The sequence below is a fragment of the Poeciliopsis prolifica genome, unplaced genomic scaffold (genome assembly GCF_027474105.1).
Source record: "Poeciliopsis prolifica strain line A6 unplaced genomic scaffold, Auburn_PproV2 SCAFFOLD013, whole genome shotgun sequence".
NCBI classification, from domain to species: domain Eukaryota; kingdom Metazoa; phylum Chordata; class Actinopteri; order Cyprinodontiformes; family Poeciliidae; genus Poeciliopsis; species Poeciliopsis prolifica.
Genome location: NW_026562388.1, coordinates 3,537,128 through 3,751,846, shown reverse-complemented (window position 1 = coordinate 3,751,846; position 214,719 = coordinate 3,537,128). Strand labels below are relative to the sequence as shown.

The 214,719-nt window shown below is 41.0% G+C and overlaps 8 protein-coding genes across 14 annotated transcripts; 3 read left to right on the top strand and 5 right to left on the bottom strand.

The window, feature by feature from the left end:
- Positions 1-19,262: 19,262 nt before the first annotated feature.
- keap1a (kelch-like ECH-associated protein 1a) lies at positions 19,263-35,556 on the bottom strand. Its single transcript, XM_055038426.1, has 12 exons — positions 35,321-35,556; positions 30,041-30,814; positions 28,794-28,993; positions 28,538-28,694; positions 27,281-27,373; positions 26,980-27,126; positions 26,745-26,851; positions 25,311-25,440; positions 24,965-25,161; positions 22,285-22,469; positions 22,006-22,182; positions 19,263-20,551 (listed from the first exon to the last, which is right to left on the bottom strand). Exons 2-12 carry the CDS (start codon positions 30,251-30,253, stop codon positions 20,376-20,378), a joined length of 1,782 nt encoding a protein of 593 aa, XP_054894401.1. The 5' UTR covers positions 30,254-30,814; positions 35,321-35,556; the 3' UTR covers positions 19,263-20,375.
- Positions 35,557-35,699: 143 nt separating this feature from the next.
- Positions 35,700-70,103, top strand: crlf1a (cytokine receptor-like factor 1a). Of its 3 annotated transcripts, none has more exons than XM_055038430.1 (9): positions 35,700-35,738; positions 56,301-56,579; positions 58,624-58,753; positions 58,912-59,081; positions 62,898-63,055; positions 65,018-65,092; positions 66,758-66,851; positions 68,637-68,815; positions 68,973-70,103. In XM_055038430.1, exons 2-9 carry the CDS (start codon positions 56,339-56,341, stop codon positions 68,994-68,996), a joined length of 1,071 nt encoding a protein of 356 aa, XP_054894405.1. In that variant the 5' UTR covers positions 35,700-35,738; positions 56,301-56,338; the 3' UTR covers positions 68,997-70,103. The 3 variants fall into 3 exon arrangements, with proteins under 3 accessions (XP_054894405.1, XP_054894402.1, XP_054894404.1); XM_055038427.1 differs by lacking the exon at positions 35,700-35,738 and adding an exon at positions 47,754-48,248; XM_055038429.1 differs by lacking the exon at positions 35,700-35,738 and adding an exon at positions 47,754-48,248 and having other exon boundaries at positions 68,637-68,819.
- A 267-nt stretch (positions 70,104-70,370) lies between these two features.
- On the top strand, positions 70,371-76,137 carry odf3l2a (outer dense fiber of sperm tails 3-like 2a). 2 transcript variants are annotated; one of them, XM_055038668.1, is made up of 6 exons: positions 70,371-70,406; positions 72,999-73,256; positions 73,672-73,782; positions 73,949-74,071; positions 75,118-75,259; positions 75,785-76,137. In XM_055038668.1, the coding sequence occupies exons 2-6, from the start codon at positions 73,208-73,210 to the stop codon at positions 76,116-76,118; spliced, it is 759 nt and encodes a 252-aa protein (XP_054894643.1). In that variant the 5' UTR covers positions 70,371-70,406; positions 72,999-73,207; the 3' UTR covers positions 76,119-76,137. The 2 variants fall into 2 exon arrangements, with proteins under 2 accessions (XP_054894643.1, XP_054894642.1); XM_055038667.1 differs by lacking the exons at positions 70,371-70,406; positions 72,999-73,256 and having other exon boundaries at positions 73,512-73,782.
- A 119-nt stretch (positions 76,138-76,256) lies between these two features.
- On the bottom strand, positions 76,257-80,239 carry ebi3 (Epstein-Barr virus induced 3). The gene is made up of 6 exons (XM_055038669.1): positions 80,128-80,239; positions 78,994-79,102; positions 78,820-78,907; positions 78,191-78,308; positions 77,872-78,035; positions 76,257-76,551 (listed from the first exon to the last, which is right to left on the bottom strand). The coding sequence occupies exons 1-6, from the start codon at positions 80,225-80,227 to the stop codon at positions 76,396-76,398; spliced, it is 735 nt and encodes a 244-aa protein (XP_054894644.1). The 5' UTR covers positions 80,228-80,239; the 3' UTR covers positions 76,257-76,395.
- Positions 80,240-80,522: 283 nt separating this feature from the next.
- On the bottom strand, positions 80,523-87,799 carry LOC129365456 (rab GTPase-activating protein 1-like). Its single transcript, XM_055038666.1, has 9 exons — positions 86,945-87,799; positions 86,666-86,841; positions 84,790-84,864; positions 84,561-84,671; positions 83,924-84,028; positions 83,650-83,733; positions 83,453-83,524; positions 83,085-83,330; positions 80,523-80,986 (listed from the first exon to the last, which is right to left on the bottom strand). Exons 2-9 carry the CDS (start codon positions 86,774-86,776, stop codon positions 80,756-80,758), a joined length of 1,035 nt encoding a protein of 344 aa, XP_054894641.1. The 5' UTR covers positions 86,777-86,841; positions 86,945-87,799; the 3' UTR covers positions 80,523-80,755.
- A 166-nt stretch (positions 87,800-87,965) lies between these two features.
- On the bottom strand, positions 87,966-105,192 carry LOC129365454 (protein FAM163A-like). The gene is made up of 5 exons (XM_055038665.1): positions 104,865-105,192; positions 104,251-104,303; positions 92,904-93,018; positions 90,580-91,257; positions 87,966-90,464 (listed from the first exon to the last, which is right to left on the bottom strand). Exons 3-4 carry the CDS (start codon positions 92,994-92,996, stop codon positions 90,886-90,888), a joined length of 465 nt encoding a protein of 154 aa, XP_054894640.1. The 5' UTR covers positions 92,997-93,018; positions 104,251-104,303; positions 104,865-105,192; the 3' UTR covers positions 87,966-90,464; positions 90,580-90,885.
- An 8,034-nt stretch (positions 105,193-113,226) lies between these two features.
- Positions 113,227-147,502, bottom strand: LOC129365391 (nardilysin-like). 3 transcript variants are annotated; one of them, XM_055038571.1, is made up of 32 exons: positions 147,453-147,502; positions 146,713-147,051; positions 144,538-144,781; positions 141,499-141,580; positions 138,374-138,527; positions 137,389-137,462; positions 137,110-137,205; positions 136,807-136,929; positions 135,318-135,375; positions 133,741-133,814; positions 133,557-133,626; positions 133,243-133,320; positions 130,943-131,063; positions 124,359-124,417; positions 124,161-124,215; positions 123,965-124,069; positions 122,057-122,180; positions 121,729-121,815; positions 120,163-120,282; positions 119,997-120,048; positions 119,569-119,719; positions 118,090-118,217; positions 117,787-117,949; positions 117,600-117,631; positions 117,293-117,431; positions 116,805-116,852; positions 116,684-116,736; positions 115,939-116,022; positions 115,630-115,720; positions 115,312-115,428; positions 114,008-114,097; positions 113,227-113,913 (listed from the first exon to the last, which is right to left on the bottom strand). In XM_055038571.1, the coding sequence occupies exons 2-32, from the start codon at positions 146,904-146,906 to the stop codon at positions 113,680-113,682; spliced, it is 3,300 nt and encodes a 1,099-aa protein (XP_054894546.1). In that variant the 5' UTR covers positions 146,907-147,051; positions 147,453-147,502; the 3' UTR covers positions 113,227-113,679. The 3 variants fall into 3 exon arrangements, with proteins under 3 accessions (XP_054894546.1, XP_054894544.1, XP_054894545.1); XM_055038569.1 differs by having other exon boundaries at positions 147,277-147,491; XM_055038570.1 differs by having other exon boundaries at positions 147,284-147,491.
- An 11,199-nt stretch (positions 147,503-158,701) lies between these two features.
- Positions 158,702-184,078, top strand: LOC129365388 (SLIT and NTRK-like protein 3). 2 transcript variants are annotated; one of them, XM_055038564.1, is made up of 7 exons: positions 158,702-158,889; positions 164,094-164,375; positions 164,537-164,788; positions 165,018-165,133; positions 166,967-167,899; positions 170,040-170,259; positions 181,421-184,078. In XM_055038564.1, the coding sequence occupies exons 2-7, from the start codon at positions 164,160-164,162 to the stop codon at positions 182,594-182,596; spliced, it is 2,913 nt and encodes a 970-aa protein (XP_054894539.1). In that variant the 5' UTR covers positions 158,702-158,889; positions 164,094-164,159; the 3' UTR covers positions 182,597-184,078. The 2 variants fall into 2 exon arrangements, with proteins under 2 accessions (XP_054894539.1, XP_054894538.1); XM_055038563.1 differs by having other exon boundaries at positions 158,702-159,066.
- Positions 184,079-214,719: the final 30,641 nt, after the last annotated feature.

The following is a 214,719-nucleotide window of genomic DNA, read 5'->3' as shown; positions in this document are numbered from 1 at the left end:
ACACAAAAGGGAAAGAAAACATGAATAACTTCCATAAAGTATTTAGAAGATTGCCAACTACTTATCAGGAATTAAATACAAAGCAAACATATCACATGCACATACACAACATCTGAGTTATTTGATGCCTCTGAAATTAAAAGCATAACCATCGTCTGTACTTCACTGCAACGACATATGGGCCTAGAATTACAACCTGAAGCCTGTTCTGGACTGAACACCGTCACCCTGCAGAATCTGCCGAGTCGTTCGGATGAAAGTGCAGAGGGACTGAGAATGAGCAGCCAGCTGTCTCGCAAATGGTGAAATTAATCAATTAGTCTCTTTCTGTTTGCAAATTGTTCCTGCCAATTTCAAAGCCTCCCTGAGAAATTGTGAACGAGTGTCTCACAAACAAAATGGCGAGCCGTTCCCAGTCAGATTGTCTGAACACATAACCTTGACTGAAGGTGTGTATTCATCCGTGCCAAGCTGGCTGTTACCTTTTCAGTGGAGTCCTTTGAGGTGGGACTAAACTTTAAAAAACTTGTTTTCTTTTGTTTGTTTGCTACCAGATGTTTCACTATTAGTCATTCTGACAGGATGAAGCTACCATTTGTCTGCTATTTTTACTGCAAGTCTCCATTAGCCTTACTGTTCCTCTACACAAAATAGCAGATTAACTGCAAAATAAAAGCAGAAGTACGTCATAATACAAGCTTTACACTGTTTGAAGATTCTTTTATAGCCCAGTTCTGCTTTGAATTTCTCCTCAACTTTCTCCCTGACTTGTCTGCTGTGTTCGTTGGTCTCCATGATGCTGTTTGTTCACAAATGTTCTCTGAGAACAAGCCTCTAACTTGAGCAGCAATAGTGAACGAAGGTGGTACCGAACTTTGTGCTAAATGTCACACAAACTGCGCAGTCAGAGGCTGAAATAAAGTTTATTACAACCTACAACTCTGACAATGTTTCACATAATGAGAGGATGAACTCCGACTCCAAATTATCTGCCTTGCCCTCTCATCTCATCTCTTCTTGAACACCTTCTTCTTGCTCAGCATGATGCGGTCTGATGCAATTGCCTGGTTTAGGCAGTTGCAAGATAACTTATTTACCAATTGGTCTGAGTCTGGTTTTTAAAAAAATTCATTACAGTTTGATCAAACTGGATTGTTGGTGTGATTATCACCATTCTTGTGACTGAGATGAAAGCATTTGGATATAAATAAAAGTTGGCTGTTTTAGTGTAATTTTCTTCTGGACAACATTTGTTGAACTGGATGGGATGTAATGACTCGAGAGCTCGTAACGTGAGAAATCAGAGAGCTGAACTTGGGGAAAAATAATTGTTTAAATTTGTATTAAAAGTTCATTCTGCCATCAGAAACGCGAGACAGCTGCTCAATCATTGCTGTAAAGTTCTCCAGTCCAAGTATAGAGTAAAAATACATCGTATGAACATTTTAAAGGATTTCATCCAAAATGAAAGTTTTTTTTTAAAAAAAAAAAAGAAGTTTAAAGAAGATCAATGATTGAGGTTTTTAAGAGCAAAACTACAGGAGCAAACTCAATAGTTTTGGCGAACCATCTAACTTTCTTTTCTTACACTTGAAGGCTAACACTTCATTCCATACCCTTCATAAACATATGTCATACATTTGGTATGGACTTAGCTGTATGCCAAGTCTCTTTTTTCTTTTCCTTTTGTGTGAAGAATCCACTACATGAAGGGCTCTCTCTCTTTTATTTACATTTGACCTGAAACCTTGCGACAGAAACATGTGTTACCCTGGATGTCAAATTGGAACCAGATTGTACGTCCTCCCAAAAGCGTTTGAACAGTTACAAGACCCCCTCTTTTTTTTTTTCTTTTTTTTGTATTTTATCGGAGACACAAACTGTGTGTGGTGGTATAATTGGCCGCTCAGACTGTCTACAGATGTTATTTCCTTTCAACTCGCAGAGTAATTTCAGATGCTGTTTTCCTGTCACCTTCGTAGGTTGAGAACGCAAGTTTACAGTGTAGCAACATTTAATTTCAGGCACCTCTCTAACAAGCTTTAATATTTTAGCAACTATCTTAAAAATGAGCTAATTTTGAGCTAATTTGAATAATTTACTTGTTGGATTGTCATAGCTGGAGACTCTGTTTGTTCACAGAAACAAAGAAAGCCATTAGCCGGAAATCTCAGTTTCTGATTTTTCTTTATCGCGTCTTCACAGCCAACGATTAGTTTACCCTCCATTTTGTGACACCACTTAGCTATTTTCTGCTTTCCAAAGGAAGCAGCTCAGAGGCAAGACGCTGATTATTCTTGTGTTGGGCAAAGTGTTTAAGTGTCTTATGTGGAGTTAACAGCAGTCAGAACAATTAGACGGAGAATTAGCAAGAACTCTGTGAATTAAGACAAAGCTAACAGCTGAAATCGAAACAAGCATTTTGACAGAAAACAAGACATTGAAAACGTCACTTTTATGTGATAAATTGTCGCTTCTTAATTCATAAAAACGTAAGCCATTCTTAACCAGAGAACAGTTGTGATTTTATGCTCTTGTCAACCAAATTACCTGCAGGTTGAAAATGCTTATTCGAGTGTTCTGCAACAAATCTGATCAAACAAACCAAAAGAATAACCTGCAACTATTCACGTGAAAATTCAACACATCTACAGAAGAGGTAGACTATAAAAAGAAAGGTGTGTTGGTTAACAAGGAAGCTCTTAGTTAATAAACTCTTAGTTAACTCTTAGTAAATGCAGCAGCAAGAACTTTGTGAAAATTGCAAAAATAAAAATAAAAAGAATTTTTTTTTAAATTACCTTTTCCATTGGAAATGCTTTTTTATTATTTGCAACTGGTTGCCTTGCTTTTCTAAACTGGACAATCATACCATCGAACGATTACACTAAATCTTGTAGCGTCCAGAAAAAGTGCTCACACTGACTGACCTTCACATTTTGTGACATTACGACTGCAGACTCTGTGGCTCTATTGCGTTCAGTCACCTACTGTTACAGCCAAGTTAAATAAAATCCAGTGCAGCCAACAGCCTTCCAAAGTCACCCAGTGAGTGAACGGAGGTCACATGACTGTCATTTCACATAAATCCAGCTGTTCTCTGAAGGCCTCAGACGTTTGCCTGAGAACGTCGAGTGAACAAGCAGCACCACGGAGACAAAGGAACACAGGCGACGTGTCAAGCAAGGTTACATTATTAAACATTACTTTCCATAACTTATAATTATATCACAGTGCAGTCGTTCTAAATTATGGCACATTTGTGTAAATCTTCTTCCCGTCGTGTCAGAGGTTCTGGCGAACAACTGCTGATATGTCTAAAAATCCTTTACATCGTCTCCAATTTGGCTTCAGAAACAATCATTTCCACATGCTTATTGCCGGAACAGGTTCAGCAATCTCTTGACAGAGGACTAATAGTTGGTAAAGTGTTCCTCAACTTCAAAAAGCTTTTGAACCATAATTCACTAATTTCAAAGATTTCATCCTTTGATTTACTAGAACAATCAGTGTCTCGGTTTCTGGTTGTACATGAAAGACTGTGAACAATGTGTCTTTGTCAATAGTAGTAAATCTTTTGTCAAAATTGAAACAGGAATCCTTAAAATCTCTGTTTCAGCCTGCATATTCCTAATCTGTACATGTCTGGGGAAAGCCGTTTAGCCGTCAGTGAAACACTGAGAACATCAGCATGGCTAAACGACTCCTGCTTGACCCTTCATGCAAAGAGAACCAAGTGTATTGGTTGTAGGTTCGATTATTAACCCTTGTCTATTTTCTTCTAAAAGTTGTATTTAAGACGCAGGACAAAATACGTAGCCACACAAAAAGTGCTGCAGCTTCTCAGGTTCTCTTCCAGCTGCACTGCATTCCACAAATTAGTCCTACCTGGATCTCATATCCCTCATTCACCCTCCCAGTACTTTAGGCCACCCTGCCTCTTTACCTCCCCGTCAGATTCTTAGGTCCAGTCCGTTTCTTGTGTCCCATTATTTGGCTTGTCCTGCCCAGTTCTCCCCCAGTTTATCGATTCCACCTTCTGCGTGAGTTCGCCATCCTCGCTTTTTCGTTTGGATCGTTCTCCAGCAGTTATGACACATACCAGTGGTCAGTTTAGACATGGTGAAAAGTTCTTGGTTGTCCGAGTCGTTCTGCTTTTTGGAGAAAAAATTAAAAAAAAAAAAAAAAGTTGCCACAGTCAGCATAACTTCATTTGGAAAGAATTCTGCTCTACTTTGTATTAGCCCATTACATAAAGTCAAAATGAAACACACTGAAAATGTTTAGAGAGGACTGTGTCCGACGCAAAGATGATGCTGCGTGAAACTCTTTCAAGTAGCGTTGCTTAAAAATTACTTTCTGGTATCAACTGAAGTGAAGATGTTGGTTGATCTCTCTCAATGAACCAGCTCTCTAACTATAACTTCAGCACTTTTTATTTAGAAACTCGTGCCAGATTCACGCAAATGAGAAACGTCCCAGCAACATCGTCCATCGTTTCTTCATTGTCCTGCGCTTGCTTTAATGGTAGGAATATTAACGTAGATTTGAGCAGAAGAATGTCACACTAGATGCTTTCCAATGAGCCAAAGCTTCATTAATAGTTGGGTTTTATCTTATTCTTGCTTCAGCCGTTTTCAAGTGAGCAACAAACAGTATTGGTTTGAATTTTCAGAGATCGCCTAAAAGGACCCAGGATGAAGCTCACGCCAACTGTCCTTGAGGGAGAAATATTCTGAAGGTTTTAGATAAACGTGTTGTTGACTATCTTGCCCCTCGGCCAAAACTAGAGGGCCTCCTGTCCCCCGCTGATCCCCCACCCGCCCTGCTGGGGCCCCTCAACCTCCCCGTCTTTCCTCTCCTTCTCTTTTTCTCAAACATTCTCCCTATCCTCCCTGTTGATCCTCAGCTTTCTCTCCCTTTCCTTCACTCTCCACTCACACACACCCGCACACACACACACACGCCGCTATTCCATCCCTTTTGCCTTAGCTCACTGCCCATATCTTTTTCCTTTCTCTCTTAGGCCCCTTCTTCTCGATCCTTCCCCTCCCTCCTGGTCCCCCCCCCAACCCCACTATGCAGCCCCCACCTTCACTCCTCCACCCCACCATCCCCCATCTTTCTGAAACAGAGTGTGTGTTCTGCCACACACACACTCACACACACACACAGAAACTGGTGCTTTACCTCCCCTAGGAGTTGTTCTTAACTCGCTGACTGAGGCACGCTCAGTCAGCGAGCGTGCCTCGCACACACACAGCTCTGCCTGTGTGTGCGCATGCCCATAAGTGCGTGTGCGCGCGCACGCGTTCACACGTGTGTCCGAGCAGAGCGCGCACGGTGGTGCTGGTGGTGGGGGGCCTCGGGTGGAGGGGTTGGGTTAGCATGTTTTTTGTGTGTCTGCAGTGCTGACTCCACACATGATCCCCATTAGAGGCTGGCTGGGACTGGGAGTAGACACAAACTCACACAGCACACACGCTTTTATCTTCACACACACACTCGCACGCATTCCTGCTCACACACACACACACACACATCAGGTATACAGGTATACATTCATCTGGCACCGTGGGATTCTGTGAGGCCCGATTCCACTGCATCTCTTAGGATTTTTTTTCAGTCATATATATATATATCTATATATATATATATATATATTAAATACAAAAAAAGACATAAAAAAACAGGAAGTGTTTTAATTTGTTCTTGTTGCTCGGACTTGCTTTCCTTGAGGCGCGGCAACACTTTGGATTTGGGAGGTAAGGAGCGCTGGAGGTGACGTCACCGCCAAGTGAAATATTATTCCTAGGCAACCAAAAGTGTCCAAGGAAACCAGATGTATCATGAGCATGAATGAGAGTTTTGGTGGCTTGGTTTACTAAATCGAATGGGGTGAATACTAAAAGCGTCGTTCACCAGGCGCCTGAAAAGGCCGACGCTTGAGTAGAAAAATCACAGTCACTCAAAGTTTTGCAAAAGGCGAGCTTTAAGTACAATGCAGGTTTATGGAGGGATAATTCCATGTTCCCTAAAGCGCTGACGATCTGTCGTATTGCACACAGTTGCATCAAGTGATCACGACAGAAATAAATCTGTTCTCAGAACAGTCAGTGTATACAGCACCTTGCAAAAGTGTTCATACCCGTTTAATGTTCTTATTTGTTCATGTTACAGCCACAAACGTCTGTGTGTTTCCTTGGGATTTTGTCTGATGTACAAACACAAATCTAAGCATGGAGAAAAGGCTTATTACAAAAGTAAATCTGAAAATTGTTTTGGTCATTTGGATTCAGTCCTGCCGAGTTAATTCTTCATAAAAAAAATTTTTTTCGGTCCATTCTACTTTGCAAAAGTGCTCTAGATCTGGATGAAGAGTGTCTGTGAACATTTCACTGCTCGCTGCATCCATGCCCTTTATTTTTCATAAATGTTGAGTTTGTGGTTCAAGAAAATATGTTGTATTTTTGCGTTTCATCATTCTTGTTTTTCTTAAACCTAAAAATAAAATGAATGTTTGCTTAAAAGCACAAATACATGTCTGTGAACCTTGGTAAGAAATCTTTTTGAGTGAGTTTTGAGGCTCGAGACAAGTTTGTTTGCTGTGAAAATGAGTCTAGAAGTAGATGACCTAAATCCTACTCAAACCTCAGCACAAAGCTAGAGATCCCAGTCTGCCGGAGCCAACAGAACCAGATCAGTTGCAGAAAACAGAGACCAGATCCCGAGGTCACCAAAACGGATCCCCTCAACACTTTGGCTGAGAAGCAAGCAAATTCATCAGAAATGGACAAGTTTTTTCCCAGAAAATTTCTCAGATTAGTCCCAAATTTTCAAAGAATTTTTCTAAAACTTTTCAACTCAGAAATTTCTGAATTTTTACTAGAAAAAAATCACAACATTTCTGAGTTTTCTGGTGGCACTTTATTCCTCCTTTCCTGTCATCTACAGCAGCCCTAACACAGTCTATAGTGCAAATACATCACCAAGTTACTGAAAAGTGGCAACATCAGAAAACATTTGAAATTTTCTGCAGAGATCCTGCTTTGTGTTTATTCAAGAGAAATCTATTTACCAATTTCACACTGAAAAACTAGTGATGAGTCGCAGGTTGGCAGCCAAATTAAATCGACTTGTCCTTTTTTCCAAAATTAAAGAAAATATATGAATGAATCATTCAATTGTCCACGTGTCAGATTTGTTCCTGCTTCTCAGTGGGGAAGCGGTAACTCTGCTTCCAGAAGGCCTTCGGGTCAAATCTCAGCCGTGAAACAACCCCACAGCTGGAGGAAACTGAAGCGGCGACGTTAGTTCGAGGCTTGTTGTCGTCACGTAACAGCAAAAACACGCCGTTGCTATCTTGAATCAAAACGGCGAAATCCACCGTGAAATGCAAAGTCTGAAGCAACAGCCTCCTAATTTGTGAGAGAAAGCTGCAGGGGAACCGGAACGAATGGCTGGGAGTGTCTGCCAAGTAACTTGGGTTTGTTACTGGATGTGCGGCAAATCAAGTATTAACATGTTTGTTTCATTCAAAGGAGAGGATGATAAAGGGCCACCCTGAGAAAGAGCAACAAGGCTCCTTCTGACCTAATCAGATGCGAGCCTCAACAGAGCAACGTAGACATTTTTTTTTTGTTTTGGCTGTCGATCCGAGATTAGCTCAGTGTAAATCATCTTTGACCACAGACACATTTAGATTAGTCACAAACATAGCTGTCAGTACAGAAAATCTAAACACACAGGCTTACTTTAATATAACATATTGAGCATGTTATAGCTTAGAGACATTCAGCCTCTCGGTTAGCAAAGCTCCCCAAATCTGTGTGGTTGTGAGGACATCTCTTGGCCCCAGGCTTGTGAAGGTGAACGCAGATTATCTGTCAGATTTCATTTTGCCTCTCCAAACCTGCCCGTCAAAGGCCTTCTGCTGACTGGAGCTGTTATTTTCTTGATTTGAGCCCAATATGACGCTGCAAAGGAAATCCTGAAATGCACTGAAATGTTTTGCGTCGTCACTGGTTCTTGTGCAACGCTGCTCCAAATTTCAGCTCAATCCATGATGCTGCCGCCGCCATTTTTTTTTTTTTGCTGACAGTATTTTCTTCTTCTGTTAAAGCTTAGTGTTGTTTTTTGCTGTTGTTTGCGGTTTGGTTTAATTAGGCAATAAAAATGTTTAGTGTTTTCTTTGAAAGAAAGTGCAAAGAGATGGAAATGATCAATTTTTTTGCTCTGACTGTCTGAGGTTATTTAGGTCCACTAGACCTAATGACAGGTTTGAACTCCAGAATGATTTATGTATAATTGAGCCTTTCAGACAGTAGTAAATGAACAGGTTTTGTTTCTTTCCCCTTCACCCTCCCAAATAAATAAAAAAAAAAATCTCCTCTCGCAAATTTCTAAAGATTCCATGTCAGGAAAAAGTTTTGAAATGATTCGTTACTGTCTCATTCCATTACCTGGCGTTTTAGCAGGGGTGTGTGCACACTTTACTGGTTATGACAGCTCAGCGTGTAATGAAGTGCTACAGTTTGTAATTTTTTCTATCTCAGCGCTCTTATTGGCTCGCCGCTTACTGCTTACTCTTCGCCCTGCACTTCAGTGCAACTGTGAAGGGTTCCTGTACAGAAACCGCCATCATTTCCAACTTTTACTGCGTCGTCATAAAAAAATAAAAACAGAAAATGCTGCTAGTTAGGTTTGCGCTCACTGCAACCAGTGAGATTTATAGTGTGAAAGATAAAAATGACTCTTCCAGTTAGGAGCTACACAGACGTCTATGGTCATCATGCTGCATATTTGTTAAAGCTGGTGGCACCAGCTGAAAAGGTCTTCACGCCGACAGACTTTGATTTTAAAGCTACAATCCCCCTTTTCCTGAAATTCTTCTTACGCCCTCACAGATAAAAGCTGCAACATCAGAACTGATGTTTAGCTTGTTTACTGACAGATTTAATTTCCATCAGCAACTCCATAATCTGGGAGAAAGACAATCTGGTGTTTTAAATAACGATCAATGACAATGTTTGTAAAGCACAAAACCTTTATGAGGCCAATCAGCTGTAATCATACAGAACGGAGTCAGGTGAACGCATTTTCCTGAGGTGCAGAGGACGCTTAAATTTTAATCTGTTTTTCAGAAAGACAGATACTTTATAGCTCCCAGTGTCGTATCTTTGCCTGTGCCTTCATATTCAAAGTTGGGGAGTTTACATTTATGTGCAACAGGTTGCTTTAGGAGCAGCTGCAGACTGTAATGACTGACAGTAATTCTCCAGGTCAGTGTAGTTTCGTCAGTCACTGTAGCAGGCAGCTGTTATTTATGAAGCTTAGCCGAAGGGCTCAGCCTTGCTTTTGTCTCTCTCCCTTAAGTTATTCCACAAAACTTTATACTGAAGATTCTGAGGAAGTTTTAAGGTGTCCGTTTTACTTGGAGCTGCTTCGGTTTTGAATGAGAATAAAGCAAAGTCTTACAACTCGTCCTCACCTGCACACTGTAAGTCGTTGTTTGTGTGACGCAGAACAGAAATGCTCATAGCTCCAATGTTTTGCAAGATGAACATGAACAAGCAAACTGTGAATCGGGATCAACTACAGGCGGTGACTGCGTTTCCGTTTACATTACAAAGACAAAACTTGGTGTGGGGAGGATTTCAGACTTGGTTGGCTTATATTGTAAATACAGTATTGTTTACAAAGGGACAAATGCTGCTGCACAGCAGTTTATAAAGTTTCACACCAGTTTATTATTAGAACAAAACCTGAAGGTTAGTAGTCGGTGAAGACGCCCAGTCTTTTCTTTCCCTCCTGATGAATAAAGCTGAGAACTATTTTCCGAGTCCAAAATGTGTGTTTAATTTTGAAACATGCCCTGTGGTGAACCGGTGACTCGTCCAGGATGTGCTCAAACTCTCACCGGATGACCGCGCGAGACGCGCACCGGCCCCCGTTTGAGTAAGCGTTTTTGTCTCCCTCCCATAGTAAACCAACGCGTCTCGAGCCGCAGAGCTCACATGATGCATTTGAGAAACAGAGCTTTCCCAGGTTCACGTTGTGCTCGGTTGGGTGGCTGGACCGCGGGACCTTCTTATTAATCAGCTTTTAGAAGGAGAAGAGAGACGATTAAAATACAGAAAAGGATACATTTTCTTCAATTACAAGTTCAAATTAAGGGAAATTAAAGGAAAACAGGCAGTCAAATAATAAACAAAATATTTTTGTAACATGTCAGTCTCTTGAAATTATATACAGACATGTTACAAAAATGGAAAAACAACTGTTTTCTATATTATTTAAGTCATTAAGAGATTATATGGAGAACTCCAAGCGGCACGGGGTCACAGGGTGCAAACCTGTTCGTTAGCCATTGAAAAAATATGAATGATAAAGCATAACATCAGCCTTTCTTCATAAGAATGAGCAAACTTAATGTCTTCATTTTGCTGCAGACATTAGAGACATCAGATTTTTTTTAATTTTTTTTTTAAAAATCCTGAACAAATTATGAGCTTGATTATAGCATGCCAATAAACCTGATGTTGAAACTTTTTTTCTTTAGAAAGAGGTGCTGTAATGTTGTTAAAGTGGGTGGATTGTGTCACAGTCACTCAAGAGATTCCAGCAGAGCATTTCTTTGTAACAAGGTAATTTCATTTTTTCAGTGAATTTACCATTGTGGCCGTTTTGGCTTCGGCGCAAAGCTCTGGGGGCGCATCGCAGACGAATTCTGCAACAAGTTTTCAGCGTTGGCAGGTAAGCAGAGTAGATTGCCCAATGAATCTTGAAAATGATATTATATTGTTGGCTCGGAGTGCGCTATTTAACAGCCATTAACTCTTTAACTGTAATTTTACAGCTTTTCTGCATCACTGTGTTGTGTATTGAGAACATCAGCAACTTAAAGAGCCAAATCCACTTTTATTTACAGCTGTAATTTTGTTGTTGTCTTACTTTTTGTCTTTTAATTTCAAGAAACAGCTTCTTTTCAAGCACATGCAAGTCATAAATTAGCGTATCAATCAAATCCATTTGTTGGCTAAGCTACTGAAATATTTGTAGTTTTTTTTTTTTTCCGGTGAAGTCATTCTGTAGTCGAATGTGATGGTGGAAAATATGAACCTTTCTTGCTGAAACTTTATGTGAAACTCTTTATGTTCCATATAAAGAACAGGGACCACAGATCATGATGCTTCCACCACAATATTTAAATGTCAACAAGCTTTGGTGAGTCATGTAAATTCTGCTTTTGTAAAATGTCCACAGGTGCCATCAAGTGTAGAGATCAGGGGCCCTCTATTAAGTATGCACTTGTTAGGAAATGTCAATATATTAATGTCTAATTTATTCTTTTTTGGTATTCAGCTTTAAAGAAAGAGCTGGATTTATTGCATTTCAGCAACAAAAGTAATCTTGCTTTAATCAATAAGCAAATTGTATAAATAAAAAAGGAAATTAACTAAGAAAATGTTTAATTCTAAATCCAGTAGCTGGACTTTCCATTTGGACAACGTAGATAAAATCAGCCTTTTTTCATGACAAAAAGAAAAAGTAGAAGGTCCTGGTGTGAAGCAGTAGACCAAACATGAAATATTCAAACCTAAAACAAAACAAAACAAAACAAAAAAAAAACCCTGTCCAATACAACATAAAGAAATGGTCCTCAGAAGTTTTAAGAAACTCAACATTGGGAGAAATACCAAATTAAATGATCATAAATTTAAACAGAAAGTTGAAAGAACAAGTTTAAACTTTTAAAAACAAGATCGGGGGATTTAATTTGCCATGCAAGTTCAATATGGACTGTAAGCTGCATAATGCTATCACCAATAGCTACTGGCTGGGGGAGCCAGAACAACACCAGAGTTGATTTAAACCAGTTTTCTGTCAGTATTCAAGACAGTCTGGAAACTTCAATAGGGTTGAAGTCGAGGCCAAGGAGTAAACTTAATGTGAAACAGCTTTATTAATATTTAATTCAGTTTTGATGTAGGTTTTGCATCATTATACACGCAATGAAGTAGTTTCCGCCATTACTGTTGGGTGAAATGGAAACTGGGTGGGATGTTTAAGATCACTGCGATGGAGAGGCGATCTGTCCAGACCGCGGCCCGCCTCTCACCCGTTGACCACTACAGATAAACACCGGCACCGCTCGCGACCCCACCAGTGATCAGCATGGAAGATGATGGATGGATGTTTAAGATCAGCCCGAGAACCACAAAGGCTGGACTAAAAGACTGAACTAAAATCTGCATCGACACTGACATCACAACCCGCAGTCAACCCACCGTAACATTAACCGTGACCAAAAAGCAAACGCTTGCTCTAAAATGAGTTGACGAAAACCATGTGGACAAATCAAATGTCTTCTAAAGAGACGCTTTAGGGTTAGGAGACAAAAACTGGGATTTCTCCACAATGACCTGCGCTAGCTGTCCAGTTAGACGTTGCTGCCGGGACGTTTTGCTATACAAGACTAGTTCTGATGCAACCAGTGACTCCACCAACTAGCCTGTCAGTGACATATGATATATATATATATATGACCTTGTTTGAATGCGTGCGCATATAATCCTAACCAGCACTGCAGGAATCTGAACCACATATCAAATATCTTCTTCACATTCGATATCATAAACATGGAGATTTAAACACAGAACACCATTAACCATTTCTCCAACAGAACAGCAAAAAAAAAAAAAGCAAACAAAAGAAAAAAAAAACAAAGACAGCATGAGAGATAATCAGTCTTAAGTCCTCATCTAAACTACACCCCAGTCTGTCCAATGCCTGCCGGCTTTGGGGATTGTGCTGGAGTTTTAATCCACTTAAAAGCAGAGGACCTCTGCTGCTGTTTCCAAGGGGCTTGACCCATGCTGAACGTGTGCGCATGCACAAAAAACAATGCATGTGCACAAATCCGGCCTGGCCTCATGCACGCAACGCTCTCCAATGCCCTCGGTGTGAAGCTGCATGCACGAGCGTGACAATGTGTTGTAATTAATAAATGAGGTGCAAATCAGAGGGGAGGAAGAAAGACAGTTGTCTGAAGCGGCTAAGTTGATTCAGATGGTGGTCCGCGCGCGCGCAGAGGCCAAACTGGCAAACTGAATGAACTAACCTTAACTGGATTTATTGAAGAGAGGTCAATAGGTGTTTTCCATCTGTTACAGAGGAGCAGATTTTAAATATCACCACAATTGTGAAGGGAAATTGATTTAATTGTTTTGCCCACAATGTTTCATTTCAAGGAGATACCAACAACAAAAAAACAAAAAAGCAATAATGTTAAGAGATATTATAAATCAGCCATAAAAAAAAACAAACAAACTAGGTTTTAATTTAGAAATAGACTAAAAATAAATCCCCCTCAAGTTTAAACGTGTTGTTCTGCTCTGCGGACATATTGTCATACTTTTGCCTCCTCTTGCTCCGCCGTTTGTCGTTATCTAATTTGAAATGTACTAATTCCTTATTCTTGCGGAGGGAGGGCGAACCACTGACTTGAACAGCTGCTTCATGACCCAAAAAACTGTCAGTCTTTCCCTGGAATAAATTGTGGAATATACCATGCCTGGGTACAGGGGGGGAGCCGAGGACGTGCGCGGTCGGGGGAACGCGGTTCGACCGGCAGCGCTCCCGGTTCGGCGATATGTTGCATTTTACCGTCAGCGTATGGAAGAATCGGGGGACGGTTTACCGGTTTCGGCGGGGAAACGATGGGAGCGAAACGCTGGCCTGGAGCCGTCCGCCCCTGCGCTTCAGCGCCGTGTTTCTTGGAGACCCATAGTAGAATCAATTCAGCGAGAGGGGAGCTTGAAACCGGCCACTCATGCTTTCCTCCGAGTCTGAGAGAAACGCAGTTGAAGGGAAGGCACAGAGCCGTCCGCCGCTCCACAAGCTCGCAACAGGCCGGCTCCCCTTCAGCGACGGGAAACAGCAGCTGAATCTGCTCAGAAATGTTAATAATACTGACAAAAACCACACTGTGAAGATGCCCAGTTGCCAGCATTGCTCAGTGGGTTTTGTTGCTGTTGTTTAGTGACGTTGAGATGAGATTTGAGAGGGCTCAGTCACTGCAGAGCAAACTTCTCAGATTGGGAGTTTGAGAATATTTGTCCAAGTCGACCTGGGGCTCCTCAGCTCACTTCACTGTATTTTTTTTTTTTTTAAAGTAGCATATTAGACCTTCGGATTGAGATAACCAAAGAAAATGATTGATTTTCTCATGCGTCTTTTTTTTTTTTCCCGCTATCTCATTATCCTCTCAAAACAACATGTCACCACAGTTTACGTTTATGATTTATATTTACTTGAAATGTCCTTCTTTCAAAAAGCTCATCATTTCATGCACTCTTGCAAGGTTTCCGGGCTCTTTGAAAGGGAAACAAGCCCCCAGCATCACAGATCCTCCAATGTACTTAACAATGAGCTGTGAGTTGCATTGTCACGCACATCCTTATATCATCAAAGCAGGGGTGTCAGACTCCAGTCCTGGAGGGCCGGCGTCCTGCAGCTTTTAGATGCATCTCTGATACACCACACCTGAATAGAATAATTAGGTCATTGGCAAGGCTATGGAGAACTGATCTACACAAGGAGGAGGTAATTAAGCCATTTCATTCCAGCGTTTTGTACCTGTGGCACATCTAAACACTGCAGGACAGTGGCCCTTGAGGACTTGGGTCTTTTCATGACGTAAAAAGACCTTCTCTTCTGCTCTTCTCTTTATTTCTTCTCCGAGGGTTTTCAACTGGACTTAGGTCTGGGACTCGTTCAGCCTGGGAAGAAAGCCGATTTTGGATTTGGTGAACCATTTTTGTGCTGCTAAGGCAGTATATGTTAGATCTTTACCCTGGCAGAAGACTGAGTGACAGCCAAATTAAGAGTGTCATGCACTCTGACTTGGTTCCCATGCTCTTTGAAGGAGAAACACATGGCGTTGCAGATTGCTCACCGTACTTAACAATGGGCATGAGGTGCTTTGCCATGCAGTCTCCCAACATCATTGAGATCCTTGCGTCCTGTTACAGCCTCTTCTCTTTGACTCACTCCTCAAGTTTCCAATATGGCTTTTACATTTGGGATCTACATTATTTATAACATTATACATGTATAATAACACATATTAAAAGTTCTAAAGTGTGGGACAATGTAGAAACAAGTTAACGACAACATACGAAACCAGGAAACTATCACCAGTTTATATATATATATAGAACATGTAAACAGATTTAAAGAGATGTGTTTTTTTATTTAGGCCGTTTTTAAGAATGTGACGCCATGATTACGATGTAATTCAGCAATTTGATTGGACTGGAGTTTGAGAACCCTGATCTAGAGCCATGGGTCGGTGTCGCCACACTTTCTTCCCTCCGGTTTACCACAAAAGCTTCCTGTAGGAGGCCTGTGGCATGAACCTACTACCACTGATGTTGGTTCACTTTATGTTTTGCGAACCATTCTGTGCCAATCTAGTTAGGGATCATTATCCTGATGAAAGTCCCAGTGACTACACAGTTTTCAGTTTTCTGACAAATCTCTCAGGTTTTTTATTTTTGAATTATTTTACATTGGGGTGCCCTCCACGACCCTCCCAGGGCCTATAGAGGAGAAATGAGCCCACAGTAATACAGACCCTCCACCGTACTTAACCGCGAGCTGGAGGTGCTTCCACATATTCATATCCCAGAAAACTCAATACCAATCCCGTCTGGCATGTTTCTGTTTTGACAGGACAGTAAAAGAAGGCATTTTTCTCTCACTCCTCCCGAACAGCCATTAGGCATGTACGTAACTCCTAATGTCTGTTATGGAAAGTCGGTGACCACAAGATGGCATTCTTTCCAACAGTCCTCTAATTTTTAGCGTGATAAATGTGGGTCCTCATCAAGCCAGTGCCTATTCCACCATACATTCGAAACAAAACGTCATGGACTACTAAACAAAAAAATGATGGATACTCCAAACAATTTAAAAAGGAAAGTACAGATGAAAGGAAATGCTAAAGCCAGGGACACATTTGGCACTAATGATTTTGTAAACAAGCTATTATTTGCCAAAGGGTTACTCTCCCCCCCTCCCAATAAATAATTGGTAAGTAAATAGTAACTATTATGTACTATTATGTACTATTATGTATTAGGAATGAGTCCTGCAGTTTTCCTTTAGAAATACTTGAAGAAATCCAAAGTTTCCCATCAATAAGTGATGTGTTCATCTTGCTTTCTGCAAACTGCAATGGTACAATTAAAATTTCAGCCGACGAATCTTGAATATTTTTATGTTACGTTGCAGCATTTTGGTAAGGACTAAAAAAACAAACCTCAGCCTCGTCAGCCTTACGCATTGATCCCCTCCATGAGAACGCTCTGCGTCTCGCTCGCATGCAATCAGCTTTGCTGTCTCATATCTCTTTACCCATCAGCTCCACCATATCAGCAAAAAGGTGCCTTGCTTAAGGGCATGTGTTTAGAGTGAAGAGGGTGAAGATGCATGCAGTGTAAGATGACACTATCAGGAAAAAAAAAAAAAAAAAGTGGTGTCAAAGTTCCTCCAGTACAGGAACTCAGCCCTGAGGTTAGAAAATCTCTCAAGCTTTATTTTCATTTACACCTGCTGGGTGCTGTTTTTTTTTTAATTTTTTTATTTATTTTTTTAATCTGGGGGCTTGCCGAAGATTAGCTACTGAATTGCACATAGATGCAGAAATGTTTGTTGAGTCCAAACTTATGCACAAAAACACAAACAACCGGGTTGCCCTGAGAGCAGAAATCTGCAGCATTTTGATCTGTTCTCCAGCGTCGCGCGGCGGCGGGGCTTCTGGCCCTGAGCAGACGCAAACTGAGGGGATTTATTTCGCAGTTGCAGTGGTTTGTTAACGTGAGCGTACGCTATTACTATTTTCCTCCACGATTCCTATCCCATTTGCAGCACACTCGCCTACTTGCCTGCGCCGTGCCTGTGATCCGTATTTCAACGTGCTTGTGTGTGCGGCCCAGAGAGCGAGAGAGAAAGAGAGAGGGGTGTGTATCCACGCCACCAGCAGCCCCACTCACCAATGTCACCTTCATGAGTGGCTCCATTGCGAGAGCATCCTTCAGAATGAAACAGATTAGCTTTGCAGGCAGGGATGTTGATGAGGTCATCACTTCCCAAGGTCACACTTACACACGTGTACCTAAGGGCCCACCCCGTCCCCCCACTCTTACACACACACACACACACACACACACACACCTCTTCAGGTTCTGGAGAGCCTCAATTCAACCCAGATCTAAATGAGACCAAACATACCACATCCAACAGAATAAAGCTCATTGTAACACTTAGTAAATCTACCAGTGTCATTACGTTATATGTCAGTGATAGATTTTAAAGACCCTTCTCGGTTTTTCCACATGCTAAGAGCCAAGATCCGATGACCTGAACCAGATTGTGAGTTTAGTTTCATCTGTTTTAATGGTCAAGCGACACACCAGATTAAAAAAAACAAACAAAAAAACGGGCCTTTTCGCATCTTGTCTCAGTACAGCTAAAACACAGCTGATTGTGTTTTATTGAGAGTTTATGCGTTCGAAAAACCATTAAAAAAAAACAATCTAAAAGTGTTTTGTGAATTTCAGTCTAAAATGATGCTTTTAAGGGCTGATGTGAGCCTCATGAGGTTCCAGCTGCATGACTTCAGGGTCGGTCTCCACTGGCTTTTCGCATCTAGAGGCGGAAATTCTTCTGCATTCTTTTTTGCCAAATAGCTCAGACTGAGTTCAATTCCACGGGGAGCATCGGTGAGAGTCAATGTTTAAGTCTTGCCAAAGAGTTGGAGTTAGGACAAGGACTTTGACTGGGCCATTTAGACATCAGATTCTCCCTTGACCTAAACCATGCCATTGCATCTCTGGGTGCATGATTTGGGTCGTTGCCTTGCTGGACGATGAATATACATATATTGTCACGTTGCGTTGACTTAGGTCCGGACTTTAACTGGACCAGACTGCCCACAATTAGCTCTGGCCTCATCTTCCCACAGCATGATGCTGCCACCACCCATGTTTCATCGTGGTGTTGGTCCTACTTGACAAGAGCACCTTCTACCCCGTTTGATTTTCTTTCAGCAACTCAACTCAACCATGACTTTGGCCTCAGTAATAAATGGGCTAAGCAGCTCCTCGCAATGAATATCAGTCACTGCATCTTGTGTGTGGGAGCGTCGGATCCTCTCTTGGGGTTGTGCAACTGTTCGGCGAACACGCGAAAGATGTACGACAGCCGCGTCTGCGTGCGCACCGATGTTTCTCCAGTGACTCTCGGCAAAAAGGCGAAATCTCCCTGCCGTACAGTGCGACATCTCCCGTCTTTATTCCCCTCCCCTCGTGAGACAATGAACACATTGAGTCAAATCTGTCTCCACAGCCTGTGAATAAGAGACAAGCAGCTTTGTTTTTGCACCAGTGCGCGCACGCATGCACACACACAGAGATAAAGAACAAATGTGTTTGCGCCTGTATTTGTGTAACCAAGTGCAAATGTGTACGAGATGCCTGCGTCATGCGTTCGCCATGTGAGTCACTCGTTCTTATGTAGGACTGCAAGTGGTGAGTAAGAGCCCTTTACTTTCTCCATCGTCTCTGCACGCGCCCTCCGGGGCCCCGCTCGCGGATCGGCCCCCCCTACTCCTCCTCTTCCTCCTCTTCCTCCAGGCTCATCGCCCAACAGGTTGCACCGTCAGCGCCGCACGCAGACGCACTCGGAACTGGACAGGTCACCACGTCCCAACTTATTACCCCAGACGACGAGTGAAACATTTCCCTCTCATCTGTTCATCTCGCACACCTGGCGAGGTGGCCGAGGCCAGAACAGGACCTTCCTATCTGACGTCCTGCAGGTGAGGCATGGAGGAGGCATGGAGGAGACGGAGAGCAGCAGCGCGGAAGAGGAGGACTCAAACGCACCGCGTGACGTCTGTGTCTGATGACTAACTCCGTTCGCAAGTCCAGTGGCCCGTTGTCTTTGCGTCGGGACCTGCGAGAACGGGAAGCTTCTCGGAGGGTCTCGGTCGCTGCGGGCATGAATAAAACACGAGCCGAACGCGTCCCAGCTCATCATGCCCGCGTTGCATTGTTAACATATTTCAGTCTGATTGTTTTGTCAGGACGTGAACACATGTAGGCCTCCTTCCGTCTCGATTCTTAGCCCTATTCCGCCATCTAGTGGTGACAGGAAGGCTGCTGCAGAATCTATTGAAACCGCGCGGTTTGCTCAAGAAACACAAGATTATTACATGAACACTGACAGAGATATGTTTATAATTAACTTATACACTTACATTTATCGCCACAGTCAACAACAATAAAAAAGAAATGATTACACAGGAATATTGGTACACAAAAACCAGGGGACTGAATTAACAGCAAAACATTTTTTTTAAAGTGCTTCTTCTGAACAGGAAACAGTGGCTCTCAAAACTTTACAAAACCCAGTAAAATACCAAGAAATGAGACCATGATGAATATTTACATTTGTATAGCAAAACTGAACTGGAAACAAAATAAGTAGAATCAGAATAATGTCACTATGTGGCGGCATCAGCTAAGGAGAATGTATGCTACGATGGCAATGACCCAACATGTCGATAATTGATATGCAATGAGGTTTATTGCATATCAGAGATTGGTAAACAGGGTCAACGTTTGTTTGCATTGGGATCATTAAAAACGTAGATCCCAGGTAGTGATTACTCCATGCAGCTGCTGGAAAATAACTATAATATTTGCTACACAGCACATTGATTTTTAAAAATAGTAAATAGTAAAGGATATAGATTAACTTAAAAGTGAAAATTATGAGAAACGTATTCATCGTGGTCTCACTGGTGCAAGTCTAAACACATTGATGTTGAACTGGGGGTGAACCTTTGAGAATCACTGTCAAAGGTGCTAACAGAAAAGACAGAAAAAAGTAGAAGTAAAAACAATCAAATTGATTTAAATGGACTTTTTAGAAATTTAATACTGTTCTGACAACCTGAAGGGGACAAAGAAAGGGTCAATAACAACATGAGAGTCCTTCACCAAGGCCAAATAAAGCCTTATCTGTCTTTTCCTTTTTTTTAAAGAAAAAGTCTCAATAAACTTTCCTTTCAGTCAGGTAGTTTCTTTTTTTGTGCGTGATTGTGCTTGAAACAGTGACTACCCTTCGGCCCACATCAAGGAGGGCAATTAAACTCCTGCGATGCATTCTCTGCGAAATCCATGAAGGAGGCGACATAAAAAAAAAGTTTTTCTTTTTGCACAGATTTTGGAACGCCTTTTGATTTCACGAACCCTCTTTGCCCGTTTTTGCCTTTTAATTACAACACCTCTTCGTCCTTTGGCCTACATGGATTCATCCTCGTCCTCTTGGTCGGGCAGGGCGCCGGGGCAGGGCTCCATGGTGACGGTGACGCCCATGCCGCTGAGTCCAGCGGGCATGTCGGTGACGAGCGCCCACTCGTTTTGGTCCGGACAGTAGCGCTCGACGCTGCACAGGAAGCCGTGCTGGTTAAACCCCCCTGAAACAGAGCAGCGTTGAAGAAGGAATCAGCTTAAAGTCATTTGGACCTTATCCAGTTTATTAGCCCATTTCAGGATTAGCAAACATAGACGTTACGTATGGGAACTCAATGTCCATAGTGCATGTTTTCACTGTTAATACCTATTAATGTTAAAGTCAAAGCTAAAGCAGAGTCCATCCTTCTGTGTAAAAACAAAGCGTCGCCTACTTATCGACCTGCGTGCTAAACAATCAGAATGACCCAATTAGTTTATTGTATTATTGTTCTGCTCAAGCTTCAAATTAAACCAGAAGAAGCCTACTGGAAACACATAAACACAGAGAGATTTTATGACCTGGGCATAACATCAGAATGACGGCCATTAAAACAATTTCATTCGGCTTCACGTTTTGTCCATTAGATCACAAACTCCAAAGTATTTTATAAGGCTCTTTGGTGGTAGACCAGTAGTGTGTCAACGATAAAGCATTACCACAGATTCCTAATGGTGTGGACTTTGACTAGGCCACTCTAAGACATGAACGTGCTTTAATCTAATCTATCTGCACATCCAAAGAATGTTGCATGTAGGTAAAAAAAAAAAGTTTCTTTTGCACCTTCTGAGCTAATTAGTAACAAACGTTACTAATTAGCTCAGAGTAAATGGTTGTACTGGAGTCTCCAATTTCAATACGCCTTAATCAAACCATTTACCTGATTTACCACTTCTATAGCTTGTCATCAAGATATAATTAAAATGAAATTCTTATTCCAATTTATGTATTTACCAGTAGAAAAGGCCAAATATGACAACTGACAAATATAAATGCAGACTTGATTGCTGTTTTATGGAAAAATAATTTGTTTCTACTGCATCACTTTCTTAACTTATAAAAATGGAGACAACATCCAATCAATGAAAGTGCTGTTATGTGTCTGTTTGCCTTAATTTGGATGTATTTAGAACATATTTCAATTATGGACTTGCACATTTATGCATAAACTGCAAAAACGTCATTTCCATAAACAGCTGTTGAGGAGGAATGTGGCAGGCAGACATTTCTCAAGTTGCATTTAGCAACTTGAGAAGATTTTCACACTTTTTGTCCTTTACATCTCATCAGTAAATGTTTTGTCTCCAACTGCTCATCACGCCTGCAGGCTGCAGACGCTGCACGCCATCAAAGCGCCACCTTTGCTGTCGTTTAACTTGAATTCCTCCACATTTTTACATCAGTTCAGACAATTGGAAAAAACTTTGACGAACTGAATCATCTGACAGTGAAGCAGATGCTTTATCCATCGTGTTTGTTTGGAACCTGCATTTCAGACGGAGCTGAACTCTGCTGAAACGTCTGGGGCGTAACTTTGTGTTCGTTTATCAAATAAAATCCCGATGAGAACCGGTTAAAGTACGCTCGTACGTTTTCTGACTTGTGTGTTATGCAACCGACATCAGCGCTGAGACTGACCGAAGACGTAGATGCGTCCCTGGTGGGCTGTGACTCCCAGCGCGCTGCGGCAGTGATTCATGGAGGCCCTGGGCTCCCAGATGTTCCTGGTGGTGTTGTAGCGTTCCACTGTGCACAGCTGGTTCTGCCCATCATAGCCTCCTATGGCGTACAGGTAAGAGTTCATGCTAACCAATCCTGCAAAAAAAGTAGAAGCAAAATCAGTTGGAGGTTGTCAATGTTTATGTTTTTAGAAATATACTTCTGAGATGAACGTAAGCGTGGTCAAATCCAGCTCACCCAGTCCGCTGCGTCTCGTGTTCATTGGAGCTAGAGGGTGCCAGGTGTTCGAGTCATAGAGGCCGGGTGGCCCCGCCCCCCCCCCCACCACGTACAGAGCCCCCCCGCAGGCCGCCACGCCCGCTCCGAGTCGAGCCACGGACATCGGACACACAAAAGACCAGCGGTTACATTCTGGATCCCACCTGCAGGGAGCAAATGGCGGTCAGTCAGTCGGCCGATCACCCTTTATCTACCTTTAATGACTTTACTTTAAAGGTAGATGAAGTTCCAATAAATCACCGCAGCACTTCTGCAGACTTCAAACGAATGCAGAGGGAGGCGCGGCCGAGTGCAATGACCTCCTTGGTCTGCGAGAGCCAGTCAACTTTGAGTGGATTAGGTTAAGCCTGCAACCGTGCTCGGCAAATATTAACAAGCTTTATAGCGAAGCCAAAGATGTTGAAACAGCAGAGGAGGGAGGCTGGAGGCAAACATGTTGACCTGGAGACACTTTAAAAGTTACCGGCTCAAGACGACTCCCAAGATTTTGCACAAAAAAATGACTTGTTGAACCGACTATAAATACACACTTCTGCATATCTAAGAATTCCTAAAAAAGTTTAATTTGCAAAGCTCGAGAATGTCAGGCATGGGGGCCGAGCGGAAAATCAGGTTAAAGATCTCCATGACTGGATACACAGGTTGAAATTACAAGCAAATTAAAATTTGTTCTTAAGATTAATTTACTTTGAATTTATTGTATTTTTGCAACGTGTCAAATCTTTTCTCTGTAAACCTCATTATTTTAATTGCATGCGTTGGATTCTTTTTTTCTCTCTCTCTATCTTTGCCCCCCGGGGACTTTCTTCAGAAACTCGTTTCTTGAATGAATTATACATAACACCCACCGAGCTGCACTTGCACAAAGTAAAACAAACGTGAATCTTTAAAGAGTCAAGAAGGAGGGGAAGCTCAGCGAGCGCCAACAAACTTGGTTTCAATTTGAGACATCTGTCAGCGGCCCCGAAAACTTCTCCGTAATGTGGAACGAACGCTTAAAATGCTCAGCACTGACACGGCTTTAGAGGTAACAGGTGTCCGTTACCTTCATTTGGGTCAGACGAGTCAGGCGTAAATGCTGAAATATGTCTCTATTAGCCAACATAGTGTGAGTTTGATTTTAGCGTCCAAGCTCCAATCCCATCGCTCCGTGTCCGTACTGTTCGACACGTCAGGGAGTGATTGATGCGTCTCTGTTCTTTGAGCGTGTGAGGAAGGAAGGAGCCTCTGACCTTTGAGTCTGGGGGATGGAGGGAGCTGATGGGGTTTGAGGTCAGAGCAAAGCTAAAGAGAACCAAGCAGGAACAGCAGCAGCAGCAGCAGCAGCAGCAGCAGACAATCATGCAGGAACAGCACATTTAAATTTCCATTGGTGGAAAGCTGAGAGGAAGAGGAAGGGAAAAAAACAAAAACAACAACAAAAAAAGCAGAACAAGCAGCAGAAATCAAAGAAATGTGGAGAAAGTCTAAATGCTCTCCAGTTTGACAAGATGCACCTGTATAAAGCCAATTAGTTGGTACTATTTTGCAAATTCAGTACATCAAGAAAGTTAAAATGCTCGTTTAGAAGCTAACTGTTGCTGCGCTAAATGTCACTTTACGTTCATGCGTTTCAGACGAACAAGATAACCAAACCCAGAGACGACTTTGATGCAGAACCGTAAAGTCAGGAGGAAGGAAACAGACAAAGTCCCGCAGACTTAGATAGTCATTCGCTGTACAGTAAATCAAATCAGAGTGCAGCAAGTGTCTCTGCCCAATATGACAGGAAATGACGTCACATCTTCTCAGATTTCATTCTCACTGCTGTTGTGGTTGCTTTCGAGACTGATGATGTCTTGCAAACAGATTTTCATCAATAAAAAAATATATATAAGACAGAAAAAAGTAAACAGTTTGGTTCACAGTTTTTTTGTGCCATGCATTTTATTCTTTGATTTGGAGTTACAAATTGATCTGCGCAGCAGTCACCTTGACCGGGCGTCCTTGAGAATTTTATTTGCTTTAAACCTTTGACCAGTTAATCCGTCCTCTGTACTCGTGGTATTTTATCAGCAGCAGAGTAAGCATGTAATGACATCATCTCCGCATCTCAGTTTAGCCTCATTAACGCCGAGGCATTAGGTTGTTCCACTAATTTCTTGCCTTGTTTTTTTCCCCCCCAACTAACATTAATAACAAGCTTAACATTTATTCTTTACATCACTAAAATCTCAATAAAAATTTTATAAATGCTTTTGAAAAGCATTTATAAAATTTATCTTCTCCTCATGAGGCCGGTGCTGATGAGTGCTATTGATTCTCCTCTTAGAAGAAATCCATTCTTTTTTTTTTTTGAAAAAGGCCAAAACGGAAAGAAAATCATTTCTTTGTTGCAGAATGACGTCGATGCAGCTACTTCAGATAACATGAAGATGCAAAGCATTCCCATCAAGACTGACATTCCAGAAAGGTTTGCCCCAACATGTTTTGTCTGCTTTGGCTACAAGCAGTGATCTGCTTTGCCACTTCTGCAGATTTCACTGAGAAATACCCACAGGGAGGCTCAGTGGAAAGGAATGAAACTCTCAAGACCATTCAGCCTGTCATCTATTATGAATTATTTCTGGAAAGTCAGAAATAACATATAGAGTCTCACCTCTCCACTGTGTTGTGATGCACGGAGCCCTGGGAGCCGCCCACGGCGTAGATGCAGCCGTCCACCACAGCCACGCCGACCCGGTTCCTGGGGATGTTGAGAGAGGCTCGCTGGCTCCACTGGTTGGTCATTGGGTTGTAGCAGCACAGAGAGCTGGAGTCTGAGTTGGTCTGAAGTGACAGGTTCCTGCCTCCCACCTGGATATCACAAAATAATAATGAAACTCATCTCATTTCTGGTACAGCAACCTAAACTTAAAGTAAAAAAAAAAAAAACACATAGTTATCCATGCATTCTTTCGATCAATTTATAAAGGAAACTCGACAATGTAAGCGATTTGACCTACAGCGTAAATGAGTCCAAACAGCGTACAGGCTCCCAGGCCACTGCATGGAGTTCCCATGTCGGCCAGTTTCATCCAGATGTTCCTCCTGGGATCGTACGCCTGCATGGTGGTCAGGGAATGCTGCCGGTATCTGAAGAGAAAAAAGACATAAAGAGTGAGGAAGTTCTCCGAGTGACAAAAGGCTGTTTTTATTCATGTATAAGTATTAGCATGATTAGCATGGTAATGGTGGCAGCATATTGGAGAAGCTCTGTTATGTATTTTTCACTATTTTGTTCGTTTTTACTTTCGGACAGTTGTTTTGATGCGTAGCTGTGGCAACAAGGTGTGGTTTTTACAACTGGGCGCAGCTGATTAGCATCTCAAAAGCCCATTCAATATCTAAACTACAACTCCAAATCCTTCAGGAGTTGGTTCAGACCATCTCTTTCATTTATCATAACAGATATGGATAGGAACGGCTTTCCAACCATTGCACAACAGCAGTGTCTTCAGTCAGAGGCCTCTCTGGATACGTTCCAAGACAGACTGCTACAGGAAATAACTCCTGGCCACAGCATCGCCATTCACAACAACTCTTTGAAGATACTTAAATGATATTAATTTAGGCAACATTTAATTTTTCTTTGGCATAAATGAGGTATTTTAAATTGAACTGAAATGAATTCGGGATAATAATCGTCTTCACTTCCTTCTGAAAAATGAGGTAGAGTTAATAAAATACACATATAAAGATGTTTATATCTTTATGTGTAGATGTCTACATATTAAATATCAACATAGTTTTTGTCCGTACTCTGATCTGTGTTGACTTTAGACATTTACTGATTCCTAATATCAAGGTATTTTTAATGTTTCAAAGAGGCATAGTTTCAAAACCCTTAAGTTTTTACAAACCAATTGAAAATATTTTTATTGAGAAAATGTCTCCTGCATTGGAAATGCATGTTAAGTTTACTTGGTGTTTATTTTATGTTTGGTTAAGTCTTTGTATAAATATTTCTCTAACAATACGTAATTTTCCAAAGATAAAATTACGTAAACTTAATTTTCCGTAGATAATTTTTGGAAAATTAATTAGTTATAACTATACTGTTATTCTAACTGTGATGGTTAATGTCCAGCAACCATAGGAGTAATTGTTACTGTGTTAGATTCAAGCAGATGAATGTGATTTCATATATAGTGAAAGTCCTAAAAAATAAATATTTATTTATCAGCTACTGAATGGAAACCTACAAATAGAAAAGTTGGAAAGGAAAAATGCCTCCTCTTTGAGAAGCTTGGCTGTGTTTCCTAGAATAATCCACTGGGTGGCAGACTAAAGCTCTTTCTGGAGGCAAACATCATCTATTAATATGAAACCAAAAAAAAAAAAGATTCAAGGGTCTGAAAAACAATGAAGTTGCTGTTGAGGATGCACGGAGTGCGTACCCTCCGGCCACATAGATGAGCTGGGTTCCACGAATGGGTGCAGGAGGAACTTTCATCAGCGTCATTTCCTGGAATATTTTGGACAGGAAGTCCTTGCAGGAATTGGCCTGGAGATAAAACAAATGAACAACAATTTAAAAAGACAAATAGTTTGAAACTGATTAAAGATCTAAATGCTTGAATGTGCGGTTTCTAGCAGAAAATCTCATTTAGATTTCCGAGCTTCGGCCTTTACCTTGCTGAGGATGGGGCAGGACAGCAGCTGGTCCTTTAGAAACTTAGGAGGCAGCGCATAAATATGAACAGCATTCAACAGAGCATGTAGGTATTGGGCTCTGCCTTCCATGTCCGAGCTCACCCAGTCTGTGCACGCCTTATACACCTGTAAGGATATTATTTTAACATGCAAATTATGGGTGAGAAAAAGGGTGAAAGCAGTGTCGTCATTTAATAAAAAACAATCTAGGAAGCAACATGCAGATAGGTGTCGTGGGAAGAAACTAAATAGATGCAACCATTTATTTCTAGTGCTGTACCTCAGACTCACAGAGCACCTTCAGGCTGTCCTGACTGATGAGCTCCAGCAGCTGGCAGTGAGACAAACTGAAGAACTCGTCTACTTTGGTCACCTGGAGTTAGGAAGACAAAAGCAGCTACTTTAGAAACCGTTCAGCATGTTTTATGTTGAATAATTTTGCTGCATTCACAAATCTAAAACAAAATTATTACGCATGTGCCAAAGTTTGGTAGTTTGTCCCTGATACCAATCGGTCGGGTTTTAGATATGACACACTGCAGCTGAACTTTTCGCTGACTTATCAGATTGTGCAAGGTCAGCATGCTGTGTGACACATTTCATATTGCATAAGTGAAATGCAGCAACCGACAACTTTGCTGTGAGCTTCTTTGATAACCAGCATTTTGCTTTGAGGAGTTTCAAATGGCACCAGTTTATGCATAGATACCCACAAAGCAGGGCTCCAACACGCGTGGGGGGACGATGTGAAGTCAGTGGAGAACAGGAAAAAGAAAGTGAAAAATTACCGGAAATTGATTGAGGAACTGAAAGCGCAGCCAGGAAAAGTTCAAGGATGAGTTACTTCAGGCAAAGGACATGTAAAAGACTAGAATGAAAATGTAGATCATATATCCTGATCAAAGCGTTTCTTAAATGATCATGATCAAAGGTCTATCGCAAACTCGTGATACATGTTGATGAGGATACTGTCAGACTCAGAACCATTTTTGTGCTCAAAGTTTGTAAAAAGCTCATTTTCAGAACGTGAGCATTTTAAAATTTTTACTATGATGATAACTGTTAAAAAAACAAAACAAAAAACATACTGGCTGGCTCTCAGTCCATCTTAGCAATGTCCTCAGCTTTGTTCTGAGTAACGATATCTGAGACCAGATCTCAAAGTAGCAGAGCTGCACAGAAAGCAGCTGAAATACCAATCATTGCATTTGAAGATGCTAAAAGAAACGTGCTAAGTTTCTGAAAAAGAGCACTTTTAAAACCAGATGGTACCACTAACCTACCATGTTAGCAAACAACTGAAATGAAATCATTGTAAGGTGGAACAGAATTTGAGTTCATTAAACCTGGTAGCTGTGTGTACCCACTCAGATTTACTTTTAGAAACAATATCGTCAATATTTTCAGTGGTCTCCTTCTTTGTGCAGCGTTTGGACCAAATTCACTGGAGATGCAGCTGTTTTTCATGGTATATGTTTCACCTGAGTGAAGTTTTAAGCAAACCGCGTGAAGCGACTCAACGGTTTGAGCACCTCACCTCCCTGAAGTGCGAGTTGATGTACTTTCGGCACGTCTTGTGCAGCTCCGTGCAGCCGATCTCCTCGGCAAAGCGGGAGATCCCGATGACGTTGGCCGGCTCCAGGTGCTTTGTGAGGAAATCGCAACACGCCTTGGCCACGTCCTCCATCTGATATCTTCCCAGGAATGAGATAAAAGCAAAGCGTGAGGAGAGAGTCGACCTTCGAATTCACCCCTTTCCCTCGAAGCCGCGCTGCCGTTTAGGAAGCGTTTACCTCATGGCGGCCAAAAGCAGATGCAGCACACATTTCTCTCCCACCGTGATGCGGGACGTGTAGGCGAAGTCGATGAGTCTGCCCACCACCTCAGGGCACACGTCGCGCAGGGTGACCTCCGAAGCACTGCACTCCTTGAAGCCTCTGGTGAACATGGCTCTGAAGAAGGCGCTGCAGGAGGCCAGCACCACTTTGTGAACCTGAAAACACACAAGTAGTTATTATTAATAAAATACAATAAAAGATTTGTACCTCAGATTATCTTAAAGGGAACAAAATCCTGTTATTAATTTATAACCACGCAAGAAATTTAAATTAAACAAGGGTACAATAAAACCATAAATACATCAAGTTTAATAACATACACTGTTTAACTCAGACGACATTTTTATTGTAAACATTTGTCAACATTTAATATTAAAATACATAAAATTCGCAAACGCACAATGTTGTGACAACTCAGCCACACGTTTTGACAGATTTCTTTTTTTTCATAATTACTCAACTTATAGCTAGCTGGGATGGATACGTTGCTTTAAAAAAACAGAATAAAATGATTAGTTCTTGGCATAAAGCGTAAGGTGAAGGTGGGACTAAATGCAATCGATCAGATTTAGATTTTTTTTATTATAATTAGATTTTAAAAAAGCGTAAACAGTAAGTTAAAGAAGAAAAATCATATTTAAACTTTTCTATTTTTAATAAATGATATAAATGGAGGACTCGAGCTCGAGGCACAAAAACAACACCAAAAATAAATTTGATAATTGCAATGAGAAGTACATAAATTATTCCAAACCTCCTGGATTAACTACATTGTCTTGCAAGAGTTAATCTCCCCCTTCTCATGATAATTTACATTCTTTTCAGTCAAGTTTGGATTTTATGACACAGATTCAACAGGTCAAAGGTAAAGCAAAGTCTGGTTGGTGGTTGCAACAAGCCATATAGTAGACAGTGCAAACACGTCAACGATCTAATCATTTTGTGCAACAATGGCCCAGTTAAAGGTCATCCCTACATATAATTGACAATCTGGAGTTTCTAGACATGCAGAGCCGGTAGAGGCGTACCCCTAACACAGCAAGGACTCAGGTGTACAGAATAACTACGAGACTACAAGACTCAAGAGTTTGATAAGTGATTTCACCTCAAAAAATATGCATCACTTTGTGTTAACCTGTTTGTAATCTGAAAAATAAAATGAGAAAATATTAAAAGTGCTGTTCATCTGGGATTGACTTTACCTTGAAGTCCATCGTCCGGTCCTTGTACGTGACGTGTAACACCAGATCGCACAGCATCTCTTGCCGTCTAAACTCATCAATGGCCAAAAAGGATCTGGAAGCGTGGTTCTCGACAGTGTAATCGAGGTAGCCAGACCCGTGCATGGAGGGAACAACGATAGCCGAGAAATCAGAGTCACGCGTGGGACGTTTCTTCCTGACAGGGCAATGCATGCTGGAGCCGGTGGAAGAAACACTCCAGATTAAAGGTTTGTGTTTTGTGATGATGCCCGAGTCATACAGTCTCTATCGGTTTAAATTCTTCTTATGTCACTGGCGTCAGGCGTTGAACAGGAGCACGTTTCCTCATGTGCTCCATCTCGCAAAGAACCTTACACAAAAATCTTTTCAGTCAAGTTTGGATTTCCTGAGAGATGAGGGACGTAAACGGGATGAAAACCCAGTCCGAGCAGCTCAGAGGAAATCCCAGCAAGTCCAGGTCATGTCTTTTAGGCAAACCATGTCGAACCCCACAATGTGTCCTTATCCAGGCATCTCATCTCCATCGTGGCTGACAGCGTGTGTGTTTAGACAGCTCTCCAATCAAACCATGGCGATCAGATTCTTCCTGGTCTGGATTTTGCAGGTTTCAGGGACTCGTCGGTAATCCATTATGACCTTTAAGGGCGTTGCTGTTATCTACTGCTCCAGATAAGATTCGGATCTGCTTTGAAGAGCACAATCAGAGGAGGCTTCAGCAGGGATTCCTTTCAACCACTCTTTTGGATGCTCAGCCTGTAAGAGAAGAGGAACGAGAACAGAGATGCTGTTAACTGAATGAGTAACAAGCAAGGAGATTCAGATCTCTTAAGGATGTACTTTTGTAACGCGCTTGAAGTTTCACTTCCTTTTAGCTGAAACCATAAAACTGCTGCTGCCGTCTGCTCTAATTTTCACCTCATGAAAATGTCATTTTCTATTGAAATTCAGACTTTTTTTTTCATAATTTATAATAACTAAAACACTACCAAGCAAAAGCTAATGACTAGTATAGTGATGATTATTTATTTGAGCTTATACTTTTATTTATTCACAGTGCAACAGTAGCGCACAAACCACAGTCTCACATTCCTGAAAACTGCTTCAAGTGCTATAAAAGCGTCACAGAAAGTGCGACACTGTGACCTGAAACCACTTGGTGAGGTGAAATCAAAATTCTCACTATTGCTTTTGTCTCACTCAACTGTGGATCGGGGTGTGGGACTGGGCCTGACTCAACAACCCTGTTAAATCTTGGCCACAATAAAAAAAAAAAACTTTGATACAGTGACAATTTTAAGAAAACGGCAGTTTCGATATCGCTCGAAACTACTGTTCCCGCCGTTCAGTGTTATTTTATTTAGATTTATCAATGATACATATTTTTTGTGGTATTTTCACAGAAGCTCGTCATACCAAATGCCAGCCCGCAGCTGGAGGTGACGCTTGCTGTTTTGACTGGCTTGAATTACGTAACTTAGAAGAGTTCTGTGTTCGCAGGTATTTAAAAGTCATTTTATAATGTCATAAAGTACTTAGACGTCACAACAATGCTATAATTCTTGACAACCATGGCAAGCTAATCTTATCTATTCCAATATTCTGTTAAAATAATTATTGCAACCATAATGATTTGCTTCTCTGCTTGATTAGATTGACATTGCACGAGTACGCAAGGTTAGCTTGAAAACGTTTTGTCCGCCGGTAAAGCGCTAACAGAGTGTGAGTCACGAAGAAATGACCCCTGAACCTTCGCGACACAGTAGCTCGATGATAAACACAAAAAAGTGGCCAATCATTTGAGGCAAAGGAGAAAAAGGGTCACGGTGTCGTTACTAAATCCTTGCTCAGAATGTAAAAGAGACTGTAGGAAAAATGAAGCGAAACCAGTCCACGCAGGCAAAGCAAGCAGGTGTTCTCATCCAGCTCATCTCTGAGCTGACTGGACCAGTTGGACTTGTATACTAAATATGTCAGTGTCAATGGAGCCTTAGTACACACAAGTCAATTGTCTCTTCCTGAAAGTTGAAAGCTGTGGGTTGAAACTTGTTTTTGAAACATCTGCTACTGAAGATGCAGCAGATGTTTTCAAAGCAATCTGCCTTTTCTATGATGTTATGGGGCGTTAATACCGGACTGTGAAGCTGGGGGTCAGTCCACAATGAGGCGGCTTCCTGTAGCTTCTTTAGGCTGAGCGATGCCACAAAACAGGAAAAAAACAAACAAAAAAACGGAGCCAAGAAAATATCCCCTATCCGTATCCCACTACGAGGTCTCCCCCAGAAAACTTGTTAAACCCGGTGGTCATCCAGCAGCCCATCGTCTTTTCAAATTAAAAAAGGTTTAAAGTTGACAGGAAATTTGAAAATATCACTTGATAATTATGTGTTATTAACAGATTGGAAGATTAATACCTGAACACCAACTATAAGGTCTTAAAAAAATGCAAACATTAAAAAAAAATGAGCAATGCTTATCCTGGTGGGGGCACAAATAAAGCCTGGTGGCCCGCCAGGCTTAGAATACACTGCAGTAAACCCTGAATTATACCACCACCTGACTGAACCAGCCTATGCTTGCATTATGTTTAGACCAAATTCCACTTCTGCACACCTTTCACTGTTATCACCTTGCAACACTCTGCACCGCTCTTTGGAAACCTGAGAGACGGTTCTGAGTGAAAATCCCAGCAAATCAGCAGCTTCTGAAAAACTCTGCAAAACCCATCTGACAACAAGCAACAAGACACATTCAAAAATCTACTTTCTGATGCTTTGTTTGTGTTAATTCAGCAAGTCATCGTCCCCACATCTAAATGCCAAAATGAATAGAGTTACTGCCATGTGATTGGCTTCTGGACTTGCTATTTGCCTTACCATGGAACTGAAAAATTGTTTTAAATAATGTGGCCAGTGAACACATAGTATTATACTTCTTCAGTAGTATTGGCATATCAGAAGGACAATTGTAATTAGTATATCTCTGAATGAAAAATAAGTAAATAAAATATAGATTTTTTTAAAAATTAGACACAATGAAACTAATTTCTGCATTTTTCAATACATGAATCAGCCCAAACACTGATACACCTCAGATAAAGATGAGGGACATATGCTTTGATGCAGAAATGAAGATAATCTTCAAAACTATAAACATGCAGCACATTTTTTAAAATGCACTTTTTTTATTGTACAAAATCTAATTCAGAATGATATGGAAACCGGGCAGCTGTACCGAGCCGGAAAACTCGACCACAAACGCGCTTTTGCTGCTCGAAACAGAAAAAAAATACTGAACGTTACTTTTTTGCGGAGGAAAAAAACCTTCTGTTACTAACAAATTGGTACATTCCTTTGAGTAATATTTTACATATCAACAGATTTCCACACGTAGTGAACGTTTCACTGAGCAAAGCCAAAGGACACAACGGAAGCAGTTGCATAATCAATTTTGTGTAACCTCCAAATTTCACTTGGGCTATTTGTTTTTATTGAAATTAAAGACTTGATTTTGCTCTTACTTGAGCATTTTGTAGGTCATATGAACATGTGGAGCATGCATACACATGTACTACAGCTGAGTGAATGGCAGCAGGGATGTACCACTCCCTGCTGCCTGCTTTGTGTAGGTTGCAAAACATGCAGAGGTCAGAACATTATAATATCATTATGACCAAATCAGTGATTTCAGGACCATATGTGTAAAGAGCTTTCTCAGTCAGCTGATTATAGTGATTCAATGCATCAAAAATGCACTTGAAATTAGTAGCAGTGAAAAATGGAACAAAAACAAATTCAAAACAAAGACTTTCAAACACCCTTTGGCTTTAATCACTGTTTGTTCGGTGAGTCAGGACAGAATTCAACACGTAGCGATGGCAGCTCAGAGAAGAGGAGTTAACCATTTACAGATTGGTTGTGCTGGCAGCACCAAGCAGAACAGCGATCAGCTGACTCGAACTTGTGCCGTCAGCTTTGAGCTGAAGTTGCTGCAACACATGGAACGTGACAAGCAGCAAGACTTTGCACAAGGAAGCTCCTGGAGTGAAACTCCGTGCTCCCAAAATGCATTTAGAAACTGCAGAGTTGCAGTGACTAGACATTTTTCCCTGTTGGTCATTTAACTTACATATCTTCTTTTCAAAAGAAACAATGCTAATCTCATGTGTTACTTCAGCCCTGAGGCTTTTCCATCATGCTCTCACCTGAGATACTATTTAGTATATGGATCAGGCCACTGGAGCGCTGATATGTCTAATTTTACTGCAAAGACTGCTTCAGGTGAATCAACTTCAAATATTACCATCTTCAATTGTTGTGGATGATTTTAAATGACTTCCAAAAAATAACTTTAAAGCCCTAATTTATTTTAGAAGAGAAAGAGTCCCATCAAATGACCATTCACTGTGGAAAACTTTTTTGAAGTCAGCAATTAGGTTAAAGTTGCTTCTTAGCTGAGGACTACACATTCATTTTCAAAGTTGATCTGAGATTTAAGGTATCCAATCAGTCATCAATCAGGCCCATTTCTGTCAGCGAGCGATTACCAACCAGGCTGGATGAGGAGCAACATTTATCCTGTCATCCTCCACAGTGAGCAGGATGATGAGGAAGATAAAACAAAAAGACAACAACAACAACAACAACAAAAACTCCAAGCCTCTCACCTAAAAAGAGTGACATGTTGAGGTTAACGTAGCAACTATGAGACACTGTTTGCGTCCCAACTAGATGGAGTTGTGCTCACAAAAATACATAAAAACATATATATATATATATATATATATATATATATATATATATATATATATATATATATATATATATATATATATATATATATGGCTTTCACATGTTTCCACTAGGGGCGCCATTGTGCCATTGTCTAAGCAGAAAAAATTAACATGCTAGTAGTTTCACTGACTACACATTAAAACTGAAAGATATTAATTCAAAATTAGTGGGAGTGGCATAAGTCATAATGGAGCGTTTGCTCTATTGTTTTCTAATTAAACAACATCATTTATCTAATCATTCATTTATCGGAGCCACTTATGTGACTGCAAATAGTGAGTGAAAAGTTTCACTTTCTTTTTATTAGGACTCTGCGGCCGTTCAGGAGAACAAAATCATAAACTAACACGGTTTTAAATATCCAGTGTGGGATAAGGGTCGTGTCTCGAGCGCTAGCAGTTGTACAACACTGATTTCTGGTTTTCTCCCGAGCGTCAACGCGGCGCGTGAAGCAGCTGTCGTAACTCACCAGCTGTCAAATGAAGCCACAACAACAGAGCGCGGCGGTCCGCGGTCACCGCGACGCAGGGTCCGGGTGTCTGTCCGAGCGAAGGACCAGCTCTCCCGTGGCAGGCAGGTCGCAGCTTTCCGTCCCCCCGCTTTTTTCTCCCTTGGAGGAAACTGTCCGTCCCGTGCTACGTCAAAATAGCAGAACTGCGCTCAGTTCAAAGTGCAGCAGCAGCAGCAGCAGCAGCAGCCGACGGGATGCGTTAGAGGGCGGGAGGACATTTCTACACCTCCATGACTGTGCAACTTTTCACAGCCAGCAGCAGGTAAACAGAGCGGGGCAGCGGCCCTCAAACTGAAACTGAACTCCGCACACTGAAGACTTGGCCACTGGTAACAGCTCCACGGCTGGCAAAAGCGGATCACGCAAAGGGGGGAGGGTACGTCCATATTACACTCATTTTCCCACGTTTTATCCAGCAGGAAATTCAAAACAGGAAGATTAAGCTTTGGATACGACTGTTTGAGATATTCATTCTCCTCCAGTGATGCATCATGACTTACTTTTCCAGACAGGGAACTCTTTTGGAAACATAAAATGCAACAGAATATTAAGATGAATAACTACAAACATTACAATACTCATGTAAATTAAACGCACCCTGTTGCTTCGCACTAATATGGTCCAATAAACTGCAGTGAAATTTGTTGCAACGTGATAAAAGTGGAATAGTTAACACATAAATTGGGAAAACAGGAATAGTTGATAGTGATGAATCAAGCTTAAAAAGTAAAAACATAGTGCTTCCTGTGTAATCATAGTTTTTTTTTTTAATGATGGATTTAATCAATGATTTAAGGGGACATAACAAACTTTGAAGTACCAGTGAAACTTGCCAGGGCAAGTCTAAATTGTTTGGCTGTACATTCAGACACCTAGGTTCAAACAAACCCGACCTGCAAAATGCAAATTACAGACGAGGCTTGAGCATCTTCTTAGATATAGTGCATAAAGGAGTTTGCAAAAAGGCTCAAGAAAAAGAAAAAAAAGAAGAAACTATTAGCAGCTGGGAACATATTTTGTTTGGCATCATTAAATTTTCTATTGCAACGAACTTACAGTCAGTTGCAATTAATCGTCACTGTGATGGACTATTTAAGCGCCAGTGAAGATGTTTACTTCAACAACTTTTTGAGCTTCATCTGTATAGAAATGTTGATTTTCAAGCTGTCGGCGGTAACTCATTCAAATGTCTTAACATACTTCTTGGAGGAAAGAAGTAAGAACTGTTGTGTAAACTGCACAGCAGCAATGGCCCATTGATTGCCGCTTCTCCAGAGTGATTTTCTTGTATGAATGTATGAATGACCTTGCATGACATAGTAAGAAATGTAGGAATTTTGTGAGTTGCAGAAGTAACAAACTAAATGCTTTCAGCACCAGACGCACTTTCCCTAAGGCTGAGAAAAATCTTGCTCATCCTTTTTCCTGAGTTGCACAAGATCAGTCGGGTTTGAAGGAACAACATTCAAGGCTCACCATAAATTCCCAATTGGATTTACTTTGACTTGTCCGTTTTAACACATGAACATGCTTATTGTCGCTCTTTGGAGTTATTGCTCTGGTAAAAAAGCAAATCCTTGCTCCACTCTCAAAGATCTTAATGGTATAAACACTGTGTTCAAGGTAATGTTTCATTGGTTCTACTAGAGAGCGGTTTTATGCAAAATAATGGATTTGATCAAAACTGACTTTTAATCTCTTATGATTGGGATGAGCTGACTGCATATTTCTACATATAAATTTGACTACATTTTTCATATAGTGCCTCTAGATGATATTTGTCGTAACACTGTGCTACAGAAATAGACTGAAATGAACTAAAATGGAAAAAAAAGGTGTCTATTGCAGAAGACTTGTATTGCAATTGCTAACCAGCTCCTTCATGTTTGCTTTGAACACGCGTGACACACGTTCCTCTCCCTCCCGCTTATTCTCATCTCACCCTCAGCACAACGGGTGAAATTTTGTGGATATGAAGCATTTGTTGTAATATTTAGCAGTCGTGTTTGGTCAATGCAATGTGATTTGAACGCAATTTAGAACATTTATCGATTTGAGGCAACTGGGTAGAGATGGCTTGTGGTCAGAAGGTTGTAAGTTCGAGTTCAGCTTCCTCATGTCAATGTGGCCCAGGGCAAGAAACGTAACCCCAAACCTACTGACCTGTGTATGAGCGGTTAAATGTGTGTCTGAATGGTCGACATGATTGGAAAAATACTAGATAAGTTTAGTCCATTTACCATTAAATTCGTAAATGCCTAATTTCAGTACAGGCAAACTGCATAGTCGTGCAACTTTAGAAGTGGGTCTTGCTTCGTGTCTCAGAATGGAAAAAAAATAAACATACAGGTTCAATCAGATTTTGCTCCCACGAACAATCATAAGACCAGAAAATATTTACTTCCCACCAAAGTATCAGGATGTTTTTAAAGTTAAATGTATGTAATCCAGAGACAACCAAGAGGATCTCCTAATCTAATGTTGTTTTTTTGCCAGTTCAGATGATCATCTGTAAAAATAGTTCTCTTTTAAAACACTCTTAAACAGAAGTACCTGCCCTGCATATTAACTTGTGATAAGAAGTACTCTGATTTCCAGTAAAACTATTCTAAAACGGTAATCAGCTGAGATGCTCAGCATTTATTATGCTAAAAATAAAACTGTTTTGAACTGAGCCCTGTCTGCAAATTAAAAATATCTCCACTTATTGTCAACACATAGAGGCTTCGTTATTTAATGTTTTATCCTGAAGAGAACAACGCATGTCGAGCTGAATTTAAATTTCGCAAGTTGGTCCTTTCTCACAGCAACTCATCCTTTTAACAGCTGTTTGTGGAGGAAGTGGGGAAAAAAGACGCATGTTGATGATATTCAGAAGGATTACAGCTGAACAAATAGAAACACACATTATTACTCAGAACAAACTTACCGGCTAATTGGTTTCGCCTTTAACAAAGCCCGGGATCTTCCTCCTCACCGAGCCCCACCATATGAGTCAGGCAGGCAGACAGAAATAAAATCCTTTCCAGATAAGATAGCAGGATAAGTTGTAACTTATCTGTGCGTTGAGATAGAAAGCTTTTCATCTTATCGTGTCCTCTTTAATGCAGCTTACAAGGCTGTGTGTTCCTACTGAAGTGATCCACCATTATCGCAGTTTGGACTGTTCTTTGGCGTGTAGTGGGACAAGGTCTTCTCTTGTTGTTTATATATGTAACTATTCCATGTTGATTTAACTTGTGACAGCTCCCTGACAGTAACTCTGGTGCTTTCCTATAAACACCTCAGTTATGATCCACCTCTCACAAATCAGCCTGGCTGCAGTCACCAAACAACTGAAGGTGTGGTGCAGGGAATGTATCGGTGTCCTCCTAAATATCTTTGGTGCATATTTTCCTGGGCCTGGCAGACTTGAACGGTCAGACATCTTGCTGACTTGGCAGGTTTCAGATTTACAGAGCAAGGAGAGAAATACAACACGTGAATAAGGCCAACAACAAAACACACATGCAACAATGTGACTGATGAGCTGATGGGGTGTTGTTCAACAGTGACACAGCAACTGTGCTCTTTATTATTATCGAGGAAGCATGCGAGTGCAAAACGAACCCAATAGAAATGTGTTGACGTTCACAATTTCAAGGACAGATAAGGGAGTAAGAGAGTCGGCACAAACAAAAACAGACACACTCTCAGTTTTATGCAACTCTCTCAACTACTTTTCAAACCAACAAGTGTTTCCTGTTTTGTTTTTTTATTTTTTTGTTGTGCATGTACTTTCTTCTCAATTTGTTGACTATTTGTGTCTAATTTACACCAGGAAATCGTATCAAATTTGTTCTACTGCAGGAAAGGAAGGGCAAAGTGCAACTGCACAGTGACACAGCACTATTCACTTCTGTCAAGTACGCAAAGAAAGGGACAGAGATCAGATCTGGTCTTCCTGCTTCCACTCCAGCGTGCCTCACACACGAGCAGCACAATCCTCTCATTCTGTGGGAATGTGCTGCCCTCTGCTGGCCCAAGAGGGAGTCACGAGGAAACGTGGGAACGATCACGTAAAAACAGACAAATCTCACAACTCTATGATGAAACAGGATCACAAGAGCTCGAATCACTCGTAATAAATATATTTAATCGATTACTTATCTATAGTATACGTATTTTCAACAGTTTTGGCATAATTACTGCTCTGACTGTATATTGTTCTTCTTTAGTGTCTGTATTCTCCAGTTCACGATTAATCAGTTACTAAATTAGTTAACAAATAGTTCAGAAAATGAATTTTCAGCTCTAATTTACGTATTTATTTTCTCCACTGTTTCATGAATCATTTATTTTATATTATTTTTTGTGAGTAGAAGGTCGTTGCATTGTCACCGTGATGACACAAAGGCCACCATGCCTGTTAGAGATTAACAGGCTGGAGCATGTATTGATGAAGATCACAATCTTCATTTGGTGATTTATTTTATTTATTTTTCTTAATTCTACTGATCCATTGATGCTCATCACAGAAAAAAAAAAACGAAAACAAAAAAAAACAGGACATTGGGTCCAGATGAGACGGGGCTGAAAACAAAGGATAGAGGGAGAAACGCAGACTAAAAGATAGATAGAGTAAGAGCATGGTTGATGTACATCTGTCATGCATTATTGCAGCAAATGCCAGCGCAGCTATCCTGGCTTTAGAAAGTATGTGAGGAGGGGGTCGATGGGTCCATCAAAAAAAAAAAAAAAACCCCGTCTAATTCCTCCTCCTGTCTGCAGCTTCTTTTTAATGATTGGAGGCGCGCAAGCAAGCCATGCGCCTTCTCTCTCTCTCTCTCTCTCTCACACACACACTGAAAAAAACCTCAGTGCTTTCTCTTGCACATAGGACAAACTCGCACATATACACACTATCTATCCCCCTATGAATTCCTCAGGAAGGAGTCGGCCCTCTTCATTCCTCTGGACACGACTTTCCCTTAACAAGGTACTGATGGTCTTGACCTCCTCTTCAAACAAACCCTTCCCTTCAATCAGCGAGGATTGTGGAGCTGGGGCTCAGCTGAGGCCTGTGGGTACTGCAGAGGAAACGTCTTGATTCTCCTTGATTACTCCCTCCCTCTTTCTTTCGCTCTTTCTGTCTGTCTCTCCTTAGTCTCTCGCTTTCTGCCCCTAGTCTCTCGGCTCAAACGTCTGAGCCTCGGGGACTGCCTGCTTTAGCGTTCGCCTGTCTAATAACCTTTCACTGCTTTCTCCCACGTTTCTGCCTCTCCACCCTTTTCCACATCCAGGCCTCTTCAAAGTCTCCCATTTGTCTTGGTACCTTTCGTAGCGCGAACCAACTTTAAATTGAAACTTTTTAACTTTACAAACCCAGAACATTTTTGCAAGTCAGCTGGGCTTTTTATTATTATTATTATTATTTAGATTCAGTTTCCCATAAAATTTTTCAGTCGAATAGTTTGACACATTTGAAATTGTCTGCCATAAGCAGGTTGGAAAAGGCAACTTCGATGGAACATTACAAAAGTTGCATCCTAATTCAAAACTGCATCCCATTTTTAATGACTTCTGCAAACTCAAAATTACTTTATAATGGGATAATGTTTCACTGCACGTCAAGAGAACCGTCCAAAAAGTTAAGAGAAGATGTCACTGCTTTGGACAAACGAGTAAATACAAATAGCAAAAGTCCTTAACTGCTCTTGAGCTGCAGTTTGAAGAATAGTTTGCAAATGTAAAGTTAAATGAACAGTGGTTACGCTGAAAGAAGAAGCTCTCAGTGCCTTCACCAAATTCCCCAGGAAGCAGGTGGTCAAAAATAATCAAATGACTGCAAAAAAAGTTCAGAAACACTTGGTTTCAGTTTCCACATGCAATGCAGATGGACTCAATGCCTAAACTCCAAGGTATCCATCACTGCTCATCTTGAAGCATTGGAGCAGTAAGCTGCAATAAAGAATACGTGCTGAAAGGAACGCCATGTGTACAGTGAAGCATGGCGGTGGCTCGGTGACGCTCTGGACCTACTTGGCTTCCTCTGACACTGGAAACCCGCAGCAGCAGGACAGAATAACCCACTGGATCTTCTCTTTGAGTCCGAGGGGCGTTTCAGCCCCAGGCTGGTACCGGACTCCGGACAGTCTGACTAGCTTCAGCCAGCAGTTTCATCAGATCTTTCATATTTGTTCTAAACCTGACACCCATGTTATCCTTGTGGATGTGTGAGGAGAGCAGCTACTCCAGGGTCCTCCAACAATCCCAAACGCATGATTGTGAGGTTAGTCGGGTTCTCTCAATAGTAAGAGTCCAGCCAGGGCTGTTTGATCTGTGCGATTGTTAGTAGCTCTGAGATCGACTGGTGACCAAAAACAAATATTGTGTTTATTTACAGAAGGAATAAGAGTTATGTCTTTTTTGATTGGCAAAAATGTGATTTATCCCTTCTGCGTCATTTTATACAAATCTTTCAGTCAATGTTATTCTTTTTGAATGTTATATTTAAGCACTCTCAGGAAGGTATAATGTATGTTTTGGGTGTGAGCGAAATTTTATAACCAGTGAGACTGGTCTGTCTGTAAATAACATCACCTTTGTGAAAATGGACATTAACATTGAATTAACTGCTTAAACATGTTGAATTTCATGTACTTTAACATGTTTTTTTAATATTTTTTTAGTAATTTGTAGCTTAAGACAATCGCGTCATGTTCCACAGTGGATTTTCTTATGAGAAGAACAAAAACCCAAACTGATCTGCCTTCAGCGGCCGCTAGGGCTGGTGAAACTGTCACAAACTTCCTTCCAACATCGTCCAGGCCATCTGTCCCCGCAGAGCTGGGTGGCAAAGAGACGAAGGAGTAATGAAAACGTAAAGCTTACAGAAAACCAGAGGAAGCTGCTTTCATTTCTGTCAAGCCGCCGCTTCTCTCCGCTACATCTAGTCTCGCTCGGGGCCGTCTGTAAACATAGATCAAAACACTCCATCATTGCTTCATCAAGTGATGACGATAGCTAATGAGAAGCTCCTCATTTGTTTCTCTCGTTGTGTCTTTAATGTTTCTCATATGTGGATGAAGAGAGAAGCTTCGTGTGTTTTGGACTTTATGTGCTAAAGTCGTATTTACTAATATTTACGCTTTTGTGTGTGTGTGTTTTTTTTAAAGTCATATATTCTGGAACCTTTTTTAAAAAAACAAAAAAGAAACGCACTCTTGACTGCAACATGTCTTCTATTTCGGTGGGATACCTTACAAAAGAATTTGTGCTTGTCTAAGTTTTGTTGCAATTAAAACAATTTTAATGCATTTTATAAGAATTTCATGTGACAAACCAACACAAAATGTGAATCGTGAACCAGACGGAAGAGTTACATTAGTTTCAAAGTCTTTTATCGATCAAAACCTGAAATATGTGCTGTGCCTTTGGACTCAGATAGTTCATTGAGATGGGATGTAGCACTGGACTGGGCAAAATGCAGCCCTAGAAATAGTTTCTGACAATTGTACAGATTTAGTCTGCTATAGGGCATGCTTGTATTTTTTGTGGTGAGACTTTCACTGACAAGTTCAAATCTCCAAATCTTCTTGACCTGTAAAATGTTAGGTGCAACATATTTGTCTTTTACGTACCACTAAGATTTTTCTTTGCCAGTGTGCATTTAAAAAAAAACATTCATGGTCCTTTAGCTCCAAAGCGCAGACATTTACGTTTAATTCTTACGTTTAATTTCTTGAATGAACACTCACTCACAGACAAGTTTCATATAAACGTCTGATCGCTTTGTTTGTTTTAAATATTGTATTTTTTTTTTTTTTTTGTAGATTATGCAATTATTTTTCACTTGAGGACTTGAACTCACCGTTGTGTTCAAGTTTTGTCTCTGGATTTTTCCTTGACCTGTCTGCTGTGTTTCCCCAGTTTGCATGTTATTGTAAAAAAAAAAAAAAAAAAAAAAAAGACAACAAACTTTATATTTTTATCAGAAATAAGTGAATTAATGACTATTTTGTGTTTCCGCTTAATCAAATTGAAATACATTGAGTTTGTTTTTATAACGTGATATTGTTATATGAGTGCTTTTGTAAGGCTCTTTAAAGAAATCAGTTCACCTCTGAACTGACAAATCTGGGGTCCAGAAAAAGATTTTCTAATTTGAAATAAGGTTACAAATTTCCACAGAAGGGTGCCGATTTTGTGTTTATTTCATAAAAACGCCGCCTTACGTTTGTATCGTCAGCAGGTGGCTTTAGAAGAAGCCTCTTCTCAGAAGCAGCATCTCCCATGATGCCATACTTCTGCAGCAAACGGCCAAATAGAGAGAAATACACACATTTTCCCTTCGGTGACAGGCGTAGAGAACAAACCGCAAAGAGCAGGGATTGAGCAGAGGACTCATCAGCTCTCCGCAGGGCGCCTGCATCTCAGACACGTGGTTTGCAGCCAGGCTGCGCTCGACATGCCGTCTATCCAGAGAACTGACTGAGAGATTCACTGTCCTCACATGACTTTCATTACACCAGAGAAGGCTTCATCATCGAGATTCAGCTCTCGCTGTCTGACTCCACCACTTATTCCTCTCAACACTTTGTCCACCGCTCCCCGTGTGATGTTTTGAATTAAGGACTTCCTGCCGTGGTATTTAATGTAGCACTCTGCCGGTTATTTTTGAACATTTCAATGCGTTTGAAACATCGGATAGGTTTTTTTTTGTTTGTTTTTATTTATTCATTTTTCCATCTGCAATGCGAATGTGAAAAAAGTATTCACACCCCTTTGATATTTCTGCTGTCACGAAGCAACCGCACGGCTACGTTTCTCAGCACTCGACGTCGCAGAACAACACAAAGTAGGAAAAAGAAAGTATTGCATGGCATGCAACTGAGACAACACCTCACAGCACAATGCTGCCACTACCATGTTTCACAGTGTTAGCGTCCCACAACACACACTCTTCACAAACGTCACTCTGAGTTTTTGCCTTATTTTACCAACAAACATTTTTCCACACACACACCATAATGCTGCCACCACCAGGCCTCACACATGCCACTGTGGCGATAGCATGTGAGGATAAAAATCTGCATTTCTGCCACACACGATGTGAGCCGCATCAGAAATTAAAACTTGATTTCATTCGACAAGAAAACTTGTCCAAATATGAACTTTCAATGGCTTCTTTCGACTGTTATAACATTCTTCTTGGCCCGTTTTTTTATTAATTTTGTCTTTTTGTGCTTTTAACCCAGTTTGTCAGCTTTGATCTCCAGATATAACCTCCAAATTAAATTAAAGCAAAAGGAGGTCAGATGCCAATGTTGGGGTTTCAAAATAAGCAAATGTATACCTCAGTTGTATGCAACTTGTCTTAGGTGTGTAAATGCTTTTAAGTGATACTGTTTCCGAACCAAAAAGTGGGATTTTCTTTTTTGGAGAGATGTTTTTTTTTTTTTTTTTCAATTTGAGGCATAAACGAGCACAGGGACACACTGGCCTGAGATGGGAACAAATGCTCATCATGAGTCCTCTGTTCTTTGTATGGCATCAGGAACCGGAAGAAAGAGGGAAATTACGGGAAAGCGACAAAAGAGCCATAGCGGCGTCTCATAAATCCTTTCACATTTACTGTAAAGCAACAGCCGGACGCGAGTGGGAACTGCTCCCCCGACAAGAGCGTCCATTGAGCGAGGAGAAACGGGGACATTGTGGTCAGGGACCTAAAGGTCACCACGACTGTGAGTCCGAACACATTGCCCTGGACTCCCGCTGAGTCACGGCTGCCTTTCTCCGACAGACGATGACCAGGACTAATTAGAGTTTGTCCAAACTTGTACATTAGTCAAATATTAGTCACAGCATTCCAACCGGACGAAGAACATGAAGGGAGCTTCTGTTGTCCAGACTCAGTCTGGGGCAGAAACGTGGATTTCTCAATGGTAGTGTGACGTGACATGACTGTGCTTCCTCTCCCCTGCTGTGCTGGCTGGTCGGCCCAGGACTCCCACAGCGATCCAGACAGGTTTCCTTTGACCTAACATAAAAAAAAACAACCAAAAAACATTCTGATGTGGAAAACAAAGTTTCCTCTGTGAAAACAAAAGTTGTCTGGTTTTGTTAAGATTTTTATCACCAAGTATTATCTGATGGAAAAACAAGGATGCTTCTCTCCGCATTGCTCTTCCCCCTGAGCAAAAGTCCAATATTTCACATCACAGTCAAACCGAGGAATTTACCAGCTTGGCTAAAAGTTTCAAAGGGAATTGTCCAAAACTGACATAGTTATAAGTGACTCTGAAACCTGAATGAAGTGCTTTGCAGAAGTATTTCAAAGCTTAAAATTTTCTTTTAAAGTTCTCAGGTTATGACCACTTTCCAATTGATTTTGATTTTGAAAAAACAAAATGAAAAGTAGTGTAAATGTAGAGATAAGGTTGCAAAATTCTTGTACGTTAACATGAATGTGCAACCACTGATTTTTTTATTTTTATTTTTTTTGCTCTGTTGCAGTCAAACTCACTCCACTACTTATTTACCTATTGATATAAATAGGTAAACATAAAAAAGTACAGCTCTTCTATTTCAAGAAGTGAAACATATTGCATAGATTAAACTGATGTTTTCAAGCCTTTATTTCTGTTAATAAAGGCTGATTAAAGATTAGAATATTACATCAGACCAACAAAAAGATTTTAAGATAACACAAAAGTGGGATTAGTGAAAAGCATGTTTAATTATTATTATTTTTGTTACTTTGAAGAGGTACTTTTGATTTGACAAAACGTCCCACTGGAACGAGTATTCTGGTTTATTGAAAAAAAGTGAGTGATTGTAAAAGAGGAAGCGGCAAACCAAACCAATCTGGCCCTTCAGTGTAAAAGTGATTCCTCCATATGGATGACTTTTTGAAAATCACCACTGAGTTTTTTTTTCGAATCGCTGTGGAGAAGTCGATCTCTTCTTTGTAGAATTATTGAGTCGCTTCGGAGGTGGAGGATTTGCTGATGTGCTGCGGATCCTCATCCTGCTGCACGGCCCAAGTGTGTTTGAACTTCAGGTCTCACACAGACTGAACATTCTTCTACGTCAGTATTTTCTGGTAGAGAGCAGATTTATGGTGCTGCGGTCTACCGACTCCCACTGCCTTAAAATGGCTTCATAATCCTTTCCAGAGTGGTAGATGTCAGTGTTTCTCATTTGTTCCCACAATTTTTTTTTTTTTGTAGATCGGCGCCTGATGTGTTGATTTTGAAGACCTTTTGACCTACTTTGTGTTGCCAGAGAGGATATATTTAAGTTTCCTGAATGTAATCATAATTGGTTTGATGGTTTCAATCGCATCAGGGGATGAAGAAGCAGAAAGAGGAACAATCTGATTGGCAGCACATATTATTCTCAAATCACTCTACGCCCGGCGTGCAAGGAGAAACTTTCTGAGGGGTATGCATATACATTAGCCCTAACTCTAAACCTCTGTTATTGATCATATTTTCACTTGCAAGTTGCAATAAACACATAAATAATTCTGGCACCCACTCCTTGTGCGCATATGCACATTTCTTGTTGCATGTGATCATACAGAACAACCCAGTTCAGTCATTTAGAGACTGAATTTGTTAGAAACTTGAGTTTTAAGTGATTTGAGTTTCAGACCAAATGTAATCAAAGGCGACTCTTTAATTAGGCAATTTTCCTGTTAAACGTGACTCAACAGAACTCCTATTGTGAAAACGTGTGGAGCAGAGAGAGAGAGAAAGAGAGAGAGAGAATAGAATAGAATAGAATAGCATTTTTATTGTCATTGAACAGGATTCAACGAAATTTCTATTGCAACTCCCGTGCAAAAAGTCAAATATATACAATATTAAATAAACAAACACACAAATAATAATAATATATACCACTAAAATTAACTAAAGGCACTCAACCACACCAAAGAAGAAGAAGCAGCAGGTCCAATTATGGTAAAATGCAGATGATGTGACAGTGCAAGTGCAGAACAATATGGGTGTGTGGTGGTGGGGGGTGTATGTGAGGTTATGATATGTGTGGGAGAGGGCGGCAGGGAGTAATGGCTCTGACGGCTGTGGGGAAGAAACTGTTTCTCAGAGAGAGAGAGAGAGAGAGAGAGAGAGAGAGAGAGAGAGAGAGAGAGAGAGACCAGTGGCTGGGAAACTATCACAAAGCGATTCAGTGAAAGTGAATGGTTCTGACTCCTACCCATCACTGAACTGCTGGGGGGAGAGGAAGAGGAAGAGGAGGAGGAGGAGGAGAGGCTGGAAAAAAAAGGGCAGGGAGAGGGACGGGAAGAGCGAGGGAATGACTGATGACCGTGAGAGAGAGAGAGAGAGAGAGAGAGAGAGAGAGAGAGAGAGAGAGAGAGAGAGAAAGGGGAGGGCGGTGTGATGTAGCTGCAGGAAGCATTAAGAAGGAAAAACACTGCAAACGGGACGTGCAGCTTTCACTCTTTCCAGCGCAGGGTCGGGTTCGGTTCTGGCTCCTCGGAGAACTTTCCCCACCGGGTCACGCTTCGTTTCAGCTGAAGCGCTGAAGACTCTCCCTCACGCCGGAGGCTTGACTCCTTAATACAGTCCGGATTTGATTTTTCATTGCTGCGTTTCCCCTCCGACTCCCTGCGCTGGGTGGAATCTGTGTGGAGGCTCGGGAAAGAAAAGAGAGAGAGAAAAAAAGCAGAAGAAGTAGACGAAGAAGAAGAAGAAGAAGCAGAAGGCGACACCACAACAACAGGAGGAGACGGGATCGCTTCGGGAATACCGCTTGGAGTTCTGGAGAGGCGGGGGGACAGGAAAAACACAACCCCGCATAATGAAAGCCGCCTTGGGATTCTGCTTGATTTTCCTCACGCTGCGCTCTCCCGGCGTGCTGTCCCTGTCCACACGTAAGTTGCGCACAGATGTCCACCGATGCGCAAAGTTCCGCTCCTGCAGCAGGGGAGGGGAGGCGGGTGGGCTTTCGGCTTGGGCTCTCTCTCTCTGTCGGGGCCGCTTCACCCGGATCCGCTCGGGTCCAAAGTGCGGGCAGCAGATCTGGGCTCGAAAGCGGCACCGCGGGGGAGACTGTGGGTCCCGAGAGCCAAACCTGTTGCAGAACTGGATCACGGCGCTATTACATCACATGTTGAAGCCAGTAAACATTGGGATTTCAGCTGCATTGAACTGACGTGGAAAAGTCAAATGTATATATGTGATCGTACAAGAGGCGCGCTTTCAGATAAGACTCCACATTTTAGCGATAATAAACTGTTTCTCTTCACAAGTTATTATAATAATAACAGTGATTCTTGTATGATATATAAGCATGATTGATAAAAGACAGTAAGCAAAAAAAAAAAAACCCAAAAAAACAACAACAGTGGGACAAAATATCAGCAATTTTTAATGGCAAATGAGGAATCTCAGTTTTTTTTCAACATTAATAAACGTTTTTTAAAAAATCCAAAGTTTTTTTTTCCTTTCTTTTTTTTCTCTTAAAAAAAATTCTAATTTGCTTTATTAGTACATATATTGCAGATCTAAGGTATTCTGAACACAAGAAAAGTATTAGGACACTCTACCAGTTTATGTTCTGACAAATAAGATGAAGATGAATCCCTATTGGGAATCTATAGATTTTAAAGTTTGGAACTAATTGCAGGCCTTTCTCAATAAAAGATGTGCAGCAGATGAAAACTTACCCATCTTCCAGTGAGGATGTCGGGCATCTCTGACATCCCGCAGGCAGAGATGCAGACGTTTTAATTGAATTCACGGCGGTTTATCACTGGACCAAAACATAACATGTCATCTCAAGGCGTTTTTCAAGAAAAGGTCAATTCAGTCGAATGACACGTACAATCTGAAGTCACTGCATCAAGTTCAGTTCAGTGTTTGTTCAAGTTGAAAACGTTTTCTGTGTAAGGAAACCCGGCCAGCCGACTGCATCGGGTCATCGACTTGCAGCATTCGCTCCTCCTGGATGGACGCGTAGCGCCAGCCGAAAATGGCTCCCATTGTGTAGTTGGCTTTCCTGCAATCCCAGCAAACACCCGAGCGCCTGGATGCAATGCTGGAACCTTACCAACCTGTTCCTTCTGCCTGGAAATGATATTAGTATTTTGGTGTGTCTCAGCCGGGGTTTCGATTTGAAGGTGATGGAGAGGCAAAGACAAGGGTGATCAGGACAAGGCCTTCTGACCTGAAATGTATCTTATTTCAAGTGGAGGCATGCAAAAAGCTGCAGCTATAAGACGAGTTCAACTGGTGTGATAGTGAATAAGAAGGGTATAAATGATTGTTGAAGTCCTTTTTTTTTTTTTACAAAATGTAAATAGAAACAGATTATTATATATATATTTTAAAACCGATCTTCCTTTTACACTTTTTTTTCCAGAAATGTTTATCTCATTTACTATTAGAAATTAACTTCTTGGTTGAATGAAAATGATAATAAATGCATAAATAACGCTCTCCTAAGTCATAAAAATACATCTGTAGACTAATTGCTGGAAAGCTTCAAAGTGATTTTTTTTTCATATCAAAATAGATCAGAATTGTTTTTAAACAACTTTTTTTTTTTTTTTTACTATTTTGTCCAAAACTATTAAGTTGTATCTACTTATCATTGACGCATTCGGATTATTTCAATGAGTTTTACATTGACAGAACTAAATTGACCTGAGGGAAAAACAGTAAAGATTCAATACTGACCCGGTAGATAAAATAACTCATAGTGACATATCAAGGCAGCAGGTCCATCTCCAAATATTCATCATAACCTACAGTAAATCAGTCATATTTGACGTTCATTAGAATTTTGATTTTGATGCACGTTCAGCTGCCACACCACAACACTTTGCGCTTTTTTCTCCATAAAGCCAGGATGTCACAGCATCCTCCTTTCAGCCAGCTGACCAACAGTTTGCAGCAACAGGCTGCTCTAGGCTCGAGGCTCCAACGATATGGAGAAAACTCTCCTCACCCAGGCAGTTTCTCTTAATGTCCCATTCAAAAAAAAAATGCTTTAAACCATTCAGCTGAACACTTTAGAGCTGTAGAGGTCGCAACTTTCGAAACGACTTCTTAAATTAATCCTCCCAGGCCTACTTGGGACCCTTCTTGACTGCGCTCCGTTTGATTTGTGGATACATTTGGGAGGTGAGGTATGGGGACAAATGCCATTTTGTCTGTCTGACAGCCCAGATTATTGATGTTCTCCTGCTGCAGTTGCGTTGCTTGTATCCCAGGCGGGGAGAGGGCCTCCCCTCCAGGGAGGCCGGATTTCAACAAGTCAGGCCATAATTCGTTTAGCACATGGCCAGCATGGGGGCTTTACGGACCGCAACAAAGCGGTGACATCACTTGCTCGGGGTTTTGGAGAATGCGGGAGCGCCGGCTTAATGCACAATAATGTAAATAAATCATAGTTATGTCCGGCTCAGCCGCTAAGAGGCTGGATTAGCTTTAATGGTGAGCTCACTAGCAAACAGCAGCTCTTCAGCCCCTCATCCTTTTTTTAAAAGGCACAATAAAACGAAGGATTCGGGGCTTTAAAGGGAATAGAGAGCAATGAATGTAACCTTTCCTTCTGCTTATTCCACAACATAAATGGTCGTTAGCGTTTAACACTGTTATAAAGGGCAGTGAAGCCCCTTCACACAATCTGCCACTAGAATTAAGTTGTTTAAATGTTTTATTGCATCCCAGGGCCGACGAACAAATATCGCAATTATCACAGTGCCTTGCAAAAGTAATCACTCTGCCTAAGCCTTGAAAGCACCAGCTTCAGTGGATTTTATTGGGATCTAAACCAACGCAAAGTTTTCCTTGTTCAATAAAAAGAAATGGTTATTTAGCTCCCTGAATCAACACTTTGCAGATCGTCACTTTCTTCCAATGCTCATAGAGAATAAATAAAAATAAAATAAAAAATGGTGAAAAGTAATTAAGTCCAACCGAAAAATTCCCAATTGTATACAAGCTTGAACTTTGACTAGGCCATTCTAAAGCTGAAATGCGCTTGGTCTTAAGTTACCTGCAGCATCAAACTGGGTTTCTGTCACCGTGTTCCTCATTCTTCAGCATTATGTGGACTCTACTCACTGATCAGGTCACTAAAGACAGCCGGGTGCACTGCATTTTATTTAGAGGCATCAGAGTAAAAGAACTCATATGCAAATGCAAGCTGCACCTTTCTGAGTCCAACAGACTGAAGCTATTTGTTACTTTTCTTCCATTTTAGGCATTATTTAGGTCTACCTTATGAGATTCTCAGAAAGGGGAAAAAATGTTCTCAAAGCAATTATGTAACCGAAATACGTCATATTTTGTAAATTTCTTTCGCCTCAGGTTAGAAATAAACACGGTCATATGATTCTGTAAATCAAGAAGAAATCAGCTCTGCTGCTCCTTCCTCAGCCTCTTCGCAGACAATGCTGTATGGCTCATTGTTACCAAATGTTGCGTGACTTCCTCAAAAATCTCCAAACGCCTCATGTGCATCGGCTGTCAAAGAGCCCAGAAGAAAGCTCCCTTTCAGCTGTTGGATAGACGAGTGCAGAATTGTTGCTTTATTGGTGGGAACAGCGAATGTGACGTACCTTTGAAGACCACCGCAGACTAGAATCGAGCCACTTGGGACTTGTAATGCAGTTGGCAGTCGTGGAACAAAAGCAAAGGCCTTTTCTCATTTCTCAGCCTGAATTCCATCACCCATTATCACGATGTTGGACTCATCCTCGGGCGTGATGAGAGCTTCCGTCTCTCCAAACAAATCATTTCTTACAAGCCATTTCCTCCACTGAATGTGTCAGGGAGAGACAATAAACAGCAGTAATTGTGTCTCGTTTTGCAGTGTTTGAACTGTGAAGGAAAGGGGCGTTAGAGGGCTTCACGCCTCGCTCCGGGGCAATGTCCCGTCCTCAGCGCCTGGAATACATAAACACCGATTGTTATTCAGCCGGAGCGGGGTATTACTGGCTAATCATGGTCCGCCTTTGGTCCACTGTATCCAGTGACAAAGACAAACAGCCCGTGTGCGAGCGCGCATGTATGAAAGTGTCGTGTCGAAGGCCTCGAGAGGCGGCACTGATATTGACAGAGGAGCGGAGTTACAGATGAGCTGGTGTCTTCAAAGGCGGCTCCGCCATAAAAGACCACACAATGTCTGTCAGCGTAAGGTGGCTGGCTGCTGAATAGACGTGGCCTCGGGCACAGATTTTGTAGAGGTCTGACACAGTGTTGACACTCTCGCTTGCAAGCTGCTCAGTCATTTCCTCATTGAAACCCTCTCAGATGCACTCGTATTGGTTTCTACATTGTTTAGGAACTTTTTTTTGTTGTTTGAATCTTGCTGCTTTAGAAAATAAAATCCTTTCTCTTCTCATCTTTTCTCCTTGATCCTTCCTTTTATCAGGTGGCTCATCAAAAGCTGTTTTATTTTAAGTGCGATTAGAATGTGGGATCACCAGTTTTAAACTTCAAATGTGAACCTAATAATAATTTTTAAAAATGAACTCATGTTTTGGCACAAAATAGTTAACTTCTTGTGCTTAGTGTGTCAGAAACTGCTGATTTGAAGTATTAGAATTCCTTCAGAAGCAGTTTTTTGAACAGTTTTGTACAAAGAGTAATTTGACGTTAAATGTTAAAATGCTATGTGTAAAGCTTTAAAAAGCAAGATTCAGGGTGGCCTTACTCCTTGATGTGGCTGTCGCAGGTTCGATTCCCAGCCTGCTGACCTTTGCTGCATGTCTTTCTCTTTACCTACTTTCCTGTCTTAGCACTTTGAAAAAACGAAAAAGCCACTAGAGGTAAGAAGCTAGATTCAGAATATGCTAAAATAAGACTAAGACTCATAACTTTACACCAGGGTGTACCCAAGTGTATCATAAGCCTGGCGGGCCACCAGGCTTTACTTGTGCCCCCACCAGGCTGAGCATTGCTTATTTTTTAAAGTTTTTTTTAAATGATTGAATTTTTTTAGGACCTTATAGTTGGTGTTCAGGTGTTAACCTTCCAATGTTTTAATAGCACATAATTATCAAGGCATATTTTCAAAATTTCCTGTCAACTTTAAACATTTTTAACTCAAAAAGAAGATCGGCCGAAGGATGAATGTTTTTCCTAGCACCCAACCACCGGATTTAACAAGATTTTTGGGGGAACCTTGTTTACACTTTCTTATTAAGGATAAGAAAGTGTCTGATGCGTTCTCTGCTATCTGCCATTTTTGACAGATATTTTGTCCTGTGACTGTAGTTTTTGCAAGGCAGTCTCAAAATGATCCTCCAATATGGAATAATTTTTCTCAGTACATGCCATCTATGCATACTTTGTTTCTGAACATATGGTATATCTAGGCTAACATTTCCATATTTACTCTGCTTTGATAGGACTTGTTGATATATAGACTCGTAGCATATTCCAGTATCTTTTCAGGTCATTGTAAGTCAACAAAACTTACAGAGAAATGTGCTCTCTTTCTCCAGAAAATTAGCACATTGTTAGATGAAATACATGGTTTATAATAAAGTGCATTTGGTGCTCAGGGTTCTAGAAATCATCTCTACTGTGTAGGAATGCACTGTGCAATTAGGGGGCGTCTGATTGAGGATTTGCATGGTTGCACCTAAATGTACAGTCAAAAAAACTGGACGTTTTACACTAGTTTATGCTAAAATATACTTTTCCCAGCTATTTTTAAAATTTCTGTTAGGGACCAAGCCTTTCATATTTTAAATTTTCTGGATTTTCTTTCACCATTTTTTCCCATTAATTTATGTGTATTCCCATAAACACTCATTGATTATCTCTGAGTTTAGAAAGCATTTAACTTTATCAATCACCTTAAATTTGCAAGTGTTCAGACTGAAGCTCTAAAAAGTCGAGTTAGGTCATGGACTCCTATGTTACTTATTTTAAAAACCTAGTTCTGCATTAAAAACTCATGTTTTAATTTTTGATGTCAGCGGTCTTGACAAAATGTTGACGCTTGAATGAAATAATCCAAATCAAAGGTGCTTTAATTTTTTTCTTCAACATATAAGTCATATATTACTTTCTTGTAAGACCAAAGTTTGAATAAGGTTTACATGTTCATTTCTATATATGTTTTTTCTCCTTCATATCTGTCTGAAGAAAAGATGTTCATCAAGAACAATAGAATGGTGATTTCAGGGTTTGTTATTGAAAAAAAAAAAAAAAATTCTGCAGGCAATTTCCAGTGGATAGTAAGACCATTTTTAATTGCCTTTCAGCTGGAAGTTAGTCTGAAAGTGACACACACAGCAGGTGTGGACAAAGTGTTACTGGTATTAGAGGCAACTGTGCAAACTTTCTCTGCAGGCCAAGATAATCTGCAGTCAATAAGAGGAGCAAAAATCACTAGCAGAACCGTAAAACAGATGATCAGGACTTGTCCGTGTGTCTGCGACAGCAGAGCCTGAAAGGTCCTGGGTTGCATTAGATAAGCGCGTTCCCACCACAGTTAAACTTCTGCTAGTAAGTTTAACGCCGCTGTCTCGATCTTTTAGTGTTTTAGGGACTGGACTCCCGCTAGTTTTTGTAACCAAACCTTGAGTGCGAAAGTAGAAGCAACTTGTAAAGACATTGCTAGGCTTGGTAAAGCGCCCAAGTGTTTCCCAGCATTGCCTTTACTACGTCATTTGGTGTAAATGGCCTGAAGACGAGTGAGTCTGAAATTTACAATTTACTGTAAATTGGTTTATTTTAATAGACACTGAGAAGCGTGGTGAGCAAAGATGGAATCTTGCTTTAATGAACAGCAGCAGTCGAGTTTTGAGTTGTTTAAAGGTTTGGGATTTAGTCACTTCCCTCCTGACGAGGTATGCGTTAGCCTAATGAGACAAAACCAAGACTGAAAATGAAATGAGTCATGGACTTACTTAAGAGGAAGATGGTGTCATTATGTCCATTATAACACCATTTCCTCTATGCCTTAAACACCATTAATAGTAGATGAGTGATATAGTAAGCCTACTTAAAAAATCATAACATGCTGGATTATGGGTGTCCTCACCAGAAGAAAAAAATACAGCGCAAGTAAGAAGTAATTTATTTACTGGAAGCAAACTACGTATTAGACGACTTCAAGACTGGCAAAGAAATCAGTGTGGCCACTACTGGATCCATGTTGATTGTCCCCACCATTTCACAAAAGGTCTTAGCTCAGTTGATTCACAGATCCAAGATACAATGTGTGCAAATCAGAGTCACTTTTTTGTCACATAAGTGGAAATGTATTGGCAGAAAATCCAGTTGAATTCAGAGACGTTGCAGTCGAAAACACAGCAGTCTCTCAATTCCCTGTTTACCTGCCTCACGTTTACTCACATCTTTAAAAGTCAAGTCTTGTTGCAGCTGTGCTGCCTGGCCTCGGTCTCTGCACGCCACATCGTGTTCATTATGTCTAAAGTCTAAAAAGCTGTGATTTAAAACTGGACTCCCTCTAAGCTGTGCCACATAGATGCTGATGGCATCAAACTACTCAAGTAATTCAAGCTGGGGGAAAACTACTACTTCTTCTACTTTTAACAATAACAACTCCAAGGCTCATTACTGCCACCACCTGGGCATCAAGAGATTCCCATAGTGCGGTGTTTCTGGAGTCCAATTAGCTTTTTTTGTGTTCACGTTGCTGAAAAGTTGGGAGGAAAATTCAAATGTCGGTTTATGTAAAATTTGGCCTGCTTTAAATAGCAAAAAATATATATATAAAGGTTTCCAAGGACATTCTTTGAGTGAAGGTTTATTATAACAAATTGGCTCCACAGAGATAATGCTAAGTAGAGCCAGAGTGTCATAGGATTTTTCAAAATCTTTAGCTCTGTATTATTCCATATTAAGTCCAAAGCCTGTTCTTTTATCTCTCCAACACAATCACCTGTTTTCCTCCTAACATACACTAATACCATCAACTGGCTTCTCTCTTGCAGATGTAGCAATCGTTTACCCCCAGGACCCTGTGCTTCGCATGGGGTCCAACCTGACCGCCAGCTGCTGGGTCCACCCTGAACTCGGGGTCCACGCCAACTCTCTTTTCTGGACGCTGAATGGTCATCAGCTTCCCAGCTCCCTCTATCGAGTGCTGAGCCCGACCAACCTGAGCGTGACCCTGGCCGGGCTCAACGCCTCCAGGCAAACCTCTGGCGACAACCTCGTCTGCCACAATCACAAGGGCCACATATTAGCCGGCTCCTGTCTCTATGTTGGGAGTAAGTCGAAGTTTAACACGTGTCACATTTGAACAGTTGTGTCTACATCTGTTTTTTTTTTCTTTTTTTAAAAAAATGCTTGGTCGTATCTACAGCAGATTTCTGAGGAAATGCACAGATGAGTGAAATGAAGAGGAAATGGGAGTAAAAGGGAGAGTGAGGAAGTAGTGGGTAGATCTTTAAGTGTCCCTGCACAGTTGAAGTTAAATTTTATGCTTTTTATGACTACCTTTAGACCCAGTGAGAGGCCTCAGTGATGCTTTGGCCATCTGTGTGGTCCACTGCCGCTACAAAGGCTCGACAATTTACAGACGAAGAAAACCACTTGTAGTTTTGCACTTGTATGAGCAAGCATCTATCAACCTGTCCTGCGCTTGACCTCATTTTCTCATAAATATAACCTGGCCTCTTAGGAGGTCTAATGTACAAGCAACATTTTAGCTCAAAGTATCAGGAAGTGCAGTAGTTGGTGGTGAGGATGAATGCAGAGGACCCAGGTAGTTGAGTGATGATGATTTTAATGGTATAAGAAAATCCAGGGAGCACAGGGAGGGAGTAAAGGAATGGGGAGACCATCAGGGGAAACAAGGGACAGATGTAAACAATCAAGGGACAGACAGGGCAACACAGAAAAACCAAAACCTTACACAAAGAGACTCACTCTGTGACTGAGGGGCAAAGCTTTTGGGTCAGTTAAAGAGAAAAAATAAGTTCCTGTTTGTGTGTGTCCTGTAGTGACCGAGGTAAACGGCATCGTCGGTCTGGATGTCTTTGCTCTACAAAAAATGGGAAAATGAGAAATTTCTCCCGTTGACTTTAAGACAAGTAGCCGCTACTGTTTTGAAATCACTTAGTAATTCTAGACTCATTACTTGTTGAGGTGCAGATCACTTACAAAACCCGTCTGATATTTTGGCCACATATGTAACTTTGCACTTGAGGAACAAGAATTTAGTTTAATACTTTATAATGCACTACTACTGGTAATGCACGATATGAATGACGTTAAATTAATTCCTACCAATACAAAGTTTGGTTTAGTCATTGATCATAATCCCTCATATTTCCCCCTCAAGTGAGGTGCAGCATAAAGTCTTAGTGAAATATTATAAATCTAGTTTCAGTTAAATTATATATGTCATTTTGGCAGTTTTATGAATATTTATCTCTATAATTCAGCTAAATATGTCACTTGTAAGAGAAACGTTGATACACATGCTTAAAATACATATTTATGGATGAGAAAAGGCAAATTTACTCAGAAGTTTTGTTTCATTGTCATTAACATGCATGTATTTAAACATTTTTTGAATAGTTTCTAATGTCTTCAGAAATCCCTAATTTGTAAGCGATCGTGTGACTTCTCTCTTTGCCGATTGCCATTTCTTCCTCTTTAAAATAACCTTTTTTAATGTCCGGTGTTTTGAAGGACACACCTTTTTAGGGAAAGAAAACTTGCTTTTATTGTGTTTCATTGTAAGTAAAAAATAAATCACCAAATGATCAAAGCAGCAAAAATTCAGAATATCAAACTGAGCGGAATCTGTGCTGAATAAGTCAAATTAGACATACCTTTTCAGTCACTACAGCTGGTGGTTATTTTTGCTGCATGATCTGTGGATGTAGTAAACTGTGGTCTACATCGTCCTTCCTTTGTTCACGGTTTTCACTGAGGAGGAGATGAAGAGCGATGTTGGACTCACACAGCTCAGACCACAGAGAGATATCCACCGGATTTTTCTCAAACACATTAACAGAGATGAAGCTGATATCATAATTTCTGAGTGGCACTGTATCCTCTGTGTTCTTCGGAGAAGGTGACCATAAACCTGATTTGGACAGTGTGCACACATCCACACACACACTAATTAAGAAAGACGATAAAATGTCCAACAATAACTTTGGAAAATGCATTAAAGACAGGGAGTTAACGTTACCTCTTCGCTGACTTGTTTATCCTCTGTTTCATCTCCTTTTCTCACCTACATGTTCGCCGCTTCCTGTCTTCAACCCGCCGCTCTCGCCACACCTCGTTCTGCCCCAGTGCCTCCAGAGAAACCAGTCAATCTGACCTGCTGGTCCCGGAACACCAAAGACCTGACGTGCAGCTGGGCCCCCGGGGGAAAAGGAGAGACAAATATCAGCACGGTGTACAAGCTAAAGTACAAACTCAGGTAAAGAGACACACTCAAACCACACTAATGATGGAAAAAGTCACATGGCGTCATGCCTGAAAACTGCAAACTACATTCAAAGAAAAGTCTCAAATCAACTTCTTAAAGTCTCAGCTGACAGAAAAAAGAAAAAGCCTGTATCGTTACTCCCCACTTAGATGGTACGGCACCGAGAAGGAGTGTGAGGATTACAGCCACACGCAGCCGTACTCCTGCAGCATCACGCAGGACCTGCATCTCTTCACGCCGTATGAGATCTGGGTGGAGGCCTCCAACCGGCTGGGCCGAGCGACCTCCGATGTCATCATCCTTGACATCCTAGATGTGGGTGAGTGAGAGAAGCGGCACACATTGACCCTCTTGCTTTGTCTGGTGTTGTCTTTGTGCTGTCTCGCCTTACACCCTGGATAGTAGACAAGCTTTTTAAAGTGAACAGTATCTTGCTGCCTGTCCTCTCTACAGATGATATATGTACTCAAATAAATCCTTGGTGGAATAGCATATTTTTTCCTCTGGGTGAATTTAATCACTCATCTTAATTACCTGGTAAATCTTAATTAAATTAGGTGAATGATTAAAGCTGATTGTCTAAGTGGGAGTACCTTGTTGTTCCTTAGCCATAAGATTGTAAACGGTGCTAAATAGCGTCAGGGATCCAAGCAATCTAAAACCTCCTCATGTTTAAAACCGTTACAAAATCTGAGGTGCAAATACGTTGTAATGTTATTTTCTTGTTTGTTAATATGACTGCAGCGATTTGATTTGAGCCAGGTTAGCTCCTTGTCAGTTTTCACCCTTTAACCTCGTCTCGCCTAAGCGGTTAACTTGACAAACCTGAGAGCAAAACGTTGTTTTAACTTAATGTAGCTCTTAACATAATTGTACAAATGAAAGATGTGGAATAATGTAGTTTGCCTAAAGGGCTTTTTTTCCCTTTTCTTTCGGCAGACATTCAGAGGAATGTGAATGAGTGTTCTCATTTGTCTTTTAACTGCCAGGAAACCTCACGGCTCCGCGTTATGCAAGGCTCTTAAGAGCACCTTCTTGATGTGTTTCATCAACTTATGCAATATCAAAAAACGCTAAGTGGCGGTGCCACTGGGGGGGGATGCTTGTGTACAGCTTTTACTTGTTGTATAAACGATGTCTGATCCTGATGGCGTATCGAACAGCAGTGGTTCAAAATGGTCGGAACGATTCCAGCTTTGGAAATTAAAATGAAACAAAAAACTAAATGAACCTGCAGAATTTATTCTTTTGATGTTTATAATTAATTTACATATTTTTACATTTAGTGTGAAAGGTAGGGAGTTTACGACACACCTGAAGAAATCCACAAAAAAAAATTAAGTAGCATAAGTGATGTTGGGTTGATACTTTTACACGACGGTAGATTCATGGATTTAACATGCAGGGGGCAAAAAAATTAATCCAGCTTTAAACCTGCTGATCAGTGATCAAACATCTCTAATTGATTGGTGATTCACTATGATATTTTAATTTTTGCTCTAACAATAGCAATAATGTGGGACATTTTAGGTGAGTGGCCATTTCCTGATTTCCAAAGATCAACACATGCTTGACTCAGTTGAACTTCATTTTCTTCTGTCTTTCTAATTATAGACAGAATGGCCATATTTATACCAAAGGGGAGCAAAAAAAAAAACATACTATTTAATATTCTGGACATCCTGTTCAACTAAAAAAAATATATATAGGGAAATGTGCCATTGTGGTATTTTTGTAAAACATTTTTTTAACACAGGATTAAATAGATGTAATTAACTTAAAGGATGGATTTTTAAAAAATGTCTTCAGTGTTAGATTATGCTTCTGTAATTTGCTTATTTTTATGTAACTTTATGAAGGGTGAACAATTCACCAGTGCTGTTTTGCTTTAAAAAAAATTTTTTAATAAGAACTAACTAAAATATTTTAAACATAAATATGACCAGGTTTCCATAAAATTATCTTTTAGAATTCGATACCAAAATAATACCCTTAAGTTTATACGAGTGGTAAGAAAGGCAAACAAATCTAACCGCTCCGATTTTCCAATATATGTTGGATCACATCACATTACATCACATTGTAATCTGATTTCCTGCTAGCATAAAGCGGAGCGTTAAACGGGTCTCCATGGCTGCAGTGTCACAGCAAAGCTTTCCTCTGACTTCATGCTGATGGGAAGTGAGTTGCATTCCCTTTTAAAGCTATGTTCTGTGGTCAGTTGCCGGGCTTAAAGGAGCTAAAGAGCATGTAACAGGATCAAATGCTCTCACCCTGCCAGGCGTTCACTCTGACCTGGACATTCATGCTTTTTGTTTTGACTCTCGGGCTCGACTGGTTGTAAAGCGCCCGAAGATGACTTTTGTTTCGCGCCCGCTTTGAACTCGATTCAGAGCCGGCGTCTCGTCTGACGAGCTCATTTTCTCTTTACTCATGCTTGTTGGACATAAACACAGAGAAACACTCGCGTGCGCACACACACGCCTGCACACACACGCACACACACACACACACACACGCACGCACACGCACGCACACACACACACACGCACGCACACACACACACACACGCAGACTGATGGAATGTTCCATGCTGATCCTCGAACCTAATCCTGTCTCCAAGGCAGCTGCAGACCCCGAGGCCTGAGTAACCCGGGCTTTGAGGCTTTAAGTCTTGGACCTGAAATAATACAACCTGATAAGCTTGGAATTCCTCACTTTGTTCGCTGCTGGCACATTCTGAACTTTTCTGGGAAAACGTCCTGAAAGAATACAAAGTTTCTGGGCCGGACTTGCCAGAGGCAGGGAAACGAGCGTCCATCAAACGTTAATCCTGTTGTTCTTATTAATGTATGCAAGCACACACCTGTTTACACGCCTCGAGGGCTGGGCCGGGCCCCGCATAGAAACAGAGGGGCATCCTGGGAGTGGGCGTTTTCTCGATTCGTGTGAGTGAGCGCTGTGTTTGGGTTTTCTCTCATGTCTCGTTTACCCAGCCTTTGCTTTCATTCAAGCGTCTTCCACGGCAAAAGCAGGTCATTAGGAAACCACACCTGAGCCGAGCTGGTGTGAGTCACTCACACCTACAGTCGGGTCCAATCAGTCCTGAAGGCGAGGTGGAAACTCCTACGGGTTTCCCGCATTCCTCAGTCGTTGGGAGATAGAGAGCTAGAGGAAACTTGTACACGCATCACTTGGATATGATGACGTGTTGCGGGGTGACACAACATATACAAACACTGATTCATCTCCAGTGTGTCATGTCTCAAGTATCTGCAAATACACTTACACGAAATTTGCAAGGTTTAGGCAATATCTTTCCTGCAGTAGATGCCTCTCTTATCTACTTCAATTGCTGTCTCATTTTCTGGAGGTTGTAGCTCACGGCTCTGACGAGAGAAACCAAGGCGAGAATCAACTCCAATCTCAGACAAACCATGTAAACACTCGTTTTTTAATTTTTGAACCTTTGTCACATTCGCATTGAGAAGTTATTTACATGGAAACCAATAAATAGTTACACAGGAAATTGAGGTTGGAGGCAGTGTCCCCTCAATGATTAAAAGTCATTCTTTATAATATTCCAGGTTTCAGGGGGAGAAGAATGAGAATCATTTTTATGAGACAAAACATTTTTGGGTCTCATTAATCTTCAGAAAAAGAGTAAATCTTTCTTGGATACCTTGAAAATGTACCACCAACATATTCATTGAACACAATACAAAATTGTTTTGTTGTCAGATTAACTCATACTTTGAGCTTTGTATTATAATAACCTTTTAATTTCTCAATTCACAGACAAAGTCCTGCTGGTTTTGTGAGCTTCCAACTCCACAATATACACACACAGCCACACACACACACACACACACACACACCACACACACACACACACACACACACACACACACACACACACACACACACACACACACCCCCACACACACACACACACACACACACACACACACACACACACACACACACTTTAAGGCCTGTTTCTGCAGCAGCGGTAACCAGATCCTGTTCAGATCATAGGGATTCTCCAATGGCCTTCTCAGCTCTCTTCACGATCATTTTTCTTTTCAGATGCTGAAAGAATATTTATGTTATTCTCCATTTTCTCTCCTGGCAGTGACCACAGACCCTCCGTCAGGTGTGACCGTCAGCCGCTTGGGCCAGCTGGAGGACCAGCTCAGCGTTCGCTGGGAGGCGCCGCCGGCTCTCAAAGACTTTCTGTTTAAGGCTAAATACCAGATCCGCTACCGGCTGGAGGAGAGTCAAGACTGGAAGGTAGAGAATATCTCACATTTTTATATACGTATATATAAAAAGATAGTTGCATTCAAAAGGCACCAAATTACATTCTGTTTTGTCTTATTTTACCAACAGAGCAGTGAGTATTATTAGTATAGGCCTGTATTTGTATTGTCTTAAAATTATTCTTGTTAATTTAAAATTTTACACACTATAGATAAAGATTCCTTTTGGGTGCATAAACATAAGACTTATTTATGTCTTATAAGACTTATTATCTTATATAGTTTTGTAACATGCTTTCATGTTAGCAATTAAAGACTCTAATTAATGTCTTTAATGTAAACCCTGGCAGATGTATTGGAGTGAATTCAAAACTCACTACAAATCTCATGTAGTTTAATTGAACGCATGTGAAATATGACAGATTGTGAAAACTGTTGAAACCAGAATAACTCTCAGTGATGTCGTGTTTAAATTTACAACATAAAAAGGTAAAATTAACGTAAAAAGTTGTCAAGGCAGATGCAAAGCATCCCCAAATGATAGTCAGTTTTAAACTCCTTACAGTGTTTTGTACCTGGTAGAATAGAATAGAATAGAAATATCTGTGTACATTTTTTAAATGCAGGTGAGCAAACAGAAATTTACAGGCACACAGAAAAAAAAAGAAAGATTGTACAATAAGGCAAGTTGATCAAAGTAAATGTAATATATTTTTATATGAATTATCTCCAGCTAATCCTAAACTTCTGGCAATCTCTGCTGTATTATGGAAATTACATATTTGCTGCTGACCTGTCCAGGGTGACCCCGCCTCCCACCTGGACCGTTAGCTGGAGATGGGCACCAGCACCTCCTGACCCCACGAGGGACAATGGCATTAGAAAATAATTGGATTGATAAAAAAATTTCCCCAGGTTGATTTTCAATTAAAAAACATATTTCTTTATGCCTTCATTCCAAAAAAATCAAAGGGCATCCTTTTCACATACACTGCACGAGCTAAAGCACTTGAGGCCTCTTTTGTAGAAATAGCAGCATTGTTGTTTTAAAAATGCTGTAAAATGTGCGTAAACAGGCCCAAACGGAGACGCAGCGGCGCACTCTTTTTGATGCAGACAGTTTTGTAGAGAAATCATTTTCCCCAGGATAGGAGGGAAGATTCTCCTGTAATTAGGGAGGAATTACACTCCTGTAATATAAGCAAGTCAGTACCTGTAAAGTGGAAATGTTAAGAAGCAAAAAAAAAAAAAAAAAAAAGGAGGCGGAGGAGTGGAGAGGCGCGGTGCGGCGGTGGGTGACACTGATACGAAGGAGGAGGGAGAGGAGGCCCGGATCCAAGTGGCTTGAAGGGCTGATGGTGGAAACAAAGCGCCTCTGAAGCGGCCCTAATCATGAGGTCATGCTGGGGAACGGAGGGGATACGTCTCAGCTGTTAATGTCTTCAATATGGCTGCAAAGACGCTCAGCTGTAACGTCTGCCTCAGTTGGCCGCCTGTGCATCACATCATTAGCTCTCCAATGCCTGTAATTTACATGTTCTGCTTTCTGTTGGAGTCCTCCTTAACAAGTGTTTACAGACAGGATGTCAGAGAGAAAGAGGGGGATTATTAGGCCAGATTATTAACTGCAGCATGTGTGTGTGCCTCCTTCTCCTCCCATTTCAAGTATTTCCCTGTCTTCAGTTCTTGTTTGTGTGAGTACCTGTGTGTGTGTGCGTGCGTGTGTGTGTGTCGGAGTATCCGACTTTGTAATAAATAATAGGGAACAGATTTTAGCCAGCAGGCACGGTTACGTTAAAATACTTTCATAAACATGCTGATCAGGAGCCACTAAACAATGTGGTGCACATGCATGTTTTGGTCTGTGCATGGTTTGCGGTTGTGTTTTCTGCATCTTGATTCTGCCTCATGCTTTAGTTTTTTGCCCATTGGTATTTAATACTGTGGTCGGACCTCCAGCGCTCAGCTCCTCTGTGTTTCCTCCGCTGCCCAGGTGATGAATGATGTCGGGAATCAGACGTCATGCAGGCTGGCTGGGCTGAGACCCGGAACCGTGTATTTTGTGCAGGTATGGAGAGTTTGGAGCAATGTGCTTGTGGCCAAGTGTGAACGAAACTCTACACATCCCTGGTAAAGCTCCTGGTTTTGACGACTAAACCAATTGATAAATGCGATAAATAATTTCCCCAACTTTCCACAGCTTGTGTCACTTATATCCTGAACAATTCAACTTAAAAACTAACAAATATATTTCAGGGGGAGGATTTGAAGATATTAAATAGCTGCAGTAGCACATCAGTATTATTATTATGCACACTGCTAAATGTCACGAATTAAGTTAGCACTTGATTGAAACCCCTTTTGATTTCATTTCAGCGTGTCACACCACGATGAGGTAAAACTTTCCCACTCCAGTTTGCAAAAGTTCTTCAAATCCGTCCGTTTCTCTCTTCAATCCCACACATGTCCCGTCAGACTTATTTCTAGACTCTGGGTCACAGTCACAAAATTGTAATTTCCTCCTGGTGAAGTTGTTTCCTTGCTGATGTGGACGAGCGATTGGACTCACTGCGATGCTAAATAAATAAATCCCTTTCTTTTACACCAAGCATTTATCAATTTGAGTCAAATCGTTGCTGTTTTATGTAGCTGCTCATAATTTTGTGCACTTTGACAAAAACATGCATACTTGATGCTCTCACCCCCACGTTTCTTACGGCGTATGCAATTATTTTAGACCATGTCAGTCCTGTTTCTGTCTTTTGGAAACGTTTGGATTTGGTTTCTTGGTGTGGAAAAGGTATTAAAATTTTAGTTTGCTTTTTTATTGTTCTAACAATAATGGTTTTTGGCATTAAATCTTACACTGTAGGAAAAGCCTGTTTGCTTCCCTTTAAAATTTGCAACATGTGATTGGAAGTTGCCAAACAAAATTCTCTCTGCTTTTGGCGAAACGCATTTAAAGCGTGGCGAAGGCAGTATGATGCTGTGGGACGGCATCTTTCTCTCTCGAAAAACAAGGCTTGTCATCTTTGAGGCAGTCTCAAGATGGAGCAAGAGGCCCATATTCATTTTTAGGGAGTCAACTTTATCCTCTAAGAGGTCAAAGTTCACCCTCAAAGTGTAACAGAGAATTTGTGGAGTGAAGTCTGCAGTCCTGACTTCACTCCGCTGCTGAAGAAACGATCTCCTTCTGAAACCGCCATGTTACCTGTAATTAAAATGTTAAATTGCCAATATGTCTTGTTTTTCAAACATCAGTCATCCAATAAAAAACCCCAAGAAAAAGTCATGGTCAGAATAATGTGACTAGACAGATTATACCCAATTTGTTTCCAAGAAGGATTTTTTTCCAACAAAGAATAAGCCCTATATTTTTACTGGAGCTGAACTTTTATTTCAGCTTTGTCAGATTCTCCATGACCGAAAGGAGAACTAAATTGTGAAATTAATTCAAAAGATCTGATTTATGTTTTTTTTCCCTTTCGCTGGTTTGTTTGTTTTCCGTTACAGAAAATACAAACCAGTGAAACTTTAGTTGCACGCGAAAGCGCATCTACGTAACATCAACGATGGAAAAAAAAAAAAAAAGGATATATAAAGATCTCAGCTTTTGACGTAGGGGAAAAAAAAGAAAACAAAAAAATGGATTTTAACAGGGGTGTGTAGACTTACGAGAGTCATTAAAGGTTTAGCGATCGGCCGTTGTTAATTTGCGTCGTATTTTCCACAGGTTCGGTGTAACCCTGTGGGAATCTACGGCTCTCGCAAAGCTGGGATCTGGAGCGAGTGGAGCCACCCCACAGCTGCTTCCACACCCCACAGTGGTGAGAAAAAAAAATCACACATAGACGCACACACACGGGCGCCCTGTCAGGGGTCTCCTCACAAGAGCTTTTTTTTTTTTTTCCATTCTGGATCTCCGAGTTTGGGATCATTTTGGTCCATATAGAAGCAATTTTTGATATCACAGTGTACTGAGCGCCCAGCAGCTCTCGGCGGCAGAGAAGCAGATAGATAATTGTACTTTCAGTCTTCCAGTCTGTTTTCCTTTTGATTATTTTGTCATATTTATTTATCCAATATAGTTTGAGCTAGTCAGGAAATGACAAGAAACAGACCTACTTACTACATTTTGACAAAAGAATCATTTTCTGGCAAAGAAGAGATGAAAACTGTCAGAAATCCTTGAGCACTTGTGCTGTTTGGCATCCTGGATCCAGTTAGGTCGCTCCAGACTCAGGAATACAGTAACTGCTGTATAAAATGTTATCATAAACTGGCCACAAAAACGGCCACAGTTATGAAAACAAAACCCTGATCATAAAAACTCACATTTTTCTGCAAGGGTTTCTTCGGGGGGAAGACTCAGAATGTATTTATTATGGCGCGAGGAGACAAAAAGGTCCTCTGTTAGTGGGAGAAATACGTTCTTGTTGTTTTCATCTTTAGTTGTTGCTCCCGTTGGACCTGCTGCCCTTCCCATGCAACTCTTTACAACGCAGTGAAATCTTTTTACATCTAGGCCTGCACTTTACTTCACTTACTTCATGACAGACACAGTTTAAAAGCTTCAATGACAAAAACTTTTAACTTTTTGGATAATTTACCTCAAGTAAAGCCTGTGGGATCCGGGACGTTTTCACCAACTTGGTGCAGACTGGTGGAATTGTCACGGCAATGAAACAAACAATCACATTCCGATTGCAAGCTTTTGCAAAATATATTCTAAATTAAATATATTTCCCAGTTTTGATTTATAGTATGAGAAGAGTAACTGGTTGGACAGATTTAAATTGTCCCTTGGTGACATTAGAGAGTTGACAGGACAACAAGCCTGCAGGAGGCTCTGACAAGAAGTGGATGAAATTCTGGAGTATATAATCCAGAGATGGAGCTGACAGGACATGATCATCACTGGTAGTCACCGCTCGATTGTTACCAATGAGGGATTTTATTAGCGTTACCTTGTTGCTGGTAACTCTACGAACTCATGAAATCACTTCAGCTAAGATACAAACAATGCATAAAATAAAAACCCTGTGGCGTTATTCTTGATAAAGCGTGATTTGTACCCAGTTTCAACATGTTTGGTTATATATGAGCTTTGGAGGGACAGCTGCTGTACTCTACTAAACAACTAGGCAACATGCAAAGAAATGCCTTTGTTTACTTTGAGGCTAAAATAAGTTTCTCACTGTGTCTGTCATTAGCAGAAGGTAGTATGAACAATATCCTGTGGTAATGTTGGCTTGGTGTGAGATTGTTGTCGGCGGATAATTTTACATAAAAATAGCGCCATAGACCAGTATTACCCAAGAATGTAAATTCGTAGAACATTGTACAAACAATGTACATCTGGAGAAAACTCTCCATTTAGTGTTTTAAAAACCTCTTCATCCCTGTGACCATCTCGTGCCGAGTGTAGTGTTAAAATTTCCCCATAACAGCAGCACATTTAAGATCACTCTTTTTTTCGATTTGCTTTAAAAAAATAAACGGAAAAATGACTCAGTATGGGCAAATAAATAAAAAAATGAAGATGTTTCTCAACATTTAATCTCCAAATCCTTTCTCGATCTCCTCTCCTACCCCGATTCCCCGGTCCTCAGAGCGACTGATGTCCTGTGACTCAAAGTCCAGCGGCGACTCCAACTCCACCCTGCGGCGGGAGCTGAAGCAGTTCCTCGGCTGGGTGAAGAAGCACGCCTACGGCTGCAGCAGTATGTCCATGAAGCTGTACGACCAGTGGAGGGTGGACATGCAGAAATCGCCAAAAACTCGCAACCAGGTAGGTAAGCATCGCTAATGCCGAGAAGAGAGCAAACACACACGTCTTCCACGTAACCGCGAGCGGGCGCGCACACATGTCCCGCGTACACAAACACAAACAAACTGGAAATGGTTTTCTAAAAGCTGATTTGTAACAGACTGTGTCTTTAATTCAGGTTCTCCAAGGGGATAAGTCGTAGCACATGCCGGCCCTGCGAGCAGAGACGAACTGAACGAATGCAGTTTGTATTTCTTTTGGGGCTTTTTTGTTGTTGTCTGTATGTGTGAATGAGGGGGGTAGGGGGAACGAGAAAGAACAAAGCGACTGCATTCTCATATTGGAAATGTAAGACAATTTGCCCCAGAAGAAATCCAGAGGGGACTAAAAATAAAGAGGGAGACGCTTCGTTTCTCCATCCTTTCCGGTCGATTTGAGCACGTCTAAAACGGTGGAGATGTTTTTACTCGTCACGGACATCGCCAGAAAGAAACTACATGGGCGCAAACGACATTGTAGCATGAAGATGTCGGTCAGCGGTAAAGACACTTGACATGCATTTTGACCTGAATGTGCACCGAAGAGATGAAAACTAATCCGATTCCCGCTGAAGTGGTGGCTAAAACGTGTTGTTAGTGGCATTTGGAGCGCCATCTAGTGGCTAGTCGTCATCCACAAATTCTCTAAACAATCCCTTCTCTCTCATCCCGATGTAAAAAGAAACACAACAGATTATGATCCAGTATTTTAACGAGTGCTTCGCTGTGTTAGGTTGAAAGTGTGCCAGACTGGTGCACCCAGGTTCTGTCTGTTTCTGAGAGCCAGTATGTGACTGATGGTGTCTGTGTCGGCTGCGGAAAGCCTTTATTTTTGTATTTTGTACTAAATTGTACCAGCATATTTAAAGTATAAAGCTATGTTTTATAATTCTTAAGTTAAATTTTGTCAGTAAAGACTGTACAATGACTGAAGTTGTTATCAATCTCTAACTGTGTTCTATAAAAATGTTGACAGAAAAACATGTGATGGGATTTTTGTGAGTGACTGCAAGCGTGTGTGTGTGGGTGTGTGTGTGTGTGTGGGGGGTGTGTGTGTGTGTGGGTGTGTGTGCGCGTGTATTGAACGCTTGAAATATACACAGTTCAACACAGATCAATGCAATTCATCACATTCTAAATTAAATTTCTTCCTGCTTTAACTAACATAAAGCTGCTTTTAAACTATTACATTTAGTACATCTTCATTATTTATTGTTATTTCTATGTATGAAATTGAAATATTTGCAAATAAAATATATATTTAACTTTAATGATTAATTTGTTGAATTGCTTTAGGAGCAGCATGAGTCGCTGTTCTTAATAAAATGCATTTGATCATGTTGTGTTTTTTATTTTGTTTTATTTTAGTAAGTGATGCTCAGCTCATCGCCTTGAGAGTAAACATTAACTAAAAGTTCAAGATGATATTGTGATGTTGCCAAAAACACATAATTGTCATCTGTTTCCATACAACTGATCTGAGGTAATGTGTCTCATCTTTGAATCCCTAATGTCACTAAATGATGCAGCTCTGCCACCTGCTGACTGTTAGCAGTACCTGCAGCGTGTCAAAGGTAATTAAATATTTTATTCTTTAATTGAAAACTAAAACTACATGGACATGATGGATTGGTTTTCTGCTTTTAGAGGCTATGATGGGACTATGACTCGTTTTTTTCTGATGAGAACACACGGAGACTTTCACTGACTGATCATTTTGATTTGGCAGCACCATTTATGTCAAACCCAATTTGACCCAGGCGACATGACTGTTCCTGCTGGTTACTGCAGACTTGGGAGAGAGCAATAACAATAATCCTCCTAATGAATCAAATCTGCTTCGCATCCCAGTCCACTGATTTGGGTCGACGGACGGGGAGTCTTTGAACACATCTCAGTGTGCCGTGTCGTTGTCAGTCTGGGAAACCCGAGACGCCGCTTGTGTTTTTCCTGCCAGTGCCCGACCGTGCAGCAGATTCATCTCCCTCTGCTGACACATTAGAGTCGTGTTACTGCCTCTGTGACCACTCGGTTACTGCTGCCTGCAACTTTAACCTGGATGAAGCGCTGTCTTGACGCCAGCCTCGCTCTCAGGGCATTACTTACCTCTCTGTCTTTGCCAAAACCTCCTCCGTTTTGTTGCTCCTCTGCTATCGTTGACAAATGATTCATTTGTAAGACCATGTGGAACCTTCTTTGTTATTATTACTATTATTTTTCATCTGATCGGTTATTTTCCCACGGATATTTCTGTATATGTAAGATGTTTGTATTCACCTGGAAATTATGACAAAAATCAAAAGGAGCTATTAATTACTGTAAGAAACGATACATTTTACAATTCATACAACGAAGAATTTTCACTATTAAATCGATGCTAAAAACAAGCCTTAAATAAAACACTATTTTTCAATATAATTTTATTGAATAAAAAGACGAGTTGACATTCAAGATTTTAAAATATAAATCAACCTAGGTTATAACTTCTAACCAAATATGTACTATTTACAAACTTCTGAATTTATAAATATGCAAAATAAGATAATTTTACTTACTGGGAGGTAATCTCACATAACTCTTTTGTATGTGTTGGAAATCCTTGAATGCCACCTGCTGTGATAAGTTGTTTTTAAACTTCCAGGATATTTTGAAGTGAAAAAATGTTCCAGCAGGTGAAAGGTCGATTCTTAGCGATTTATCTGTGCTGCAAATTGAACATTCAGTACAATATTTACAGTTAAATGAAAGTATTAAACAAAAGCAGGTTACAAGAACAAAACATGTTAAAATTTTAGTAGGAATAACCTTTCAGTGACGTCCGTCCATCCATTCATCCATCCAGACCAGACCAGACCAGACCAGACCAGACCAGACCAGACCAGACCAGACCAGACCAGAAGGTCTCTATAGTCCCTCTTGCACACTCTTGGTGTGACCAGGGATTTTCTTCCACTGGGAAATGGTGGGTAATCCTCTCAAAGGGAACATCCAGAAGGCGTCCTGACCATGAGCCCACACCACTTCACCTGCTCAAAGGAGGATAAGCAGCTCTCCTCCTGTATGACGAAGTGTCTTAACCTTTCTCAAACGCCGAGTCCCCACCGCGGAATCTAATTTCTTCATGTCCTGAAGCTCATTTTTCAATCCCCTTTGCATATCTCCTGTCAGGCGGCGATTCGCTAAGTGGCCGTGCGAGGCCCCATTCTCCACCTAAACAAGACGCCAAGTCAATTGAATGCTTCAGCTTCAGACAGACGGTGACTCCTGACCTCTAGGAAGAAAACTTTTGCTAATCTAGTCCTGCCACTTGCAAAAAAGAAATAAATTCTGTCTGGGTAGTAGTGTCTGGGTAGTAGTGTTAAATCAAATAGTTGATCTGTATTTCTGAGCCTTAGGAAGGGTTTGCCGAGCTTCTCTCTCCCTCTGAAATTTGTCCTGAAATTCCAGACCTGGACGGGAAGCTGGAGGTATTCATTACAGTTTAAGTCCTTTACTCTAATAGGGCGAATTGAAAACATAATTCATTATGGGTTGCAATGCATATTTGTGACTGGCATGATTCTTTTTTCAGTTTGATTTGACAAACCTGCTTCCCATGTTTTCTCTACAAGCCTCTGCGTCTGCCGTGCTTTTTGTTTACGTCTTGCAAAAATATACACAGACTTTGGATCTGCTTTAATGTGATTTTATGAGGCAGAAAAGAAAAGATATCATACATGACAGTAAAGAAGAAGCAAAATGATACATGAAAAAAAAGACAAAAAAGCTGACAGTTATGTTTTATTACTCTGACACCGCTAAATAAAATCCGGAACAACCAATGTCCTTTAAATGTAACTTAGTTAATAATAACTAAATAATGATTTAAGTAAAAAAAATGACTATCACAAGCAGAGTCATGCAGTGGGGATAGTTTTTCTTCAGCAGGGAGGATGAAGCTTGACAACAGAAAATGGGTTAAACTTGCTCCCATTTTGGGAATAATTTGCAGATAGGAGGGCATCTGGAATGCAATATTTTTCCTTATTAACTAATATTAATGTCATTTTTCTCCTCCTCTACTGTATAAAATCACTCATCTAACCTGGATGTCAGGTGTCAAAATGCAGAAAATCTCTTTTTCTTTCATTTCTTTGGATATTAACCTCATATTTCTCTCGGTGGAGGCGACCATTTGTTCTGTGAGAGCCTTGGAGAAAAGAAGGTGTGGAGAGCAAGTTGCGGACGCTTACGAGCCTGCGGTCAAGATAGGATTTCCTCCGCTCCAGGTCATGAATAATTCAACATGGGAGGCCGCGACTCGCCTCGAAAGAGAGCAAAAGGAAAGGATGTGTCTTTCTAGCGCCAGAAATAAAGAGGACGAGGCTGGAGGAGCATGGAGGAGGTGGTGAGGAAACGACCAATAATCTCCGCTAGGGAAAGAGGTCAGTTGGAGAGATCTATATGCCTGTGTGTGTGCATGTGTGTGTGTGTGTGTGTGTGTGTGTGTGTGTGTGTGTGTGTGTGTGTGTGTGGGTGTGTGGATGTGTGTGTTTGTATCCACATGGGTTGTATTAGGGCCGAACTGGGTTTTGCCGTGAAATCTTTCACAGCATCACGATGTCACTGCTCCTTTTCTGATTTGAGATTCTGACGTTGTTTGGAATCCATTTCCAAAACAACAGAGGAAGAATGTTAAAATGCATAACCATAGAAAAAAAAGTCAAAGGGCCCCAGATGGGAACGATCAGCAGCAATGCAGCCGGGGCCACAGCGTGCCGGGCGTGGAGGCGGCAGTCGCATCATTTTCACCTCTCTCGTCTTTTCTCTTCCACCTTTACTCCCGACCCCACCTGTCAGGACCGGGCCCCGCGCGCTACGCTCTGCCCCCTACAGTCGGATACATTAACCATGACTTCACCAAGCCCAGCAGCCCTGCATACTCCTTCCACGGCCGCATGAGCGCTGCCAGTAAGTTTGGGCCTTAAATCTGACTGCACATCTATCTGGAAGCAAAATTTAACAACATATTTAATGATAAAATTAGTAATTTAATGCCCCAGTGTTTTAAAAGCATCTATTACAGTGACACCCACTGCAGCAAAATGAGAGAAAGGAGCGCTTTTATATTTTCCAGTGATCTCTGTGGACTCCAGCCCTGGACCGAGGTACTACATCGGGGGCAAGCTCACCCGGTTTGGTCGGACAGAGACACCGTCCTACTCCATGTCAGGAAGAGGCAGACGAACCGGGAAGAGAGGTGAAAACAAATCAAGGAAGGCTGCGACTCGGGAAAGCATCAGACAAATCACTCTTTTTCCTCAAGAAACAGAAAGAGGAAGTGGCTTTTAGCAGCTGAGCAATAGGAAGTTGTGTCATTCAAGTGACCTGATAAAGTGTAAACTAGAGAAGGAGACAGGAGACTTCTGGTAACTTTGGATCGGCTGCAGAGATAATTCAAGACATAAAACCGTCAGGCTGTACAACAAATCTGTCCTTTGTGACTGAAAAGGAAAGTGGTAAGGAGAAAGCTGTTATTTAAAATCGAACGAAAGAAGAAGTCCCAGTTCAAGTCCACCACCAGACAGGAAGGCGAGTCTAAAATGAAAGTTTTTGGCCTACATGCAAAACACTTTGTGTGATGAGACACAAACACTGCAGATCAAGCCTGAGGACGTTATCTAAGCTGCGAAATGTGGCGGTGGCAGCATCATGCTGTGGGGATGAGAGGACAGACCTAAATACAGAGAAATCCTCACAAAATACCCGATGCTGTGCTAGAGGTTCACCGAACCAGCAAACCCCCTAGATCTTGTAATGGTTTAGATTAAAGCATATCAGTGTATGAGAGTCGCCCCAGTCAAAGGTCTGGCCTTTGACTGGGCCACTCAAGCCCAAGACTTGACAACTGATGTTGAGTGACACCCTAAAGATGTTCTGACAGAGATCCTGCTGTTTTGTAAAGACTAGATGCACACAGCTGGTGTAGAAAAACTGAAAAGTCAAATCAGCTTTAATAGCAGCAAAAGGCGATTTTACTAATGAAGTAGAATGTCAGTCCATGCTACACTTTTCAGGAATAAGTTTGCAAAAAACAAAGAAAAGAAAACTATGTATAACTTGTCTTCCACTTCACAAACATCCCCACATAATTTGATCCTAGTGAAATACAATGACATCAGAGGCAAAATGTGAAATACTTTAAGAGGTGTGAATATTTTCTTTTAAAATCCTTTAGCTTCTGAGTCGGTTTTTGTTTTTTCTCTCTGTTGAGTGACTCATCTAAACACAGCTTTCCCGTCACAGATGAGCCGTTCCAGACTCCGGGTCCGGGGGCCTACAGCCCAGAGCGGGCCCCTCCTCTGAACGCTCACCGCAGGCCCCCGTCCTACACGATCGCCGAGCGGACCCGGTACCGCTCTGCGGATCCTGTTCCAGGGCCAAACAGGTGAGAGCAGCATGCAGAAAACACAGAGGCAGCTATGAGGTAACAAAAGCTCACTCCTCTGTCTTCCCTTAGCTGGATTATTATCAGGTTTCTTTTCTTTCTGGTTTGGTCACAAGTGACTTTTAAGTTATTCCATTGAGACCAAGCAGCTGGCATAAATCATTATTCATTTCAAACATGGTTTCATTCCAATAAATGCACAATTGATGACGATGTAAGCACATTGTTTTGGGAAAAGTTTTTATATCCAACTATAACACAGCTGCTTTGCATTTAACATCAGTTTGAACTGATTAGAGGAGGATTGTGGTTTTGATATTAATGAGAAAATAGTCACCAAACCAAGAAATTCATCTTGGACTCAAACCAAAAGTGTTAAATGTAATCTCCTGACAAATATTAGGAAACACTTTGGAATATTTTTCCAAACAACAAAGTGTTAATAGTTTCCCTCGACAACCTTATCATTCAAAATCAAGCGTCGTGTTTCTCTCAACCTGAATAACTTTGTTTCAAATCCACCAGCTACACTCTTCCTGGACTGCTGGGTCCGCAAGTCCCCCACAAACCTGCCAGCGCCAGCTACAGCTTCTCAGGCCGGAGGACAGCCGAGGATCTCTCCAAAACACCGGGACCGGGGCAGTACGGAAGCACCGACCCGGACGTCTACAGGCAGCGACAGCCTTCCTTCACCATGCAGCGCCGGACCAAGAGGCTCAGCTACTCCTCTGCTGCTCCGGGTCCGGGAACGTACAGCCCAGAGAAGACCTACGGGCATCTCCACAAGTCCCCGTCCTTCAGCATGGGCATCAGGCACTCTGAGTTTGTTACCCCGCTGGTGGTGCATGTGGCCGATTGACTGAAAATACTTTGTGACATCTTGTTTTTATTCAAACGTTCCCTTCTCAGTTCAAGCAATGAAACAGCTGTAAAAAGATACAAAAATAAATGGGGTTTCTGCACTGTACAAATATTATTAATATTATTAATACATTTTAGCATAAATAAAACGGAACATCAACAACTCTCAGTTGCGTTGTTTCTACAGCTCTGGTCATAAATAAAGAACAGAATATTTTCTTGCATGTCAGTTTGCAGCAATCTGCCTGCATGAAAATGAAAGCCAGGGAAAGTTCCTATAGTTTTGTTGTCGGTGTTGTGATTTTTATAGGGGAACTCCAGTCGCTGCACTGCCCCAGGCCCAGGATTTCCTTAGCGCACACCTGGAACTGGTAGGTCCTGCCTGGGATCAGCCCCTTCAGCTCGGCCTTGGTGTTCTCAAACGGACCCAGCTGAGGAAAAAGAACAAGTCAGTCAAAAAGTGTCAGATAAACTCAAGCTATTGCTCTGCAGTACTACATGTGGTCTTGTTATGTTGCTCAAACAAACACGTCTTACACGGATCTGCATGTCTGTGTATGTGCACAATCACGCTTCAAGAATACGAAACTGAAACTGCTTTTGTACAGGAGAAGCATGACTCTGCGGCAACACTGATGTTTCTGTCTGCAGAAAAATTGGGACTTTCTCACTGAGGCAGACTCAACTTAGTGCTTCAGTCTTTTTATTTTTTATATGTGATGATTTGACTAGACCACTCCCCTGTCGAAATACGCAAGTGTTCGCTTTTTCTTTGATTCGTTCTAACTCTGAAGAATTAGTCTTGGATGGTTTAATGCCGATCTAGTGCATTAAGATGGGTTTTATTATTCCTTCAAGGACTTATGAATGTCTGATTTAGGTTTGTTATGATTCTACGACATTATTTTATGAAATGAAGACAATGTAGCTGAGCAGCAATAGTCTTCATTCCAGATCCATACTGCCGGAAGACGAACTGTTTATGGCAAAACGGGGAAAAAAAAGAAATCAACAAATTGTCTGGAATGGGATTTCCAGAAAATGTGAAAAATCACACTAAATAACTCATAAAATCACCAGTGACACAATTGTGGGCAATCATTTTGGTCTTTTTCTTCATATAATAAACTAAATAAACTAAAAACTAAAAGTCACCAAGTTAGTTAATAACCGAATTATTAGATGTCTGTTGCTATAAGCTAATGGAGTTCAGTCCACATCCTTCCCCTTTTCTTGTTTATTTATGTTTTCTGGTAAATAAATTTGTTGTGCCGCATTGTGTTAACTTTTAAGAGTTGAGGACATAACTGAACTGATTAGTAATTTGTTTTAAACGTAGCGGAATCAGCTTTATAAGCCAAAAATGTATTTAACTTCTGTCCCAAGCCGTTTTTAATGTGCTGACATTTTACATAAGTATCTATTTGGTGGGGTTTTCAAAACGTAAATAAGTGTGTGCATTCAGTGGTTGAGAAAAGAGGAAAAGTAGAGTAGTTATTCACAAAATACAGACAAAACTACAACTTCCTATTTTTATCTCCTCAAGATGGCTGTGAAACTATTCCAGCCACAGGTTTTTATGTTGAAACGATTACAAAACCGAGCAAGTCTGCGGATTTTGGAAACGAAGGGAAATTTAGAAGCTCTGTGGAACTTCACCTTCCACAGAAGACATGCGTCTACATGTTGCTGTCTTTTACCCAGCATGTGGTGATGATGATGTGTCACTCCCCCCTCTACCCTCCCCTTACGTTGATAAACTTTGGGCTGCCCCTGATTTCCCACTGGTACAGTATCTGGTACTTCAGAGGGAAGATGTCCGTGCTCGTCCAGGTGGGAGGAGGAGACCACTCCACCAGCAGGTTTTTGGTAGTGAGAGGGGAAACCCGGACATCGACAGGAGGATCTGGTTTCACTGTGGAGAGAGACGAGTCTTGAAATCTCGTGGATGATAGATAACGATGTCCTGTTTCACGGTCTGACCCAAATACGGCGGAAAGTTTTCTGCTTCATCTTTCTCTTCAGAAAGAACATAAACTTGTCACACCCTGCGAAAATGTTCCCCCTCACCAATGTCCTCCAGCATGAAACTTGTGAGATGAAAGCTGCTTCCCCCGGAATGAACCGCTGTGATGTTGAGAATGTATTCAGTGAGAAGTTTCAGGTTGGGCAAGTGACAGTGCCAGAGCTGCAAAAGAAGAAAAAGAAAGAAAGGAATATATTTAGGAACTGTGACGATTTGATGCAGACATATATATACATATATGCATTTGTCAGAATTGCTTTTTAAACTACATAAGCTGGGTAAAACATTTTTGGGAATCGGTCAAAATCATCCTCCACGCAGTTTTCTGTGATTTTGGCCCATTCCTCCTGACAGAGCTAACGACTGTTAGCAGCCTTGATCCACAAACCTTTTCAACTCTTTTCTTATCTGACTTTTAAACTGAATCGTAGTTTTATGCTGGTCACTCTAACACTGGCTTCCATTTGTTTTATGGACCCTCAGAATTTCCAAAACTTTTAATCAAAAATCTGATGAGGGATTATTTTTATTTTTTATTTTTTGACTCTGGAACTTTTTGGACAATTATTTTAACTCTGTGATCCTGTGGTAGGATGTAATGCTTTCTGCAGATGAACAAGTCTGTTTGGGTTTCATTTAGTCTGTCGTGGAAACCCCCCCTATCTGCTCCTACCTGCAGAGGTTCTGTGGTCAGAGCGGAGGGTGAAGAGCCGGGTGGGTCCAGGTGGCACGTCTTTGGGTCAGAGTCACCGTCTCGCTCGCTGTCAGGAGGAAACATCGATATACCTGAGGATTTGTGCTATTTTTTATTTTTATTTTTCAGAGCCAAAACATGCTTGCTGTCTACCTGTAGGTGGCGATGTACTGCGTTGGACGTTTTGCTTCCGGCCAGGAGCAAAACGTCATGTTGGGGTAGCTGGAACACCAGCAGTGCACTTCGGGAGTGAAGGGAGAATCTGAACCAGTTAAAAAAGAAAAGGTTTTAGTCTTTGTCATCAGCAAACCCCCTGATATGGTTTCTGTTTTTCTTTCTCCTTCTGTTTGTCTGATGTTGCCACATGAAAGGGTTTTTGTTTGACTCAAAGCCACTTTGCAGAAAATCCACAACAAGACGACAAAGAACATTTTCAATGATTTGATGAGGTGCAAACTAGAAAACTGCAGATCATTCCTCTCATCCAGATGCTGGGCAGGTTTTACACTGCGGGCAGAGAAATTTGGTGGTTTTTTGCAAACGATGGGTCACAAATTAGGACCTAATTTTGTGGTCAACCGATTGAAGTTCATTAAAAATTACAACATAGGAAGTGATAGAATGGAGAGCTTCCCTGAATAATAATAATGACAGAAGAAATCCTTAATCATTTTAGTTCACACTAAAGAACATTTTTTTAATATTAACCCTTTAGCCACTACATAGTTAGCACTTGCTAACTCTATATCTGCTGAACATTAAGAATTGGTCATAAAGCAAAGTGGAGGTACATTTACTTTGATTTGTCTTGTGATTGTGTGGTAATACATTTCTTTTAGCTGCACTGGTTTAATTGTTAATATAACTTCTCAGCTTGTATTAAAATACATAGAGTGACATATTGATCATAAATTTTGGCACACAATCTACATCGCTAATACAATCTGTTTTTAGGTTTTTGTCTTTATGAGATATCTGATCTAAAAAAAAAACAGTTCTTACTGAAATACTTGCTTTTCAGTAGTTAAGATCATAGTGATTTTTTTTTTACTCTTGTATTGTAGGAAGACAAGGTGCCATGGGAGATTAAAGCTGTGGCATTGTGAGTGCCACATACGCTGTTAAAAACATAAACGGTTCAAATACTTAAACAGCATAATCACAGTATCAAAACAATATCAACACAAAGACCCATGAGACATTTCTTAATCCTAACCCACAGAGAAATAACAATGTTTCTAGGGTGACCCTTTGTGACAACATTTTATCCGTCAAATCCAGACTCACCTCCTGAAACGGAAGATGCTTTGAGGAGATCCAGAGCTTGACTCCCAGCACCAAAAATGAGGATGATAGTTGCGACACACACAGTCCCAGCCATCAACATATCCACAGTTTTTGTCTAAATAGTTGAATAAATATGAATTACTGCCTTTATGCTGGTAGTTTTATGTTCTGCTGTTCTCCTCAGCCCAATGTGGAGAAAACAGAGATAATTCTGCCTCGCCAGTGAATTTTCTTTCTCTCTCTCTCTGCTGAAGCAGGAGCTTGTCTTTGTTCTGCTTCAGCTTGTCGCCGCTTTTAATATGACTGAGGAAAGGAAAGCGGAACCAGCTCAAAGACTGCGGCTTATCTCAGGAAAGAACCACTAAAGACGTAATGTTTCATTACGTCACAAACAGTAAGAAGCTCACAAGAATTTTATTGAATGTTTTTTTTTTCTTACAGTTCAAGATGTATTTGACATTAGATGAAGAAAATATGCAAATATTCACAAGTTATGGCAGATTTAAAATGATGGAAAGTCTCTGTGACATCATCGCCTGTACTCCCAGGTACCTCTCTGTCCGTGTTTGTGCGTTTGTCATCTCGACTCCTGATGAATGTCGCCGGCACACACACGCGGTCCAGCCATTCAGACGTTTTCTGTGTTGTCTTTGTGAGACCATGACATCTTCTTAGGAATCCATCCTGAGAGGGAGGAGCTGTGGAGGTTCCAGTTCAGGGTGGGGAGGCCCTCTCTGTGCACGCCGACGCTGTGGTGTCCCCCCGCGGAGGTCCGCAGCGACGTCAAGGCCTTGCTGATCCAGTTGTGTTTTGCTTCCTGGAGATCGTTGGCCAGGACTCCCTGCTGATGCTCCAGCTCCTAACGAGAGAAGATGGGTACAAAGCACAATGGAAATGCAGGTGACTGTTCAGAAAAAAGAAGTTGGTCAAAACCAAATTTACAAATCTGCAGCTCTGGAGAAAAATTAAGATCTCACTTCAAATGGGGAAAAAGTCTCTGATTTGACTTTTTATAGGGTATATGTTTGAGTAAAATGAACGTTGTTTTTCTATTCCATGAACCACTGACAACACGTCTCTGAAATTCCAAGCAAAAATCTTTTGTGTATTTGCAGAAAATGAGAAATGGTCAAAGTAATGAAAAAGATGCAGACCCCAAAATAATGGAAAGAAAACAACAATAATGTTTTAACATCAGTATTGTTAAAACACTTCTAACATATACTGTATATTATTCACAAAGTGTTCAACTTTGTACTAGTTTTTAGCTAATTGACACTTGTGACAACAACACAGGATATGCTTTCTGTAAAAAGCATACTTTGATTCCTGGAAATGAAATAATTTCCTGGAAAATTGTGAAAATTATTCCTGGAAATTAGACACAGTTACTGTACTTCAACTTTGGCAATGTCAGGATTTCTGGCTCAAACCCTGACCAAGGTGAAACTGCCTCAACTTCCTCTCTTGGTTTTCTTGCTGCAACACCATCAAAAGACTAAACCTCTATTTCAGATTATACAGTCACTTTTCTTTGTGTTTGCATCTAAAGGCTTTCTTTCATTATGTTTGCTTACATTACAGGTCGTAGTTTTGACCCTGACTGTTTATTTTGCTGTGTAAAGTGATTGTGTGACCTTTTGTGACTTTATGAGACTGTTATGGTACATTAACCCTCTGACAAGCTGTTAGCCTCCCGCTTCTCTGCACTTTGTCATCTTCCTACAGCAGATAAGGTGAATATCACTGACAAGAATCCAAACTAGGCGTCCGCCTTCCAGCATGAGTTCTCTATCAGCAGAAACTTTTGTGTTTCTATCGGCGGAGTGGAAATGTGGAAGAAGTGTCAGTGTGGAAACACAGGAATGCCCAAATGTCACCGTCTCATGGCCAACATGACGAAACAAGAGCAGTTTTGAGACAGAGGAACTGGACAGGATTTCAAGAAATTTCCACTTCTTCCAGTTGCATTTCAGAAACCCTGTTGGGGTTTTGTACTGTGATCGGTGTAAAAATCTCTGTAATTGGCATTAAAAGAGGCTTTTAATGCATTTGACAAAAGAGCAAAGAACTGAAATGATACTGATGGCTGGGTCGGGAAGCGGTCGCATGGTTTAACGAAGCTTTAACGGAAAACATGGAACGAGCATCACACACGATACTGTGGCGGAACTTATTTGCAAGTTTCAGAAAACTGGAAATGCTGCAGATCAAACAAGAAATAATCCAAGATGTGCAGCGATTACACAGAATCCCCCAAACATAAAAACAATATAAAATGTTTATTTTTTCTATGTATAGAAACTTATGTTTGATATATATATCAAACATGAAATAAGAGAAATCTAAGGTTTCCCCAAGGAAACCTGCCCAGGCTGGTGGTTGGTCACTAGGACGGTCATTCATCCAGCAGCCCGTTGAGTCTTTGAGTTAAAAAATATTTAAAGTGGACAAGAAATTTGAAAACATCACTTGATAATTATGTGTTATTGAAATATTGGAAGATTAATACCTGAACACTAATTATAAAGTCTTAAAAAATGCAAACCTTTTTAAAGAGACTTAAAAAAACATGAGCAATGTTAGGCCTGGTGGGGGAACAGGTAAAGCCTGGTGGCCCGCCAGGCTTAAGGTATGCTGGGGGGAATCCCTGAAATCTAACATTGGAGGTGCTGAGTGGGGGAGGGTACACTCTGTGAGAGAAGAAACATTATAACTTGATTATAAAGCTAAAAGAAAATCTGCTTTACGTAACACTGTCCCCTCGTTAATGTAAATCGAGAATTATGTTTCAGCAGGCTGAAACTACAAATGGGGAAGGGTGATACTCCATGTTTTGAACAACCTCAATATGTGTACTAATGGCAGATAACGCCTTAAAGTTTTAATCCTTATTAAAATCTTGACGTCTCTTGGCCGGTCTGCACATGTCCAGACACTCAGACCGTCAGATTTACCTGGATCTTGCAGTTGGCCTCCACCACCTGCAGCTTGGTCTGGGCCAGCTCCTTCTCCAGCTCTCTGATCTGGGCCTTCAGACACTCCTTCTCCTGGTCCTTCCTGTTCCCGTCTTCCTGTCGGGGGCTTTCGTCGGACTCCTGCCCGCCCGGTTGGGTCTCCACTCGCACCGGCGTGTCTGCGCTGTGACCTGCGGGGATGGATTCTGCAACGTGTCGACACTGGGAGCAAGTCTCTACTTTGCTCTAGAAGATTGACAATTAGAAAGAAAAAGATTGTACACCAAAAAATATAAATAAATAAAGTATGAGTGTAACATGAAAATAACATAAAAAGCAGACATCTGCAGCAAGAGTGGAGCACTCACCTTGAGTGCATCCAACTCCTCTCTGTGGGCGGCTTCCTGCCTCTCCAGACGAGACGTCAGCTGAGAGCAGATCTGAGAGACAAAGCATCTCGTTTCGACTTCATCAAACGAAACCTCTTCCCATCACACCTACGTACATCTGTGAGAACGCTGAAGGACACTCTGGTTGCACAAACAGCGTCATCAATTGCCGGTACCTGTTTGTAGTCGGAGATGATACCGGACGACTTTTTAATCTCCTGCTCGGCCCTCTCCAGCTCTCTCCGAAACACTTCCTTCAGCTACACACACACACACACACACACACACACGCACACACACACGCACACCCCCACGCACACGCACACACACACACACACACACACAAAATATATATATAAAAATATATATATATACTTTTCTTTCTTACAACAGCCTGCAATAATTTTAGACTTTCTTCAAAAAAAAACAACAAAAAAAAAATCGTATCACCATGGCAGCTTCTTCCTCTTTGCCTCTTTTCTCATCTTCAGTTGCCTGCAGTCGATGTTGGATCTTAAGAAGGTCTTTGGTTAGCTCATCTACTCTGTCTTCTGCCTGGAAAACATGAAAACACACTCAGATCCTCACTGTTACAAGCTTGTGTCATTATGTTTGCGATGCCTTGTAAAAGTATCCCCTTTACTCCTTCACACTTTGCAGGCATTCATTCCCCTTCAAAATGCAGTTTTGACACATGTGGAAGAAGGTGCTCTGTGTTTGTACCCTGACCCAAAACGTCAGGGTACAAACCCAGCATTAAGACGCACTGCTTTCCACTGAGCAACATGGTGGTGGTAGAATCATGCTGAGAAAGGAAAAGTGGTGAAAAGGTTGATGAAGCTCGATACAGGAAAGTTGTGTAAGAAAACCCAGTTTGCTATAAGTTGATCTATCTTGTAGAAACAAAATACACGGAAAGCTGTGGCTGTTCCTGGACAAACCTCAATCTTCTGACTGCTATTGTAAATACGGTCGGGCTGCATTTCAGACAGCTGGCAGAATCCACTGTGTCCCACTAAGATGTGACGTAAATGAGGTCCTGAAATGCAAAACCTTTGCCTTTCTTGGTTTGATCTTGCAATAGTACCTCGTTTAGACAATTCCTCAAAGCAACCTTGCTGGTGATTAGTCTGTGGGCCAAGCTATCGTTTTCCTGCTCCAGGCGAAGGCTGGCCTGCTGGAGCCGCCGGTTTTCTTTCTGCAAATTGCAGGGAAGAAAAAAAAAACTAAACATTGAGTTTCTGCAGCTGAAGAGAGAAAATTATATAATTTCAGAAAAAAATAAAATAAAATAGAGGACAGGAGTCGGTTCTGACCAAGTATTTGTCCACAGGGTCATCGTCCATGATCTGAAGCCGACTTTCCCCGAGTTTCACTTTCTTCGTGGGGACCTTGGAAGAAGAAGAAGGGGGAAAAAAGAGACACGTCTTGTTAATGTGGAAAACCTGCCACGTTTGGATGAGATGGAGAAATCCATCTCTCCCATAAAGAGCTTCGTAGGATGTAGGATGAGCTTGACAAATCAAGAACAGGCCTCAGAACGAGATCCAAACAAGGACAAATCAAAGATAAGATAAAGCCGAGTACATGGGGGACATGGTAATCTACAGCGCATCTGGGGAATTATGGAGGACGGAAGGGGCTTAAGGCAAAGCATGAAATAGATTTTCACATCTTAAATACCTAAAACAGCGAATCCAAGATCTTTTCGGGGTGTCGCGAATCAGAAATCTTACTTGTGCAAGAATTATGTTTGGCGTCGGGCTTTGTGCTTTGTCATGGGCAGTCAGCAGCGGCTCACGTGAGGAATGCACAGAGACAAAGTAAACTGAAGCGCTCTGCATAAACGTGATCTGTCCTCTTCAAAGTGAAACAGTGGATCAGAGGCATTGCCTGTCATCCAAAACGAAACAACAGGTTCAAAACAGAAAAGCAGGACTTTGTTTAGGAACTTAATAGCTAAAAAATATCTGTGCTTAACTTATCTTAACTCTTACAATCAGGAGTCTAAGTAGTAAAAGCAGATATGAAAAAAAAAGTTAAAAAAATAGCAGGTTACGTATTACATGAGTGTTAATGCTAGTTTCTCCAAAGATGCTGGAGCAGAGAAAGCCACTGCAAGCTTGTTTGTTTTTATGTTTGATTTAAGCATAATGTGGTTGGTATTTATCAAACTGTTAGTTTGGTTTGCATATTAAAACCTCAAGATGCAAAATAGGTAGAAGTGCTTGGATCAGCCTCAGCAGTTTTGAGGATGTGGACCTCAAGGGGAGACGCAAATGCAGAAAGAAATGGATGAAGATCCAAACAGATCGAAAGAAAAATGGCAAGAGATTTAGCCAATGGCAGGTCAGAGAGGGTCCGGAGTGATCAGACAGGTTCCTCAGTTACTGTGAGAATCCAACACAGTAACTCGCACGGCGGCTCATGTATGATGGTATGGAGATTTTTTTTCCTGTGTTGCAGAATAATGCCTATCGATCACATGCCAGGACTGATTGAATCAGATGGAATAAATCGTTACACGTAAAGATGCCATATTGCCTTTTAGGAAAATGCACTGAAGTGGCTGACACAACAAAACCAGACGTCCAAACCCGGCAGGAACCCGGTCCAAGGATTTTAATAGGTTGCAGACTTGGGTCGACATGTAACACAGGTGTAACATAAAAGTGGTCATGTAACTTAATATTAGTTAAATAATTCACGGGAAAGCTTCATCTACGAATGTTTTTCAGTTTATGCATAAATGTTTGAGCAGGTCAAGGAAACAATGTCATTTCTGTGGGCTGACGTCACATTCAGTCAAATCGGTAGGCAGAGCTCCCAAATGCAGTTGTGTGTATAAAAATAGAGACAGAACAAAAGTTTCATTAAAACCACCATTGTTAACTCTTATTGTGTTTGGGTGATGTAATCCCCAGGCCTGTGACGTGAACAATGCAGATGTTGGATTGAGAAACATATCAATAAATACTTGATATTAAATGACTCAGAGAGACAGAAATCTTGATTAGTCACGTCAGAAAGCGATCAAGTCCAGGCAAAATAAAAACCCCGGGAGAGTGAAAATATTCCAGTGAATGAAACTATTTAAAACCTGCAAGAGAGGAACAACCTGTCCTGTTAACCAACGTGCATTTTCATGCATTAACACCACAATAAAAATAATCCGGAGTGAATTAATCTTACGTTGAACGTAGGCCCCGTGTCAGCAACCAGACAGGCGAGGATCTCCTCTTCACTCATCTGCTCTATGGCGTTGGCATCGCAGGCCGTCACCATGGACACCTCCTGCATCATCGCGCCCGGATTTCCGTCGGCCCGGCCGTCTCCCGCCCAAACTGACCCCAACAGTCACAACGCTTCTGCGAAAAGCCCCCCCCGGTTCAAAACCCTAAAAGCCAAGAACGTCCACCTGCGGACGCAGGAGAGACTCGAGATGTGAAGCAAGTTCAGAACAATTCTCACCCCGTAGTTTTTATTTTGCTCTGAAGACTCACCTCTGGCCTCTTAATAGGCCAGAGGTGAGGTTGAAGTCCACGATTCCCGGAAGGAAAGAAACTTTGTTTGCAGTCCAAATGTGAGAAATCTTCACACAGCAACACCAGACAGGTCAAGTGCGCAGGTGTGTCACAGTGTGTGTGGGCAGCACCAAGTTCAGCAGGGTTTATATATGACCTGAGAGTGTGTGAAAGGAAAGACAGCCTTGGACACACCCACCATTGTGTTTACATTTCTTATCTCATCTGTCCTCTTCTCTGACGCACAAATCCCAGCTGTTTACGACCTGCAAATGTCCATTTAGCCCAGTTAAATGGTTTAAAAAGCATTCATATAGGGATAAGGAGGAAAAAAAATAATAGTTTTTTTTCACATGCACTTAGTTTCCCCTCCTTCCCCTTTTATTCACACTCTGACATGATGCCGTGTGAACCTGCTAGACTTGTCAAGTCAAACCCGCCGTGCGTGTAAGAAGTAAATGATGTGGCATCTGTGATATTTTTCCCAGGGGGTGTTGGTGCGGTGGCTCTATTATTGTCATGGGCTGAGCAACCAGACCGGAGAGCAAACAGGCCCGGCAGGTGAGGCGACGCATACCAACGCAGAACAACAGGGAAGTCTCTGCTGCGCCGCTCCACCTGCACGCAGCCCCCACTTTGATCCTGCATGCTCCAAAGTCCCACCTTAACGTGAGTTTCTCTTAATCTCGCCATTTGACTGTGAAGTCTGTCATTTCTCTCCAGGAGAAAGCCACTGTTTCTGTCCCCCAAGTCTCACTTCTCTTGTTGATTTTCACTTCTGTGTTTGAGTTTACTGAGGGGGGGGGGGGGGTTTCACATGTTTATCCCTTTGTGGTCAATTTGTTGTGCATGTAAATATATATCTGTGTTTCAGTGTGTCTTGTCCCTCTGAGTCACAGTAGGAAAAGATGCACATACATGCGCACACAAAAAGCCAAGGGAGACATATAAACATTTATTTTCTCCTCGAAATAACAATGATAATAATAATAGAAAGGTGTGAACAGGTGATGCATTTTCTCACTCTAACAGGGTGCGCCGAAAGATAACCCTTCAATACCGCTGAAAAGAAATCAGAGAAATCTGAAAATAAGAGCAAAACGATGAACAAAAGCACACAGCTGCATCTGCCAGAGAAAGGGAATGACATTGTGCTTCATCGTGGAAACACAAAAGCGCATTTGAAACAGCAAATTGATGAGGCAAAGCTCTGCGTCGACAACCTTAAAGAGAAAAACGCATTTTCACATGGAAATTCTTCGCATTTGCAGTTTGTTGAGGTTTTGTGCAGCAGACAAACGCAAGTGTTTTACAAAGACAAATGCATTCATTCCCCTTTACTCTGCTACTCTGACGTGGAGTCTGTGTGGAAGAAACCCAGCAGAGAAACATGGTGGCGGCAGCATCATGCTGGGGGGTGGTGCCTGCTCAGAGTCGATCAGGAAATGAATGGCGCTAAACAGGAGGCGACCCTCCAAAACACTTGAAACTGGAGAAGAGGTTTCACCTTCCGCCTGGATAAAGGCCCTGAACACAGTCAGAGCTAAATGGATGAAAGAAAAATCACGTGTTAGAATGACCTAGTCAAAGTCTGAAACCTAAATCCAAATGAGAATCTTTGGGTGTGACTGATGTCATCGACCTAATTTGACAGAACTGGATTTATTTTGCAATTTAAAAAGATGGCCAGGAAAAACCCTGAAAAAGCTTGGAAGAATAAAACTGGTAGATATTTTCTTTAAAGGAACAATTGAAGTGGCTCGGGGTGGATATGAAAAATGCATGTGACGTTTCTCACATTTTTAATTGTTTTTTTCGCCCCCCTTTCGTTCACTTCACAACTCGGATGTTCTTTGTGTTGGTCTACGGCATGAAACCCCAAAACTGACAGGAAAGTTGTAACAAAAAGTGAAGATGTTGACGGACTGCGAACACTTGTGCAAATCACTCGTTTGTGACAAAATACCGTTTCTTAAATCGAAGTCTCAGCAGTAGTATATTTGTTTATCTGAGCACAACTTTTAGCATAATTTTCTCTAAATATTCATTTCCTGTTCCTACTTAAAGTGCCGCATTTTTCTGACAGGAACAAAATACAAAGAGAACATTAAATAGAAGAGTAGGAAATAATAAACCAACAATGACATTCACCAGAAGTTTCACAAAAATATGTATCAATTCAGGCTTATATTGTGAAATAACACTGCATCTTGTTACTGTACCGTGGCAGACAGGATGGCTTTTTTTTTTTAAATCACTAAAATATAGTACACAATCTTACTTTCTGTTGGATTTTTTTAAATCACGTTTTCACTTTGAAAAATAAAATAAAATAATGGACTGTCGGTTATCTTTCGTCTGACTCACAGCACCACCAGCTTTTACACCACGAAACAAACCATTTTCATTTTAATAGTCCGGCCTCTTTACATTTACCAGAATAGAGATCACAACTAAAACACATGTGAGATTGAAAAAAACAAAAAACAAAAAAAACTGCAAGATGCACAAAATTGCATAAAAAGTCCCCTTCCCGTTCCCTGTTTCACCTCTGGACAAAACTCCACGGTGAGTTTCTATTACTGGCAAACGACTACGCCTCGTAGAAAACTGTTAGCCCTCATGTACAGTCGGCTGAAAGGCTGAGGGGGCGTTAACTCAGACACTCTGAGTGTCTGAGTTAACATCCGGAAAGAGAAAGAGAAACAGAAACTGAGCCGATGTGGAGGAAACTCCTTTATATGGTGAAGCAACATGAACACAGATCCATCATGTGCCTTCATTGCTAATCAGATTTTAACTCTCGGTTCCCATGTGACTTCCTGCTGATGTGAGAGGTTAAAAAAAAAAAAAATCCATCAGTCACTTAAGCTTGAACTGAGAGTCAGGAATTTCCTTGACTCTTCATGCTTTCAGTTTGAGAGAAGAAGAGTGACGCATCAGATCTAACGACGATCTTAAGCAACCTTATTTACACAAATTTGGTGCAACGTCATTCATAAACCACAAATATGGCTCCCGTGCAGAAGGTTTCTGCAAACGGCGCAATGATGATGATGCACATACACCTCTAGTAGCAGGGGAAGCCCATGTTTTTCAGCTCTAAGCAGAGATTACTGGTCATGTAGAATATTTTCTAAAAAGTGACTTTAATCTAGACTGAGAGAGGTTTGGCAAGCCATGTTGTTTTATTTTAAAAGGTGGCTATTATGTAAAATTGGCTTCTTTTTTTGAGCTTTGCCATCATGTTATAATGTTATTCCCTCAAAGTGTTGCTTTGATTGTTTCATGCATGTTTGAGGAATCCTTTAATCTGCAGTGGAAACCATTCAGAGGAGCTGGAGCGAACGCTCTCGCCGAGCGCCACCTTTTCCACGCCGCTCCTCCTCGAGGCTGCAGTCTCCAAGCCAAACTTCTGCCTCCCCCATTGCTCCACCACTCAGCTCCTTCAGACTAGCAGCAGCACACTAAAAGGAAACAATAAACCTTCAAACAAATGATGTATATGTTGGTTGAATTTTTACTGTATATGCAGATTACGAATCCTTGGATTTCGTAATCTGGAAACGTGTTTATCCTTACTGGTGCAGTGGTCTTGCCTCTGATCCAGTCACCGGTGATATAGCCTCATAGCTGTGGAAGAACAGTCTGATTTTTATAGGAGAGGAAAATAAATTCTTGCTGGAGCGTTTGTGAGCTGCCCACACGGGAGCTCTGTCAGTGGGCTGAGTCTGTGGGTGACTGTGACTAAAGTCAGAATGTGCAATAATCTAGGTGTAATTGTGCCGTGTTTTAATAAATTTACATTTTTGTTCTAAATGGCTTGTGCAAGTGAAGTTAAGTGTGTTGATGTAAATGTGTGTGAAGAAGAGTCCAGTGAGGAGAGAGTCAGACGTCGGTGCTGTAGGGGCGCGGCGGGGGAGGGAATGCGTCCATGGGGTCGTAGTAGCTCAGAGGGGACGAAGCCTGGGGGTTGACGGGCAAAAGAAGAGACGCTGACGGGTTTTCGTAGTAGAAGCCCAGCCGCTCCCCTCCGTTACGCATGTCGTCTGTGAGTCCAGAGCGGACGGGGTACGGCGAACACGAGGGGCAGGGGCTGTGGTGCGAACCCGAGTCCAGCTGGTCCAGGGAGACGGGCGTGATGTCGGTCCCGTCCATGGCCAGGGCGTTGCAGGCGTTGCAGGGGAAGTGAGACAGAGGATCTGCTCCCGCCACCGAGCCCATGTCCGCCTCAGACTCATTCTTCTTACAGCAGTAATACTGGCACAGGTAAACAGAGCGAGGGAGAGAACAGGAGAGAGAAAGAGGGAGAGAGAGAGACAACATGCTGGTCAGACATTTTCCTCGTTGTTTTATGCAACGAGGCTCAGCTGTATTGAAGAAAAAGCGGCACAGAAATGAGCTCATTGATGTTCATTCAGAGATTATCTTCGAGAAGATAAGCTTGTGCGTTGAAGAAAACATGAATGTAATCATTTAAGATTTTTAGTAAAGGCATTTATTGTAATAATCCCACTTTTTCCACTTTTCCTCATTTAGTGTTGAATGCAAATCACGACGCACAAACACATCAAAAGGCTCGTGTAAAATTAAAAAATACATTTCTGTGCCGGGTTTACTGTTGATACATCTGGTTAGGACACCAAAAAAGCTTAAAAAAACAAAACAAAGAAAAACCTAATCTTTTACTGTAGTAACAATCGCACACTGAAAAATAGTGAAAAATTCACCTTGTACATTTATTCACTGAGAAAATAAAACTAACAAATTCACCCCTAGCAACTTTGCACATGACATATAGATAATAATCTATATGATAGATAATAATCTAAGGTTTATTTTTAGGGAACAAGAAAACCAAGCAAGTAAACCAGTGTATGTTATTTAAAATATGTTGGGCCTGTCATAGTAATTAAAATGTCTAAATCATTGATTATAAGGGATTTCAGGTCACTTTCACCTTCCCACAAAACTTGGCATCTTACCTGGAGATTGGAAAAGAAAACAGTGAGTTGGTGCTGGAAGACTAGACTCTTGTTGTAAAGTGGCAAGTTTGTGTGAAAACACGCCGTCTCTTTGAGACAACCAGGAAAGGCAGACGGACGTTGACGAGCTCCAGAGCTGGTCGCCCTCGCGTTTGCTAGCGGCGGCTGGGAAGCCGATTCGCTCCACAAACATGTTGGAGCCTCTGAGAGACCGGCAGTGATATTTATGAGGAGCATAAAACTGTCAGCAAAGCTCCTGTTTCCACAACAGCAAAGTACTAAACATGCCAAACAACACGAGGGCTGATAGCCGTTTAACTATTAACAGCTTATCGCCAGCCCCATTAAGGCTTAAATCTCCTGCAGGTATAAATTTATGAATCGTGGGCATGACGAACGCATGAAACAACACAACTACAAACAATGTGGAATAATAATAAATGGGCAGAACAAAAAGCATGTTGTCCCTCAGCAGAGCATCTGTTAGGAACCTTGTTTGGGAGCAACAAGGTTATTATAGGTTGTTCAAAATGCCAGAAAATGTAAAATATGTCTTTGTTGAGTCTTAGCCCAAAATTGAATACAGGTATTTAAATCAAAAGTTGTCCTTCATCTTATATTTTCAATGTTACGTTACGTCGCTGCAACAAAACAAGGTTTTATTTTCAGAGTTTTTACATAACTATGCAAATTTATCTATATGTTGCTCAAGGTGACTTTTAACTGTTTGCTTTTGAACAAGGAAGAAAAAATATTTCCTGACATTCACAGTTTTTTTTTTATCAGTGCAAACATTTTACAGGTACAAAAGACTCCCCAAGAAGTTTTATTTAATAAAAAACAACAACTTAAGAATAGTTTAAATATTTTCTTTGTTTTTAAAAAGTGAGAGAGATGAATTTCTGTGCAACTCTTAGATACCTGGAGTCTACAGTAACAGAGAACTGCTACGATGCACAGCAGTATCACCCCAGCAAGAATTCCTCCGGTTATCACGACAGTTCCCGCTGACATTCGACCAGCTCTCCATCCAACCCTTTGAAGAGACAGAGAGAAACGGAGCTTGTCAGAGAATAAAGGAGAAAAAAGCAGCAACCAACGGCAGAAACCATTGCTGTATCTGTACAGATACTCTGCTGAATTCCCAGTAAATGATGGAGCATGCATGCTGTAAATATCAGGTTATATAACTGAAAAAATATGATTTTTTCCCCCCCCTCGCTTTATGAGTATATATGAGCGATGATGTCTGACCGAGCCCCTCAGCTAATCTGCAGAAAAGTGCTGATAATGCACGAGGATCATTTCTATAGCCTGGTGGCTGAGACGAACAGAACTCAGGCAAAATGTTTACTGTGTCTTAATATACTTTGAGGTTATCGCTGTGACATGCTGCTGTCTGAATGAACTGAACTGAACGGAAACAATCCACTCACTGGAGTTTGAGCTGGTGACGAGAAGCTAAAACTCTCACTATGGAGTGAGAAAATGTTTGCTTCTTTTGATATGAATCCTATTTTCATGTCAGAATTATAAAGTTTTCCAAACTTGCAAATTACATTCAATCATGTTGAACAGATTAATTCGACAGGAATTAATCTGATCTAAACATGGATGGATGATTTTAGATGTGCTGCAAAATTTGAAGAGACTGTAATGTTTTTTTTTTTGTCTTTGTGCAAAGACAGCGCAATAAAATATATAGGTCAACAAAAGCGCACACACACACATCTGTGGTGAGCTCTTCAGATTTTTTGGTGTGTTATGTATTCACATGAAAAATCTTCCTGCTTAGCTGCCTGAAAAAATACAACGAAAAGTCTGGAACAAGTGTCGCAGATTTCTGTGATCCCACCTGCAGATCCTCCCTGGAAATTTTCAGAGCTGTAGTTAAAACTAGCTCAGCTCTCTACAGCTCACTTCCCCCGCGGCTGTCACCCCGGCTATGCAATCAGCGCTAATGGTAACTCTTCCGACGTGAACTTTTCCATTCCAGTTGTTCTTCGTGGTGTTGCCTTAACAGATCGGAAAAAGGTGAGATTTTTCCTGTAGGTCAGGGGCGACCGAGCTCCTCAAAGTGATGCAAACAAAGAGGTGAAAAGGACAAACATTTCTAAACAACAAATCCTAAAGAAAAAAAAAACATTAGGTGTCTTTGCAAAGTGCTTCGTTTGCACGTGATTAGTTTTTGTGGCCACTGAAGTTTGAAACTTTCTAATGTTATTACTTTTCATTATGGACTAAAACCTTATAAACATAATCTGCAAGCTGTGGAGGTATTGAAAGTAGATGAGCTATAGTTCCTCGGTTCTGCTAGGACTGAAATGATTCCTCGAATGATTCGAAAACCGCCATTCTTAAAATTTCTCGAGGAAAATGTATCTGCCTCGAAGCTTCGTAAAATTATGTTCTGTGATTTAGTGCACCATGTTCCGGTCAGATCATTATTTGTGTCGGACGTCATCATGAAACATTAATAAATAATCTATTAATGTGTACTCCGATGTCTAATGTAATGTTGACTGTGTGTCCTATGACTTTGTATTTTTGTGTTTTTAAGATGCAAAGCACTTCGAAATGCTTTGTTGCTGAAAGGTGCTAAACAATTGGAACTTGATTGATTGATTGAAAGAAATTACAAATGCAAATGTTTTTCAAGAGCACTATTCATATTTGTGGGGTTATTATTGTGTTGCAATAGTTAACTGAAAATAAATCATAAATAGTTCTTATCGTCATTTTTACTGTTATCACAAAATATCGTGATTTTTACTGCCACCTCTATTTCAAATTACAACGGACACGGAGAGGCTTTGTAGCTGAAATACACGCTTTCTTCAATGAGCGCGTGCTGTACTGTTTTACAGGTAAACACATAAAACATGACATCTGTTTGCTCTTCACACTTTTTTTCCACTCATTTTATTAACAGGTTCTCTCAAAAGCCTGCAGACTTGCAGCATGCCGCCGCTGCTCTGCATTCATCAGTTTTGGTTCATCCCCCATAAAACTATGTTTGCAGGAGCGGTTCAAAAATTATGCAGTTTATCGTCAGCATTTAAGCTACACTCCCTCTGAGTTCATAGTAAGGAAAAGTACTTCATTATGCTTAAGGTTGTAAAAATAACGTCACTCAAGCAAGACGCCGCAAAGATCACTGCAGGCCTGAACACAAGTGAAAAGAAAATCTTTTTTTAAAAAAAGATTAAATATGGCCTTAAGGTATGTGCTTTTAATGAAATTCAAAAGTAGAGAGATGCCCTGCGGCTAATTACCTTCGCCTAGGAATATTTAAAAGCCTCAATTACAATATGTGCTTAGTCTTAATAGAATAGCTTTTGCTGAGATTAACATGCTGGATGCATCCGCACCAACTGTGCTCATGACCCACAAAGCACAACGTTATGGGTGCATGGCGAAGTGCAGCTCCAGCACGCTAACCCTGACAAGGCCAAACTATTGAATTTAACGGAAACTGATTCTGAAATTTCTGTTCCTGAAAGAGACAAAATCAGAGCAGGTTTGGCTTCTGGCGCCATTCAAAACTGAGCTTTTTTCTTTTAATGACTTTGAGAAAAGCAGGTTGCACTAAATCAAAAGGTGGAATCTCTTAATGCTGATAAATATATCAAGCAAACCAAACCTTGTGTTACATTGCAGTGAAAACGTCATATGTATGATGAGTCATGGAAACAGTCGACGCAAATACAATAAAATGGATTAAAAGTGTCCTTTAAGTTGGTATTAAACATACTTTTCATTTATGTTGTATAATGTTGCTTTTATTGGTGTGATGTAATATTTTCAATTTAAATGTCATGTTTTCATCACCTGTAAGCTGTGATGGCACAGTTACTTTGAAAAAGTAACTTTAATCGGATTACAGATTACTCCTTGAAAAAGTAACTTGGTTAGATTACTGATTACTTGATTTAGAAAGTAACTAAGGGGAGATTTTGTAATGGTTACAACAGTACAAAAAAAAAAACAAAAAGCTAGTAATTTGTGCGTGTTTTTGTGTGTTCCTCTATTGTCTGAAAAACTATAAATAAATCCAGTGTCATGGACGGATCATCTGAGAAATGATGGACAGGAAAAATTAGATTAAAACTAACTGGATGTCAGACAAATTCTGGGGTTTATGTTCGCTTATTTCCGTGCCCAAAAACCGCAACACACGACTCATTAAACCTGCAAGCATCTTTGGAACAAACACAAGCCCAAAGCCTCTTATTACAATCAAACTTCCTGAAATAAGTGACATTTTGGCAATATTCTCCTTTTTTTATCTCAATGGGTCTGTACAGTTCCACAGCTCGAAGCAATACTTTTTTATTTATATGTACTTTCAAGACTATTGACGTTGGTGCTCAGCTGCATTTATCCATGCGGCCTGGTGAATTGCATTGCAATATTAGCGCTTCAGAAAAACAAAACACTTTGCCAAGGTTGGCATCACTTTGCCTTCCATCCCAAATGTGAAACCTTGAAGTTGTTTACCACCAACCTAGATTATGTTTCTAGGAAAGATATTTGCAATCAACTACATTTTTTATCTTTTACCCATGCATCTTTTGAGTGCAGTCCACTCATCCTTAGCTTCCCGGAGATGGCTTTCTATTTGCATAAATACATAGACCCAGATTGACTTGAATTAAAAATAACCTCTAAAAGTTGTGCAGAGAGTTCCCATCATGACATTTTCTGAAAAGAAAATGCCAGATTCATAAACGAGACAAATTTAGTCACAAACCTCTCAAAATAGTCGAGCTTGAATGTTGAACACCTGTTTTTTTTCCTCTCCGTATTCCAGGCAAGTCTTAAACAAAAAGCTCTGATTGGCAGAAACATGAGGAAAAAACGAGTTTGAAAAAAGACCAAAAAAAAAGCAAAATAAAGTCATCCAAACTGTAATCACATCCAACAGAAAAAGCAAGTACTCTCAGAATATTATCCAACAGTTTGTCTATCTAATCTTTATCGGGTTCCAAAGTTTCCAGTGTGCAAGAAATGCACAGTGCAAAAGTAATCATAATGTTTTTACTTCTACACATTTCATCATATTACAGCCACAAACCTCAGCATGAACAATTTTTTCCCTCAACCACATACAGCAAACTTCAAATGTCCCTTCACTAATGTTCTCTAACAAAACTGTGACGTTAAGTTACATTACACACTTTACAGATTTTTATTTGCAAAGAACAATTTATTTCTATATATAATTTTCCTTCAATTCTCATTTTGGCAGCACTTTGTGTTGGTCTAAACCTCAAAATCCCAGTGAAACATGTAGACGTTGAGAGCTGTGATGTGAAATAATTTTAGAAATGCTCATAGTGAACCCAGACTTCTGCGAGTGGCTTCTGTGAATTCCTCTATTTTCTAGAAATGAGAGAATCATCAAATACCCATCACATTCAGAAAACCATCACAAAAGAGGGCAACCTGTTAAAGAGGGCAACCTGTTAAATCACCATGTAAAACAAATGATTTTGACTCTAATTTGGAATGATTTATGTGGCTCACCTCATGCACAATGATTAATTTTAAACACTCCCATTATAGTAATTACAACACCAGGCGATTTTGTTTGTCTACTGTTCAACTTGATTAACTAAAACACGCGGAGATTTCTCAGCTGAGGAGCAACATTTAATTATATTTTGATTATATAAAATCTCCCTCTCTGAGTGCTACTTATGCCGTTTTTATGCCCTAAGTAATCTCCACAAAGCATTAATTTGTAGTGAAATTAAATTATTTGTTGATGTGCTAAAAATTAAACCTTCAGACTCTTGATTGATAAACTGTATTAGCATTTCTTTTTTTTTTTTTTTGATAAATCAAAGTGTTTGGGTGACTTAATGAACTGATGGGCTCTAAGAGACACGTCTTTCCCAGCTTGAGAACCGGGTAAAAAGGTGTTATAATAATAATGTCTGCCTTCCTTTTGAGAAGTCAAAACAATGTGACTCAGATGCATCTATTAAAACACTTAAGGTTTATGATTTTATTTGCATCTTAATAGATGCGGGTATCATTCAAATGTAATTCATCCAAGTGAATCAATTTTTAAAAAATGAAAAAGTGCAAAAAGGGAATCTATTGGAGTGATATACTGATTTCTGCTTTTTCCGATTACAGTTTTGCTTTGTAGCTGTGGCGCATTTCCTGGAACAAAAGTGAAATTCTCAAAAAACAACTTGTTCAATCTTCGCATCGTTCCGTCACTATTGGAGACGTCTACCTGAGAAATGAGTCTGAGAAAATGGTGTTATGGCCTTAGGTGATGAAAACAAAAGTCTAGTCGTTCGTTCGTTTGCTTGCTGTGACGTTAAGTTACAATACACGCACACTGTGTCAGTGTGCATGTGACTGACTGACACACACACACACACACACACAGCGTGGAATTAAGGCATCTAAAATTATAGCATTACATCGGAACAATAAAAAAAAAAGACTACTGATCTACTGGGAAGATGTTCCAGAGATAAAGTCTGTTAATCAAGGCACGTGTGTGTGGCTAACAGTATCAAAGGTTGCTGAAGGCCTAACAAGACTGAAACAATAAATTCCCCAGAGTCTGCAGACATGCCAATGTGACTGGACAAATTCCAACTTATTACATAATCAGAGAAAGAAAAAAATGAAGCTATGCATGACTCCCCCATGCGGTACTCTCCACTGTGTCACCGTGCTAAATTATACACACTATTGCCACAGTGATGATGTCAGAACTGTAGTGAGGTCATTCTTGCAAAACATTTTTCTCTCTTTTCTCCCTCCTCCCTAATTTTATTTAGTCCTTATTCCCTTTAAACTCTTTTTCAGCACATCTTTCCCTTCTTGGCCCATCGGTTTGAACCTGAGTGAAAAAAATTCAAGTGACACAGTTTTACAAAAGATGCGGTCCTCCTTGACATTCATCAACGCAGACAGAGCGCTGAAACCATTTCAGAAACAAAAACAAGCAACTTTGACGAACACCACACTCAAACAAAGGAATTTCCGACAGAATGGAGAGACGAAGACGCCAAATGACACAAAATCCATCTGCAGTCAGCGTCTCTGAGCCAAAGTTAGTGTGTGGCTTTAAGTGGCTCCCATGCCAACAGACGAAATATAAGAAAATACTTCATAAGACAAATGATCTGGAAGAATCTGAGGGTTTCACTGGAAATCTCACCAACTACTAAACTGTGACAGAAGCATGAGTGTACATTTTGAAAACAAAGTTATCAAGTGCACTGGACAATAAACTGTAAAGTACATACAGACATCAAGCTTTCTTCTTCACTCAAAACAGATCAGTTTAAATCACGAATGATAATGTTCTCCTCCAGGAGTCAACTATTCTCATGTACTGTATATTCACTCCTAATGAGTGATGATTTGATCATGCATGAATCCTTTTGGTCTAATGGGAGAAAGCCGGAGATTCCCAAGGGAACCCAGACATGCACAGGGGGGAACGTGGATGTGAGTCGGGCCGGTTACACAATATTGTGGGCCCCAGTATTGGTGCCCTGTTCACTGTGGGAAAAGTATTTTACCAATTCAGATTACACCATATTAACAGGTAGTCCTACATGCATGGTAGGTTTAATGTGTGCTCTTACCAACACCATTCAATCAACAGATCTGTTTCCAAAGAGATCGACTGTAAATGTCATTTTTATTCAAATACTTGAATATTTCTATTTTCATAAAAACCCTAAAATAATACAATGCAAACATTTTGGGCATATGAGTTTGATAGAACGTGGAATATTTTCAAAACACACATTCATAAAAATATAGTAATAATATATAAAAAATAGAAAAATCATTGCCCCCTCCCTCGCCCCTCTGAGGTACTGACCCTTAAACTCTTCGTTCGACCCAAGTCAGTTTTTTTTTTGTTTGTTTGTTCACTATTAAAAATATGTAACCTGTGCAAATCCAAAAAGCAAATTTCAAATTATGGTTGATTAATTAAAGGAAAGAAGCTAACCAAACCAACCTGGCCCTGTGTCAACAAAGTGACCGTGATTAACTTTTGATTCATTCAAATCGCTTCAGCACAGGCTGTCAGACAACATGAAGAAGGATGAAATATCTCAAACAACAGTGCAACAAATTTCACTAAAAAGACATTCGAAAGCAGACGAGAAAGATGACTATCTGTCTAGAAAAATGGATGCCATGTCATTTCTAGGCTTTTGCACTCCAGCAAACCACAGTAGGAACTATTATCTGTACATGGAGAAACATAGAACTATTGTTAACTTTCGTAGTAGCTGCCAGCGTAACAAAATGACTCTAGGAGGGAGGAAACAGAACGGCACAAAAAAACTAAAACACAGAACACCTAAACCCTCCATTCCCCTAGTAAAGTATTGTTCAACAATAATAAAGAGGCTGGAAAAATGGTTTCCATGGGTGGGGGGTTTCAAGGCCACTGCTGGTCAAAGAGAACACAAAGTCCCACATCACACTTGGCAGAAACGTCTCGATTTTCTCCAAGAGTTTTCCAAAAAATATTTGAAGTTTGGTGGGGAAAAAAGTGAAACTTTTTCCACATACGACCAAATTAATTTTGAAAGCTTTTTACCCCCTCCATCAACTCAGGCTTGGTTGCTGAGCTGAAACATTAAAGCATAAGAAGAAAAATCTATAATGGAGCAGAATACTTTTTCATTCAAGTATTTAATTATCTTTTCCTCAAAAAAATAACTACGGTACATGAATTGTCTGTGTTAAGACCTAAATACGTTGGATCTATTGCCCTTTGAAATCTAATTAAGTTCTTAATAATTAAAAAAATTACTAAATTGAACAAATATTAACACTCTCCGAAATAATTAAAGGAGCTTTGAGTGAAAGGTTAGTGTTACAGCAGATGAATTGAATCCATTCAATGTGTAATTTGGGGATAATTACTATTTGACATGACAACAAAATCAACTTTTTTCTGTATCATTACTGCAGCTGACGCAAAGGGCTATGCTTTTTTTTCCCCGAGTCACCAAAGAGACTTGATGTTTCTGCCATCATTTTTAACGCAATTGTGCTCCTCCTGCTGGGACATCAGTTGGTAAATGTATTTAAAACGGCCCCTTTTTACTCTTTTCTCTCCTCGACTGCGAAAAACGCACACGTCGCTTTGTTTTGTGAGACGATTAAAACCTTTGTTCGGGTTGCCACGACAGCCTTTTGTTTTGGGCTGCCATATAACCCACACGAACGCAGAGCGAGGTGGAGAGGTTTCACACTCCACTTGTGGACCTATATTTAGCGGCTTTGTCATCCCTCGACAGAGTGAAAAGCAGCAGATGAGAGGCAGCACAGAAAGGTGTCATAATTTAATTCGTTTTCTCTGTGGGAAATGAAACAATCCTTGCAGCAGTCAGCTGCATGCGCAAGGCCTCGCATGTAGCTCACACACTCGCATGCACACAGCCACAAATGAATCAAACAGTGAGGGGGTAGAAGTGAAAAAAAATAATAAAAAATTAAATAAAAAATATCTTCTCTGATACATTTTATGTGGGATGCTGATTTGTGTTCTGAAATTAGACGCTTCTTCTCCCAGACGATCCCTGAGTGAGCCACGGAAATTACAGAAGCTTTGAAATGAAAATGTAATTAGGAAACTTAGAGATGCATGGGAATTTTCTGACATTTAGGTACAAAGTTTGTTCAAACTCCTGCTGAGAGAAAAAGTAGGAAGAGATACTGCATTTGCTTATTAAATATGGAAAGTGTCATCTCTATTAGCCTTGCGAAAGTACAGAAATTTTGCAAGCATATTATAACACAATATTATTCCATGAATAATATGACAGAAAATTAAGAAGGATCTGGTTCTGTGTCTCTGATAAAAGACAGAATAAAAAAAAAAAAATAGAGAAGATACTGGCTGAAATTGGTAAGAAAATGTCATCATTCGCAATGAAATACCAACATGTCGCTAAAGACCAACAATTTTATTGATCGAATAATAGAAAAGAAATTGACCCCCAAACAAAACAGGACAAAAAAATAAAAAAAAATAAATAAATGAAAACCTTACAGATCCCATTTCAACAAAAGCCTATTTGGTGATTTCACTGAAATATTACAAGCTTAGTTTGTAGTTGGGATCAAAAAAGTTAAATATATACAACTTTTTTTGACCCAGCAGGTATGAGTGGGTGCACGAAGCATGTTGATGCAGACAACTCTCCTCAACCACAAAGATTCGAAATGAGCAAAATAAGCAATAAGAGTCGTGACAGTACTTAGAGGAAGCAATATGTAATCTCCAAAACAAGAATAATACATCAGCCAAGCGGGCGTTTTCTACACACTGCTTTTCAGCCTGTGACAGTTTTTCAGTCACGGATGAGTTGCTGTTCATGTTAGCAGCTGGAAAGGAGATTATTTTTGAAAGATGCAGGTCTGTATGTGAGCTACAGCTCTGAAAAGACATATGGAGATATACAGTGCAGCTGAAATGTGAACGAAGAAGCCAACCTACGTCAGAGTAAAATGTGCAAAGAGACAAAAGATGCTTTACAGAACAAAAAGCTAATCCATTTGCATTATGAAGTAACTATATAGGTGACAATAGAAATGAAAGTGTTTGTGATGACGCTCTTGGTGACTCGGAGGAAAGAAGAGATCTGATCCTAAGCAGCTTTAAACTTCAATCTCTCTCAAGCAATTATCTTAAATAGATGTTAATTGTGTGCAGAAATAAGGAACTGACCTTCCCCCACATGTTGCTGCATGTTGACAGTCAGCTGAATGAACGAATGCTACTAAATTTACACATATAAGAGACATTTTGCCACTCAGAAACATTAAAAACATTAGAGGACACTAAAAAACAAGCACAGGATGAATAAAGATGTCATATCCAGCAAAATAAGCACCTGAAAAATACAATTAAGTTCACCAGGTATTAAAACTTATCCCCCTAATTGATCAGAAACCCAACCAGGAAAGACAAACAAATAATTGTGTACAAAGTTCCTTTACGTTTTTCATTTAAAGATTCCGGACTTTTCCAAAGATTTCCAATTCTTTCAATTCTTCTCACTTTTCAGTAAAAAAAAAAAAAAAATAATAAAAGACTTTAAGGAACTTTAAGGAATGAAGGATGCAAGGAAAGAAACAAAGAAGAGCGCAAAGAAAGAGGAAAGAAAGCAAAGAGAAGAACAAAGGAGAGAATGACATACGACAGGAAGAAAGGCAGGACAAAATAAAGAGAAGTAAGGAAACAAGGGAATAAAGAAGAAAAGGGAAAAGAATAGGATAGAGCAAAGAGCTCAACATTTGGACAATGTGATAGGAGATGAAGTCTGAAAAAAAAGACTTTTTGCATCTTTTGTTCTCCACACCTTCCCAGATTTTAGAGGAACCCTGTAGGTATAAAATGATTTGTTTATGTGCATGAAAATGGAGGAAAAAGTGCGTAAAGTGGCAGGAATGATAGACTAAATGTTCTGTTTTTAAGAAGGGCAAAACACATTTGTAAGACATTTTCGAAAAAACACCCCCCAAAATCGAGCTTTTTTTCTTTTTTTTTTACCTCTAAAAGTTATTGATGAAAGCTGAGTTTGTTCCTTTCAGGAAAAGGACACGACGAGATGATTTTACAACCAATGACAGCTGGCACACAGAGGACACACAGGCGGAGAGAGAGCGCAAGAGACGACAGCACTGCCTGATATATCCATTCTGAAATAATACTATGAATATTTTGTTGAGGTGGCCAACTTTGCGCTGGAAATCACAGCGAGTTCCTTCCCTGCAAAATTTAAAGCCTGCGGCTTCAATTATTCAAGTATTGTCCCTCGAACAATATTTTTCCATCACAGGGGCAATTTAGCCAAGCAGTAAAATCTGGACTTTTTCCGCCTCGTCCGCCGCTGAGAGCACTAAGCTGGGCGTGTGAGGAGAGGAGCAGATCCAGCTCCACTAGGATTCGGGACAGAGACACCTGCTGCCAGAGCATAGGAGGCCAAATCCAACAGGAAAGAGAAAAAGGCGTAATGATGACCTGCTGGGTCTGGCCAGGAACCCATCATGACTGCTTACAAAAGGTTTGGTTTGCTTTTGCGCCAAGAAAAAAACCTAAATCAACTGTTTAGACCTCGGCTGACGCAGGAGCGAAGAAGAAGAAGAAGCACCTTCCCTTTCAAAAAACAACATGGATTCATCTGTCCATTTTGCACCTGCAACTTTGTCAACGCATTCGACAGAGACATCACTCATGCCACCGACAAAATTCTACCTTTCGAAGTCACCATCCGGCGGATAGCATCCTCGGCCGTGCCCTGAAGACCCCTGTGGGGGTGGAAAGGAAGAGGGATGAGCTCACGTTCAGCAGTGATGTCAGGAGACACCTCCGCCCCCAGCAGCCGGAGCAGAGCCGGGCTGAGCCAAGGTGAGGCCAGAGAGTCACAAACACAGATCCGTCTTCTAGGATGGGGACTGCAGCCCTTCATTTATCACTTTCATCTCATTTAACAGGCTCTGCATTTCTCTTACACATTTACTATGTCAGTTCATATCATAATGATGATATATTTGATTCCATCTACTCATTAAGAGTGTTTGTAACTCACTAATACATTCATTACTAGTGTGTGCTTTAATTAAAGAAGGATTTTCCACTTTTATTTTCGTTTTTTAAACATATAAAATATTAAAATGAACTGTAATAATTCCGCTGACCTCACAGTCTTATAATTACAGCAAAAGCCACTTCAAATGATAGTTTTTCTGAATTAATCGCATTTGAAAGTACTGCTTGAACAGGTTGCCAGGTCAGTTACGCAGCCCCCATTAAGCCCATTTTAACCTAATTAAAAGGTTAAATCCATTCAGATCGATTGGAAGCCTTACCTTTCAGAGTGAGGACCAGCCCGACAACCTGTCTGAGTGACGGGTTCGGGGTTCAGAGACCTCGACCCCCAGCACCGGTCAGCGCAATTAGAGATGCCCGGAGCCCGTTTGTTTTTGAACCGGAGACCTATGAAGTCATGACCCCGCGGCTGGTCAGTCCCGCTTCCCGCTTCACGCGCGTCTTCTCGCAGCCGGGTGCCGGTGAGCAGGAGCGCGAGGAGATCTCGTGGCAGCTCCGCTGAGCGCGAGGAGCTGGAGACGGTCGAGGCGACGCGCGAGCAGCAGCAGCAGCAGCAGCAGCCCGGCTGCGGAGCGTCACAGCTCGGCATGGCTGCGTCCTCCGTGGAGAGGGGGAGGTTCGACACCCGCTGCCGCCGAGTTGGTCCCGGCGGGGCGGGATTAACGGAAACACTGTCACTTCTGAGTGATCCCAATGTAGCCGAGTACATTTTTTAAAAAATGTACAAACTAGGATTTCATCTACACACTGATCAGTATATTTAGTGTTTATTTACCTGCTGGTTTTCATAATGACAAAATGCAATATTTATCAAAATTTCATGTCTATTGCTTTCTTCATTGATTGCTGATGACGTGAAGCACTTTGAACTACATAGAGTTGCAGAAATTGAGTTCATTGTTGGAGTATTATATTATCAAACCAGTCCGACCCAGTGTAAAACTATATTTACCCCAACGTTTCATGCTAAACTTGAACAATATTTATTTGCTTACTGTAGTTGATTTCCCTTGCCACACCCTGCAGGACCGTCCAGACCTGTATAACCTTCATGTCAAGGTGAGGGAGGCTAATCTTGAAAACCATCACACTCCAATATAAATAAACATAGGGGAAGGTAAAAAAACAAACATACAAACAAACAAAAAGTCCCTGACATCTCTCCATATGAAAGGGGTTCTGCAGTCCTTTCTTAAGCATTTGGACTCCATTGAATAGAGAAAACGTGGATCTTGTTCAGGAAGTACAGTATTTTTTGTGAGGAAAATCTCTGGTGAGTATTTTGGAAAACATATCTTACCCAAAGTCAAACATGATGGCGGGTGGTGTGATGGTCTGGGGATGCATTGCTGTTTCAGGCCCCGGATGGCGTCACTAAATTAATGAAAACATGAATCCGATCCAGCGAGTCCATTTGAGTGGCTCGGAAACGAGGATCTTTTGCAAAAGTCTGAATCTGGATTTGATCCCAGCTGTGATGGTGAGGTGGGACCTCAAATTGTTGTTCATGGAAGAAAACTCTCGAGTGTCGCTGAAGTAAAAATAATGATCCAGAAGGGAGTGGGTTCAATTTCTCCACAGTGATGCTTGATGGATGGCACAAAACAAACATTTGATCTTGAAAAATACTTTATTGATATCCTCTTATGGTAATGTATACTACTTAGTCTTTAGGCTCTTCTGGAAATCACTGAAGAAGCTGTTTTTGGGTTCATTAACTTATTTTACTGTCATCTCTGAAGTCTGATCCAAAATAATTCACCCTCTGAATGTTTGTAATGTTTCAAATACAACTCTATTCAGGTGGGTTTTTAGTCTAGATTTAAAGGAAGTAAGTGTTTGTCAGTGATGTTAAGAGCTGCAGCTCACTTTAGTAGAGCTGCTTTCTTTAAATCTCTCGATCTTTAGGTGCCATTGTTTGCCCCCATTATCCAATTACTTTCTGCTGCGGTTTGTATTTCAGATCGAGCAGCATCATCATAATAAAGGAGTTGTATTCGCTCCAAGGTTGAAGTAAGTGAAACCACACAGCACACCAGAGCCAGTCAAAAAAAAAAGAAAGAAAAAGCATCACTTTTTCCCACACACTTGGTTGCTAAATGCTCAAGTCGCTCAATCCTGTGCAGCTTTTTCTATTTATTTTAATAACACATAGGTTGTTGGCCTATTCACACTGCAGTCCACTCAGAAAATCCCCTGGTATTTCTAAAGGCCGGTCTGCTCCAGAGCTGATGTAGCCTGACACAATTTGTCAATTCAATGTCATGCAAATGTGATATTTTTATTAAAAGGGTTTCCAAATCCCTTCTGGCCGGGGAAGGCCTCACAATCATTTAGCAAAGTGCTGCCGAGTCGAGGGATGTCTGGCTTTAAGAGATATATACCCTGGATATCTCACTCGGTGGAAAGTCCAAGAGGAAGTGGCAACCTATGTTTTACTTTCAATGCAAAGGGCAGAAAAAGAACCAGGTCTGCATAAAACAACAAGATGCAAGGAGTCCTGAAAAGAGTTTCAAAACTATTTTTGCCGTTCGGTCCCGGTGGAAAGATTTGAACATTTTGCAATTAATGGAGCAGGAACAGGCCTCGAGTCAATTCTCACAGCTTTGTTTTGGAACTGGATGAAACGGTGAGGTGTTATTGCTGTTCAGTATGCAGCACGCTGTTTATCCAGAGCTCAATTTTAATTAGATAATTGACGAGAAAGCCATTTTATGCTCTGGCGTGGGCCATTCCTCCATTATCTCCCCATCGATTAAGCCAATATGGTAAACGGTCTAACGTATGACATTTGCAATCAGAGGATGTTGCTGTGAATAAACGTCATGCAGTCGTCCTCATTACATTACCGGAAAGTTAAACAAATATAGCATTCAAAAATGTTTAGGGAGCTGCGACAATAAACTGCAAGGCCTTACAAATTGGCATTAAATACAATTTTATGTTAAGATCATAATTTCTTGGTTAATGTCAAGAAATTGACATTAACCAAGAAATTATGATCTGACATAAATTCGTTAGAAAAGTATTTCTGATTAAACTTCAGCTTTAATAACAGAAAGCTACATAATTTTTTAAGTATAATCAGTAATACTTTGATAACAAATTTATGTCAGATTATGATTTCTTGGTTCATGTCAAGTTGTCATAACAAAGACATTTTGAATAATGTCAATTTTATATCAAAGGTGCCATGATTTACCAAATGACACTTTGTGACAATCATAAATATTCGTGAAGACTCACTCATGTTCATGGCAGGTGTTATGACGATCTTATTCACAACCCGTCAAAGTGTTACCCAACTTCTCTTTCTGTGCCACTTTGAAGAAATGTATTTGTGTAAAGCCTCCTGATGAGAAAAGGGCAAATTACACAAGAACCCAACCCAAATTGAGAAGCGCCCACACCTCCAAATTGTGCACATGGCTGCTGTGTGATGGAGGGAAGTTGTGAGTCCTGTGGGTTGCTGTTAAAATGCAGAAATTATCTGTGAAGCTGTGAAAGAGAATCTTAGGCATTATCTTTAGGAGGAGGGAGAGACAGAAGCAGTGTCCCTATTGGGTTAAGAAATATGATTTTGGAATTATCACATCACGAGTCAAAAAAACTGAACCCTGGTTTGATCACCTGCATAAAAAAAAAAAGGCTGTGAATTTATTCATGTGCTCTTTTGTTGTTCAAAGAAAACACTTTTCCACAGTAACATTAATTTGGAAAAATGGAAATTCCACTGCTTCTGCTGAACAACAAAACATTCTCTCCTGCGTATAAGCAGCTAAAAATATTCATGGTGTGACCTTGTCAGAAAGCACTGAACTCTTACTGTAATGTTCAATTCTATTAGCTACTTGAATGTTGTAAAATAAATCCTCAATACTCCATAGTGCATAACAAACTGTACGCAGTTTAGTTTTCTGAGAATAGTTTGATCGTTGTCTTACAGCCACTCGCGCCACACATTTCCAAGGAATTTTGTTCTCGTCTCGATGCTAAAGAGGAACCCTGTAATGAGCCCAACTCTTTCACAGAATAGCTGGCAGGAGCAGGAATAGGATTGGTCAACAACATGCAGACTCAGACTCTCAGTAATTAAGATCAGTGCGGATGGGCTTCTGCTTTGCCAAATCAAGTCAGAGTAATGTCTTGTCTTTTCCAAAATAAATTATCAAGTGACAGCTCTCCTTTACAAGGAAGGCTGAATCCGACGGTGGACGTGCAGAAACCTCACATTGCATTTACGGAAAAAAATGGCAGAACGATGTGAAACGCCCCCGTTCAATGTGAAGCCCATAGTGACATTGTCGTCGGATGGTCAAGAAAATAGCAAGAAATAGCAGGGAGTTACCAATGACCCGAGTAGCAGGGACGCATTTGGATGTTAATTGATTGAAAATAAGGTTTTCCAAATCTGCTATGATGATCTATGCAGGGTAGTGTGAAAGAGGCCTAATGGAGTGCTTCAGTCGTAGGTTAGAATTTAAAAAGGGGCAAAAAAAAAAAAAATCACATTAGCAGTAATACTTGTAATCCTGGTTAACGGCCCTTACAATAAAAGATAGTAGCACTGTCCCCATCTACTTAACTCCAAATAGAGCTCAAACTGCTCATGCAAACAAAGTCCTTCTTGACCATAATAATATAATATAATGAGGAGATTAGTCTGCATGGCTTCCCTTATTTAAGTATTACCCACATCCTGTTAATGACTCATCCTCTGTCTGGCCGTGGCTAAGCGAAGCTAGTTTTATAGCGGGGGGCTGATGAAGGCAGCGCCAGTGGGGAGTGCTAAGATTACTGCTCAAATTGAATAAAGCAGTCGACACATTACACCAGCTTAGATGATCCGCCCCGCCGCACTGATTAATTTAGAAACCTGGACAACATTACGCACGGCTCACGGAGAGACACAAACACAAGTCGCAGAAACGAGTCGCGTTAACCTGGCTTGCCCTCTTTCTCTTTAACACCGTCTGCGCCTTCCCTCCCTGTTCCTTTTCTTCTTCCCTGCTGCACATCACAGCCTTCCACGGCGGCCTCTCATGACTCCAGTTCATTACAGCCTTGGCAGGGTTCCTCAGATGAAATTAGAAAGACAACAGGAATGACAGTGTAGCAGTAGGAAGTTTACAAGGGGCGAAAAAAAGAGCAAGTATGCATGTGAGTTTGTTTTGTAATTCCTTGTGGGGACCATTTTCCTGACATGCCACGTTGTGGAAACCCACTGCTCCTTGAGGGGACCGAAGCCTGGTCCCCAAAAGGGGAAACGTTGTTTTTGGGTCAGAGGTCAGATTCAGGACTAAGGTGTGAATTGAGTTTTGGTTAGGGTTAGGTATGCAATGGATAGGGTGAGGATAAGGGTAAGGTTTGGGCTTGTAGAAATGAATGGAAGTCAATGGAAAGTCCTCACAAAGACAGCCACGAAAACATGTGTGCAAGTGTGTGTGTGTGTGTGTGTGTGTGTGTGTGTGTGTGTGTGTGTGTGTGTGTGTGTGTCCGGTGAACAAATCTAATCTTCGCTGATTCACGGGCAAGCTTGTCCGCATGCGTTTGCGATAGGCTTCCTTCTAGCATACGAGGAGACCGGATAGCTTCTGACGGGAAACACAGCTTGAAAACAACACTGTGGGACAAAGTCACCAGGGCTCTTTGAGCAGGACCAGCTACTGCGGACAGCTCCGCCCGAGTTCATTTTTAGGCGCTCAACAACTAGTGACACGGCTGCATGCCTCAAAGACCACGATCATGACTGTTCTCATCCGGTGGGCTCCGTCTCTGCCTCGCTGCTGACTGCGTAGGCGCACGAGTGAGGCGCAGCAGCAGGAGCAGCTGCATATTTCAGCTTCGCTAATAAACCGAACCAAGACAACAAAAACAAAAATAACTCGCCGACGTACAGACATGTGAAAATGCGGTTGTTTCCTTTTGAAGATTTACAGTTGATTTCTCACCAGGCCCCCCCGTTATTTATTCTGCTCTTTTAAACGAAATGTTTAAATGAACATTTAAGGTGATTTATCTCTTGAAAAAGAAGGTTTTTGAATACATTTAGCTCATTAAACCAAAAGTTATCGACAACACGCTTCAAAGGGTTTTTGCTTGTTTTGCTCTCACATCATGTCAATGAGATCCAGATCTGGGACTTTCCATTTCTTAATTCTCAGCCAGTCCTTGCTGGGTTTACTGGTAGATTTGGGGGCCGCTCTCATACACGTATCTTTCTTTTTCTTTCCAGATGGTCTACCGTTTCCTTAAGCACCCTCCGATACTTTGTAGAAAACATGAGGGCGATCAGGCCAGACCGACACGTCCTGTTCCGCCACAGCTAGTCCTTTAACTGGACTCGTTTTCGCCCTTAAAAGTTAAACTTGTGAAGTCTCTTTCTAACTTTACATTCCAACACCCTCTTATAAACAGTGGGGAGCACCTGCCGCTGTGTTATGGAGGCATTTCAGGGCGTTTGGACATTCCTATTAGCATCTTGCGGTCATTTCAGGTGAACTTGACGATGTTGTGAAAGCTCTCCGCACATAAACTTACTCTCCAAACGACGAAAGGGTGATTTCAAGTCATTTCGAGAGCTCGTTTAATCCCTTCCCAGACGATCAAGCTGCAGTCTTTCTCAGACTCCATCAAACTCACAATGGGGTTCACTCTGATACCGTCAGACTGAATTTTAAGGTTGAAACCTTCAAAATGTACGCTATTACTCCGGATTTTGAAAGGGGTTTGTCCTGATGTAACCTGCCTTTGGTATTATAGGGTTTTCTTTCCAGGAATTTAATTTTTTTAAGTTAAATAAAAATAAAAACAAATAAAAAAAGGGTTTTAATTTAGTTTGTTTACATTACTTGAATATCAATTAACATTTCTACTTAATGTCCACATCCAAATATCATCCATAAAAGACTAATAAGCTAATAGATGTTATTATTCTGGGACTATTAAGGAAAACCTTATAAGCCACAGTTCAGATCAAGCACTGCAGATAAAACATGGTTTGCAACCCTGTATCTAAATCAGACATTCCTAAGAAGCCTCATCATTGATCACAGATGGAAATTTTAAATATTTGTTGTAATATTTTTCTTCTGATGGGATTTTTATATAAACCGATAAAGTCGAGTACTTTATCTACAGGACCAGAAACAGCAGAATTTTCTTTGTTAAAATCGACGGCGGTTTCTACGTTTCGGTCCTTGAGGACAAAGCGGCAATGGTGAGAGTCAAGAACCAGAGAGAGCTGCTTTTCTTGAGCTACAAAAGCTGCCGTTTCATAATTCGCTCCACCATCAAAGCCGCAGTATCTCAGGTCTGCGCGGTGCAATGTAGGACAAGTATCCCATGCTTAATATCCTGTAGTCTCCAGAGGATATGACCGTGGCCGATCCATCAGGGAGGCGCAGCTCAGATCACAATAACCTGAGAGCTAATTAGATCTGTTTGTCATCAGCAAGAAAGCTCATTGGGGGCTTTGCTGTACAGCATGTTGCGAGCATATGCCCAGAACCCGTCAAAAGATTTCCACGCCGAGTCAGTGGGAAGACGAGCCGCAGCGTCAATCCCACAGGTACATCTGGCTGCGTTTTTTTTTTTTTTTTTCCAGCACCTTTTATTTCCGGCCTATTTTGCATCGTTATTACCACGGGAGATTTTCCCGTGGGCATATTAGTCAGTTGTGTTCACACGCTCTGCTGGGCTCTTGATCAGATTTTAATTACATCCTGTAGAGCAAAGTGCCACTGTCTTTTTCCAGTGTTGGAACATATAGAGTGTGTGTGTGTGTATATATATATATATATATATATATATATATATATATATATATAAATAAAGCTGGGCACAGAAGCTTAAGGTTGGCCACCTTGCACAGCTGGTGGTAACAGCACCCCAGTTTTGGCATAGATCACGTCTAGTTTAAGCTGTGTTTAAGCTCATTAGCAGGCTTTTTCTTCATTCTGTGAAAGTCATTTTCTGCCAGCTCAGCAAATCCTCTTTTATGCCTTCAATTTTCTTGGGGAAAAAAAAAAAAAAAAAAGATTCCCCCGGTCTATTAAGATTAAGGGACATTACCAAAAACCCTGCAAATTCCCTCTTAATTAAGAAGTTTGGCTCTGAGCTTACTTTATACATTTTCCTGGTTCTTTAAAAATCAGATTTTTTTTAAACCCCTAATTTCTGAATCTTAACACACATTAGTTAAGATAAATGTCACTTAAAGGGTGAATTTAATGTGGACCAGGCATCGTTCAATATTTGGACAAACACTGGACCAGATTTTCTAACATTGGTGCAATATTTCAAGTACGTAAATATATATATATATATATATATATATATATATACAAATATATATATATTATATATATATTGTATAATTATAATAATTATTTTTAAAAATCTAAATATATATATACATATTTAGATTAAAAAAACATTTTGATTCTTTAAACATTGTAAAATTAAATTAAATGTTAATTTATTTTAAAATGAACATTTAAAAATAAATTGTTGCAAAACCATTTGAGTTACAAAATTTGAGAAATTTTGCAACCTCTCAAAATCTCAAGATTCTTCCGGTTTTAGCAGAATTGTTTAATCAATTTACTTTAAATCATGGCGTTCCTTCAATCGTTTATTCGCTTTTTTCCTCCATTATGACAATGCCACATCATGACAGGAGGACACGGCTCCTCAAATTAAAACATCTACATTTCAAGGTACTTGAAATGATCGTTGATCAGTTGATCAGTTTTTACATTTAAGTTAAAGATGCATTAAACTGAGAATCTGAGAGGAGAACAGAAGCTGAAAAGAATTTAATTCTTTTTTTTTTTCCAGACATTGTTTTTATGTTTCTCCATTCTGCTACGTCAGCATGCAACACAATCAGTTAAAAGAAAACCCAGCCATCACTCCCAGTCTTCTTTCTTAAGAACACTGTGTTTAAAACCTGCAACTCGAGAGCAACTGATGTTGACATTTAGCGGCTGCGTCTCTAACAGGACAGAGTCCATGAGCGCGGCTCAGCGAGAGGCGGAGTTCAGCCGTCGGTCTCTCAGCTTCAGCTCACGCTCATTCGAGAATCTTGTGGTAAGGGAAGAGCGGCAGGCCTTTGATAAAATCTGGTATGTCCATTATGGAGATGGCGCCCTCTATCTTCGAGGAGGCGGGCAGCAAGGTGAGCTTTGACACCTCACCGTACGCAGACTCGCTCACTTCCTCCTCCTTATCCGCTTCTGCTTTTCTCTTCTGTTTCTTCTTACCCTCACCGTCCCCGTCGTTCTCCTCAGCACCGAATCCCACCACCTTTACAAAGAAGGAAAAGAGGTGCAGACGTGTGAGCCGCGCAATAAAACTGTCTCGCCTCCGCGTCGAAGCCGGACGTGACGACGTCGCTTACGTGGACGCTGAGTTTGCGGCTGGTTTCGTCCCGATGTTTTAGGAACCAGGAGAGGAGCTCGTCTCTGGTCATCAGCTTCAGAGCAGCGATCTGAAAAAAGACCAGAAATTACTCTCAACTGGTTACATTGAATTCCAAACCAAATTATATGGGTATTTAATATGCGACTTACAGACATACAGCGTCTTCCTAACGTATTCATACCCATGTGTAGTCAGTTTAGGTGGCAGCCATGTTTTGGTCAAATTACAGTTTTACCAGACGCTTTAAACTTCTTCACAACAGGATACACACACGGCACACACACAGAAAAACTACAGTAGATATGGACTTAAAGTTTTTTATGATATTTTGTACTGCTACTGTGAGAAAGTTAAACATGACAATAAGAAGTATTTGTTCCTCCTTTCTGTAGGTGGCTGGCATCGCTGTGGCCCAGCAATCACAGCTACACAAACACAAACACGGCTCTTAAAAAACAAAAAATTTGTAACATGCCTCTTCAGGACACCAGTCACAAAGTGTGATTTGTATCACTAAACTGCACACGTTCACTGTATTTAATCATATTTTCACATTTATTGATGTTCTCATTGATAAACTGTGGAGAAAATTGTAAAAAAAATAATCCCAACAAAATACAGATTGTTTTAAATGTCAAGGATAAATCAACATTCTTATGACAATACATTTATCACGACAAATTATATCAATATGATAAATACCTTACATAAACCGATGGAAAGCATTTGGCTGAACTGGATTTTATTTAGGAGTATCAGAGTGAAGGGGGCTAAATGCCTGCAATATTTTTCATAAAAATGAAAGAAAAATCATTTTATTTCATAGTTAAGCAACACTTTGTGCTGTTGTATCAAAGATAATCCAAACAATGAACACTAAAACATAAAATCAGGAAATGTGCAATACTTTTGCAAAGGATGAGAAGTATGTGTCTATCTTTTTTATTACTTTTAAATTTTCAAGAGAAAATCATGCTAAATGACAGAAGAAAAGACGATTCCCCGCTAAAACCAGAACACGGACACTACATGTCTTGTCATGGCTCGGAAACGGCGCACAAAGACTGTTGATGTGAGCTTAATAATAACCTGCCTATGAACTGGGAGAGATGGAAACTGGTTCACTAGGTGGCACCAAAGGTTCAGAAATCCTGAACGGAGCAGAATCGGTGGGTGCAGACTGGAGACATTTTATCAACAGACATGATAATTGTCGATGACAGAGCAGATGAAGACCTCAGAGAAAATAACAGCATGTTAAAGGATTAGCTTCCTCCTCACCTCCTTGTTCAGCCGGTCAAACACGTAATGCTGCGTCAACACCTCTTCCCAGTTCCTGTTCACCTCCTCCCCGAGGTGTGTGTCCTCACACTCTTTCAGCTGCACTAAAGCGGTCACCTGCACGGAGAACACACACACACCGCACGCTGGCACATATAACATCCAGATGAAGAAGACGTGCAGCCACCGTGCCAGAAAAGTTACTCCAGTCAAACTTTTGGTAACTTTTAACTTCATGTTGCTTCTTTATGAGCAGCAGAAGCTCCAATAATATGTGCACACACACACACACACACACACACACACACAAACACAGACCTGGGTGCTGAAGGCCTCCTCAGTCAAATCACCGAGCTCCTTCCCGTACGAAGCCAAGAACTCCTCAATCTTTAACTCCACCAACTCGGAGCTGGGGGAGAGATGAGAGCGGGGAGATATTAGAGGCTGTGGGTTGAATTTGATCCCGTTAGTCATTTATCAGCTCCACTCCCTCCATTTCCAGCGCCACGCAGATAAATTGTAGCTGGGGAATGGGTGAACAGTCAGATATATCATATCCCGGATCCGGGGGAAAGTGGTTAAGATAGATCGGATCTTTAAAGGGTAAAAATTGTGCTGTGGACTCACTTGAATTTAGTCGCCTGTGTTTCCACGGTGATAGAGAAACCCAGAACACCAGAGGTGTTTCTGCAGGTAGGGGAGACGTGGTAACTGCAGAGGGAGAAACAAAAGACAGCGGGGAGGATTTGCAGAGAGAAACGGTTTGGGGGGTGAGGGGGAGAGTGAAATTCGATTGCTTCAAAGTCTCGCACAAATCCAGGCATGAAAAGTCTTTAAATTTATGAAAAACATCATTCTGGCGTTAAGCAGCACTTAGTGCAGGTATAAACACATTATTGGCTTCTTTTGTATCCAAGAGGAAAACACAAAAGAAATGAGATGTGCAGATGCAGACAGATTTGCTGGTTCCTAACAGCTCCCCAAAGCCAGGCTTCATTTCTTCATGCAAAGGTTCATCCCAATAAAGAAGAATGTCCTTGAAAAGATTATTAAATTCAGCAACTGAATAAAAAATTGTTAAAAAACCGTGAGACTCGTTTATGAAACCTTTTCATCACACGCATGTATTTTTAGTTTTATTTCAGGAAACTTGGATGATTATGACCTAAACGTAATGACATCTTTAAGTGCAATTCTTTACCATTTTGCATTAGATTTTTTTTTCCTCACATATATAACCATTTGAAAAACCACCGACTTGACAGATGTCCAGCAGTGACAAGTTGTCAAAGTCACAAATGAGTAATGTTAAACATAATAATAATAATAATGATGATAATGCAAGTGTTTTTCGGCTACAGCTGAAACTCACCCCAGAGTCTCTTTTGTCCTGAGGAAATCAAAACAGGGCTCCTCCATGTGCATCTGAAAAACAACAACTCAGTCAGTACCAGAGGGGGCGAGCACCAGGGCTGATGAGATTAAACACGTACCACCAGCAGCTCCATCAGAGTGTGCTCCCTTAAAGCCTTGGGCCCAGACTGGATGAAAAGTGCAATAAAAAGATAATGAATGAAAAGAAAGAATCAAATGCTAGATGTTTTAGAGAAGTTGCTGATCCAGGTTTCCTGGAGGAAGTCCTATATCATGACATAAATGCACAGAAGAAAGGCATTTCTTCCAGGGAGGGACTCAAAACCTCTATGGACTTTTTGTTGGCAAGCTTTTCTTGCCTTTTTTGGATGATAGGAGCAAAAACGCTAGCTAAATAGCGGCTATTAGCAGCTTGTCACTGACAACTTTAACCGTCTTGAAACACAGAGTGCAGCGAGTGATGAAGTCTGCACACATCTCAAACGTTTTCTTGATACAAGAGTCCCATTAGAAAAATCTACATTGTATTTAAGGCATTTTTAAAAGACATTTTAAAGCCTTAATTGTATGAATTCAATCATTTTTACTCTGTGATTTGACTCGTTACCTGGTAGTAAACGGTGACCTCAGAGTTGGCATCCCCTTTGTTTAAGGACTTGACTTTGCAGATGTGATGGTTTTGAGGAAGCTCCACCACTCTGAACGTCACCGGCACCTCTGCTGGCAGCTTGGAGAACTGCAGCTTGCTGCCAGGAGAATAACAACGGGTAAAAGGCGGTCAGCCAGGAAAATGCAAAGCAAGTGAAATAGATAAAGAGGTGAGGCACAGAGAGGCTGCGATCAAATCTATCTGATTTCACGCTATTGGTGTTTTGCTTAGGAGGCCAATTAAGAAGAGCAGAAGCTGAACTTACTCGGTGACGTACTTCAGGAACTGCACCGATTCCTGTGGAGGAAACGCAATAAGAAGCAATGATAAGACGGACTCAGCAAAACAAAGGCGGAGACGTCCAATACAATTTAAATTCAACTTTAGTGAACATCAGCAGATTCATTTCAGTCAGTCAATAGCAGAGTCAAGCGGTTTCTCTGTGGACTCACAGTACTGCTGACGTTCCCCTGCACCAGCCCCTCGGCGAACAGCTCGGCCTTGAAGCTCCGGCTGAACTCCAGCAGCTCTTCGCAGGTCAGACCGGCTGTCAGAGCCTGGTACTTCTCCACCATGGACCAGCGAGCGTGCTCCAAGATCAGCAAACGCACATCCCTGGGAGGAGCAGAGAGGAAGCACTGTCAAGTCAGAGAATATAAAAGGGTGAGACAGATGTGGAGGGCTTTACTATTCAGGGCTGTCACACGTTTCACCACTAGAAGGCAACACAGACTTTGCAATGATATATAACGTACTTGCAGAGTTTCTCGGGTTTAATGAGGATGTTGAAGTAGGTTTTTTTCAGCTGCTCGGCGAACATGCTGAAGACATCATCGGAGGCAGAAAAATCAGCCAAGTGGTCGACAATCAGGTGAAATAGCAACTGCAGAGAGACACGTGGTCAGAGAGAGTGAGGCTGAGAGATTCTCCCACAATCCACCTGGGTTCTCAGGGATGCACACTGTGCAAACTGTAATGTATTTACTGGGTTTGTAAGTGAAATTAAGTAGGGGTGGGCATTTTTCATGATATATTTATTATAAGGGTTTGATTTATTGCTGTGATAAATTCGATTTGATGTTTTGGAAAAATGTCTATATTGTCGGGATTACCATTTTTTCATTATTCGTTCAATGAGAGGATCAATAAACACCAATACATTTCAAACCATTGCTAAATGCAGTAACTGTGTGCATTTTATTGATACAAATCACATGTTTTTATATGTCTGGTGTCCTAAAGAAGCACATTGCAAACCACTATTTTGTGTTTCTGGGGTCATTATTACTGCGTCATGCAGTCAGTCAAACAGTTGCCTAAAAAAGTCAAAGTTTTTATCGTCACCTTTTCATTGTGATCACGCAGGTCAGACCAGCTGTTACTAAATATCAAAATAAAACTTTACATCCAAATCACCCACCCCTGATTAAGTAATAAAACACCAACACAAAGCAACACATATTTGAAAAATAACACCTTGTTATCTGAAACATGTGACAAGCGTTAGTATTCAGCCCCTTTTACTCTGCTGCCTCTAAATAAAGTCCAGTGCAACAGTCAGCCTGCAGGGGGTCACTTGATTATTAGTAAATGGTGACCCAAACTTAAAGGGAGTCCATTAATTAGAGATTCAGGAGAGAGGCCTATGATAACTTTGGAGGAGCTGCAAGGATCCACAGCTCAGGTGGATGTATCTGTTGATGTGATTTACTGAAGGGTTTCAAGAAGGAAAACATTTGAAGAGTTCTGTGGAATAAAATGTTTCACTCCTATGAGATCAAAATGAAAACATTTTGGTGGTGGCAGCATGATGCTGTGGGGATGCTATTCTTCAGCAGGGACAGGGGAGTTGACAGGAACTTTTGGGAAGAAGGACAGAGCCTGGTAGAGGCTTAAAAAAAAGATTTAAAAGAATGTGAGTTCTGGTTTTAGAAAAGCCCAGTCAAAGTCACAAATTGGGTGAAACTGGAAATCTGTAGCTAAACTAAAAAACTGCTGTTTATTGATCCCTTTTGACCAATCGGTGAACGTTAGTGCTTTATCAAAAGCCATTTCAGGTTCTAAATGTGCAAAGCTGGTAGTTATGCTCCAACAGAGTTAAAAATGTTGCTACGCCGCCTCAGGGGAGCTGAACAAAAAGGCACACCGCACTTATCATATTTCTTTTCCTTTTTTTTCCCAACCTTCATCTTAAAAGTACATTGAAGTTTGTACTGATGGATGAGTTCACTCACAGGCAGCTTGTGGTTGAATCCCTTAACTTTGATGATCAGGCCGTGCTCGCCCGCCACCAGCTTGTGATCCAGCTGCGCCACTTCAGCCTCGTAGGCCGGCTCGGCCAAGTTGTGGCCCAGGATGTTGACCATCAGATCAAACAAGACTACGCTGGAGGTCGACAGGATGGAGAAAGGGAGAAAATTTAAAAAAATCTATGTACATCAAAAGGTGAAAAGAACCTGAACAAGAAAGAAAAAAAGATGAGTACAAAGCAAGGATAAGAACAAAGCTTTAGCAAGGAAAAGGCCAGGAGGATAAACAAAATTGAATCTGTGGAGGGGTTAAGGTAAATATTAAGAGTAACTAGAGGCTGACAGGTAATAAAGTAGGTTAAAGCAGGATTCATATGTCACTGTTCCAAACTCATCTCTAAGCCTGAACTTACTTCTTTGCGGACTGTTGGATTATGGGGGAGATTAGGTGGAATCTGATGTAGGCTGCAGGAGGAGAGAGGATAAACAAGTCTCAGCGCGCCTCTGCCGATATTAAATGTATCTATGGAAACATCTGGCATGATGCCACAAAAAGAAACAGTGCAGGTTTGCACACACCTTTGGGGATTTTGAATTTGTTGTCCTTCTTGTACCAGAGGCAGCCCTCATCACTGGCGGCTATCCGCACGGGGAAATCTGTGTCCGGGCAGTCAGAGGGCTTCAAGTTGAAGTCGGTGGCTAAATGAAGGCACACAACAGAGAGTTCACCCACCTTCCCACTCAGAACCAATTCAAATCACGAGCAAGGTGAAACAAGTCAGTTCATGAGTTGAGCAAAATGAGAAAAAACAAGTTTCTCTCCAGTAGTTGAAATTTTGACCCAGTAGTAGAAGCAGGCTGACAGATCTTCATGTTTTGGATAATAAAATAAATCATGTTGACATCTCCTCGGCTCGGTCAGTGCAGTCTCTCAAATTAAGCGAATATGTGAAAAACCTTTGTGTGTGTGTTTTATCAGTCAATTTTAGGCTTGCGTAGCACCTGAGCTGCTTTTATTATCACACGCCGGGAGTAAAAATCAGGTGAGCTTCACCTCCAGCAGCTTTCATGTCGAGACTAAGGAGGTAAAGTACCACTCTTACCTGTCAAAGAGTGGTGACAGCATGCGGTGCAAATTCTCAAATGCAATAAAGTCCCTCTGGCCCCAATGGGAGCTGCTGGAAATCTTCAACTAACGCAGCGTAAACTAGCACCACCTGGGTCTCAAGATTGAAACTTTTGTTGAAAGTAACTCTCAAAAGGCCTGTGTCTGTATGAGATCCTTAGCGTGGTTATGCATTCAGTGTGTCAGAGTTAAGAAAATGTGATGTACAGTGCAGAGAAAGAGTTTTTGCCCCAATTTCACCCACTGGAAGTCCCACTAAAATCTTTTATTTCATGCTAATTGTATCATAGAAGTTAGAGGAAAAAAAAACTATTCCAAATCAGAGAAATTACTGAATTAAACAACTCTGCAAAGTTAATTTTGGAAATGTTTGCCTCCTTTCGGAGATCCAAGTTGTTTAGGGACAATGATTTTTACAGGAAAGAAACGCCTAAATAAAAAGATATCAAAACAAAGTTAAGAAAATGTTAAAAAAATAATACAAATTTTGATTTCTCCATCGCATTTTTCCCCAGAATTTACTAAGTTTGGGTCCTTGAAAGTTTCTCCTCCTCTACAGGGGTCTGGACCTAAAAATCATTCAGACATGGAGGGCGATAAGTCCAATCACATCCAACAGCAGAGCACATTTTTACCTTCCCCTGTTTTCAACAAAGGACAGCCGAAACACACATCATTCCACCATTCAAATACAGAACAATCAAACAACTTCACAGCAAAGAGCTCAAAAAAAAAAAAAAAAAAAGGAAAGGGAAGCGAACTTTCTGCATCCACTGAAGAGCTACAAAGATCAATTGTTCTGCTTTGGGAGCTCACGACTTTTAGCCTGAATTCCAACTCTTCTAACAATTGAGTCACACATGAAAAAGCCTCCTGACAAACTGCAGTAATGACTGTATTTACTGGATGGGTGAATAAAGAGCAAAAGCACAATCTTGTTTACTCCTGACCCTTTGCTATGTTGCACGCAACTGGGCACTTTCTCACTCTGTTGGGTTTAGAGGCGCTTATTTACCCACCAATAAACTCGTTCTCTGCAGGAAGGTGGAGGTCACTGTTTGGCTCCATGTTTCCACTCCATCGCTCCATCCACTTCTTCTCGATGTCTGCAGAGTTCACATGCTCATCAGCCAGCAAGAAAACTTCGCCGTAAATGCATAAAACTAATCTATTTAATCGCTTTATAGTAGAAAACCTGAGGCGTTGACGCCTACATCTGCACACTTTTTAATCAAAATGTTCTGACTTCGTTGTGCTGGCTTTTGCCACCTCTATATGGGCTACAGGTCACACTGTGTAGCATCAGTTTGCTTTTTTTCACTATTAAAATGTAAACAACACACATACCCTCCACACTGTACTGTGTGCCAAACCACTTCTCCCGGAGGGGACACTGGCCTTCGTGTTCTGGTGACAGCAGCATCAGGTTAGCGTTCTCTGGGGTTAGCAGAGAAAGAGCTGCACCGATCACCTGAACACACAAGGAAAACAAGCTCAGTTTGTAGCACATGTCACAGCAGTTCCCTAAACTACTTATTTTCAGTGTGTAGCAAACACTACCTACCCTTTTGAACTTTGAAACACTGTCAGGTAATGTCTATCTACACTGATGGGTCAGGCATGAAACTTTATTAGAGGAAAGGAGAAAAGGAACAACCAAGAAGTCTATTGTAACTCTGGATGAGCAGAAAAGATTAAAAGTACAGAAGAGAATATGTTACATGAATATGAATATTAATTGCATTATGATAGAGCGATAATTGAAATAAACATCAACTCATTTAATAATTGGTTAATTGTTAATGGGAGTAAAGACACAAACACAAGCTACTAGCTAAAAGAGAGCACTCAGGGCCGTAACTAAGCTAAAACTGTAGAAAACATGTACAATTTGCAATTAATACAAAAAACTTGGAAATCTGTAAATGACATAGGTTTAGCTTCATGTGGTTAAAATTTTCAAAAGAAAAAAAAACTTCTATTAAGCACCTTTTGTTGTCCAGTTAATTGTGTAATTGAAAAAATATTGACAGATCAGCTCTGTACTGTATTGATGTTAATTCAAGCAGAATGGTAGAAATAGTTTTTAACTGCAGATTCACCCTTTGCTAAAAATGATCTCGCTTATACTGAAGGAATGCTATGTTATTGAATTTTAGTCAAAGAATTATTTTTATTTAAAAAAAAACAAACAATTATTTGGGCTTTGTACATATTTCACATATTGTATGAAAGGGGTTAAGTGGTTAAATACAAAATCCGCAGTTTGATAATTTTTTAAAAATCAGATTAATCGTCAGAATGATCAACAATATAAAACATTACTGAAAAATGGATTATATTTATACTTCACAAATTCAGCCTTTCAAGCAGAGTGCCAAAAAGAAAGCCGGTGATAGAACGGCTTCTGAACGCCTGTTTGGTTGTGTTCTCTACATAAACGTCAAACATGTTGAAGAGGTCAGATGAAACCAAAACATTTCCATCTGACTGGAAAAACAATAATTTCACAGCAAGTTTGACACACCATCCAATGTGACACACAGTAGTGGCAGCATCATGCTGCGGTGATACTTTTTGTTCAGCAGGGACGGGTGATTATCAGGTATGGGAGTCTTTCAAGCAGACCAACAATTCAAACTTTATAGATAGATCTACTAGTAAATGGCTTATATAAAAGAACATTGGTATAGTAAATGTGGCCCAGTCAAAGCCCAGATCAAGCTGGCAACCAGCAAAACTTGAAAAATTGCTGCTTTTATTTGATGTTTCCAGATATGGCAAGCTGGCAGAGACGGCAGTGAGAGGTGGTTCTACAAAGAACCGACTCGGGGTGGAGCTGAATGCAAATGTATGTCACACTTTTCAGATTTATTTGCACAATAGAGTGAAACGCTTTGAAGTTTGGTTCTGTAATTTGACAGAACGTAAAAAATAAATAAATAAAATGAAGCTAAAGGAGAATGAATCCTTTCTACAAGGCAGCGACTGTGAGAAGCATTCTGCATATCACAGTGACTGAGACTGCAGACAAAATGAAGAGCCAGAATTAGATCGTAGCTCCCATCCATAACAGAAGACAGGTGCACAACGCCAACAGCTTGTTTCTGATATGGAAAGATGTAAGCCACAAATTCATTATTGTACAAAACCCAGACTTTTTTACATCTGCGTGACCTGTTTCATTAACACCTTTGTCTAAAAAGAGAAATGCTGCTTTTCAGAATATAATCCCAGAACGACTGAGCTACTTACTTCAGGGTTGTACTCAAACATAAGATGATCTCCTGTCAGGAAGTCCTCCTTAGGGAACAACTGCATGCATTCACAAATGTCCTCTACGTTCTCTATGGGGTCAATCTGACGAGAAGGAAAGCAAACAGGGTGCTTTTTGTCTCCCCTCATACAACACAATATTTATAGGCTCATGCATTTGTGTCAATATCCTTACCTGTTCCTGGTAGTGAAACTCATTTGCTTCTATCCTCTGGATCTCCTCATATATTCTGAAGGCATGAAGAAATAATCAAAGTTCGAACTTTTATTCGCCCGAAAGAAAATCTCATACTACACGAGCCTCATGTAAAAAAGGACATTTTTGCTGCTAAATCTACTTTGTGTCAGTTGGTGAATATGAGTGTGATGGCACCTTTGCTGTGGTCCGAGTTTCTGCACCATCTTCAGATACTGGAACACCAGATCAGTGACCTGTAAAAAAACACAGACAAGGAGATCAGAGACTAAATAAAAGGTTCAGGCTTTTTAAAGGGAGGCTCTGTTAAAAGAACACATTTATATCCCATCAGCAACAGACAACCCTACTGGTTAGAAATAATAATGAATTAACCAGCTTACATTAGTTGTATGGTGAGACAGTAATCATTTGCTATAAAAATAATACGTTTCAAAGAGTGTAATGTTAAAAGTTGCTTTTTAAAGAGAAACTGACATTTTCTACATGATTGCAAACGTAGAATTACAGATTGCTAATATTACTGGGAAGTCATTTTTGTGTAAAAATGATATAATTTCACCTCACTTAACCTTTTTGTGATGAAAGCGAGGCTCCTAATTTGAAAACTAAAAATGAAGCAAACTTCAAGCACAGTGTAAGAGAGAACGTGATTAAGTCCAATTTTTTCTTGTTTACGAAAAAAAAAATAAAGATTTTTATAACTCTTAGTTTAACTTTTGGAGCAGCTGTTTGCAGGTTAGCTAAATATATATATATGTATATATATAAATATTTTTTTTTTTCAATAATTGACAACTTAATCAGACAAAGCTTTGTATGTGACTTAATCAGGTGCTCGTAACATGCGCCCAAAGTGAGACAAGAATACTCCTGCAATGAGTAAATTGTTTTCCACTAATAACCAGTAAATGTAGAATCAGGCAAATGTGACTGAAAAATCTGAATTTAAATTTAAACCTTCATGGTTTGCCCTTCTTACTTGCAGCCTAAAAGCCAATGGAGGAGAAGATCCCTCAAGCTACCTGTGCTCTGTCAACAACAGACCACCACAAATCAGGTGCAATTTCAGCTTTTAGAAAAAACAAGCAGCAAAGTTACATTCTCTTTGGATCTGTATGAAGTATTTGGCTTCATACAGATCCATTCCTAACTGCATTCTTAAACCACAACAAAAAAACTGAAAAAAAAAAAATAAATAAATTCCTGTGTATTATTCCGTACCGTTGGAGCTGACAAGGCTGATAAATGCTTTGGCTCTACTAATCAGAATCCTTTTCTCAAGGTCATACTGGCAATCTTTGAATGGTGGAATGTGGAGTTTTGATCATGTTGTACTATTCAAAGCATCAAAGTTGATGAACTCATAAGGCAGTAGTAAAAACATCTACATTGCAAAAGAAGAGATTTTAGGAGAAAGAGAACTAATGAGTTCTTTGCTAAAATCCGGTAGCGGTTTTTGTTGTTGGCGATGATGGTGGCAGCTGTGGTAGTCAAGTTGTAAAAGAGGGACTGGAGAAGAAGTTGGAGAAGGAGTGAGGATGAAGAGATGGATGCAAAGGGACAGGAGAAGGAGATAAAAGGGAAGAAGCAGCAGGACCCACTTACTTAACAAAAAAAAGGCACCAGATGCGGTGTGCGAGATTGGGGTGGCATTATGTCGTTCCTTAGAATATTAAACTCTTTTGATCAAAAGGGTTGTGATCCAAACCTCTGCTTTTTGACATATGAAAACAGTATAAGGAAAGTATTAATTTCCATTCCAACATACTTAATTCTTTCTCCAAACTGATCTGAAAATAAACGGTATCCAGAGGGTCTTCTGCAAACTCACTTAACTCATCATCAAGACTGATTTTAACCATTTTGTTCACATCAACAAATATGTACAAAGTGCAGTCTATCTTTTTATTACAAACATAAAGGCTCCTTCTGGTTATATGGTTATTCTACCAGATCCATCACGGCGAATTTAACTAAATATTTAGTGGAAAATGTATGTTTCCTCTTTGCTAAAAGGGTTTTGACCATTTATTGTCACGTAGATGAAAATTATGAATGTTTTTTGATATAACGGGTTTGTGTAGCTTTGAAGGGGTTTCTTTTGTTCCCCAACATTTATTTAGATTTTTATGAGCTGCTTGTACAATGAACTTTTGTGTACTGGTTTTTAATCTTAAATTTTGTCGTAAAACATATACACGCAGTAGTTTTAGTTGTTGAACAAACATAGTTCATAAATAAAGTTCATAACATACAAACTGATCCTAATTGGAGCAGAACCTCCATCAAATATTTGAGTATTTTTTAAAGGTGATCAAGACTCAGCTTCTCCTTCTCTTTGACTAACGTTATGACAACAAATATCACAGAAGGAATAAGACTTATACGCTGGGGTATTAATGTGATTTATTCGGGGACGTTTCATACCCGAGGAAAAAATTAATTACCGTCTAACATGGAAAATATTTATAGGTCTTCTTAATTTAACTTATTCTGTAGGACTGCTCTGACTTTGTGTCTTAAAAACAGAGATGGACGTCATTTATTTGTCAGTTTGCTAAGCATGCAGCGATTGCCAGCGGCTGATTGGCTGAACTGTCTTTACGACCGGGAACCCTTCAGTCTCTCTAATTAACACATTATGTCTTGTTTACACAGAGGTTATGTACCAGACTTTTTCTTGGCCAACAGCAGTTGCCAGGCAACAAGCAGAGAAATACAGAAAGGTCACTGGCATTGACCTTGTTGCAAAGATGGAGAATGTGAATGACAGGGAAGATCTACAATGAAATGGCTTAATAATGGTGACTAAACCATAAAAATTCAGATAATATATGCATACATATTTTGCTTTTTTTTCCCCCCAAAAGCAAACTCTAAGAAAGCTGAAGAAGTCAAATTGAACTATTACCACAGCAGCTCTAACATTGATCAGATTTAACTCAACATGTAAGTTTTTTGTGTCTTAAAAATGTCTTGAAAATATTTGCATTTTAGATTTAAAACACTGAAAAAAAAGTAGGATAATGACTTTTTAGGATTAAAAAAAGGTAATAGTTTAGTCATTGTATAAAGAGTTTAGAAACAGAGCAAAGAAAAAAACATTTTAAAGTAGAAAATGTGACCATGACGATCTGCTAGAGGATGTTTGCAAAATACTAAAGATAGTTGTGTATTTTTATGCGCTTGACATCCTTCGACCTCTCTCTCCGATGTTATTGTTGACCTCAGACAGAGGTCAACATTACATTTTGCACAATTAAAAGAGGGACTCTTTAGTAACAGGCTGAATCTTTGGGAAGGCACTGATGGTTTTTGATTCAGATTTTAAAACAATTTCAAAACTGCTTAATTGCTCCATTACATTTTTCTGTTTGAACAGTTTAATGTCTTTTAATAAACTGACACAGGGGGCAAGAGTTACCCGTTTTCTTCATATTTTCTCTCATCTGCAGACCAGAGTAATGGAGCCCTGTCCCACACCGATGCATGGCTGTGCGATACCAGTTAACTAATTACATTCCTATCATCTCCCAATACATTCAAGGTAAACTCATTGAAACTAATGATGCCAGACATTAGTTTACACTACAGTTTTTATTAGTCACTACAGTGCATTTCTCAAAACAATTTATATGAAAAGCTAAACACTGATTTCCTGCAAAATCCAGTTTCTTATATAATATCTCAAAAGTAAATATCTGCCTCAATGAACATGCCAATGTCTCAGAATGACAAGTCCTTGTTTCATTGTGTTCGGACAGGACAGCCAAATTACTTAGTCTTGTTGTCAATATGACAGTATTACGCTGGAGGGATGTTCTGTTGTAAACTAAAGTTTTGATAAGAAATATTGTAAATTATAACAGTGGGGAATCAATGGGAAGAGACTGGACATCTACGCTTGTCCTGTACTTTGCTGAAAGACCATGTCACTGTAATATGAAGGAAAACACAGCAATGCAGAGCATGAAGGAAGAAAAAGTAGACGTGAACGCAGGACAATTTCCTTAAGTAAAACTACACAAACATTGCTGCATCTCCGGGCCGTAAAAAAACTCCTCCATTGTTGAGGCATGAGGAGCAGGATGAGAGGAACTCCATCAGCATCTTGTTGTGGGCTGCAAGCCATACCCTGATGATGTTTGAGTGATGGAAAGGGGCAATCTCTCCTCAGCCTCTTCCTCCCAACTCCTCATCCTCCTACTCTTCTTGTACTCTTAGTTGACCTCGTCCAAATCTTTGCCGTTGTCAGAAATGTAACATCGTGTTTTTCCTCCCACTATATACTTACCTGCCAGTTGATGGTTCATGTAATGCCATTTCAGAAAACTGGTTGATGTTATTGTTTCACATATTTATCTGTGCTGGAAAAACTCAGGATTCACCTGGGAGTAATTTATCAATCCAGGACAGATTAATAAAAAAAAGGTCTATGCTTAAATATGAAATATTAAGACTAATACAATAAAATTATGATTATATGTTGTGCAGGTTCCAACTATTCAACACACTCGTATAATACACTTTGATCAACATGACAAAAGCTATTAAAAACAGAAAAAGCAGAGAATTGTAGATAATCACTTGCATTGACGTACACAAGCGTCTGCAAACTGCTCAAAGGCATGAAACTGTCCCTTTATATGTTCACAAGTGGCAATGATTTGAAGATTGAATAAGTAGTTTTGAAAATTTGAATTCTGTTCTGACAAATGCACCACAGCGACTGAGAAAACAAAATTCCTGCAGAGGTATAAAAAAAAACCAAAAAAAAAAAAAACATCCAGCTGCAGGAAGTTACACTGAGAGACAGCTTGGGCAAGATGGTGTGTATAAAGATGATACTAGGATCTTGAGGGCTTCATATTTCTATTATTTTGGGGGGTTTTTCTTTGTGATCAGCAGGGTATGAGTGGTCAGAGGTCCTGCAGACCACCATAACCTGGTGTGAAGAGAGCCTTAGAGACTGTGTGGAACAGAACATCCTGTTTGTGTACAAATTTTACAGGGTTTAGGAGGAGAGTAAGTGACTTTTTCTTCTACAGGTGCTTATTTGTGTTCTGAGTGATGCTTTCACACTTCTAATTTATTGAGTTTTAATGTTTTAACTAAACCGTGAAGTCATATAATTTTGTAGTTCAACCATAAGGTAAAACTGCTCAAATGAAGCCATCAAACCAATTCGGCCTTGCAGCTGGAGGCACTTTCCTGAACTGCACTGAGCCCTTTTGTTGCCAACATCAGTTTCATTTGGAGCTCACATACTGGATGACGTACAAGAGGAAAAGCAAAGCAGACTGCATGTCAGGCACATTTTACTGCAGCAGCACACTGACATTTTCACGTAATGACTGAAAGCCGTTTTGGCATCCACCTTGAGTCTTTCTACAAAACAACAAAAACGCACATTTAAAAAAAGAAAAAAAATCTACTAGATATTCTAAGGAGTAATACCAAGATACTGAAGAAAAGTATTGACTCTATTATGCTTTACATTTACCAACAGCAAACTTCAATGGATTTTGTTTGTGGTTCATACAACATATTACGATAAAGTACGGTGTGTTTTTTTAAATACATTCTATTTTACAAATCCAAAAGTGAAAAGGGTGTCACGTATTCGAATTCAGCACACATGAGTCAACTTTTTTAAAATCCTTCTTCAGCTATAATTGCAGTTGCAAGTCTTGTGGGGTTGGTCTCAATCAGCTTTATACATCTACAGACTGAAATTGTTGCCTACGCTTCTTTCTAAAACAACTTCAATCTCAGTCAGATTTGGTTAGCGAGAATCTGTAAACATAAATGTACCAAATACTTTCAGTTTTATGCAGACCTGAACATTGACTGGGCCATTCTAAGAATTATCCCGTTGTAGTTCTGACTGCATGTTTGGGGTTTGTTGTCCTGCTGGCAGGTAAACCTCCAAATCACTAAACAGAGCTCTGCAAGATGTTCAAAGTTTGTGGTATTGTTGTTTTTTTTTTTTTTTTAAACTAATCTGGAACTATTTTGCTTGTTTACTTTTGTTCTCTATCAAATCTATGAACTTATGCTCCGATTGAACTGGATTTTATTCACAGGATTCAGAATGACGGGGCAAAACAGAAACGCCGAGCATACTTCCACTCCCAATACTCTCGCTGTTTCCTACTTTCTGTTGGTCTGCCACATAAAATTTCGATAAAATACATGCAGTTTGTGGTTGCATCGATACAAAATCCAAAAAGTTTAGGAGCTTTAAATAAGAAAAGAGCCTCAGTGAGGCTGCACCGTTTGTAGGAGTCGTCTCAATCGCGCAAGACCAAGTTTTTTTTTTTTTTTTTGCACAAAATCCAGAAAATGACTCCTTCAAAGCAAGAAAGTAAATATTTCCAAGGTTATTTCATCTTTTCCACGGCGGCTATTGTTGCAAGTTTGCAGCCTGATACATTTTTTTCAATTAAGTAGGAAAGGGCGGCAAACAGCCGTCTCGCTTAACAATCCTCCACTGTGACCGAGGTTAACAAGTTAGTAGTCATAGCAACTGACAATGCACACAGCGTCCTCAAGAATACCTTTGGAAACAAGAGGAAACAAGCCTGCAGGGGCCATGTTCCAGCCTCTCATTGGTTTAAATATGAACATCTAAATATATGGGTGTCATAGAAACAAACCTGATGATCAGACAACAACAGAAAATAACTGAAGAAAAATCTTTTATATTCTCATAATCCTTATTGGTAAAAAGTGTGGCAACAGGCAGTTTTCTTTACCTCGTAGAATTTTTGGAAGCCTTCATCCGTCAGGGTGATGGAGACTGAGAAGATGGAGTAGGTGGTGTTTTGATCAAAGCCGGTTTCACTGTTTCCCCCGTACAAAGCCAGCGCCCAGCACCTACGAAGAGACACACACACAGACACAATGTAGGGCACACACTCACACAGCCAGGATGCAAACAGGAATCCGACAGCAATCAAATTAAGTGCTGAAATGTGCGCGCGGGGTGTTAAGTGACAGAAATATCACTTCGCATTTTCTGGCTGCCTTCCTGCAGGAGCGATGAGGAGACTGCGATTAAAAAAAAAAAGTTAAAAAAAACATCTAAAAATTTAGCCGGTTGATGTGTCATCCTATTATGCATTTGTCCTTCCTATGTGGAAGGGTTTTATTAGCAGTGAAAAATGAGAAAAACAACTTCTGCACTTCAAAAAAAAACTTGGTTATTGTTCAAGTGCAGCTCGAAGAGACGATGACCAAAACATTTCAAGAAGCTGGAAACAGAATAAAGTACAAAGGGAAAAAAAATTACGGCTTTACTTTCATAGACACTTTGTTTTTTTCTGGCAGTAAACAAAATTGTCATACACCACGGAAGAACAAGTTACAACGGAGCGACTCTTAATAATCAGAATTCAGTTAAATCCAATTCAAAAAGGGGAACTCATGTATGGTATGGATTAATTAAGCGCATAATTCCAAGTATTTACTGGAAGTAACTTTGATAACTACAGCCAATAGCTATCAATATTACCAAAGAAAAAGGTCATGTTGGAGCTGCAGCTTTGTCCAAAACAATCAGGACTATGGACACTCTCAATAAGGACCAGAAGACACAAAGTCCATTGTTGAACAAGCTGGCTGTTCAAACAGCCGATTTACGCTCATCAATGGAAAGTTGAGTGGAAGAAAAAGAAAAAGAGTCATCTGCTGATGTCAGAAAATTTCAGAGCACTTCCTTCTTCCTTCATTATGGAGCTGCTGATTTCATTTTCCACTTGGCAGATGCTCACACTGGGAAAACGCAGTAAACCCTGAAGGAATGACCGGGATGTGACTGCAGGGAACTGAGGAAGATGACAGACTTTCTGAACCAAGAGAGAAGATGAGCTGAAGGTCGGTGTCCAAGTGCAACCATTACAACTCGGAAGATTAATTTCTGATCATGCAATTTTTTTTTTTAATAAGTCATATTCCCTAATCTTCAAAATGAAGAAATTTATTTTGTATTTTAAATAATTATTTCAAGGCAGGACTAAAAAGCAGAAAGGAAGCTGACACCATCTCTCCCCGTCGAACTTAAAGGGCAAGCATCATATCCTTGACGGCAACATCTCTGTCCTGCAGTCAGACAGAAATTTAAAGAGGAGCAGCAAAAGCAAATGAGGTGGCTTAGCAGTGCTCGGCAACAACTGATGGAGTCATCCAGGACAAGTTAATGTGGAATACTGTCTCTGATGCTCGTGTAGTTTAGCTGTTAGCGCGTCATGACTTCAGTCAGAGGGCTCTTCGAATTCAATGCATGACTGACTGCTACCAGAGATCCTTCCTGCTCACAGCATCATCATCCACCACTCTTTGAAGACGCTTGGATGACACGACAACATGCAATTTTCTTTTGGGATACAGAAAGTCTTTTTGACTTGAAGTGAAACATACCCGTTGGATAATGAATCAACATAATGCGTTTCACTTTTTGAACTGAATGCTTGAAATAAGTGAACTTTTCCTTGATCTACGAATTTATTGAGATGCATCACTGTTTCCCCGTTTCCGCTCAAGGGGACAACATCTGCCCAATTTCAAATCCTCCCTCTTGACTTTTCATTTAAATTCAGCCGCTCTTCTGTATCAGTGGGTTTGCTCTGACAAGAAACTGGGAGCGAGTGCGCTCCAAAATTCACTGCCACCATTTATCAACAAGTGAACTGCGCACACAGAGTAAACAGGAATATTTTATCAAGGAGCTTTCCAAGTGGTGCAGATGGCAAGGGGAGCATTGGAAAGGGCTCTCGGCATTGTGGGACTTCACCAGGTTTGGCAAATCACTTTGCCGCTTAGCAACGAGAGGCTGAAATGCTCTTGTGCAGCCACATCCTAGGATGAAAACGCATGAATCACGCTGTCAAGTGCGACCGTGCCGACGCGTACGGTTTTGAAGATCGGGCTCAAACGCTCTGAGCTCGCTGGGAGCAAGAAAGGGATCGCATACACCCGGCAAATTGAGGAGGTTTTAATTGCGATCTGGAGTGCCCTCTAAGCACAAAAACAAACAGACCAAAGCAATAACACTCACTTCTTCCTCAGCACAGAAAGTATGCTTCCTGCACCCTCATGACCAACCAGCCATGAGATGTAGTGGAGAGGCTTCACTCTGAAAAGAAGAGCAAGAGACCATGAAAATGAGAAAGAAAGAATGAAACACTGATGCAATCTGTCTACAATCAGGGCAACACATTGCCTGTTTGGGTTGGTCTAATTCTGTGTTTACATAAAGAGGCACAGCGTGAGGAAAAAAATGCTAAAAATTAAATAAAACACAAGATACAGGTTTGATGCAATTTCTCTAAAACAAGGTGAAAGCTTCGTCAGTCATGAACTGTGATTCACCTGTAGTGTTTCTCCTGAGGGGGAAGAGCCCAGGAGATGGTCAAGGCGTGGACTTTCCTAACGGGAACGACTGCGAAGGGGAAACAGGCCGTAAGACAGAGCAGGTCAACGTCAACACTTATTTATAGGCTGAGCCGGAGCCTGCCAGATGTGCGCCGACGTCGGCAGCCGAGCGGATCCGTACCTCTGTAGAGCTTGCAGAAGGCTGGGGTGTCGAAAGGATCCGGCAAATTAGAGAAATCTGGCTTCGGCAGACCGCTGTCGGGACACGAGACGCGTTAATACATAACGACTAGATAAGCTGCGTTTATACATTTACGGCATTGGACATATTTATTAGCACCCCTGCCTATCAATTGTTAGGGTTACTTCTTATCTTGTATATCAAAAAGAGCCTTTAATCCAGCAACATTTACTCAGTGTGGTGGGGGGAGGGTTCTGGTTAAGAAATGTTTCGGCTTCCCCCTAAAACAAATTTCCACTGACCTCCAAACAATCCCTTTAACTCATATTTTACTTTTGAAGTTGATCTGAGTTTCAAGGAAATTCTAATTAGTAATCCATGACTTTGTTTCCCAGGGGTATGAATATAACTTGACTCAGAAGTCAATTTCTTTCATCCAGAGGCAACTGGGCAGGATGAGAACTCATATTTAAGTTGCCACTTTGCACGTTAAGCAGGATGGCAAGCGAAGTTAAAAAAATATATAAATAAAAAAAGATCACTATAAGAGTACTGCAGCAAAGGCTCTCCATAACTGCAAGCAAAAACTAGCAAGCCAATCAGATGTTTGGTTGTCCGATTCCAGCAAAGGCCTTTTAGGCACTGCAAACTTTATATAGAACCAGGAGAATTTAAATACAAATCTTGTGGCCTCTGCCAGTAAACTAAAAAAGGGTGTTGTTGGATCTTTCAATGGATAATGATTCTAAAATGGAAAGAAATGATTTTTTGACAGGACTGGCCTTCATTAATGTGAATGTTTCTAGCAACTATTCACTGCAGGGGAAGAAATGCTAACGATTATTTTGTTAAAAGGAACCATTTCGTTTTATGAAATTTGAGTTAAATTAAAAAGTCTGATTTTCTCCATTTTGCCATCTTCTTACTATGTCAACCCAACAAATGAGTTTATATTAAGGTTTTTCACACATCTTTAGCAAGGGTGCCAATAAACGCAGCCAAGACCAAGAAACTTAGACTTACTATATTCAGAGAAAAACTACAGGCTGTATATTTTTATAGCTATGTGACAGAACCGATGTCAGAGATTTTTATTTCAATAGCATAACTCCAAAATGTTTTCATTTCATGTCTTCAAGCCTGATGAAAATGAGTTTAGTTCAGCCAGATGAGTTGAAATCACATGAAAGGGTTTTTACAAGCGGAGCTGGAGAAAAAAAAAATCTCATTAGCCAAATGCAGCATCCTGTCATCATTTAGACGAAATGAAAGCCTTTAAAAACACGAAGGTTATGCGGCTTTCATGTAACAACGATGGGTGCGTTGGTTCCCTAAAAAAAGGGAAGCCAGTGACTTATAAAGCAAATAGAACTGGAGCTACATAAGAACACACTTAGCTCACGTAAATGGATCCATTTCAGGACTATTAGGAAAATAAAGATCAATGTATTAATCACAGAATGCAGAGAAAGAGGAAGGGCAATTTGACCTTCACATTTAAGAGAAGAATATCGAGGCTCGATCTATGGAACGGCGGCACCTCTTCACTTGTTGAGAGCCTCTTCTCACATACTCACTTGTTTGGCACCTTGCTGAAGATCTCCCTCACCCACTTCTCTAGAGTGTCCAGCTTTTCTAAGAGACCCACAGAGTGAAGGTGCAGACATTTCAGTACCATCACCTCAATAATTGTGACTTCACTCTAGGATTTTATGTCAAATACGTTGGTAACTACTCAACTTTACGTATTTTTTTTTTCCATCTTTGAAAGCACGACAATGATATTAAAATATAAATAACAATTTTGAAGAGTTTCTGATAAAGCATAGATAAACGCATAACTACACATATCACAAAAAGAAAACATAACTTTCTCTTTCTCTCTCAAAAGAAGGATACATTTGTCTGGTAAATATTTCCAGTCAAAAGAGAGACGTAGAAAGTAAAGCATCAACAACAACAGTGGCAAAGGTTTTAAAAGTACAATTAGCAAGCTAGGAGCTTGTTAGCAAAGTGCTTTAAACAAAAGAAATTGCAAAATGTTAAATTTGTAAATTGAAATCCTATGTTTTTTGTTTTCTCAAGCTCATCACACCACGTGAATCTGATAACACAAACAATGTGACGTTTTAAAACTACACACACCATCCTTAGTCAGAATTTTTACTTTATGAGCAATTTTGTTTTCAATATTGTTTCCATGAGGAGAACAATAAATCGTATTTATGGTTTAGTACAAGAGGTTCTAGACTGCATGCAGTGAGCGCTTTACAGCCAAAAACACTGCTGAGTTTAGTCATGCCATATCGCCACCACAATAAAGTTTATGAAGTATTTGTAATAAAGTTTTAAGTTTATTACCTACTTCTGCAGATCATCAAAATGAATAAAACATTATGTTTTCCCTACTGCTATAACACAAAATATTATCAGGCTTATTCCTCAACGAAAAGGATTTAGCTGAGCAGGAAACATAAAAAAGAAATTAAGAAATTGTAGTCGCTCAAAAACACTTGAACTTGATTGTATTACCATGTTCTGATAGTTCTTAGATGTTTTATTGTGTAACACATTGTCTCCTGCTTTTCTAATTAGGACGACTGTGACACATTTGTTTCACCTAATACTGCCTAAGATTGAGAAAAATATAATCAGTATAAATATGATCCCTTTCCTGTTGGGAAGGGGATCATATTTATACTGAGGACCATTAACTCGTCGGTTTAATGAGGATGATAGTTCGGAGCACAAAAAAATTCAACACTTGTCAATATTTTACTGGAATAAAGTAGTTAATTACCTGCGTGACATTTTCAGCGAAACCCTGAAAATCTGTTGGATAATTTTTATCTGACAGCAATTATCTCCAGCTGGCTGCACAAGGATGAAGAGAAACCTTTTTTTTGTGCAAATGCCAGTTTAATTTATGAACCTGCAGATTGGCTTTTTTTTTTTTTTCCCAAGGAATCAGTTTGTTTCACCGCATGATATAAGTTGGAGAGTCAAGTTAATTTCTCTTAACTAAATGCGTGTTTATAAATGATAAATGGGATTAATTTTTCCGACCTTTTGACTGAACAGCCAGAGTCATGTAGTGGGCAGAGTAGTGTTCCTTCCAGAAGGCAAACAGCCTCTTGTACACGTTGATCTTTTTCTTCTTCGGCTCCTGCTTCAATGTCTCAGCGTTACCTAGAAGCGTGATGGATTAACAAGAATCGAAGATAGTTTCGGGACAGCAAAGATTGAATGCAGTGAGATGAAGCTAGAAAATTGGCATTTTATTCACCACACCCGTGTGTTATTGCTGCACATTCTCTGAGGAGGCCCAGTGTGGATTGAGTGTCCCAGTGGTGGTTTTTCCAGACTTACCCCAGCAGAACTTGCCCATAGGGTGTCCAGGTTTGGCCAGACTGCCGAACAGCATCTCCTTCCTGTGGGAGTCGGATGGCTTAGCCAGCTGGTACTCTGACAGGAAAAACAAAACACAAACAAGGAGTAGACAAAGGATTTAAAAAAAAGAAAACAATAGATGGAGTATAAAAGAGCTACATGAGCAGCTGCAATGTTTATAACCCTAAATAGATGAGTGAGGTACAATTTATCATCTCAGAACAGAGTAAAGGGAAATGCTGCGGCAGCGAGACGCACCGCTGTCAACCGCCTCCACCTCCCGGTTGATGGCGTCTCGGATCATCAGAGGGCAGATAAAGAACTGGGCCCACCTGAGAACAACAAACGCCATGCAGATTTTATATTAGCAGCTTGCTTGCAAGACATAGAGATAAAAAGAAATGGAGAATTTGTAAAAATTACCAAAGAGAAATTGTGAAAATACCAGTGGGAAACATGCAACTATTATCACACCTTTTGATTTCTGTAAAGCAAACTAAGATTTTGCAATAGATTATTTAGAAGGGTACAGAGAGACAAACTTCTCAGTTTAACAGAAATTATTTTAAATCGAAAGTATGAATAATTTTGGGCTCAATTGTAAGATGAACATGAGTGACTGGATTTAAATACTGTATTTGCAAATGAAAATACCAATTAGTCCAGTTGTACAAAGCTGCACAAAATTTGTATTTTACATTTTAGAGGAGAAAATGCAATTAAATAACTTAAAATACAGTCGAGACAATTTGATAAGACAAGATTATTTTTAAAACTCTGAGCTGCAAGCACCACTGGTCTTAGAGAATGCAAGACCAGTGCTTTTGCTTCTGCAAAGTGAACACAAAAAATTTGGTCCAGATTTTCCTGAGATTTCCTTAAAGTTTAGATAACGACTTGATTTAAAATGAAAATGTAGGCTTGCACATATTAGGGAAAAAAATAACTTCCTAAACATCATCCATAGTGTGCAAGACACCAACAGATTTTATACCCTTTAGCAGTTAGACTTGAATAGTGCCACATGTCATTGCAACGCATTACTAAAATCAAGCAGAATCATGCTTTCACAGTGACTAAATGGTCTCTTTGAATTATATTCTGCTGCTCTGTTTCTCTTGTTTCTGTTTATCCATCAGTCAAGCAATGGCTCTCAATAAGTTCGCCTGTGAAGGGTGACAAAACAAAACAAAACAAACAAAAAAAAACACACAAAGACAAAGGAAATCTCTCGTTTCCAAACCTGTCAAGGGCTTCTTTGAAGCTTTTTCTCTGGACGTCAAATTGGAAGATGGTTCTTTCGCAGTCGGTGGAGGCGTTGTCGCTCCCACCGTGCTTCTTGAGGAACGCATCAAAGCCGTTTTCTGACGGGTACTTCTCGCTGCCCATGAACACCACTGGAATACAACAAGGAAATCAGATGTGACGGGAGGAGAAGAGTAAAGTGACTGTACATCAATGAATGAATAAATAAATAAAAGAGCATAAATGAAAAATCCATCACAGTAGCTTTCTGAAAAATGTGTATTTTATTTATGGGTGCTCTTGTTTGCCTGGACAATGAGCCAAGCACAGACACAGCCTGACAACGCGTTTCAGAAAATGATAGCTTTGTCTCTCTTCACACGGCTCTAAGCAAAGCTTTGAGCATTTGTTGACAGTTTGGATGACAAACTTTAAAAATAAGCATGGGTTTTCTTTATGACTAATGACCTAAGAACAATGTTCAGCTATCTCTGCTGATAGCAGCAATCCTAAAGATGTGTGGCAGTCTGAGCTGCACCAGCTTTTTTCCTCCCGACTTGTCCTGCTCTTGCACAATTAAAAGCAGGATAGTATCTCATCTACATCACCCAAAGTCCACGTAAATCAAATGATTAGCGGTAAATCATTGATTTACTATATGGACGACATTGCAGAATTGGTCGTAATTTTAAGGTTTTGAGATTATCTCCTAAATCTGACAGTGTAATGTTCAGTCCACTGTCCAAAAATGGAAAGTGTGTGACAAATGTTCCAAGAGACTTAGCTGTGAACCAAAATTGGCAGGGCAAAGAGAGGATTAATCAGACAATCTGCCAGCCTACAAGGTGACTTCTAAAGGAAATTGAATATACTGAAGGGCTATGAGAGTAAAAGGGGGTGAAGATACGAATGCATGCTGCAAGTTTTAGGCGTTTACATGTAAAAACATTTAAAAACCTGGTAATTGTTTTCCCTCCACTTCACAATTATTCACCACTTTTGTCCATCAGATAACCAGCTATTTAGTATGTGTGGTCGAGGCCACCAAGACCTCCGATGTGTGCTGAACCTAAACATTATGAGCGTTATGAGGCGTTCAGGCAGAAGGTTTTCTAGGCTGGAAAGCTCACCCAAGTTACTGGGCTTTGAGGCCTCTAAAAGTTTTTTTAGAGGAAAAACTGCAGAATACAGTGCAAAGAAGGGGGAGTTTCCATAATAAGAAGTAGATAAATGTTATAATTTATGATCAAAGTAGCAATACTACAAACTACGATGATGCATTTGTCATGTGCTGCGAGCAACAATAGATCTAAATGTTTTAAAAAAGTCAAAGTCCAGACGAGGGCTGGACATTTTGCCAGATATTTTCGGATCGATTGTTTGCTGCGAAAAACTTCTTATCATGATAAGAATTTCGATTTTTTATTGTCTTGATAAATTCAAATTAATGACATCAAATAAAAAAAGCAAAAGTGACATTACTGTCAGAAATGTTATTTTTATCATTTTCTCCACTGTTTCACAAGAACATCAATAAATGTAAGTTAATTAGAAAGAATGCACAATTTGTCCAGTTTAGTGTTATAAATCACAATTTTTAATAACTGGTGTCCTGAGGAAGCCTATGTTATATACAGTCATATGAGAAAGTTTGGGCACCCCTATTAATCTAAATTATTTTTATCTCTAAATATTTGGATGTTTGCAATAACTATTTCAGTTCGATATAACCAATAACTTATGGACACAGTAAAATTTCAATATTGAAATGAGGTTTATTAGACTAACAGCTGACAGGAATGCAAAAAGTCTTGCAGCTGCAATTGTGGCGAATTAGATTTTATAAAATTTTAACTGGAGGAATCATTCATATGAATAGCACACGCTTCAGATGTCCCCATCAAAGCTTTCTTGATCATGTTACATCTTATCCAAATAACTGAAGAGTATGCTTGCAATATGACAAAACATGAAACATTTCTGCATAGTGTGAATTCTTTTAAAAGGCACCATAAGCCTCGACAGCTAACGACAACGTTTAATGTAAATCCAATCTTACTGATGATTTTCGACTTTTTCTAAAATGGCTTCTTATATTTTATACCTCATGCCTTAGATGTTTTATTTTGCATGTAATAAGTTGAATTGTTAAAAAGAAAAAAGAAAAAATAACACCAGCGCAAAAGTAGGTCAAAAAAAAAAAAAGCCTAAAAGAACATTTTATGTCCTTTGCCCCCCTCCACACACTGGATGACCATGGCCTCAGGAGAGGGTTATTCTGAGAGCTGTCACATCCTGTTAACTGATCTTGAACGTGACAAAACAAGAAAACAAGGCACGCACAGCAAAGAAACAAAAACCTATTTGGGGCGCATTAAAACACTGGGATCAGTGGCAACATTAAAAGAGTGAAGGTAGAATATATTTATAGAAAATTCTTCCAAAATGCACGGTTAGCTGCGCTATCTTCCCACAACCTCGTCACCCGTTCTACTGAGGCTGGAGAAACATAGGAAGGAAAAGCCCTGAGGGCGATCATTCAGCAAAGAAGAGTTGACATTTCACACAAGGATCTGACGCTGGTTTGCAGTGCCAGGCCCTACAGATGTTCTAAAGATGGATTATTTGAACTAGATAACTCAATAAAAAATAAAATTTAATTTAAAAAAAACACACACACAGAAAAAAAGCCTAAAAAATAAAACTGTACGCACAAGATGATAACACTCCAGTCTCTGTATTCAAAGCATATCTATAAAAATAAAAATGCTTTGAATGTAGCAGCAGAAAATAAGTATGTGACAGGGCTGCCTTTCACTTCAAAGAAAAAGGTTTATGTGAAAAAAATAAATAAATAAATAAAGGAAGGAGGCATTGAGACTTTTTCTTCCACAATTTGGATTAATTGACTAAATCTCACAATAACCTCATTCAGTTAAAAGCTTTTCTCATACAACAAATCCAAAAATTCTTTGGTTTGAAACGTTCCTTTCGGTGATGTGGATGAAATGTACAGAATCCACCCTTTCACACCGAATCAGCCCTTGATTGTCCTGTCTCGGTTTTGTATCAAGGCACTGAAAAGAAGAAACTCGACTGGACTCTCCGGCGTTAATTACTCACTGTGCTCCAGAAAGTGAGCGAGGCCCGGGAGGTCGCTGGGGTCGCTGAAGCTGCCCACGCCGACACACAAAGCCGCTGCAGACTTAAACACAGAGAAATCAAATTATCTTTGAGACTTGTCCTGATTGTCAGAGTAGTGTGACTGTTAAATAACTACAAGCAATGCAGCTGGAGAGAAGAACAAAGAAGAGACACAACGTTAATGGGGACAGGGGAGAAGAACGTAGTCACATCATTTGCTGCTATGCATTATAGCATACATTCATTTTATTTTCTCATTGAGTGATCCCATGTTGGTTGTATGCGGTTTCACTACAGACATTCATAATGCATTAGAGAGCCTATTCACTTTTTTTGTATTATGCATTTGAATCGCTCTTTTTTCCAGAGGATTCATTATTTTGTTTTTTTGTATTTCCATGCAGCTGAAAGCACTTTACAAAACAAAGTGATTCAATTCATGTCCACAAAAACATAAAGGAAGTAAACCCAAAACCTTCCGATCTTAAAAATAGGCCAAATTCATTGACATCCATTCCCATTTGACCCAAGTAATAGAACGAAGCAGTCAAATTTAGTTCATAATGCCAGTTGGTGAAACTGTAAGGAAGCCAAGAACTTGTCTGACTTTGCAGGAATCCACCCCTGAGCAAGCATGAGGTGACAGTGGAAAGGAATGATTTTCTTTCACAGCACACAGCCCACTGATATTTGATTACTTATCCCTTTGCAGGCTGCAACTTGACCACAGGCTTCATGTGAACATCAACACGCTTTTGGTATAACTTCGGCTTCATATATTACCAATCCCTCCATCAGAAGCAGTAACCCAACTTTCTTATCGGCTGGCGTTAAGCGTTACATCCAACAATGTAAGCCATCCAAACTCACCTCAAATGTCTTTGGGATCATTGTTGTGCTTGAACACGAAACAGTGAAGTTAGTTTAACATCAGCAAGAGAGAAGTTCCTTCTCAAAACTCAACACCTTTAAGTTTGACTCAACTTTGCAGCTGCAATAGAAAAGCCAAATGTCATCTAAAGAAGTAATACATCTGGTTAGATTACAGGAATAAAGCAATTTGGGCAAAGTGGTGGTCTGTCTGTAATTTCCGAAAAGACATCAATTCAAATATTAAAGTGCAAGTACTGATGTGTAATTTACACAATGTGTACTAGGGCAAATCCTCAAAAATAAAAATAAAATGTGTGTGCCCACATCTTGATTGTTGTATTTTCAGTAAAGTAAGAAAAAAAAGAAAGAGAGAAAAACAAAAAAACACTTACAAGTTCAGGCCCAAAAGAAATAAAACCCAAAACATATTTCTTGCATATTGCATCATCATGCCAGCCAAAACACAGCATGTTAAAATTCATATAAGCGGTTCTCTGCAAACTTGTTACTTTTGTCACATTTTACGGATAAACCGAATGTCTGACTTTACCTGCAAGTTAAGAAATACAGTAATATGGCAATTTATATTCATGGTTTAAGGGTAGAGACCAAAAGTGCAGTATTTTTTATTTTTTTGGTCTGGTAAAAATTCATCCAATGTTCTAGATAAGCAGATTCAATTAATTCAAAAATGTAGTTTCCTCTAATTAGTAGTTAGGATGCAGTGTTGGGTCTGAGAGGAAACAGAACTGGTCTCAGGTATGGCTGTCAGGTGAAAAAAAGAGAAACTTAAGGTTCAGCTTTTTTTTTTGAATCTGCAAAACAATATTGAAATCTATGTCTTTAGAGCTTTGACCACATTTTCAATGTTCTTTTGTTTCATTGTTTCACTGTTCAGAGCAATTTCGCTCTGGAAGAGATTCGGCTGTTGTTTCTCAAACAAGTACCCAAATGGACTTGTTGAATTATGCATTAGGAAGTTTCACTTTATTGGCCCCTCTGCGGGAATTTAAAGAAATACTTTGAACTTTGAGAGACAACAAGAAAAGAGCTGAAAGCTGCTGACAAGTTGAGCAACATGCAAACTTACTAGGCCTGCACCAAAAATGCAACCAAACGTTTCATGTATCAGCAGTCAAATAAGCTCTAATTTGTTCCTAATTTTATGTGGAATAAATATTTTTAAATGGCAAACAAATTTTAGAGCCTTAAAAACGTATGAATACTAAAAACATAGAACATGAATAAATCCTAATCAACCTTGCTATTGTTTTGTTGTAAAGCAGCAGATACATAAGTTAATCAGTAAAAAGTCTGGTATCCTTGTACTGTACATGGATGATGATGTATCATCTAAATCCCGAGAGTCCATTGGACTGGTATAGTTCATAGGACACAGACTGTTTACTGGATAAATATAAACCAACCTTTTTAACAGGAATTTGTAGAAGCAATGGATGGCCATCAGGTAGCAACACAGACAAAGGCACAAGGAGTTTTTTTCTTTATACAAATATCTATGCAGGCTTCATTGAGGTTCTTAAAGAGACAGAAGCCAATTTCAAGTTGTCAAATTGCAAAGCTCGACTGTGGTTTAGAAATAGCACTATGTACCTGGAAAATGCATAGTACCGCCCCTTTAAGTGACATTTTAAAGCAAAACGACATGTTGTGATTAAACTAACTCCAGATGGACTCATAGGATTTGCGATCTGTGTCAGACGATGTACCTGGAATAATGTTTTCATGACTACATTTTTGGACTGCAATTAATAAGTGCATGAATAAATGCAAATTAACTAGGTGAAGGACCTGAGAACCGCACAACTGCTGGATGGCTTGGTAACATAAAGTCACATCAGGGAACATGCAGACATGCACAATTGTCTAACAAAGCTAGTCAGGAAAGGAGAATAATTTGTGTTTATTAGGAAACTTTCTGAGTTTTGTCACAACTGGTCATTTGCCACTGCGGTAAATTTCAGCCACACGATAGTGGCAGGTTGCTTTTAAGGCCCTACAGGGCATGTTGGTTTGCTAGGTATCCCAACTGCTGCATTTGGACATCTGCTCAGAACTTGTTGAGCGTTTGTACATCCTGCTAAAGTCTAATAGAACCTTTTCAGTAAAACACCAGTGTGGTACCTGTTTGTCTGCACTTCCTCTCTTCCTTTTAGCCCTCTTCTTGTCTTCCCTGCCTTCATCCACATCAGCCTCATCCTCGTGCTCCTCCTCGTCGTCTTCATCTTCCTCCTCCTCCTCCTCGTCTTCTTCTTCGTTATCATCTTCCCCCTCTTCTTCTTTGTCCAAGTCGTCATGCTCTGATCCCATTGGCCCACTGTAGTCGGAGATGAGCAGAGCTGCGAGGCCATTGTCTAAAACGATGTACCTGAGGAGCATAAAACTGAAGGTGAAACCACACAGTCACCTTCGGCGAACTCCAATGTCGCAAGTTTCATCGACTTTCTGCTTTCTCTTGTCCGATTTTTAGCGGCCTGTTAAATCATGTATTAGTTTGAAGGCTCCATCTCGAACCCTCTGAGGCTTGTTCTGTGCTTCTTTTTCCACAGCACATTTTCTGACTCCGCACCGCGGCGGCCCGCGGCACCGATGTGTGCTTAAAGCATGAAATCAGATCATCAGAGTGCAATAATAACAATGCACTGATCCAGCTGGAGGAGAAGCTCAATATCATTTGTGGATTGGGGTTAGTAGATCTAGGTCATTTTATCTCTACTTTCACATTTATGAACCAAGGAAATAGTTCTTCTTGATAGATTTTAGTGAATATGAAATTAAATTAAACACTGTGACTGGGAACAAACTAAAACCCTAGGAGCTTTACCCAGAGGCAGTGTTTGGTTAGGGCTTTATGGCTCGCTGCCCAGGGAAGACTACTGCCATGGGGCGATAAATTCAGTCAGCTGAGCCCAAACCAAATCTTCTTTCGCTTATTTGCATGTCCTGTCAATGAGGATTTGAAGATCTTTGTGAAATGGAAGGAAAAGGTTGAATGATCACATACATTTTCAGCCCTGCTTGAAATGCAACCAAACACTTTCAGAAGTCTTGTATTCGGTAACTAAAATCCATCGGTGTGTAATTTAATCTCAGAATAACCACAGCTGCTTCGGTTTGCTGGAGAGCATTAGTGAGCACAGCAGACAGGTTGGGCAGAAAGTTGTGGGGAAGTTTAAAGCAGGGTTCGGGTTTTAAAGCAATACCCCGCAGAGCACTGTTTGGTCCGTCATTTGAAAAAGATGGATTGAACAGAAGAAGATGGCACAAGTGCAAACTTAATGAGACATGGAAGTCCTTCTGAACTGACAGGAGAGCATTACTCACAGAAGTAACCAGTTTGGATGGCAGTTTCATGCTGTGTGTTGCTTTTCTTTAAACAGGGAAGCCGGTAATTCATAGAACGATTAATGGGGCTAAACATTGATCAATGCAGGGAAAAAAATAATAATAATTTAGAGGCAGCAAAGGACTTGAGAGTTGGGTTAGACGTTTTCCTTCGATCCGTTGGAATGGAGCAGTCAAATGCCAGATCTAAATCCAATTGACTGAATTGAGTTTTTGGGTGCATTCACACTAGTCCTGCTTGGTTCGCTTTAATGGAACTAGTTCTAACTCTGATGTGGACCAAGAAGTGAACAGTCTAGGTTTGGTTGACGTGAACTCTGGCGTGTTTCGAATGAATATCTGAATCCCAAGCAGACGAGATTGTTGTGAATACCAAGCAAGCAGGAAGCGGACTATAACGCGGGGCATTCTGGTTGAATAAAACCGAAACAAACACGAGAGTTAAACGCTGGAGGGAGAAATGGCTCATGGTCCTTCGCCAAAGACAAAGAAAAAATCCTGCAAGCACTAAAATATGACACTACTTTCTTCTTGTGAAGAAGGAAGTCACGCTCTGTGTCTTCTTTGGAGGTTTTTGTGTTGTTTCCTTCAGTGGGGGGGCTGAACAGGCAGAGGAGTGAAACGGATTTTCAAAGGGTTTGCGTCAGATGACACAGTGCAGTGTGAGTGTGAACCGCTGAACTGTAAATGTAACAAATTTTGCAATTTTGATGCCCAAAAGATCCAAATCTACCAGTCAGTTAGGTGTGAAAGCACCAGTCTTTGGATTCGCAAAGCTGGAAGAAAGCTGTCTCTCAAATAAAGGTAAAACATGCTTCTGAGCGGCCTCAGAGGGGTCTGAATTTAACTGCATGCCACACTTTTCAGACCAATGTCCTTCTCACTGCTCAGCTGCATTAAGCGTTGCTCTTTCAATCAAAACAGGCAACAAAAACACGTCAGAGAACTTTGCACCTGTACTGCTTCGGGTCGCTGGGTGACTTGATGATGTCACGGTCCCCGACATTGTCTTCTCCTCCTCCTCCTCCATCATCTCCCGCAGCCCGGCTCTCCTCGCGGGAAGCCGGGGCCTCCGCCGGGACCTCCTCCTGGACCGAGCCCGGAGAGTCAGCCGCCGGGGTGTTACCGGACTTGTTTGTTTGCGTCATGCTCGGCAGAGGTGACGAGGCTTTGGCACCGCGGAGCGACAGCAGAGCGCGGCTGTGGACGACAGGACGGCGAGCCGTCACTGGGAATTGGGTCGTTAACGCGGCGACACGCCGTGTCAGCCTGAGCAGGGCAATGATGAAGACCCTTCGGGCGACAAAAACAAACAGAAATGTTGTAAACAAACGCATTTAATGGGACTTTTGTATATAAATATACGTGACATGAGGGATAACGGTGTGGACCGGGGCTGTCACACACACACACAAAGCCTAACCTAGCAGCACAATGCAGCTATTCACAACGGCTATCTGGGGCTTTCGCCCTTTTCAATTTGATGTCAGCTAAAACCCAACCGCCCTGAAAACAAACCTCACACCTCTGCGCTCCAAAAACAACACCACGCCGAGGAGGAGATGCCGCCGAGTGTGTAAAAAGCAGCGCCTCTGCTCGGGGCTGACAGCTAGGCGGGTGTAGCGACCACCTTGGAGAACTGTTGGTCAGCAGAAATAACTTTTGACGCCGGCGTGTTCATCACGTATCCATACCTTCCTCCTTTGCTGTTAGCAGAACATCCGCAATCATGTCAATTCCGCTTTCCTCAACAAGCGGCGCCGTGATTGGCCGGGAGGATTTGACGGCGCGCGCCGATTGGCTGCGCAGAGCCAACGGGGCGGGGCTCAGGTGCTCCCACGTGTGCGCCCGGCAGTCAGCGGTGGTTACATCGCAAGTGCTCGGAGATGGGACAGGCAGCGGCGACGAGGCGATACCATCTGTTACCTATTATGCGTGCCTGATTGAGAATGTCCTGCTCGCCTCTTGTCATCATAAGTTAATGTTACAATTGATCCTTTCGGGTTTTAAATCAGCTTGGGGGAGTTGAAGATGATATAAATGCTGTTCCCATGCTCGGAATGAAAGTTAAGCTCTCTTTCAGACCTTTTCCACACCACTTGTGCAGTCATTTGGGCCTGGATGCTTTTGTGTTACCGGTAGGCGGCAGGCATAAGCCACCCGGAGATGGGGAGGTTTTACTTCTGATTAGGTGTCTCCCTAGGCCTCTACAATAGGTTAGCAATGCTGTTTTCACTGAATTTCAAGATCTTCCAGAGAGCCACGCCGCATCTGCTGAAGATCTGATGTGATCATTAAATCAGCAAAACAGAAAGAGCCTTCAGCGTAGTAAACAAATTGTGTCTCAAGCCCCAAATCTGAGTCAAATGGATGGAAACACACTCTTATCGTGAATGAGCCACGTTGACATTTGTCCAGCGCTCTTCTTCAGCCTTGACTCTGCCGAGTGTTGGCATTTCACCCCTCTGCTGTGCCAATATGTCCTCGCCCTCACTCACCGTATCCTTCTCTCTCCCTCTCTCAGTCTGAAGCCAATCTGATTTGCCCCTGGGCCCGTGCTGGCAGAAGGAGGTGATAAACACCGCAACCATGACAACCGGCAAGCCAGACGAACGCCCGAGTTCTTGTATCCTAATGGCTTTCGCTTGGCATCCCCTCCTCGCTTAATTCATCACGTCCAGCCTTCACCTGAGCTGATATTAAGGCTCTCGGGACGGATGAAGGTGGCACGGCTTGGCTGCACTTTGAGCTTTTCTCATCCAGTCTTTTAAAGATAAGCCTCTGGCTCGTCTTATCAGCATGTGAGATGAAACGCTAGTGTTAACACCGAAGCCTCCACATCACTTTAAACAGAGAGCCGGCATTAGTCACTGAATAAATATTTCCTCAGTCTGATTAATATTAAGATGAGTGTTAGAGCTGCTGACATTCTGAAGGATACCGATTCTGGTACATCGATACAGTTCTTTGTGTGTACTCACACGCCTTGACGTTTTTCCTGTTTTGTCACACAATAAGCACAAACTTCAACGACTACATTTTGGATATCATCTATTAAGCTGACACTAAATTCTGCATAATTGTGGCGTGCAAAGAGAATAGCACCAGCATTTAAAACACCAAAGTTTTTTTGGAGTATGTATCACCATGTAAGAAAATGTAAAGGACTACATTTCTGGCTGTTCCCAAGCTAAGCTACGGCAAAGTTCGACTTAATATCTTCCCAAAGATTCTCGATTGGGATTAGGTCTTTACTTTGACTAGGACATTTTAACACACATCTATATTATTCCATGGTAGCTCTGTTGACATGGTTAATGAAGTTCTTCTGCTAATGAGAGCCTCTAACCCTATTTCAAGTGTTTTGTCATGTCTACCAACACGTCTCAATCTGAGATTGTTTCAAAAACAATCTCAGTTCCACACAGAACAATGTTGACCTTGTTTATCCTGAGAGTGTTTTATGTATTTGGGAGCGCTTGAACCAAAGAGGCTGAATACAAAGAGATGTCAAAGTTGAATGATTTTTAATCTGACTTTGAAATCCATTTATAATTTTCCTTCAACTTCACCACACATAGTTCAATAACACACACCAAAAAATAAAAATAAATAACATTTTGTTTGTAACATTGTAAAATGCAATAAAGTTCAAGCTGTGCGAATACTCTTGAAGTGCAGCGTGCGATGTTTCTTTTCTGAAACACGTTCTTTTGATTAGGAAGCCTTGAGCGCTTTGAAGAGTCGAGTTGTAGGGCATGCTTGCAAGCCCAAAGCTTGTCGAAAGCATGGCTTCCGTAATAGGAAGGCAAACCGACCTGTGTGAGCGGCGCAAAAGAGGCTTTTACGCGCCCTGCCATGTGAAAACTTTCCCAGTGTCACCGATTGATTGGACAGGCCTCTGCAAAAAAAAGCAAAAAACCTCCTCTTCTTAATGCCAGCGCGTGGCCTTTTCATGAGCGAGGACGTCATATCATCAGGAAGGGCAGCGTGAGCCGTCGTAATTCTGTTTCCTTTTTTTCTCTCCCGCCACCCTCATTTCCGTGCCCCTTACTGTGACTGAGCCCAAATTGAAGTTCAGATTTGGCACCTCGGGCCTCCCCAGAAAAATTGTGTCTGTGTGCAAAATGCGTTGCGGGAGCACATCGGGCTGAACCGCTGTAGGTATTATGAATTCGTCTCCCTCCTCGGACAGCTTCCCGCAGAGTCACTGGAGGCGAGGGGGTGAGGGGGGGGGAAAAAGAAGAAGAAGAAGAAAAATACAGAGCCTTACCTTTAAGACTCCAAGGGGGCAAGGTTCCCATGGCAACTGATTTGAATCCTAATTAAAACAGGAGATTTGATTAAGTGGAGCAGCGATGTGTGTGTCTGCGAGAGATCATGTGTGTGTGTGGGAGTCGACATGTTCTTGTGAGTCACGGTGTAAATGAGGAGGGGGTGTTGTGTGGCTATATGTGTGTATTTATGCGTGTATAATCATGGGCCCGTGGGTAATCTTGTGAATCACTCCAGCGTCTCCGGCCTGGACGCTCTCACATGTGTGCATGTGTTCGGTGTCTCCCGCGAGGCTCGTCCTTGCCTGCAGAACGACCGTGTGAATCAGAGGTGAGTCCTCTGGAGTTGCCCTCTGCTTTAATCTGGAGCTAACGACAGAACCACCTGCCCTCCTGGCCGTCCTCGTCCTCCTCCACATCTCACCAAACCTCCAGTGCCCACCGCTCATTGTCTTCTCCCACCCACAGCCGGTCTGTTTCTCTCCCCTCCCTCCTCCGTCTGCCCCTCTTCTCCTTCATTTCCTTTTTTCTATTCTTCTTCTTCCCACTTTTATCTCAGTTGTGTATTGCTGACATACTTAACCCTCGTTTGGCCACAATTTACAACCGGGGCGCCTGTTTGATTTATTTACTTTGACTTTATGGCTGCAAAATTCTCAAAAAATGTGCATTGAGTTTGCATTTTTGCTCTTATTTCCAGAATAATTTCAGCTTTCAGTGTCTGATAGCTATTTAACATTTCTGTTGATCAAAACTTGTGAACAAACAGTTTAAAGGAAAAAAAAAACTGAATTAAAATGATCCGGTTTAAGAACTTGAAGATGACAGGGGCAAACAATTTCTAATGAACAATTTAGACATTTAGCTGTATTTCATAAATGCAAAGAAAACTGTGAAGCCTGGCCTTAGGTTTCATGCCTGTTTTTTTTGTTTGTTTTTGTTTTTTGTTTTTTTCTTTGTGGTAGGCTTTAAAGCAGTTCCTCTCCAGCTGCATCTGTGAGAATAGTAGTAATAATAGTTGAAATTCCAGACACCTGAATATACATTTAAAAATATTCTGTGATAATTATTGTTAGTCTACATCGGGCTGTGGAAAAGTACTTGCCTCCTGACTGCTTCTTTCTGCTGTTGACATTTTTTTTGTCACACTTTATTGTTTTAGATCATTAAACACATTTAATATCAGTCAACAATCACCTGAGATAACACAAAAAGCTGTTTTCATATTTGTGACAAAGTCATTTCCACTTACACCTATTGTGGGCAAAGTGATAACAAGTGGTTGCAATAATTGACAATAAATATCACATGACTGTGGAGGAATTTTGTACCGCTCTCCTTTGCAAGAATCGACTGAAGGGTTTTTCAGCACAAACGACCTGATTTAAGACCAAAGCACAGCAAAACCTTCACTGGACTCGTCTACAGGCGTTCCGGAGTGAACTTCCTGCTGTGCTTCAGATTGTTGTTCTGGTGCTTGGGCACAAAATGACGGCCAGATTTCCTCCATCGAGAGAGCAACCTTCAATGTTCCGTCGCGTACATCAAGTTTTTCAGGGTCAGAAGCAGTGAAGCAATCCCTGATCATCAAAACACCACCTTGGTAAGACGCTCTAAAGTTCTCTAAAACGCTATGCTGGTTTTATGCCAGATGTAGCTGGACACAAATCATCCTTAATGCTGTTGACAGAATATATTATGTAAGTGTATTGCTGCAGAGTTTTGAGCCAACTGAAGCTTTTTTTTTTGTTTCTACTTGTAAAAAATAATGTGTGCTACAATAATCTAGAGAAGAGGAAAGACAAGCATTAATTGCCATTGATAGGGTTTGCTTTGGTACCCATTTTATTGCTTTTGATAGATTCCTTTGAATGGCCTTCAAGTGACATTGATCGTTCAAAAACAACTCTAACTTCCTTAAGTTTGGCTCGACGGCAGAATTTAAATGACTTATCTGCTGACAGGTCAGAGGAAGTCTCAGGAGATTCTCAGAGTGAAGTTCAAGATCACTTTTTCTTTTTAATTAGTCTCAAGGCCACACAATTAGAAGAACTCTTAATGGAGCGGGACAGTTGAATGTCATCTGCATAAAAGTGACAGGAGTCGGGTGGAGTCTGGAAAATGGAAGATGGTCTTTGAGCTCTTTTATGGCACTCGTCAAAAATATTACCGATCATCAAAACACCATAAAAATGTTTGTTATTTTTGTGGTTTTATGATGTGAAGCACTTTAAACTTCTGTATTGAGGAAATGTGCCATACAAATAAGCTCGATTGATTGATTTGTGGTCCAAATCAGAAGAGGATTTGGCCTTGGAACCGTCCAACTGATGTCATTTTGCTTCTCAAAGATGAATCATGAACTCTGACAGATGCAAATGGGGCCCGCAGTGCTCTAGATTTTGTTCTTGGTCCTTTTGAGATTTTCTAGTCTTTACGCTCTTTTAGGTATTTTGGTGCGTTGACCACTCCAAAGCAGATTAACGTCTGTTTGATAATGGATTGGTTCTCTGAAGTCCCAGTGCCTTAAAAATTAGATCTCAATGACTTTGCTTCTCAACTGCTCTTGTATTTCCATGTGTTTGAGAACTTTTGGCCTACTTGCTGTAGTCAGCTGTCCTTGGTACGGCAAGAGAAAAGGAAGTCGAGTTTCAAAATTTGTGATTCATTTCTTATTTATGATTTTTTACAAAGGGGGCAACATCTTTTTTTCTTTTACCCAGGTTCAGATTGGAAAATTATTCCTTAACGCTTTAGCATACCGGTAATATTTTGTTTGTTTAACTCTAAATAATGCATGAAGTAATAACATGTCTTAATAATTAATTACTGAAGTATAAATTTACTTTGTTTGGAATATTAAGTAATTTAATAAAATTGTTGCCCAGGCATATTTGTAACCTATTAAGGGTAGAGTTGTAATGCATTTTAATTGTGTTTATAGCAAAAAAAAAAAAAAAGTACATTGTTTATATTAATCAAATTAAGTATTTAAATAAACTGCCATACACTAAACTCTAGAATATTTGAAGTTGGCCCACTGCACAGAAATATGTCCAATAAATGAAACTCAATGGAAATTTGCTTTACAAAAATAGTTGTTTCAAAATAAATTAGCTTAAACACCAGCACACTTTAAATGAATCGATGATTAGTCTGGCTACAAGTATACTAAAGTATATGTAACTTTCCGAGACTCTTTCGTGTACCGGGAGAATGCAGCGCTCCCTTGCCTGCTTCCTCTCCTTCATGCCTGAACCTTCTGAGGGGCGGTGAAGACGCCCAAAGAAACCAAAACATGCGTTCAGACACCCATAGGAGCATGAGAACAATGTGTACGTTCAATGAGACTTTTAAAGGACATCCGTGGATCGCCGGGGAGGAGGAATAATTCACGTCTTCCACTCCTCTCGACGTGTCGCCTTGCCCTCAAGTCTCGAGTGTGTGCACTTGCGCGTCCCGGTGGATATCTTTTGAGCAAGATCATAATTGGAGAGAGCCACAAATCTGAGATGACCACTTTTTGCAGTGAGTCCTCAGTGGAAGAGGAAGGAGTGAGCCTGGAGAGGGAAACAAAGTGGATTAAATCAAAGAAAGTGTGAAGAGAAAACCAGTCCGAATTAATAAGAGCCCACAGGAGAGTCAAAGCAGGGATGGGGGAAGAGGGAAAGGGATAAAAGAAAACAAGGAAGGGGTATAAAATATAAAGAATCTGAGTATTATCAGAAAGAAACTCAGTCCAGAGACAGAAGTGGAGGAAGAGGAGAGGATAGGTGGTTGAAATGAAACAGCACGAATCCCCATCCATTTCAGCTCTGGACAGCTCCAGAGACAGCACTAGGCCATTATAAATAGATCCCCTACTTTAGAGGCACGGTCAACACTTCCCCTCTTCACCCCACCAACAAAAACAAACAAAACAAAAAAAAAAACACAAACAGAGAAATCTCAGAGCAGCTCCTGCCTCTGAAGAAAAGATACCCAGATATCGGATGGGATCTCATAACCATCGTCTTTCAGTTCCTCTCCATTTGTTTTCTTCGTTTAGCGAATCTTCACGGTTCGACAGCATCTATTGAGTGAACAAAGTCAATCTTTCTCCAACAGATTCTCTATAGTCCATTCTGCATGGGCTCAAGTTTCCGATTCTTCCATCCTTAGATGGAAATAATAGCAAACCTGTGCACAGTTGTAGTACTTTGGCCGCAAATGTCACATTATTACGGGCTATCAATTTTATTGCAGGATAGACAAAACTTGGTGTGCAAGTTTACTCGTGTTGCTTATTTTCTTTATTTAATTTGTGGTCAAAAATGTACCAGTATTTAGATCAATGGACACAAATAAAACAGCAACAAACTCACAATGATTTTGTAGCAACCAACAATGTCCTGACTCAACATTCAACCTCTTTTCTCAATCAAAAGTTGCAATCCTAATTAAAATGGTTGAGTTTCTAACTGTTTCGTTGGCTTTCGGTGATAATTCACAAGTTTTCAATATGGTTGAGTTCAAGGTCACTCCCAAAGCCCATTGTCCATTTGTGTTTAAGTTAGCCTCTGATTTGTAGTAAGGCAGAAGAATTTGGAGGTAGTCCTCCATCTTTATTATGTCCTCCACTTAGTCAAATGCACCAGTAGTCAGAACAGCCCCACAGTATGATGTTACCACCACCATGCCTGACAGCAGGTATAGTGTTCTTAGGGTTGGACTTCTCAACTTGACTCTAAATATACTTATGGATGCTGTAGGCAAATGGCTCCAATCCTTCTCATCTGGACATTTGACTCTCCAGAGGGGAATTCACTAATTCATTTTGTACATTTGAAATTACAGTTAATATTGGAGCAAATTACCATCTCTATCTCAGTCCATGCCAACAGGGACACTGGTGTTCCTGTAGGCTGTAGTTTTGAGCCTTGGTGCTTCCTGTATTGTTAGAACCAAACAAAAATCTGCCATCTGTCCCCAACAGGTCTCTCATACATTGGGGATCATTTCCCTGTTGAAACACCTTGTTGTGTAAGTTTCAAGCACATGACCCAAACTGTCAGGTTCAGATGGAGGAAAATTGGTAAGGGAGTTGAAAAGTAAACAACCCTGGCCCAAGTTTTACATAAACTGAGAAGTACTCAGTTTATGAACACTGGTATCATTGTGCGAATGAATATGGAGTGAGAGGATTCCAACCATATAAGAAGCAGTAGGCCCACTTGAAAAGGACAATGTTATTCTGGATATAATTTTTGAACTTAAAGTTGAGCTTTCTGCATAATGACAACAAGCATTTGATGCATTTGGAGTAAAGTGCCTTGCCCAGAGGCACATTGACATGAAGCTGGAACCGAACCTACAACCTTCTGATCACAAGATGATCTATCTATCTATCTATCTATCTATCTATCTATCTATCTATCTATCTATCTATCTATCTATCTATCTATCTATCTATCTATCTATCTATCTATCTATCTATCTATCTATCTATCTATCTATCTATCTATCTATCTATCTATCTATCTATCTATCTATCTATCTATCTATCTATCTATCTATGACCAAATTTAGCTGAGGATAATCCTAAAGTCATTAAAGTTGGATGTGCTATTATTATTCCATCCAGGAAAAACACATTGGTTTAAATAAACAGTTAAAAATCCCAAATTATTGCGATATTGAGGTTCATAAGTGTATGCCAACCTCAGTCCGGCAGCAACATTTTAAGCAATTCAAAAGCAAGCGTCAATGTTTAAGCACTCTAAACAAGTACATGCATCTACGTGGCCATGCATACATGCATGCTCCGTCTCTGCCTGCTTGTTTCCAGTGCAAGCAAGCGTTAAGTAGCCTTGTGGGGAGGCAGTAATAAGGACTAATGCACCTGAGAGCCCTGAGATCTATAACCATCATCTGCATCTTCCTGATATTACTGGAACCGTCTCTGTTACTGTTTTTGATAGGAATCTCCAGGGAGAGCTTTCCCCTCCACTGCTAGCGGGAGAGGGAAGAACGGGGCGGGGAGGGTGGAAGGAGCAGAGAGAGGGAGAGATGCACCTCTCCATTTCCTCAAGGTGATTCACCTTATAATGCACGCAGAAATCAATGTGAAATTGAACTGAAAATTGAACTTTCAGCTCAGTAACGTGGGAGACATGTTGTTATTAAATCTTTTCCTATAGCCGTGAAACTGGCCGCCTGCTATTTGGACGCCAGTGAATGCATGCTTTCAACAATGTGTCTGATTGAGACCTACAGGGGACCCCGGGCTTCATTGGGACCCCAGTCGCTGGCACTTGGGAGGCAATATTGATGGAGTAGCGACCACATAGCAAGTTGTGATTAGCCTATGCAGGGAGTTCAATTCAATGCTGGAGAAGAGAGTGCGTGCCACGGCCAGCCCAAGGCTAAAGAGAGCAAGGCGACTGCAGCAGAGAGCCCCACCCACCTCAGACCGAGTCTTACTGTCATAAAATTCAGGTTTCCAAAAGTAGTTTTTTTTGTTGTTGTTGTGGAACACTCATACAAATGAAAACAAGATTGGTTTTTGACATTTAGAAGTTGGGTACTTCTTTACAATTGTCGTCAATAAATCACAGAATGTGACTCGTCTGAGAAAACCAACACTCGTTTGGTTGCAAACACAAACATCACTGCTTTTTATCAAAATGTCATGTGCTACACCAACACACAGAACTGCATATTTATTGCAAATTGTGATAATTATTACACTGGGATTTATTTTAATTTTATGGTTTTTTTTTGTTGTTGTTGATGTTTATCTGTTTGCAAATTGTCTTGCCTTTCAGACCTATCTTTCTGTGAAACGTTCTATAACATTATAATTGTTCTTATGTACTTTTACTTCCTCTTGAGAAACAAAAATCTAAAATGTCCATACTGATAAAGATTCTTAGATGTAGCTCTGGACTTTGAGTCTAACTCAGTGTTTCTTAAAAAGTAAAGTCCCGGCCATAGTCTTAAGTATTTTGCAAATTTTCTTCCAGGATTGATCTGTATTTAGCTCCATTCCTCTCCTCACCCAGTATGATCCAAATCCCTATTTCTGCTGAAAAAAGGTAAAGTGTTCAGGATAACATGCAGATTCCTATAACATGTAAAAAGTTCAGCTCAATCTGACCAGAGTACCTTAACCTAAACGGTAAGCGGCAAACTGAATCCTTTTTTGCTGTCTTCTTGCTACCAACAAATGCCATTTCTGGAGTTCAATTTTCTTTCTATTGCACCTTTTTCTATGGCATATTATCCTTCCACTTAACTTTCCAAATACTCTTTGACATAGCGAAATGTGAAGAGTCTGCCGCTTTAGCAACTAGTGACTCTTTTGTATCAATCTCTACCAACTGGAAAACTATCAAGTCCCATTTAATCGCATAAATACTATTTATTTAGCTTATGTCACGTTTCATTTCCTGAAAAATTGGTTTATTTTTCTTCTTTTGTTTTCAATCCATAATCGTTAAAATGAACAACAACAACAAAAAAATCACTGTGTGTAATGGATCTGGATCAGTTTCGCTTTTTGGACTAAATGATTGAAATAACTTAATTTTGCAATAATAGCCTATTCCAATTCGTTCAGATGCCTCAGTTTAATCCGCAAACATTGAAACATGAATGACACAAATGAATTTCCAGTAGAGCGGTGTTGAGCGGCTGCATGCAGCCCGCCGGGCCCTGGGCCCCCCGAGATCACATTCAGTTTACGTCCCCGGACAAATTCATCGGTGGCCTCATGTGAGCGAGCGGCGCTGCGTCTGGTGCCGTCTCTTCTTCTTCTTCTTCTTCTTTTTCTTCTCCGTTCAGGGGGAAAGTTCGCGCAGACTGCCGGGCCTTGCTGTAGCGTCAAAACACTCGTTCCTCTTCAAAAGTCATCACAGTCTCCTCTGCAGCCAAAGACAGCTGGCACCGCATCACCATGGTAACGCACACCGTTATCCCTTTTTAAAGCGAAATCCGTGCAGGTGCTTAAGGGCAAGAGGAGAAATGACTAAACTAATGAGATTATAAATTATCGTCGGTATAGCGGAAAAGTTTTTTTTTTTTTAATTATTATTATTATTTATTTATTTATTTTTTTAGCCCGCCTCTCACTCGGGTGACGTGACGGGGAAGTTTATAGAGACCCCACCGGCTGCGTGTGACTGTGATGTCTGCTCTGTAATCTGTTTATGAACTAAAAACAGGGCCACTTTGCGCGCCGCCTTACATTGCATGATTAATTCCGTTCCGCGTCTCTCTCTCTCTCTCTCTCTCTCTCTCTCTCTCTCTCTCTCTCTCTCTCTCTCTCTCTCTCTCTCTCTCTCTCTTCCTCCTCTCCTCTGTGAATTACCCAGTTGTGTTAGAGATGAAGAGAGGCTTCTCCGTCGTTACGCAGCCTCCAACTCCGCGCAGCGCACGAGCGACCGCCGGGTCCACTCGCTCTCTCGCTCGCTCGCGCACTGCCGCAGCTCCCACCGGCTGCTCCGTGGAGCAGCGGACCCTGCATCCTAAAGCCAAGCGAGTTATTTATTTATTTATTAATTTAAAGTCCTCCTTTCTCTCGCGCGCTCTCTCTCTCCTTCGCTCGGTTTCCATCCTCTACCTCATTGCAGTCTTATCACGTCGCCCCCCCCCCCCCTCTTCCCCCCCCTCACCATCCCTCCCTCATCCTCTTCATCCGCCTCGGCCGCTACAGGAGAGGAGAGAGGGAGAAGAGTGCTGCTGGTCGTGAACGACATGTCGACAGTCAGCCACTAAAGTGTACCTTCGGTCGCTTCCTTTTTTTTTTTTCTTTTTTTTTTTTCTTCCCCCATTTAAAATTTTTATTTTTTTTTTTTTTCTCTCGCCGGCGGACTGAGTGAGTATTACCTGCATCCGAACTGAGCCGAGCGACGCTGCGTGGATCTGGAGTGCGTGCGCGTGTGCGCGTGTGCATGTGTGTGTGGGGGGGGGGGGGGAGAGAGAAAAGAGAGGCAGACAATGAAGAATTCAACTGGATTGCGTTACTCTGCCGAGGATTTCCATACCTAGCCTGGTAAATGCTTTTGATATGCTCTTTATTTGTGTGTGTGTGTGTGTGTGTGTGTGTGTGTGTGTGTGTGTGTGTGTGTGTGTGTGTGTGTGTGTGTGTGTGTGTGTGTGTTGTAGTGACTGAACTGCTCACGCTTTATTCTAACTAACTACTGTCTAAATTGGAGTGGCTGTGAGTTATAGCCCCTCATGCATTAGATGTGTGATGCTGCTCGCCTGATATAGTGCAGGGTCTGTGCTTTGCTGGGAGCAGGAACCCTATGTAGAAAGAAGAAGAAGAAGAAGAAAAAAAAAAAAAAGAAAAACAGTGAGTGTGTTTTCTGACCGCCAGAGAGGACACAGAGGCAGACAGTGGAAATATGTGACATGAATAATATGGGGAAGGAGAAGCAGTGACCGTCATCTCTGGCTGGCTTGCGTCAGTGTGTGTGTGTATGCGTGTGTGTGTGTGTGTGTGTGTGTGTGTCTGTTTGTGTGTGCATGTTTGCGTCTCTGTTTGTGTGTGTGCGTGTGCACAGAGGGTGCAGGGGGTGGGAAGGTGGGGGAGAGAGGAAAGAAAAAACTCAAGAGAGACAAGGAGGAAAGCCACACCTGTGCCAGGCCTGTCTTATAAATAAAGCAGCAAGAGACATATGCACAATCACATTCAGCCAGAGTCCTTTCCTGCTCCCATAATGATGCAGAGCTATGCTGACTGCTGACTACTTCACTTGGCTGATCTGAGAAGGAGGCTTGAGTGTTGACTGTGTTGCTTCCCATCAAGCCAGAGTCTAACAGGAGGGATCCCACTGGTCTATCTGGACTGAGTATTGATCTTCTTCAAATAGGGGGGAGGGGCTTTTTGTTTGTTGTTGTTGTTTTTTGCTCAGAGATAAACAGTGCACCCCCTGCGGATACTAATTTTTAAAAAAAGAAGATGACTGGGACTGTATTGTGTCTTGTTCCAGTTTGTCAGTGAGCACATTAGCCCAGATTGGTGAGCTTCCTCCTTCTCGAGGCCGTCCGGCAGTGTCTTGCAGCGTTACGAAAGCTCGCCTCCCTCCTCTGCCCCCCCAACCCCCATCCATCCACACGTGCATCCGCCACCTGTTTCTGTTCCCTGGCAGGCTTTAAAAGCATACTTTTTTGGATATGGTTTGACCTTTCTCGCATTGTTTCTCGGCGCACGCTAACGCGCGCATGTGAGAAACTTGGCTCGGGAGCCGCTTCTCTCCGAAGGCGGGCGTACATTGTGTGCAGAGCAGAGCAGGAGGAGGGCTTTGAAGTAATCAATATCAGATTTCAGCTGTTTCACTGTGAGGCTCTCATCCTGAGTGGCAGACTTGACTGACTTCTTACTGCTTATGCAATCCCACTCCCTTCCTCCTCCTTTTGCACTCTCTCTATAACCCATTACTCTCCCCCCTTATCTGTCTGGTCTTCCACTAATTCTCCATTCCTTCACCTTTTTCCTCCCATCTTGCCTCCTCCTCCTCCTCCTCTGGTTTTCACTCATCCCTTCATCTCTCTCTCCCCTCTCTCCCCCCTCCTGTTATAATCACCTCTGTGATTGCTCTTCCTCTCCCAGGCGGTGATGTTTTCACTGCTGCCTTCTTTTCTAACCCGCCGATGCCAGATTATTGCTGGATGATTACAGCTACCATACCATCGTGATCATTATTGCATTCCGAGTGCCAGTGTTCAACACTATGTGAGCAGATCGAGATGCTTTATCCAATTTAGATCTCATTAAGACTTGAGAGGAAATATTCCAGTGCAAGACTCTGCGTTCTCAGCTGTTTTCCGTCTTTGTTTTGTTGTTGCTTTCTCTCTAACTTCTGCAAAATTGTTCGTTTTCCCTCCTCACAGTGATCTCGTGCAGACTGGGAGGCTCTGGGAGTGTTTTCAAGGTGTGGATGAAGATAGAATAAGAAAATAGAGCATTAAATTTCAGTCCATCCATCCACATGGTGATCGATTGCATATTTCTTTCTGTGAAACGCCTCAAGACAACATTTGTTCTCGGTTGGCACAAGGTAAATAAACCAAATTCAGTAGAATTTAATTTGTGCCTTCGGAAATGATCTGAGAGCTCTGCTACTCTGAGTCTGGCCAAAACAGTGCAGAATTTGGACATGAAAGATGTGCGGTAATCCTGCTCTTATTACATAGGCGGCGCTATCAGCATCAGCTCGCGCTCCTGCCTGTCATCGCAGGAGACGCCTCTACATCAACCCGCTTTTGAAAAAAACATTTTTTTTTTCCAAGAGTTTTGATTTGCAGCGGTGCTTCAGCTCCACTGTCATTATCACAATAATGACTGTGACAGGCCTTGATGGCTGTTGATAACCCAACATATTTTTGCTGATTGATAATCTTGGGTAGTTTGCGCCTCGCCTCTCCTCCCCACCCCACACACCCCCTCTGTGCTCCCTGATTGCCATTCATCACATTAAATGGAGCAGTTCATTAGACAGAGGCATTATGAATCTGATTTGCATTTACTCATATTCATATCGCATACATTAAAACAACACACGCATGACATTTCAGCTTTGCCGGCCATTTGAGAATACAGATGAATATATTCATCCCAGCTGTTATTTATTTTTTCGTCCCCTACTTGTCCGAAAAGCCACTCTGAACGTGGTGAAATGTGATTCACAGGTGAGCAGACCCACGTGTTTATGTCTTTGTTTCGCATTTACAATGTCAGTATTTGAATTTGCAATATAAAAGCGTTTGCTGCCTCAGCTAAGAGACTGTTCAGCTTCCCTTCATGAAGCGTTTGCCCCACTTTATATATAAAGCATTGTTTTCTGGTGCTGGATTCAGCTTAACTTGCAAAAATATTTACACTGCTCAAATGTTCCCGCACTTTGCCGCTTTACTACCACAAAATGTGTATGTTTTGTGGTGTCTACATGTTTCAGACCCACACAAACTAGCACATTACTGTGAAGTGTAAGAAAATTCAACATGGTAAGCATTTGTGTTTGGTCCCCTTTATGCTGAGTCAATTCAAAAATTACTTTAGTGATCCCAAAGGGAAATCAATGGATCAATTCCAGATTCTTCAAAGAGTTACAGTGGATAGAGAAGGCTGTGAATAGGAGCGATCTCCTGCAGCAGTCTGTGTTACAGCAAATTTGAGGAAGCCCCTGACTGAAGACCCTTGTTTTTTTATGACATGCTTCTAAATTAAAGTCAGTGCCTCTAAAAGTCATCAAATTAGTAAACAGTGTATTTTGATAAAAGCATAAATATAGCTGTTCTGTGAAAACCTCAGAGATGAAGCATAGTGCATCATGGTGCATCACGGTGGAGGTCTGGCTTACAGACAGCCGCAGGTAAATAAAGGGCAGTTCTGAAGGTAAAAATGCAGGCAGATTTAATTAATACATCCAAGTTGTTATGGAATAGTTTAGCTCAAAGCTTATTCCTGTGTTGGAATTACTAAGACAAAGTCTCGCTCTAAAACCAAGAAATCTGAGGCAAGTCTTGAAAATGACCATTTTTCCTCTTTGCAGTCTGACTGGACTCCAGCTGCAGCATTTTTGTGCAGAAAAGCAAGCAAGCATTTTGTATTTGAGTCTGAACATGCCAGGCGGTTGTTCTGGCATGTACAACTCACCAGCAGAAGGAGACGATTTTTTAAAATTTATTTATTTTTTATGTGCTTCATAGTTTGTGTTCAGCAGCAGCCAGTGAAAGACCAAGTCAGGAAGCTTTTGACCTTTGCCACTGTAATAGTGACTAAAGAATTACTGCTGTACAACCCCGCGGCCCGTCCTTAGTTTGACGTGTGTTCTTGTGTATAATTAGGGGTTATCAGGATGCGTATGGTATAGCAAGAACAATGCTTAACCTTGGACGGACAGCAACTTGTCAAAAGTGGGCCTCGCGATTTATTGTGTTATGTTACGGTGATGGAATATGCCTCCTGAAAGCCTATTGGACATCCATTCTCTTTTCTTTTCTTTTTTTTTTTTTACCACTAATATATATATCACTTATGTAAGCTGCAGACACTACAGTTGCTTCATTGGAATCATTGCATCTCAATTACGTGTGTTGAACTAATTTCTATGAGACGTTCTACCTATTGAGTAATTCATTATTTACATATTTTTACAGCAAACATGCTGAGTACAGGTGCTACTGCATAGGATTTGGTAAAGTCATATAGAGATTGTATTCAATTGTTGAACGTTCTGCTGTTGTGGGATAATGAAAATGTTTCGATTGCACTTATTATCCAGGATGTTTTTGTTTGTTTGTTTGTTTCTTTGCTTTTTTGGGGGAGAGAATTAGAGCCATCTGTCTTTTCTGCCGCTTTTGTCATTGCATCTTCATTTAGTGATAAAAATATACAAGATGAATGTTTCACAGTGCATGTGGACTGAAGTGTTTCAGCTTTATTCCGTCGGTTATGATGGCAACTTGTCATTTTGCCGAGGCGTTATCTACCTGCTTAGCTGTGTTGACACAGCCAGCGGCAGAACAGCAGTGTTAGAAAATATTGCTTCCCGGGTACTCATTATGCATGCTAGAGGTATTTTAGATGGGTATGTGTAAAATATTTTGGAAACCATGAATTAGTGTTCTTCCATTTCACAATTATGAAGTATTTTGCATAGGTGTCTCCAATAAAATCAGAATTTTATGGTCGTAATGGAAGAAGGTGTAGAAATGTTCACGGAGTGTGAATATTTTTGCATGGCACCGTATGTTTGTCATGGTTTTTTGACTCATACCATGGCAAACTATTGCCTCCAGCTGGCCTATACATCATTATTTCTGTATAATGAAATGCTTTCCCCATGGCTCAACAGTCTGTGTGATTTAACATTTATTTCCAGGCTGCTTGAATATGCTTATGATGTATCACCAATCTGATTCATCCTGAAATGACTTCTCCTTCTCCTGCCCTGTCTGTTTGTCCTCACGAATCCTGCATCTGTGTGTGTGTGTGTGTGTGTGGTGTGTGTGTGGTGTGTGTGTGTGTGTGTGTCTGTGTTTGACCGTATGCGTCTTCTCCTCGCCTGGCAGTGAGATAAAGGCCCGATGCCGCGCCGTAGCCCCAGGCTGCTGAGCTGAAAGGGGAGAAGCAGCAGAATGCAGTGGGTCACTCTGGTGGTGGCCCTGGGCTGCGCGCGCCTGTCGCAGGCGTCGCGCGGCCCCACCCCTACACCCACCTCCACACACACCCCTCTGGTGGACAACTCAGAGGAGGAAGTGGACGAGCCGTGCTTCGAGCCGTGCACGTGCGAGGTCAAAGAGGGTGTACTGCACGTGCACTGCGACGGGCGGGGCTTCACCAACGCCAGCCAGGTAAACCTGCTCACCTCCTCATTCATCACGGCCTTCGCGACGATGTCACCTCGTTAAAACGCTGAATCTCCAATGCCAATGTATCGGCTCGTGGCTCGTTTTTATTGTTCACGTCCCCTAATTAATAAACTAAGTAATCAGAGCTGTAATTAATCATCCAGGTGTCACAGTCATGGATCCGCCCTTTCAAACTCAACCTCCAGAGGAACTCTTTCAGACGCCTCTACAGCAACGGGTTTCAGCACCTTGGCAATGCGGTGTCGATGAACCTCGGCAACAATGCACTCCAGGACATCCGAGTGGGGGCCTTTAACGGGTTGGCCAAACTCAAGCGCTTGTACCTCCACGAGAACAAGCTGGAGGTCTTCAGAAACGACACATTCGCTGGTTTGGAGGCCCTGGAATACCTCCAGGTAAGCTCGAGGACATAATCAGTCCTAATTATCCATGATTGACTTTATTATTGATGAATCAGTGTGAGAGTACAATTCGTTTCCATGCCAGAAACAGTGGTGGAGTGGCAGCTAGTCTGGGTGAAATGAGGTAAAAGAGTTTTAGGGTTTTGTTTTTGAATCAGAGAGTGGCCAAGCTTTGCTGTGAGCTCTGACGTCTTTGTCCTTATTGCATTTTTCTGTCCCGCAGGCCGACTACAACGTGATCAAACGGATCGACAGCGGCGCTCTGAGGTTTCTCTACAAGCTTCGGGTTCTCATACTGAATGACAATCTGATCCCCGTCCTGCCCGCTCATCTGTTCAGGTTACATCCTGATTATTTTACTCCAAAGCTTTTTAATTATGCCAGGACTGATCTGTAGAAATATCACTGCCAGGCACGGTTAGTCACAGTGTTCTGCTGAGGTAGGGTTATTGTAGCGCGCACACAGCGCCTCGCAAAAGCACTCATATCCCTTGAACTTTTTCGCAATTAGTCACGTTAAACCCACAATGCTTGACGTGCTGTACTGGAAAAGCTATGTGATAGATAGACCAACACCGAGAGGTTCATAATTAAAGTTGAAGGAAATGTTTTCATCATTTTTTAGAAAGGAAAATCTAAAAGGTTTGTTGCACATTTGTATTCAGATCTTTTTACTGACGACTTCAGAAATCAACTAAAAAAAGTACAATAGAGTCCAAGTGAGTTATGTGAAGGCCTCAGAGGGTCGTTAGCGAACATTAAAGAACAAATAGCATGAATACCAAGGAACACAGCTGGCGGGTCAAGGAGGAAGTCATGGAGACATTTTAAGCCAAATCAGGTGGAAGGATCAACTTCACTCTGCCTTTATGAAAAGTGGCAGGAAGAAATTCATTGGACACATGAAATATGTGAAAAAAGAGCTCTAGATGAGCCCAAAATATATATATTTTTTGTTTGAAACTAACACTGCATTATCACCCCAATCACCCTGCCACTGCTGTAAGGCAAGGTGGTGGCAGCATAAAACTGTGGGATTGTGTTTCTTTAGCAGGGACAAGAAAGCTGGTCAGAATTGATCTAAGGTGGATTTGGTACCTTCATACAGTCACAATAACAAATATTCCTAGGCGATAAATTGTTCCAGAAGTTATCGCGATAAACAATAATGTCGTTGTTTTGACACCACTTTTAACTTTATGATGGTACCAGCATGGACACATTCTCAAAGATCAGTGGACTTAAAGTTTTAATGAAAATTTACCACCGAAACTGAGAGACCGTTTAAATATCCAAAATAAATAAACTAAACAACATATCCCTTGAATAAATTAAGTAAATTAAATTTATTTAAATAACAAATAAATTGAATTATGAAGTCTGTAGAAAATGTCCTTCAAAAAAAACAAGGGCTAGTTGAACCCAAAACACCCACAGTAAAAACTTGTGTCATCGAGTTTTTGGTAGAAAGAGAGAGAAAACAGAAAAAAAGATACATTGATTGAGCTGATTTTAATTCATCATGCGATTAATCGAGTTATTGCGACAGGCCTAAATACAGGGGAATCCTGGCCAGCGGGTTCACCTCATGACCTTAAGCTAAATATTATCTCCTAATAACCCTTAGTGATTGTGACCTAGCATGCATTGCTTCTGAGATGGTGACTGAAATTCAATATGCTGTGCGGAAATTAACTTGAGAATCAATGGCCAGACCTAAAAATTGATCTTCACTCCATTCAATCTGGTGTTGGAAAGAAGAATGAGAAGAAATTTGTCAGAAACATTCCTCAAGGTCTTTGCAGCTGTAATCAAAGCTGAAGGTGAAGGTGGTTGAGAACAAATCAGATTATCAGATTATAATTAGCAAAAAAATAAAAATAAATAAAAACACACACACATAAACCTTGTATTATCCCTTTCATCTCATGGTCATACTGCAGTTTGTGTGGTTTTTCAAATTAAATCATAATAAAACACACTAGATCTTTTAATTGTGATGCGACAAAATGATGAAAAAGCTCAGGGGTTTTTGAATGTTTTTGCAAAGCGCCGTATGTCATAGACTTAACTAATCATCAAATAAAAAATAAAAAAAAACAGATTTTTTTTTTCATTGCAGTTTGTCCTTTCATCTAATTCCATTGCCTCTCCTTCCCCCTCCTGCTCCAGATCTGTGTCTCTGACTCATTTGGACCTACGGGGAAACCGTCTGAAGAGCCTAGCAAAAGACGGGACGCTGCAGTACATCGGCCGCTCCCTGATGGAGCTGCAGCTGGAGGAGAATCCCTGGAACTGCAGCTGCGAGGCGGTGGAGCTGCTGCAGTGGCTGGGTCAGATCCCCTACACGGCTGTCGTCGGGGACGTTACCTGCGAATACCCGTTTCATCTTCACGGAAAGGACTTGAGGGAAATCCCCCGCAAAGAGCTGTGTGCTGACCTGCCGGATAAAGAGCACCAGGGAGAGAGAGGCGCTCCATCAGCGGGATCCCAGCCCCAGCCTCTGCCCCCAAACTCTAAACACAACTCCCATCCCGGGAGAGCCAGGCCGACAAGGCCATCGTCTATGGTGCACGGCTCCCGACAGAACACTCTCACGTCCTCCACTTCGTCCCCCTACACTTCAGCAGAGCGTAAAGACAGGGAAAAGCAGCTGAAGCCAACTAAAAGGCCTCGACCCTCCAACCGAACGCCGCCCACCGCTCGCAGCTTGATGCCCAACCAAAACCCTCCCGTGGCAGGATACCAAACACGACCGCCCATACCTATCATCTGCCCCATCCGTTGCACCTGCAATCTGCACATAGCCGACCTGGGCCAAACCCTCAACTGTAAAGAGAACGGTTTCCGCAACATGTCCCAGCTCATACCTCGGCCTCTCAATGGCCGAAAGCTCTTCCTGGGAGGGAACTTCATCCAAAAGCTCGTCCGCTCCGACTTCTGGAACTTCTCCAGCCTCGACCTGATTCACTTTGGGAACAACCGCATCAGTTTCATCCAGGAGGGAGCCTTCTCCAGCCTGGTGAACCTGAGGACCCTCCACCTGAATGAGAACGAGCTGGACAGGTTGAGCCCCCACATGTTCCTGGGACTCCAGAACCTGAGGTGAGGAGTCTTTGCACGGCTCTGCGTTTCACGCACATCCTCCCCTCTTAGCACTTCAAACAAAATTTCTCTTTTTAAACCGAAGCCACATGTCAGCTTAAGGTACTTAGAGATTTGTTTGTTAAAAAAAAAACATAAAAAAAAGAAGTTGAATTAATTTTAGTATAATCCTGGCACCGGATAGCGCTGAAAACGTTGATCACCATTATGCTGGAGTTTGATTGAAATGAAGGTTTCCTATTCTCTTCCATGTTTGTCATTACTTAGTCACGCTGTCTGATGCAATGCTCCAGTTGAGTTGTAAGCCTGGTTCTGAGTGACAATGTGAAAATGAATGTTTTCTGGTATTTGCATACAGAGGTGTTGATAAGACGGCGAGGTGTCAGAACGATGGCAGGATTCTGTGTTTGGGAAAAGGCTCGTCAGAGCGATGCATATGTATATAATTGTCAGATTAAGCTCACAACGATGATTCATCTGCACATAATGCATATCTTCCTTCAGTAAGTGCATTAAACATTAATGAAGACAACAGATCAAAATTCATGCCATTCTAGCTAAAGAATGATAAGTCACCCAGGCTTTAGATTTCAGCCGCACCATCTTTATATTTCCAGACAGGTTTAAGAAAATCTGCAGCCATTAATCTGACTATTAATCAATAATAAAGATCCTCTGCGGACATGGAAAATGTCTTCCTCTTAACCTCTCGTTAGCCTTTGTTAAATGCTAAATGGTGACAGAGTGCTCTGAGCAATATGAACTGGACCTTCAGTGGATGTAAAAAGTCTACACACCCTGGTTAAACTGCTTGTTTTTAAATATGAAACAATGCTACATTGTTTGAACCTTTTTAAACTGTTAATGTGACATTCCCACCCAACTAACAATGAAAAACAAACAAATCGACCCGAGCAGAAAAGTAGAACAAAAAGGTTGCAGCAACCTGGCTGCACATGTTTTTAAACTCTAACTAAACCTGTTGTTGAATCATATTTCTGATGCAATTTCAGCATTCTGTCTTCTTTGTTTGCTGTCTCTAAACATCCCACATGTACCTTGAAGAAGTTTCCAGAATCTCCTCTCCACGGCCTTTTTCACTGACTTCCTGTCAAACTGAGTCCTGAGTCTGGTGGAGCCATACTGTTATTGATTTTGATGAATGCCTGGACTAAGTGTAGAGAATAAAAACAAAAAGCTATCGGCCAAAATGTTCTATTCCTTATAATGCTTTACGAATGTCTGGGTCCGTCTGAAGAAAAGTAATCCCGCAGCATGCCACTGCCAGCACCATATTGAACTCTGGACGTGAACTAACCCAAAATTCTACCATTGGCATTCTCCCTTACCAGTTTCTGTTTTGTATTTTTATTAACTATGGAGAAACATTCCATGTTTTTATAACATTGCTGTTACGTATTTTCTCAAACTGCTAAAGACATTTTATACCCTCACCCTGACTGATGCTTTTGTACAAGGAAATCATTTTGATCCTCTTCAATGTCTCTGCAAATTCTGGGCTTGGCTGAGGAATAAAAATAAACACAAGTCCAACTGGACAGCTGAACTTCAATAATGGGTAATCGGATGCTCGATAACGTGTACCTGAGACTGAATGCTGGGTTTGAGGCAAAAGGTGGTAGTTGAAGGGTGCGCACGATAATCCAACGTGACAGTTGCTGCTTTTTCATGTTGTACCTTTAGTTTCTCAAAGAAGATCTTTCTGTATTCAGCTAAGTGATACAGGCTACACATGACAGTGAAGTTGAAGAAGATATTCTTTTCTTTTCTCTCGTGTTTTTCAGAAACAAAAACATACAGAATCTTCGACAGTTGTCGCAAAGTATATCGCACCCCCCCCCCAAAAAAAATCCAATGTGGTAATTAGACATCTGTGTGAAATTTGACATAATTTGATACTGATCGGTTTGTGAAGAGGCAGAGGGGAGATTAAATCAAATTTCTTCTATGAATTTGAAACTCGAATAATCAGCTGCGTATTTGTCGAGATTGGGATAAAGGAGGACTAAGCTACTGTGCGCATAGAGAGTTTTATTATGCTGTAGGAGCGTCGCCCATTTGTCCTTTTTTTTGTTGTTGCTGTAAACCGATAATATCTGCTTCTGTTTCCTGACCTTAGGTTCCTTTACTTGGAGAGCAACAAGATCGGTGTGGTAGATCCCGGCACCTTTGACTCCATGCCGTCCCTTGAGTTGCTGTTTCTCAACTACAACGCTTTGCGGAGCCTCCCTGTCGGTGTATTCTCTGGAGTCAAGCTGTCTCGTCTTAACCTGAGAAACAATGTCTTCCAGCATCTGCCTGTGGCGGGTGTGCTGGAACACCTCAGAGGACTGGTACAGGTTGGTGGAAATCCATAATGTACTTATTCTAACCATTGATTCCAGCAGGGGGGGGTGATGGGGTACAGAGGCTGGCAAATGTATTCGGTGAACTTTTTTGACATGTTGTCATTCTCCAGTCACAAAATGGAATGTAGTTGAATGAGATTTCATATGATAAAAATGCGGGCATGATGGCGAGGAAATGGATGCTTTAGTTTCGATTGCTTTTTACAAATAAAAACCTGAAAATTGTTTACATGCTTTTCTGCCCCCTTTTTTTATGCCCCTAAATAAAAATCTAACTGCACTCAGTGAGCTAATTAATTAAGTCCACCCAATTTAAATTCAGTACGAATACAGCTATTAAGCAAAGGCCTCAGAGGATTGTTGCATAATATTAGAGGACATTTGTTGTGCACTACAAAAGTGTGACCTTTCTAGGAAAGTGTTGAGAAGAACTAGTCTTGTTTGCAGTTTTCAGCAAGCCACGTAGGAGATGCAGTAAACATGTAGAAGAACATTCTGCCGTTATGTAAGATCAAATTTCAACTGTTTGACCTGGTTGCAAATTGCTAAGTAAGGTAAAAAACCTGCACTGTGCATCTAGCACACAAGTTCTGAATGACAAGGAGTAGATGGAAGAAAAACAAATCTTGTACAGTTCAGCCTTTCTCTTAAAAGTTAATTCGCTAAACCATAAGCAGCTAAGTATCAGTCAGCCTACGGAGGCATCTTTGAACAGAAAACAGGCAGTGTACATGAAAAAATGATAATCGGAAAAAATATATGTTATCTCTGTTCTGATACAGCACTCTGAGTTAATATATTTCACTATACAACAAGTTCATCTTCTTGCAGATTTAAATCGAATCATGACAACATTAGAAAGTCTGGAATTAATTTAACTGATTTCAGTAATTTGTGGCTGTTTTTGTGAAAATGAATGAGCAAAGTTTCAGTCTGTGGATGTGCAAATGAAGGTAACAGTGGCAAAAGGTGGTTCCTTAAACTATGAACTCGTGGGGGTTAATCAAATACTTTCTGGCCTTTCCGGATTTTCTTTTTAGGTGCTAGTTTTAGCATAATTCTTCATCTAATCTCTTCCCTTGTGTTACTTTGTGTGGTTCTAATGAATACAATTACAGTAAAACACAGTAAGGATTGGAGCCCAGGAGTGCATCTGTAGTTATATTCTGCTTTTTTGTTGTTTGTCAGGGGTGAAACAGAGGTGATGGACCCTTTGTTTCACTTCGCAAAAATGTGTTTAATCTCTCTCAAATACAAAGGTCTAACATGCTGCAAAGAAACTACAAATAGCAATATTACATCTTAATGAATCAAGTGGTGACAGGCCCCAGCTGCATTTTTAAACTTCTGGCAGGCCCTGATCTGCTGGCCTTTGAAACAGCTGGAGCTTTCTCCCATCATCTGTTGTTTTGAGAGCGCTGCTGCAGCATGTGAGACTGTTTGTGCCTCAGGTATTCCAATTGGAAAATTGCAATGGACTCCATTTGCATAAGTGGTCTTAATAAATCAGGAGTTAGACTGGAGAAAGCAGAAGCCTTTAAGTGTTTAAGCATGGTTTTAATTAATGAAACGTAGAGTAAATAGACTGTATAAAATACAGCATATGTTCTTTTTATTTGTTAATTTTTTGGGGTTTTCCTCACATCTAACCACAGCCTTTAAATGGCTAGTTGCGGCACGAAGCACGCAGATAAGAACACAGTCCTTTCTACCAAGACTTTAGCAAATTTAATGTAAGCTTTTCTTAGACAGCCAGAGCAGAATGAGGTAAAGTGGGCGTAGATTAGCCTGAATGTCATAGTGAATTTCTGTTCTTATTTAGCTTGATGGGAAAAAAAATAATTTAAAAAATCCCAAAACTCCCAATTCTGAGTATGCGTGGGTGAGACTGGCAGTTTAGCGGCAGTTTCTAAATGTTTGCTGGAGGAAGCGTGCGCGTACAAATAAATGCATTATGCCTATTGTGCAGTGCTCTTATGTTCAAGAGAATTTAAGCTTTCGCAAATTGGATGCACCCAGTGGGCCGTATTCATGGAACCCAGCTGCATCGCCATTATAGAGCTGGAAATCTGTGCCACAGTAACTGAATCCGTTCATTTATCGGGGTTGTTATTTCCCTAACAAAGCCATATTAGCGCTACCCGTTGGCTGCAGAGAACAACATGACAGCAATATCACCTGTTGGCTTACTAGTGGGCTGTTTGAAGCTCGGGGCGTGGGCTTTTGTGGGCGCCTCTGTGTGTATCTGAGCCAGCGTTTGCACTGTAAAATCAAAGGCTAACACTGATGGAAGTGGGATTTAGCTCCCAGCTGCTGGGGAAAAACAAAAAGGAAAGCACAACTCTGATAAAGCAGCGGCATACACAGCTTACAGTCAGCTCTGCCGTCAAGAACAAGATTATGCAGTCACACCCACTTAACTGATACGAAAAATATTTCCCTTAGCGAACTGTTAGAAAATGATAAATAAAAAAAATTCGTCTGACGTTAAAGAGAAAATTAAAATCATTGCGGTGCGTGTGATTTCTCAACTGGAAAATTAATGCCAGTGCAAGAGCAACCGAGCCTTGAAGCACAAATATATATATATATATATATATATATATATATATATATATATATATATATATATATATATATATATATATATATATATATATATATATATATATATATATATATATATATATAATCAACTTAAGTGAAGGAGCGTCTGAAAGGAGGCCAAAAATATGTAAAGCCCAGGAACACATATGTCTTTGTCGGTACTTGCTAAGACATGTTGGGTTTCAGGCAGACACTTCCTTGTCATTGCCAGCATTAATCAAGAAAGTCGCCCATGACCAGATTTGGCGTTTAGTGGGGAGCAATTCTGTCTAAAAAAAAAAAAAAAAACTTGACGCAACTGACACAATGTGTAGAAATAACCAATTATGCTCCGGTGTGGGAAACTGAGATGGAGGCAGACAGTGGAGCATTTTGGGAGGTTTTCTGACTGATTAGAGGGAAGGTATCCACTGTAATCACTGCTGAATTATTCAGATATGTCCTGGCACCAGTGTCATCAGCGCCCATGTCCCTGCTAAAAATCTCACTCGCAGTCAAAACTTGAGGGGTTTTTTGTGCATGTGTGCGTGTGTGTGTGTGAGAGAGGTATGAGGGTAATAAATATCCATTAAAGCAAGTCAAATGTTTAGCTTTTGAGAAAACCCGGAAATGTTGGGATTGTGTGTAACTGTTATTTTTTAAAAATCTCAGAGATCATACAGGCAGACGATAAGCTTTTAGCCATCACTCTAACAGAGTGTAACAGCAGATCTGTAAAAAAAAATAATAATAAAAATGCGAGGCAGACATTTATACCCTCTACTGATGTCAAATCTTGGTATTGTGCACCTGAGATCACGCACAGAGCACGGACAGAGAACCAGGGCTATTATTATGTTGCCCGATAGAAAACATTTACGATTGAGCTGCTCTCCAGTGAACATGGCCTTTTGTTCAGAGCCCAGATGTTCCTTGATACTAGGAAAATATTTTTGAAAACCAATTTTCTCCCAGAGTAAACTCTGTTGAAGTGAACAAAGCTGTTTTTCTCCTCATGACACATCCATGACTTGCTTAGTGTCCAGAGGAGCTGACAAACCGAATATCATTTTACTGAGAATGAGCTGAGTTTGAAAATGAACTAAAGGTTAAGGATGTCTCAGAACTTGATTTGGAATAAGTGACACATAACAACCAAACAAATTAAGTGTAGTACGTTGCTATCTATGCAATTATTACCTATTAATCAGTGGACAATAAAACATAAATGGTACTCTGTGTTTTACTGCACTTTATCTAGTCCAGAGGACCCTGAAGTGTTTTACACATTCACAGATTGATGGTGGTTAGCTGCTACATTGTAGCCACAGTTGCCCTGGGGCAGACTGGTGGAAGGCAGCCATGCGCTGGGGCCACTGGGCCCTCTGACCACCAGCAGCCAACATGGGTGAGGCGTCTTGCCCAAGGACACAACAGCTGAGACAACGATGTAGTCTCCACGTTATGAGTGGATTCTCTCCTTTGTGCTGGCGCAAAAAAAAAAAAACCTGCCATCAGCTGATCTTTACAGGAAAAATTACCCTTCAGGCCCTTTCCCAGTGTGGGCGAACACCTCTTCTTAACACAGCATAAAGTAAGCAGTAACCGGCACGGCAATTACCAAAGTTCTTAGCAGTAGCACATTATGGATGCCGTAAAAATGAGCGGGCTGTGCAAACCGTAAAATTAATTCTTGAGAGTAAAATGAAAGACATCATGAAGATTTTTTAAGAGAGGGCAATGAGAAACTACCACAAATGACTAAAACAAAATATGTGATTATGAAGAATATGCAAAAATGATAAATACAAGGAAGTAAACACAATGCAACACGATATAAAACGTTGGGTGAAAACACTAAAGCAAAACTATAGATGTACTATAGTTAAATGGATAAAACACTGAAATGCGAGTTGTTTTTGAAAATGAAAAGAGTTTCATGTGACTGTTAGGCTCATGAACGTTACAGCTTTAATCGTTAGTATGGTTTGTTTTAGCTGTATTAACACCATCGGTGGTTTAGAAAGCTGCTTGGAAAAAAGAAAAATATAACACACAAATAAAGTATTTTTTAAAGGAAACTTAAATTGGGTAGTTTGCCTTTCACAATTACAAACTTATATTATGATATATATGTATATGTGATAAAGTGCAAGATTGTGAAGTGAAAAATATGTAGTTTTAATTTTTTGAGTAAAAAAGAGCAAGCCTGGTCCAAACAAGTGAAAAGTGACTTTGAACAACGGTTCTCTAGTCTGTTGGTTGCAGAACTGGACTTTTACTGGGTCATCCAAACACATAAACATAGTTTAACCTAAAACGGTTCACTGTAGCTATATCTGTTGATTTGTGGTTGTTGTCCTGCTGGTAGAGGAACCTCTGCTGCAGGTTTCGGTTTTAGCAGAGTTTATGAGGCTGAATAGATATACATGCAATCTTCCAATTTGTATTTGTCAAAAGAAATGACTTTGAGTTGGTTTGTCACATAAAATATTAATAAAATACCTTGTATTTTCTGAGATACAGACTTACAAAGCCCAGTGATGCTAGCAAAGGAGATTCAGTTGGTCTTTTTACAAGAACAAGAACTAAACTTTCCTACTACTGTCCAAAACATGCATGTGCAGTCAGCTGGTGACTATCCTTTGGTAATAGTGTGTGTGTACGTATTTGTGTCCTGTGTTCCCATTGTCTTGATTTGGCGATGTACCTCACCCCATGACTGTGCATAAGATCAGGACAGAAAATGTTTGGATGACAAGGCAGCTGATGGTGAGACACATCAGTAAAATCAATCAATGCAAAGTCCATACTCATAGCAATTGCTACCATCTTTTATTTGGCTGCACATCCTGTGTATCCAATTTCACCAGCACAATAAAAGCGGATGAAAACAAGTTAGATCGTTCTGTAACATGAACCAGTTTTCTTTACTTTAAAGTGCGCAGCGCAGCATAAAACAAAACCACTATAGGTGTTTTAAACCAAAATAGACTGGCTCAGCAAAAATGCTTCTGTCATTATAGGATTTTATGAGCTGGGAAGTTTGACCACACCACTTTACTATTTACAGAGACAAGATGGGTCTCAGTCTCACTGGCTGTCTGACTCAGTAATTTGGATTTCACATCACATGATGCCAATAAAGCCTTTTTAACTTGATGGTTTTTGTTTCACTTGTTAAATAAAGACAGAATGTTCTAACCATTGAGATAAGAGTAATTTACTCTCAATAACCGTCGGTATTTAATTATCTGTAAGGGTGGATGATACGCCAGGACATAATTAGTGTAAGACTAATTATCATGATATTATTTTAGCGTAAAAAATGACTTGATATTCTCATGGTGGTGATCTTTCACGCATTTGTTTTGCCATAACTGTGAGAATGAGTTTACGTCTTCATGCCATTACTCCACTGAACAGCGAGTTGCACGTTCCAATCCCAAACATCCAAGCCAATGCGAACTTCTGCAGCCTGTATTTGTTTTTCCCTCAGAATGGAAGATCAGAGGCTTCTTTCCAAACTCAGCAGGGATGTTTAGCGATCACACAAAGACAGAGGCGCCTGCTTCTCTACCGAGGGCGGCCTCAATGGACTAGATGCTTTCGCTCTTTGCTATTACATCCGCCCGGGTGCCGTCTACAAACCACTGTACAGAACCAGTTCACGGCTTTCCTCTAGGGGATGTCGGTGAAGTCGCTCGGGAAAATACGCAAACGCGAAAGTGCTTGTTGCAGGCGAAGCGAGCGCGAATATGAAAGTTGATAGCTGCGCCGCGGCAAGGAAGAGCGTTCCCTGGAAAGTGCCAAAACATCATAAACTCATAAAGTCGAACAGCATGAGTAGAGACTTTCAACGAGTAAATTGATTTGATATGGTTCTTTGACTTTGTATCTCATCTGCAGATATTTTTGCTACATAAAGTCTGGACAGTCAGAAGAAAAGAATGAAACGCAACATATCTGGAACAATGACAGAGCTGCCAAAGTATTTGTAGCCATTACAAATTTCTTCTGCGTTTGCTTTTTTGTCATCGTTAAATGTTTCATAGCAGAAAAAATAACTTGAGTCAAAACAAACAGCAATTTTCAGATAATGATATTATTCATTCAGGGGTGGAAATCCTGTCCAAAGCTACTTGGCCCTGTGTGAATTGCCTTCTCAGCCTAATAATATCAGACTCTTTCACTCTCAGCAGCAACAACTGCCATCAAGAGTTTGTGAATTGCTAGTAATGACTCTTTTCCATCATTGTGAATGAATTTTTGTTTTAATTTAGCCCCACTGAAGGGATTTCAAGCTTTCTCTGACTGTGAAAAGGCATGCCACAGAAACTGAACCAGATTTAAGTCCAGACTTGGACTGGGCCACTGCCAATACCTACATTTAGTTTATCTTTTCAGGGATCGGGGAGCTGGTGCTCTTCAGGTCTTTGTTCTGTTACACACACTGATAAAGTGGATGTTACATCATTTGCTGCTAGCAGGATTACTACTACCATGCATTAGGACAAATAATCCAGATAATAATCAAGAAACAACCCAAGACCGCCACAATACCATTACCATATGTCTAAATTTACACCGTATCAAATAATCCTCCTCGGTTCTGTCAGTTCAAAATTCTTAAAGCTTTCAATTGGGTTTTTAGCATAAGTGGGTCGCCCTTTTGTTGTTTTTTTCCAGTTCTTACAGCTTAGAATTCAGCCAGGAATGTCATTTTGTCTTTTCCTGTCTCTTTTCTGGACCCTGTCTTAATCAAGACAAGTGCAGTTCTCTCAGTGTTGCTCTCGGCTCTTTTGTGACCTCCTGGATGAATTGTTGATGGATTCTTAAAGTAAGTTTTGTAGGCTGGCAAAGATTAAACGCTGTTGTGTTTTCCTTGCAGATTCTGACTCTCACCCTGCTCTCTGAAGCTTTAAAAATGCCCTGATTTATTATTTTTTTTCCCAAATGCATGTAATGAAGTGTTTTTCATCTGTTCCTACATTTCTGTAGATAATGTTTTACATTTTGAGCTCTCATAGCCCGCTTCATGTCAAACAGGCTCGCTTTAATTTCTTGATTTTACAAGCCAGATGTTAATGAGGCCTGCGTGCGCCTGGTGAAATTAAACTCGGACCTCAAAGAACATGGCCATTTTGTTTGGTGGGCTAATAAACAAAGTCATCACTTGAAAACCACATATTGAGTGTAATCAAGCAGGCTGATATTAAAAGCTGCTTATCTGAAACCTTTAAATGGGATTAAAAGAGAATAAACTGAATAAATGTGTAAAGGGGCTATTTGATCTAATGTGTCTAACGAGTGTTTTAGATCCAAACATTTGCATGGCAGCCTAAGCTGGGCTAAAGGAAGTAAACGACCCCAGAGACTGCAGCATATCTGCAATAGAATAGCAGAAACTGGGGGAAAAAAATCAAAGTGTACGCTGTGGTTCAGTCAAAGTCTAATGGTAGTTTTAATGCACTGTGCATTTACACAAACCTGTAAAGAAGAACTGGCCAACATATCCTCACCAGCAATGCGAGAGAACGATAAATGCAAGTGTTATTAAATTATGGCTGCCAAAGATGTTCCACAAGTGATTGGAATTGTATATTGACAGTGATTGAATTTGCTTTCTCTGCATTTCATCTACAGAATAAATATTTCCCATAAAGACATTTCTTCCAACACTTCTGATTGTTTGTCAAACTCGCTCTCTTCAGGCTCACTCCGAGTCTTATTATTCATAAAACAATGGAAGACATTCATCAGAAGAGTGAAGGCTTGGCAAGCTAAAGCTCAGGGGGCGTCTCATCACCAGAGACTTCAGTTAAAATCCTTGTGCCAGAAACTCTAACACATGCTTCATATCGACTTGAGCAAACCTAACGACTGAAAGAAAATCACTGTTTGAGCAATTAGAAAGACACAGGATTTTCCGAGAACATTTTGAATTTCTCCCCTGGTGGGAATTTTTATAGCTGTCTAATAAATCTTGGACAATAATTGCTTGATCTTTGATCTTCATGCTAATGAGTGAGCGCAGAACAGCAAATAAATGGAATCCTTCATTTCAGGCTGAATATGTTGGGCTTCAATGTGACTGTTATCAAAAATACGTATTATAGCTTCTTGGCTTTCTTGGATTTCATTCAAAAGCAGCAAATCGGGAATAAAAATAGCTCCTTCGATTGAAGCACAGATGTGTGCGCCCTTTCCTGACTTTGAATCCTGGTATTGTGTACATGAGATTACACACAGAGAGATGATGGACAGCGAGCTGTTGGACTTCTGGATGGAAAAATGTGTTATTGACCTGCTTTCCAGTGAACTTGGGTCTTTTGTTCAGAATCCAGATTTTGGTTATGGGAAAAATGATTTGACAAAGCCAACTTTTCTCACAGGAAACCTGTTACTTCGCGCCCAAATCAATTAACAAACCAAATATCATCTGACTGAGAATGACTATCAGTGTCAGATCCTTAAGTTTAGAAATTAATTAATGCATAGTGTCTGTTAAACATTGAGTGATACATTTGGGTTGTGTGAATGCTAGAGAAGGTGGCGCTGGTTGGTAACAAAATGCTTTTTAAAAGGCATTTCTCTGAAGTACTAAACCAAAGGCCTCCATTTTCACAAAACAGTATGGGCTGACATAATAGGTACACCTGTCGGGGGTAAGCAAGGGTCTGTAATTTCTCACCAAAGTAGTGCTTTGATTGACAATTTGACAGCAAATTGCACACTTGGTGACCAGGCTTGTAAACTGTAAACACTCCTGGTTACGTCGGACAGATGCTTAAATGATAGACGGGATGACAGAGTTTAAGGGATTTGAATGAAAGCGTGCAATGAAATGCTTCGAGAATTTCAGGCAGATGTACGATCATCACCGTGAACGTTACGAAGGAAAGTGGGGGGGTAGGGGGGTAAAAACTCAGCTAACGGTTTGGCCGCATATTTCTCTGTCATTTGGCTTCTTCACGCTAAATCAAGTCTTGCAAGAATGCAGACACTGGAAAAAAATATATTTCTTGTGTGAAAATTTGGATTTAGCAGGAGTGTTGAAACTAATTTAGAACTGCAGCTGTGTGTTGTTTCCAGACACCCATCAGTTCAAGCTATGATTGTGAAAGCCCACAGTGGACTGACGCCAATAAAGGAAGGGAAAAAAAAACACACAAAAAAAACAACATCCGGCTGTTGAGCGTGAGACAACCGGGAAAGGAGCGGCTCCCGCAACAATGATGCTGAATCATCTCCCTCTTTAAAAAAAAAAAAAAATTAAATCATCCATCTATCTCTGCAAGCCAAGGAGATGGCCTAACCAAATTAGCATGACAACATTTGTGCGAGCGCCTTGGAAGTGCGACAGAGAGAATATCTGCTTTCGCTGCCAGTGTCGCCGCTAAAGACTCGGAACAGATCAGTCCTGCAGACAATACAACATGATGTGATTCCCTTTGTGCATAATCTGCTTTAGCTTTTTCAAAGTGTTTCAAAGAGAATATTTGAGTTTGTTTTAGGACCTGCAGTCAATAGCTGGGAGGCAGAAAATGGATTTGTGGGCATACCTATTGGATTATGGCACAGGGGAGAGTTGCATCACATCCTGCCTGTTGTTAAAGACTCGGCGCTGTGATACTCCTGCATGTTCGCCTGCCTGGGAGTTTTTTTTGAGAAAGTACTTATGTAAACCCTGGGTTGTCCAGAACCAGCTGGAGCATAGCAGGAGTCTGTTCTGAGAGCCTTCGCAAGCAGGTTCAAAACTAAACGCTGCGCTCTGCCATTCAAATGCATAAAAAAAACCCAGGTGATTTGCTTTTTCCACCACACTTAACGACATTATTTTTATTTATTTATGCTACTTATAATATGGTTTTTACCTTATTTTGTGCTACATGGAAAGTTACAGTACAAGCAGAGAAAAACACAGTTTTTAGGATTTCCTTCACAAATAAAAATCTTCAAAGTTCAGTGTGCATTTGCATTCAGGGCCCAATACTCTGATACTCATAAATAAAATGCATAACAACTGACAGCCTTAAGAAGTATTTAACATCAATCCAATTGACAATCTGAAACAAGACAAGCTATCAGATCCTGGTAAAAAAGCTTGAAGCATTAACTAAAAGATGTTTCTGCGTAACATTGACAAAGGGAAGGCTGAATGCAGAAGATTTTATTTCGTAAAAGAAGAAGAAGAAAATTCTGCATTGTGCTTCCAACTTCTACTTTGTATTGGTTCACCTCATAAAACCCCAACAAAATACTCTTGACACATGTGAATGATTCAAGGGGTGTGGATACTTTTGCAAGGCCCCATATTATCTTAATACCACAAGACAAATTTAGTAAACACCATTCTTCTTCCTTGTCACCTCAGCAATGCTTGCGCTCAGCTTATTTGGAGATGTTTTTAAATTAATAATATACGTCGCAAGGGCTAATGCAAAATTTGTTATTTTTGTGAGCAGTTAACAGAATGATTCATGAATTCGCGTTGCATGGCAGATCAGTAATTATTTCACTATTATGCAATGACAGTGTGCTGTGGTGTGATGTATTTCTCCAGGTGGACCTGCAGCAGAACCCATGGGAGTGCAACTGTGAGGCGGCTCCGCTGAAGCGTTGGCTCGAGGGGCTCAGCACTATGATTCTTATGGGGGAGGCGGTCTGCAAGTCGCCCGAAAAGACTAAAGGCGTGGCCCTGCGCTCCCTCTCCATGGAGCTGCTCTGTCCAGAGCTGGAGCCCCAGGAGGGCCGTGAGCTGGAGGAGCAGATGGCAAACTCCACAGATGCAGGAGGAAATGTATCCATGTACCCTACGCCTGGGCTGGGACCCCTCGCCCCTCCGTGGATAGATTCGATCCCTCTGTCGGTGTTGGTGCTCAGCCTGCTGGTGTTGTTCGTCTCCGCTTTCTTCGCAGCGGCGGCACTAATCGCCTATGCCCTGAGGGTTAGGGAAAAGCTGCCGTTCCGTCGCCAGGGAGAGGTAGACTTGGCCGGCATACAGATGGAGTGTGGAATCTTCACGGAGCAGACACACCACCACCACCACCACCTTCACCACGACCTGCCTGAAAAGCCCCCCTTACCTCTGGCCGAACACAACCACGTCTATGACACCATCTTGCCCCGAGAGGCGGCGGCGAAAGGAGCCGACGGCGCCGCCGCCTCACACATGTGTAGCAACCCGATGTTCAAAGAGCAACAGGACGCAGACGTGAACCAGCAACTGCAGCAGCAGCAGCAACTGCAGCAGCAGCAGCAGCAACTGCAGCAACAGCAGGCGTTTGCTGCTTCGAAGGAGTGCAAGGGAGGATATTGCCCCACGCCGGAGAAGGAGAAGGAGTGGACCCTGGAGGTGTCTTCATCCCCCATCAACACCATCACAGGGGCAATGGGAGCGCTTGCTGGTCTCCATGGGAATGGCATCCTGTGTCCCACGGTCATCGACAGCCAGGGTCCCACTCCTAAGGTGGAGCTTGTGGACTGTCTCTTCCAACTCCCCACCCCCGAGTTCAGAGATCTGCCCGACAGGTACGGGAGGCCCCCGCCCTGCTACCCCCGCACCCAGGACTCCAAACAGGAAGTGAGACCTGACCAAACACTCGTGGTCACCACTGCCAGCTCCTCAGCCGGGGGTGGCCACGGCGGCCAGAGTGAGCAGGGAGATGGAGAGCAGAGACCCAGACTGAGGACCAAACCAGACTACATGGAAGTTCTGGACCGGTCCTATCAGTTTTAACACTCATCCTTCCTTCAATCCCTCTCCTCCCTCCTTCCTGCTACCATTTTTTTCTCTCGTCTGCTCGTCATCTCCCTTTCTGCTGATGAATCAGCCAGTAACACTGACTCCTCCTGTACAGAGGTTGGTTTTCAGAGGAGCCTGTGGGGGAGTGGGACTGCACTACACGCCGTGTTTTATTCCAGGACCTGAGGTCAGGTTTTGTATTTTTCTCCACTACTGGCACATAGGTTGGTATTTGGCAAGGATTAGCTGAACCAGGATCTCTGCCTCTGGGCAAAACTTCAGCTGCAGAGACCGCCGCTTTTTATTTTTCCTCCACAGTCCTACAATGCGATAAAAAGGCTCCGTTTTCCCACCAAACGCCACAATTAGCAGGCTACAGCACGGCTGTGGGCGTTAATGTTCATAATATCACTCTCAAAGGACCTGCGTGGAGGTGAAAAAAAAAATAAAACAACACAGCTCTTAAGAACATCAAAAACAGGAGTCATGAACCTCGACAGCCCGAAGGCCTGGAGCGAGCTGGGCATGCACGTTGAGACAGAGGAGCGGCCGAGACAACCCAAGAAGAAGAAAAATAACCGAATATAGCCAAGTGCCTTAGCAATGAACAGCCAGCAGTATGGTCAATGCTTATTTTTCTATAAATACAGATCTATTTATCTAAACAAAGAGGTTTGACTACCAACGGATGGGACGCTGATGGACAACTGAGACTAATCGAGAACCTGAAGAGTAATTGCATTCCCTGGATGAGCCAAAAATAATAACCTCCCCAGTCAATATTGGAGTTGTTTGTATGCAGTTCTGTTGAATTTTCTTCATCTCATCCGGTCAAACTTAGTTTGCTTATCTGGATTTCTTCACAGGGCTATGACGGGGGGACTAATTCGGGATTGTCTGGATTGTCGCAGAGGGAGATTCTGGAAAGATTTTGGAAGTTCTTATTATTGTTACTATCATTTTAATGGAAATCAAAACCGAGGAAGGCAGGACCACAGAAGAACACCGAGCCAATGGATGCATTTTGGATTTCTTTGTCTCTCAGACTTAGCCGGGCCACATGGACCTCTGCTTCATGTTTTATTCCACCCGACAAAGGCACAGAGGTTATTGTATTCTTTTTCTTTAAAGTATTTCTCAGAGGAAATATTGAATGACAACAAAGACAAAGGACAGAAAAAAGCAGGTGTAGAGGCATTTTTCTTTTCTGTTGTTCAAAAAAAAAAAAAGACACTTCTATCGACTACTGGTTAATATCTTTTATGGAGATACTTTTTATGCTTTCATCTCCAAACAATAGTAGAGGCAGTTGTGAATATATTTATTCTTAGTTTTTGCGTGTTGAAGCTCTCCTGTAAGGGATCATGTTATATTAATGTATAGGATGATTCTGCATCTGGTTCAGCCTTCTTACCGCCGACCCACGAAGTACAATAAAGGGTGCTACATTAAAAAAAAAAAAAAAAAAAAAGACTTTCACTGGCAACTCTTGTGTGACAGATTCACACACATTTACACACAGCCTGACCCAAATAACATGCACTCTCATGTTCTCCAGCTTCAATCCCTTAAAGGGATAGTTCACAATTTTGTAGGTAACTTTCGTGGGGTCTTCATTTTGGTGCAAATCGAGGATTAGGGTGGAGAGGGTAGGTGTTTTGATGCTAACTGCTAATTTTATTATAAGTCAATAATATATTTCTCCAAACAGACTCTTTGTTTAAACTGGTTTAGGGAAATGCAATCAATGGGAAAAGTTAAAACCGTCTATACCTTTGACTTCCACTATGTTTCATTTATGTGGCAGCCATATTGGAAACTGAACGCCAGACGGCTTCAGTTTGTAAATCATCAGCTCAAGGTAACCACATCATGTAAGACTCAAATTTAAAGTTTAAACACCTGATACAAAACAAATATTATTACATTTCTCATTGGAAATGCTCTTCAATATCTGTTTCACTCAGGAAGATTTATGTTGGCGTACAGCCTCCACACGCCGTTTCCTGTATAATAATAAACAAAATCATCTGATGATGGTTAAAATACTCTAAATAGTATTTGCTATGACATTTTTTATATGCTAGGTGTTTGAAAACAGAAGAAATACATGTTATCAAAATGTAACTATTAATCTTCATCAAGGATTTGCAACAATAGATTTCAAATATCTCCAAGGTCCCATGTGTTGGATAAATATTAAGTTTATTTGAAACCCTGTAAAACAGCTGAGAGAAATCCAGAATTAAAAAAATATAAGGATGTTTGAGTCAAAGTGCCCGCAAAGTGTTCAAGCAAACAGTCTTTCAGAAATGTTCTGCAATTTCGGTTGTTAGATATCAATATGCAAATAATTGCATTTTAATTTATCTTTCATTCATCTAATGTGGTGGGATAGTTTCTGCGAATTTAATTTCACAATTTAAAAAAGTAATGAAACAAAATCTTGCAATCTGTTTGTATTTCTTCACCAAAAAAAAAAAAAGCTCATCTTCTGGTACCTGTACCACCTTCAAAATCTGTTTTCACTCTTCCTGAATCAAAACAGCCTCAAAATTTCAACATTGCTCTGTGGTTAGGCCATGACCAGGAACAAGAACAAAATACAGATAGATTATACCATGAACATATTTACATTATCAGTAGAATAATGTAAAGCCGAACACAAAACTGTTTTTGAAATAAACTCAACCACAAATCAAGCAATTAAACAATAAAGAGCTGGTGACTCTGCTTTGGTCTGGGCCCCTTTAGGACCAGCCGCAAGCGTTAGCCTCCAGGACTGACTTCCTTGGATTGATACCAAATGAGGAGGAGATGAAAGTGCTTTGCACATTTTAAAAATATTCACTTGAAAAATCCAGAATGTTCCTTTTCTTAATAGTGCATGGAGAAAGCGGCCGGAGGTGCGCTGAGCTTGTCCGTGCAGAGTGCTGGAGCGATCAGATGAAAGCCGGGGTGAAGCTGATGGCCTGCAGCGCTCCTCACACATTGAAGGCCGGGGAAAGAAGCTAATAGATGCAATCTTCCACATTAACTGTATGAAATCAATACAATCTATTTGTGAAATGAGGACATGTAAGGCCGCTGGCCCCGGGGCCAGGGTTGCACATTGCACCATCCCCTTCCCCAGCCTGTGTGTCTCGCGCAATGGTCTCCCCTCTTCTTTCATCTCTCCGTCTGATTCGCTCCCCTCCCTCCCTCTCTCCATTTCCTCGCCTCTTTATTCCGCCGCTCTCCTGCTCACCTTTCGCTTTTGTTCTTTCCCCTCTCCTCTATTTCCCCTTCTCTCTCTCTCTCTCAACGCTCCGGCTGTCATCTTAGCCTCACAGGGCGGACACAGAGAGATGCTGCTCTATATGCTGCCCAGCACACAGGTAGCAGCATCGACTGAAAATAGGTGTGTGTGTGTGTGGGTGTGTGTGTGTGTGTGTGTGTGAGAGAGAGAGAGTCTTTGTGTGTTTCTTTGGGCTCTTCAGACACCTCCTCCTCACTCTCAGTGTTCAGAACTCTGTTGCACAGATAATCCCCAAGTGGGTGTGTGTGTGTAACGCACACTGGGGACTCTGGGTGTGCATGTGCATTAAAGGGGCGGGTCGGCGTTCCTTTGTAGGTGTGTGTTTAAGGAGAGTGTGTGTGTGTGAAGTTTGTGCAGTCTCCTGTTTGCAAGCACAGCCTCAGTCCAGCTTTAATCCTCTACACTGTGCAGTTCACTCGTAGCGCATCAGCCCCATTGTATCCTCAGACAAAAGAAGCGCAGTTAAAACTAAATGCCAGTTAAAGCAACAAACGACTAATTAAAGCATCGTGCTCCATCCTTCTCACACTGTTCCTTCCCTCGCGTTTAAAGCTGCCCTCCTCACTTCCTCGCCCCTTGGCATCAAGTTTTCACAGTACTTTCTCTCTCTGGACCGAGGTGGATGTTTTCTTTTGCAATCCTGCATTTTTATTAATCATTATCACTATTATTATTATTTAGTGTATAATGCATGCGCGTTTTGCCAGACTATAACAGCTTTGCCACGGCTCACGTGTGTGTGTGTGTGTGTCCTGTCAGAACTGTCCCACCGCTGTGTGAAGAAGAAGAAGCAGAAGAAAAAGGAAATCATTCATTTCCCAGAGTCAAGGATGAAAGAGTCTTTAGGCTTCAAACGCCGGTGGGCCTCTGCGGCTCGGATTGCCTCTCGCTCTTTCTCCACCGCCATGTCGCTTATTCCTTAAGAAAGAAAGAAAGAAAGAAAGAAAGAAAGAAAGAAAGAAAGAAAGAAAGAAAGAAAGAAAGAAAGAAAGAAAGAAAGAAAGAAAGAAAGAAAGAAAGAAAGAAAGAAAGAAAGAAAGAAGAAAGAAAGAAAGAAAGAAGAAAGAAGAAAGAAAGAAAGAAAGAAAGAAAGAAAGAAAGAAAGAAAGAAAGAAAAAGAAAGAAAGAAAGAAAGAAAGAAAGAAAGAAAGAAAGAAAGAAAGAAAGAAAGAAAGAAAGAAAGAAAGAAAGAAAGAAAGAAAAAAAGAAAGAAAGAAAAGGATCGGGACAATTAGCCTGATTGGAACAATGGCGTCTCGCATGACGGATCCGGCCGGGCGGATTCCTCCCGAGCGTTTAATGCGAAGGCATGAAAACCCATATTCTTGTCTCTCAGGCATAAACATGCCGGCATATAAAAAAAAAAAAAAGAAAAAAAAAGAGGGCATAGTTTGATGATGTGAGTGAAAAGAGATCTGTTTAAAAGTCACGGTGCAGAGCTTGCAGAGGCTTTTGGTGTTCGGCCATGACAAATAGTTGCGGCTGAGCCCGGTCATCCTTCACAAATACACACAGGGCGACGCGTTGACGGCGTAAACGCGGGTACGCACGCGCGCGCACGGCTCTCCCCAAACCCTCCCACGTGCAAACAAAAAAGTTCCGAGAGCAAACAAAGTCCGGCTAAATATGTACACAAACTGTACACACAACGCTGCCGTGTAATGTTGCTCTGCATTGCAGTGATCTGCCCTGCTCCTCTTTTTCTCCTTTTTTTCCCCTGCTTTGACACGCGCGCCTGCGCGCGCGCAATCTCTGGCTCTCAATGGACTACATCAGCATGGGAAATACTTAGCAGGAGAGCAAAGAGACTTGAAGTGCATGAAAAGAAGGTAACGGGGAGGGAGAGAGGAACCAAAGAGGACAGAGGGGAGACTTAGGAGAGGATGGGAGGAGATGAAGAGAAGGTGCGAGAGATCAGCGGGCGGGTGAATCCAGGCTTACAGCTGCCTGGATCGTGTGAATGGAGTCAGGTCGCGCGTGTTTTGTCTCCGCCGCGTGATCTCCGCCAGGGAGTCGGAGCTCAGCCCGACGTCCGCCAAAAGATGCAGATTTATTTCTGGAGTCAAAATGGGCAGACGGCCTGGCGTGTTGGTTCGGTGTTATTGCAGTAAGCTGATGCGTGTCTGTTACCTTGTCAGTTTGACTGGCGCAGTAAGCCTGGTGAAGAGACGCTAAGATGGCAGAAGGGCCTGTTGATGTGCTCTTGCACATGTCTTGTGTCTTAAGGTGTTTATGTGTGACAGGCTGAAAAACATTTAAAAAAAAAAAAAAATCCTTCTCTGCATGTGTCTTTTTGTTTTTAATCCAAGCCCTCTTGAGTTTTCTGCTCCCAAACTTTTCAGGATTCCTTTCCAAACCAGAAAATGCTGACCCCACTGAAACATCGATTCAGTGGGGTCGATATGCTTCATGAACCCTGGACGATGCGTTTAGTACTTTGCAACACGTTGTGTTTGCCTGCAAGCTGGAAAGGTTAAACATAGTCTTTTGACCAACAGTCGTACATCTTTCTGCTTCTTGCGTCTGTTATGACATTTAAAGTACATTGGTACTCAGCCCTCCGGAGCCGATATGTTGGAAAAATAGATTTTGTTGCAATTATGACTGCCGGGTCTTTGCCAACTTTACACATGTGGAGACTGATTATTATTATCATTATTTTTTTGCCCATTCTTCTGCAAAAAAAAAAAAAAAACAAGCCTCAATCTCGGCCTTGTTGGATCAGGTTGTCATGAAGTGCAGGAGTCGGTGGTGAGGATGAATGCGGACGACCCAGATGGTGGAGTGAAAAAAATATGATTTAATCAAAGCGCTGACAGAGAAACAGAAATCTAAAGCACCGGTGAAATGCAGGTAGAGCTGGCGAAGACAATGACAACTTAGACAAGGACAACAGACACAGGAGGGATTACATAGGGAAGGTAATCAGGGAAACGAGGGACAATCAAGGGGTAGACACCAAATAAACACACAGAAAAAAAAATCCTCACACAAGTGGTCTGATTGACTAATTTCAATCTTCCCCACCACTCCCAATTGATTTGGATGTTGACTTTGACTGGGTCAACATGCTTTGATCTGTTCTCTTGTGTTAAACGTTAGAACACAAACCTCGTCCTTGGTCTCTGATTTATTTTTCTTATCTTCAGGTCTGCAGCATTTTTGTCTTCCTGACATCAGCTCTATTGATTTACCCACCAACTATGACCAGCTTCCTTGTCTCTGAAAACAGAGCAGTTCCCAGACCACAACGCTCCCAACGCCGTGTTTCGCCGTGCGGATTGTCCTCTCGGTTTTCCTCCAGACAAAGCGGTTTGCTCGTAGGCGGACATGGTCGATGTGAAGCCTCGTCTCTGCAGCCCACGCTCTCGGCCGTTGCACGGTTCCGGGGAAGCCGAGCGTTTTGACGGCTTTCTTCTTGCCACGCCAGATTTGAGGAGTGCACAACCATTAGTTGTCCGATAAACACATCCTCCCACCTAAACTTTGGACAGCTGCAGCTCTTCCTGATGCCTCCGTGTTGGTCGGTTTGCGGCGTCCACACACTGCGGATCAGTAATTAAAGTCAGTTTAACATTAGAGCTGATCGTACTTTCCTCAGACCGCAGGCTCTTTCATGCCAGATTGAGACGTGTGAAAAACCCCCTACGTACCCCGAGCACCGCTGTCTCCCTGAAACAGCTTCAAGGCAGCACTGAGGGCACCATAAATTCTGATTTGCGAATGTGTCTCCCCGCTGCTTTCCTCTCTGTCGGGAGCGAGCCAGGAGCAGAGGATTACAGCCCACCTCAGCACCGGAATGCCTTGTGGCTCCTTCAGCGCGGCTCCCGTCACCTCCGAAATACCACAGCTGGTGGCTTTAGAACTGAGAGGCAGTGGGCCACACAACTGTCGACTTTGCAATTCATTTATGATAAACTTAAGTCGGTCTTAATCTCCGCCCGACGCCGTGTGTAGAACCAGTGTTTGGAACAACATGTTTATCTGGCAGGGAAGCTGAGAGCGGAGCGCGAGCCAGGGGAAGGCGCCCGTTCACAAAGATAACTCAGAATATCCCCCTCTCCCTCCAAGTGCCGCTTTAAACCGGGGGAGCACGGCTACCTTTTTGTGTCTGGGCGGAGGGCCGTAACAGAGATTTATTAACCCCGTGTGCCGGGCAAGATTCAGGAACAGGGCCTTAAATTTTTCTTTCCTCCCATGCAGTTATGGCATCGAGCATTTCAATTCCCGCAACCTCAGCGCAGAGTTTGTACATTCATATTTCTTTATCAATTAAAATTACCTCCCCCCCCAAAAAAAAAAAAAAAAAAACGTGCGTCGGAGGAATCCCCGTGGTAAGAGCAGAGACTGAACGCAAAATTCCACATTTCTTTTACAACATGGTCGAGATTTCACAAATGAGTAACAGCGTTTTCATCGAAGCAAGGTCACAAAGTCTCGTTTTATCCCTCCGGGTCCAAAGTTAGTCTCTCTTGAGTTGGTACTTTGCATTTATTTTCCTAGTTTGACAGAACATATAGTTAAGCAGAACTTGCATATTCAAAGCATGCTGTAATGCCCTCAACTCATCCATTCATTGGCAAACACTTTAATCCTCTCATCCTTGAATATATAAACCGAAATCGGCACACTGGGTGCTCGGATGACTCAAAGGCATTCATGGCAGTAGAGTAGCAATAACACGGCGGTTTGGTCAACAATTCATCCTACTGTTGCAGTAGACTCTGGGAAGAGGTGCGACGCCCTGATCCAGCAGTAGTTAAGAAGACTTCAGATTCATAAATACATTTCTAAAGACCTGACAGTCAATAAATTTATGTTACAGATGGATCAGGCATGATTGGAAGCCCCCCAGTGGCTAAAGCTGAGCTATTTCAATGGAAGACAAATTTATGTTGGTTCATGAATTCCTGTGAGGAATTTCTTCTTCACCCATGTCTTGGTGGACCTTTCTTCATGGGTTGGTGTTTTACCATGTTGGAACAGGAAGTGGTCGTCCACAATCCGTCTACACAGAGTTGGGAGCAGGAAATGATTCCAAATAGCACGAGGAATGTTGAGGTCAAGCTCAACATCCCGTATTTGATTTGTGTATTCGAGGTTCGAATAGTTTATGTGTTGTTTGGCTGATTCAAAAGTAGTTCACATGCACAAAACCACCAAAAACATCTCAACTGTTGCCCAAAAAGTTAATTGTAAACCCCAAACAGCGTTTTAAAGCTAATGTGTGAAAAATGTACCACTCTAATATATTTTTCAATTTGAACATCTGTGTGCAGATTCTTTTTTTAAAAAAATAAAAAGACAAACCTGGAGTGGAAATGAGAAGTAGATCCCACTCCAGGTTTGACAGGAAGCTCCAAACCAGAAACCAAGTTCAATGGCCAAAGGTTCCAGCGTATTTCAGCCGAAGTCGAACAATCGATGTGTGGTCCTGTGGTTTCGAGACATTCGTTTCCCCGTTCGTTCTCGCATCATTCTGTCACATCGTTGCCGGTGTATTGAGAAATGCGCCGGCCACAAAGCACAAATTCTCAAACCCAAACCGAGCCCTGCAGGTGATTATTCTGTATGTCAGTGTAATAGATGTGGATGTTAGCACGAACCCCCCCTAAAGGCCAACAAGAGGAAAAAAGAGAGAGAAATCAAAGCGGTTTTAAACCTCAAAGGAAGTTCAAGCAAAAACAATTAAAATTGAAAAAATAAATAAATAAATAAAAACTTAAGAGTTTAATTAGGCCATAAATATATGGGATGTTTTTCTTTATTCAGAATTTCGTCGTGTGAGATGAAGCGAGCTGGAACCTTAGAACATTCATTAGCATGCATCAGTATGTGTCGCTGCAATTTTAATATAACCGAAAGCAATAATTAATTGAAGCCTTCAAAGTTTACTTGTTAATATGCTAGTCCTGCATTTCAGTTAACCTGCAGTTAATTTATTTCCTTGTTGACTATTGAGGCTATTAATATTATGAAATCAGTGGTTTTGTTGTCTCATTTCTCTGATGATTGAGCTGTATTTAATCCGTCCGTTCGCGATATTTTAGAAGTCGACTGGGGAAATATTAACGCTGGTGCCAATATTTAGACGGCTTGATACCACTGTTGCCTGCTTTTGTGTCTGGCTGCATCGCTTAGTCTCACATAACTCATTTGCCACATCCTGCAGTGGGTTTGTTTGTGGTTTTGGGAATTTTAAAAGCTGAAGAGGAAAATAATTAAAAAAAAACTTATCTCATAAAAATGCACTTGGGGATGACAAAAGGCATTTTAATTCAAGCACTTTATGAGCCATATTTCATTACGGGCTGCTGATTGAATGAATGTGGCCGTAGCGAATGAATGCGTGTTTATGTGTGGGTGTACATGCGTTGCGCTCGATGCCAGTGCCGCAGTCGTAAAATGAATCAGATCTGCTCTCAACAAGACTTGGTACCTCTCTCCAACGGGAGACTCGTAAAAGAAAGCTCGACATGAAATCCATTATGCTTAATTCCCCAAATCCATAATACCCTCAGAGGTCTTAATCTCCATCCCATTCTTATATAAATTAGCTGCCTCGTCTCTGGCAGGCAGAGCTCTCTGTTTCGACACCAGCTGCCCAGACCTCTCTGCACTTGGTTGGGGGAAATCACTACCATTACAAGGAGCAGCCATGATCTTCTCTTTGGCCTGCTGAAAAACAAAAGACCTTTTGGGAAATACACATATTCTCTGCTGAGAAGATGGATGCCAGTTCTGGCCGCCTGCAATGCTATCTTTGGCCGACTCAAGCAGCGGGAGAAGATGGAATCACTTCGGTACGTCCACGAGGATTGGATTAGGATTGAATGTTTCACTCCGTTGTGCTAGACCTTATAATGAGAAATCCTTTTTCTTCTTCATCTTCAATTGTTCGTCTTCCGAAGGACACAACATCATTGCGATGCTCGAGGAGTCCGAAGAAATCTGTGAACAGAAGATAAATGAATCTTAATAGAAACCTCATGGGCTTTTAAATATTTATAATAGAGACATTACACTGAATTTTAGATATGCACTAATTACTAACAGAAAAAAAGGAACACGCACAAGACCAGAACACGAAATCCACCAGAACCTGGATGATCAATGCAAGGCCTTGAAGAGATCCTCTGGGGTGCATCAGGAACTCAGGCATCATCATTGTCATCATCATTTGCTTTTAACTGTGAGAGTTCCCCAAGCGTTGAGAAAGACTTGGGTGATGGGATAGTGGTGTTTTATTATCGTGGTGTCGATATGTCGGGAACCAGGGAGTCTGGATGTCTCAACAGGGCTTTGATGGCAATCAAGGATCTCATCAAGCGACTGAAAGGAGATATCCACAAGCCAATGATTTCAGCACTCTGGCCAGATAGGATGAGCATTTACAGGGGTGAAACAGGGCTTTTGCCAAACACAGAATAAAGTTGTGGGTCTTTTCGATTGAACCTATCATCCTGTCTCTGTATTTCATGATCCTGAGGAGAAGGAGGTGAGGATCCAAGATCGGATGCACAGAAAACAATCCCAATGGGGCGCTTCTGATTGTTGATGTGCAGAAACTGATTGTTGATGTGCAGAAACATATTCTGTATGTAGGGTGAAAGACGGGAGAAAAAAAACAGAGTATGGCAGCATTGTGGTCAAAACTTTATTTTGACTGAAAGAGGCAACACCGAGTTGTAATTAGAAAAAAACAAAAATTAGAAACTGGTTTGAGGAAAATTTTGGGAAACAGAAAGAAAAGTAAAGCTCAACTCATTTTCCATTAGTTCAAAAACAACCCTCTTTGATAGTTAAGAGATTCCTCAGCATCAAAGAGATCAACTTAAATCTAACACCGGTCTCATCGGGTGATGATTTTTAAAAAAAAATCCTTAATATTTTATGTTTAAAAAAACATTTTGTGAGCGGAGCGAGTGTTATGTTAAACTGCAGCTGACAGTTATGAAGCAAACAATATAACAAAAGAAACTTTTAACAAGCAAGAAGCGCAAATCAATTCGCTCACTTTTTTCCTTCAAAACTAGAACAAGGTTTTGTTGAGAAAGAGACGGTAAAAACATCACTCCATTTGTATGTTTTGTGTTCGTCTTATTGTGGACTTTCTGAGTAGATCTTTCTTCCCTGAAGACAAAAACACAAGACAACTTAGTTGATCTTCAATGGTGGTCAAATGTAGCCTCAATAAAACATGATGAATACAGTTTATACGTACAACTTGTGCCAACGAAACAACACCTATAGGTCTATACAAGTCAGATAGAAGAAACTTTCATTCTACAATCAGTCTAGATCTAGATCTTCCAGAGTTTCTGGTCCTCTCTCATTCTCTACTCCTTTGAACCCACCTTGTGGGTCTCTGCAGGACTTAGAAGGCTGATTTAACATCTGCTGAACCAGTTTTATGTGGGTTTTGAATAATTATCCTGTCGAAACATCGGTTTCTGGTGGAGTCCAGCAGATTTCACAGGTACAGGACGAGGCCGCTCTCCCACACATTTCATTCTCCGTTTCACTCCAGACTCGCCTGTAGTCAACAATTATTTCCTAACCTAGAGGTTTTCTAAAAGGTTTAATTTTCTGCGTTTCTCGCTTTGTCATGGAACCACAGCAGTAAAAAGTCAATTTATTTATGGGCTTTTTATAACGTCTTTGCCATGGGCGCCAACAGAAACGTTCCCATGTCTGAGTTTCAGTTATTCTGACTCGACGAAATGCATGAACATGCATTGTGACGGCGACAATCAATCATTGCAGAGATCAGAAAGCAGATGATTCAACTTAAAAAAAATAAGAGCTAATTTGATACAAGTTATTCCCATGTGCATCTAAAGTCTTTAAAGTTGTTTACACGTAACCTTTTTTTTAAGTTGTAGCTCCATTTTCTTTTCTTTTTTTTCAGTGTGGAACAGACGTTCACAATGAAGGATGGAATCTGTCGTATTCAGATTTGGTTATATCTAGTTTTCTTGTCTTTTTTTTTCTTTTGCGACTAAAAATGGTCGGATTTAATCTGGGTGGAGGGATATCAAATACTGGACTGATGTACAGTGCAACCCTGTGAAAGCAGGTTCTACTGATGAAACCGTGTAAGGCAGGTGCTGCGCAAAAGGTTTTAAAATAGGCTCCTTCTGTTGCTGCTGTGAGTTGTGTGTCACAGCCTCTGTTTCCGCTCCAGCTGCTCTCTGTGTCGATAAGCAGGCCAAATCAGCAGGCCAAGCCATAATAATTTCAAACTGTTATCAGTGCACTGACATGCATCTGTCCCTTCCACCTCGCGCCGCCTCTCCATTTCTCTTTCTCTTCGCTTTCCCTAATGCCTCACCGACGACGCTCGCGGTTTAAACAAAGAATCGCCGGTTTCAAGCGTTGAGTTTCAGGAGGAGTTGGGAGGCAGATCTAGCAAAGCCTGAAGCAAGAAGAACCAGTTTTCTTCTTCTTCTTCTTTTTCTACTTGACGGCGTAGAAAAACCTGTGGCCGCCGGTTCACGGTTCCGGTTGGGATTTAAATCTGGACGTTGTGTGTTTCCGACAAACGAACATCCAGCGTCAAAACGTTTGTGCTGCAAAATTTCCGTTTGCGCCGCTCTCATTTTGAAGATGTTGAGAATTGTTTCCAGAGGTCATGAAAGGTCAAGCGTTCTCTCCGCCTCCCCCAACCTTCTTCAAATCAGATAAAATTGGTGTCAATCAACTTGACTTTGTCTGTGCAGCAATTTTTTGGGTTTGTTTGTTTGTGCTGCCGGGGCTTTGAAGATATTAAGGAAAGTTTAAAGGTCATCTTGATTTTGTAAAAGTGTGGGGGGAGGGAGAGTGGAGAGCTGGCTGACCTTTTGACCTTTAAACTTTCTTTAATAGCGTTAAAGCCAAAGCAGCACAAACCAGCACAAACATAGTCGAGTTGATTGGGACCAGTTTTATCTGGTTTGAAGAAGGTGGGGGGGGAATGAGGTCATGACCTTTCATGACCTCAGGAATCATTTCTTAATATCTTTAAAATGAGAACAGCACGAATGAAAATGTTTGCAGCACAAAGCAGCACAAACATTTGACAGCAATTTTGTTTGATTTGAAGAAGGTGGCCGTTTAGATTTGTGGCCTAATCGTTTTCCCGTCCACTGATTCTCCACCTTGATCTCTGCAACTCCTCCCGACTCAGCTTCACAAAGTTGTTTGTTTGCTGCCGCTTCGCAGCCGCCGCTTCGCTCGATGCTTTGTATTTGCAGCACAAAGCAGCAAACCGTTTTCCCCAACAGTCAAAAATGTGTTTCAAGTTCAGCTCTTCTGGAGGCCTTCATCCTCCCAACAACACAACACATTTCATCGGCACGTAAAGCCAACAAAAGCAACACTTTTTGTCAGATTTGCTTTTCTTCTTCGCCTTTTTTAGCCTCTGGGTTCCGATTTGGTTGTGGGGCATCTGTCACAGACTGTTTTCTCGAAAGTGGTAGCGGGACAACGACGAGTGCTGCAGCTTCTGTGTGTGTGTGTGTGTATTGCGCATCGCTGGATAACCAGCGGGGGGTGGCGATGGGGGTGGTGCGGCCCAGTTTGAAACCAGGAAATAAAAACAACATTCCAAAGAGAATAATGCAGCAGGAGGAGGATCCCGGTTCTGCCGCCGTCCCCCTGGCATCGCTCGCCACAGCCTGTGTTTGTGTCTGAGAGCGGCTGAGTGTCGCTGCCAGCTTTTTGGGGTCTCTCTCTCTCTTTCTCTCTGTGGGCGTGTGACGGCTTACATGCACACACGCTCGTCCTGCAGCATCAGAGTGAATCACACAGTCGGAGTCATGTAATTAACGGCATTTTCCGCTGATTCTTGTCCACGTTTTCAAAGAGCACGCATTAAAATGCTCAACTTTCCAGCACATTATGTAGGAGCCCCACCATATCTTTCCTCTCTCACCCTGGTGCTATTACATCTCCCTCTCCTCTGATAATCGCTCACACTTTCAAACACCTCCCTGTGTAATTATTTCCTTCCCCAGCTTCCGCTTCGTTTTATTATATTCTCCACCTTCGCTGTCCTCCCCCCTTTGTTGCTTCTTATTTAATCTTACTTTATTTTTTGCCCCCCTCCACCCTCACCCACCACGCCACTACCTCCACAGATATATCCTCTCTCTCTCCATCCCTCATGCATTTTTTTTCCTTTCTCTCTACTCTGTCTGTCTCTGTTAAATGGGTGCGCTGACCCCATTACAGGGTGCCGGTGCTGCCGAGCGGCGAAGAAAGAGGAGGCGAGAGAAGGAGGAGCAGGAGGAGGAGAAGATGGGAGGATGGATTGCGTTTTGTGTGTTTGAATGGGATGATTAATGAGTGTTGCCTGCGGAGGGTGTTATCCCCGCTCCGGACCAGTAGGGACACCGCAGGGGTCACCTCTGGGTCGCGCGTACGCCGAGGCCGCTCCGAGCTTTAGGTACACACAAGAGCTGCGGCGCTGTGCAAACAGCGCACCTCGCGCCGCCATCACTGCTGACATTATCATTAACAACGCCGGGACAGTGGGATCAGAGGAGGCCACAACAGCAAACACAACCCGGCGGCTGGGAGTGTTCACAGTTCACCAGGCGGTTGTTATGTGACTCGCCGCCGCGGTGGGACACGACTCCTCCTCGGGCTGCCATAAGGTTTCCCCGACGATTAACTCGCAAACATCATTGATTTAATTTGATAACTTAATGACACCAGGAATTTTTTTCAAACCCTGACATTAAACGTTGTGTTTCTCAGACACTTGTTTTTGTTTTTTTTTAAATAATCAAGCATTGTTTGTCAGGATAATTATTTTTCCAATTATAGTGTTCAGTGAAATCCATTTAATGCTTCCTCTGAGGGCGAAGAGGAAGCAATTCTCCTTAACTCCCGCAGACAGGATTTTACTGAAATCAAAGAGTTTTTTTTGTGCAAAAGTCTCCAGTCAAAGTTTGCTTTATCCGCAGCCTGGTGAACGTGCCCCTGAACTTCATGAGATCTTGTTGTGTTTTATGGAATATGGTTGACACCAGGTGATGCATAATTGTGAAGAATAAGGAACATTTCAAAACTTTTTTTTCAGAATAAAACTTTGAAAAGTGGGTTGTCTTTTATTTTCACCACCCTTGACCTTGCTGCTCTGCTTCAATTGTTATTTGCCAAATGTCTAGGTTGACATTATTTCCTATTATATCTTAAAAAATAAGTCCATCCACTCTGACTCACTTCCCACAGCATGATACTGTCACCACCATGTCTCACAGTGAAGTTGATGTGGGACAACACCGATTTTCCACACACAAAGGTCCCGACTTACATATTCCAAATAGTTGCTTAAGAAAAAAGGAAAAGAAGCAACAAATTGCACGCGCAGTTAGTCGTTCTTGCAGTCGATTGCGCCTCCAGAAGTGGAGCAGACCTCCCTCTTGTTTAATGAGGATCTTGCATGTGCCGCTGCTGCTGCTGTTATGATGAAGAGTGTCTGAGAGTGGAATGCCATTAAAGAAAGATGAAGTCATTACGCTGAAGGTAGAATAATAATAACAGATAATAATAATTACACAAGGTACAACACATTTAAAAATCAATCAAAGCTCTAAATAGATGTATTTAACATTCCCCTTGATGCGTTTTTTTTTTTTTTAGTTTGGCAGCATGCAGGCAGATCTAATCTACATCACATTTTCTGGGCTAAATAGATGTTGTCCTGCACTGCATCAAGACTTCCAGGGTTTCCACCTGAAAACTTGCTAAGGCCTGTGGTTGGGGTGCAAGGGAAGTCATTCATCCAACGGCCTTTTATGTTTTTGAGTTAAGAAATGTTTAAAGTGGACAGGAAATTTGAAAATATCACCTGAAAATTGTGTATTATTCGAAGATTAATGCTTGAATATTGACTGTAATGTCTTAAAAATGCAAACATTTAAAAAGAAAAAACTAGAATAAATAAGCAATGCTTAGCCTGGTGGGGGCAGAAGTAAAGCCTGGTGGCCCGCCAGGCTTATAGTAACTCTGAATAGCAGCATGCTGCCTTAAAGCGACAGCTCACTTTTTGTCACTCTTCCATAATGATGCTGGGTTGGGTTCTCTTTAATAGTTTTATAACATAAACCTGAGTTAAACACCTTCACAGCTTAATTCCTGATGTTCCCCTTTGTGTTACTTCATGCGGTCTGATCACTGATCTGTGTTTGCATTAAGATTAAATCACATTAAAACCGACTAATTATTCGTCAGGTGGCATCTCAGGCTGGTTTGTTGCACTGGATTTACTTTGAGGCAACAGAATAGAAGGGGATGAATACAAACCAGAGGCACTCTTTTCAGACTTATATTTCTGAAAGTGGTTTTTACGGCTCGAGTCTTTTTCTGTCCGGTTTTCTTAGGTGGCCAAGTTTGAGCTTAACCATAAAACCCACGAACAAATGTAAGGCCTAAAAAACTTCAGCTGAATAATTTTGAGTAATTTCTTTTAGAAAAAGAAAAAAAAAACCTCCAGCAGCGGCCTAATATAGCACCAGAGTGATGCGTCATCCCTCATCTGCCGAGCTTCCAACCAACAGCGCTTTAGACTTCACTTGCGCGTTAAAACGGCGTTTCATTTGTGAAACTCCATTATCTCTGGAATATTTCATGTCCAAGAAAAGAGATGGGAATAAGTCGTGTCTGAGATCATATATTAGCTTAGCAATGTGTGGACAGAGCACCAATCCATGTTCTTCTCTCAGTCTTCGAAGCCTTTTTGTGCCTGAATGATTCATATGTCAGTGAAGTGGCTCACCATTAAAAAAAATTTTAAAATAAAAAGTCCCCTGACACTGGAGACGTTCAGAGTTGGAAGTGCTTCTGAAAATGACGTAAAATAATGCAAATTTTGGAAACAACAACAGCAACAGAACAGATAAAAACATTCCAAGTACAACGGAGATATACGCTGCTGTGCGTGTAGATAAATGGTGCAGTCGCGGATGAATAAAGCTATTTCAATGACTTTGTTGTCCTCGGTACGAAGTGTCCAAATATACGCAGAGAGAGCCCAAAGAAATAACTGCATGGTGCAGAACAAAGCTGCAAACCAACTCTGAATGGCTGTAATTTTCCAAAACAGAGATGATTCGACGGTGAAAATCCCCACATGGGTTCTGGATCAATTCTGAGAACCATTGTTAGCGAACACAGACCACAAATACAAGTTAAAACTTGAGAGGGAGAGAAACAGAAAGAGAGAGAGAGAGATACAAAAAATAAAAAGGAAAAGCAGGTTGAGAAACGATGCTTCCTTCTGAGGGTCGGAGACGATTTCCGAAGCTCTGAGGTGAAATGGAAGAGTGGCCTGTGGTCAGACGTATCAAAACCGAAATTTGTTTTCAAAGTCATGCACTCTGCCGTGTCCTTCAGGTTAAGAAGGAGAGGCACCATATGGCTTGTTACTGTATGCTCACTAAATTTAAGAACCAGCATCTGTCACGGAACGGCTGCCAGTCGTGCATATGGCGTCAGTGACTTAGACATCTGTGAAGGCTCCGTTCAACAATATGTATATAAGTTTGGTGGCAACATATGCCGCCTTGCAGACGTCCTTATCAGAAAAGCCCCGGTTTTCAGAACTGCAGCGTATTTATTTATCCATTTATTTCATTAATTGCTCATCTACTTGGATGTGGCCATTTTGGCTCCACATCATCCTCACAAACAAGGCGATAAAATGCGATGGCCATTCGTACCAGATATTCATTTCGCTTCTCAGGGTTGTGAAAGTGGTGCAGTTGCTTCTTAGCTTCGGCTTCAGGTTTGAATCCCAGCTTTGGACTTTTCTGAGGACAGCCTCTACTTTTCTCCAAGATCACTTTGGCTTCCTCACCATGTCCCAAAAATATACACTTTACCAGCCACTCTGAGTTGCCCTTGGGAGAGAGTATGCTCATGCAAAAATAATTCGGTGTGCAAGCGCCGGTATTTGATATGTTAGCTCTCACTCCCACTCAAAATGCGAGTTTAGAATACTTACCGCAGTAATTCTATTTCTTTTTTTAAAAAAATTAAAAGTTATGTGCCCACTTTGAGCAAAAACATACCAGTAAAGTCAATTTTGTTATTTTGAGATGAAAAAAAAACATGTTTTTCTGAAGATAAGAAAACTAAACTAAATCGAGGATTTAGACAAAATGCATCACGTATGGCAAGAACTTGAGTTAATGATAACAGCATATTTCCACATATTAGATCCATAGACATAGTAAAAATAAAAAAAACTTAACAACGTTCGCCCATATTTGACTCTTACAGGCTTGAAAACGATGAACCTCCAGGATAAAGACAATCACGGAGACTGGCACTGAGGAGGTCACAACTTTAGAAAACAAATGGATATTTACTTTCAATTTAATTCAGGTGTTTTTCAAAAACTGGGAAAATGTATTAAAGCGTCGTATTTTACTGGCAATCTCTGCGGCAGCACTTTGTTGTATTGAAAGGATGGATGTGAAGCACAAAATCATTCGATCCTCCAGGGATTAATATACTTTTTCTTTGCTTTCTGTTCATTACTGCCAACAGAAGTCAACTTCTATTTGCACTTCTTCCCATTTAAAAGCCAATCCAGCCAACAAAGATTGGCCGAAAATGTGAAGTGACCCCAGAGAAAAAAAAAAGTCCTGCATTATGTAGTTATTGCTCCCTCTAAATATAGTTTATCATCTGCCAGGATGGCATGAAGTGCAAGCTGGAAATGCACAATACATCACAAGGTCAACCATCGTTACGGGTGCAGCAGCTGTTCTTCCGTTTTTCTGTTTTCATTTTTTTTTTGTTTTGTTTTGTTTTTGGGTTGTTTTTTTTACAAAATGCCATCTTTGTGGAACTATCTCACTCGAATCCCCACAGAAGATGTTAAGTTGTGTGTTGTAGTGGAAACTGTGAAACACTTTGTTCTGTGAAGCCACAGAGACAAGCTGGAGAAAAACCCGCCTTTCTCTCTCTCTCTCTCTCTGAGTGTCAGAGGGAGAAGATTGCATCTTTTCATTACTACGACCTCGTGGAACGTTTCACCCAATCAGGACCACAAACAGTGATGAGATTTTATTTAATGCACGTAAACTTTTTACACGGTTCATCGTGTAAAACGTTTGTGGGAAATGATTCTCAGTTTCCTCTCTTTTCACCAAGTTTTTGTCAAAAGAAAGCAGTTCCTACGGCATGATGCTGCCACCGCCGTGTCTCAAAGCATACGGGGAAATGTCTGCTTTTTGGCACATTTACATTCGATTGCAGGTAGTTTGTAAATCAGATGACCTCCAAAGGCTTTTGGAAAAAGAAACGAAAGGTTTTTGACGATTAGCGGGAGGAAAATTGGTCCGAAGTTCTTATGCCAGATCTGCATATGACATCTTCAGCAGGCTTTTAAAAGGTGTCAGCTTTACACTGTCTGCTTTTCACTTCACGGTTTTATAGAAAAGGCTTACCAGGTTCATTTTTTTTCTTTTCTTTTCTACTTGGGGGGAGTTCCCTGGGTATTTTTGTTGCTCAAAAATAAAAAAAATAGAAATGAATTTCGGTTTCATTTCGCTTGCTTCTGTATCAAAACATTTTATCATTTATAAAATAATGTCTTTGTGGCTCTAGGTGAATTTTATGAGGTCATATCTATCTATCTATCTATCTATCTATCTATCTATCTATCTATCTATCTATCTATCTATCTATCTATCTATCTATCTATCTATCTATCTATCTATCTATCTATCTATCTATCTATCTATCTTGTTTTTTCAACACACTGAATTTGCAACACCTGCAATGAATTATTCAAATCTTGAAGTCGGAGCTGTTGTGATGAGAGAGGAGGATTTCTGTTGCTGTGTCTCTTTTCGGAGGTGTGAATCCTTTGTTTGAAAAGCGCATTTTGGAGTCTGTTGTTTGCCCTCGGTTGTTTCTCTCCTTCATCCTGTCTCTCCGCAGGACGTTCTTCCGCCGCCTCTGCCCCCTTTTTGTCGAGGCGCTCCAGCCACATGTGGACAGTGGAAGGTGGAAGTGGAAGGTGTTTCAGAAGAAATCTCACTCATTCCCGGCAATGACGAGAGCCGATGGGAGACCGGGGCGGAGCTGTCGCCGGCTGCAGCAGCGGAGAGGACGCCGCCGCCGCAAATCATTTCAAACCACATTAGGCCGCCAGCATACAAACCGAATCATGCACAAGTCCATTTTAAGCCTTTTTTTTATTTCTTCTAACATTACTATTGCAGATTTTGGTCAGATTAGAGTAGCAAATAGCCAAATGCTGAACCCCGCCAACACACGCACATGCACGCACACACACACACACACACACACATAAAAAGGAACAGACGTGCAATTTATGCCTCTTTCCAAACCAGAAGAGGTTTTTAAATATTGCAATATAAATGCAGCATTATCACATCCACTGCTCCAAATCTTCGCCTTAATGGTTTTGTTGAAGGCCAACACACACACACGCACGCACACACACCCCCCACACACACACGCACACACACACACACACACAAATTTACCAGTTGTCGTGCAAGAGTTGGTCTGAATGGAAGCTCCATTTTTATTTATTTTTTTTTATTTTTTTTACTCCCAGTTCCATCCTTTCAACAAGTATTCTTTTCAGTCCTTATTACTTTAATACACCTCACTGCCTTCGAGCTCTCTTCCTTTTTTTCCCTCTCATTTCAGCCTCATAGAAACACTGAAGCGTGCGCACTCACCTTTTCCTCCCCCCCCCCATCATCTTCCTCAGTCTATTTCACAATGTTTTTCTTTCAGACTCTTTCTCTCGCTTTCTTTCACTCACAGTCAAGCAGAGGATCAGAGAGGCTGAATTGGACTCTGTTTACAGTTTATCTTGGGGCGAATGCTTCACCGGGCTGGGCTGGACTCATCTTATTTATTTATTTATTTATTGTATTTTTATTTTTTTTCCACCTGCTGTAATAGTGGTGGAAGCACTCGGATGTATTTTTAGACGTGCTCCCCTCGTTTAGTTACGTGACGTTTTATTTCGGTCCGGACCAACCGCGGTCGTGTTTTATTTGGATTTCGCGTGTGAAACCAGCACAAAGTGGCGCATAATTGCAAGAAAAGACATGTGCATTAAAAGCGCTTTGCCGCTGCAGGTCTTTTGAAAAGTGCGCCTCCAGCAGCTTTGTGCAATTCGAGGTTTTGGAGCCTCAGACTTGGACATGTTTTGATTTGAGCTGCAAATGCTGTCGATGCATATTTTGGCTCCAACGTCGCACATTTCAGCAACAAGCCGACAAACAAACAGGAAGCATAACGCTGCAGCGGGAAGCAATGAACATAAAATGCATTCAAGTTTGACATTTTCTGACTTTTTTTTCTTGAGGGTGAATATGATTGGGTTAAATATGAAATGTATTTGCCCCCACTGTGGCTCAGGCCCAGCAGTAATTAGAGAAGAACATCCCTTGTGGAAAACAAATGAGCTAACAATCACTTATATTGGAGCCACAACTGGAACAAATTCAGCTTAAACGAAATTTAATAAACTTAATATTTTCAAATAGGATGTGGGGCTGGGGGGTAAAGAGGGAAGATTTGCTTTTGGAGGTGGGAAAAAAAACAGTGAAGCTCTGCGACTCTTTACTCCATCAGAGCTTTCTTTCTTTTCTGGCGGCTGGAATATTTCTGAGACAAGGCTCGGTAATTGTGGTGATGATTGTGGGAGATGAATCCATAGAAACCCTGATTTCACAAATGAGGTCCTGCTCTCTGAAAGAAGCAAAATCAAAGGACTCTGTGAAATATTTGATTCCTTAAACTTTATTTCCTCAGCCACAAAAATCATTGCTGTGGACTGTCCTTCGTTTTGTTTTTCAATCTGCGTCGAGCTTCTTATTCACAGCCGATCTCTGCTGAAACTGGTAGATGGCAGAAATGACGAGAAGTCCCAACTTTTCAACACTTTGATCGGTTCCATCTGAACTTGGCAAACTTAATTAGTGGCAAGTAAAAATAAAATGAAATTAAAACATTACCATTGCAGTTTGGGAGCCCGGCAAGAATGTGTGTTACAATAAAAGGTTTTATTTTCAACGCATCGTGTTGAAAATGTCAAGATCTTTACTTTTAAGGAACATTTCGGACGTTTCAGCTGCAGCTATCTTGAAAACTTTGGGAACAACAGTTTGTTTTGTAGATCCTTTTTCTTCTTTTTGAAGAAAACGAAATGTTGATGAATTATGACCTTTCACATTGGACGAGCCAAGTAGGCAGTTTTTGTTTTTTCTTCCCAGTTTCCCGTTTCACCCCGCCTTCATTCATCTTCCTCCTGGAGCTTCAGCTTTGACATTTTATCTTTTTAAATGAAATACCTCAGCATTAAAATTCCCCTCCTTCCCACCGTAAATTTAATGCTGCACATGATTTTTATTACCCACCAAATGAAGACTAATGACTTTTGCAAACATCCAATTTTTTTCTTTTTCTTTTTTTTATGCAACTACCACACTGCTCTCAAATTTGCCCATTAGGTGCTTTTGACCAGAACACCTGCCGAATACTGATGCTCCCCAGACGATTAGTGCTCCGTTCGGTTCAGTTCAATTGTGTGCAAAGAGAGCGAAGGAGGATTTCGTCTGTGTGAATAACGGTAAACCACACCACACACAACCCAAGGCAGAAAATATCTGCAGAGAACGTTTGCACAGAGAGGTAAATTCAGTGCATCTCGGTCCTGAAGGGGGATGGGGGACGATTCGTGCTCCACTGCAATCTCCTCCGTATTTTGTGGCTGCTTTGCAGTTCCTGCTTTATTGCTGCAATAGATTTACAAAGTACATCACGATAAATACCAGCACGGTGACTGTGTTAAAACAAACAGAGGAGCAAAGGAGGAGAAAGTTTATAGCAACCCGCCAACGCTTAGAGTCTCATCCTCAACGGACCTCGACGGGCTACAGCCACCTAAAGTCTGCATGGGAACCATTTGTTGCAATATTTTTTAAAAAAAAGCTGCATTAGAGAAAACACTATTAACTCTTAGTTCACTCACTCAGTCTTCACTACATGAAAGGCAGAACTCCACCATCTTGTAACGCTAGCATTGCTACGTGTCGTATTTCACTCTTTCTGTTGACCTAAAATTACCTCCAATTTCAGCTGATGGTATTTTTTTTCTGTGCAATCTGCATAAACACCGCTGGTCTTTACTGTGGTAGTATTTCATAAGTATTCCCCATTCATAACCGGACAGATGTGCAGAAAGACGTCTATGTTCAGAATTAGGGAGAAACACAGTTTTTTTTTTTATTTATTAAAATCTTTCAAAGATTTCATTTTTAATTTTTTAATTATTTTTTTTAATCTCATGCTCAACGTAACAAAATATGAAGCAGTGTGAGATTCAGATAACCCTGAGCACAAGTACCGCAGTTTTGATACAATTTGTTCTACTTTTTAGGTCCTGAAAGAATATATTACAATAAACGTCTAACTAACAGGTAGATCTGATCAGTTCCAGCTCGGAGAAACAAACAGGGGGAAAAAGGATTATTTTTGGCAGCAAAGCTCCTGTTTGGCAGGCTTCTGTTAAAAATGAGCTAATTAAATGGAGAGAAAAAATAAGTGGATGATGTTTGGCAACTAATTGGCTGCTCAGGCGGGAATTTCTACAATTGAGCATTTCTATCCACATTTTTCAGTCACTTTTTTTGAAGTTTCACCAGATACAAAATTTTGGTGTTACAGTTGCGCTTTAGAGTTTAATTCTGTACATTTGCTTCCTGGGTTTCTCAAGGAGCCTCATTACCTTTTTGAACCGAGGGAGTCTGTCACTGAGGCGATCCGAGCTTCTTGGTCTTCTTCCGTCTTTAAGGCATTTTCCCACAACTCTGAGGCGAGCGAGAGCTCGTTATCCTGCTGCAAGGGAACCCAGAGGGTGGATCATGTCATGAGAAAAGGAGTGTTAGCCCTCTTGGTCAAGGTGCCGGGGTAATTTGGGCCTGATGTCCAGTTTCAGGAAAGCAAAAAATACCTCCAATCTCTGCAGTTTCACCGTGGTTTCAGAACATTGAATCTCTCTTTTTTTTTTCTTTTTTTTTTTTGTCTCCACAAACTCTTTTGTTGTTCCTGCGATTCTCTGTGCTGAACTTATTGTTTCTTTGGAACTTTATTTCCCAGGCGTTTGGCTCTGTCTCCCCTCGTGGGAAATAGATTAAAGACGCTGCCCGTCCCTCTGAGAACGATGTGAGGCAGCTTTCTTTTGACGGGAGTTTTGCTGATTGGATCCCTGTGTTCTTTATTTAGCAAATAATGCCTGTGTGATAAAATTTTCCTTTTAAATCCCTGCGAGCAAAGCCGCACGCATCGATCCTTTGATGGTGTCATCATCGCTCGTCTGCCTGATTTGACTTTTAATGAAACTGATCTGATTCCCACTGTTTCACAAGGCCTTGCTGCTCCATCATTTGACTCTTCAAAAGTCCTTTCCTCGCCCGCTTGCTGTAGCGGTTGACTTCTCTTAGCTCTGATGCCATGCTTCCGATTATTGGCATGCAAATTTGTTTCTCCTTGAAAGTTGCATTAAGGCTGTATTTATAGAAGAGAACAAAAGGCTGCAATTAGACTTACTTGAAGAAGCCTCTTATGATCTAGAGTCTCATCTTTTGAGTAAAAATTTTCCCTCAATCTGACAGCCGAGCGACGCATTTATTTATTTTTTTAAACTCACACGTGTTACAATGTTTCACATTTGACTGGTTGTAACATCAAAGAGTTTTATTTTTAGTCATTCAAATATGTTACGTGACGGCAGACTTACTGTTTGTGCAGAGAAATGATTCCTGGCGAACTGGATCAACGGGCCTGCAGGAGGCGGCTGACCTTAGCCTTAGGAACCGCTAGGCCCATCTTTATCCTTGATGCTAACTCAAAAGGGAAAAAAAAAATGTTTTGAACAGGCTCTGGTGAACTGTGCGCCTCATGCCAGTGTGAACTCTGCTAAATATGACTGCAGGGAGATACAAGGTCCATAAAAATATGACCAGAAGACGAAGGCTAAAAGCAACCACTGCTACCTTAGGAGGTTGCGCCCCAAAGTGAATCTGTTTCAGTAACTTCTGGAGCTCTGAGAGCTTTTTTTTTTTAGGACTGAGTGCTCATTCTTTTGTTTCGCAGGCCAGTTTGAACTGTCGCTGAGACCGAGCTGTAGGAGAAAGAAGGAAAACAGTCAAGCAACTCTATTTATGTTCAGTGTTAAAAGTATTTATTCCCCTTTTTGTCATGGTGAAATGATGGATTTGAATGTAATTTTTTGGGATCTTTTGTAGAAACCAAATTATCCTGAGCACACCCCTTCAATTGTAAAGCATGGTGGCGGCAGAGTTATACTGCGGGGAGTCTTTACTTCACCAAAGACAGCGACTCTTGTAAGAGTCGATGGTCGAGCTCAACACCGAGAAACATGGTGAGTAAACGGAATAATGGGTGAAAATAAATATATATAGCCAAATGTATCGTGACTTGTTGTCAAAATGAAAAAAATGGCCTAGTCAAAGTCAAGACCTATGTCCAATAGAGAACTTCAGTCAAGTTTCAGATGCTCTCTGTTCAATCTGATTGAACTTCATCACTTTTGTAAAGAATAATTGTCAAAAATTTCGGATGTGGAGACGTGCCACACCTTTCAGATTTGCATTCATTAAAACAGGAGAAACCTCTGTCATTTCTCTTCCGCTTCAGAATTATGCGCCACTGTTTGGTGATCTGTGAAATAAAATCCAAGCAAAATTCAACAAAATCTCCAACATAAGTTAGCGTGAGAGCAAACACTTCTGCGAGGCACTGTAAATGGCAAAGGCCAACATTAGCTGATGTTGGCGTTACAGCAAAAGCGTCTGCTTGTGTTATAGTGATTGGGCAAAGTTCCCACAAGGCAAAGGCAGGCCTGCCCTATGACTGCACTCTGCAGAGCCGAGGAGAGCAGCAACCACTGTAATATCTGGAAATTTATTATAATACCTTTCAGAACACTACGAGCTTATGTTTTATTGAAAACACAAGATGCTTGCAGCTCGCACGAAGCTGATCCTCATAACGGCGTCTGGTGAAAATTCATATAATCGTAAACACCGAAATGAGGTAGGAATAATTTGAAAAACCCCAGCTTTGTTTTTCTGTAACTTATCCTGCTATAAATAAACATGTACTTAAAAAATAATAATAATAATTTGGAGTTTCTTTTTACCAAGGGGATTTTGTTTTTCCTTTTACCTCTTGACATTCAGTTTTCAGTTTGTTTGCTCCAATAAATAAAAATGAATATGAAATTCATCCCAAACTTTCTGATTCGAGTCAGAAGTATTATGGGGTTGAATTTTGTATTCATTTTTAGATATTCATAATTTATTTGATCCGTCATTTCTTTAACACTGAAACAGTAATACATAACCAAACAAATTAATTTTAAATAACGTAAAGCATTGTATTAAAGTGTACACCACAACAAACTCTAAAGTGGAGAAAAATTTCACATTGATGCAGTAATTTATGGAAAATGATTATTATTAGAAATGTTACTTTCCTGGCACAAAACCTGACCTTTAAGCAAACTCCATAAATCTTCAACAGCATTGAGGGAAACTGAATTTCTAGCCTGAATTATGAAGAATCAGACATGACTTGTGCTCAGGGTTATTGTCCTATTGAAACATACTGGTAGGTCCAAGTTGTTGCTTAATAGATGAACTGGACTCATCTATTAAGTCCAGTTCATCCATTAGTCCACTTTGATGAAGCCATCAGAGCCACTGGCAGTGAAAAAAATATTCAGCATTTGTTTCAGTATTTAGGTACCTCAGGTACTGAGGCATTGCTGAGAAACAAGATCTTTTCCACCTGTTGCTCGTCGCCGTCTCGTCTCCCCAGGTCCGTTAATGTCGTGTGTAAAGGTGAAACCGCAGAGACAACAGCCAACCAGAATTTATTCAATCAAATGCGCAAAATCAAACCAACAGCTCAACATGGTCATCAGAAACCAAAGCCAGAAAGGAAACATTAACTACCTCAGAAAAATACGAAGAAGCGCCTTGTTAAGTGTTAAGACGGTTCCACCCCAGTGATCTGACCAGCTTGTCTAGCTCAATTACTTTTATACCAAGGCGTGTTTCTACTGTCATGGGTTCTAACGTACCGCTTATAGGTGGTCCAGTAATGACGTGTTGCTGTTTATAGCCAGAGACCCTGCAGGTGTTTCCGAGGCCAAGGGATGAATTCCGCACCGAGCTCTCTTGACCTCTGACCCAGGGCGTCAAACAGCAGATTTTGATTATCATACAATATCTTCAAACACATATAATACAGACACGATCAATTTCAATACTAAAACATGTGTTACACTCAATATCTTCTGCTTAATTTTCAATTTTCTTCATTAAAATGAACTAAAACATTTTTCAGATGAATATGACATAAACTTCTCCAGACTATAATCTAATATTAAAAACTACTGATTAGACTCATTTTAAATCAAATTGTGATCGTTATATTTAAGAAGAATGTTCTACTGATCCAGTTATGTATTTATTAAATCATTAATCTAAATCTAACCTAAACTGAGGCCTACTCAAAACAATCATGATCCGTCTGATATTTTGACATTATTAAAATTTGCATAATTAAACTAATATTTCCAACAATACCTAAGAACAGCACTTAAAAACTGTTAGGTATTAAGACTTTATTTATATGAGTAGAAGTCATAGAGAAGCTAACCGCAGACAGGAAGCGTAATCCAGGTAATAAGAAGTCCATTAAGAAAGTGAGAACATAAAACGAACAGTAGCAGTAACAGGAATCAAGCATTAAAAAAAACGATGAAAACATGGAGCCTATGGAGACTTTTTTTAGGGAGCTAATAAAAACAAATAGTGTAAATACTGTGGGGAGAGATCACTGTTTTATGGAACTAATTACAGCCTGCAATTTCAAAAATCGTTCGGGACTTGAACATGTCACACTGCAATAATGGATGATGATGGCAGAATGCACGATACGTCGCGGCGCAGTTGTCTCAGACGGATCCGACCGGCAAGTCGGTCCGTCAATAAATGGACGGCGAGTCGTGGATGTTTATGGGCTCGTCATTAGAGTCGACTGGAAAAAAACCAGCGAGAGGAGGAACAGGGAAAGGATAGGGAGAAGGAAGTCACAGCATGATTTAGAAAAATAAAACATGAAATAAATACAACCCTGCTCGACTGTCACACCGGCTTAAGGGGGAATATTAGAGCCGGAAGCAAATGGGAGGCAGACTCGAGAAAATATTGGCTACAAGAAAGACATGGATCAGGAAAAAAAATACCACCAAGAACAAAAATGAACAACAAAAGTGACAGAAATGCATAACACAAAATATTAACTGCTTTTAAATAACATGAAATACAAGCTAAAATCCTTCCTTTGACAATACCATCAAAGGATGGGAATTGACAGATCATGATAATAGAAACTACCAAACATGCTTCTTGTCACTCTGAGCTTCTTGTCACTCCGTTTTAGAGCAGAGCTTCATTCTTGGTTGACACGCTATCAGTCCAAGCTGGTTTTAAACCCACAAAACTCTGGACAGGAACACGGCTTAGCCTGATGCCTCGTTTCCACCGGTGCGCTATTTTGTCTGTTTCCATTGTAAAAGCGGCTCACACAACCCCACCAGTCCTCAGCCGCCCTCGGCCGTGGAACTTCAGGACAACGTTACGCTTCTGGCGTCATGCAAAGTCTCCCATTGAAATGTGAAGAGAAAAACATCACTGCTTCAGACAAATATGGCACCAGTGCGTCGGTTTTGTCGTTTCACTCGCATGACGCAGCGTTTGGCATCGGGGTTTCACCCTGCCTTCCCAGTAAGATGCCAGCTGGCAGTGGAAATGTTCTCCGAAACGTGCCAGACCATAAAATACCGCATCGACCCACGCCGTACTGCTCAGTGGAAACGATTCAAATGTTTCTGGAATGGTTCAGAGCTCGGCCTTATAAAAAATTCATGCACTTTGCTGAAAATCTGGTTTCTTGGTAGAATACCTGCCAATCTGAGTAATTGCTCCACGAACTGTTCCAGGAGGAGAGGTCAAGTATTCAGTCCAAATTATTGTTGATGGCAACAAATTAGTGTTGCTTCTCTTCGATTTGCTGAGAGTCATTTATAAAAACAATATATTATTTGTAAATGTTCTGGCCTGCATGTAGAATCCTAACGTTTACAAATGTTCTGTTGCATTTTTAAAAATCACTGAAGTTGTTTTGTTAATCCAACCCTTAAAGGGAAACGTTGAAAAAAAATGATCAGAACTCTCACATTAGCATACTCTTCGTGCCTCGATGAGGGTATACTCTGCACCAGACTGTTTAGAAGTGAAGCCATCCTTTTTCTTTTTTGCGTGGCATAAATGCGGAAAATACTGTGAGTCATTCCAAGCATTTTAGCTCAAGCTGCCAACTGAAACAGGAGGGTTTTTTTTTTTTTACAACTTTTTGTGCCTCCACTCTAGGTCTCCGGCTAATGCAGCTTGAAGGCATTGTAGGCATGCTGCAACTGTAACAATGGCAGCCGTGCTGGACAATAAACCCCGAGAACAAAAAGACTCAGCATCATTCCCCATGTCCGCCTGTGTTGTCCCACATGTGTCAGGTTGTCGCAAAAGGCAACCCACACAGAAAACGGAACAGCCAAAGTCAAGCTGAGATTCTCTGTTTGCCCTCGTTTGTCTTGCTTGACAACCACTGAGGTGCTTTTCACAGCGTCTAACATCAGCAGCATGCAGACACCACCGCTACTGCAGGATGTTTCATTTATTCAACGGGCTTGCAGTCATCCGATGTAAATGCAGGATGACGAGCGTTTGTATGAACCTGAACTGTTGAGTCATCAGTAAAGAGCCACGTAAACACTTTCCTTTGGTGAGGTGAATTGCAGATGCATCTTGAATTTGAATATCATTGAGAGATTAATTAATTTCGGTGTTTATTCAAAAAGGGAGACGCGGGTCACTTTGTGAAGCAGAGTGGTCTCCTATTTTTTTCAAATAATGGGTTTTTATCCCCTGATACTTTTTTTTTTTTTTTTCTTGCACTGGATTTACAAAGCAGTTTGCACTAAATGCTTATCAGAGGAATGCTGCTGAACTCCCACAGAGTGGTGCAATTTATACTTGTTTGTTGCAGTTGTTTGCTCTTGAGCCTCAAATACGACCAACGTTTTTTTTTTCTTGTTTTAATCATTTTGAGTTGTTTTTTAAATGATATTAATAAGCCATCACGCGTCCACTGATTTGTGTTTTTTCTCCTCTTTCCCTTTTCTATGGCTTTAGCCATGTAGGGGTGATATTTAATTTGTAAAGATGTTTTTCATTTTTGAGCTTGTTAAGCTAAGTAGGGCGACCTGCATCTCTTTGGTACTTATGTGGGCTGTTGGCTCTCTTTCAAAGTGCGCTTTTTGAGGAGACCGCTGCTTAATTTTGTCTAGATTTTCAATTTATGTCACATTAAGAGGTCATCACTAAGACCTGACTGCACGGCAAACAAAGCTGACTCATCGGATTTCTGGAATCACAGAAGGGTTTCAAAATGGCAGCCGGTCACCGATTTCTACTTCACATGCTAACAAACATTTCAGAAGAGTGTTTGATACACACCGGAACTAAAACAGAAAGGAGAAAACTATTTATTTTTTCTTTCACCAGTGTTGAAAACGACATTGCGCATCAAACCATTTAAATGTTAATGTGTTGCTGAGACTGACATTTTAGTGGTTTGAAATTTAGAAGATGCATAAATAGTAGATGTGTGTGTGAGGACAGAAGTGGTCATAAGTTATACTTTTGAATAAAACTTTTGGAAAGAGACGCGTCTCGATGTAGCAGTTTCTCCTGGCGTGTTACTGAGTGCAAGGGGGTTGGGCACGAGCTTCCTGCGACTTCACCAGCTGAGGAGGAGTTCCCATCCCCGCTTTTTCAGCTCCGATTTCACAGCTCTGGGATCTCCTTCATCCAGCTCCTTCATAATATATTAGGCAACTTGATGACGATAACATCCACAAATTCGTGTGGCTCCACACACCCAAACGCCAGCAGACGTACACTTTTAATGACAGCTAATCATTAGCATTCCTTTTAATATTCATGCATTTTTACGTAACCAGGGACCTGTGCGTGGATTTCTACATGCACCACGCACGTGTTTACGCATGTGTGGATGGGTGTGTGTGTGTGTGTGCAGTGAAGTCTTTTCTCTGTAGTTTCCCTCATTATGAGAAAGCCCTTTAATGTTTGTCTCCCAGTGGAGAGGGGAAGGGAGTGTGAAACTGTTATTGCAGGCAGAGAGAGTGAGAGAGAAAAATCTAATAGAGGCAGCCTGACAGACACTCCTGCTCATGCGGTATGATATCTCAGAAGATGACATTTGCCTCGCTAGCATCTGTGTGGGCACCTATACGTCGCCGACTGTGCGCCGGTGTGTGTGTGTGTGTGTGTGTGACCTCAGCAGTACAGTCGCAGATGACGGAAGAATGTTGGGTGTTTCAGAAGGTGGGGTGTGTTTGGTGGGGGGGACGGATGATGGCTGGCAGGTGGAGGAGGCGTGAGATAAGAAGGCAGATGTGTGGAAAAGCGAGAGGCAAAGAAGTTTGAGTCGGTGAATAAAAGATGCTGTGGGGAAGTTGACGGCGGGTGAGGAAAAGACGATTGGCGCCCCGTCAGACTCGTACTGTACGCCACACTGAATGGGGAGACCTCAGGAATGTGCATGTGTGTGTTTTGTGTTTGAGTGGATCTGGGCATGCTCTGTTGGTCACTGATAA

Coding starts and splice junctions, on each gene's coding strand:
- keap1a (XM_055038426.1), bottom strand. CDS start 30,253: ATGCATTGCCCTGTCAGGAAGAAACGTCCCACGCGTGACTCTGATTTC. Junction 22,470..24,964: donor CATCACAACACAGTGGAGAG/GTGAGACTCTAT, acceptor TGCTCCCTGCAG/GTGGGATCCAGAATGTAACC. Junction 20,552..22,005: donor GGGACGCATCTACGTCTTCG/GTCAGTCTCAGC, acceptor GCTCTGTTTCAG/GGGGGTTTAACCAGCACGGC.
- crlf1a (XM_055038427.1), top strand. CDS start 48,176: ATGAAAGCCGCCTTGGGATTCTGCTTGATTTTCCTCACGCTGCGCTCT. Junction 56,580..58,623: donor CTCCTGTCTCTATGTTGGGA/GTAAGTCGAAGT, acceptor GTTCTGCCCCAG/TGCCTCCAGAGAAACCAGTC. Junction 66,852..68,636: donor TGCTTCCACACCCCACAGTG/GTGAGAAAAAAA, acceptor CCCGGTCCTCAG/AGCGACTGATGTCCTGTGAC.
- odf3l2a (XM_055038667.1), top strand. CDS start 73,512: ATGCATAACCATAGAAAAAAAAGTCAAAGGGCCCCAGATGGGAACGAT. Junction 73,783..73,948: donor CGGCCGCATGAGCGCTGCCA/GTAAGTTTGGGC, acceptor TATATTTTCCAG/TGATCTCTGTGGACTCCAGC. Junction 75,260..75,784: donor CCTGTTCCAGGGCCAAACAG/GTGAGAGCAGCA, acceptor CAAATCCACCAG/CTACACTCTTCCTGGACTGC.
- ebi3 (XM_055038669.1), bottom strand. CDS start 80,227: ATGTTGATGGCTGGGACTGTGTGTGTCGCAACTATCATCCTCATTTTT. Junction 79,103..80,127: donor AGCATCTTCCGTTTCAGGAG/GTGAGTCTGGAT, acceptor TAACTGGTTCAG/ATTCTCCCTTCACTCCCGAA. Junction 78,309..78,819: donor TGACCACAGAACCTCTGCAG/GTAGGAGCAGAT, acceptor CTTCTTTTGCAG/CTCTGGCACTGTCACTTGCC.
- LOC129365456 (XM_055038666.1), bottom strand. CDS start 86,776: ATGATGCAGGAGGTGTCCATGGTGACGGCCTGCGATGCCAACGCCATA. Junction 83,734..83,923: donor AAGAGGAAGAAGCTGCCATG/GTGATACGATTT, acceptor GTGTGTGTGTAG/CTGAAGGAAGTGTTTCGGAG. Junction 80,987..83,084: donor AGGCCAACTGCAAGATCCAG/GTAAATCTGACG, acceptor TTCTCTCGTTAG/GAGCTGGAGCATCAGCAGGG.
- LOC129365454 (XM_055038665.1), bottom strand. CDS start 92,996: ATGTCAGCGGGAACTGTCGTGATAACCGGAGGAATTCTTGCTGGGGTG. Junction 91,258..92,903: donor TCTGTTACTGTAGACTCCAG/GTATCTAAGAGT, acceptor TACCTGTGCCAG/TATTACTGCTGTAAGAAGAA.
- LOC129365391 (XM_055038571.1), bottom strand. CDS start 146,906: ATGACGCAAACAAACAAGTCCGGTAACACCCCGGCGGCTGACTCTCCG. Junction 137,206..137,388: donor GGTGGAGGCGGTTGACAGCG/GTGCGTCTCGCT, acceptor TTTTCCTGTCAG/AGTACCAGCTGGCTAAGCCA. Junction 116,853..117,292: donor AGGTCACCGTTTACTACCAG/GTAACGAGTCAA, acceptor CTTTTCATCCAG/TCTGGGCCCAAGGCTTTAAG.
- LOC129365388 (XM_055038564.1), top strand. CDS start 164,160: ATGCAGTGGGTCACTCTGGTGGTGGCCCTGGGCTGCGCGCGCCTGTCG. Junction 165,134..166,966: donor CTGCCCGCTCATCTGTTCAG/GTTACATCCTGA, acceptor CTCCTGCTCCAG/ATCTGTGTCTCTGACTCATT. Junction 167,900..170,039: donor CTGGGACTCCAGAACCTGAG/GTGAGGAGTCTT, acceptor TCCTGACCTTAG/GTTCCTTTACTTGGAGAGCA.